The sequence below is a fragment of the Coffea arabica genome, chromosome 7e (assembly GCF_036785885.1).
Source record: "Coffea arabica cultivar ET-39 chromosome 7e, Coffea Arabica ET-39 HiFi, whole genome shotgun sequence".
NCBI lineage: Eukaryota > Viridiplantae > Streptophyta > Magnoliopsida > Gentianales > Rubiaceae > Coffea > Coffea arabica.
In genome coordinates, this window is record NC_092323.1 from 10,573,042 (window position 1) to 10,835,395 (window position 262,354).

General features: G+C 36.4%; 31 protein-coding genes, 3 long non-coding RNA genes and 3 other non-coding genes across 73 annotated transcripts; 19 read left to right on the top strand and 18 right to left on the bottom strand.

The window, feature by feature from the left end:
* Positions 1 to 435: 435 nt before the first annotated feature.
* Positions 436 to 508, bottom strand: TRNAK-UUU (transfer RNA lysine (anticodon UUU)). Its single transcript has one exon. It is a non-coding gene; the product is annotated as a tRNA-Lys (tRNA).
* Positions 509 to 1,110: 602 nt separating this feature from the next.
* LOC113702165 (thioredoxin reductase NTRB) lies at positions 1,111 to 5,367 on the bottom strand. Of its 3 annotated transcripts, XM_072059225.1 has the most exons (4): positions 4,134 to 5,367; positions 3,140 to 3,196; positions 2,436 to 2,485; positions 1,111 to 1,521 (listed from the first exon to the last, which is right to left on the bottom strand). In XM_072059225.1, exons 1-4 carry the CDS (start codon positions 5,359 to 5,361, stop codon positions 1,414 to 1,416), a joined length of 1,443 nt encoding a protein of 480 aa, XP_071915326.1. In that variant the 5' UTR covers positions 5,362 to 5,367; the 3' UTR covers positions 1,111 to 1,413. The 3 variants fall into 3 exon arrangements, with proteins under 3 accessions (XP_071915326.1, XP_071915327.1, XP_027079000.1); XM_072059226.1 differs by lacking the exon at positions 2,436 to 2,485 and having other exon boundaries at positions 4,134 to 5,361; XM_027223199.2 differs by lacking the exons at positions 1,111 to 1,521; positions 2,436 to 2,485 and having other exon boundaries at positions 2,809 to 3,196; positions 4,134 to 5,346.
* Positions 5,368 to 6,360: 993 nt separating this feature from the next.
* Positions 6,361 to 11,235, top strand: LOC140010985 (uncharacterized). Of its 4 annotated transcripts, none has more exons than XR_011818187.1 (5): positions 6,361 to 6,810; positions 7,157 to 7,384; positions 9,931 to 10,023; positions 10,568 to 10,724; positions 10,875 to 11,235. It is a non-coding gene; the product is annotated as an uncharacterized lncRNA (long non-coding RNA). The 4 variants fall into 4 exon arrangements; XR_011818186.1 differs by having other exon boundaries at positions 6,361 to 6,621; positions 6,711 to 7,384; XR_011818185.1 differs by having other exon boundaries at positions 6,361 to 6,621; positions 6,720 to 7,384.
* A 7,419-nt stretch (positions 11,236 to 18,654) lies between these two features.
* Positions 18,655 to 19,959, top strand: LOC113700406 (acyl carrier protein, chloroplastic). The gene is made up of 4 exons (XM_027220843.2): positions 18,655 to 18,898; positions 19,013 to 19,126; positions 19,238 to 19,357; positions 19,594 to 19,959. Exons 1-4 carry the CDS (start codon positions 18,797 to 18,799, stop codon positions 19,717 to 19,719), a joined length of 462 nt encoding a protein of 153 aa, XP_027076644.1. The 5' UTR covers positions 18,655 to 18,796; the 3' UTR covers positions 19,720 to 19,959.
* A 3,264-nt stretch (positions 19,960 to 23,223) lies between these two features.
* On the top strand, positions 23,224 to 28,253 carry LOC113702279 (serine/threonine-protein phosphatase 7). 4 transcript variants are annotated; one of them, XR_003451102.2, is made up of 6 exons: positions 23,224 to 24,127; positions 24,745 to 25,239; positions 26,266 to 26,412; positions 26,565 to 26,682; positions 27,529 to 27,636; positions 27,881 to 27,975. XR_003451102.2 is itself a non-coding variant. In XM_072058918.1 (5 exons), the coding sequence occupies exons 1-5, from the start codon at positions 23,528 to 23,530 to the stop codon at positions 27,959 to 27,961; spliced, it is 1,173 nt and encodes a 390-aa protein (XP_071915019.1). In that variant the 5' UTR covers positions 23,225 to 23,527; the 3' UTR covers positions 27,962 to 28,253. The 4 variants fall into 4 exon arrangements, 2 of the variants coding, with proteins under 2 accessions (XP_071915019.1, XP_027079204.1); XR_003451101.2 differs by having other exon boundaries at positions 26,570 to 26,682; XM_072058918.1 differs by lacking the exon at positions 26,565 to 26,682 and having other exon boundaries at positions 23,225 to 23,869; positions 27,881 to 28,253.
* A 521-nt stretch (positions 28,254 to 28,774) lies between these two features.
* LOC113702444 (protein PIN-LIKES 3-like) lies at positions 28,775 to 35,673 on the top strand. Of its 2 annotated transcripts, none has more exons than XM_027223661.2 (11): positions 28,775 to 29,110; positions 29,600 to 29,769; positions 30,265 to 30,344; positions 30,441 to 30,565; positions 31,203 to 31,324; positions 31,628 to 31,855; positions 32,634 to 32,714; positions 33,292 to 33,389; positions 34,026 to 34,078; positions 34,175 to 34,360; positions 35,229 to 35,673. In XM_027223661.2, exons 2-11 carry the CDS (start codon positions 29,635 to 29,637, stop codon positions 35,351 to 35,353), a joined length of 1,233 nt encoding a protein of 410 aa, XP_027079462.1. In that variant the 5' UTR covers positions 28,775 to 29,110; positions 29,600 to 29,634; the 3' UTR covers positions 35,354 to 35,673. The 2 variants fall into 2 exon arrangements, with proteins under 2 accessions (XP_027079462.1, XP_027079461.1); XM_027223660.2 differs by having other exon boundaries at positions 28,776 to 29,110; positions 29,592 to 29,769.
* Positions 35,674 to 40,715: 5,042 nt separating this feature from the next.
* On the top strand, positions 40,716 to 46,220 carry LOC113701832 (protein PIN-LIKES 3-like). 8 transcript variants are annotated; one of them, XM_072058903.1, is made up of 13 exons: positions 40,716 to 40,905; positions 41,111 to 41,227; positions 41,325 to 41,376; positions 41,545 to 41,733; positions 41,862 to 41,941; positions 42,063 to 42,187; positions 42,741 to 42,862; positions 43,136 to 43,351; positions 43,928 to 44,020; positions 44,308 to 44,408; positions 45,195 to 45,247; positions 45,479 to 45,664; positions 45,830 to 46,220. In XM_072058903.1, exons 4-13 carry the CDS (start codon positions 41,599 to 41,601, stop codon positions 45,952 to 45,954), a joined length of 1,236 nt encoding a protein of 411 aa, XP_071915004.1. In that variant the 5' UTR covers positions 40,716 to 40,905; positions 41,111 to 41,227; positions 41,325 to 41,376; positions 41,545 to 41,598; the 3' UTR covers positions 45,955 to 46,220. The 8 variants fall into 8 exon arrangements, with proteins under 8 accessions (XP_071915004.1, XP_027078466.1, XP_027078468.1 ...); XM_027222665.2 differs by having other exon boundaries at positions 41,129 to 41,227; positions 41,309 to 41,376; XM_027222667.2 differs by having other exon boundaries at positions 41,129 to 41,227; positions 41,309 to 41,376; positions 41,548 to 41,733.
* Positions 46,221 to 48,167: 1,947 nt separating this feature from the next.
* On the top strand, positions 48,168 to 53,173 carry LOC113702329 (protein PIN-LIKES 3-like). 5 transcript variants are annotated; one of them, XM_027223479.2, is made up of 11 exons: positions 48,168 to 48,503; positions 49,183 to 49,351; positions 49,442 to 49,521; positions 49,679 to 49,803; positions 50,257 to 50,378; positions 50,585 to 50,806; positions 50,913 to 51,005; positions 51,396 to 51,496; positions 51,837 to 51,889; positions 52,004 to 52,189; positions 52,336 to 52,644. In XM_027223479.2, the coding sequence occupies exons 2-11, from the start codon at positions 49,217 to 49,219 to the stop codon at positions 52,431 to 52,433; spliced, it is 1,215 nt and encodes a 404-aa protein (XP_027079280.1). In that variant the 5' UTR covers positions 48,168 to 48,503; positions 49,183 to 49,216; the 3' UTR covers positions 52,434 to 52,644. The 5 variants fall into 5 exon arrangements, with proteins under 5 accessions (XP_027079280.1, XP_027079279.1, XP_027079282.1 ...); XM_027223478.2 differs by having other exon boundaries at positions 48,170 to 48,503; positions 52,520 to 53,173; XM_027223481.2 differs by having other exon boundaries at positions 48,171 to 48,503; positions 49,305 to 49,351; positions 49,759 to 49,803; positions 52,520 to 53,173.
* Positions 53,001 to 58,921, top strand: LOC113702327 (protein PIN-LIKES 3). Of its 4 annotated transcripts, none has more exons than XM_027223474.2 (11): positions 53,001 to 53,140; positions 54,161 to 54,198; positions 54,294 to 54,373; positions 54,530 to 54,654; positions 55,078 to 55,199; positions 56,325 to 56,546; positions 56,659 to 56,751; positions 57,326 to 57,426; positions 57,751 to 57,809; positions 57,926 to 58,111; positions 58,557 to 58,921. In XM_027223474.2, exons 1-11 carry the CDS (start codon positions 53,077 to 53,079, stop codon positions 58,700 to 58,702), a joined length of 1,236 nt encoding a protein of 411 aa, XP_027079275.1. In that variant the 5' UTR covers positions 53,001 to 53,076; the 3' UTR covers positions 58,703 to 58,921. The 4 variants fall into 4 exon arrangements, with proteins under 4 accessions (XP_027079275.1, XP_027079270.2, XP_027079278.1 ...); XM_027223469.2 differs by having other exon boundaries at positions 53,008 to 53,140; positions 53,944 to 54,198; XM_027223477.2 differs by having other exon boundaries at positions 53,047 to 53,140; positions 54,319 to 54,373.
* Positions 58,922 to 59,917: 996 nt separating this feature from the next.
* Positions 59,918 to 63,511, top strand: LOC113701427 (protein FAR1-RELATED SEQUENCE 5-like). Of its 2 annotated transcripts, XM_027222080.2 has the most exons (3): positions 59,918 to 60,113; positions 60,240 to 62,499; positions 63,198 to 63,511. In XM_027222080.2, the coding sequence occupies exons 2-3, from the start codon at positions 60,265 to 60,267 to the stop codon at positions 63,363 to 63,365; spliced, it is 2,403 nt and encodes an 800-aa protein (XP_027077881.1). In that variant the 5' UTR covers positions 59,918 to 60,113; positions 60,240 to 60,264; the 3' UTR covers positions 63,366 to 63,511. The 2 variants fall into 2 exon arrangements, with proteins under 2 accessions (XP_027077881.1, XP_027077880.1); XM_027222079.2 differs by having other exon boundaries at positions 59,918 to 62,499.
* A 526-nt stretch (positions 63,512 to 64,037) lies between these two features.
* On the bottom strand, positions 64,038 to 67,298 carry LOC113701428 (diacylglycerol O-acyltransferase 2-like). The gene is made up of 9 exons (XM_027222081.2): positions 66,858 to 67,298; positions 66,687 to 66,761; positions 66,386 to 66,471; positions 66,122 to 66,228; positions 65,856 to 66,011; positions 65,539 to 65,625; positions 65,268 to 65,365; positions 64,880 to 64,967; positions 64,038 to 64,441 (listed from the first exon to the last, which is right to left on the bottom strand). The coding sequence occupies exons 1-9, from the start codon at positions 67,064 to 67,066 to the stop codon at positions 64,340 to 64,342; spliced, it is 1,008 nt and encodes a 335-aa protein (XP_027077882.1). The 5' UTR covers positions 67,067 to 67,298; the 3' UTR covers positions 64,038 to 64,339.
* Positions 67,299 to 70,326: 3,028 nt separating this feature from the next.
* LOC113701228 (diacylglycerol O-acyltransferase 2D) lies at positions 70,327 to 74,549 on the bottom strand. Its single transcript, XM_027221779.2, has 9 exons — positions 74,206 to 74,549; positions 74,027 to 74,101; positions 73,843 to 73,928; positions 73,184 to 73,290; positions 72,938 to 73,093; positions 72,201 to 72,287; positions 71,645 to 71,742; positions 71,295 to 71,382; positions 70,327 to 70,786 (listed from the first exon to the last, which is right to left on the bottom strand). The coding sequence occupies exons 1-9, from the start codon at positions 74,403 to 74,405 to the stop codon at positions 70,685 to 70,687; spliced, it is 999 nt and encodes a 332-aa protein (XP_027077580.1). The 5' UTR covers positions 74,406 to 74,549; the 3' UTR covers positions 70,327 to 70,684.
* Positions 74,550 to 78,320: 3,771 nt separating this feature from the next.
* On the bottom strand, positions 78,321 to 78,973 carry LOC113702044 (vacuolar iron transporter homolog 2-like). Its single transcript, XM_027222992.1, has 2 exons — positions 78,808 to 78,973; positions 78,321 to 78,658 (listed from the first exon to the last, which is right to left on the bottom strand). The coding sequence occupies exons 1-2, from the start codon at positions 78,971 to 78,973 to the stop codon at positions 78,321 to 78,323; spliced, it is 504 nt and encodes a 167-aa protein (XP_027078793.1).
* Positions 78,974 to 80,149: 1,176 nt separating this feature from the next.
* LOC113701191 (uncharacterized) lies at positions 80,150 to 82,089 on the bottom strand. The gene is made up of 3 exons (XM_027221723.2): positions 81,547 to 82,089; positions 81,295 to 81,411; positions 80,150 to 80,465 (listed from the first exon to the last, which is right to left on the bottom strand). Exons 1-3 carry the CDS (start codon positions 81,907 to 81,909, stop codon positions 80,388 to 80,390), a joined length of 558 nt encoding a protein of 185 aa, XP_027077524.1. The 5' UTR covers positions 81,910 to 82,089; the 3' UTR covers positions 80,150 to 80,387.
* A 7,251-nt stretch (positions 82,090 to 89,340) lies between these two features.
* Positions 89,341 to 94,394, top strand: LOC113702323 (subtilisin-like serine-protease S). The gene is made up of 11 exons (XM_027223463.2): positions 89,341 to 90,076; positions 90,191 to 90,285; positions 90,372 to 90,469; positions 90,736 to 90,894; positions 91,485 to 91,596; positions 91,695 to 92,226; positions 92,303 to 92,397; positions 92,495 to 92,737; positions 92,820 to 92,934; positions 93,189 to 93,375; positions 93,641 to 94,394. The coding sequence occupies exons 1-11, from the start codon at positions 89,984 to 89,986 to the stop codon at positions 94,201 to 94,203; spliced, it is 2,292 nt and encodes a 763-aa protein (XP_027079264.1). The 5' UTR covers positions 89,341 to 89,983; the 3' UTR covers positions 94,204 to 94,394.
* Positions 94,395 to 94,817: 423 nt separating this feature from the next.
* Positions 94,818 to 97,273, bottom strand: LOC113701056 (uncharacterized). The gene is made up of 2 exons (XR_011818255.1): positions 96,853 to 97,273; positions 94,818 to 95,537 (listed from the first exon to the last, which is right to left on the bottom strand). It is a non-coding gene; the product is annotated as an uncharacterized lncRNA (long non-coding RNA).
* A 984-nt stretch (positions 97,274 to 98,257) lies between these two features.
* On the top strand, positions 98,258 to 99,970 carry LOC113701447 (acyl transferase 4-like). The gene is made up of 2 exons (XM_027222107.2): positions 98,258 to 98,748; positions 98,928 to 99,970. Exons 1-2 carry the CDS (start codon positions 98,299 to 98,301, stop codon positions 99,804 to 99,806), a joined length of 1,329 nt encoding a protein of 442 aa, XP_027077908.1. The 5' UTR covers positions 98,258 to 98,298; the 3' UTR covers positions 99,807 to 99,970.
* Positions 99,971 to 107,946: 7,976 nt separating this feature from the next.
* LOC113701906 (probable L-type lectin-domain containing receptor kinase S.5) lies at positions 107,947 to 112,243 on the top strand. The gene is made up of 2 exons (XM_027222799.2): positions 107,947 to 109,513; positions 111,090 to 112,243. The coding sequence occupies exons 1-2, from the start codon at positions 108,259 to 108,261 to the stop codon at positions 111,917 to 111,919; spliced, it is 2,085 nt and encodes a 694-aa protein (XP_027078600.2). The 5' UTR covers positions 107,947 to 108,258; the 3' UTR covers positions 111,920 to 112,243.
* A 519-nt stretch (positions 112,244 to 112,762) lies between these two features.
* LOC113701907 (UPF0548 protein At2g17695) lies at positions 112,763 to 115,153 on the bottom strand. 2 transcript variants are annotated; one of them, XM_027222801.2, is made up of 5 exons: positions 114,946 to 115,153; positions 114,558 to 114,624; positions 114,267 to 114,443; positions 113,941 to 114,139; positions 112,763 to 113,014 (listed from the first exon to the last, which is right to left on the bottom strand). In XM_027222801.2, exons 2-5 carry the CDS (start codon positions 114,614 to 114,616, stop codon positions 112,832 to 112,834), a joined length of 618 nt encoding a protein of 205 aa, XP_027078602.2. In that variant the 5' UTR covers positions 114,617 to 114,624; positions 114,946 to 115,153; the 3' UTR covers positions 112,763 to 112,831. The 2 variants fall into 2 exon arrangements, with proteins under 2 accessions (XP_027078602.2, XP_027078601.2); XM_027222800.2 differs by having other exon boundaries at positions 114,899 to 115,153.
* A 1,344-nt stretch (positions 115,154 to 116,497) lies between these two features.
* Positions 116,498 to 116,648, top strand: LOC113702593 (U4 spliceosomal RNA). The gene has a single exon (XR_003451229.1). It is a non-coding gene; the product is annotated as a U4 spliceosomal RNA (small nuclear RNA).
* Positions 116,649 to 117,221: 573 nt separating this feature from the next.
* LOC113701770 (kinesin-like protein KIN-14E) lies at positions 117,222 to 129,238 on the bottom strand. Its single transcript, XM_027222553.2, has 25 exons — positions 128,971 to 129,238; positions 128,436 to 128,543; positions 127,943 to 128,290; positions 127,645 to 127,717; positions 127,381 to 127,512; positions 127,066 to 127,304; positions 126,598 to 126,925; positions 125,791 to 125,890; positions 125,527 to 125,708; positions 125,307 to 125,422; positions 125,008 to 125,110; positions 124,402 to 124,554; positions 124,165 to 124,311; positions 123,870 to 124,073; positions 123,244 to 123,408; positions 123,062 to 123,166; positions 122,708 to 122,848; positions 122,421 to 122,615; positions 121,119 to 121,245; positions 120,805 to 121,004; positions 120,509 to 120,691; positions 120,249 to 120,344; positions 119,927 to 120,124; positions 117,832 to 118,103; positions 117,222 to 117,705 (listed from the first exon to the last, which is right to left on the bottom strand). The coding sequence occupies exons 3-25, from the start codon at positions 128,095 to 128,097 to the stop codon at positions 117,513 to 117,515; spliced, it is 3,807 nt and encodes a 1,268-aa protein (XP_027078354.1). The 5' UTR covers positions 128,098 to 128,290; positions 128,436 to 128,543; positions 128,971 to 129,238; the 3' UTR covers positions 117,222 to 117,512.
* A 3,637-nt stretch (positions 129,239 to 132,875) lies between these two features.
* LOC113702197 (uncharacterized) lies at positions 132,876 to 136,538 on the bottom strand. Of its 6 annotated transcripts, XR_003451086.2 has the most exons (3): positions 135,410 to 136,282; positions 133,808 to 133,932; positions 132,876 to 133,528 (listed from the first exon to the last, which is right to left on the bottom strand). XR_003451086.2 is itself a non-coding variant. In XM_027223265.2 (2 exons), the coding sequence occupies exons 1-2, from the start codon at positions 136,280 to 136,282 to the stop codon at positions 133,496 to 133,498; spliced, it is 906 nt and encodes a 301-aa protein (XP_027079066.1). In that variant the 3' UTR covers positions 132,876 to 133,495. The 6 variants fall into 6 exon arrangements, 5 of the variants coding, with proteins under 5 accessions (XP_027079066.1, XP_027079065.1, XP_027079067.1 ...); XM_027223265.2 differs by lacking the exon at positions 133,808 to 133,932; XM_027223264.2 differs by lacking the exons at positions 132,876 to 133,528; positions 133,808 to 133,932 and adding an exon at positions 134,457 to 134,678.
* A 509-nt stretch (positions 136,539 to 137,047) lies between these two features.
* Positions 137,048 to 141,140, bottom strand: LOC140003897 (N-acylphosphatidylethanolamine synthase-like). 2 transcript variants are annotated; one of them, XM_027223268.2, is made up of 5 exons: positions 140,728 to 141,140; positions 139,927 to 140,054; positions 139,074 to 139,159; positions 138,158 to 138,295; positions 137,048 to 137,550 (listed from the first exon to the last, which is right to left on the bottom strand). In XM_027223268.2, exons 1-5 carry the CDS (start codon positions 140,937 to 140,939, stop codon positions 137,269 to 137,271), a joined length of 846 nt encoding a protein of 281 aa, XP_027079069.1. In that variant the 5' UTR covers positions 140,940 to 141,140; the 3' UTR covers positions 137,048 to 137,268. The 2 variants fall into 2 exon arrangements, with proteins under 2 accessions (XP_027079069.1, XP_027079070.1); XM_027223269.2 differs by having other exon boundaries at positions 140,720 to 140,858.
* Positions 141,141 to 142,303: 1,163 nt separating this feature from the next.
* On the bottom strand, positions 142,304 to 149,849 carry LOC113702171 (auxin response factor 8). The gene is made up of 14 exons (XM_072058799.1): positions 149,034 to 149,849; positions 148,620 to 148,732; positions 148,386 to 148,484; positions 148,249 to 148,305; positions 147,997 to 148,152; positions 147,831 to 147,915; positions 146,898 to 146,988; positions 146,633 to 146,797; positions 146,441 to 146,563; positions 146,087 to 146,162; positions 144,646 to 144,793; positions 143,336 to 144,324; positions 143,058 to 143,248; positions 142,304 to 142,771 (listed from the first exon to the last, which is right to left on the bottom strand). The coding sequence occupies exons 1-14, from the start codon at positions 149,074 to 149,076 to the stop codon at positions 142,594 to 142,596; spliced, it is 2,514 nt and encodes an 837-aa protein (XP_071914900.1). The 5' UTR covers positions 149,077 to 149,849; the 3' UTR covers positions 142,304 to 142,593.
* Positions 149,850 to 153,829: 3,980 nt separating this feature from the next.
* On the top strand, positions 153,830 to 156,333 carry LOC113701537 (pentatricopeptide repeat-containing protein At5g66520-like). 2 transcript variants are annotated; one of them, XM_027222249.2, is made up of 2 exons: positions 153,830 to 155,940; positions 156,039 to 156,333. In XM_027222249.2, the coding sequence occupies exon 1, from the start codon at positions 154,246 to 154,248 to the stop codon at positions 155,851 to 155,853; it is 1,608 nt and encodes a 535-aa protein (XP_027078050.1). In that variant the 5' UTR covers positions 153,830 to 154,245; the 3' UTR covers positions 155,854 to 155,940; positions 156,039 to 156,333. The 2 variants fall into 2 exon arrangements, with proteins under 2 accessions (XP_027078050.1, XP_027078049.1); XM_027222248.2 differs by having other exon boundaries at positions 156,065 to 156,333.
* A 9,522-nt stretch (positions 156,334 to 165,855) lies between these two features.
* On the top strand, positions 165,856 to 169,971 carry LOC113701702 (protein LEAD-SENSITIVE 1-like). The gene is made up of 3 exons (XM_027222466.2): positions 165,856 to 166,301; positions 167,264 to 167,980; positions 169,663 to 169,971. The coding sequence occupies exons 1-2, from the start codon at positions 166,109 to 166,111 to the stop codon at positions 167,956 to 167,958; spliced, it is 888 nt and encodes a 295-aa protein (XP_027078267.1). The 5' UTR covers positions 165,856 to 166,108; the 3' UTR covers positions 167,959 to 167,980; positions 169,663 to 169,971.
* Positions 169,972 to 170,050: 79 nt separating this feature from the next.
* Positions 170,051 to 172,117, bottom strand: LOC113701701 (2-methylpropanoate--CoA ligase CCL4-like). The gene has a single exon (XM_027222465.2). It carries the CDS (start codon positions 171,901 to 171,903, stop codon positions 170,245 to 170,247), a length of 1,659 nt encoding a protein of 552 aa, XP_027078266.1. The 5' UTR covers positions 171,904 to 172,117; the 3' UTR covers positions 170,051 to 170,244.
* A 2,662-nt stretch (positions 172,118 to 174,779) lies between these two features.
* TRNAC-GCA (transfer RNA cysteine (anticodon GCA)) lies at positions 174,780 to 174,851 on the bottom strand. The gene has a single exon. It is a non-coding gene; the product is annotated as a tRNA-Cys (tRNA).
* A 6,025-nt stretch (positions 174,852 to 180,876) lies between these two features.
* LOC113702461 (probable CoA ligase CCL11) lies at positions 180,877 to 183,036 on the top strand. Its single transcript, XM_027223688.2, has one exon. It carries the CDS (start codon positions 180,925 to 180,927, stop codon positions 182,692 to 182,694), a length of 1,770 nt encoding a protein of 589 aa, XP_027079489.1. The 5' UTR covers positions 180,877 to 180,924; the 3' UTR covers positions 182,695 to 183,036.
* A 2,097-nt stretch (positions 183,037 to 185,133) lies between these two features.
* On the bottom strand, positions 185,134 to 186,260 carry LOC140011512 (uncharacterized). The gene is made up of 2 exons (XR_011818699.1): positions 186,094 to 186,260; positions 185,134 to 185,486 (listed from the first exon to the last, which is right to left on the bottom strand). It is a non-coding gene; the product is annotated as an uncharacterized lncRNA (long non-coding RNA).
* A 3,974-nt stretch (positions 186,261 to 190,234) lies between these two features.
* Positions 190,235 to 196,632, top strand: LOC113701457 (probable metal-nicotianamine transporter YSL7). 2 transcript variants are annotated; one of them, XM_027222120.2, is made up of 6 exons: positions 190,235 to 191,060; positions 193,841 to 194,004; positions 194,258 to 194,355; positions 194,454 to 194,588; positions 195,013 to 195,202; positions 195,280 to 196,632. In XM_027222120.2, exons 1-6 carry the CDS (start codon positions 190,619 to 190,621, stop codon positions 196,384 to 196,386), a joined length of 2,136 nt encoding a protein of 711 aa, XP_027077921.1. In that variant the 5' UTR covers positions 190,235 to 190,618; the 3' UTR covers positions 196,387 to 196,632. The 2 variants fall into 2 exon arrangements, with proteins under 2 accessions (XP_027077921.1, XP_027077923.1); XM_027222122.2 differs by lacking the exon at positions 190,235 to 191,060 and adding an exon at positions 191,704 to 191,859.
* A 552-nt stretch (positions 196,633 to 197,184) lies between these two features.
* Positions 197,185 to 200,325, bottom strand: LOC113701458 (ATP-dependent zinc metalloprotease FTSH 6, chloroplastic). The gene is made up of 5 exons (XM_027222123.2): positions 199,224 to 200,325; positions 198,585 to 199,125; positions 198,177 to 198,490; positions 197,742 to 197,982; positions 197,185 to 197,642 (listed from the first exon to the last, which is right to left on the bottom strand). Exons 1-5 carry the CDS (start codon positions 199,829 to 199,831, stop codon positions 197,301 to 197,303), a joined length of 2,046 nt encoding a protein of 681 aa, XP_027077924.1. The 5' UTR covers positions 199,832 to 200,325; the 3' UTR covers positions 197,185 to 197,300.
* Positions 200,326 to 203,288: 2,963 nt separating this feature from the next.
* On the bottom strand, positions 203,289 to 216,749 carry LOC113701456 (uncharacterized). Of its 2 annotated transcripts, XM_027222119.2 has the most exons (15): positions 214,511 to 216,749; positions 214,289 to 214,416; positions 213,436 to 213,535; positions 213,211 to 213,352; positions 212,729 to 212,792; positions 211,898 to 212,639; positions 209,769 to 210,098; positions 208,195 to 208,386; positions 206,981 to 207,521; positions 206,745 to 206,893; positions 206,134 to 206,206; positions 205,952 to 206,037; positions 204,916 to 205,035; positions 204,574 to 204,648; positions 203,289 to 203,611 (listed from the first exon to the last, which is right to left on the bottom strand). In XM_027222119.2, the coding sequence occupies exons 1-15, from the start codon at positions 216,617 to 216,619 to the stop codon at positions 203,588 to 203,590; spliced, it is 4,875 nt and encodes a 1,624-aa protein (XP_027077920.1). In that variant the 5' UTR covers positions 216,620 to 216,749; the 3' UTR covers positions 203,289 to 203,587. The 2 variants fall into 2 exon arrangements, with proteins under 2 accessions (XP_027077920.1, XP_071915587.1); XM_072059486.1 differs by lacking the exon at positions 204,574 to 204,648 and having other exon boundaries at positions 203,555 to 203,611.
* A 6,508-nt stretch (positions 216,750 to 223,257) lies between these two features.
* LOC113700962 (uncharacterized) lies at positions 223,258 to 224,219 on the top strand. The gene is made up of 2 exons (XM_027221390.2): positions 223,258 to 223,611; positions 223,714 to 224,219. The coding sequence occupies exons 1-2, from the start codon at positions 223,362 to 223,364 to the stop codon at positions 223,917 to 223,919; spliced, it is 456 nt and encodes a 151-aa protein (XP_027077191.1). The 5' UTR covers positions 223,258 to 223,361; the 3' UTR covers positions 223,920 to 224,219.
* Positions 224,220 to 225,165: 946 nt separating this feature from the next.
* On the bottom strand, positions 225,166 to 229,854 carry LOC113701258 (protein ROOT PRIMORDIUM DEFECTIVE 1). 2 transcript variants are annotated; one of them, XM_027221820.2, is made up of 2 exons: positions 228,239 to 229,854; positions 225,166 to 226,032 (listed from the first exon to the last, which is right to left on the bottom strand). In XM_027221820.2, exon 1 carries the CDS (start codon positions 229,739 to 229,741, stop codon positions 228,437 to 228,439), a length of 1,305 nt encoding a protein of 434 aa, XP_027077621.2. In that variant the 5' UTR covers positions 229,742 to 229,854; the 3' UTR covers positions 225,166 to 226,032; positions 228,239 to 228,436. The 2 variants fall into 2 exon arrangements, with proteins under 2 accessions (XP_027077621.2, XP_027077620.2); XM_027221819.2 differs by having other exon boundaries at positions 225,166 to 226,075.
* Positions 229,855 to 231,072: 1,218 nt separating this feature from the next.
* On the top strand, positions 231,073 to 237,969 carry LOC113702390 (nibrin homolog). 2 transcript variants are annotated; one of them, XM_027223580.2, is made up of 14 exons: positions 231,073 to 231,259; positions 231,656 to 231,709; positions 231,843 to 232,107; positions 232,479 to 232,567; positions 233,236 to 233,366; positions 233,717 to 233,763; positions 233,900 to 234,008; positions 234,458 to 234,544; positions 234,777 to 234,948; positions 236,244 to 236,749; positions 237,151 to 237,212; positions 237,303 to 237,405; positions 237,489 to 237,549; positions 237,760 to 237,969. In XM_027223580.2, the coding sequence occupies exons 1-13, from the start codon at positions 231,223 to 231,225 to the stop codon at positions 237,540 to 237,542; spliced, it is 1,716 nt and encodes a 571-aa protein (XP_027079381.1). In that variant the 5' UTR covers positions 231,073 to 231,222; the 3' UTR covers positions 237,543 to 237,549; positions 237,760 to 237,969. The 2 variants fall into 2 exon arrangements, with proteins under 2 accessions (XP_027079381.1, XP_027079382.1); XM_027223581.2 differs by having other exon boundaries at positions 236,244 to 236,674.
* A 5,880-nt stretch (positions 237,970 to 243,849) lies between these two features.
* LOC140011224 (uncharacterized) lies at positions 243,850 to 246,286 on the top strand. The gene is made up of 2 exons (XM_072059987.1): positions 243,850 to 244,247; positions 245,536 to 246,286. The coding sequence occupies exons 1-2, from the start codon at positions 243,850 to 243,852 to the stop codon at positions 246,284 to 246,286; spliced, it is 1,149 nt and encodes a 382-aa protein (XP_071916088.1).
* Positions 246,287 to 262,354: the final 16,068 nt, after the last annotated feature.

Below are 262,354 nucleotides of genomic sequence, written 5' to 3' on the forward strand. Positions count from 1 at the left end.
GATGCAAAGTGAGTAATCGAAGACCGGACCCACAGGTTTGTTGAATTGCGTTCTTACTGAAGCAATGAACGGCGCGGATTCGTTTGAATTGCTATTTTTAATGTTTTTGTAGAAAAATGTGTAGTAGCGATTTAATATTTGTGAGATAAAAAAATGATTGAAAAATATATTTACGAAAAATATAAGAATTTTTAGGGTATAATCAATCAAAAATTGAAAATTAAAAGGATAAAAGTTTATGGTCAAAGGGATTTTGGTCCTTTTTGGATGGTTGGGAAAGAAGGAAAATTCGGATTTTAAAATACCATAAATGAGCAAAGAAAAGACAAGATAGACAGGAATAGGAGACAGACAAATGCTATCTACTATACAGGCCCAGATTTTGTTTGCTATTTTGGCCCAAAACACAAAAGCTGGATTGTAGATAAATACAAACGCCGTCTGTGGGAATCGATCCCACGACCACGTGGTTAAAAGCCACGCGCTCTACCGGCTGAGCTAAGACGGCGTGGACGATGATAATAAAATACTTGAAGTAATAAAAGATAATACTAGAAGAATTATCCACCATTGCCATTTCTCATGATCTTAGGCCCCATCATATAACCAGAGGCGCAAGAAGTACAAATCAGCGGGACAGATTTGACATGATGATATATTACAGTAGTACTTCAAATTCTTAATAAAGGGTTTTGCCACTTCTCCTATTAAATTCGTAACAAATTTTCTCAATATGTAAAGATTAAATGAAGAGAGAGATTAAAAAAAAAATATGGATACCTTTTAAATGTATGAGATTGCATTGAAAAGAGAAGAAAAATAAAGGTAAAGTTAAATCTTTGCTGGTTGGTTTAGATTTAAATGTGAGAGGCAAAATGAGCTTTTCTTTTTCCCTCTAATCTGTTGACAGGTCAAAGTGATAAAGCAAGAATAAAATTAAATGAATACTTTATTGAAGAATAGTGAGATTTATAAATTCGTGTATGTAAATTACTATATTTTGGTAGGATATGAAGAAACCATTGCCCCCATTGTATCTCCATCTCCAATTAGTGATTATAACCGCTGAAAAATCGTGTTTTGTATTACGATTTCATGTTCATATTCGACTCAACAAATCAACATCATGATCTTTTCGCGTTTATTCAACTAGCCATCACCACGATCTCTTTCCTCTCAGACTTGCGTTTAAACGTTGGCAAGCTGCAGCTTCTTCGTTCTTTCACAGCCTAAGCAGTAATTTAACCTGAAAGCACGCCTGGATGAACTAATACACTCCCTCTCTTTAAGTACAATTTTTTCAATGTACGATGAGCAATGCTTGCTCGGTACAATATGATACAGAATAGTTTCTGAAATCGGCATGTTGCATGTAAAGAAGCCTAAGAAACTGATGAGACGACGAGCTAAGCCTTAGATCTGTAACCCGTCTGGTAGGCATGCGTATGCTTTGGCTCCAAGGCTGAAATCATATGTTCGAGGATAACAATCTTGAGCTGATAATTGTTGCAGCCACAATATCTGCATCCAAAACATAAATTATTGAACATCCATTCCCCAATGAGCTATCACAAGCCTGATACAAGTTCCTGATTTTAGATAAGTAGCATCACCAAGTCCTCAATTCCCTGTTGATATTTGGTTTTGTATCTTTCTATTGGCTTCGCTCCTGGTTTACCAGGAGCCGGGCACAATTCTAAACTTCTCTTTAACCTTTTGTTTAAACATTAGCATATACGTTTTCTCATGTAATCAACATATGGTAGTTGGGACGCTTCCCACTTCTGCCAAGAAAAGTATATGAAGTCTAATTGGATTTCCATCCTTCTAGGGAAAAACATGCATGCCTTCTGTTAACTTTACGTGTCTCTACCCCTCCCTCGTTGGCTAACTGAGTGCATTCTCCTCCGTCGCTTAAGCAGCAGAAGAAACAGAAGAACTGCAACATCCACTCACCAGTCTACCGGATTATTGCTGTTCTAAATGACTGAAACTGAACGATTATTTAAGTGTGGTAACCAGACCAAGCCCACATTCATTTAATAATATAGGCTCAAAAGATCATCCCGCTGGAACACACCGAGTTTTATTCAGGACCATTAGCACCCCACTCAGCTTCTTATATTAATTCTGCACTCAAATATAAGCTATTCTAATGAGTTCTAAAATCTCTCCTTGATTCCTCTAAACCAATACTATGTTTTTATACGGGAAAAAGTTATAAAAGATGCTCCTAGAGATTCCAAAATGATGCTTCTTCAAATTCCCAAGACAACTTTTACTGGATTCTGCCAGATTTTTTCAGAAAAATTAGTCAACAAAGCAGTGTGAAAAGGGTGCAAGTTGCACTTGCAGTAATAATTCAAGGATCGGCAAGGGAGACTGTCCTAATGATCAGTAGATCGAAAGGAGAAAAAAGCTTTGAAAGGCATTACTCTGGTTTTGATTGCAAGAACTGACATAGCAACATAGAACTTCAGCATCACTGCCAAAAAACAAACTTCAGATACAGTTGATCGTGTAATTATCTGGAAGCATTGATAACAACCAATGACCGATACCAGACTCACCTGCCCTATTACTACACAGTATTGCGATTCATTCATGTTACAAACAAATACAAGAACCATATCATGCTGATGGCAATTTCTTACAGCACAACGAAGTGCTGCTTAACCTGTCAGAAGGCCAATCCTTTCATCCATGACGGCATAATTGAAAAGTCAACGTAACAAAATGATGGCATACAAATGATGCAGATCACTTGCACCACCTCAGAAACTAAGTCCAATTCAAAAGTGTCCCAGATGAAGCAATATCATTATAATATTAAAATCTTAAACCATTTAATTGCAATAAAATGAGTATTAGTACATAAGATGCCAGAGATTCATATCTAAAGCCACAGCATAGCTTTTCAGCAACATAGAGCTATTTCCATTAAGTAACAGCATTCACATGTCTCATGAACTAATTAGCTAAAGATAACCCCCACCACAATAAGTTCAAAGAATGGAATGTCATTAAGAAGACTAGGAGGAAAGAGTGCTTCAAGCTCATTAAAAGAGCAGTAATGTTTTGCAACATAAGTTTGACATCAGTTCCATTGCAGAAGCTTTGTATAATCAATCACTCTTACCCTCCTGGGAGCCAATTTCCTGCAAGTAATGTTCTGCATCCAAGGCAGCCATGCATCCTACACATTCACAATAACAAAAATTTGTAATGCTAACCAAACTGGATTCCAAACACAGTCCATGATCACTATATGACATAGAGATGTTTGAAAAAGGGAAAAATCAAGTGTTAAAGAGAACACAAGGAAAAGCAACAGCCAAGGTAAATGAACATAAAAGTAACTTCCCTCTGAATGTTTGCATGGAAGGATTTAAAAATTGAAAGAAATTGGATCGTTCCTAGTATATTATCTACCATACTTTCTGCCATAATATCCTGCAACTATGTAGGCTGTAAAATGCAGGAAAAGTAAGCCAACTTTCTTATACATGCAACCAAAGAAACACAATAGAATCAACCATTCCCTCATTTTATCCAATACTAATCAACGAAGTAAAACAGGTTTCATATCCAATTGCTGCCAAGGGGTGGGGCACACTATACTTACATGTCCAAAATAATTGGTTAACAAGAACTTAGAATTAACATATACCGTACATATGTTTGTACCAAAAGCTTAAAGATTTGCTCAGGTTGCAAGGGTGATATATCTATAATTATTTCCTTCTGTTTAACACGAGAAGCACACTATTGTATCCACTATAACCAAGAGTAAAAACTGCTTGATTCAGTTCGAGAAGCCATGCATATCCTTGAAAGCAAGAGCAAAACTTGACAAAGTATTAAACACAACTTCGAACCAAAGTAACTCAAACATCTTAAACTAGCATAAAACTATAACCAAATAATCCATCTCCTCAGAGCTACATTAATTCCAAAAGCCCCCCTTCTGCTTGCATAATATATATTGTTCATCCAGATAAATTATAGCTAATGACAAATTTAAAACCCCACGAATCAAATAACACATAGAGCTATAAAGAAATCATATATCAGCAGCAATTCTCAGCTAAGATTACAAGCACATATTACAAATTCAAGCGTTTTAAACTAACCAGTGCCAGCAGCTGTAATAGCCTGCCTATACTTCTTATCCTGAACATCACCAGCAGCGAAAACTCCCTTAACGCTAGTATGGGTAGTCCCAGGCTTAGTCACCACATATCCCTCAGAATCCAGCTCCAACTGCCCACCTAAAAACTTAGTAGCAGGCTCATGCCCAATTGCGAAAAACAACCCATTAGCCTGTACATCCGAAACCTCACCGGTCACCACATTCTTCACTTTCAAGCCCCCCAACACTTTCTCCCCATAAGCCTCCACCACCACAGAATTCCACAGCACCTCAATTTTGGGATTGCTCAAAGCCCTGCTCTGCATAATTTTTGAAGCCCGAAATTCATCCCTCCTATGTATTATATAAACTTTAGACCCATATTTCGTCAAAAACGTAGCTTCCTCCATGGCCGAGTCCCCTCCGCCAATCACGGCAAGGGGCTTGTTCCTGAATATCGGGGCGGCACCGTCGCAGACGGCACAGGCGGAGATGCCACGGTTCCAGAACTCTAAAGAGCCGGGGAACTGAAGGCGTTTAGCGACAGCTCCGGTGGAGACGATGACGGAATCAGCAATGACAGTCTTGGAGTCGGTGAAGATTGTAAAAGGGTTTTTCGAGAAATCGACTTTATTCACGGTTTCAGTGAAGATTTCGGTGCCAAATCGATGGGATTGGCTGCGGAACTTTTCGGTCAGCTCGATTCCGCCGATCCCATCAGGGAAACCCGGGAAGTTTTCAACTTCGGAGGTGGTGGTGAGCTGCCCACCTGGGGCGATATCGTTGGCCATCCATCCTTCAAACATAATGGGCTTGAGTTCCGCCCTGGCAGCGTAGATGGCCGCCGTGTGGGCAGCTGGGCCGCTCCCGATTATGCAGAGACGCGTCTTCAGGGTTTGGATATCATCCATTGAAGGGATCTTGGAACCGGTGGCGGAGGCAGTGGTGGCGGAGGCAGAGAGGGTGGCGACGCCGATTAGGTTGCGGGCTTTTCTAAGCGCGTTTAAAAATCTTGGAAAACAGTTGTGGGACATCTGTTTATGATTTTGTCTGTGAGAACATTTATATGGACAGGGTCGTAAAGATGCTGAGGCTTGGAATGGGTTGGGGCGGGCGAAATGGGCGGGCGAATCGCTTTTTTTACTGTGCGAATGGAATTTTAGGCGGCAAATTGGTGTGAAAAGTCTGAAAATTTTGGAGGGATCAAAGTGGGAGAATTTATTAACCATCGGCAATGAACAAAAGAAGAAGAAGACAGGTTTTGTTTTCTCTAGTGACTAGTCCATGGAAGTACGGACCATACCTTCACGATGATTGATGCATGCGAAACAAGTACAATTGCTTTCTTGCAGAGTATACAAATTTTTCTTCTGGTGCAAGAAAAGAAGAAGTAAAGAGAGGGAAATTTGTTTGGATTGTAGTTTTCTACAGAAATTTTTTTGTGTTTTTCGTAAACACATTTTTCAATCATTTCTTTACTCTGTAAATATGTTTTTTAATTACTTTTTTTTACGTTGCATACATCAAAATCATCCAATATAGTATTTTTTTTATTTGTTTTACAAAACTCCAAAAAAGTGATGATCCAAAACGAGTTTCAGACGATTTTTACGCTCTATGTACATTACTACTACTGCTGCTACTCATATTCTGCCGATATTGGATTTGTATGAGTTATTTATCTTTTTTTTTTTGAAAAAAATTATTTATCTTATTGATACACTAAAATTGACCTGACTTTCACTCTACATTGTTTTGGAATATGCCTAATGGAGAAGCTAACTAGTACTATAAATTTTAGTTGGGCCCAAAGAGGCAACCGGATTCCGGAGAGTTACTGCGATACAACGAATAAGAGAGACTTTTGTTTGCGCAACTTTATTTGCTTGCATCAACGGTAACACGTTTTTCAATAATTTCTTTTTTATCTCACATACGTACATCACATAAAAAAAGTAGTGCAATATTTTTTTAAAAAAATTATCTCAAATAATCTCCTATCTAAACACACGATGAACAGTATTTTTTCAACATAAGTAGATAAAGAGCGAAGTGCTGTGGTGACCTGGAGGTTTTCGTCGTCCTCTCACGTGCCGCACATGTGATTGAGAGTGTTGTTTTCTTCGCGCATTGCGCGCCTCTTCTCTTCTGCCGGTACCCCATGTGCCTTCTGCTGCTTCGCATTAAAAACTTGTTTCTAAACCTGCTGCTGCGCATTAAAAGCTTCTTTCTCTATCTGGCGCTATCACGTCGCTTTTCTTACCGCTGCCTTTTCTATCTACTTCTTTTGAACAATGCTGATCTCTTGCTTATTCGCCTGCTCTGCGCCCTGGTGCACGAGCTTGCTAAGATATCCGGTTCTCTTCATTCGTTGTTGTTTAGTTTTCGCTGTTCCCAGGTTCGGCGTCACCCACCATTGGTATGGTCGCCGCTCGTTGGCTAGCTTAACTGACCTAGAGCTGTGGCTTTGGGGTCTTTCTTCCTTTCCGGTTAGATGCATACTTTGCTGTAACCTTTCTGCTTGATCCTTCGCCTGAAACTGATGTTTTTTCCTATTTTCTTTGTTTCCCTTCTCGAGCCGCCAAAGGCCCGTCGAACCTCTATCCTTCGCGTTCTCAGGGTTTCGGTTGTCTAGATCAACCGCCATTGCAGTTCGTTTCTTCTTCTCCTCCTTCGTTGTGAGTCTTCTTCTTCTTCCTTTACGGTTAGTTGCGTCTTCTGTGCGACTTTTCCCTGTGGGTTTTTTGGAGTTCTCCGATTTTCGGGTCCTTCATGCTCTCTAGATCTACTATCTTTTGCTCTCCGGAAGGTTGCAACCCTGCTCTTTTCGGTTATGTGGTTCTTTGTTTACTCTAGATCTATTATTTCACTCTTCGAAATGCTGCAAGCTTGCTCTTTCACTGATTTGGTTCTGTATTTTTTTCACCTTGTTTTTCCTTACTTGCTTTGGGACTCCTTCTTACAGGTTGTGTTCCGTTTTGTGTATTTAGATGACTTGTTTTCTGTTCTATTTTTCGGTTCTAGCTACGTGTTCATTTGTGGGTATTTTGAATCGTCCTCTTGCCGTGTGTCTTGGTGGCTTCGACAAATGAACTACAATTGTCTGCTATATAGCTTATGCTCGCCGCTGATGTGAACCATCTTTTTACTCTTGTAATTTCTTGAAACTGTTTCCTTGCGGGCCAAGGAGGCGTCATCTTTGACCTTTTCACCTCCACGAACGCAGCCCTTCTGCCTTTTCTCTCGCCTAAGGTGATCTTGCCCTTCTTAGCTTCATTTTTTTTTTTTGGTATTCTTTCTCTCCGCTTTGCTCTGTTTTTTTTCCCTCCTGTTCATGCGTATTTGTATGTTTTGTCATATGATGCTTTTGGTCTGTGCACTGTTGCATTTTTTCCCCCTTCTGCTCCCCCACCCTTTGCTTTATAGCTTGCGCTCCAAAAAAATAAAAGGAACTGCCCCTTGCCCAAAAAAATAAGCTCTTCTGTTCTTTGTTCTTATTCTCTGTTCTTGGTATGTTGCCGTTGCCTATCTCTGTATGATTTGGCTTTCTTTTCATTCAGATAAGTTTTGCTTCTTTCGCTGTTGCTTGATAAAGTTTCTGTCTTTTTGGGTTATGGTTTACTTGATGAATTGGAAGAAAATCTGTTTTCCTTTTGGAGAGAAGTCGGAGGGGAAGCATTCTAATTTCTAAGGGTTACTTTGGTGGGGATTGATTACCTTTACTTGTTTTTGGTTTATGTAGTTCTTTTCTGCAGCTACAGTTTGTCATTTTTATTTTAATTTGGTCCTATGGAATGTACACTAATATTGTTTTTTGGGCTGAATTTGCTTTTTCAGCTGCTTTTGACTTATAATTTCGATTTCGTTCCTTAGTTATTCTTGAGTTAGTATAATTCTATTACTGATACGTGACGTTAATGAAACAGAATAAACAGAGTTGCTCCAGAGTTTTTCCTTTTTGTTTTTTTGGGTTGAGCTAATTCTTAACTTCAAAAAAAACGGTGTTAAAATGACTTCGGCTTTCTGATGAATTTTGTTTGAAACAAAAGTGGCTATGGTTAGCAATGTGATTAATTACAAGAGGTTAGGAGTTTGTGGGTTAAAAAAACTTGATTAATTACAAGAGGTTAGGAGTTTGTTGCATTTAATTTCTTTTCCTATCTCTAGATGTCTTTTTGGATATTTTTTTTATTCATGAATTGGAGGGGAATCTGCTTCCCTTTTTGACCCTTTTGCTACCATGCTCTGTGATATTGTTTGGGGTTTTTTTTGGCCTACCTATTGATACTCTGTATCTTTTTCTGGTTGGAGAAATTTTGCTGATTTTGGTTGTTGCTTGATAAAGCTTTTGTCTTTTTTGGATTTTGTTTAATTGATGCGTTGGAGGGAAGCGTGCTTTTCTTTAGCCCCTTTTGCTATCACGGTCTTTGATACTTTACTTGATTTTTTTTTCCTACCTTTGGATCTTTTTTTCCCCATTCAAATAGTCTTTATGTTTTTAGTTGCTGTTTGATAAAGTTTCTTTCTGTTTTTGTAATCTGGTTTAGTCCATGAAATGGATGAAAGTCTTCTTTTCTTTTGCCCTTTAGCTATCATGTCTCTTATACTTTATTCGCTTTTTTTTTTTTGTTAAAAGCTCGTTTGTTGCGATGTCGTCGACCATTGGATGATTAGGAACTATCTTTTTGAGATAGTTTGCTAATGTGCCTATAACATCATGACATCTTATGCTTCCAACACAAATATATGAACTCTACATTGGTAAAACTTTATGCATTGTTTTTTTCGTTCCTCCTCTTTTGTTTATTCCAAAGCATTTCCCTTTTCTTTTGGTCATGTTATGCATTCGGCCTCTGCTGCTCTTAAGCACGCTTGTACAATTGACTTCTCCATGTCAGGTGAAGTAATTCTCTTAAAAGCTTTTTATTTGGTGTCAATCAAAATGGACTGTTATTTTCATGAATTGATTGAAGCACTTGCAATGTACTTTAATTTCTTTTTACTAAGTTTGCATATGTTTAATTTCATTTTCTATTGAATCACATTAGATTAGATAGATAGGCAAATCTAATGTGTCGGTTGGCCTGTGGTGTTTGTTCCCTATGTTAAATTCTTTTTCTTTTTCTTTGAGTTCATTTTTTTATGTTCATTTGCTTTTTCTTTCTCACCTGATCTGAATGATTGTGGTTTTGTGTGTTTTAAGTTTTATGCCAATTTTGTGTTTCTAAAGTTCAGGAATTCTTGATTTATTGCTATATAAATGTGCCTTGTAGGCTAGCTGTATTGAGACTACGGTAGATGGTGTCCAATTTGCTTGCAGATTTTGGTATTTGGCGTTAGTTTCTTGTGACCATTTTTTTAATCTTTTTTCTTACTGATGTTTGAACCGTGCCTTGATTTTGTTTTTCCTTTTTTTTAATCCAGTGAGATAAGTCTATGATCGTCTTAGAGAGTGCTTTTCTAGAGACATATTTAAACTTCCTCACTATAAGTGTTCACTATGAGCAGGAGGATAACAGCACATGTGGGTGTTATTTACTTATAAGATTAATTACAAAACATGCTTTTTTTTTAATTACAAGTTGTTCCAGATTTTCAAACTAAAGTAGCAGCAGTACAATTTTGTCACTTAATTAGTTCATGCTCTAAAGTTTTGGTCTTTTACTAACCAATTTTAGGTTCAATCTAGATAGCCACTCAACCTAATTTTTTGGTTTGTTGAATGCAAGGCCAAGGTATTTGCTCATGTATGTCCAAAATGCAGGTTTCATTTTAGCTAATGAATTTTTAATTCACAGGTCTACAATGTTGCAGGATTACTGAAGTTTTGTTATGCCGATGGTTATCATATACATATTAGGAGATGAACACAAGGACTATAATATATAGAGGTACACACAGATCATTTTCTATGGTTGAGGTGATATATTGTTGGTTAAATGCCATTGGTTAGGTTTATTTAAATGCACATACTAGCAAAGAATGTTAGGTTCTTCTATGCCTCAACTCATGCCTTTATTTTGATATTAAGAAATTGTTAATGAATGTGAAGTTTAGTGAATCTGATTCAATGCCTGTAGTCTACCAATTTTATAACATTATTTTTGCGTGCATTGAAGGTGCTCTTAGGTGATATCGATATTTTCCAAGCGCCAAAGAGGGTCTAGCCATTTCTTTTCCCATTTTTTTTTCTCTGAGTTGGACTTTCAACATATAAGACTTAGAGTCAAAGGGGGTTCTACTGTTCCAACTTTGGTTCATATCTGTGTAGTTATGTTTGGTTGAGCATACACTATATTATTTAATTGAAGTGAAATTCTATTTAAGAATACTGATTATGTATCTGTGTGGTTATGCTTGGTTGAGTATACACACTATAATTCTCCCTATTAACTTAAAAGTTAATCTTAACTTAATATTCTTCAATTTTATTAGTGGTAGGGATGAAATGGTAGGCATTAATGAAATGGCCGATATGGTTCTCAGTTTTGAAGCCATCCATCCACATTGCACTAGGTGTTCATGATTGTAACTCAAATTACACTCTCAACAAGGAAAAAACTTGGTTGGGGCTTCAACTATGATATTGAAGGTATTTATATTGAGCATTACATGGTCAGGCTTCATAGATTCCAAGCTAACTTTTACTTTCTTAAAACCTTGATTTCATTTGTTGTGTTTTTGGTTCTTCACTGGTATAAATAGGATGATAACTAACTGTTCCCTATTGTAATTTTAATAGGATGGGCTTATACTTACATCTAAAAAGGAGAAAGCTCATTGTGTAGATTTATCATGGGACTTCTAAGGCATTCAAAACCTAGGCTCAAGTGCAATTTGGCTCAGTTTGTGTTGCTGATGGCGACTGAAGAGTGAACTCATAGTTGTTTTGAATTTCTATTGCATGTAATTGTTATAGCAAGTGTCAAAATAGAGAGATGTAACATAATAGTCTTCTTTTTAGCTACTAAGGCAAATTGTATATGCTGCCTATGTGAAAAGGGTGCAAGTTTTCTCATACTATATGTATCTAGCTTTCTTTGACAAGTTTGTGATGATTTGAGGCCGTATATAAGATTTTGAAATGCTTGTCATGTTGTTGATGTTCATTAGTAATTGGCTTGTGTCATCTAACGAAGTCAATTTCTTTTTTAGTTTTCAAATTATAATGCTTTATGGGCATTCATGATAAATTGTCACCACGTAACGCGCGGTCCATGCCTCCTAGTATCAAGAAATTATTTACTGAAGTAGCCTACAATCACAGTTTTTTTTTTATTTTAAAAAAGCCCTCAATTAAATGGATTGAACATGATCCATGGGTGAGATCGACTTTGAGTTCAGCCATTTGGGCCGTTTCGATTAGTTGTCTATTAAGAATTAAGCTTGGGTCTACTACAGGGCCTCAATGTCAATATGCAGCATTTCAAAGTCGCCCAAAGTAACGGTACCAGTTTCATGTTTCGTGTGCAAAGCCATGTGACTTAAATTCTTATTTTTAAGAATTGTAGAGGAAGATAAAGAGAGAAAAGTTGACGGTTAGAGTGTAAATTCTTATTTTTGTTATATAAAACTCGTCAATTCTCTAAAAAAAAGCAATGTAATTTATCAAACCGTAGTACTTTTAATGAATCATGCAAGCTTTGACAAAATAATAATAATAATAATAATAATAAATAATGAATGATGCGAGCTAGAAAAAGACAAAATCGATTACGACCTCACCAAAACAAATGGCAGAGTATGTATGCTGAGGAAATATTACTCGAACAGCTAAATGATTGTAATGTGGCCATGGCCTTGGATTAAAAGTAAAAACATCATAACATTTTCATATTAATCATGACTACTACAAGTTCTATTGTCGTAGTTACTTATTAGTATAATTTCGGGTGGGGAATTGGAAATGCACTTTTAGATATCTCTTATAATTCCATTTGTTTTTTGTTGTAAGAAACCAAATACTACTGTTAATTTAATCTTAAAAAAAATAAAGCAGCTCTTGGAATATAGTTTCAAAGTTTTAAAATTTTCAATTTCTCGCAATCAGTTCGTCTTGTGACCAATGTAAATTGTGGCAATCTCTATTGCTACTTTTGAATCTTGTCGATGGGATCATCATGGCTTGATGGTCAAGTATGAGCACTCAACTAAGTTCTGAGCTAAGAAAAAATATTTTATAAAAAAAGGTTATGGGTTTAATCTAACTAAATGTGAGTTTCTTCTCAAATTTTGTCTGAGTTAGTTTGTAGTAATATTATTGAATTGTAATTTTTGCCGTATCATATGCAGGCTAATTTGTGGCTTCCCCCTCCCCCTTTTCCTAAATTAGGTTAGAACAGATTGTACAAACTATTATCAGGCTAATTTGTGGCTTCCCCCTCCCCCTCTTTCTAAATCAGGTTAGAACAGATTATACAAACTGTTATCGTTATTGGCAATATATATATATGTATATATATGCGGGCTAATTTGAGCTGTGCTAATTTGTTTATTTTATGCCCACTAGGATTTTGGTAATTAAATGATATCTTATTCTTGATGTAAAGAGGACAACTACAACTGCCTGCTTCTTGTGTCTGAGTTCTTGTAGTCCAAAGTCCAAACCTACTCCAATTCTTAGTTAATGATAGAGGACAAAGTTGCTCCATAGTAGTTATCCAACCATCGGGGAGGGTGATGCACCAGTTGGCCAAAACTCAGGAGCAAATACTCGTAATCAAAATTCATTGCGATGTACAAGGAATCCAATCTTGATGCTTCTAAGAATAGCTCCTACCAAAACATCCCACCAAATGAGGGTCAAATCAGAGAGTAATTAAGGAGGGAAAAAAGTAAGTAAATCGAGAAAATTTTCACAAAATGATTAGACAGACACATTGGGTCCAGTCCAGCTGTTAATTAATTTTCTGTTTACCAAATCTCTTTTTTAAAGAGAAAAAAAACCAAAGTGTTTTAGTATTCATCATGAAGACATTAGAATAGGTGAACTTTCCCAAAGTTTGAAATGTTAAGCCGCTTTTGGTTTCTACTCCAACCAAAACGGAGTTTCTCTCACCGCCCTTTTCCTCCCTCTCTTTCTATCTCTTTTTGTAATTTTCGAGAGTCAAAACAATGGCATTGGGTTAGGTGGTCAGGAAAATCTTTTCAATCTTCATTCTCACCTACTTAGAAACTTCCCCATATCAAGATTGCCACCCCCCCCAAACACCAACAAAAAAAAAAAAAGAATAATGAAATTTAGTACTCCAATCCAACATCATCTGCATAAACATCAGAAAATAGGACAAAATTGATATCTGAGATTTTCTCTACCATATTAATATTAAATTTTATTTACATAAAACTCCATCAAGGGCATCTCCAGCTAGCCTTCCTTAGAGAAACATAAGGACAATTAAGCAGAACTTAACTTGTCCCGGAAAACAATTCATAAATATTACAAAGAAAACTAATTATACAACTATCAGCTCAAAATCAAGAACTCACAGCCCAGACACATATGCTATAGAATTTGGGGGGGCTATAGAATTTATGTATTATATGCCTTTTGATTTCTACTCTATACAAAACAAAGAGTTAAAAAAGAAAGCAGCCAACAATATGGGAAAAATCACTGGTCCAAAAGAAGTGGGGGAAAAACATGAAAACCACTATCTTGTGCTTTGCACCATCTTTGAGTTCGAAACTTTGTTGGGATCCTCGGATTCCCTCCTATCTTTGGCTGATCACTGGATTTTCGTCCATGGAAAGAGAATTCCTCTTGATAAAATCCAAGCAATCTGCAATGGCTTCAGAGTAGAACGAATTTGTACGTGCATAAGATCTTAGTCTGCTGCTATCACCCATGGTATAAGTGTAAGGGACCTCCTTCATCACTACCAAACTTTTTCTGCCGCTGCCGCTGTTTCTCTTGCAGCTGCTGTTTCTCGTTAGATTTTTTCTCATTGATCGAAGAGCATTTCCATACGAAAATCTCCACTTGTTGAAGAGCTTCAACAGGTACAAGAACTTTGTACGCAACCTTTGAACTGAAAACCTCCTGGGATTTATCCGAAAACCTCGGATTCCATGGCATGAAGAAGAAGCCGAAGATGATGATGATGTCGTTGATTTCTTGCTTCCAACTCTACTATACCTCATATGTCTCATGGTTTCGAGAAACGAAGAAGAGCCCTTAAATTTGCTTCCAAATTCTAAGGCAAAATGGTTTATGAATTTAAAAGAAGAAGAAGAAGAAGTTTTCCAAGAAGGGCGAGCTAGCTAGGCAATGATTTCAAGTTGTTGTGGTGGAAGGAAAGAAGATGGAAAATGATGGATAGGTTTTGAAGGCTGATCTTAAATGGTCTAACGCGGAGGGATTTGCAATGTGGAAAAGACTGGATTATTTTTGTATATATATATAAGCTTTGTTAATGTACTAATCGCTATTCAAGTCAATTGTTTATTTATTTAATGTATACAAGAGGGAGAGTGGGGGAGGAATAATCAGCGTAGGCATCGGGGGGACAAGGAAAAGAAGGATTGCGGAAAAAAAGTGTCCTTTTACAAATCAAGTGACCAGAGTTGTTGTAAGATTAGATGGGCGTAAAACAAAGCGAGAAAAATGGGGTTGTCATGTTTCGCCATGCAATACACAAGTGGTTTAATCAATTGAGGAGCAAACCTGATACGCTGTTAATCAATGTTTAACAAGTTTGACTTTCAATTGGCATTATCGTATAATTTGCTCTTGTTTTTGAAAAAGGTAACATAGTTAGGTAAATTTATGTTGGCTTTTAAACCTATAAGATTCTTTGGTAGAGTGGAGCCAGATACCAACAGTTTTAAATGAATGGAGAGGGAGGGAGGGAGGCAGAATGGGAGCCAGAGAGCACCATTACCAATTTCAGACTGTTTTTGAAGGGAAAATCGAACCCTACAATTTTCAAATTTGGTGGTTAGGGTAGCTGACTTTGCCATGAATTGATTTTCAGTTGCATATATACAATGCATATATTTAGGACATAAAATTTGTAACGACACAATTCTTGAGAATGCAGCAAACTCATTACGAAGGACACAACACAACTTGTCAAAAAACATAAAGAAATGTTTGTAGATAGATTGTCTTTGTCATATATCATATATGGTAGCAGATAAGCGGATAGTCGTAATACTAAATTGATTGATGATGCAGGTGTAGATTATAAAAGCAACGTCTCATAAGTTTATTACTAAAGCTTCATGAATAAGAAAAAGTTGTTGGTAGATGACGAGAAGAGGAAAGGTCGGCAATGGAGCTAAAAATTTGCCCCGTTGAGAAATGAAAAAGAATCAAAGGAAAAAGGAAAAAACGTTGCAGGGGGTTTCTGAGGTTTGTGGGAGGTCTTTGTCCCTTAGTAGTAGCAGCCTTACAGGCTTCTCTATTCTGTCTATCCCACATCGTTCTTGGGAGTTAAGGGTTGGGTAGTTAAGTCCCCAGGTTTGCCTCAAAAGTTGCCGGCTTTTGAAGTTATATTTGAAATTAGGTTTAATTAAACAATTTCTTACTTCTGTAAGAAAAGGAAAAAGAGAAATGAAAAAGAATCATATATATATATATGTCAGTACTATGCCAGTTAATTAACTTAAAAAGGCAATAATGGTATTGTGATTATCAAAATCCAATTCCTCTGCCTAACTTCTCTCTCTCTTTTGAATTTTATTTTCCAAAGAATGCATTAGTGCAATTCCCAAAGTATACCCGCGTGTTTCACTAGTCAACAGTAGGAAAAAAGGAAATGGGAACCGTGGAATGAGTCATTTTTGTTAACAAAAGTAATCACATAATGGGTTTAAAGTCAAAAGTTAGAGAAAGTAATTATATTATAGTTTCGCAGGAGTTATAAGCACTGTGCATTCTGCAACAATTGACGCCAAAGAAAACTTAGGAGGAGCAGAAAGCCAGGTGCATGGCCTAAGTTCTTGAACCATATATATATACACACACACACACACCTCTTTTTTTCTTTTTTTGGGTCTTCTTCTGAGGCAGGTGTTGAGTTAATTGACTGTTAGATTTCTTGAATCTGGCCTTTGCATGCTAGAAAGGAAATATATGATGCAATCAGTTGAATCTTCCTGTTCAGAAATATGTTGCTTCAACGCCTTGGAACATAATCTGTTCCTGTTTTCCAATGTTGATTTGTGGGCTTCCAAGTGTCTAAACCATTCATGGAGAATTGAGTGAGGTGGCATCGCAGAAATTTCCCAGTGTCACCCAACCATGGCGTTTGGACAAAAGAATTGGGATTTCGTTTAGTAGTCGGTCAATGGTCAGCAACCGAAACAAGACTGACTGACTAGACTAGCTAGCACAAAGTAAAAGCTAGCAAATAGATCGTCAATTTAGACGGAAATTTTTTTTTTTTTTTTTTTTTTTTTTGAGTGTAAGATCTTGAATTCTCAAAAAAAAATTTTTTTTTTTTTTCATTTGGTTACCTAGTAAAGAATAAATCAGTAATCTCTAGCATTAATCCTTCTGTATTCATGAATCTGCGTTTGTATAGGGATTGGAATATATTAAATAATGAAAAGTAGAGTATTTTATTTTAACAAAGAAAAGGTACAATGTCATTATACCAACAAATCAAATTCTTCGTTCTAGATGCTATCAACATCGAGTACTCGACTTTGGAAGCATGCATTAATATTTTTGTCGCAAACTTGTTTTTATGCGATAGCGTCACAATTCTAGCCCCAGACTTTTGAGGAAACTCAAACAGAGTATAAAGCTTTTGGAGTAGTTTCGTATTGAGATTGTGACCGATAATTGAAAAAGGTCTGAATCCGTTGCATGCTCGTCCAAAATTCTTTTTCTCGCAAGGAGCATACATTTAGACCAGATACATGCCTGCTGATACATTTGCCTTCATCTCATGTCTTGCCAGAAAAGGGAAAAAAAAAAACAAATTATGAAAAGACAACCTAGATGGGCCGCCAAGTGGCTACGTTGGCTTGTCTCTTGTCTTCTATAGGATCGGAACTGTTCTATGAAAACGCTGGGGCGGGTCTCTCCTTCCTGCTCTGAGATTGATATTCGGAAAAAGGCCGATGGACTACTTTGATTGGACTATTTCTGCACTGGGTTGCGGTTTTGATTGGAGTACAGCATTTGCATTTTGATATGGTATGAATTATTACGACTATCTTCTGGGGTTGTAATCGAACCAAACTTAAAACTTGACTCGGATTTGGATTGACCGACTTTGAGTCGAATTCGAGTAGCTTGATAAGCTGAGCAAGTCGAATTCGAGTATCCAGATGCTATATTCAAAGGTTCGTCGAGTCTTATCGAGGTTTTAAATTTTAATTCTTTAATATATTATTATTATTAAATTATCCTTATGTCCAAAAAAATGGTTGAATTTACGAAATGTTTCAAGTCATATGAAAATTTTTAAAGGATAATAAATATCTTTTTTGCTCAAAAATTATCAAGAAAATAAAATTTTCTGACTCAAACTCGATAAGGCTCGCATTAACTCGAGCCAATGCAAGTCAAGCTCAAGTACTATGAGCAATCATCGAGCTCGAACTCAGAGTTCCAATAATACTACTAGCTCGAGATTAAGCTCGAACATCCTTCTTGCATGTCGAATCGAGTTCGAGTATGGCGATACTTGAGTTCAACTCGACTCGATTACATCCCTACTATGTTCTTAGATATTCAAACCTAAGCCGCACCCTTTCCTACCCTCCTAATTATATATGTGCAAGCACAACTCTTTCAAGTGAAATAAGTTGAGACGAGCACATTTCATTTTGTTGAAGAGTATAAATAATGGGATTTCACGTACTTTCTTGGTGGAGTCAAATTCAAGATTAAGCCCCGTTTGAAATTGCGATGGCTTACAATGAAACACTTCAGACATAATAAGTACTTTTAACAAAAGGTACTTTTAAGCTATCAGAAATTGGACTTCTTACATAACATGACGGAAAATTAGTTACCAAACTTTTGTCCCAAAAGTATCTGAAGTGTTAAGACCTATTGCAATTACGGGAAATTAGTGAGCAAACTTTTGTCCCAAAAGTACCTGAAGTGTTAGGGGCTATTGCAGATGTATCTAATCAGTAGAGCTAGACCTGACCTCCCTCAACCAACATCTTGTCCTACTAAGGAATATAAAATGAACACAGAAAGTTATTCGACCCAATAATAGTTACTCCATATGACTGCACATTGTACATCGCATTTATCTACCTGTTCTCTCGTCCATATCCTCACTCGTCTCGTACCATCGTGATGTTTAGAAACACTTATAAAATCAAAGAAAAATTGTCGTGTTATTTATTTTTTAACATTTTAAGCATGCGAAGGCAAAAGGGTCAGGCCACAATGGGGTGGTCTGTGGAGGTTTTCAAGAGCACGAGGACAGGAGACATGGGAAAGACCGCCACTCAATTTGGCTAAAATGCTGGCATCTTTGTTTTGATCGCCCTTGGGTTTTAATCCCTTTCCATCATAAACCCTTCTTTATATATATACAACACAAAGAACGACTCTTTTCAATACAATACCTACACATTATTGTTTTATTTTTTCCCTGAAATATCTTACGCATTATTGTTAATCACAAAGAGGAGGACTATCCTTCAATCATCTAATAATTTGCCACATTCTTTTCTAAACATTTTCACATGGCTTCCTTCATTTCCGCTTCAGCTGCCCCATCAGCCACCTTCCTCTGCACTGTTCCTAAAGCAAAATTTGCCATCAGGCAAACAAGTTTCTCCAGCACTGTAAGCTCCACGATCTCCATTCACTAATTACTGCTTAATTATTAGCACTAATTGCTGATCTTTGCCATTAATCTGATTTCGAGATCTTTTTGCTTGTTGCCTTAATTATTGCAGTGTGGTCCATCAGCAAGTGGGCTAAGACTTGTGCCTAAGATTCAAATCTCAAAGGCAGCAACAAAATCATCTCCAATTTCTCGTAGTCTCAAAACCAGAATTTCATGCTCAGCTGTAGGTTTTAACTAATTGCTACTATTAATCGCCTAGCTTAAGTGCTTAACACCTCCCAACAGTTAAATAACCTGAGCACTGATCGTATATACAACCGCTTTTCTTCCCCAGGCTCAACCAGAAACTCTAGAAATTGTCCAGAATACAATTGCAAAACAACTGTCCATTGACGAGGCCACCGTGACACCTCAAACCAAATTTGCTGACTTAGGTGCAGATTCTCTTGATACCGTAAGTTCAAATTACAATTTGATGGCAAAAATCTTGAAAAACCAATATGTATTTCATTATATATTATATATGTCTTTTTGAATTGAATAGTTTCTTGTAGCTATCTGAGTTGAGCTGGTAAGACCGTTGACCTGGACAGCAAACATGTTGCAATTGAATCTCCAATCAGTTCCTTCAAAGGGGGGGGAAAAAGTCCGATAGATTCTGACTTTTTATTGTTGATGAAACGTGAACAGGTTGAAATTATGATGGCCCTGGAAGAGAAATTTGGAGTGTCAATTGGAGAAAGTGGGGCTGAAAACGTTGCAACTGTTCAAGATGCAGCTGATTTGATTGAGAAAGTGAAGGCAGCTTCAGCGTAGGCTAAATCAAGATATGTTTTTCACTTTTAGAAGCCAACAAAAGTGCGGGTAGTGTCTTTGCTGTTTGATGCAGATTGCGGATGGTTTTGTTTTTTCTTTCTTCGGCCCAGCGCTGGGATTTGGCTGAAATCCAGATCCCATGCAGAGATGAATGATGTACTAGTAACTTAGGGAATTCTTCCATCATGTTTCTTTTCCCAGTTCAGGATTACAAAATAAACCCAAGCCTCTTTTGGAATCTCTCTCAATCTTCTTCAACACTACGTAGAGTATTGCATTTCCCAGTCCAACAAGAACGGCAAAATCCCACTCTACAGCAGATTTGCTTCACTAGCATAAAAGTGTGAGGATATATTATTGTTTAGACGCAAGAAAATAGCAATAGCATTTCTGGTTTAACAAAGTCTAAAGTAAATTATTTTCACAAGCAATATTAATCTACGAGGCTGTTACTTTTATTACTACCCTTGAGGGAATTTTTAAGTGCATTTGCTGTTCGAATAGAATTTATGTGTCGTCATAGACTCATAGCAATAATACATGTAGTAAAACAAAATGAGTGCATGTGATGATATAGGTTCTTTTTCGATATTTTGGTTTCTTTTATCCGGTAACCGATTAAAACATAGCTTGTTTTAGAAGGTCTAACTATCTAGTTTTTTTAAAAGAAAAAGAAAAAAAAAAGAAAAAGAAAAATTGATGGAGCAATGTCACTAAAAAGTTTTTCCATTCAAGATGTTGTGAAGATAAAATTTCCACTGTTGTGGTTGGTACTGGACACTTTATTCTTGCAACATTAAGTTACAGTTAGAGTGTGTTTGATAATTTAACTTAACGCTGAAAAATTAATTTATTTAGAATTTTTTATTCAGCATATTTGATAACTGAATTGTATGACTGCTTAATTTGTGTACAAAGTTTTAAGTGAAAATTTTTTATTCAATCTTCTGAAATCTGAATAGATCATACATATCACACTTTCCAGACATGTAACACACTCTTATACATGTTCTTGCACAAAATAATACATTTGCCTTTGTTGTGTCCGACACACACAAAGACACTCACTTAAATATTATTTTTAAATTCTATAATTATTTTCTCTCACAATATTTTTCTTTCTCTCCAATATACAATAAAAGAATTTTTTTTAAATGAAACTATAATATTTGTACGATATTTCAATTCAATATGAATTAGTTATCAAACACGTATAACTTTATTAATTCAGTAACTCCATACTTTTAACACTTAATTTTCAGACTCAAAATTTAGATTTCAAACTTCGACCTCACTAACTGAATAAACAAAAAAGAAACATTCAATTACACTATATAGAATACTTTTATCAATTGCTCAAGGATTTTTTTGTTAATTTCTCCAATCATGGTTTCATGTTACCACCAATTTGGGAACATGAATTAGGATTAATTGCACTTTACCTTTCAAAGTTCATGAGAACACTTCTATCAGGCAACTGTTTGGCAAATCAACTTTTTTGTATTTGTTTAAAATTTTACTGTAACAAATTGTAAAATTGTAAGAAAACTTTTTGAGGTATGTAAAAACTTTTCTTTTTATAAAAAAAAAAAAAGAAACTTTCCTCTTGATTTTTCCGTTTCTTTCTTTTCCTATCCTTTTCCCCCACCCCACCGTTCTTCTTCTCCATTCCTCCTAGCACCGGCGTAGTTGCCGACAAGACCAGTTTCTCTTTTCTTTTCCCCTCATTTATTCTCTCTCTCCCTCGCCACTTCCTCCTTTCTCCCCTCTTCTCCTCTCTTCCTCTCCGTCTCCCTTACCCTCTCCCTCTTTCTCCCACCATCTCCCCTTCCTCCCTCTCCCTTCTCTCGCACCAGATTGCGCATGGGGGAGGGGGAGGGGGAGGGGGAGGGTGGTGGGGGAGAGTGGGGAAAAGGGGAGAGGAGGAGAAAAGGAAAGGAGAAAGGAGAAAGGAGAAAGGAGAAAGGAGGAAAGAGAGAAAAAAAATGGTGGCAGCTGGGGTTGTGGGTTGAGGTGGGGGAGAAAGAAAAAGAATAGAAATAAGGGAATTTTTTGTGTATTTTTGGGTATTGTAAAGTGTGTGTTTTTACAATTTTGAAAAGTTATTTGAGATTGTTATAATTAAAGTTGTTAAAAAATTTATAGGAGAAAAACTTGGCAAAAAAATCGTTTGCCAAACAGGGCCTTACTAAAGTAAAACAATATAAGCAAAATTATCCTATAATGTTGCGCTGTTTGACAAAACACAAGTATTTTTTTTATATGACTGTCGAATTACAGCCAAGCTGCACGTAACATGCATTTGAGAATAACACTTTTTTTTTTTAATGAAATTTGCGGTTGGACAATTTCTAATCATTCGCTAATGACATTTACTTTTTATAATAAAAAAGAGTACTATTTTTTTTCACGGTGGATTAATCGAGGGCTCAATTTTAAAAACTTTAGCATAAATAATGAGTTGGTTATTTTTCATGAAATCAGAAATTTAGTTTTTTAGATCCTAATTTAAGAAAATATATAGATTTTTTTTTTTCTTTTTTGCAGATACTAATAATTCAAGAAGTTTCTTCAGATACTATTTTTATCTACACCAGAACTAGGCCTGTCAATCGGGCCTAATGAGTCGGGCTTTGATGAGCTCAAGTTCAGCTCATTTAATTTGAATCATTTTCAGGCTTCGGGCTATGAGTTTCGGGTTCGTAAATGTGAAGCTCATACTCAACTCACATAATATTCGGGTTGTGAACCTTAATCGGGTTTAGTCCAAGCTCACTTATTACTCCTTAATTTTCTTAATTTAATTACTATAACTATTAAGTTGTAAAACTAATTTAATATTTACAAGACTATAATATTAAAACTAAACATGAACAAATAATAGTTCTTAAAACGTATATAAACCAAAAATTTTTCAACAATATTTATATTTAATCCATTCAAAATGCATGAAAAATAGTAATAAAACATGCGATCATAAGCCAATACATCTTTAAAAGTTGAAACTTTTTTTATAATCTTGTGATTTAAATCCAAATATGCTTGATGATTTTTGTGTTTGTAGACAAAAAAAAATCAACCAATATTATGCCAATACAAAAATTTACTCAAGCAATAAGAAAAATTAGAGATTTAGTTATGCATTACCAATATTGGCTCTCAAGAAAGCTCATGAAAGAGTTTTTAGATGTATTTTTGTGTTTTGTAATTTATGTATATATTTAGTATTTAGTAATAATATATTTGGATATATAATTATACATAATATCAAAATATAAATATTATATATATAGGTAATTAAAGGGCCGGGCCTATATCGGGTTTGAGCCTAATAAGGCTCAAGCTCGGCTCATATTTAATTCGGGCCTAATTTGTAGGCACTTCTCAGACCGGCTCACTAAATGATCGGGTTCATCGGACTTTCTGTCGGGTCGAGCGAGCCGAGCTCAGGCTGGCCCAGCCTCATTGACAGTCCTGACCAGAAACAGAATCATGAAAAATTTAAAAAAAGAAAAAGGCAAAACATGAATGCTGAATCCTCGTTGGCTCTGAGTCTCTGACAATGATGATTCATGCACCCACCCAGCAATGAGCAACCCAAACATTAATCCCTTGCCAGCTCCCACGATGTCTCTCTAAACTCTCCTCCCGTCTTCTGGGTCTCACTCAAGATTCAAAAATCCAATCCAACATCAAAATCCTTGATTTTGTGGAAATTTTACAAGAATTAATCAGAGATACTTAATATATAGCAGAAAACGGGAAAAAGGGGGAATTTTTCCCTTTTTTTTTTAATTTTATTTGCATCATGTTATCAAATTTAGACCACAACATCTCCAGCTCCACAGTTGAATCCCGGCCACTGGAACCCTCACCGGCCCCCGCACTGGAGCCACGCCCACCAACATCTTCCGATGAAGACTTCTTCTCCTCAACCTCCATAGCCTCCTCCTCTTCCTCAGAAGACATCCAGACCAACCACTCTTCACCACCGCTTCCGCCCGCGGCACCGCCACCGCCGCAGATCCCCATCTCTTGGCCGGCAAGTGGGGCTATTTCTCGAGAATGGGTCAACGAGTTAATGAATGCGTTTGAATGGGCTTCGAGAGCTGTTCCTCCGCAGGAGTTTCCTTCTCTTCTTCCGGTTGAGGTATTCGATCGGCTAATCCTGTCCGCCTCTAAAATTTTGCATAAAGAGAAAAATTGCGTGAGTATTGAGGGTGAAGAATTAGGGCGGGTGTCAAAGGTTGTGGTGGTCGGAGACTTGCATGGACAGTTGCATGATGTGTTGTTTTTACTGAAGGATGCCGGATATCCGGGTGAAGATAGAATTTTTGTGTTTAACGGGGATTATGTTGATAGAGGAGCTTGGGGTCTTGAGACTTTCTTGCTCCTCCTTGCATGGAAGGTAAAATACATAGATGTTCATCCTTTTTATGTTCTTGGCATATTGTTACTTTAGCAGTTTTGAGCTTTCATTTTTGCATTCTTCAATGCTAATCATATACTGTCTTTTGAGTTTGAGGTTTTGCTTTCGGATTTTTGTAGTTTTGAGCTTAAGTTTTGTCCCTTTTTCTCGTACAATGGAAAGGGTAACTTTGAATGCTGATCATAAAGTAGTTATCTTTTTATCACTAGGTGAAAGCATTACATTTTGGAAGGTGAGTTGGATTTCAACAGTAAATTGAACTAGCTTGTTTGCACCAACAGTGGTAAACTTAGGTCATGTATCATAGACAAGGTGCAAAGTGGGAAATTCATTTATTTCTGTATGGTTCTTTTTGACTTGGTAGATTCATATATGAGAGCTAAATGGTAAATATTCGTGCTTTTTCGCATGAACTAATAGTGTTTCTCATGTTTCGAGTTCATGCTTGTTACCACAACTTTTTCTTATAAAAGTATTATGTTTAATGATGCATGTTTAATAATGCTTTGCTCGATTGTTTTACAGAGTTTTGTTGTCGCGTCAATGACTTTGTACGGAAAACTTTAGTTTCATTAATGACCTATGTTTTTCTTTAGGTGATTTTGCCACACAGGGTATTTCTTCTTCGTGGAAACCATGAATCCAAGTATTGTACTTCAGTGTATGGGTTTGAGAAGGAGGTATCATGTAAGTATGGAGATAAAGGAAAACATGTCTACCGCAAGTGTTTAGGATGTTTTGAGGGTCTTCCTCTTGCTTCCATCATTGCTGGGCGTGTTTACACTGCACATGGTGGGATTTTTCGCAGTATTCCAAGTACTCCTTCAAAAAGATACAAAGGCAAGAAGAACCGTAAAGTAATTGTCGACCCCAACTCAAATGCATTATCTCTTGGTTCATTTGAAGAGCTATCTAAAGCTAGGAGATCTGTTCTTGATCCTCCTTGGGAAGGTCAAAACTTGATTCCCGGTGATGTTCTTTGGTCAGATCCATCCATGGATCCAGGTCTTTCCCCTAACAAAGAACGAGGCATTGGTCTTTTATGGGGTCCAGACTGTACGGAAGAATTTCTGAAAAAGTTTGACCTAAAGGTAATTTATGGATGATTATTTCTTCCTTTTCTGCAATCATATCATGTTAATCTTATGCTGTTTGGCAGCTTATATAGATTTTCTTCATATGGCAATCATGGCATTTTATCTTTTGTAGATTCAAGATATGATTGCCTGTTTACTGTAGATCATCAGAGTACAGCTTTTGCTTCTTAGGCTTTTACAGGATGATGATCAAATTGCATATGATTTTCTCCACCCACATTAGTAATATTTTGATATAAGAATGTAGTAGTTGATGCAAAGTGTTTGAAGTTGCATTTTGATCGTTTGACTTGATAATGAATATTATTTAACTTGATGTACTCACATTCATCATAGTCTGTCTTTTTGTCCATTTTGGACTTTGAGCCTGACATTCTGACCCTTGACAATTGTTGGTTTATTGACAGATCTGAAGTATAAGTGTGTCTTTTATTTCACATTTCGTCGACGTCTTTGCTTTGATTCTTTGTTGGCATTATGAGCTTGATAATATGACCCTTAAGTATTGGTGTCTGGACAGCTCTGCATGACAATGTTTATGGATATTCTATCCTGTCTCTTCGACATGCTTCCTTTGCCTTTCTACCTTGTCACAACAACCTCTGTTGGAGTCCAATGTCTTGGAACATTATTAGGGTCACTTCAACTGCTCATTCCTATGATAAAATTGTAGGTGGCAAGATTTATGAGTGGTAATGTTGTTACTATTCAATTGTTCTCGAATGGTTCCATTCAATGGTATAAAAGATCACCATATAACAAAATAATCAATTAAAAAGATTTCGAATTTCATTTAGGTTTGCTAGGATTGTATTCCTACCACTTTGCCTTTCAAAATATTCCTTGGGCCGTGCTAAATTAGAAGTTTGTTGAAAGACATGCTGGCATTAGATTTTTTCAAAAGAATATTTAGTTTCTCTGATTCCTCTCTCCACCTATTTCTGTCCCTCTCATGCAAAAGTGATTTGACATCGTGTCTCGTTGGAAATCTAACTTGGGTCATGCGTTTTGCTACCTTAGTTAATCATCAGATCACATGAGGGTCCTGATGCCAGGGAAAAGAGGCCTGGACTAGGACAAATGAATGAAGGGTACACCATAGATCATGTTGTAGACTCTGGGAAGCTGATTACAGTCTTTAGTGCACCAGACTATCCACAATTTCAGGTAAATTATTAATTTTTTGTATTTCCTTTTTATCCCCGTAAATGTGTTATGGTTCTGTAGTTAAGCATTTAGATTGGTCCAATATTGATACTTTTTCTATCTGGTGCTTTTTTCTTCCCCTAGCTTTTTGGATCATGGAATTCCTTGTTCAGTACAGATGATGGAATTGTGATGAAATCAATATCTGTGCACACCAAGACTGGAATATAAGCAAGCACTTGAATACCTTGTCATACTTGACCAAATATCAAATTTAGTTGAGCTGCTTTAGTAAGTAAGATGATATGCAAAAATTTCCTAAAATTCAGATATAGCTAAACCTCTTTTTGCAATTTCCTTTTGAGCATATATAGTGTTGTTGGGGCCATGATATTCATTGCAGGGAAGTCTGGGTGTTGAATTTGATCCAAGTACTACAAGAAGATTCTTTTAATTAGGTCTTGCAGAAATATTGATTATATTCTTGTCCTTCATTGTGTAGTTAGTAAACTGAAATTGGTTAGATAAACGGAATTGGTTTGTCGTTGCCGCAAAAATTTTGGACTATCAGAATCCATTTAAGAAGGTGCACATAAAGAACGATGTATTTTCTCATTTTAAAGACCATTAGCAGGACAAAGCAACACGTACAATACAAAATGCTTAACAGAATGATGGAGACATGCACATACACATGGTTCTCAGACATATTATTGACATTTAGACCAACTAGATATCAACTACTGATAATTGTGTCGGAATCTTTGATGTTCCTTTCCTAGAAATTTTTGTGCCAATGACATCCCTAAAAGAACTCATCTATGTGGTAATTTTCATAGGCCATGCATATGAAATAAATCTGCTTTGCCATCGAGAAATATGACTTAATTTCACATACGTTTTGTAAAGATAAAAATGCAATGAAGCATTGCTTTCTTCAACAACTATCACTGTAGGTTTCTAGGATCAGATAAACTTGAAGGAGTCTAAGCCCTTAAAAGGAATCTATGCCTCTTAAGTGTTGCACATTCTTATTAGTATGTCTCAAAGACTGTTGGTTTTATGAAGATGGTGCATGAAGCTGATATATGAGGAGGATGAAGAATTAACTTATTCTGTTGATGATTTTCCTTGCAGGCAACTGATGAAAGGTACCGGAATAAAGGAGCATATATTGTTCTTGAGCCCCCCGATTTTGACACCCCGGTTTTCCATACTTTTGATGCGATTACTCCTAGACCAGTGGTTAGAAATCTTTCCTAGTTACACTTCAAAAGAAGAAAGGATGTAGCGAATCTTCATTTTATATGTTTTGCTCTTAATGCTTAAGAAGTTGGCTCTTTACAATAGACAATGTTCCTACGAGGAATTTTAAACTTGTAGGGCATGCTCCATTGATAAATTTAGCTATAAGTTCCCTTATCTGTATAAGTTTTGTTTACAAAGCAAGAAATAGATATGTCTTAAAATGTATTAATTGTTGTGGCAGGTGAATCCCTATTATGACTATGAAGATGTGATTGATTCTGATGAAGAACTGGATATGGCATCGATGGTACCAGCTACATGAAGTTATCGACGAAATGCTATATAATTATATACCTTAGAACTACTTGGATATCTGTGCGTGTTTGAGTTAATGGTTCTTGTATTCTCTAATTACAGCAATTTTTTGTTTTCTGTGTAAATTTTCTTGGTTCAAGTTTCTGTATTGTCCTTTGCTCCAGGAAGCTTGCAGCCCCTTCCACTGTAGAATTTTGCATCGAGTTTCATATAGTGTAGATAGCAAATAGCTTGGAAAATTTTGTCAGAACTATCTATGATACTTGTATATGATGACATTCAGAGTCTTCTTTTGAATATTCTGGAGGTAGAATTTCTCTCATCCCTTTTTATTAATCATCTCTTGGTCTCTTTTCGGGGGATTGATGAATCCGTACTTCTGAGGTCTTCTGCGTTTTAATGTATGCATGAGGAATATCAAGAAACTTGAGAAGTTGCGAGGATGGATGACGTTGGCTTAAAGAATATCTGAAGAAAACAGAACTGAGGCATCATGCTTGCCGTGAATTTTGCCAATTTGGCAATTCTCTCTTTTGAGGTTTCAGTATGTCATCAGGAATCGTCATGTCTGTTAAATTCATTTGCATTTTGCTTTTGTTTTTGTTGCGGGATTTCTTTCAATGGGCTGTTCCCAAAATTAAGACTGTTGAACCATTGCATTCAAATTACCGTCCAAGGAAGGATGAAATTTCAGTGCCGTAATTCAGATCAAATTCACTTCTCAAGATGTGATAAACAAGTTATCACAATATTTAGAGAAACATCAAGTAGAAACAAAGAATAACAAATAAAAGAAAAGCTTTCTGTAAATCTAACTCGCCAACCCAGATAATTGCTGTTGCTATACACACCAATCCCTGTCCCGGCCGCCGGCCAGAATAAAGAAAAGATTAAAGCAAATTTGTGGTGTACATGACCTTGTGGTTGCTGAAAAGTCAAGGGGCCAGTTTTATATCATTTTAACCAGGGTGCTGCCAAAACTTGCTCTGACATGGTTGCTCCAGGATTTGCTACTACTGACAATTTCGATTTCCTTCAATTTTCGAAGTTAGTAGTACAAAACATATTTGCATGTTTCGTTGGAGTTCTACTTGATGTTCAATACCATCTGGGTCGCAGGTTCACCGTCGAGTTTTTTTGCGGGTTCAATCAAACAGTAAGGACTTTTCTTCTTCACTCCAGTGTCATGGCACTGAAGAAACACCGTTTATTAGTTGACATGGGGAAATTGTTTTTGCAACTATGTATATTTCAAGACTTGCACTTTGCATTTGCCTGCGTTTGATTTCCATAAGTATATTCTTTCCCAGTTTACTCTTGTATTTATGTTTAGCTAAAAAAAGCTTTTTCGGGGCTCCATGACTGCGAAGGAACCTTCATCTTTGCTTATCATGCTTCAGATACGAGTTATGCTTACTGGTCAATAAAACTGATGATCTGCATCTGAGGTTGATCTGAAAATCCTTTTTATTTTCTTTCTGTAGTATTTGAAAATGTTTTGTTTGGAAAATACCTTTTACAATTTCATGATTTTAATTCATGGTGCTTTTAGAATTGGTAAAATTTACCTGTTTTCCATTTAAACTTTTAATACTTAAGTCTTGTCATGTCACCAACTTAGTTTCCTGCTGCTGAAGGATTGCAGGAGGTATTTTCAGCAAGTCCTAGAAGAAATTTGAGATGGGGATCGATGAATTGTTAATGGTCGCATTGATGCCAGTTCTGAAAACACTATTGATTGCTGTGGTGGGCTTATTCCTTGCTGTGGATCATATTAGCATCTTGTCCGCAACTGCACGTCACCATTTGAATAATGTAAGCTGGATGATCTCTTGTTAAAGTTGAGTTATCTTTGATTTTCTTGAGGTGTCTGAGACGAAATTATTCCAATCATATATCAATCAGGAATTCTGAACAGATAAAGTGAGAACTAGGAAGGAAGAATTGCAATTGGCAGGGAATAAATAGAGAGCAAAGCAATTAAAATGGCTTTGGTTGGACAGTTGAATGAAATGACTTGTATAAATGCCAAGATAGTAGGATATAAAAACTTGCTATATTCGATATCTTTGTACTGCTGAGCAATCACGGGGAGAAGAGCTTCATTGGATATTTTCAGTCGTCAAGGTATACAGAGTAGCACCAGTTTTAAGGCTAATCCCTTGACTACTTCAAACAATAACTAAAATCTGCAATCCAATAAGCACTAATAAGAACATTTAGAAAAAAACCAAAAAAAAAAAAGTAATTAAACATTTCCAAAACCAAGCATAAAGGACTAATGAATTCCTGTATTTTGAGATTGAGCAGCTTGTGTACTACGTCTTCTTCCCATCACTTTTGGCCAGCAGCTTGGTTGATTCCATTTCAGCGGCCAACATAATTTCTTTGTAGGTTACCTGTTCATCCTTGACTAGTTTCCCTTGAATTCCATCTCTTCCTACATTCTACTGTTTCTTTCTTTAAGCTTTATGACTCATTCGCAGGTGGTTCACACCAGTGAGTATTCTCCTCACTTTTATTATTGGTTCAGCCCTTGGATGGATACTTGTCAGAATCACCAAAACTCCTCAACAGTTGCATGGCCTTGTCATTGGATCTTGTGCTGCGGGTACATGAACTATTTGATGAAACTTAAAATGGCTACTATCCTTGATTGAGTTGTTTTTCATCTCATCAAGCCTTAGAGATAAAGATTTAATTCACCCTGGACTCTCGTAACTCTTAGAGACATTTTGTAGGTAGACTCTAAACTGAAATTCTATATATATATTTCAGCCAGACAGCAAAACATGGAAGAGGTTTGATAGTTAATGATTCCATGCTCGTATCACTTAAAAGTCTCTAAAAGCAGAATTATGCAGTCACACAGCAGTTGCTACTGCTATATCTGGATAATGATCACTGTGAAATAATAGGAGGAAAACTTCATGACAAGATCAACTTGGATCCTGAAATTTAAAGGGATAAAGAAGAAGAGGTACAAAAATCTAAAGTCTTCACGATTGATTTAGATGATCTTGGTTCAACTGGTTTTATACAATCAAATATGAGAGACTTAACGAAAATGTACAATTTTCACTGCAAGGCACTTCTTTCTTTCTGGACTTTTGTCATATCTGGCAATGCTGATAGGCGTGTTTGTATGATAGCTGTCAGAAGATATCCAATGTAATGACGACTTTTGGAAACAATGTTATGACACCCTGAATTTCAAGCAGAGTTCCTTGACAGATTAATCTATGCAGGAAACATGGGGAATTTACCAGTTATTATCATCCCAGCAATCTGCGCAGAGAAGAATAACCCATTTGGAGATTCATTTTCCTGCTCTAGGAATGGAATGGCCTATGTATCACTCTCTATGTCGGTAATATGGAACTTTCATACCCAACTTCTAAATTACCTATAAGTTTGTGCCACACATTTAGATTCTTGAACTTCATGTATTGTTTCACTTGTGCTATTAATGTTTGTTATTATTTAAAAAAGACATCATATCTGAGCGGGTCATATGCCTAGAAGGCTTTTTTTTTTTGGCAGTGACCAGGAAAACCTTTCAGACAACTCAATGTTGCTTAAGGGGGAACTGTGCTTAAGTTGAAAAGTTTTCAGAATATATGTGGCTTCAGTTTTATCGGCATCCAGTTTTCATACTTTTTTGTTCTTTCAGATAGGGGCTGTTTTTGTTTGGTCTTATGTATACAACATTATACGTATATGTGGAACAGAGAGTGATGGTAACGTCCAAATAAGTTCCACAATTAGCAAAAACCAGTCTGCTGAAATAAATTCCTCAGACAGCTCCAGAGAAGAGTTGCTGTTAAAAGGTTGCCCTAGCTCCCAGGATTATCACGTTCAACCTACTTTTGTTCTCAAAAGATCTGAGGACGGAGTTAAGGTAATTCCTTTTCCCCCTTTCTGCCTACTTCGAAACATGAGCAGTTTGATCATTTCCTTTTCAAGTTCCTTAGTTTGTCCATGAAGCAGAATAAGTGATTAAGAAAACCATCACAATGTCACTTGGCGTATAACTTGGCTCTGATCAGAGAGCTGTTCTTTTTCACAACTCCTTGCTCAAATAAATCTGGCAACCAAACAAATATCTTCAGTGATTAATCGCTATGCTACATTTTAAAAGTCTGGACAAATACTACCATATTGTTGTGTCTGCATAGATATAAAACTATGTAATTTATGCCGATGGTGGAGAATGGCTCATACATTATTTTCCTAATACCTGTTAATGGCACTTGCTAATCTACTTAATCAGCTAACATTGTAGTATTGCAGAAATAAAAATTGTTTGACCAACAATATCAGAGTTATATCCTAGCAGTAGAGCACAGTTTTCAACCTTGTGATAAAATTGTTTCTGTTCTTTCTATGTTTCCGTTGAGCTGTTAAGCTTTAATAGCAAAGATTTACTGGATAACTGCAAGGTCATTTTGGTTCTTATCTTTATCAAATTTTTTTAGCAAACGTACCACTTTCCAAAAACACCAGAAAAAGAAAAACAAAAAAAGGAATCAAATTTCTTGCGGCCCAAAAGTCAGAGGAACAGTTTCATTGATTAGTCTTCATTTGATGTTGCATCATTACATTATTCATGTGGCATCAGTTGGGTTTCTTAAGCTGCCGATAACCAGATACGAAAAACCTTTCAAAACTATTTGCAGGTGCCATTCAAGCAGCATTTGAAAAGTTTGCTTGGAAAAATTGACCTAAGGATGTTGCTGACACCTCCTACTGTTGCAACGGTATGCTTCTGATGCTTGTTTTCTCATTTTAATCACTAGGTTTCTAGTGCTCACAAAATAACAGAGCCTTCTTTTTATCCTGGGAACTCAATATGATGGTAGATAATTTGACTATATACATGATATTCATGCATTTTAGCTAAGAACTGAGGTTCCTTTATGGCAACTCAAAGGACAAACATGAGGATGGGACTATAGCATTATCACATTTCAGATCATGAGCAGTTTTCTAAGCATTTTGCAACTAATTCGTTGAGTTTTCGAAGGAAAACTAACTGCCTGCTCCTGATTAGAAGAATAGAAATCACAATGGAATGTATATTGGATCCTTTTTTGGGTGTCACTATAATTCAATGAGTACATTATTGTTTTAATATTTGTCCTCGTCCATCCGAATTCAACTTCGTTTGAAAGTAAAGCGAAATAAACAGATGGAGGAAAGTTTTAATGTAACTTTTGATTTGATGGAACCTTGTGACCTCTCAAATACTGGCGTCTGCTTAGTACTTTTCATAGTTGTCCTTTCCTTGGATAGTTATGCATCTCATGAATAATTTGCTTGTCCTCTATGTCACAGGTTGTTGGGCTTTTGATTGGAGTCTCTCCATTGCGGGAAGTAATTGTTGGTGGTACTGCTCCTCTGCGTGTGGTTGAGAGTTCTGTTCTTTTGCTGGGGTAGCATTTCTGCTCTGACCTTAATTCCATTCTCATTGTATTAGTGTAGTCAACTAGTACTAAATAATCTTCGTGACAAAGCTATTTGTTCTTTGTTTGCTCAACGAATCTTAAGCTTGAAATTGTGAAACATTTAATATCGCTTGCCCTTGCCAAGCTGCACTATTTAGGAGCTACATATAATGAGAACAACATATTTCAATCTGATAACACAGTACTGTAAAATTTTAAGATCATGATGATGTCAATTAAGCTGTTGTGTATCCAATATGTACAGTACCATTAGCATCCCAAAGAAATTGAATGACAGATCGTAGCAAAATCCATCTTGTTGCCTGCTCTGTAACCTGTTAAATGCAGCATATTGGAGTCTTGTTGGTTATTGTAGAGAGACCTATATTCTGGCATTAGTCTTGTCTTAATCAGCATGGAAATTTCCCTTCTGTTTTGCTGTTGAACTGAAACTTATTGCTCAATGGACTAGGATCTGGAGAGCTTGCATCGTTAAGGCACTTGTTTTTAGGAAGATGTTGAGCTTCGTCAAATTTTGTGTCATCACCTTATGAGCGTATTTTGCCTGCCACTTATGCAGTAATTTCTAATTGGTCGAAAAGATGATAGTCTGATTTTTGGCAGGGAAGCGGCAATTCCATCGATGACGTTGATAATGGGTGCAAATCTTCTTAGAGGTGGTGTTTATACTCATTACTAATTGGTTGTCTACTTGATGGTCGCCCACTAATTAGTTTGCTTTCTCTGTATTGGCACTTGGTACATTTGTCCAGGTTTGAAAAGGTCAGGAGTAAACCTATGGATGATTCTTGGCATCATTTTAATCCGGTTCGCTGCCTTGCCTGTTTTAGGCGTTGTTATCATCAAAGCTGCAAGGGATTTTGGCATGGTGGGATCAGATCCTTTATATCATTTTGTTCTTCTGCTTCAGTATTCTGTTCCACCTGCAATGGCCATTGGTATGGTTTATCGCTTACTTTTCAACTTTCTCCCTCTTAAGTTGCTTGATCTCTTCCACTTCATGTCAGCTTGTGGATTTAATTGTTAAACCCAATGAGTGGCCTTAAATCAATCTAACAAAGCCTGATTGAAGTGGCTTGGAATAATTCCATCATGCTTAAATTGCATCTGCTTTGTCTGCTCTGTGGAGCCTGATTTCATCTTTTCTGATACATTAGTTCCTTCTTGATTAGCATGTGCTAGCATTTTGAAAGCTACTTTTTTGGAGTTTTAACATGCGGTCCCGAACTATGAAAAAATGTTCACAGAAGTAGTCACTGTGCACCATGGTGTGGTCCATGATTCTTTTCCCAATCTCCTAGTGTAAATACTACCATTGAAAAAAGACCCCCCTGTGCCCGTAGAATATCGAACAGTCTACGCATATTTTTCCAGCTCTGGACCAGTGACATTACTGCTTGGCCTTTCCAACAAAATATCTAGTCTTGCCTCATAATCATGGGCCACCTCGTGCAATCATTGTTACCATATTCCTTTTTTTTCTTGATTACTTGTTATTGCCAGACCTAATTCACTTATCAGTTCTAAACTTTCAAATAATCATACAAGGCAATTTCAGCAGCTAACTTGTGCAACACTAACTTAGTCCATAATTAGAGAATCCCTTTAGGAAATCCCTTCAGGATTGTTAGGGTCGTAAAGGGTATAACTCCAACATGTTCAAAAATCCATAAAAGAGTCTCTACGAATAAATATAAATATAATAGATTTCATTAAATCTGCACTAATGATAAAAAAGAGTACATCAAACATACACAAAAATACTTATGGCAGAAATTTTCTGTCTGTTTCGTTCACATGTTGCAGGTACAATAACGCAGTTGTTCGAAGTTGGTGAGACTGAATGTTCCGTCCTCATGTTTTGGAATTATGCTGTGGCTGCAATTGCGATGACCCTCTGGGCAACTTATTACATGTGGCTGTTGCTGTGATGTTAAAGCTCCTGTTTAGTTGGAACGTAATAATGGTTTGTTGTGATGTCAAAGCTCCTGTTTAGTTGGAACGTAGTAATGGCAATCCTGGCCGCTGATGAAGACTACCATTTCAACCCCTGAAAGCTGTCAACAATCGACATATTCCTCTTCACTTTGTGATAGTAATCTAATAGTATAGTTTAACTCGTCGAAATGCCCCAAAATCCTCAGTAAAAAGAGGTTATTTCGTTTGTTCTGCACGGTGATCCTTTCTTTCTGGATGTGGAAAGTACTCTAGCCGGTCGACTTTGAAAAAGCCTAAATGTCCATTTAATCGATATCTAGTCGACTCAATCACACACACACACACATACATATAGTTCTTGTTCTTTTAATCGATTATTACATCTGGCAATTAAAAGAAACACACAAAAGATCTTTGGTGTTAAGAAGTAGAAAAGGATAAAGAAAAAGGAACCAACTTAACTGTTAGAAATATTAGATAGATGGTAATGAGATTTTTGGTTCTGACTCTCAAGGCTTTCCCTTAGGGTTTGGATTGTCCCATTGAACCAAGAAAAAAAAAGGGAAAATAAGAAAAAAAAAAGATGGTGTACAGCCTGCACTAGGCTTATTTGGTTAGTAATGTGTCTTCGAAAGGGATTAGGTGGGAAATGATGCTTGATGTTAAGCCTGGATTAGATAGGGTGATCTTGTGGAGTATTGGTTCAAAGATTTGTTCAAATTAATGACGAATACAATGACAACGTAGAACTCTGTTAAGATGGTAAAAAAAGTGGTAAAGATAATCAGGTTTAGCCGGTCTCAATCCTTTTAAGTTTCATCCAAAATGCAAAAGGCTCGTCGTATAGATACAATCAGATGGCCTTAGACTTAAAACAATCCTGGAATCATACAATTAGACTAATTTCATCTCCAATTGAAGTTTTGAAAAACAGTACATGCTTTGTTAATTTTTTTTTTCTTTTGAAGGACATTATCACACCACATGCAGTTCTTTTCTTGTTATAAACAACAACAACAACAACAACAATAGAATTCAAGGGTTGGTAGATGTCACATTGTGATAAATTGCAACTTAATTTACTTGCCCACTGACTCATTCGTCTTCAATCTCCATCAACAAGGATAAACAGGCTGTGGCTGTGATGAATTAGAACCTAGAAATGGCCTCTGCCCCTCATTTTAAGGCATGCAAAGCTATAGAGAAAGACATGGGTCGACCACCAATAATGGAGTTGAATCCTTGGTGCATCCGCTATGCTCCATACTCCACTTCTTAAGTTTTTTGTATGGCGAAAGGTACTACTGGCAAGGTTTCATATGATGACCTCGGGTCCTCCATGTTATTCATTATTGCCCTCGTGATCAATAAAGCATGGATCATGAACTCTGGAAGGAAAAGCAAATGGGAAAAGAGAATTTTTTTTCTTTGACATGCAATCTGCTCATTGCTTTAGGTCATGATCAATTCTGCTCTTTTTTTTTTGGGTCTGATTTTATTTGGAACAGCAAAGAATGAAAATGATTTTCTGAGAACTTAACTGATATATACTCAAATCGTCATAAAATTTTTAGGATCACGTTTGGATTGCCGTTTTCTGAATTTTTTATTAGAAAAAAAAAAATACTGCAATGAATTGATATATGTAAGGTAAAATAGTATTTGAAAAATGTGATCACGAAAAAAATAAAAAATTTTTCCACGGAATACTTCAATCCAAAATCATTTCCCTTTTGGTCTTTTTCCCTTTCCTTTCGACCAGCAGAACAATGCAAGATTCACAAAATAATTGATATTTTTATGGTTGTCCAATCTAGAAAACAATCAACGAATGTGAAGAGAACAGCGAGGGTTGTCTCCCCGTTCATACTGATGAGCCAACAACCTAACGTGAAAATTCACTGGGAAACTTTAAAACGAGAAAGAAAAGTGCAGCAGAGAGAAACAAAATCACTTTGGTGGGTGTGGAATTGGGCGAGCAGCTGAATGCATTTTCATCTTCGACTACCCACCAGCACGCATGAACAACGTTTTCCATGATACATATAGTTGAATGGTAGGTAAGATTAATCCTGTGGTTTCGGCCTTAAGATGGTCGAATCTTGCTTTTCTGATCATATTTCTGTCAATAAAGATGAAGGATTTCATGATATATATATATATATTTTTTATAAAAAAACTAGGTATGAAATTATTTGTTGTTGGTACCTGAGCCAAAAGTCAATTGAAAAAAAAAAATTCACATTAAGCAAAGTAGAGCCAGTTGTGCCATACCCATTTTTGAGTTTGTTAAATTTTGTGTATTACTGAATCAATAGTTATTGAATCATAAGCAAACAAAAAAGAACTAAAACATGATGTTTATGAAGGAGAAATAGCAATACAATAAAAAATGGGACAGAGAATGACACAGAGTGTGAAACAAAAGATCCGTTGCGCATTCTAACATATACTATATGGTAGAGGAGTACCTAATCGGGACAGGTGTTAGAGGGAGAAAATAAAATCTACAAAGGCAATAAGGATTATAAGTCGTACATCAAAATCTACTGTATAACTCAATCTCACTTTGCCTTCATCATCATTTAATTGGGATCCATGCATTTGCTGAACTTCAACGCTTTGCCCTCATCTTGTCAAATTAGAAATTAATCACCTACACGAAATGGACCCATTTAATTAATACTTAGTTCCACCACTGCACATTTGTTGCGACACATGAAATACGTTTATATAGATAGGTTGTAACATCAAAGCAAGACGATTTTGACTACATTTCTAATATCTTTTTTTTTTTAAAAAAAAAAATTCTTTTTACAGGTCCAATATCTATCAATCAAATTTTTGTTTTTTTATTTATTTTTTGGGGTTAGAAAAAGGTTTTAGCTTATCGAATAAACTGAAGAAACAAAATAGGGACAGTCATAGAGGGATAATTTCATCTCTTAAAAGTAGTGTCATTCCATTAACCAATAAACAACGCTGGAGTGCTGGATTTTTTTTTTAATTTTTTTACCCCATGTTTGGGGAATGCGAACTTCGTTGGTGACGAGGAGAAAATGTTGGTTAAGTGCTGGCCTCATGAAATAAGAATAGTTTTATGTCACAAAAAAAATGAAACCAAACAACGTGCAGAATAATAGGCGGCACACAGATTTGGGGGTGATATCATACTACGTGTCTGCTTTAGTGATTGATCACTGTCACACTATGATTGCAGCCTAACGTACTAGCAGTGACCAAACGGTCACCCGAACGCACAAAATATAATTTTATATGCACACGATATAATTTATTTTTAACAACGTGTAATTATAAAACAAAATTTTATAAGTTTCATATGAAGTATAAAAACGACGTACGATATGTAATTTAAATTTTACATTTTTTTTAGGTTAAACCTTGGCCACGAACCTTTAAATTACTTCTGACAACCGTGTCTCTGCCCATCCTCCTACCAGCAGTGAGCGACGGGTCAACTCTTTTGTCACATGTCAGAAACTAAATAACCTGACAACTAGAACTGGTAGATTGTTCTAAACACTAATTAGAAACCAAAAAAGAAAAAAAAAAAAAAGGGAAGTGATAACCAATATCTTGCTACCAAATATATATATATATATATATATATATAAGAAGTATTGACCATTTCCATGTTAAAATTACCTCTCTCACTAGAAGGTCAACTTTAGGATCATGTTATCAGTTTTAGATGGAGTAGATCTCACATGCATTGGCATTCTTCTACCAGTAAATGCAGTAATATGTATGGTAGGTAGTAGCAAAATCAATCCTCCTGACGACTGGTAGTAAGAAATCAGAATTCAGAAATAGTTTTTTTTTTCCCTTTCCTTTCATTTAATGCCTATTGGTGTTCCAAAAATATCTTTCTGAAGCCTTGGAGGGGAAGATGTACCTTGGATTGGCGTATAGTGTGACTTGTTAGACACACCAGGTCCTACGGAATTTCATCGTCCTATCCCTTGATTGAGATGTCCTTCGTTTCACCCGAGAAAGATTCATTGAATTAGCAAAAATTTGGAGCCATGGCCGTATCTCTTTGATGAATGTGGTATCGAAGTTCAGTTTGTTCTGAAACGAGGTCAGCCTTAGGAGAGACCATACGAATGGTTGAATTGAATACACGTTTTATCTTCAATCCAATCTAATTAACTGAGCTTCTTTTAGGATAGAACGGGTAAAAGAATTAGCGAAGAACTTGCGGCCAAGTTTTTTTTTTTTTTTTTTTGGGTCACTTCCTTCTTTCATAAACTTCTTTACGAAACTAAATTAAAAAAAAAAAAAAAACTGAACTGAATAGTGTGAACTTATAGATTGAACTGTAGACGACAGTGCCTTTATTGGGATTGCTCTTGCCCTGTTCAACCAGGCTGTCATGAGTAGGACTCCGGCCATAACATAGTCGAGAGATCCAAAATGTTACGAATCGATTTACAAGTTTTACTCTATGTCTTGATTTCTAGTGTTTATATATATATATATATATATATGTATGGATATCATCTGTTAATACACGACTAACTAATATTTGAATAAAGTATTTTTCGCCATCAATCCATTCGGAGGATTCGCACAAGTACCCGGGACGATGATAAAATCTAAGATGACAACGTGCTTAGTTATATGACTTAACAACATGGAGAGAAAATAGACTAAAATTACTTGGACAAGATGCTCTACGGTGGTTGTAATGTCATTCTCCAATTTCAAGTTTCTTTGATCGTGAAAGGCTCAATAATTGTTAATAATTATGCATGCCACATTCTGTACGAGTGAATGTGCATGTAATAGATCCGAATCATGTGGAAGTTTATATACATATTTAGCAGCAAAATTTTGACCCTAAAAGGTTGAAATTTTAGAAAATAATTAATTTGGCCTCTAAGTGTTGATGGCGACTCTGATCTTTCTTTCTTTCTTTCACCTTCTATTCGACCTCAATTAAGTATTTTAGAACCAACGTAGGGAGAGCGCTGCCCTGAAACACCGCCCGAATACGGGTAGACAAGACTTCAAATCAACTTGACTAAAAGCTGTCGAAATGTGTGGGGATCGAGGGGCCAAAACTTCGAAGCTGATGTTTTCCGCAAAATTAATATGTTTGCCGCCTGAGTCGTTCTCATGATTCCCTGTGGATAGTAAATGGTAATGCAAGCCAAAAAAAAAAAAAATTTGTGGTGATGAATTAAGGCAAGTGCAAAACGTGGTTGGAGCGAAAAACTCTTGCCAATTGACTAGCGTATCTGGGCTTCAATTGCACCCCATGAAAGCTACATTTTCAGGCCGGTAAATATGCAGTCTTACGTGACTACTGTAGAGCATCTTGATAAGCATAAAGCTTTGTCGGTTGATTGACTGTGCAGTAAATGCCGTGCTTTAAGGGCCTACCATTTCATTTTGGAGCATGCACTCATGAAATTGCACATAAATTCACACCAAATGTTGGCGCAATTATTAGAAATTTTAGTTGGCTTCATGGGTTTTCTCTCCAGGCAAAGGAATCAAGCAGCTAGGATGCATTACGGTCAGTTCCATACTACACTTTCCAGTAGTATTATGTCATTTTTGAGCTGTTTTCTTGAAATTTTCCTTTTATACATCATGCTCAAAAACTTTATAATCATAGCAACTTCACTTGCGCTCTCATCAAATGATCTAGCTTGTTTCCATTTGCGTTACTTTCCTATTTCTTAGTTCATTTCTTCCGTACTAGCTCATCAAATCTTCAGAACTCATCCATTTTTTAGGTTGCTCACAGAGTATAGTTCATCCACGAGAAGAAGCTCTCATCCATTTTTGAGGGCATTATCGAAAATTAATCAGAATCGATTGCATACCACTTAAAAGTAAGTTTTATCTTCAAAACGGGTTCATTTGTCTTTCCCCCCCTTTTTCTCCTTATAATTAGTAAGTGTGTCATCTGATAGAGAAAGTTCGATGAAGCAGGTTTGCAGGGACACATCCACAGGAAAAAGATAATAGGGGAAGTTTCCAGGTGAGATATATACTATAGAAATGTGCATGTCCCGTGGTACTCAATAATAACATGCACTAGAGTCTTTCCTCCTACTATTTGTACGGATAAACTGCTACACTGATCGATTTGGCATCACTTCCACAATGGAGTCTGAACAGCTTCCCATTTGTGCAATGAATCATACAGCAGATCTAAAATCTCACTGGCTTATATTATTGGCTTCACGGGAGAAATTCCAAGATGGGATTCCTTGCCTTGTTCATTGTGGCACTGATTCCTGTCCTGAAAACACTTATTGTCACTGCTGTTGGTTTATTCCTTGCCTTAGAGAAGGTGGACATCCTGGGTGACACTGCAAGGCATCATCTGAACAATGTAAGTGGGCTATATATTAGTAGTAGCATTTATGAAATTTATATACAGAGTCAGTCAGTTGCTGTTGGTGATCTTAAAAAGAGGCCGAACAGATTAATATATTTTGTTGAATGATTGGACCAAAACAGCTCGTGTTTTTCGTCTTCACTCCTGCTCTAGTTTCAAGCAGCCTGGCAGAAACAATAACAATGAGCAGCCTAATTAAGTTGTATGTCGATCTCATCAAGTCTTTGAATTTTCTTTCCTTGAAAGAGACTTGGGTTGTAACATTCAGATTTTGGTTGGTTTCTAACTGTTTGCAAATGGCATTTATGTTTTTTTATGTGCAGATGGTTCATGCCGGTGAACATTCTTCTCACCTTTATTATTGGTTCGGCGTTGGGTTGGGTGCTTGTTAAAGTCTTAAGAACTCCTCAACATCTACATGGCCTAGTTATTGGTTGCTGTGCAGCAGGTTATAAAACTCATCATAATTCTGAAGTTCTACTACTATAATTTTTCATTATTTTGGAAATCAAGCCGGAGAGTAGCTCAGCCAAGGTCAGGAATTAGGGGCTAGATTGATATTGGGGATAATTTTAGAAACCTCCCTTGAGCTTTTTGATAATTTCAATAGCCTCCCCTAAAATTTGTAAAATTACACATACCTCCCCCAAAGTTAAGGTTTTGATAACAAAGTTAGTCCAATTAGAAAAAGTAACATTAAAAAAGTACTTTAAAGAGAAAGATGAAACTTTTATTTCATAAATACCCCTCATGCACGTATATAAGTCGTATTAGTAAGAGAATAAAAATAATTAAAAGTTAGGAATAATTAATACACACATTTGATCACTCAAAAAGTTCACATTTAATAAATTAGACAATACAAATAAGCAACAAAACTAATTACAAAGTTCAGTAAAACAGACTAGTCATCTCTTTTAACTTGATGCTTGCTATGATTCTTGTGACAAAACTTATGTGTAAATAAATGCTTTTGCCACTTCTGAACTCATCAAATGCAGGGAACTTGGGGAACTTGCTTCTCATTATCATTCCAGCTGTTTGTGAGGAAAGTAACAGCCCATTTGGAGATTCATCAACATGTTCTACTAATGGAGAAGCTTATGCATCCCTCTCTATGGCGGTAATTCTGTCCCGCTTTTCAGTACAATGACGACTTTGCAAACACCATTAGTTCCTAGATATATATATATATATATATATATCCCAGCAATCTTTTTTTTTTTTTTTAATTTTCTTAACCTCCTTTTTATGCCACATATATCAACCCCATCTCATGAACACTATAGTACGACTGTATTCAAATTAAACTCTTCTGGAAAACACGGTCCAAAAGTAGATGTTTCTTATGTCTATCTTGTCCATACCATTTATTTATTTCTCTTTGGCTGAATAGATAGGGGCTGTATTCATCTGGACGTATGTTTATAACATCGTACGGGCATATGGGATTCGAAGTACAGGTTCCACAATTAACAGAACAAATTCTGCCAACGGTGGAGAGATAGTGACAGAAAGCAGCTTGGAAGAATCATTGTTATCAAAGGATATTGAGACTGATCATTCTCATGATACACCACAGCCCATTGAGAGTATTGAAAATTATGAGAAGGTTGATCTCCTTTTCTCATCTTCCATGCATAGTACCAATTTTTCTGTCTCCTCTTGCACTAGAGTAAGTTGTCACCTCACTGAAGTGTTTGGGTAGTTCTATATTTTCTTATCTACTCCGTTTATTTCTGAATCATAGAGAGAGCAAAAATAAAATAAAAAAAAAATGCTCCCATTTTGTAGATTTCAGAAAATATGGTAGGTTTTTCTTTTGGGGAAAGCTCTAAGGGGGAAAGAGCGACTTCACTTTATTTTTCCTAATAACCAAAAAAATTCAATTATGACAGCAAGTTTAAAAGCTTCCTTTTCCGGAGAATTACAAAAAAAGTATATGTACTTTGACATTACAATGTGGATCAACAATTCAGATTAATTTAGCCAGGATAACAACCACTCAAGTATAGATGTGAAAATTAAGGGAAAAAATCGCGTTAAAATTCGGTATTTTAGGTGTAATATGACCTCTACTGCATTGTTAATTTATTTTCTAAGCTTTTAGAAATCATAGAGGTGCCAATTTAGAATCTATTTCTTCCTCTCACTCGTCCCTCTTATTTACTCAAATTGTTTCTTCTAGGTACCGATGCGAAAGAAAATTAAGCAGCAGCTGAAAATTTTGGCAGAAAGGATGAACCTAAAAATGATGTTTGCACCGTCCACCATTGCCACGGTATGATCATACCATCTATAATTTGTACGAATCAGGAATTTCATCTAATCCTTTTTAAAAAATGGAACATCCCAGAAATTCAATTGAATCTAAAAGGGTCAAGGGAATCATGAAGCACGTTCCAACAACAAATGAGCTAGCTATGAAACATGTTCTCTAAATTTTCCAGGCCTAGTAGTACATTTTTTCCTTGTGGGATTTCTATAGCCAAATGTCGTGTTGTAGTTGGAAGTCATTGGCCGAGTTATCTATGATTTCAATTGAAGTGTGAAAGTAATGTTGAATAGATAGTTGGGCTTGCGATTGGCGCCACCTCTCCCTTGCGAAAGCTACTTATTGGTGACTCTGCTCCTCTTCGGGTCATAGATACCTCTACATCCATGTTAGGGTAAGATCTTGAAATGGGCTCCTATTTTGCTAGAAATGATTGCGTAATCTTTATTAATTCTTACCGTGCAAGTGGATTATCATGTTGCAAACCAATGTTTTGAAAATTGGATCGAACCGGTCGGTTTGACCAATTGAACTGCAAACCAGTCGTGTCTCCGATTCAGTTCAATAGTTAATTGAAAAATTCAATTGAATCGGTCCAATCCGATCAAGAACAAGTTAGACTAGTAAAAATCGGGAAGTTCAACTAGAGTTCACTAATTTTTTTTATTTTTTTAGAGAATATTTCAACATTATTCAAAATTTTTAATGCTAATATAAATAAAACTGATTAAACTTTTGAACCAAAATTGAACCGGTAAACCTCTTCTTGTGTACTCTCCTCTCCAGTCCGGGTTTAACACCATTGATTGTAACCAAGCATGACCAATCCCATTTATATATCTCAAATTCGAGATAGCTTAACTGAAAAGCTGTCTTGGTTGCTTTCGCACCCCCCAAAAAAAAAAAAAAAGTGTGTGTCATGGCCAGCGTGTAAATCGTAAATTCAGTTTTTCTTTTTTCTTTTTTCAATCACTAACCAAACATTTCAAACTATTTTCACAGGAATTTGAATTCTGATGACCATAGTAGCATTAACAAACGAACTTCATTAATGCGATTGAATCACATGCTGTTATTTATTTTACACAACTTTCCTCCTAAACCAAGACTACAAGGCTATGTGTATATGGATGTTTTTTTCTCGATTATTTTCTTAGTGCTATGTGATTTACTGCAACAGAGACGCATCAATACCGGCCATGACATTGATAGTCGGAGCAAATCTCCTCAAGGGTAATCTTAAAATCCTTTAAACATCTGTCCCGCTATTTTCAGTCTTTCCTTTTGGATTCAAGGTTACACTTTTTCTAGGGAGATGTTATAGGCACTTCTTAGAAAACCTTTGTCACTCCATCCTCCCTTTATAGTATGAAGGGAGGAGGATGGAACGCTAGAGGATTTTTAAGGAGTGCTAATATCATTTTTCTTTTTCTAACCATGGTTTACTTTATAATTCTGTGACAGGTCTTCAAAGATCTGAAGTCGGGTTGGGGATCATAATAGGGGTCCAAGTGGTCCGTTATATCGCAATGCCTCTCTTGGGCATTCTTGTTGTTAAAGCTGCAGTTCATTTTGGACTGGTGGGATCGGATTCATTATATCAGTTTGTTCTTCTGCTGCAATATGCACTACCAACTGCAATGAGCATGGGTATTGTTCAGTGAGAATCTCTAAATTTTATATTACTACTCTAAACTTGTATACTTCTTATGCGACAGAGATTAGGTGAATTTTTGTAAGGAAATGAAACTCTCAAGATATTGAACTGCTCTACCAGACTTGGCCTAATCTTCCATTAATGTTAATTGTTTGTAGGTACCATAACGCAATTATTTGAAGTTGGGGAAAGGGACTGTTCGGTTATTATGCTGTGGAATTATGCAGTGGCAGCACTGGCTCTTACTCTCTGGTCAACATACTACTTGTGGTTTGTGTCTTGAAGTTCCTAATCTTCATTTTTTGTGTACGTGCCCCATGCAAATTATTCCAAACAAAATGGAAGCAAGATTCATACTACGTTTGTGGAAAGTCATCCAACTTGTGCAAGAGGCCTTTTTTTTTTTTTTTCGTTTTTTTTTATGGGTAAATCCTTTTGGATTGCTAAGATTCTGAAGTTGAAAGTCTTGATATGTACAAACGAAACAGCATACAGATGTATCTATGCATATACAAAATATCTTATAAATTCAATTTTTTATTGCAATAATCATTGAATATTGTTATGTTGTTAATTCAGACATCTTCTATTGCAGAAAAACGAGAAAAGACTATCTCTGTTTACATTAATTCTGGGTGAAAATTGATACTTTAACCAAAAAAAAAAAAAAAAAAACCAATTGAACTGCTATTTTTAAGGTTTTGAGTTCTCAGTTGTCCATTCTAACAACGCATATATCTTTTCCTTGACACAATAGCTGTTTAAATTCCACATCAATGCAGAAGGAAACCTGTCTTAACATTGCCAATGAATTTAAAAAATATGCAATGCATCATGTGACAGATTAAAATTCGCTTGTAAATACAGTAGAAACTAGTGTGAATACCCGTGCTACGCACGTTGCTGATATTATTGAAAGAAATTAAAAGAGAAGGTGAATTAAAAAAAAGTAAAAAAAAATTGTACCAATATAGTTAAAATTTAAGATTTGTCTAACAATAGTTTAAAGTATGATAAAATGTGTACATCTTTCAAGAATTGCGTTTTTACGAAAGTTTTTATCCTTACACTAAAAATCTATTATTGGACAATAGTATGTACATTATCACTATTTGAATTTGAAATCTAAATTTTATAAATGTAAGTACATATATCTATATATCATACATTCAATTGTAATAATATTTACACTATTAATGTATATAAGATTAATTTGAAAGGAAAAAATCAGACTACTTGTAGTAGACTTCGCTTTAGAGATATAATTATAAAAAAATGGAGAAGGATGCCTCAGTTTTTTTTTTCCCTTTGGCACAAACAAATGAATCAATTTCGTCCTTGACATTTAAAAACTGAAATTATTACATCCCTGAACCCAAATTTTAATCTGAATCAAACCACCAATCAACCTGATTACAAATTTCGGGAATGTAATTGGTAGATCACTTGGTTAACTCAATTTGATATTCATGTGAAATTTAATGAACCTAAAAAGAAAAAAGAAAAAATTATAATATAAAAAAGAAAGATTAATCTTTCCTACATTATCATTGTATACACTGACGGTTTTATGTACCGCCATATCATTTTAATTTAAATTTAAACACCAAATTTTATATTTATGATACACATCTAGATTCGCAAGCAGATATACTAACAGTGCATGAAAAGATTTACCAAAAAAAAAAACTCTACTATTCCAAGACAAAGAATGACCTTTTATGTTATAATTTTTATTTTTTTGGTTTAATAAATGTCATGTGAATATGATGAAGTTGACCAAATAATCTATCAATTCTATTTTCGAAATTTATTACTGGGTTATTGGATGGTTTGATTCAGATTGAAAATTAGGTTCAGGAATGTAATAGCTTTAATTTTTAAATGTCAGGGATGAATTTGCTTCATTTTAAAAGTGAGGGATGAAAAGAATATTTTTGTGAAATGTGAGGGATGAAACAAGTCATTTTCCCTTAAAACATTATTGCTGCGTGAAATATGCAATAATTGTACCCCTGTCATAAATCGATATCCTGGTACACTCCGGATGGCTGGAACATATTACTTGGGATAGACGAAATATTAGCTTATGGCAATCTAACCTATTGAGATAGATGTATGGCAATTGCACTTTAAATGGGTTTGGATGCAAAAAAATTGGATCAACAAGCAGCATGCCATAGACACGCGAAACTGAAAACTTCAGGCTGGGGGGCCTCCATAGTCCATGGCCGAGTATGGGCAAAAACTATTCAAGATACCCCATAATGTGAAATATGAATAAATATGACTGACACGAATGGGGATGGGGCTGGTGGGTTCTTTTCTTTGGATTGCCCACAAAACAGGTCAGAATAGCCCAATTGCTCAGCGACGTAACTGTATGGCCATACCACCAGAAAAGCTCGTAATTGTAGCTTTCGTCAGTCCCCCTTTTTTTGACTATTCTATATATTCGAATTTATCGTTGGTAAACCACACTCTCTCCTACTTGTGGCCGTTAAAGAATCAAGCAGTCCATCAAATAAAGTGATAAACGAGTTGTCTCCATTCCGTGGAAAAGGCGAATATGCGCCATGCAATTTTTTCCCCCTTTGGATGCTGCTAATCCAAACATGTTGCCTTACTGATGCTACTTAATCACTGTTTTTTTTTTGGGGTTCCCTTTAACGCTACTGAATCCCTTTTCCTTTTCTTGCATGCTACTTAATCCCAACAAGTGCATTTTGGTTTCCGGGTTTCTGTTGAAATCAGTCTTGGTAGCAGAACTTTGAGTTCTAATCAAGTCTTACACAAAATAAACAAGCCACAGAGGAACTATTCGGCAGCTGGGTAAAATGCATTTTCTTGCTCTTCTTTCAGAACTCTGACGTTTATATTTGTTTTAGTAGTATTATAGTACTCTGTTTTATCAGTGTTTGATATATCGGATTGCTTGACGCTACTCTATTTATTAAGTTAATTATAAAAGTAGTTCTCCAAGTTGGAGAAGGGACAAATGGAAGTGTCATGTGTCTTTACGTATCTGTTTTTTTTTCCTTATTTATTGTTTTCAGACGCCAACAAGCCAAGTTGAAATTGAATTTGCTTGTGTCAAATTCTCTTACATACTTGATTATTATTTGGCTGCTGGCATGCACTCACTTTCCAACACAAACTAAGGATCCTCTGCTAAAGGATATCCGTATGTTGTGCAAAAGTTAGACCATGGAACATTATTAGGGGGAACTTATTAAGCTAGAGATTTAAGCACCATTATGATGGTTTAAATTATGTAAGATTTAGTCCAACTTGTCAAGCAGCCATTACCTGTATCATGCCTACAAAAGGTTATGGATGTCTTGACTTTGATAGGAGGAAACATGGGATTTACTTATCCAGCAGGCCAAGGAGCGTTTATTGTCCCATAATATACTATTTAGTCGTAATGAGTTCAGCTGAGGAAGGAAGTTTGTAGAGGAATTAACTAGAAATAATTCCTCTTTCTCCTTTTTGTTTTGTTTTCCTGTAGGAGTTTGGAGTACTTGAAGTTTTCGTATATCATAATGGGGTTGCTAGATTTATTCATGGTTGCTTCTGTGCCTGTTATGAAAGTACTCTTAATTTGCGGACTCGGCTCTTTTCTTGCTTTAGATCATATAGACATCTTGGGAGAGAGTGCAAGGAAGCAGATAAATAATGTAAGCATCAACTTTAGCTTTATCATTCTTCTTGAACAATCATCAGTAACTTTTTCCAATTTAACGGAGTTGTTTAATTTGTGTAACCAGGTTGTATTTTTCGTATTCAATCCAGCACTTGTCTCCAGCAACCTGGCTCAAACAATTACCTTGGAGAACATCGTATCATTGTGAGTACTTCTGAAATCACTTATTTCAACATAATTTAATTAATTTTGCTCTTTGAACGTAATGTGATGTGGTTTAAAGGAGATTTGTTTTGTTTAGTGCTGATTTTCAGAACCTGTCAGCTTTAGGCTAGATTTAACTTTAGATGGATGTATTTAGGTGGTTCATGCCGGTCAACATCTTGCTGACTTTTATTCTTGGCTTATTTTTTGGATGGGTACTTGGCAAAATAACTAAAGCTCCTCAGCATCTGAAAGGCCTTGTAATAGGTTCATGTGCAGCAGGTTAGTGCTAAGTGTTTTCTCATTTCTGCAACTTGATGACTTCCTGTACATCTGCTTAGATACAGTTAAGAAGGCCTGATAGGTTTAACTAAAGCGTGCAGGTGAAGTGTATTGGGGGGGTGAAGTGGCACTTTTTGTCTATCAAATATCTTCCCTAAAACATAATCATTTTCCCCCCTCAAAACAGCGACACTGTTTAAAAGGAGAAAGGTGCCAGAGAGAAATCATATATGAATTGCAGTTTGTCTGCAAAATGAGGAATGTATGTTGTTTAAAATTTCAGTTAGTTATGGATTTAGTGAGATTGGAATGTATGAAAACTGGCCACTTTTATTAGCAATGGATAGATTACCTGTTGCATTCCTTTTACAAGAAAGATAGTTGCAGTGCCATAACACGCTTTTGGGAAAATACCCACAAATCAAGCGATAACAGGAATTGTATTATGACTAGGAAACTTGGGGAATTTGCCTTTGATTCTTGTCCCAGCTATATGCCGTGAAAAGGGTAGTCCATTTGGAGCACCAGATAGCTGCCATATGTATGGGATGGCTTATGTTTCTCTTTCTATGGCGGTATGTATCATATTTCTTGTTCTGCCTTTATTACTGTAAACGAAGATTACAAACGAAAAGATCAGTGCCAATATTTTGGTCAAAATAATGCATCTCCTTTTTGACTTATTTTAGAGAGCTGATGAGTCTTGTGACTTCATTTGTTAGTAGGTTTCGTTGACCATTTTTTATGTCATGACTTATGATTTCTTGTTATCATGTCTCAGATAGGAGCCATTTATCTGTGGTCTATTGTTTATAACATTGTTCGCGTGTCATCAACTAAGAGCTATGAAGTTATAAATGTGAAGAATGAAAGTTCTGATGAAGAAACCTCAAAATCCCTTCAAGAGCAGTTAATTGATGAGCTTGATTTAGAAGGCACATCTGCTATGGACGATGCAAATGTATCTTTGCTATCATGTGCTAAAACTGATGAGCAAGGAAAGGTCAGCCAATCCATGGCATTTTTGTGTGGATTAGAATATTAGATATGTGTTTTCGTCAATTTTATAGGGTCCTTTCAATTTGATGACTGTCAAGAATTCATTGCAGGTTTTCATCTTGGACAAAATTAAGAAGCAAATATATTCATTTTTCAGAAACATTAATCTGAAGGCCATACTTGCACCTTCAACGACTGCAGCGGTATACCTTTAAGTGTCTGGCAATTCTTTATTGAATCGAATCAAATTCTAGTAGATAGTTTGTAATCCTCAGTAATAGCATCAAATTCAAATGAAACATTGGGTTATCCTAATCCTGGGTATATTTTTACTAGGGAAGAGAGGGGAAAAAACATCAGCAGAAATTATTTCAGATAGAAATATAATGCCGCAAAGGGGTTAGCGTTTCTATCATATGAACCCAAAGACTCTTAGACGGTAGCCTGCCACACATCAAAAACCATCCTTCATTAGGAAATTGAGTACATTTTGAAAGAAAACCACTCCTTCAAGAATATAAACCTTCTAAGGCAAGGCATTACCAGGTTATTAGTTCTGAATTATTTTCTCATTTAGTTATTGATCAGTGCAGATTGTTGGCTTCATCGTCGGATTAGTGCCCCCCATACAAAGGTTGATGATTGGTGCTAGCGCTCCGCTTCATGTAGTCCAGGATTCTGCTTTATTACTTGGGTAAAACTCCCGCATCCGAAAACTTTCTTGCAGTTTACATTGGAATATCTTCACAAATTATTCTACAACTCTTTCATGATTCTGAAATTTCATCACTGTGGCCTGTACAGAAGCCAAAAAAAAAAAAAAGAATCTAAATTGCTTGTATTATCAAGGGTACTTGGTCCTCATACTCGATATTACCTAAACAAGTTTGCTGAACTGCTTTGGCATCACACATGGAACAGTATCTAATATTTTGAAATTCTCCACTTCTAATGTATGTTAGTAGTAACTCATTCAGGTTATCTTGGAGCTATAATTTCTCATTTTCCCTTGTCGACTTTTAATTCAATTGCAGGGAAGCAGCAATCCCCATAGTCACACTGATAGTTGGGGCAAACCTCCTTAGAGGTACCAGTACTACAAATGTCAAATCCTTCTGTTTTTTGTTTATGTTTTGGAGCTATTGGAGTTTACCTGTGTTGTGAGTACCTTTTAATCCAACTTGCATATTTTACCTTTTAGGTCTAAGAGGATCAGGAGTCCAGCTTACTGTCATTCTCGGGATCATTGCTATTCGATATGTTTTCCTGCCTCTGATTGGAGTCTTGGTTATTAGAGGGGCAATTCATCTCGGCTTCGTGCATGCAGATCCCTTATATCAGTTTGTTCTACTACTACAGTATGCTCTTCCCCCTGCCATGAATATAGGTACATTCCTTTTCTCTACCCCGGCAATTACGTGCTTTTAAGTTTCTGTTTTTTTGTACATTGAATTTCAAATGGTGATAAATACTTTTAACATTTTTGTCACTGGAAGTAAAGTTTTCATTACTGACAACATTATCCTGCTGCAGTCCAACTTCTCGAGCTTTTCAGTTCCTTGCACGACCATATCTATTCTACACACTATATCCTGTTCAACTATTCGACATTTCTTATGTACATTTGCTAGTTTGTATTCTCAGACAGGAAAAATTTGGAAAGCCCTTCTAACAGATTCATCCATGTAAATGGGATATCAATTTCCTCATTCGGCAGGTACAATTACACAATTATTTGGGTCAGGCCAGTCTGAATGTTCTGTAATTCTGCTGTGGACATACTCAGTTGCATCAGTTTCTCTAACACTTTGGTCAACCTATTTCATGTGGCTAGTAGCCAAATCTTGATTTTGCCGTAGCAGTTGCCAGTTTTGCAACATGTATTCATGTTGTTCTCGTTGATTCAGCTAATGTAAGAGCGAGCAATATAAAATAGTACCAGCTATCATTGCATAAGCTCACTGTCGATTCAACATTGTGAAAAAGCTTCCAATTTCAAAATTTTCCTCCAGCAGCAAAAGGTGTCATGAAGAGGGTTCTTTTCCATTGATACAAAGATCAAAATAGCCCAACTGTCCAACTAAGTAGCTGTGCGGATGTACCTGAAAACCTTGTGGCTTTTGCACTCTTTTTCCCTTTTAATTATCCTACTTTTCGAATTCAGCGTTCAAAAAGGAAACCCTAAATATCGCCGTTTTGGAGGTTGAACAATTGAGCACTCCAAAAGTTTTAAACGCTGACGCCCAATAAACGAGTTGCTCGGTTCCAATTTGGATGCGTGGCCGCTGTATCAGCAGCAATGTCATGCTCATTCCCATTTGGATGCTGTTGCATGCTGGTAATCCATATTCCGTACTTGTTACCTTGCTAATGCTATCTAATCTTTTCTTTTCTTTGGGAATAGATTCTTGGTTTATATATCTATATATTGGTTCTGGTGTTTTTGCCGTAAACATCTCTTGGGAGCAAAATTTCAGTGACTAATCAAATCTTACAGAAAATAAACAAGCCAAATAGGAACAACTTGGGCAGCTAGATAAGTTGCTTTCTCTTGTTCTTCTTTCAAAAATCTGCCTTTTTTTTTCACTTTACAGTATTACAGAACTCTGTTCATGAGTTTTTGATACGTCGGATGGCTTCATGTTATTATAATAAGTCAATCTTTACAGTGCTCCACTTCAAGTTAGAGAAGGGATGAACAATTGTATCTGGCTTTCCATAAGTATCGGATATCTCTCTGTTACTTGTGTAACGTTTGCAGCAAGCAACAAGCCCAGTTGGCTACAAATTTGCTTATGCCACTATTTTTTCTCTACCTGTTTTCTTTATTCTAGGCTGCTGGCATGCAGTCAACTTTTAGCACAAACTAATGATCATCTACCAAATGATATCTTCATTTTGAGGAAAAGGTAGATCATGGTGCATTATCAGGATTCTTCCCTAACGATTTTGATAAGCTGAAGTTTTTAGCTAGCTAACGTTAATTGTGATGCTTTAGATTGTGTGAGATTTAGTTCAACATGTCAAGCAGCCGTTAATGCCCACCAAAATTTATGGATATCTTGATTTTACAGTACGAAATAGGGGATTTACTTATCCTGCAGGCAAAGCAGCATTTAATTTCTTGGAAAACATTAATAGGACTGAAGAAGTTCTGTCGAGGAAGAAAGCTGATAGAGGAATTAAATAGATGCTATTTCCTCTTTTTCCCCTATGTACTCTTTCGCTCAAGGAGTTTGAAGTTTTCTAGCAGCTTTCAAAATGGGGCTGCTAGATTTATCCTTGGTTGCTTCCATACCTGTTGTGAAAGTGCTCTTGATTTGTGGACTTGGCTCATTTCTTGCTTTGGATCATATAGACATCTTGGGAGACAGTGCCAGGAAGGAGCTGAATAATGTAAACCTCAACCTTTACTTTCTTCTTCCTTCTTGAATACTAGATCAGTATCATTTTCCAATTTAACACAATTCCCATATTGTAAAAATAAATAGATGGTGTTTTTTGTATTCAACCCAGCGCTTGTCTCTAGCAATCTGGCTCAAACAATTACCTCGGAGAACATCATATCGTTGTGAGTACAATTCGGATCACTCATTTCAGCATTAAGTTAGATTTTGCTCTTTGATGGTAATATGATGGAGTTTAAAGGAAATTTTGTTTTGTTTAATTCTGATATTCAGTGCCTTTCAACTTAGTCTAGATTTTAACATTAGATACATATATTTAGGTGGTTCATGCCGCTGAACATCTTGCTGACTTACATTGTTGGCTCATTTCTTGGATGGGAAATTAACAAAATCACTAAATCTCCTCAGCATTTGAAAGGCCTTGTAATGGGTTTATGTGCAGCAGGTTAGTATTTTCTGGATTCCTGCACACCTGCCAGGTACAATTAAAAAGACCTGCTAGACTTAACAAAAGCATGCAGGCGAAGAGTCTTGGCATAAACCATAGAGAGTAAATTGTGAGCAAAGAAGATAGTGAAATTCAGTAGTTCCTCATACCTCGTTGCTTCCCAGATGGTTCGTCATATCCTGTAAACAGAAAATATAAATTCAATTTTGCCACTAAAATATAAATTCAATTTTGAAAACAGAAAAATGTGGTTTAAAATCAACAAGGTACTAGCTAGAGAGAAGTCATAGATGAGTTGGAATCTACTTGCAAAACAGGTAGTTGGAGTGATAAGATTATGCCTATATGAAACTACTTATTTTGATACTCCCACAAAAAAAAAAAAAAAAAAAAAAGCTAAGAGGTTTGTATTATGGCTAGGAAACTTGGGGAGTCTGCCTTTTGTTCTCGTCCCAGCAATATGCCGTGAAAAGGGTAGTCCATTTGGAGCACCAGATAGCTGCCATAAGTATGCGATGGCTTATGTTTCTCTTTCTATGGCGGTACGTGGCCCAGATTTTGGTCTGCCTTTGTTACTTTAAACAAGTACAAAATTGATAGGACAAATTACACTTTATCTCCCTATGGCTTAGTATTTTTAAACCTATAATTTCAAAAGCTATACATAAGATGAAAATGGGAATAAAAATACCATGAGAAGGTTATGAAAAGTGTAAAAGTATTGAAAGGAAAGAGGAAAGAGGAAAGAGGAAAATCCAAAATTAAAAGAATTGAAAGGCTAAAAAAATTGTATTTTAGGGAAGTGATTTGAATATTTTTTTTAATCATTTAAGGAGAAGATAGATCTCTGCAATTCCTCTTTTTTAATTTCAATCATTAAGGTGAAGATTTTTGGGGAAAGAGGAAGAATTAAATAAAGAAGAAAGAGAAAAAGAAATAAAAGAAAGGAAAACAAGGTAAATGAAAAGTCAAAATAATGCAAGGGCAATTTTGTCCTAAAGGGGATTAAGTGATCAAAATTAAAGGTTAGGGGGTAAACTGAGAAATGAGGTATTCTTTAAGGGGATAAAATGTGATTAACCCTTGAATTAAAGTGTAAAAGTAACGGAATTTGCAATCCATAATGAAGTACCCTAAAATATCAAAAATACCCCTATATAAAATTAAAAATTATTTACTAACCGGATGGGATCACGTGTATATTTTGAAAACTATAAGGAGGGTATGCAGTAAAGTATTAAATCATAAGGGGATTTTATGGTAAAGCATAAAATCATCCGGGGTTAATGCGTCATGTATATTATGTTTATATATTTTGGTCATTTCAGTCATTTTAATTTTTAAACAAGAGTAATTTCGATGTTTTTAAAAGTTCCGTTACGAATGATCATTTCCGTCACTTTGACACTTTAATCCAAACGATGAGGGAGTTATGTATAGCTTTTGAAACCATAGGAGGGTTATATACAAAAAATAGTAAACTATAGGGGGGTAATATGTAATTTACCCAAAATGAAATGATCAGTAGATACATTTTGGTTAGAATAATCTATCTCCTGCTTTACTTAATTTAGAGAGCCTGATAAGTCTCGACTTCATTAATTAGTTGGTGGCATTGTCAATAAAACAAATTCATGGTTGTATCATTTTCTGTGATTATGTCTCAGATAGGAGCCATTTATCTGTGGTCTATTGTTTACAACACTGTTCGCGTATCATCAACTATGATCAATGAAGTTATAAATGTGAACAATGCAAATTTTGATGAAGAAACCTCAAAGGCCCTTCAAGAGCAGATAAACTCTGAGTTTGACTCAGAATGCACATCTGCTACGGACCATGCAAATGAATCTTCGCTACCATGCGCTAAAACTGACAAGCAAGGAAAGGTCACCCAATCTGTGGCATTTCATCGTGGATTATATTCTTAGATACGTGTTTTTGTGATTCCATAAGAATTAAGAACCTTGTAATTTGACGCCTTTCAAGATTCCGTTGCAGGTTTTGATCCTGGACACAATTAAGAAGCAATTATATTCGTTTTTCAGAAGCAGTAATCTGAAGGCCATTATTGCACCTTCAACGACTGCAGCGGTACACTTTTCAAGGGCCTGGCAATTCTTTGTTGAATCAATGGCAAATTAACGCATATATATAATTTGATAGTCCTAAGGAGTAGCAGCGTCAAGTGCAGAATAATGTGTTTTGTAATCCTGTCGTGTGTGTGTGTCATTTTTACAAGAGATTTTTTTTATCAAAGTTTTTACAAGAGAATGGAGCGGCAAAATGATGAGCAGAAATTGTTCCAGACGGAACTATCATGCCCAAAAGGGGTTAGCATTTCTATCAGTATCAACCTGAAAGACTGTTAGCCAGTACTAGCCAGTGACACGTTGATAACCATTATTGTTAGGAAGTCAAGCACATCTTTAAAGAAATCCACTCTTTCAAGAACTTGAACCTTTAAAGCAAGGCCATAAGAAAATATCCTTCCTGTTAAAGACTTCATGTATGTTCGTTGTTGACCAATAAGGCAGTAGTGTAAAGTCTGGTGAACCGTATCAGTCTTGCATGTTATGGTTGGGATTGGAAACACGACGACTGCAAAATCAATTTACCAGGACATCACTACTAAAGTACTCTCTCATTTAGTTATTGATCTCTGCAGATTGTTGGCTTCATCATCGGATTAGTGCCCCCAGTACAAAAGTTACTCGTTGGCGCCGACGCTCCACTTCATGTAATCCAGGATTCTGCTTTATTGCTGGGGTAAAAATCCTTGATTGGTAACCTTCTAATGCTGTTTACTTTGGAATTCTTATTCCAAAACCCTTTCATAATTCTGAAATTTCATCACCAAACGGTTAGTACAGAAGAAGAAAAGATGCAAACCTGCTTGAATTGTCTAAGGAACTTTGTCGTGATAATTATAGGTATTATCCGACCAAGATTCCTAGACTGATTGAGCATATCATATGTGGGACAGTATCTGATACTCTGAACTTTTCTGTCTCTAGTTAATTTTACCAGTGATTCATTCAGGTTGTCTTACCCTATAATTTCTCATTTTCCTTTATCAATCCTAAAATTCAGTTGCAGAGAAGCAGCAGTTCCCATCATCATACTGACAGTGGGGGGAAACCTCCTTAAAGGTACCAGTACCATACGTTAAATCCTTTTTCTTTTTACTGTCTTGGAGCTATATGACTTGACTTTACCTATGTTACAAATGCCAATTCCATCCAACATTGCAAATTTCACCTTTTAGGTCTAAGAGGACCAGGCGTCCAGCTTTCCCTCATTCTTGGGATCATTGCTGTTCGATCTGTTGTCCTGCCTCTGATCGGAGTTTTGGTTATTAAAGGGGCAATTCATCTGGGCTTCGTGCATGCAGATCCATTGTATCAGTTTATTCTTCTACTACAGTATGCTCTTCCACCCGCTATCAATATAGGTACATTCATTTTTCTCCACCCCGCCCACAACCAAAAGAAAAGATCAAAACAAATCATGTGCACTGGTCTTTAGGTTTTGTGGCTTGCAAATTGAAATTGGAGTGGTGATAAATACTTTTTGAGGTTAAACGCGCTGCTAAATCCGTTAAATCTTTATCCTCAGTTGCGCTTTATCACCCTTAAACTCATTATATAGGCATTTTATTCCCTTGTTTGATATTTTAAGGAAAAAAAAATCTCCATTCTATATTAATTATTTCTGACATAATCAAATTTGTTTAGACAAGTTTCGACGTTTTTGCTGCTGACAACATTGTCCAGCTGCGATTCAAATCTCATGCATTTTAGTTCCTTGTACCCTTACATGCATTTCCTAGTTTGTATCTCAGACAGGGCAAAAAAAAAAAGGTGTAAAGCCCTTCTAACAAATTCACCAATGTACAGTTCATATTTCTCACTTGGCAGGCACAATTACACAAATATTTGGATCAGGGCAGTCAGAATGTGCTGTAATTTTGCTCTGGACATACTCCGTTTCTTCAGTTACTCTAACACTTTGGTCAACCTTTTTCATGTGGCTCGTAGCCTAGTTTCTTGATTTTGCAGTTGCCAATGATATTGCAAGATGTAGTCGACTAGAATTGGCTGCATGAGCTAATATAAGACCGAACCAAATTAACAAATACTATCAAAATATCAAATTCGTTTGTTGCACAAGCTCATTGTGGATGGCTTTGTCCGCTCTCTGTATCAGATCTATCCCAATTTTAATGTTTGACATGGATATTGGACTTCTTTTCCCTTTTTTCTTTTGCTTCTTCTGGCAAGGGGACGTTGATTCACTCCAAAGCTAACAGGAGAAATCCACATATGGCTTACCAATGAGATTGATAAAAGAAAAATTGAAGCCAGTCACACCTTATGGTTAACAAGAATGCTTAATTGGCTGGTATGAGTTGGAATCTCAACCTGTTGTGGGCTAAAATTAGGCCTAGCAGATTGGGATTAACTAATTGATTTCATCATTAGTATTCCACAATGTGGTAAGAGCAAATTAAAAACGGAAGAAGTTAAATAATTTATATGCACATTTTAATTTTGGATCAGTATTTTTTTTATAAAGAGCAAATTTTATTAATGAACTATGATAGGATTTACATCACTATCATAATAATATGATAAACATGCACTAGTTGGATTTACATCACTATCATATCATAACATAATGACATGCCAAACATGCACTAGTTTGATTTGCATCTATGTCCTAATGGCGGGTTAAATATGCATTAGAAATAACATATCTGCAATTAATATAACAGATACAATTGATTTGAAAATTTTTGAATAAATATAGAAAATATAAAAAAAAAATTAATTATTTTTTTATAAGATAAATCGCTGCAGCTCGTTAGCAGAGACTTAATTAAAAAAAAATCTATCGGATAGAGAAAGACCTTTTGAGAAAAAGAAAAGAAGTAAATAGAAGTTGGAGAAAAAAGAGGTACAGAAAAAGAATTGTTGGATTAGTATTTCATAGATTAAAAATAAAAACAATTTTGTACACAACCGGATAAATGTCAAATCTCTCTCTTTTGATCATCTAATTAGAATTTTGTACACAACTAGATAATTTTCAAATATCTCTCTTTTGATCATCTAATTTTGTGTTGAAATCTTCTTCTTCAATAAAATAAAATAAAAAAGAATTGTGTTGAAATCTAACGGCCCTCCTTTCCACAAAGAAAGAGATCCACGGTTCTCTTTCGTCCTCATTATAATTCTTTTAGTAAAATGAAAACTTTATCTCAAAAAAAAAAAGATGAAAAAAAGGAAAAACAAAACAAAACAAAGCTCTCTTCTTCCTCTGAACGCTAACTGCAACTTCAAACTTCCCTGAACAAGCTATCATTTTCCACAGAACCCCTAATCATCTCAAAGTTCGCCAAATTATCTTGAACGTCATTTCAGCTCAACTGCCCATTCACAGCAAAATTGACGGTTAGTCTCTCACTAATCACTATGCCCTACTACTCCTTCGTGCCATCTTGAATTTCGTTTCTGTTCCATGTATGCAGCTTTATTTGAAGAATATGAAAATTATTTGTTTGATTTATGTACCTGTAGAATAATTATTTGCTACGAGAAAACCATGGATTTTGAACCACTAACAGTGGGCAATGATGTAACTGAATTTGACATGTTGGGACTGGGTATCGGAATTGGTTTGGGAGAAGAAACCATTGATATTGCGCATCCAATGGATGAGGATGAGGATGAGGATGAGGATAAAGATAGAAACTTTGTGAACCCTTTTCATAGTAGTAGTGATGGGGTGAATTTCAGTGGCAATGGCGGTAATTCTGGAGAAATTTGTGTTCTTGGTGGAGATACGAATCTTGAACCCTATGAGGGAATGGAATTTGAGTCTGAGGAAGCTGCAAAAGCGTTTTATAATTCGTATGCACGTAGGATAGGTTTTAGTACTCGTGTAAGTATGTCCAGGAAGTCTAGGCGTGATGGTGCTATTATACAAAGGTCGTTTGTTTGTGCGAAAGAAGGGTTTCGTATAGAGAAGGAGAAGTCTGGGTGTAACGGTGGTAGGGCTAAGCGGCCTCGGGCTGAGACTAGGGTAGGGTGTAAGGCGATGTTGGTGGTTAAGATTCAAGATTCGGGAAGTTGGGTCGTGTCTAGTTTTGTGAAAGGGCATAACCATGAGCTTGTTCCGCCTGATAAGGTGCATTGTCTACGTTCACACAGGCATGTTTCTGGGGCTGCCAAGTCATTGATCGATACCTTGCAAGGGGCTGGTATTGGCCCCAGTGGGATAATGTCAGCTTTGATAAAGGAGTATGGAGGAATTAGTAATGTTGGGTTTACGGAGCGTGATTGTAGGAATTATATGAGAAGTAGTAAACAGAGGACTCTTGGGGGTGATACTCAGGTTCTCTTGGATTATTTTAAACTGAAGCACTTGGAGAATCCTGCTTTTTTTTATGCAGTGCAGGGAGATGAGGATCAGTGCATGAGCAATATCTTTTGGGCTGATCCTAAGGCTCTGTGTAATTATACTTATTTTGGGGATACTGTTACATTTGATTCAACTTATAGGTCCAACAGGTATAGGTTGCCTTTTGCCCCATTTACAGGGGTGAATCATCATGGACAGCCTGTTTTGTTTGGATGTGCCCTTCTCATAAATGAGTCTGAGGCATCATTTGTTTGGTTGTTTAAAACTTGGCTCGCTGCAATGTCTGGTAAGCTGCCCATCTCAATCACGACTCATCATGATCGAGTGATTCGTTCAGCTGTCACCCAAGTTTTTCCTGAGGTACGTCACAGATTCTGCAAGTGGCACATTTTCAAGGAATGTCAGGAAAAGTTATCTCCCATGCTTTCTGAACATCCAACTTTTGAGGCAGAGCTTCATAAATGTGTCAACTTTACTGATTCTATTGAAGAATTTGAATCTTGTTGGTGTAACCTTATTGATGGATATGCTCTTCGGGAAAATGAATGGCTTCAAAATGTTTATGCTGATCGCAAGCAGTGGGTTCCTGTGTACTTGAGGGATACTTTTTTTGCTGAACTGTCTATTACACAGCGCAGTGACAGCATGAACTCCTACTTTGACGGATATGTAAATGCTTCAACAACAGTTCAATTATTTATAAAACAGTATGAGAAGGCTCTGGAGAGTCGCCACGAGAAAGAGGTTAAAGCGGATTATGATACCATGAACGCTGCACCCATTCTAAAGACGCCATCACCAATGGAAAAACAAGCAGCTGATATTTATACTAGGAAACTATTTATTAAGTTTCAAGAAGAATTGGTAGAAACACTTACCTTCTTGGCTACAAAAATTGAGGATCAGGAGGAAGCCACCACGTATCAAGTTGCCAAATTTGGGGAAAGTCATAAAGTTCACTTCGTCAGATATAGTGTCAGAGAAACGAAAGCAACCTGTAGCTGTCAGATGTTTGAGTTCTCTGGTCTACTTTGCAGACATATATTAACATTCTTTAGGGTTGCAAATGTTCTGACTCTTCCACCTCTTTATGTTTTAAGAAGATGGACAAAAAGTGCGAGAAGCAGTCTAATGTTGGAGGACGCAACCAATGATCTGTCAAATGGCTCTCGAGAATCTCTTACTGCCAGATATAACAAACTTCGTCATGAGGTTTTCAAATATGTGGATGAAGGTATGCAGACTGAGGAAACTTATAATGCGGCAATGGATGCCTTGCGAGAGGCTGCAAATAAAGTTTCCATGGCTAGAAAGACGGCAAGAACAAGTTCAGATTCCAATAGAACCCGCAAGCAGGATCATTCTACACTTGAACATGATGAAAGTAACATTGATGGTGTTCATCCATTGGATTCGGTGAGTTTTTTTATTCTTTTCATTCTGATGAAACTTTTCATGGAAAAGGTTTTCAGTTGCATGTCTTATTCTTGCTATTAATTTTTTATTTAATTTAGTGTTCCCTTGCATGTCTTGTATTTCCCATAGAGGAATGACTCCTATATTGAGGAAGCATTTCAGATTGTTGGCAGTTTTTCCATACAGCACATTGGTGCTCCTGTTGTCATGAATCGTTAAGAAGACACAATACAGCCTCTTTGAGTCGGTCTACAACAGTTTTTCCATAAAAACTCTTTCCTTTTTTTTTTCTTTCCTGCATGCCCCATTGAGTCGGTCTACATACAGCCTTTTATTTGATTAGTGGTCAGTTTGCTATACAGCCTTCTAAAATACCATGCTCTTTTATGAGAATCTTTTTGTACACATACAAGGTGAAATAGTAAATTAGTGTGGCTGATCATTTATTGGAGAATATTCGTGTAATCTTTTTCGTTTTCTTTTTTCCTTTTTAAATGCCTGCAGTAAATACAATAGTTTATGTGCCAGTCATGTTGAGAAAATGTCATGCTTGATAATTTAATGTGCGAATTAGCAGAGAGAAAGAGAAAAACGGAGAAACTTATCTGATCATAGGAAAAGTGGAGAAACTTGTCTCTTTTTTTTTTTTTTTTAAAATTCTGGACTAATTTCATCAAAAATTTACCTTTTTGGTTTAGGATGAGCAGGACAAGAAGATACAGAAACTCACACGGCAGCTTAAGCGTGCTCAACGGAAATGTGAAGCATACCGGGCTAATTTATTTTCAGTTCTGAAAGATATTGAGCAGCAAAAGTTGCAACTGTCTGTAAAAGTTCAGAACATTAAGTTAGACATGAAAGATTAGAAATAAAGTAACTCTCTTTCTGTTTACATGCTGAATGGTAGAGAATATGCAGCAGAAGTCATTCACTGTAGACATGGAATTCTTGCACTGGAAGTGGTACGCAATCTTGGGGTCATAATTAAATACAATTACCAAAGTTGTGTGTATCTAAGACTGTTCAGAGTTGATTTTGATGTCCTTTAACCTGGTATCATGCAGAATTATCAGAATGAGCTAGCAAGATTTTTCATTTCTATTCCACTTATTTTCTCTCACAGTTGACCTGAATCTTATGGGGATTAACGTGAATACAAGAGCAGCAGTAGGATGAAACTTTTTTGTAGGTTATAGTAGTTATATTGCCATAACTTCTATGGCTTCAAGGTTTTGTAATGATCATGAAGTCATTTAAGATGGAGAATCTCAATAGAGGTTCAAGACCAACATGGGCTTATTCTTGTGAGACGCAAAGATTTGAGAAAGTCGGTAGTTAGCTCCACTGGGTCTAAGATATGTGGCCAATCCTGTGTTTGAGATTCAACTAAAGGTGGTCTTTTTCTTTCGCTTTTGGCTGCCACAAAATGTTTCTTTGAAACTCTACAAAAATTTGACTCGTGCACCGAAAGCTTGTACATATTTCATCAACTGCTCGTGACCTTGTAGAGTGTTGGACATTTGGCACAATTTTTACGATTTAACAACTAAGCTAATTCTTTAAAATTCACTTTGCTGAATGAAAATGAGATTCTTCAAATTCTCAGACTGTTATGTCCAAGTCTTGAAAATTAAGAACGCATACTTGAAACGAAAATCAAGCTAATGCAAACTGAAACTGCAGCAGCAACCTAAGATCAGCAGCCCGGATGGTGCTAGCTGGCGGGTAGTTCCTCTTTGTTTGTGCAGGCAACGCTTGCGTCTACGCTCGGCACAAACTTGCACTTCTGCGGGCAATACTTGGAATTTGTTGCAATTCTTGCGATGAGAGAAAGTATCAGCTAAAAAATTCGCAATTGAAGATCAGCATAACCAACCCTTTCCTTGTGCCTTTCAAAGAGATCTTGTAGTGCAGCAACAAATTGCCCATGCACTTCATCAACCTTCATCGAATTTAATTGACAAGCAGAAAAAGGAAAATAGAAAAAAGATTGAAAGTTATTTCCAATGACTTGGCAGCCAAATAGTTTCCTACAGAAAGAAATTAGAATCGATTGGAAAACTAAATCCATTTTTCCCTTTTAACAAATGCAACTTCGGCAAAATACTAGAAGCATTTTGAGAGGTGCCTAGTCACCTGGGCAAGTGTTTACCTTGCATGTCAATGACAAAAAATCCTCAAGGCATAATTTAACCGTCCTTTCTGAATTTGAACGCCGATTGAATTTACAAAGTATAAGGGATTATTACATGATTAATATATACTAGTCTTACACTAATCAATAAGGAGGAAAGTCTTATCCGTAGACATAAACGAGTTGAATTCAATGGGAGAAACACATTGATATATGATTCGCTAAGATGGTGTTTAAGAAGGATACCTCTTTCACGGTGGGTTGTGGATTTTGTTGGAGGACAATAGGTTTTCCAACCACAACATGCATTGGACGCCTAAAAGGTATAGGAGACCTGCAAGAGGTCAAGCAACTCCATAACCAGCCGTATCATAGAAGGAGAACAAAAAAATGAAGCTTAGTTTTCTTCAGCAGAAGCTGAATGATACTTTGTAGCAGATACAAGAAGCCAGACATCCAGAGGTCCTGGCAACTATGCTGTTGCTGATAACCTTGTTATTGAACCGGGTTGTTGCGAAAACACATAGACGTCATCATTATGATACCATTTTAACACATGAAAACTTGAGAAGGAAAAGTTGATAATGCATTAGAGCACCGTTTTGCTCTTGCAATTTCATTGAAATTAACTTACCCAAGTGTGCCCCAGAAAATAACTGGCATAAACTTGATAGCTCTCGAGAACTGCAAGAACCATTTTCCCTTGGGCTTCCACCACTTGTACGCTTCTGACTGCTCAAGAAATGGCCCATGAAAACATAAATTCAAGGTTTGTAGTGTAGAACACAAATTAATTCAACATCCTCAAACGATTGCTTGCTACTTTCCCTTAAAATGGGAAAAAAGGAACAGAACAAGTTTTCTTGCTACCCGATCCTATGTGCTCATTTTCCACGAATAAATACCTGGCCAAAGCAAAAAACCGGGACCAGCGGTTTGCCCGTCTCCATAGCAACCCGTACAAATCCTTTCCTTTTTTTGAGGAAGACATTCTACAAGTGTTTTCAGCAATTAACCAGCTGTTAGCGAAGTCATTGGCGTGAAAACAAGAGGAAAAGGATGCAAATACAGTTCTTTCCGATACAATAATCTCGGTATATAAGCATGGGAAATGGTGAATTTGGCCTTCTATCATCTCACACTAAATCAGAAACACATATTGACAATGTGATTGTAAACCATCATGTTTTTTAAGTAAAAGAACAAGGTGAAAAAGTTGAACCTCTGAACCAGGCTCCATATAGTACGTTTCTTGAGTTCCTCCTGGCACTATGATGCAGCTATAGCCAGATTCCAAAAGGGTAAGAAAATTTTTCTTGGTTGCCGGTTTAATTCCCAACCATGTGGCTATATGTCGCAAGAACGGTGCATAAAAAACCTGAAAAGTGCATTAACAGGAAAAGTCAAGCTTTAAAAATCTCATCATAACCGTCAATTTGTCATCTTAAAGAGTATAGATACAAAATTCTACAAGGGCATAGATCATACAGCACTAGTTCCGAGGATTTTGGTCTTTGGGAGTGGCATGAATCCTGTAAGGTTGGAAAGTGCAATTTCCCCAATTGGCACAAGTGAATGTGGCTCGTACCCGAAAACTGCAAACGCAAAAGATCTAGTTCATCATCTTATGCTAGGAAGACAGGAAAGGTAGAGGGTGCCACGGTAATTGGCCGATCATTTCCAAGCACGAAAGCTACCCAAATAATTTTGCATCCAACTAGGAGATTTAACTAAAATCAATAAGAAGTTTACCGTAAGCTTGTTTAGGATCGAAGGCTTTATAGTCCTCCACATACAGATTAACTGGAAAGTAACCACAAGCATGCTTACATATATACCTGAAGATGTCACCACGTAAACATGAAATCTCGTATCAATATGGATAACAAAAGTAGTACACAACATAATACAGAAAAATTCATGTCCAATTGGAACCTGTATTAAATTAAATGTGCTTTTTAATCACTTTTTTTTATCTCATAGTCATAAAATATGTAAGTAGTTTAACAACTCAATCCAAAAGAGAGAATAATATATAAGTAGTTTAATCAACCTTGATAAGTTCCGTCCCCATTTGCTTCCTTCGCAAGTTGGAAGCACCGTAAACAAAATCAGCAACGCTATGACCCTGGAGAGAGAGAGAAAGCAAAAAAAAAGAGAGAGAGTTCATATGTTCCTACATTTAGAGGATATATAAAAAATGAAGAGAGAAAAGGAAACGAACACCAAAGCTTTGGAGGGAGGAAGAATTATGAAGGAAGCCAAGACGATGAGGCCGATAAGATGAGCGCAACCAAGCACAAGCATAAGGGCGAAAACGGCGTGAAGTATGGAGCCCGGAGCTCCCCTGAACTCCGCCGCATGAGTTGGCTCAGTCGCAGTCCCCGGGGCTGGCCGTCGGCGACTCAATTCTCCATCGTCCTTCTTCTCCATATACCCGGCAAATGATTAAATATGTTGTGGTAAGACTAAAACTAGAAATTTATCATTTGCATGTTGCCTCAGACTCAGATATATAAACACTATTGGGTATAAGACACAAACGTCAAGCACGAGCATGTGCGCCATTAATGGTGCACAGGAAGGTGGTTGAGCCACTTGATAGTAAATGCGACCGGTTACCCAGAGAGTCTGCTCTGCTGCTTGGTTTGGGTTTCAAGGCCAAGAAAGAACACTTGGGATCCTCACGGGTAGTAAAATTATGCTTTCAGTTTTGGTCTATCACAAAATTACTACTGTCACCTATTTATAATCCATCTATAGGGAAAAAAAAAAAAAAAAAAACTTGCGTCTTTTCCTATTTTGGGATAGTTTCAGATTCTATCATCCTCACGGGTTGTAGCCAGGCGCATGATTTCAGAACCATTGATCGCATACAATTTTTTGTACTCCCAAGAATTGATTCGTCCTCATTTCAAAAAAAAAAAAAGAATTGATTCGTCCTTGTCCATGTATTTGCATATACAATAACCACATATTTTATGTTTTGATGGATCTTTCAAGTCAAATAATACTACACCATTTGATGGATCCGAGCCTCTGTGCAAGCAAGGTGAAGAAGCTGCAGTGTAACTATGTAATAATAGGTCAGACTGGATTGAACTATAACATTAACAGGTCAATCTGACGTTAGTCAAATTAGTCAAATTAAACTAAACGGATATGGTTCGATAGGAATTATGATTGAACCATTAATTGCGTTGCGCTGTTACACCCACCAAACCGTACGTACGTGACCCTCAATCCCCATCCCCTTTGATGGCGTTTTGACAATTTCAGATAGCTCCCCTCAAGTTTATTAAATTACAACTACTCCTTTGCTTTTACTATTTATATAATAATTATAAGCTCAAAAAACTATCATTTTTTTTCAAAAATCCTAAACTACCCTTTTTATACAAAAATAAAACAAAAAATATTTTGCTAATTGCTTGCTTCCATATTTCAACCAAATCTGCTATACTAATAAACTAGCCTAAAAAATAGTCTTATTTCAAATTTTAAACTCAAGTAATTCTATCATCATAGTCATAAAATTGCTTCTTCCAAAGCATGCATTCAATTCTAAATATTCGTTTCATCCTTAGAAATATTATCATCAGATAGTTTCATGGAATGGTCAAATTCACAATCACTGCCCTTATATTTCTATAATTTTCAACATAGGACACGCTCCATATAAGTTGCTCAACTTCTACTACATGAGCCACATTATGGCCTTGAAGAAAATCCTTTGGAGAGATTTAGGCATGCATGAGATTAATCAAGTTTAAGAGAAGGAAGGCATCATTATGACTATAGGGATTTTCAAGAAATTCATTTTGCCAAAAATCAAGACTCTATTTATAACTAATCACACCCCAAATTTCAAAATCCAATGCTCACACCTTCTCAAAACAAAATAATCTAGTCTACTATCAAATCTCCAAACATGTTAACATCTTAAATTCAGAGAAGAAACTCTATCTCCATGGCGAAACCACAACCAACAATTGTCAAGTATTAAAAAAATATAAATGTACTTATTAACATCTTAAAAAAAATTTTGGATGGATGATAAACAAATTAGTAAATTTACCAATTTCGTCCATCTTCCTCTTTTGGCCAATAATTGCATTATTTGTTCCATTATTATTTTATGACTCTTCATCTCTTTTTAGTTTGATCATGAAATCTGAATTTTACTTCAACCATCAAATCTAATCCTTTAACTAAATTTGTGATTTGACAATTCTAAAGAGAAGAAAGAAGGAATAGGAAAATATAGTAAAGTTTGAGGGATCACTTGTGATGTAGTTAGCTGTAGTTAGAGGCAATGATTGATGGTAATTTGAAAGCGAATTCTAGGAGGGAGGGGTTGATAGATGAGAACGGAGTGATAATAAGTAAGAGAAAAATCGTCATTAGTTGTAACGTGTAAATAGAATGGTCGAAAAAGTCAAATTTCTTTATTTTTAATCTCATTTCATTACACTGTGAATTATTTATTAAGTGAAGGTCATTATAGTCATTTTATTGTGATAAGGGAGGTCAGTATAATTTATAAAATCTAAGGAGAGCCGAGTGAAATTGTCATAAATCTCAAGGGAGGTTTGTGAAATTATCCCTAGTCTTTAAGAAGAAGAAGAAGAACAAGGGGGATAAAATAACCCCCTCTCGCCAAAAAAAAAAAGGGAAAAAAAGGGAACCTTGTACGGTAACTTCACCAAAGTACTCGATACAACTTTTACGTATGCTGATTGATGCAACTCCAAACTACTACACATATAAGAATTGAGTACGGAGCCTAAACAGGGGCGACACTGGAAATTAGAGCACAATCACCCCGCATCTTTCCATTATTCTGGATGCTGCATGCAGCGACTGTTTTGAGTCCCATAAGTAACGCAGCCATTGGATGATTCCGGCCGAGGCATTTCTCCATTTTGACCTGTCACCAACAGTTGCTGCAGAATCGAACAAATTTGACAAGTTCAGAGAGTTACCCATGGTATGGTAACTTTTGTCTCAATTAACTCGAGAATTTATGAAAGTCTTGGTCCTCAAATGACAAGATTTTTGTAATCTTTGTAGATGTTGTATGCTTCATCGTCCTCAGCTGGACTGAACGGACTAATGAAGAAGTCTGCTCATCTACTCTGTGAGCCGCATTAACGAGTCTCTCATACAGCTCGACGCGATAAAACCACCAAAGCAGAAATATCTTGATGAATTTTAGGTCCAAAGGGAGGAACTCAACTCAAGTTTACCTTTTTTTGTGAAACATTTACTAGTCCAAAAATTTATGACCCCCTCGTTTCCATAATTGTGGATACCCTGAAAGATTTTCTTGTTGCACATGTCTAGGGAGGAGCAGACACTACTATTTTCCGGCTTAATTGTACTACATGTACACGGTTAGTTTACCATCAAATGGCATGAGTCCTTGACTTGTGGTAAAAGGGCTGTGCATAACGAACCTTAAATCTATATATAAGAATCGGGATCCAAATCACAAGATACAATCAATGTACAACCCTCTGAAGGCAACAAGAAGATATCCAAGACACTTTCATGTCAACCCATTAAAAAGGAAAAAAAAAAAAAAGAAGCTCATGTCAACTTCTACCGTTTTTAACTCTGAAAATAGTACAGCGAGGCATACAGTACATATTATTCAAACAGACAGAAAGAACAATAGCAGGTCACTGATATGTATATGCGTGTCCGTGTATGTATTTCCCTTTTGGGCACCAGTTCATTGATTAGATAACTTCAAAATATATTCTGTACATCAGTTCCAGTACAAGGCTTACATGCATTTTTAATGCTTCTGGTAAACCTATCAGCGATATCTGGTTTTCTTTGCGCATTTCCAAGGAAAAGAGCATTCAAAGATCAGAGATGAGATGTCTGGAGAGGCTCCTGGGTCCTTAACTGGAGTTTCTTTCTCCCTATCTTTCAATTTCTTAAGCGTATATTGGATTCTTCAAACGCACCTGGAAGTAATGCACACCGAACACAGGGATAGCAATCTCTATATCCCTGAAGTGCATGGATACAAGGTTTTCCTCAAAGAATTTGCAACTGAAGATCAGCATAACCAACCCTTTCTTTATGCCTCTCAAAGAGATCTCTAAGTGCTTCAACAAACTGGCCATGTACTGCCGCAACCTTTTATTCGATTTAATTGAAATAGAAAAAGAACTCAGTTAGATCCCTGGAATCCTTTGCCCATTTGGCTCAGAAAACTAGCAAAACACAAACATCTGTGCTTCACCTAAAATCTCCCTAAAGCAATGCAGACCTGTAACTATAGTCTCTTGTTGGTGCAGTAATGTACCAATATATTGCATAAATAAAAGAACAGTCATATTGTTAGAAAGGTGCCAGAAATGAATTTCACTCAGATAATTCCACCAGAAGAGATGAACTGGCAATACACATACAAGTGTACATAATCTGTAGGCCTCTTCAAGCACCACAGGCTGAAAAGTAAGTTCCTATAATAGTTTCCAATGGAAAATAAAGTGTTAAATCCATTAATTTCTAACAATGAAAGATAGACGATAGCTCTCTATGATCCGCACCCCATTCATTGGATTTCCCTTACATCGACATAATTTCAGTTGCCACAAAATAGTTTAATTTCATGTATAAAAAACCAAGGTTCTGGAAGTACCTCTTCCGCAGTAGGTTGTCGATTTTTCTTGACTTCAATTGGTTTTCCAACAACAACATGCAATGGATGCCTCAAGGGCATAGGAGACCTGCAAGAGATTACTATATGCTTAACTCCAAGTGAAGTGACATTCAATAAAGGAAACTATCCAAGAACTACACTTTTTGGAAATAAAAGATCATCTGCATATCACTTCCCCAATGAAGAACTCTATTATTTTAGTTTAGAATTTATCCGGCTTCATCATGCTACTTCAGATGCTCTCATTAAACAACAACAGACCACTAATTTAGTCCAAGTAAAATTAACCATGCACAAGACATGGCTAAAAGTAATTTGGATTGACATACCCAAGGACACCCCAGAAAACAATAGGGGTGAATTTTATAGCTCTAGAAAATTCCAAGAACAACTTGCCACTGGGCTTCAACCACCTGTAGACCTCTCTCTGCATCAAAATGAGAATCAAGAAGAGAAGTACATAAATCATTCAGTGGCAAGATGCAAAAGCAAAGCTTTACTATTGACAATAGCCCTCGTGATATTGTGAGTGAAGGCTCCAATTCTTAGCAATATAGCACAAGGGAAACTCAAATATGGACATGTTTATGCTCTAGCAGCATAATTTTTTTAGGGCAAAACACGGGAAACCAATAATATATAATGGCCCCATTCAAAGCCAAAGGTATTCTGCTACGTATGTGTAGTGCAATACACAAACCTTAGACATTAGAGAGGGTGTGTTATCATTTTTTTTCAAGCTCTTCGACATAGGACATGGTGCCAAATTTCCAAGATCTTTTAGATATCAGATGTTATGAACAGGAGAGATACATACATACATACATATATATACATATATATATATATATATATAGAGAGAGAGAGAGAGAGAGCAACAAGTACCTGCCCAAAGCAAAAAACTGGAACTAAAGGTTTGCCCGACTCCATAGCTATCCGTACAAATCCTCTCCTTGACTTAATAAAGGCAATCTACAATGACAAGCTACACAATGAACACCAGCTAAGGGAATTACAGGCATGACAGGAAGAAAAATAGAGGGGATTTTCTAGTCACAAGAGTATATGCGGAAGTAGGATACGATAAAACTTTGGGCAATTCCAACATCCCCTCACACATTTCTAGTTTGTTTTCTAAACTACACGGACAAAGTTTCTTCCTTTCTCCCATCTCTTTTAGAAAACTCAACCATAACACTAAGAGAACTCAAAAGACGAAAGGATGCACAGATGAGCAGGAAAATTATGTGGATAAATTGCCTACCAATCTCAATCTTCTTGTCCGAAGATAGAGATAACATGTTTTGTAATACAATTTGGTGATCAATGCAGAATAGTCTATGTTTATCTGGAAAGTCCTATTTTGTGCTTTTCAAAGATGAATAATGGATATGTGCACCAAATACTATGTGAACATCATGGTTTGACGTATACTTCAATAAAGTGGATCTTTCACAGCATTACAATCCTCTCAATAGCTATCCACATAAAAAAGTGTAACAGAGTTGTATAATGTTTATAACTATATCAGATTTGCAAAGCTTGGTAGCTAAAAATCATATATATATATATGCAGAACAAATGATGAACTTTGACTCAAAAATCCAAGTACAACATTAAACCTCTGAACCATGCTCCATGTGGAATGCCTCTTGAACTCCACCTGGCACTATGATGCAGCTATAGCCAGATGCCAAAAGGGAAAGAAAGTTTCTCCTCGTTGCTGGCGCAAGTCCCAACCATGTCCATATATGCCTCAGGAATGGTGTATAGAAAACCTGGTCCAATTTTTTCATAACTCACACGAGTCATTTCCTACAACGACTATATAACTAAGTTCACATGAATAATAGGCCTAAGGGTCTTACAGCAGTACTTGCAAGAACCTTGATCTTGGGGAGAGGCATAAAACCTGTAAGGTCGGCAAGTGCAACAACCCCAATTGGCCAAACAGAATGCGGCTCATAGCCAAAAACTGCACAGAAGAACTTCTACTTTTATATCATTTTCATGGAAAGTGCTGGGAGAGGGGATATTTCCCAACAAAACATGCTTCAATAAATGCATGAGGCTGGGAAGATTTGCAGTGGAAAAGGGGATCAAGCGAGATAAAGAAAGAAAGCTAGTGAAATTTGTCTGCCTCGATACCTTAATAGTCATTCTCAGAAACTTGGACCCTCATTGGGTTCATAACTAATGTCTTCCTCTAGCTAAAATGCAGTAAATCATTAACGGATGGAAATTTCTTGATTTATAAAGATCAAATGTAAAAGTTCTTTTGAATGATTAGAGCATTCCTTATAAATCAAGTCATGATCTGTACTATCTAGAATTGGGTTTCGTCGAAAACTATCATGGTTTGGTCAAGACTCCTTTACTAAAGACAAGTGTCATTAGCTTTTTCGACTACCCTTCTAGTAAATGTTCCAGAAGATACGGTACTATTTACCACCACCCCATCAATTATGATGATCTTTACAGCGAGCCTGAAAAAAGTTGATCTTGACTTGAAAGGGAAGGCAAATACCGTAAGCCTGATTAGGATCAAAGGCTTTATAGTCCTCCACATACAAACAAACGGGAAAGTAACCGCAAGCATGCTTACATATATACCTGAAAATTTACCAAACAAAAAAAAACGCCACCAATTAAATGAACTCCCAAGTTTGTCTGTCATTATCTGAAATAAAACAAAATTTTTAAAGATTAACCTAGCTAATTTTCGTCCCCAGTTGCTCCTCTCATCAATAGGAAGCACCATAAATATCACCAGCAATCCAATTACCCTGAAAATTTTTTTTATTACGACAACAATTTCAAACACTTCACAAAGAATATATATTAGACACACACACAGAGAGAACAGAGAGAGCGAGAGAAAAAGACTGACGCGAGGGCTTTGGAGAATGGAAGGAAGATGAAGGAGGCGAAGACGATAAGGGCATTGAAGTGAACCGAGCCAAGCCAAAATATCAGCGCCAGGACCGTATGAAATAATGAGCCTCGAGTTCCCTTGAACTCCAGCGCCGTCGACTGCTCCGGCGGTTGCTTGTGAGCTAACAATTCTCCATTCATCTCCGTCGTCGCCATATGCTGATGATCTTGAGACCGAGAAGTAGAACCAGGACTTCGTTATTATTTATGCAGAGCCAGAAACAAAAGAGCCAACAGAAAATGAGAAGAGTGCCGTCAAGTTAAGAGATGACAAAGTTGGTGTCTGGTGCCTCACTTGGGTGCCTTCCACCATTTGGAAATTTTGTGACTTGTATGCTTACTTTCGCTTACGTCTCTTATATATACGTCACTACCAAACTATATTTTAAAAAAAATTGAAACTTATTAGTACTAGTTTGTAAAGAAATATTTCAAATAATGTTAAAATTTGCATTGATCGAAGAATTAATACTACACAAAAGAGGAAAAAAAAAAAAAGAAAACTTGAAAAATGAAGACTACTCTTTTTTCTTTCCTTTTATTTTTTTATTTTTATTTTTAATTTTGGGCCTTGAGAATGAATGAGACATGGGGTGATGGCGATGCAAAATGGATGATTCTAGTAGTGTAATTTTACCCGTCGAGCCAACTCTCATTGACTTTTTTTTTTTTTTTTTGGGGTCCTAAATCACTAGCTATCGAAATGTTTTCCTCGGCCTAAATCAAATAATCATCGGGAGCCCGATCCTCATGTTTCTCATTTTATTAGCACTTGAACAGAGGTTTCTCATTTTAGTACTTGAACAAGTTTTAATTAATCACCGCCGCAAGTCCCAAACAGAAATGCAAAAAATAAAATTTGAGGTTTCGTCATGAAGGTTTTGAAAATGTTAATAGTCAGTGGTAAAACAGCTTTAGAAGCTTTAGTTGAACTAATTCACTCTTCAATGGCTTGCTTACAAAGTTTAAGAGTCAATTAATATTTTTCATTTCTTTCCCTTTGCTGCTTGCTTTTCTTTCTCTTTTTTGTTACTTACAAAGTTGGAGTTAGTATTTGCTTGTATCAGAGTTACTAGTATTTTTCATTTCTTTCTCTTTGTTGCTTACAAAGTTTTTTTTTTTTTTTTTTATGTTTTGTTGCTTACAAAGTTGGAGTTAGTATTTACTTGCATCATAAACGCATTTTTAATCAAATTTTTTTATTATATTTTTATCTTATATACATCACATCATAATCTATACTACAGTAATTATTTCAAAAAATTTGCTATCCAAACACACGCTTTGATTGTTAGCTACTGTTATGCGGTCATAATTGTGATGATCCACCTAACACAAGGTGGCACTAATCGTCTTTATTAAAAGCAAGATAACAACGTTCGATGGTCCATAAAACCGTAATAAAAGTTGTATTTATTTGGAGTTAGTTGACAGTTGAGACTCATTGTTAAACATTAGCTGTCCGTTGTCTATGGATCTGATTCTATTGCCTTGATCAAAGAGAAGGATGCTTATCAGAGTAACAGTACTCAGCAGAAGCAAAGCTCCAAATTTCAGTCCATTGATAATTAACGATCGAAGATGGACTGGTGTTTCTCCCAGATTGTTCTCCAGGACATGAATCTTCTTTTAGCATCCCAGAAATCTTTTGTAACCTTTCTCACTCTGTCTTGGGCCATTCTTGTGACCTTTCTTCTCTGCATCGCATGCTAAGCTAGAGTCCCGGTCCTGGTCTTCCAAATTGGCCATAGGCCATACTATTATTCATTAATCATTCATGAGGTTCCTCCCGGCAAAGTTTAGAAGAATCCAACAAACTTTTTAAACATTATGGATCACGAGCATAGCCGTGTGTCTTGCTCTAAATGCAACAGGACTCTGATTCCCCTGGAGGGTGATATTAGCTTCATGATTCTCATCTTGCCTTCCTGAACCTGTAGAAGATGTAAAACCATGATCTAACTTTTCAGAACCTGGAACTGTAGATGAACTGAAGACAAAGTTTTGCATTGATCATCCTCTTGTTTAACTTTTTGGACGACAGGATTGTTCGAATGTCTTGCTGACAGACTATGCTTCTCTTCCAGAAGCTGCAGCTGCATCAATTATAATTTGTTGCAGTCAGGAAAATGACCAGTTGTGCAAATATCTACAAGGAAATTCATAAGTACGTACCAAAATGACACAAAATAAAATGAGAAAGTAGTTCTACTAGATGTTGAAGCATCTCGATAAGAAACTATATATGTAGTCGAAGGAAAAGAGAAATTTAACAAAAATTACGAAAATGGCTAATGATTTACAGGGCGATCAAGGCGGTCTAATCTTGGGAGAACAGGGGTGGTTAAAACTTGTTCTTGCATTTCTTGTTTGTCCATGATGTTCAAAATTTGAGGCCTTGTCCAGGGCTTTGTTGTGAGGACTTAGGAGGTACCCATGACCTTGACTACTTCCTATCTTTCTATAAACGGAAAGATGTAGAAAATATATCTTTGCATTTTATAAAGATGGACTCACGGTTTGCTGTTCAGATATTAATAGTTGTATGTGTGAATAATGAGAAAACAAGATGTGGACACTGGCTCTGAAGTGGTAGCTTGTAAGAAAGGAAGATATAACATAATAGTTGCGATTTTTAATACTACTATTTGTCAATCAAAGTAGTAGTAGTAGTAAATGACAACCACCGCGCCACACCCTCTTGTCACGTTCTCCCTTCTTGATTATGGAAACTGGTAGCAGACTTCAGCTATTGCTTATTCTTATCTGATCTGATGATGGGCTCTGATCTCATATCTCTACCGTTTCTCCCATGCCACTCGTTTCTTCCTCTATCTCTCTCTCGATCAAAGTATCGAGATTGGAGTTATCTTTGTTAGTCAAATGCCTGCATGCTAAGTTCAATATTGCCTCATTTTAGGCAAGGTGAACTTACTGGATGCATATCGTTTCTACTTTTCTACTGTAAATAGATGATGCACACAAGAAAATGCTGCCAAAGGAAAAGAAATCTAGAACCCTTTTAAATTCATTTCTTGTTATTTGAACAAACAAGCCAAGGAATCGTCCCAATAAACGTCAGTTTTTTGTGAGGTGTAGTTACATTCAAAAGGTAGCAATGGTTGGATGCAAAGACAACCAACCAAGTCTTGACTTGCATTAATTTTTTTTCAAATGTCTGTGTCAGTTTAAAGAAGTTTAATGTATTCTACGTCATTTAGGTTAGTGTTGTGAAGACAATCTAAGATGAAAAGTTTTCTCCCATAAGCAATTAAGGAACATACGTCTCGAAGAAGAAATTTGCAGTTGATTAATGGATCGATGCTATGGAGTTTGAACCAACTGAATCTTCTTCACTATGTAACCAATTTTGGCTTTTCGCTCCCTTCCTATTGAAAATGATGGGATATTCCAAAGTCATCCATGGAAGGATTCGGGCATGCTATGCCATTTCCTAGGAGGGTTGGAATCAGCACTTGTATTGGAGGTATCATTAGGCAGAGTCAATAACCAAGCACCACCAATGCATTTCCATTTCCACGCCAACATAGTTAAGATGGTTCCTAAGAAATAGGTAAAAACAAATACTACAATGGTGACACTTCACCGGATCCCTCACACGACTTGACAAAGAATTTCCTTAATGATTGTCCAATTTGTTCTTACAGAGAATCCAAACATATAAAGCCCTTGATTCTCTTTGAACTCCCAACAAGGATTATATCTATATGGTATGATAGCTATTTAATAGTAACAAGATGACCTTTCTTTTAAATAGAAGAAGAAGAAGAAGAAGAAGAATGTGGTACATCTCTTTCCTAGGAAGGTTTTACACAGAGGCCATATCCACTAGTTGTTCGGGCATGTGCAGAATTTCCTCTTGTAAATTGGCAAACATTACAATAATTTGAACGCTTTCTTCAAGAGTCTGGTGTCTGTGTTTCAATTCAAATTCGTGAAAATTAATGATTGCTTGAACTTGGCTTTAATTATTTTGGAGAAACAGTGTAGAGTGTGTGTACTAATTCAGATTTCCTTATTTTATGGTTGATAGCCAAAGATGCAGAATCATCATGATTTATGAGCTTTATGATCTCCATCAAAAGCCTTAATCAAGCCAAATGTGACGGACATAGATATCCATCCTCCTGTTAGAACTCTCATTGCAGATAATCTTATGGGTGAACCGCCAAGAAGGGCTCCAAGTCCCCCAAACAACACCAGAGCAATAGTTGTTACCACCATTATTATCACAATCCTGGTTCCGTATTGAGATATCGCCACAGCAGCCACTAGGGGAACCACCGATCCACAAAGAAAAGCCAAGGCTGATGCTGCCGCAGCCTTGTATGGATTAGGCAGGGCCTCCTCTTTGCCATCAACTTGCTTTGCCATACTTGCTCTTGCATCTGTTACCATGGAGACAATTTCCCTTGCGATGACTCACTTTCGCTGGCCAGATTTACAAATGGAGATCTGTTTGGTTCTGGCACAGATGGATGAGGAGTTAGAAAATGGATGTTGATATTATCACCAACTTGCAGGTCGTGCAACTTACCATCTGAACAAGTTTTGTGGATTGTTGATTTTTCGATGTCCCTCTGGGTTGCGACAGAAACAAACTCTCCAACAGCCATGCTGCAGGCACCTGCAAGAGCTACTGCAGTCCCCGAAATGATCATGGACTCCTGATCGTCTTTTGCTGCACCTATTCTGAGCATCATGGATGCAGCCGAAAGCAAACCATCATTGCACCAAGAATGGCTGCTCTAAGCCATTGAGCTCTCTGCATTCCCTGTCGTACTTTTTCTTGTGTAGCTGTTACAGAAAGCTTATTTGCAGAACCAGGTTCAATTGACATAGAAGCAGCTATGTAATGTAGACAAAGGTCGGAAACGGAGTGTGGTCTTTGACTGGAAAGCACACTTCCTAATTCTTTACTTAAAGTCTGCAAACCACACTCTAATCACGTGGAAGCAATGTGCATGTTGAGAACATATACAAGTAACCCACCCTATCCAATGTCGTCCAAGAAACAGATTCCCTTAGGGGGCATCGGTGAAGGCTCCAAAAATTGAAATGTCAAATTATAACATCAAAGCCGAAGACAGCTCTGAAGAAGCCCATGCTGTACTTATACAAGCTTCGTGAGTGCAACTTTGTTAACTTTCTTATTCTATTTCTCCAAAAATTACAGCAGCTAGAATGAAATAAAAATGTATACTAACACAAATCAATTCTTACAAAAACAGCATCACTCTGACACATAAAATACCTTAAATATACAACTTACCCAAAACTTTAAACAACAATCTTGGACATGAAATTATCTTGAATTTGAATAGAGATCCATTTTCAGACAAAATACAAGCATATATATTAGGAGAATTGCAGTCCCATAGGGCAATTATCTCACCCGCGAGATCATGTTCCCAAGCTGATGGTAGAATTGTTCGTGATATAAACATCTCGTTGCTCATAATATACACTTAAACAGTACCATTTTGATTCATAACAAGCCAATTGAAACACTCCGATGATTTCTTCATTCCTTATGACACCAAACTCTCAGATAAGTAAGACAATCTTGATAATAATGGTGATGAGATTATAATTATGACAATAACAATACCAGCAATAACAAGAATCAGTGCTATTATGACGAGTTACGGATAGAATTCAATTGAATATTTTTCCATGACAAACGAATTCTTTCCAACCAATGGAACTTCACCAATGAAACCATTTCAGCTAGTTTACGGGCTCTTCCAAGTAGAAAACTGATTTCATTCTGTGACAAGCAAATAGAACCAGCCTGCAACAGACAAATCATAAATGATGGCCACGCAATAAGTTTAACATGCTCCCAAAGTCATTTTCCCAGCTGTCTCTGGCTCATGTAGCTAAAATCGTTGATCAGTATTAAAATGTTTACCACTGTCTTTTACACGGAAAAGAAAATAACTTCATGCTCCAGCTTGAGACAGCTAGCTAACTATACCATGGGTGACACGCATATAAAACATAGCATCTAAATATATCTTACCAGCACATGCAAGGCCTTAATACAACCAGTCACATATAACCAACAAGAGTCAAGTGGAAGGCATCCTATATTTGGAAACTACAACTGAAATACTATAAGTAACCATCCCTGCGGTCCTGCTCTTCTGCCTCCTTGTTAGCAACTTGAACTGCTTTGAACCAAAGGAATGCCTGGATAAAATACATCTGGTTAATGTTATGCATCTTTTATGAATGAAGATTCAAGGGTAGTTAGTTTCCCCGGATTTGTAGTTCTATTGAACTAATGCCTAGTTTCCTTTAATGTTATGCATCTTTTATTACCAAAAAAAATATCTGGTTAATTAGCAGTAGCAAGTTTAAGTAAAGCTTTCACTATTATACACTTGCAATGCAAGAGCATTAAAGATGGTCCAGGATGTTAAAACAGTTTTACTTGTATCTTTAACAATTTGCAGGAAGTGACATTAAGCCTTTCAAGGTATTTGATAAGCTAGATTCTGACAGAAAAATAGCCTTAAATCAACAGCAACATTAAAGCAATTTGATGAGGTCAAATTGTAACGAATGCAAAGTCTTCAGAAGCGATATAGAGATCAAGAACCACCCAAATCATTCTACTTCCTAGCTTGAGAAAGCGCCCCTTTCCTCTTCCCCTTCTCCGAAAGAGGAAAAACAAACAATAGACAGACAAGAATAACAGCCGTGAATTTTAACAATAAGGGTATTATAGAGCAGCAATATTGAATTGTTCAGCGAGTGCATCTACTTTATCTATACAAGAGAAGTGGTAAGCTTTTAACATGGGAACTGAACTTCCATAAGACCACAAAATCTTTTTCATTTTTTTCCTTTTTCTTTAATTAACTCTCGTGTCATGCATATCAACGCTTTGTATATGAAGTTTGTGCAATGTCAGTGTAGAAAAGCGTAATCCTGACAATGATAATGCATTGTTTATTGACAAATTTATCAAATTACTAACGACAAGAGCAGTTGTTGGAAAAGAAAATTGGCTCACCGAAGAGGGGATGCCAGTGAAAGCAAAAAAGCCAAGCAATGGAGCATAGAATACATTATCTGAGTTCAAAACTCCAAATGCAGGCCTTTGATTCGCATACTCAAAAACAGAACCAATCTGCAAAACAAAAGAAAACCAAGCAAAATTCAAAAGGTCTATTATATCAGCATCGAGTTCCACAGGGAAAACGAAAGAAAAAAGTCTGTAACAAACAAATGTGAATTTAAATTCAAAAAAATGAAGGGGCTTTACCGCAGCAATGGCTGTGACAGCTGAGGCAAGCAAGTAAACAAAGTAGGGAACTTCAAAGCTAGAAGAATCTTGCTGCGCCTCATCACGGGCCCAAGGAGGAGGCTCATCTGAGCCGGGCTTAGCCCAGGAAGGAACTGAAGGGGCATCATCTTCTCCATCATTCTTAGAAGAACCTTCTGTTAAGGCCGAAACTCTCAGCCTACGAGCATTTTCAACTGAATTTTTCTTCTTTGGTCCAGTTTTTAGGATGAATAGTGGTAAACTGAGGGAGCGAGAAAGCGGAAATGAATTGGGATGCCATGGTTTTGGTGAATGAATGAGTGAATTCGAGTTGCAGAGGGATGATGAAGCCGACGTTACCATTAGTTACAAGATTTCAGGAGAATAAGGTTATGACTTAGTGCTCCTACAATTTTCAGAATGCAGAGTCGCAACAAGAAGAATGGAGTGGAAGTAGAAAAGAGAGAGGGGAAAAAAAGATTTTCTCTTATCTTTTGATTCTTGGATTTTTTTTTTCAAGAGGAAATTGGGGAGAATTTTGAGAAGGTACGGTTCAGGTTTATCCACAAAATCCGTGTTGTCTTTTTCTATTTCACGTTTGGAAAATTATTTTTCGCTCTATTGTTTTGGATATTTTTCAAAATCACGACTTCGTTTTCTCTTCTTAACCTGCAAAGCTAACTAATAGCTCCATTTGGCATAGCTTACACATTTTTTTTCCAGCTCCTCTCAGTCATAGCTCCATTTGGCATTTGCTTGGTTTAGCAAGTACTTTGGCGATTTTTAAAAGAAAAAAAGATGGTACTTTACATGTATAGCATGCATCTAGACCCGCAAATAAGGTTACTAGAAATTCTAGCTGCTCGTTAACTATTTATGAGTAGCTCAATCAATGGTTCGACTTGAGTTTGGTCAAAATCAAATTCAAATGGAGTTCGAGCACCTCGTTTGTGAATTCAAGTCGAGCACATGACGTAGAGAAGGAGGCTCAAATGTTCGACGAGTTTATTCGAGCAATTAGGTTTTCTTTTAATTAAAAATAATATGTATGTAAAATTACACTTGTAACTATGGAAGTTGTGAAATTTATCAGTAGAAAATTCGAATTCGACATGGCTTGCAAGGATTCTCAAGTTTATTTGAGTTAAGCTCGATCTCATATACTACATTATTACTTGCTTGAATCGAGTTGGAGTTTAAATATTTTTATTTGATTGAACTCGAGTAGCATTAATTGTCAGCGATCGAGTTCAAGTTAGAGTGTGGTATCACTCATCTTAACTAGCCTCGAATGCACCCCTACACGTTAAGTGTATACACTGACAATGCGTAGAAGATTTACCATTCCCTTAAATATAAAACTCCGAAGCTGGAGAAAAGCAATTTTGTTCCAAGAACCCTGCCAAAAACAATAAAAATGCAGTAGACTACAACCATTGGCCATCATGTTCCATCTTATAGTGGGTTTGTGACCCAAAATACAAATGGCAATTGCACATCTAAATAGTCATTCAAAATGCCGCAAGACTTTGGAGCGCTCCTCCAGTGACCCGATTTTCCTTTAGTGCCTATGATCGGTGGGCCTGTTGAACTTTAGGCCTCTAGCCCATGTGAAGACACACTAGCCCATCCCAAAATACCATCGAGCGGTGATTTTCCCAGCGGGTATTGTAAATACGTGCACTAATCCGATTCATTATTCATGCTACCGTCTCAAAAATTCATTAGGCTTCTAAAATAAGTAAAATGATTAATTTTTCCTACGTTCCAATGTAACCATTGATAGATTTAGATACACACTATATATGTAGAATTTAATATTTAAATTTAAATTGAAATTAGTTATCATACATTCAGATATAATAGTGAATGCATAGGGATAACAATTAGGAGGGATGAGCCCCGCCGAGAGTTGATGGAAGAATGAATGCATAGGAATGACAATTGAGACTCATGTGCCTGTGGGGGTCGATGGAGTAGAGGATAGGACGGAACGAAGGGTTTGTGTTTGGATTGCATTTTCCGTCATTTTTCATGGAAAAATTACTGTAACGATTTGATATATGTGAGGGAAAAAGGTGATAGGGAGATGTGATCACGGAAAACGACAATATTTTTCAACGGAAACAAGCAATCCAAACAATGCCTAACTTTTCCCCCGCTAAAAAACGGGACAATGGACAGGGGATATATACATAAATATTTTTATACTAATAATTATATATTTATATTAATACAAATTATTGATTAGTTGTACTAATATATTTATATTAAATTATTAATTACATTTTTTATTAATTTTATTTGTTTAACTAATTATAAGCTTTTTTGCCCCGCGGGTGTAGGGCAAGGTGAGGGTGAGGGTGAGGGTGAGGTGTGGAAGTGTTTGGGCAACAGGGCGGGGGATAGGGGAATGTGAACTGCATCGGCGTAGCGGCAGCGCAAATTCAGAGGCATTGAGATAAATTCCAATGCCCAACATCTTGTTAGCTAAAATAAAGGTAAGCAAACCATTTTAATTAAAACTAAAAATCCAAATCCATCTCTTCTTCATTACGCTTAAAACGTAAAAACATATGCATAATAGATAATTAACCATGGATGCCTTGTAAGGCTTGTGCGTTGAAAATGAACTGGTGTCATGATGGCGAAACTCCATAATTAACACCAATTTTCTTCGTGTTAATAATGATAGTAGGATCATTAGCATTCCAGTGTATTTATGCTTTTTTCTAGTGACCATCATAATAATTGTAACCGTTATCCCTCTATTTACCATCATTTCCCTCAACAACATCCACCCCCCAAAATGCCATGGCCATGACCATGAGCTTCACAAAAGAGAAAAAGAACGGCATTGGACCTGTTGCAAGAGTCTTTTCTCGCGCCGAAGAGCATGGAATTGTCAACTAACTTTCTTGAAAACCATAAAAGCAGCGGCGTTTAGGTTTGTTCCCTTCAAGATTTTGCCTTCATGCCCTTAACGGGTTCTTTACACACTAGTCAACCAAAGTTCACAGCTTTCGGGGCAAGTCTGTCATGCAATACATTTCTTACAAGTCTTGTTTTGCTTTTCATGATGGTTATTCTGACGGCCAACTCAATTGACAAGAACGGACCCTTTTTTTACAAGGTATCCTGTCGTGTATTTAAATCTTAACATCGATATGAAAATTATGTTGATGAATGATGTATAAGAACTCTTAGAAGTGACTTATAATATAATTGCAGGAGTATACTCTAGTCTACGATGATGATCGAAATCGAATCGAATCGAATCGAACTTTTTCTTCCCAAAAAAAAAAAGGAAAAAAAAGGGATCATTATTCTAGCATCGTATGTGCCTCTTAAAAATTGTTCATACGGGCTTAGCGTAGACGAAATCTTGATAATTTTAGATATTGATGCATAGATGCAAACTTGCAGCATTGAGGGTCTTTTCTTCCTGAGATTTGGGAAGGTGTTCTCATAAAAACTTTAAAGTTTGAAGGGGGAATTTGAGGAAATATATGTACGTTATGATCCTTAAAAATGTTGTCCGATTAATCAATTATTTTGCACGATTAAAATTATGTAATCCAGATGCCGTAATGGGCCACTTCTGTTAGCGAAGAGTGAAGGCAAGCGCATGCAAACCAGCCAGTTAGAAAAAGAAAAAAAGAAAAGGCACGCAGTTCCTGGGGAATGTGGCCGTCCACCATGTCTCCCATTAATTCATAGCCGTTTATATCCTGTCCGTGAATTTCATGTCAGCCTACCCCAAAAGTTCAGCAGGTTGTTTATTAAAGAACTGGTTACGCTTTACAAGTTGTATCAAGTCACCTACGGTTTAACAATTTTTGACACTTCAATTTTAAATGTAAATTAATTAACACTACATAGCATGCACAATCTCTACAAAGACTAGAAATTCTAGCTAGGCCTTCAGGTAAACTCGTATCATTAATAGACTTGTTTTATTTCTTCATCTGTTCCAAATTATAATTCACTAATTATAACAAAATTAACTAATTTTTGTTAATTTGTGTGAAAATCAATAATACTATCAAAGTGGGACGAATTGATAGAGTATTTTGTTCTGTCAAAGACTATAATTAGTGGTATCTATTTAGTTTCTAACACACTTTAGCGACCTTGTAAGTTAATAAAGTGAAAGGAATAAAAGATAGTAGCTAGTTACCGTTGGTTGAAAAGAATAACAAAATGATCAGCAACATAACATGCTGCTTTTCACCAAACGAAATTAGCACCAGCAATCGTCTGCAGAGTTTCTTGTTCTTTAGAAGAAATGTGGGGTGGTAAAAGGCCCTTCGTACATCTCTATCTCGTTGTAAGATTGCGTAAAGCTTCTGGAGTCCAAGAATTTTTAGGGGATGCACGAGCTTGTTGATAAGATGATTTCTTTTTGTTTGTGTTAGGCAGATGGTCTGGTTGTTATACGTACGTTTCTCCGAATTCTGTTGTTTTCTGCTTCTCTCTGGCTTTTAGGCTTTTCCAGATCATCTTTCATGGAGTTTCACGAGGTCGAAAATGACTAGTTTTTGTCCGTGATATGGAAGAAACAAGAATTATGAGCCAAGACAACTAGCAGCGAATCATGTTTCAGTTTATGAAGGAAGTTCTGGGGTCTGGATACACGCTGTTCTTTAGCAGATTTTTTGTAAAGCAACAATTTTTTTTTCCCAAATAAATGGATAATTTGTTGGGAATATTCGTCTTTTATTTAGTACTTTTGTCGGCCAATGTCATTGTAGTCTTAATGCAAAGAGTCATTATAGCTCGTGTTAAAGCATTTCTCACTATTATCATTTCATCTTCCCTAAAAATGTGTCATTTTCATCTCCGCTAAAGTGTGCACACAAGCAGGAATGAGTATATATACGCATGTGCAATATTTGATAATCAAAATTAAATTGAGATTAGTTGTCGTACATTTAATACATTATGAGTGTCCATAACGAAAAATATTTGTATTGGACGAAATTAGAATTGACGATCTTATATACTGTAATCGATACGTACAAAGATCTCGAATATAAAGTGAAAGACAAATGATTTTCATCACTTTTCAATTTTGGGCTATCCTTTTTCTCGATGAATAGTTGAGGTACATGGTTTAAGTTAAAAAAGTATAGGCAGATACCATAATCATGAAATGGTAGAGAATCAACAAGGTAATTGAGTGAAATCTATTTGATAGAGTTGCCTAATCGTTCAATTCATGGTAGCTAGTGCATAATCTATGTAACCACTAAAAGCTTAATTTAACTAATAATAAATGCCATCATTGCCACAATTCAATTGATAACTCGGGCAAACCTTGTAGGGCCGCAGGATCCAGTAGCTTACTACAATTGTTCAGCTAAATTGAAAAAAAAAAAATTTTTTTTTTTTTGGTATGATTGATTGTTTTGTTTATGCTTACACAGAATAGCAACATATAAAAGTTTGGATTATGGTGATGATAATTCCAGCAAAGTAGTGGTGACATGATCGTTGATGCAGGCAATATCTGCTGTTGATGAACAACCTGAGTCATCATTCTGTCAAGCTTATAAAGTTAATTAGGGTAGAATTGTTTCTTTAGGTCATAAAGTTAATTCTGCATTAGTGCAGATTTATTGAATGAAATGATTTCTTCTGTTAAAAAAAAAAACTCCGTCTCTTTCGCTTAGATTGTTAGTGATCACGGAAAAGATGCAATTTTTTTGATAAAAAATGACAATCCAAACAGGTTTGCTGTTGTAAGCTGCCAGATCCCAGTTACACCAATCTGGGTTGAAATCAAACCATTAAATCCATCATGATGGTTTACATTCAACAGTTGCAGTAACACGACAGTTCATTGACAAGTCAAGAGGTTTTCGAAGGGATCCATGGTATTTACTATTATTTATGTATGGTCCAATAGCTCGTCCTCAGCTTTCCAGACAAACGACATATGCAACATCTGAAAGTGACTATTTATGACTCGTCAATGGGAGAGGCAGATGGCCGAAGAAAGAGTGTTTCATAAGATGGATCCCACCAAGGGAAGGAGTGATCAAAGTCAACGTTGATGGTGCCTCAGAAAGGAATCCTGGAAGAGCTGGAGTTGGTGGGCTCATTCGGGATACGGCAGGAATATGGTTAGGAGGGTTTGCAGAGAGTATAGGGAAAGCAAGTAACATAGCGGCTGAGCTATGGGGAATTCTTAAAGGAATGCAGCTGGCTTGGGATAAAGGATACAACGAAGTAATTGTAGAGTCGGACTCGAAAGTGGGTTTGGAGTTAATAGAGGATGAAATGATCACATCGCCTTACCATAATCTGGTGAAACAGATTAGGAACATGAAGAGCCGAGATTGGTCATGCAAGCTGCAACACATCTGGAGGGAAGAAAATCGACGTGCAGATTGGCTAGCCAAGGAAGCAATCCGTTTACAGTCATCAGGACGATTAGAAGAGCCACCGGAAGGACTAAGGGAGTTACTAGGAGCTGATATAATTGGGGTCACAACCCCACGCTTAATACCATGTTAAAAGGCAGTGGCCTCTCCTTTGTATTCAAAAAAAAAAAAAAAAAGTGACTATTTATATATATATATGAACTTATAGCATCTCTGCAACTAGAAAGGGACTGAGATGGAATGGTGAATGACCCCTCTTTAGTTTTTGGGGAACGGAGAGAACTTCTGGCATTGGTCAAAAAAGATGAGATGTGTCCACATTTGATTTCTTGGTGTTTTAGGGAAGAGAGAGCATTGGTGGATGACCAACTTTAGACCTTTTTACCGAAACTGAGAAGACAAAAAGCTCTCGAGACCAATATCTTCTCACCTTTAGTTCACAGGAGGAAGGGAAAAAAAATGAGGACCAAAACTTTAATGCTAATAACAGAGGGATTAATTTTTGAGTTAAATGTACTGCTGCATTTAGGCAATTTTTCAAAATTAGCTTCTCACTTTATATATATATAAAAAAAGCAGTATTAACGAGTGTAAATTGAATACCTATTAGCCAAATCCTATATACTAAATAGAAAACATATGAAAAAAAAGGTAATAACAAATACAATAGTTCTTACTTTAGAAACTAAAATACATATTGTATTGATTTCATAAAGGTAGATTTGGAGACAAACCACTACTAGTGAGAGATCCGTGAGGAGTTGTCGGCATTGCACCACTCCCTCTCAAAACATGATCACAATAATTCAATGTTAACTCTATGACAAAGGACAAATCCCTAATTATGTGCGTTATTGGAGCTTCTCATGGTCATTTAGTATTAGCACTTTTTCTTCAAATGCCATGCAAACATGCCCAAATAAAACCCACCGTGACCGTGGGAGAGCAAGCAATTGTTTGGAAATGTTTTTTCTTTTTTAGAAAATTTTTATATTTTTTGTGAATATATTTTTTAATTATTCTTTTACTTTATATAAATCAGATCGCTACCATGTATTTTTTTCACGGAAACTCCAAAATCTAGCAATCCAACAACAAGGGTGGTTAAATACGAAGAAGAAGAAGAAGAAGAAGTAGAAGAAGAGGAGAAACAAAAGACATATATTGGAAAGGGGGGGGGGGGAAAACACAACATGCCTCATTCCTCAAATCCATCAAGTTATGACGGAGAGGAATTTCCAGCGATACAGTCATAATAATAGTAAGTAGCAGTTATTAATGACTTGAAAAAGAACGGCTGTCAGTTTGCTGTGGCATCGTACGGAGATAAGAGTAGCGTTTGATTTGATTTCCAAGGAATATCTTTTAACTGTCTGTCCCCCGAGAAAATGCGTTTGCTTGCTTGCTGGCTATGGATACGGTGGAGAGGGCATCGTGGTTGGTTCAGTTAAAAGCAAAGTCATTCTCTGACGTTCACTCCACACCTTCATCCTTGAATCTTGATCCTTAATCCCTTCATTCCCATCCCTCTCTCACCAGTCTTTCACGTTCCAACTTTCAAGACACTTTTTTCTTGGAAAAAAAAAATAATAAAACAGTTTACCACAAAAACTCACAAAATCCCAAGAGTTAAATTGGTCATAAAGATAGAATCTCACGTCTTAATAGTTGCTTCAATCTGTTCCATCCCGTGTACGCCCATTCCACCACTAGCCTTTAGGCCATTCATATTTGAGGGTCGCTAGGAAAAGGCCACCTTTCTACTCTTTCTTGCTTTCTAACAGCATAGTAGTACTTGTGAATATTCTCCCACCCTTTTCCGTCTCTCCCCTCTGTTTCAAACCATTCTGCTGCTCTGCAACCTGCATCACCCCCTCACCCTCTTCGACCATAAATTACTGATAACATAGTACGGTGTTAGCATCCTCGTCACTTAGTTATTTCCTCCACTGTAAAAACCCAATCTCGTTTCTTAAACTCCTTGTGTTTTATGGTTTAGTAGAATCATTTTGCTTATCTGGGCTTTATCCGGGATAAGGAAATAAGATATGGGTTCATTTTGTACCAGTAAAAGGAGTGCTCTTTATGCTATCTTTCTTTGTGTTTTTCTTGTTCAGCTATGCCACTCTGCTTCTTCCAAGGTAAACTCGCCTGTTTTTCTTCGCGGAGCACGTTTCTACAGCCATTCAAAATCTGGACATAAGTGATAATTTGTCTAATTCATATGCTTTTTTGTTTTTTTGGGTCCTCTGCAGTTGTATGTGGTTTATATGGGCAGCAGAGGAAGTGATGAGCCAGATGAGATTTTGAGGCTAAACCGTCAAATGCTTACTGTTGTCCACAAAGGAAGGTCTAGTCTTTCTCCTTTTTCAGTAAGCATGACATATTTTTGGATCTTTGATTTCTCGTTTGAATCAACGCATCATCTTGATACAGTGTGGAACAAGCAATGGACTCGCATGTGCGTAGTTATAGACATGGTTTTCGAGGCTTTGCTGCCAAGTTGACGGAAGAACAAGCTTCTGAAATTGCAAGTATGACAACTAATTTCTATTATATTTTTTTTTATCTTTGTTAATCTTATGTGGAGTAAAGATATGGTTTTTGAGACTTGAGAAATGATAAGACCATTACTATTCAATCAATTCTGGGCCAAGAAGCTAATCATGCAATTTTGTATTTATGTTGTATTACTATTGGTCAAGCCAAAACAGAAAATGCCAGAACTTTGTATCAGTATTTCCTACAGAAATTATTAATGCTGTTTTGTATTTATGTTGTGTTGGTCAAACTAAAACAGAAATGCCCGGAGTAGTATCCGTATTTCCCAATACCAAGAGGAGTCTGCACACTACTCATTCATGGGATTTTATGGGCCTCATTAATGAAGAGACTATGGAAATACCTGGTTATTCAACCAAAAATCAAGTGAATGTTATTATTGGTTTCATTGATACAGGTGATTTCTCTGTGCCTTTTGTTGAGTGTTTGTTAACTACTTTGATCAAGTAGGTAGACATGTGACAACAATGGTCCCTTCATTGATAGCTTGGCAAGGAAAGGTGGTTGTCGCTTAGGTGTTCCTGTTCCTGGTGCAAAGTCTAGCTGTTTATTTATATTTTCAGTTATACTTTTCTTAGTTGAGAAACATTAAGGACTAAGATGTAACACTTAGCAGTTGCTGCCTAATTTCTTATCGAGTACAATCCCCCTGGCTCAGAAGAAAATGTTTAATTGATGGAAATGTTTTCTAGTACTTAAGGTTTCAATTTCCTTTTCATGCTAAATGTAATTTTTTTTTAAATAAATGGGACTTTTTTCTTTTCCATTTTTTGGATCACAGCAATGGTGATACTGTTAGTAAGCATAAATTATTGTTTGTCAACGGTTTCCATTTCTTCTATACAATATAATTGTACAGTTGGGCAGCTATAGTTGGGTGTGGGTGTTGGGAATGACAGGTTCTACCAGTTTTACCCTGCTTACGTTGCTTCAGTATGGCACAAACTTTGAATTACATACCTGGTAGGATGATGCTCTGTGCAACAGGAATTTGGCCTGAGTCACCAAGTTTCAGTGACGCTGACATGCCTCCAGTGCCAGTTGGATGGAAAGGAGAATGCCAATCAGGGGAAGCATTTAATGCTTCAACATGCAATAGGTGTTTCTGATAGTTGTCTTGCTTAACCAGCTAGTCATTCAAGTTCCTTTTAATGGTGCATTTGATATTGAGACCTGGACAAATTTGTAATCCTGCAGGAAAGTAATAGGTGCAAGATATTACTATAGTGGCTATGAAGCTGAAGAAGATGCAGGAGAGACCACCACGTCTTTTAAGTCCCCAAGGGACAGCTCAGGCCATGGCAGTCACACAGCTTCAACTGCTGCTGGTCGTTATGTGCAGAACATGAATTATAAGGGCTTAGCAGCTGGAGCAGCCAGAGGGGGTGCACCAATGGCTAGGATTGCAGTGTACAAGACTTGCTGGAGCTCTGGTTGCTATGATGTTGATCTTTTGGCTGCTTTTGATGATGCAGTTAGAGATGGAGTTCATATCATTTCTCTATCTCTAGGACCTGATGCTCCCCAGGGCGATTACTTCAATGATGCCATTTCCATAGGGTCGTTCCATGCAGTTAGCCGGGGAATAGTGGTGGTTGCTTCAGCTGGAAATGAAGGAAGTGCTGGATCAGCAACAAACCTTGCTCCATGGCTGATTACTGTTGCTGCTAGTTCAACCGATAGGGATTTTAGATCTGATATCATTTTGGGAAATAGAGCTCATGTCACGGTAATGGCTTGTGATCTCTAAGAAATGGTGATCTTTAATTATTCCTCCGCCTTACTAGAAACTATTCATTGAATAGGGAGAAAGCCTGACTCCACTTGAGATGAATGCATCAGCACGAATCATCCCTGCTTCTGAAGCTTATGCTGGATATTTCACTCCTTATCAATCCAGGTGAAGCAAAAGGTACTTCGCTAAGTGTACATTGCAGATATTAATCCAGAGACAGGAATCCCTAATTTATTTTCTTTTCTTTTGTTCATCACACTAGTTACTGTTTAGATAGTTCTTTGAATAGTACAAAGGCGAGAGGGAAGGTTCTGGTTTGCAGACATTCTGGAAGTTCAACTGAGTCAAAGCTAGCAAAAAGTGTAGTTGTTAATGAAGCTGGGGGAGTCGGGATGATTTTAATAGATGAATCAGACAAGGATCTTGCTGTTCCCTTTGTCATCCCTGCAGCAATTGTTGGGAAGCAATTGGGTTCGAAAATCCTGTCTTATATCAATAATACACGGTTAGTTTCTTCTTTCAGAGAGGTCCTGTCAAGTATTTGGTTTGGGTAAGCTCTTCATATGATTTATTGTTTCATGTTGCAGAAAGCCTTTGTCAAGAATTCTATCTGCTCAGACTGTACTGGGATCTCAACCTGCTCCTCGAATAACAGCATTTTCTTCAAAAGGCCCCAATGTTCTTACCCCCGAAATTTTGAAGGTAACTCATCTATAAGAAGAGGCACAATCCTTAGACACAGCAACTTCTAGAAAATTCATTGTGTTTTCTCATCAACATCACTTTCTGGTTTCAAATTTGTGAACATCTTGAAGCTGAAAATTCTATCATTCACACCAATCCTCTGTTTCATCTTGGGTTTTTTTATTAACTCCTGGTGACTAATAGAGGGGAGGGCAGGATTTTTTTTCCTTTTGCCCACTCATGCTTGGTTTATAACTTGTTTGCCTTTGTAGCCTGATGTTGCAGCTCCTGGGTTAAACATTCTGGCTGCCTGGTCTCCAGCAACTGCAAAATTAAAGTTTAATATTCTATCTGGAACTTCAATGGCCTGCCCACACGTAACTGGGATTGTGGCTCTTATAAAAGCAGTGCATCCTTCATGGTCACCATCTGCTATCAAATCTGCAATTATGACAACAGGTAAGCTCACATGTCCTGCACGGGGAAACTCATGCACTATATAGCTCTTCTATATGGCTCCTGATTTTTTGTTTTATTAGTTACTTTTTGTTACAAAGTAGTGAAATTTGCATATGTTGATGCCAAGCTAGGAGAGAATGTAAGCAATTTTTATACTCCGGGATATATAACATTCATATCAGTGAATATGCGTCTATCTAGATCATATAAATTTGCAAGTTAAAACCATTTCTTCAATGAATCTGACTTTTCAACATAAATGCAGCTACTGTTTTGGATAAGCATCACAAGCCAATCACAGCAGACCCTGAGGGGAGAAGAGGAAATGCATTTGATTATGGCTCTGGCTTTATAAACCCCTCTAAAGTACTTGATCCAGGTCTAGTTTATGATGCGAAGCCTACAGATTATAAAGCCTTTCTCTGTTCAATTGGTTATGATGAGAGATCGCTTCACCTGATCACAAGAGACAACAGCACCTGCGCTCAATCATTTGCAACAGCATCTGACCTTAATTATCCATCTATTGTAGTCCCTAATCTTAAACAGAACTTCTCTGTGATCAGAACTTTGACGAATGTGGGAAGGCAAAGAAGTATCTACAAAGCTGTTGTATTTGCTCCCAAAGGAGTCAATGTTACCGTTGTACCTCGACGAATAGTCTTTGATAGCTACGGGCAAAAGATTAACTTCACTGTCAATTTTAAGGTAGCTGCTCCACCAACGGGTTATGTTTTTGGATCTCTGTCGTGGAGGAACAGAAGATCATGGATAACATCCCCGCTTGTCATCCGAGCAATGCATTCCAAGATGGGACTGGTATTTTAGGCCTGGCTTTAGAAGAGAGACAGCTCGTGGCTTCTGAAATTACAGCAGATATAGGCAAGTAAAAGCAAATGTACATTCATAAGATAAAGACAGGAAGAGTTTCCTGCATTATTGAATGCACACATTCTTTTGAAGATAGCAAAAATGTGATCAGTTGCAGTCTACCGCAAATATGCATAATTTCGAACTTATTCATTGTCTATTGTCTATCTTCTCCATTTCGTCTACTGCGTTGACAATTTGTCCTATCCACTGTTTTAAAGCATCAAATGATTGATCCCCACACAAGAATTTTTATGATGTTTCGCTCGAAAACTGTGGATAGAAACCTCCCTCAAAATTCCCCTTCACTTTTGTGTGTATGGACTCCCAAGTCTCCAAGATGGTCCGTCAGAGGGTTTTAGTCTCGCGTTACTTTCATGGAATCAGCTGATTAATTCATCAATATTCAGGAACCAAATTTGAGCCTGACGCCTCACCTTTTCACAAAAAGAAATTGTGCTGTATGATAAAGGGGCGTAGAAAAGTCATTTTAGTTGAAAGCTCACAAATTCGTCTAACACAGAAGGCATATGTAATCTCCAATTGCTAGAAGAAAAACGGATGCAGAGGTATAATCTCCAACTGTGACCAAATGTAAAAAATAAAAAGAAGAAAACAATAAGTTTACAATACTTAAAAAATCCAACCCCGATCAGTGTCAAAAATTCCACCAAGAACCAGCCGCTTGCGAGCATCACAAGTATATGTTTCAGAAGCATACATTAGGATTAATAATCGAGGTGGGACTGAACTTGTTTCTATAAATTGTATCATCTCATATCTACAAATCAAGTACTCTAGACTGGACCACCTCCAGAGAACAGGAAAATCGAGTTATTCACTGGCCTTGGAAACTTCTAGAGGATCGATCAGGCCTTCTAACACAACAAGCTCATCTAATAGTGATAATTTCTCTTCTTCAAGGGCCTTAATGTCATCTTCAACAACTTTTAAGTCCCTTCCTAGCCCGAAGCTGTCCTCCTCTAGAAGCAAATACTTGCGTCTCAAAGCCCGATAATCATTTCCAGATGATGGAGATGAGTCTGAGGTTGATTTGTCAGGTGGTTGTGAAACTGCAGAAACTGCATTTACCAAGCCTCTCTTAGATGGCTTCTGCACCGTCTGAAATGGAAGAGCACGCAAGTCTTGTATTTTCTTAACATTTTCCCGTTGCAAGGGAAGCATGGAAGCCTTCTGCATTGAGGATTTCTTTTTCCGTGACTTGGGAACTAAAGTTTCATCAGATGAAAGTCTCCTTTGATCTTGCATTTCTTGTTACCCAGCGTATAGCACTATTCATATGAAAGGAAAAGCATTAGTGCAGAAATAACAAAGTATCGACTATGCCTCACAAGTCTTCAGAGCATAAGAAAACCAAACTGATTTAAGCTTCACAGACTATGGCCAATTATAACTCCTTAAAAATCGCTTTATGAATATCATTTTGATAACGTACAATCACCAAAAAGCCCAAGAGCATCACAAGAAAAGAAATATAGCTCTGACAGCTTAATGCATAAAACCACCTAGGAACTGGCAAAGATTATTCAAATCGCAGTAATCATAGTCAATGAACCTAGCATACAAGAACCAAGGCAATGCTTGACATAAGTATCAGAACAAAACTCTATGGGCTCAATACTTCTATAATTAAAGAAGTATAAATGGTATTCCTAGAGCGCACAAGGATATAATATCGAGCCTCTACAAACACTTCTTATGGCTGACTCACTTAGAGATCAAATAATTTCACGCATCCAGAAACACCTGTCCTTGACCATCTTAAAAACCACACACGTATCTGGTAGGCAAAGCAAAATAAGATGCATAAAAACTAGCGTATACTACTTTCCTGATCATACAGCAGCATAGGGCTCAAAATTTTCAATAAACAAAGCTATGGGAAGGGCAGTATCATCATCACTCACATGTAAATACCTTTTCTATGCAATGGTAAACAAACACTTACATCATCTGTTCAACAAACAAAACCATGAGAAATATACTGTGGATTTGATAATACACATGAAAAATGACTGCCTGCTTTTAAATCAGCTGGAAAAACTTGGATCATTTGGTCCATACCATAGACCTCAATTAGAGTTTTCCTTGATTGAACCGACTAGATCAGTTTCACCGCAAAACCTAAATCAACTGCTTGCGTTTCTTAGCAGGCTACGTGACAGGTTTTTCCTGTCATCATTATTTGTCAAAGACAGGTACTCAATTTGCCAAGTTTTGTTCAACAACTAAAAGGAGTCAAATTTAGGTTCCGAGTTCTGGCACATCAAACATATTGACAATGATAATGGATCTCTAAGTACGACCATTATACTTCAAAGGATACCCACGAAGTAAAACTCAACACCTTCAGCAATTTCTCTTTTCCACTAAAATTTAAGCAAAAGATTGAATTTTTATCTAGAAGAAGATACTTAGGAGTTAAAAATCACATAAAGACAGACCCCCAATTCCTAAATTTGCAAGAATTAGATGTCAAAGTGTCTAATTTGAGACCAGGTAGCAGTCTCACGGAGACTTTCACCATGATTTTCAGAGACTTTCAGGGTATAAACAAATATTAAAAAAAGAAAAAGAAAAACTTACCCGTATCCAATTTATGAGAAATTGCGCAGAAAGACAGAAATAACAAATCAATCTTCAACCCAAACTTCCCTTTTTGAAGACTCTTCAGTAATCAGCAAGTGGGTGGCAGAGATTCAAGAGAAGAACAAGGAAAAATAAAAGGGCGAAGAAGACCAAAAGGCTTTCATATCATATGCAAGGGTGGCGGTGGTGAAATTTGGAGAGGAGAGGAGGATGACAGACCGACTCGAGGTCGAGGGAGGAGATGGCCACGGAAGGTCAAAGTTAAGCACGGTCTTTTGTTGATTTGACCAGATATTCCCAACCGGGTTTCAACCTTTTTGAAGATGTATACCGTGAAAAAGATAAAAGGGATAATTTCAGAATCCTTGGCCAAGAACTTTGAAAAATGAGAGAATATAAAGTCCCTTCTGAATTTACTTTTTCCTTGTGGGAATCTGGAGTGTCATAACACATTAATTTTATTTTTAAATTTTTATAAACTTAGTTGATACGGTTCTTTAATTGAAATTTGAGAGTTGATAATGAAGTCAAAAGGCCATTTAATAGCTTTTTATGTCATTTGGACAAGAAATATTAAGATATTTACAATTATAAATAATTCACAACACATATAAAAACAACTTGAAATGTTTTATAATAAGAAAAATAATATTTTGTAACAACTTGCAAAGTATCAAAAACAAGTTTATATATAATTTTTAATATTTTTTATTCTTCTAGTTTTCAAGCCTTCGATCTGAACAAAAAAAATTAGAAAATTCAGAAAATGTAAACGACTTACAGAACTCCTTAAATTAACTCAATACATATTACAGTAAAGAAAATAATACTTTCGTTACTTGCAAAAACTTTAAATAAATTTTGAAATATTAACTCTTTGTATCTCAAAGCGCGCTATATCTTGTCTTATTATGAGAATTAAACTTTCATGTTTTTGAATTTTGTTTTTGAATTATTACTAATATATTCAAATTTTTAAAGCTTTCATGTTGTGAATTCCAGTCACTTTTTTTTGGTTTTTTTTTTTGTAGGTGAACTTAAAAAAAAAAGAAGGGGGGGAGGGATTCTAACAAAGAAATTAACAACACCATATGTATCTTAAAGGGAAAACTTTTTGATAGTTAAGACTTAAAGTAAATACTACCAGTTAAGGAAAGAGTGAAAGCAATCATCCAAAAATGATTTAATAGTCTACAATACATCGACCACAGGACAAAGATGTAATACGCGCCAAAGTGTTATAAAACTATTTTCACCTCAGTACCTACCAACCGAATACATACTTCTAAGCCACGCAGGGCAACAAATTCAATGCCACGATCCTTTCAAAATCCCTGCAGCCTTCCTCCTATATATGGTGTCGAGTTCCCTGTATAAAAACCTGTATCCGTTGGGGTGGTGATAATATAAGAAAATAAAGATACTAAATTTTGCCCTGTATATATGGATTTTAATGTGACAAGATCAGGTCATGGGCTGGTTCCGCCTTCACAGCCAACACCATCTGCTGAAGTTCTTGATCTCTCAGTTATTGATAGACAGCCAGTCCTACGTTGTAATGCTCGAACCCTGCATGTATTCAGCCATGCAAGTGCAGCTACAGCAGCAGCAGCAGCCAGTCCAGCTCGAGTCATTCGACAGGCTTTTGCCAAGGCATTGGTCCCTTATTATCCTTTGGCTGGAAGGCTGAAATTAGGTTCGACCGACCACACCAGGCTTCAGATTGAGTGTTCTGGAGAAGGGATTTGGATGGTGGAGGCTAAAGCTGATCGTAGCCTTGCAGAATTGGATTATTTTGAAAATGTGATGTCCATTCCCGGTGATGCAGTTGATCGACTTCTACCACCTCCTCCTCCTCCAGCTGATGGTCTAGATCCACTCGTCCTAGTGCAGGTAATTTAATTGCAAATGAAGTTTAATCAAGAAATTAATTAGGGATCCAAATGAAATTCATCAGGTTAAGGAAGAGAAATATGATTGAGAAACCAATTTGAAAATATTTTCTTTTTTTCTACTGAAACACTTTTTGGGTTTTTTTTTTTTTTTTATTTTATTACTGCCACCATTTCCAGATAACACAATTTTCATGCAACGGGTTCGTGATGGGCCTGACATTCTGCCACGCAATTTGTGATGGGCTGGGAGCTGCACAATTCGTGAAAGCAGTAGGTGAGATGGCCAGAGGAGCCGAGAAGCCCAGCATCACACCATCATGGAACAGGGACTTGATCCAATCTCCATCACTTGAAGCTTATCTCAAATCAATCCCCAGCATCCTGTCACCCCTTCCCCCACCCATTCCTCCAGACCAATTGGAACATGTTACCTTAGACATTCCTTTGGAAGAAATCAACAGGCAAAAACAAAAATTCCGAAATCAAACAAACGGCCAAAAATGCTCCGCCTTCGACATAGTAGCAGCCAATTTTTGGAGGCATCGAACGCGAGCCATTAGCGACAGCTTGAAGGAGAACGACGAATTGAAACTCGTCTTTTTTGCAAATTGTCGTTACCACTTGAGCCAACCCCTTCCCCGAGGCTTTTACGGTAACTGTTTTTTCCCAGTTACCGTTACAGCCTCGTGTGGGATGCTCAAACGGGCATCCATGGTCCATGTGGTGAAAAATATTCAAGAGGCCAAGGCCGGTCTAGCAAGCGAATTTGCCAAGTGGATGAATGGTGGGGGCCAGGATGTGGACCCCTTCTTACCCCCTCCTCTCTATACAACATTGTTCCTTTCGGAGTGGGGCCGGCTTGGTTTTAAGGAAGTTGATTATGGATGGGGCCCCCCTGTCCAGGTTGTTCCGATACAGGGCTCCGGCGTCATTCCAGTTGGCATTGTGGGCTCCTTACCTTCTTCCCAGGGACCAGGCGTCCGGCTAATGACGTGGTGCGTCGAGAAGGCCCATCTCCAGCCCCTGGCTAACTGGCCCACGGGCCTGGATGACTAATGGAGATTAATCAAAATGTTAATGCCCCTTGTACTCAAATGATTATAAACGTACGGCACGGGATAAAAAAAAGTGACCATAACTCTTCAACTTTGGGTCTGGGTGAAAAAAAGTCGGTTGGTTTCTAGGGCATGGGCCCATAATCAAGAAATAATTTCACTCCATTTGTGGAAAGTTAATTCAGATGGACAACCTTTTTGTGTCGCTCTTCAATTAGTTAAATGATGGGGTATTCGTTTTACCTAATAAAGGTTGGTGAATGTTTTTGGATATTATTGGTCCATAATCATGTGAAAAGAACGCCTGTAAAATGGATGATGTTAAGACCTTTTGGCCGGTACATTGAATGAGTCAAGTGTTGAATGCAACGGACCAAGCTAGCCCCTTTTAGCAAGACAAAGATGCAACTCCTCCTCCTTTTTTTTTCGTGTTTTCCTTTTCCATGCCTTGTTTGGAATTGCAAATGTTTGTGGAAAAATGTCGGGAGTTTTTAGGAAATACTCTCAACGCATTTTTAAATTATCTTTTTACTTTATATACATTATATTTTAAACAAAATACTATTATTTCTACAGAAACTCTCGAAAAGTTCAAGAAAATGCAATCCAAACGGTTTTAACTAGTTTTAAACACTCGTAAAGCATACTCCTATGTTGTTTCCTTTAACAGCCATGATGTAGATATGTTTACTAATTGAGGTTATTAGTGTCAAGCATAAACTCCCAAACCACTTTCTTCCCCCTCTTCTTGGTTGTACCTGCATCCAAAAGCTGCATATAAGTGTATGCTGTACAGAGGGAAAATGGAAGCTCATCGAATGAACCAGGCCCAGCATACCGATGCCATTCATTTATACTGTTGATTCTTGAGATCAGTTAATGGGATGAAACATCGAAGGAACTTTCGTTAAATCTTTCTAGAACCATGGAAGCGAAGCTGGATAACGTTGACCACAAATGTTAATAATGTTATACTGATTAAATGCAGGAAATGACTTGGAAGAAGAGAATTGTCTTTTCCCTTAACTTTTATTGTTTGAAGATGACCTTTTTTCAGTTGCCACTAGAATCGTAGACAAAAAGCAAATGATCTCATCTTTGTTGGCTTTTCCACCTTTAAGTGAAAAGTAAAGCCGACCAAGTAACACCAGTAATAAAAAATGAATAAATCAAGAGGTCTGAGGTGCCATTTTCTGATTATGTTTTATCGAAAAAAAAAAAAATTGACCATCATCTTGTAACGCGCATGAAGATATATGGATCCTTTTTTCGTAATTCTGTTTATAAGGGAAAAAAAGAAAAAGAAAATTCATCATTGAAAATTTGGTTGGAAATTTAAAACCAACTTTTGGGGAGAGTAATCTGTAGTCAAATACACATCAATCATCAATCCTAGCCTTAGTAGAATCATACTTTTTAAACTAAAAGGGCTTTAAATATTAGTAAAGAGTGAATAAAAAAAAATCTGAAATCAACTCTTCGACCTTGGTTGGATTGTATTTTTTTTGTCGAGATTTCGGAAAAAAATTATCCTATTATTTTTTGAAATTTTGATGTATGCAAAGAAAAAAATTGATTTTTTTTTAAATTTTTGGTGAAAGAAAAAGTTGATTTGGATATGTATTACAAAAATATTTCCTTCTTTTTTTTCGGCCAAGAAATGACCAGCTCTTAGCTTCAAGAAACTGCCATAACCAGCTGATCTCGGTTAGGTATGACCAAAGCCGGGCCTGCTTTTGCTTGCAATGGGCACTCGATGATAACAACTATTGTTCTTCTCGAATTTGGCTGGCCTACATCTTTTGGCCGATTGTGGAAAATCCTCAGCCGACAAAGAAATGGATGGTCTGGATACGTTTTACTAAATTTTCATGACTACGAAGTACTTTCGGAAAAATGAACGCAATCCCTTTCATTTATAGGGAACAGAAATTGCAGATAGTTTGAATTTACAGGTTGTCTGGGGTTAAATTAAATCATGTATGCATTGTTGAGGTTTCTGAGATTTTGACTGATAAGCCGTTCATGTTTTGGAAGAGGGACTCCGCAGCCTAACGAAATTTGATCACAGGTCCAAAAGTTGGCCGAGCAAAAGAGTGGGAGAAAAAAGTGTCCTCACATTTCCCGTGTCTTTATATTTCGAATTTTTGTCATGCTGGTAATTTGGAGGCTTATTTAAAACAGCTAACGATGACAACCGTCCCCACCATTTACTTAGTCATTATTAGTTTTGGGTCATGGAAGGGACCCAAAATTTTTCCTTTGCTCCAATCTCATTATTAGATTTAATTTTTTTTTTTTTGTCTTCGTTATCTTTTGAAAGTTTGTATATGACAAAATCTCGTCTGAATCGCCATTTGTCAGGACTCTTGGCCGTAAGTTCCTCTAGACCACTCATGTAATTAGTGGCAGAGAGTAATTAAAATTATAAATAGTTGGGGAACCACTCTGTAATTTTATCAAGTCAGAATGATAAAATTACTTTCTCCTCCTTACTTGTTCATTTGCTCCAACTGAATTGTTTGGGGAAATCAACAACAGAAGGATGAATCTCAATCCCAGCACTTGCCATTGCAGATTATCACACACCCTTTTGAGTGTTTGAAGGGCTCTAATTATCACCTACTAACCTCCTGGTACTTCATTCCGATTAATACGTACATAAAAACTTTTGACAATAAGTTGCTACCAGGCTTTTCGGCGTTGACAGGGCCTTCTTCTTTTTTCTTTTTATTTTTGGGTAAGAGTTGACATGGCCTTTTGAAACAAAGGAATCTATCAATTAATCCAGCATGCTTTGCAGTTTAGTAAGGGCGACTAACTTAAAAGTCGTCCGAGCCATGTGCTCTTTTTGAGGACTAAACTGCATCTTAACGAATGGTAGATAAATTTACTGGCAAGAGGACAAGGATTTCTTCAGATGCCTCCTTCTAGGCTAGCTTTTGATTACGAGAACAATTTAGGGTAGATTTGTAAGTGGAATGGTTGGATTAACCTTAATCGTTGTCGAGATGAACTTCAGCTGTCCTCTATATTTGACTTTGGTAATAGGGTAGGAAATTTCCGGAATACTTATATATATATATATATATATGTATGTATATGTGTGTATGTGTATGTATCCTTCCGCAATTATAAGACTGCTGACTTCCAAGTTCCAATAATTCATACATGAACGGTTCCAATTATTCATACCTGGGATGAGAATTATCGTGCCATGCAAGAAATATACTACTACAAAATAGTACGGATTTAATTCATTTGTCTGTTCTAGAAATATTATTGTACTGCTTTTTTCTAATTATTTACTTCTTCTTCTCTCTTTTTGTCTTCATTAATTTCTTCTCGGGTTGAAATGATCATCAAGCGAAATACAAACCCTTGACAGATATGTAAAAATCAGCTTAATGAAAAACCAGAAAATTATTCGGACTTCTCCTCGGTCCAATATACGTATGTATATATATACCAATCATACAACCCAGCTTGTATTTCTTGATTCCTGCAAGCTGGAACATGTGATGCACGTTTTGTCCTAGCACCTCCTGCAGTTCCACTTTTCCTTTTTGTTAATGGTGATGTAGTATCATGTACCCCCCACTATGACAAATCTTCATTCTGGATCTTTAATCTGATTTCTTTCCTAAGTATCGTTGTAAAAATTCATGCGCCAACATAAATTGGCTCAGTTGACAAGTACGAGTTACTTTCTCACGAAAGATCATTTGTTTAAATTTCACCGTGAATATTATGTTGGTAGATAATTTGTAAAAACATCTATAGACAACATGTGATCTCGAAATCATGCTCTGACTTGCGTTGATGACCAGAGCCGAATTCATCCAAACAACATTTTATTACAGATAAAAAAAAAAAAAAAAAAGTGTAAAAGTTCTTGTGGGGAAGCTGCGGGCCACCAGGAACATTCGTCCTGTCTGCCACAAAAAATATGGTATGCATATTTATTTATTTTTCCTTTTCCAACCAGGGAGAAGCTTATATGGATAAGTACGAAATGCATGAAAATTATAGATTGAAAACTGCATTTTATTCAAAGTCACGTCCACCTAAAACAGCCATTACCCAGTCGTATTAGCATATCAACTTCCAATCTACAATATGGATAGCCAAATTTTGCTAAATAATATTCCGCTTCTATCATATAACACATTTCTCAATTCATCTTTTAATATTTTTTTATTTTACATACATCACAATCACCAAAAAAAAAAAATGTTACAGTAATTATTTCAAATAATAATACTCTATCCAAACACACTTAGCTTCGCTTAGATAGATTTTTTTTTTTGAGCGTGTTTAGAAAATTATTACTGTACTCATTTCTACAAATGTGAATGTGGCATAGAAGAATAGTTAAAATATGTGTTCGAAATTAATTTCTTAAAAACATGAAGAAACAACCCAAATCTCTTATTAATTAATGTAGAAAAACATTTCTTGCTATCGCATGGGTGCCCTTTTTGTTGGAGAGAACATGCATAATTTTGTGCTTTACAAGTGGGCTTTGACGTCTGTCCCACACTTCCCTACTTAAAGCAATGCAAAGGAGTTACGTACATCTTCATCCATTAACAGAATGATATGACAGCATGCATTTCCACGCTTTTCTATATATATATATATATATATATATAGAATTAATTTATTAAAAGCCCAATAATTAATTCTTTTTCCTTTTTATTCCTGTACAATGATTTTGCTCATTTGCCTCTTGTTCTCTCACAATAAAGCTCATGCACTCCCTATATCTAAACAAACTATAAGCTGATAGAGGTTTGCCTTTAATGATTAATCATTCATGCACATCAAGGATCTTTAGTACTGATTAAGATTATTATGTCTTATCCACTAAAGAAATTAAAAAAAAAAATACGTGTGAACGCTCGCTGGCACAATGATGTTCGTGCAATGAACTTTTTAAAGAAAGGCTTTCATTATCAAATGGAGAATTATTGAAGCCTTAACCACTCCACAAGAAAAGTGATTTCACCTTCGAATCTTCAACAAATGTCCCGTTTGGATTGCTATTTTTTGAAAAAATATATTGTAAAGAGTTTTGATGCAGTATTTGACATAAACAGATAACTGAAAGATGTGTTGACAAAAAACGTAAAAATTACATGTGTGTGTTTCTTCTTAAACAAGGAAAAAATTTCATGGCAAGAGATACGCGGTAGAAATTTCAAGTTGATCAATTATTAGCCACGTAAAGTTTTTACCTTGCATCAGAAGCAGCTAGGTGTTATATAGTGATGAGACTTTAATTAATTTCTAATGTTTTACGTTGACTTTTATCCCAATTAATTACCAGACTGATTAAGCCCTCCCGATATGTTAATTAATTAATTTCATGCGAATACAATACTCTCATATCATCAGTCATCACCAAATATTTTCATTGTCAATACTCTGCAAAGACTTTTTATCATGGTTGACCACAAGCTGCTGGGGATTTGCAAATGTATTATACCACTAATTCATTTAATTCCCCGTTATGAAATCTAAATTTTAAAAAGAACAAGTCTAAGAAGATATTTTACTTTTTGTTGTTCTTTAACTCTAAAAAAAAAAAAAAAACTCTAAAATCACCATGTGTAAAAATGGCATTACTTCAGGGGAAATCTATGAACTCAGGGTCTGTTTGGTTGGAAGTAAAATGTTTTCCTTGGGAAAATATTTTCCGTGGAAGTAATTTTTCATGAAAATCATTTCCCTTTCATCATTTTCAGGTGTTTGGTTAGTTTATTGAAAATATTTTCTTACTTCATTTTTCTGGTGTTTGTTTAACTTTTGAAATATTTTCACTTTTATCTCTATCTTTACTTTCTACACATTATAACTACATACTTCTTCCCATGCAAAATAAGAAAATTTATCTCATTGTTTAACTTTAAAAAATCTTGGAGAAATGTATATATGAATAAAAAATATCTCCTTAAGCAATAAACAAATTGCTGGCCATTTAGTGTCAAATATCAATCACTTGCAATGCTTATTGTGACATATATCTTGCACTTTCACTGCTAAAAGTTTTTCTAGAAAAGAATGTCCCTATTATACATAATTAATTACTAGCATAGGATGAGTAGGATGAGGTTTTTTTTTATTTTGAATATACTAGGGGGAGGGTTGGGTTGGGTGGTACGGGGGAGGGAGTGTAAGGAAGAGGTCTTGGGTTTGAGTCCTCCTGTTTACACTAAAAAAAAAAAAGAACATACTACAAGATGTTTACAGTAAGTTTGGAACATACTACAGGCGGGATGCATACATTTCGGAAAACAACTTCAGTAAGTTTGGAAGGGAAGTTGTTTTCCATAAGATGAGTGAAAATATTTTACATAGGAAAATGTTTTCAGTAACTTTTGTGCAACCAAACACGGGAAATTAGGAAAATATTTTCCTGGAAAACATTTTCACCCGAAACAAACGGACCCTCAATGATGACTTCTTGCATGCCATTACCAATTTACTTAGTTAAAAAAAAAAAAAAACAAAAACTGTAATGGCAAGTTGAGGTATATATGCAGACACAATAATTTTGCTAACAGTTGTTGATTGGGCCTACGCGGCGCGGGATATCGAAATTCTTTGAACTTTTTAACAATTCTCTTCTAAACTCAGGAATTAGGCACGAAAGCACGTATAATGATATACATATTTATTAGTCAACATTGACCAAGTTATTTGAGGTTACTCCGGTCAAAAAGAAAAAAAAAGAAGCTATTTGAGGTTACATATAGGTTTGTTTGGATTGCTTCATATTTCTCCAATTTTATTTGCTTACATCATCTTTACAATTTCCAATACACCTTTTTATCTTCCCAATATCTTTTTATCTCACATACATCACATCACAAAAAGTGCTACAGTAAAAAATATCCCAAATAATTCCAAATAACTTACAATCCAAACCCATACAAATTTAGGGTCCGTTCGCGTTGTTACTTTCTGAATTTTTTGTAAAAAAAAATATTGTAAATATTTGATGTATGTGAGATATATAATTAAAAAAATATTCATAAAAAATGTAAAATTTTTTGAAGAAAAATGGCTTTCCCATACAAATTATTATTAAGTAGGCGGATAATTTGGAATTTATTCGGATATACAACACGTGCTGCACATAAACATGGAAATATATATATATATAAGATATATTTGTCCCTTAATACAGATATAGAACCAAAGCATGTGTATAGAATAGAGGTCTATATGTAAATCCTACAAACAATTTGATATTAGATATTTAGATGCACTATTAGATTAGTTTAAGTACTTGAATGCTTGATTCGTGTAAACTACAAAATGAGACGCATTAATTCTTGCTAATTTTCAACCACCATGCGATCATGTGACTGTTTGGATACTATCATCCGCCAAAATAATTGATTGAAAATAAATATGTTTTTAATTATTTTTTAAAAAAATTTTCGAATCATATTTTTATCTCACATACATTACATCATAAAAAATATTATTTCAAAAAAAAAATTCAAATAACATCCTATTCAAACAAGCAACAAGGCTCCCAAGTCCCGTCTTTGTTGAGACCAAATCAATAGTATATAATATGTAGGATGGCATTTCTTCGTTTTTGGGGCAAGGAATGGCGTTTTTGGTAAACACTCCTATATTGAATGATTTCCAATTAAGAATGTATGAGATATTATTATTATACATGTTCAACAACTTCTAGCTCCTAGAGATGGAAATTGACAGTATAATACAAATTATTAGCAGATAGGAGCATGCAAGACCAAATTTAATTTTTTTTTTTCCCGGATGAAGGAGCACGCAAGACTTTAATTCTAGTATATCCTAAAGCAAAAATAACAAAAAAAGAAAAATAGCAACAATAAAATCAAAGTCAGAGAGACAAAAATTGTCAGGAAATATTTTATTTAGGATGACCTGTACAATGGCAACTTGGCATGTGATTTCTTCTTTTGAGAAACCAAGAGAGAGAGGAGACCTTCCCTGGACTCGTATTCCATTCCCACCAAAAGGGAAAAAAAAAAAACAAAAAACGATTACTAGTAATACCACAACGACTAATCAAATCAAAGTCTGCCAACGCTGCAGTTTCCAAGCACTGCGCTCTCTCAAGTTTCTCTATAGAGTGTGCGACCAAACCCAAAACTCATTCAAACTTCTCAATCTTCAATCCGACCATATATATTTTACTCATCATCTCTCTCTGCCTCTTCAACTAGTACTATATTTTATTCACCCCAGGAGAAGCCTTCAGCCCATCCTCGGCTGCTTCTTCAAGAAAAATAGGAAAAAGAAAAAAGGAGACCCCCCCCCCCTCCCCCAACAAACACACACAAACACACATTATTATTGATTCCTTCTTCATTTTTCCTAACCATAGCCACCTCCAGCCATATTCCTCCTCCATCCCATTTCTGGTTGGATAGCTCATTAGTCAGATGGGATTGTTTCTGACAGCAAGAATCAGCAAAGCATTCATCCTTCTTTGCTGTCTGCTGGCCATTTCTGAAGCTGATAAACTCAAAACTTTTAGTAAACAGTATGGGAACACCTTTAATCAGACTGACGGTGAGTACTTCATGGTTGAACCGCCAGCAATGATCAGCAATGGAGCCCTTCAGGTAACCCCTGATAGCCTATCAGATGACTTCAGCAAAGCAAATAAATCAGGAAGAATCCTCCTGAAACAGTCCTTTAAGCTGTGGAAAGATGGTGATGACATCTCATCCAATGAAACCAGGGTTGCCTCTTTCAACTCCTCATTTCTTGTCAACCTGTTTCCGGTTAATAATTCGTCAGGTGAAGGCCTCACATTCTTGATTGCTCCCGGCCTGGATTTGCCTCCACCCAACAGTTTTGGCCAGTTTCTTGGCTTGACAAATGCTACAACTGATGGAAACTCCAGCAACAAAATAGTTGCGGTCGAGCTCGATACATTCAAGCAAGACTTTGATCCTGATAACAATCATGTAGGCCTCGATATTAATGGTGTCCGATCTAATATATCTGCATCCTTGACGCCCCATGGCATAACTCTTGTTCCACCTGCTCCTAACGCAAGCTTCCATAACGTATGGGTAGCATATGATGGGGTCAAGAAGATCATTGAAGTCTACATTGCAGAACAAGAAACACAAAAGGGGCCGACCCCTCCTCACCCGAGCTCACCTATAATAAGATCGCATCTTGACTTGAGGGACGTTCTGAATCAGAATTCCTATTTCGGGTTCTCTGCTTCTACTGGGAACACTGCTGAGCTCAACTGTGTACTGCGTTGGAATTTAACAATTGAGTACTATCACGAAGAAAACCAATGGCTGAGGATTGTTCTTGGGGCCGGAGTACCAGGGCTGGTGCTGCTGCTGGTGGGGGCAGCTTGGTTGGGATACTATTTCCATAAAAGGCGAGTCGAACGATCGAAATCAAACATTCTTGGAGCGCTCAAGAGCCTGCCTGGAAGTCCGAAGGAGTATGAGTTTAAAGAATTGAACAAGGCTACCAATAGTTTTGATGAGAAACACAAGCTTGGACAAGGGGGTTACGGTGTTGTGTACAAAGGATTCTTGACCAGTGAAAATTTGGAAATTGCTGTTAAGTGGTTTTTGAGGGATAACATCAAGGGTCAAGATGATTTTCTTGCTGAGCTTACTATAATTAATCGTCTTCGGCATAAGCATCTTGTTAAATTGCTAGGTATGTCTTTCGCACCTTTGCTTAATTATGCATCAATATTGCATTTAACTTGCATCTTTGTCTATTGGCCTCATGACAACATTGATTTAAGCTGCTTTTGAGAATCTTACTCATGTTTCATCCTTCCATTGATGCATTACTTTTTTCATGGATGCTAATAGATACTTGATCGCTTCGATGTAGATGTATAATAATTGTTCCCGACTGCTGATTGTCAACTTCAATGGGATTAAAACTATTCCATGCCTTTTGATTTCTTATACTGCTGATTATTGTACAGAACAAGTTTAGTGAACTGCTTTAGATAAGTGTCTGAGAGTTGTGGTTGATGAAGTTTGTTCACTAATCTAATTTATCAGTCTCAATCTGATCAGTTCATGGTACAAATTAGTCAATTAATTTGTCTTCAAGACCGATAACTTGGACTACATCACAATGGATGGAATACAACTCGTAGTCATCCAATGAACTGTCTGTCCTTTCTTTTTTTTTTTTGAAAAAAAAAAAAACTTTTCAAAGGGAAGGGATTAGCGAAACTTCCCATAAGCTCTTCTTTTGGGTGATTTCAAGAATGTCTGCAAGGATTTGCATGCAGATATAAACTGATTAGAAATAGAGAGGGCTGGGGGATTTTGAAGTGGTTTTCATTTTTGGAATTGTTAGTATTGAATTTAGCCCTGTACCCAAGATTTCCCCTTCTACTTGGTATCCTTTCCATTTTATCTTTTTGGCTGATTCTATCCATCAATAACCAAACATTTGGACCCCTATTGCCTCTAAAATGGCACGTTCAGATCATTAATTATCTACGACAACAAGAGTCTCAATCTTGTAGTTGTAGGCCATTCATCCTATCCATTTTCCTTTGCTTATTATCCGGGAATTTCTTGGTCATCCCTTGATGCTGTGTCCTAAATATCTCCTTCGATTTTGTATAAAAGACCCAAAAAAAGAAAATAGACAAAAGAAAAAACATCTTAATCACATAGGCATGGCCGCCAGTCGACCAACAAAGTCTACTGGACCCGCGTGATGAATTGAGTAATTTCTTGACAATGATGAGTGAAGGAATGCTAAGCAGCTTGCGTCACAGCTGCTGTCGTGCTAAATACATCATGGAAAATAAGTGAATGTCTAGTGGCGTTATTTAGTTTAATTTAGGAGATTATTCCTTTTTTTTTTTTTTTTTGGAGAAGACAAAATTTAGATCCCGGAAATGACGTTAAACTTCAGCATTAAGCTTGGTTAAGTTCATGGTGCCTCCTTGCACATAAACAACATACAGATGACAGCAGCATTGAGTATGGCCTGCAATATTTTTTTTTAACAGGGGTATCCTTTCTCTGATGTCATTTGAAGCCAACACCCCCAAAAACGGATGTAAGCCTTGAACCAAAGAAACATAGGACAGATGGCTATTTGATTTTTTTTTTTTTTTAGTTTATCTTTGAGAAAATTGTCAAAAATTCTTTCGAGGACAGACAAGTAAAGAGGAGTATCTTCATACGTGTAGATTATCAAGAACAAAACCACAAACAGAAGATATTTACATATATTTACTTCGGTTGCATTGCAGGATGGTGTCACAAGAATGGGAAGCTGCTACTCGTATACGAGTACATGCCCAAAGGCAGCTTGGACCAGCACCTCTTTGTTGGGCAGGATAAACCCACATTGAGCTGGAACCTTCGCTACAAGATCGTATCTGGTGTGGCCTCAGCTCTGCACTATCTTCATAATGAATATGAGCAAAGGGTGGTGCATCGTGATCTCAAAGCCAGCAACATTATGCTCGACTTCAACTTCAACGCTCGACTAGGAGACTTTGGATTGGCGCGAGTCCTTGAAAATGAAAAGACGTCTTATCACGAGGCTGAGGGCATTCCGGGCACGATTGGATATATTGCGCCTGAGTGTTTCCACACTGGGACGGCAACACAACAATCGGACGTTTATGCATTCGGGGCAGTCTTGTTGGAAGTGGCGTGCGGACAGCGACCGGGAACCAAGATTGCTGGTTTCAATGGTTTGGCAGAGTGGGTATGGTTCTTGCATCGTGATGGCCTCCTGCTCCGAGCTGTTGATGAGAAGCTGGGGGAAGACTATGTTGCCGACGAAGCTGAGAGACTCTTGCTACTGGGGCTGGCTTGTTCACATCCTATAGCTAGTGAGAGGCCAAAAACACAAGCCATACTACAGATTATATCAGGATCGGTGCCACCACCGAATGTGCCAGCTTTCAAGCCAGCATTTGTTTGGCCTGCAATGGTCCCGGTTGATCTAGATTCTAGGACAACAACGGGCACTACGACATCCATTACAACTTCCCACTTCAACTCAGAATGGAGTCAGCAATACCTCAGCAGGGAGAGCCACGCAGGGTACACTGACCACTCCATGGTTTAGTTTTTTTTTTTTTTTTTTTTTTGTGTAAAAAACGGCTGCCAATGGACCGTGCCTTCTTCTGTGCTTATTATTATTATTTTTTCCAATTTGTTTGAGTCATCCGATATCTTTCTCCCCCCGTTTGGAGAGGAGATCTAAGAATTTCCAACCATTATCATCTTTTCCCTCTTTTTTTCTTCTATTTGTTTTACTAAAGTGAGAAGTTGAGGAGGAGTTTGTACTGTACATTAGTTCCGTGTTCAACGAAACTTGTACCTCAATAGTTGTAAATGCTTTCATCTATCAGCTTGTATACTAGCCCGGATCAGCAATTCGTCTTTTAAATTGTTGGGAGTATTTTGCACCACATTTAATTCTCTTCATTCAGTGTAATCAATCAACAACTTTAATATCACATAACCCCCTATTACTAGCAATTTGAGGGATAGCCAGAAAGTCCTTTAACGTCCTATTACTAGCATGTTAACGTCCCGTACAAGGTGCACTATGATAAATCAAATTTGCCGTAGAATATGCCACCACCAAAGAAGAGATCAAACTTTCTCGCTTTCACGCGACTGAGGAATAGCCAGAAAGTCCTTTCGGGAATCAGCCTGTTTGTTTCGTTTAAAAAAGGAAGGACCCTACAGCCAATCAATCTTCCCAGGGGACCCAGGTTTAATTGGGAATAGGAGACCTTCTCCCGTGAATTCTTTTAGCTTTAGATGGCTTTTCATTTGACTCGTGGGCTACTAACCTTTCTTTCTTTCTTTTTCTTCAGGTTTACCTTTCTCCCTGGCCATCTCACTTCTGTAAGTTCCTTGACAATACAAAGGTCTTGAACCTTTTACGAGAAAAAGCATATGATCGAAATGTTTACATGCTGAAAAACTGAACTGTTGTTAAGTAGATATATGGTGCAGACTCAACAAACTACTTACAAGATAAATGCTTTTGAACTGCTATACTAGATTGGTAAGCAAAAAATCTCTGCCTAAGCAGAACATAAGGGTAGCCGATCAGAGATAGAAAATGTGCAGGTCTTGAAAAGGAAAGTATTTCATACCAAACTTGATTGTCTTCATCCAGCGTGATGGAGAAGCGTTCTTCCCCAGCCTATTTAAAAACCAATTTAAAAGTATTAATTGTAAGTTTAAGAAACAAACTACACAGAAAATGCAATAGCATAACAAAGTGATGTAGGCACACAGCTTCATGCACCTTGAACTTCTGATTTACTTAGTTTGAGTACAGTAAATAGGCAGAAATGGATTTGACTTTTAAATTAGATGCATCCGTTCAGTGTCTTTGAACTTTAAGAACCCAGCGTCTTTATATGTTGGTTTGTCCAGTCCAAGGTTAGTCAAATGCTTAACGTAGCAACTCTGAAGAAACTTTAAGCAAAGCTTGCTAAATTAGCTTTGGAAAAAGGGCATAGATACAGCAGCCTAATCATAAAAGCATACAGCAACTGATGATGTGCTTGTTAAGTTTATGATCTTTTCTCAATGCACAACCACATGTTCAAACATACAACAGCTAAATAATTACTAGTAAACAGGAATAAACAGAATACCATACCCTAGTGCATTGGCAAATAAGACAGTCCTTGCAGTGATTTACTGTCAAGGAATTCTTCCCCTACCCAAAGATTCAGTTTTGCCAAACATTCAGGAATCCTTCCCTTACCCAAATCAAATTCTGTCATCCATATCAAATACAGTTTTTTTTTTCTTGCTGAACCATGTTTGAATAGTGGTTCTCTCAAGTTGAATCTCCCAAATTTTTTATTCTCCCAACTATCATACAAACAAGAAGAATGCATATAAGCCTCAGCAGGTTATGGTGTCATAGCAGACAAGAAGCCAATGCTTTCAATCACTCTTTTGCATCACCATTACATTGGCATATCAATCAGCTTTCAAGATAAAGAGGGTAAACCAATCGACAATTAATCACTTATTCTCCATGACATAGCAGCAAATGCAATATACGGCTATAATTATTGTTAAAACTAATCACACAACTAGGAAAAGACTAACCAGCAAATGTCCTTTAAGAGTACCACTTGCAAAACCAAAGGAGGCCACAGCAGTTTTAGAATTTCTGTTGTCGTTAGCATACACCACTTGCAAAGGCATCATAAGCCAAGGGAAGAATTCCTTCTCACAAACACAGAACCTCGAGCCTCTTTGAATCAGTGTCTTGGGATCAACAAATGCCCAATCTAGTCCAAAGTGCCTGCAAATTTTCTTACAATGTGAATTGGTTCCATCGTGTTACTAAGCTATCTTCATGTATATTGTACTTGTATAGTAGTAGGTGTGCTTTGTGCGTAGATGGTAGATATATTTACGAAAGGACGGACCTCCAACTCTGAAGAGCGACTATACCCTTCTCAAATGCATCAAAACCTGAACCAACTAAAGTGCGCGCATGATTAACTGAAAAACCATTTTTCCTAAGTTCACTGTCTCGCTGAACTGAGGATGCAGGCTCTGCAGTTTTTCCTCTGTATTTAGCCTCATAATTAAAGGTACCAGACCTAACAAGTACAGTCAAATGCATATCCGCTCCATTAAGAACAAAACAACAGCCAAAAAAAGGTTGGGGGGAGGGGATTGTTTATATATTTGAAGTTCAAGAGGCAGTATGGTACTTGTTTATGCATGCTTTCTGATCTTCAGGAGATGGGCGAGCCCAGCTCAAGAAAATCATCTCTTTTCCTATAAACCAACAAAGTATATACAATTACGTAAACCAGAAAATCAACCATGTTAAACAAGAAAACGGGTTATTTAGGCATATATAGCAGCTTCTATTCGAAATTAATTCAACAGAATGCAGAACTGGATTTTCAGACAATTCACTTTAACACAAGAAAGAGTACGAGAGAGAGAGAGAGAGAGAATTTAACACTTTAATTAACTAAAAAGTGATAATTTTAGCTAAAATGTGTTATTTCAGCATCAATTCCAGCTAAAATACCAGTTAAATTACCTGGAGGGAAGCAGCAAACTTCAGACGAGAGAAAATAATCTACTTACAAATTCTTTAATTGAACAAGTGAAGCTGCGACCCAGATGAAATCCCAGATCCAACGTAGGAATTAGGAGAACGCCGAACTGACCTTAAACTGGAAATCAAATTGAGGGCTTTTTTCTTGAAATTTGGATCCGAGGTGGGAAATAAAGGACGGGCGGCGCGAAAGGAAGAAGACCGGTTAGCAGCCGTTAAGACGCGCCGCTGGCGAGCCGCCAAGTGTTATTTTGATAGCGATTGGTCCAAATAGAGCTGGGCCGAGGAGCAAAATTTTTCACTTCAAAGTCCAAATTATCTGGGCCAAATATTGGACTGAAAAGAATATGTTTTAGAAGTGAATTCATTTGATTAGTAGGTTTTTTTCTCCTTTTTCTTCTTACAATCTCTCTCTTATTTTCTCGGGGAGTCTTACCTTAAAAGTGGCGGATGGTGTTATCAAAGCCTAATAGACGCTTATACTCTTTAACACATTTTAAGTCTGGCTTGTCTTTTATTCGACCCCAGCTCAAATGAGATTTTAGCAAGGGAAATTTGAGTGGTGGCTTAATTGCAAGTTTTTTTTTTAAAAAATAATAACTAGTAGCTTAGCGTTCTTTTAACATTTTGTTCTAATCTTTGTTTTTATAGAACCCCTCTACATTTCAAGGTTCAGAAACAGCTAGTGCTAATTTAGTGTTGAAAAATGACAAATCTAAGTGCTAATATCGAGAAATGAAATTAATATTCTTAAAAAAAAATCTCAAATACTTCTTAAACTCCTTAAATCTCATAATTTTTGAGAAGTAGTCTGACTTTGTTTGGATTGCATTTTTTTGATTTTTTTGTAAAAAAAATTTATTGTAACGATTTGATATATATGAGATAAAAAAGTGATTGAAAAATGTGTCTATGAAAAACACGTAGTATTTTTTTGTTTTTAAAAGTACAATCTAAACACACCCAATCCCAATATCGGCCATGTTTGGCAAGTGAGTGTTTGTCTAAAACTTTACTGTAGACATTTTTAAAAAATTTTTTGAAGTGTGTAAATTTATGAATATTTTGAAGTGTATAATTTTAAAATTTTGAGAAATTTTTTAAAATTACTGTGCAGACAAACTTGACAAAAAACTTACTTACCAAACAAGGCCCATTCATTTCCGGTTAATATCCATCGCTCTTTTTGCCAGAAGAGGTAGTCCTTGCTTTTTCTTTTTTTTTTGGTTGCCTGCCATGGTATCTAGGGTTTTGCCCTGACTAATCCGTTGGTCGACCCGGGTCGCACACTTGGCTGTGGTGGGTGAGCCTCCCAACAAGGGTAGCTGCATACGCCAGGTTTCAAACCCGAGACCTGCTTAAGCGGAACCAAGCTACTTACCACTTGGCCCAACCCCGGTTGATAGAGGTAGTCCTTGCTGGGATGCTGGTTTAGAAGTCTCTTGATTGATGTGTCTTGCCTCGCTTACATCAATAGACCGCCTGTTGGTTGGATTTGTCTTACATCCCACATCGACTTGCTCGAGGTGGACCAAGAGAGCAGCGTGGTATAAAAGGCCGCCTGGGGACTCCGTATTCCGCATCTTTGCGCTTGGGGCAATGACGCAGCTAGTGAGGTTCTAACCGAGGCGCGTCTATTGCTGGTTGAAAACTATTTCCAAACCCCCTCTTTGGCCTGGGTTTGGCCTGGGCCATCGAGAATTTCTGGAAGGGCTCCCTTCGGGGTAAAGCCCTACAATCCTAGTTCAAAGCACTTGTATGTATTGTATAACATAACATGATTGATGATTGTCTGTCCTAATTTGGGGTATGATCGTCCGTCTCAATTTTATAAGCATGGGAGGATGGGGTAAATTTGGCAGTGGGGAAACACCAGGTCGAACAGATGATGCTGCTGCATCTTAGGGTTTAGGTGGAAGAAAGGGTTCAAATTGTCATGCAAAGTTAGACGGAGTAAATCACCACTTATTTAGTATTTGGTCACAAAAAGTCAATTTTGCTAAAATTTGTTGAAGCCAAAACATTCTCAGGCGTGGAGAGTCAGAGATGGAAAGTGCAAATATTGCAAACGGGTTGTTGCAGGGTCTTGTCTAGTTGATTGGAAAAGTACATGTAACAAAATGGCCAAGACCATTGTGTGATTATATCTCCCACCAAGCATCCAGTTAAATGCTACAGTTCCATAAATTTGTGAACTAGCTTCTAGTGTAATTTCTAGTAAAATCTTCTACAACTTCTGAAAATCAATCCCATGAACTTGCAACTCGGAATGAGTTCATATCTCCATGGCTATACAGTTCAAAAATTTTTGGCAAAAAATGATTCAAATTCATTAATATGGATCCAGAAGTAATTAGTTAGCTCAAATATACACAACTTTCACTGTACAAATGCTGATCTAAGACCTAATAAACTCGGTGAATATCATGCTACAACAAAATTTCAGGACATGTAATCCAGCAACTGCATAAAGCAGCAACACCAGAAAACATCGTGCTGCTACGGAATACAGTTAAATATTACTGCTGTAGTTTTAACACTGATCGCCTCCCATTCTTGCGGAAAAAATTGTCAATGTTGGCAAAAACCACTCAGTTCACATGGAGTGACGACCATCAGGCCTCTCCTTTGTGAATCTTTCTTCTTGGATCTCTTCCAGATCCTCATCCTCCCCCTTTCGACCTGCCTGTTCCTTCCAATATGCCACAAGCTTCTTTAAACGAGCCACCTCCTTAGATGATACATTTTTACTCGGATCATTTATGATGGACCGAACTCTCGACGCATAACTGCTTGGCATCGAAACATTGACATTAAAACAGTATCACCGGGACAAAGATCAATGACTTCAAGTTAATATTATAAAATTTAAGCATTTACTTTCCATGGCAACCATAAGGATGAGAGCAACTTACACAAGAGAATTGTATGTCTCATCCAAGTTTGATTCAGCTGGTGAAATGTTTACAAACATCAATGTTTTAGCATTACCACCTAGTGAGTCACTCATCAACATCGTTAGCTTGTGATTCCTGTAGGGGATGTGTTGGCCACCAGAGGACAGGGCGCTGATGACATCTCCAAGTGCTGAGAGTGACTTGTTAATGCTCTGAGCTTCCTTTAGTTGACTTCCGGAAGAGCCTGACTTCTTAACCCTCTCAGAACCAGCAAGATCAACAAAACTCAGCTGCATCATGAAATAACTAGTTCAGCTATGACTAGCTAGAGCGCCACAAGGTGCAATACATGAACAACAGACACATGAGTGAGAGCACACTATTAAGCTGAAATGGTAGAAACACAAAACATGGATAATTTTATCTACCAGGACACCTACATAACTTAAGAAGCACAACAAAGTGAAAGACCATGATTTAGATGCACCATGCACCCCAATGCAGACCCCTTAATACACTTGTGAAATACCAAAACAAGACCCCGGCCCACCAAAATAGTAACACTAAGCAACAAATTTGGGCCTTGGAAACTTTCTCTTTATATTAGAAGTTGGCAACAATAGCATAACAGAAACACAGGAAAGGAAATGTTATACAAAAAAGTTGAAAGGAAATGTATTCAGCATTATTCCTAGAGCAAACAAAGTACAAAAACACAGGGTACATTCTCTTTCAAAAGCAGGCCACAACAAAAAGAAGGTACCTTTCTCTTTTAAATTAAAAGTTCGCAGCTATATAGCTTAACATAAATCTAGGTGGCAACACTATAGCTTAAGAGAGACCTATCTGTTTTACCACATGTAAACAAAGGTTATTTGTTTTACATAGAAGTTGAGATGAAATATATTCAGCAATATTCCTAGAAGAAACGAGTACAAAATATTGTAAGCCAAAAACCACTTCTTAGTTTTCCAATATTGTGACGAAAATAAGTAGCAAACTCCAATGATGCACTTTATTTTCCTCATAGACACAGGCAGCCCGTAATAGGTATTGCACTAGCAACCTATGCAGTGTAGCCTATACCACCACTGAACAACAAGAGGAGTGGGATACATGCTCTACCACTAATATAACACTTGCAATAAAAGCACACCCTGCTTGCGTGCAAGAGAAAAATAAAAATTATACATGAACTACTTTTATGGACATTAACTTTACATTTTTAGGGAAGAATAAGAATATTCCTTGATTATGTTAAAACACCACCCAATAAAGGGTAAGTGATGCCACAGACCAAATCTTGCTCAACAAATATATGTACTATTGTTCTTGGCACACAGGACACGTGCTTAATTTAAAAGTCCATATTTATTGCCTTTTTTTCTCAAAACAAGTTATTGAATTTGAAATCATGGTGGATGAAAAGAGGGGATATCAGTAGTTTGAAAACTAACTATAAAAGGCATTTTTGATAAGACATAAGAAAACAGTATTTCTTCACACCAGACGAAGGTTATTGCTATATAATTAGTATATGTTTAGAAAAGACATTCATGTATAGTATTTGAAAACTAACTATAATAGGCATTTTTAGTACAAAATAAAGTGAGTAGAAGGCTCTTGCTCTACATATAGTTGGAGCATAGATTTCCAGATTGGTTTGTTGCTCCCCAACATGAGTGGCAAGGCACATAAGCTCCACCTCTATTACAACATTGCACCTCAAAACACAACTTACTGATCCCCTATAGTCACTACTACTTCACCATAACTCAAAATTATCCGAGGGCAACTGCAAAGTTGTAGTACCATCAAACAGATTTAACATAACAACTTGCTGGAACACAGTTGGCAAAGAGAAAACGATCTAGACATTGTACGTTCATATGAAAACAGTTTCTTGAAAGATCCAAAGTAACATTTTACTAGGCAAAATATTAGCTTCCACATCCACATGTAGTTAACAATCAATAAGTTATTAACATTTTTTTCCTATTTAACGCACAACCAGAGAAAGAAAAGCACTTTTTACTCCAATTGCCCAAGCTTAAATATAGGGAATATTTAATTCACAGTATCAGGTCTTCTACTAGAATGAGAGGGTTGGTACCTTTCCTCTGGCAACAGACTGGGTCTGTAGGTTGGTACTCTCAATCACAACTGAAAGAATAAGGTGAGATCTTGAACTCTGTTCGTTCATCAAAGTCTCAGTTGTATGGCGTTGTTCAGATCCCCTTTCAATGATACTTTTAAGCTCATCATATGTTGAAATTGATACAATTGTCACATTTTCCACAGAGACCATACCCTGCATGTTCCAAAAAATTGCTAAGAACAGAAACAACTGAAAGAGAGAAAATTTTCAACAAAACGTTTTAACATAATTTTAGCAAAAAATATGAAGTCTATATTCTAAACCAATCAATGTTCACCTTTGAATCCTTTTTAATATCTAGCTTTAGGCGCTTTGCTTGCTTTGGCAGCAAAAGATCTATAAGTGTATCTTGGTATAACTCCACCATGTATCCCTGGAATTTGTATTTGACAACACCATATTAGCAAAAGCAAATTCACCAACAACATTTTGTTCATGCTTAGCAAGCTAACCATATTGAGAATCAGCAAACCAAAGCTGGTTTTACGAAAAGATTCTGTTTCAAGCTATCAATGTAATCTTGTGTAGAGTAATTACCTTAAGGGAAAATGAGAACTTATTGCTTTCCCGCTTCATAATTTTGAAGAGTTCACATATTGCACGAGGAGTGAGACCTGGATTGCAGTCAGATCCATAGATTGTATATGTCTTTCCAGAACCAGTTTGTCCGTAAGCAAAGATGCAAACATTATATCCATCAACAGCAGATTGCACCAAATACTGCACTCATAATTAGAAGGAAGATGCTAAGATGGTAGAATAACTGGTTAAAAGAACCTAAAAACTCAAATGATCGCCTTGATTCCTTGAATTATAGCATCAATCAAACTTGCCTTGGTATCCTCAAACACATCATCTTGAGTAGCTAAGCCATCAAAGACACGATCGTACATATGTTGTTTAGTTTCTTCCTTCCACAAATGTTCAACTGTGAACTCATCAACACTCAAAAGAACATTTCTTTCCTTCAAAGAAACTTCTTTCTCAGTTAGAGGTCTTAATCTGCAATAAACTCTTATCTTGCCTTTCATATCTGAAAAGTTGAAAAAGACACAATAAGAAATTCGAAGTAAAAAAAATGAAAGCCTTTGACAATACTGATGTCATGTCAATTTTATAACAAATAAATTGATAAGGATGAACCTACCTTCTATCATGTTAAAGTAACGTTTCCTTAAAACTTGTTCTTCTTTGTATAGCGCCTCCATCTCAGCTAATTGGGCACCTTGCATCTTTAATATTGCAGCAGTTTGCTCATTCTTTCTATCAATATCCTGCAAAACAAAGGATGTAAAATAAAATGAAAGAAAATGATTCTTCTGTCAGAAGCTTCTAGGTGTATCAAATTAAATTTGTGAAAACATGGTATAATTTATAGGGTTAATAACACTTTGCTCCTGTACTAGGGGGCTCACACTTTGCCCACCTCAACCAAAACAATATACACTTTAATTGGGTAAAAGCACCGCTCTGTTATTTAATTACTACCCAATTATGTTTTGGAATTATCACATATCTCCACATCTGAAATTTCTTTCTATTTCATACTATACTTATTAAAAATCATAGTAGGTTTTCAATTTATATTTACATATCATCGATCATTATCTTTGATGCATAAATTTTGACAAAGTGCTTCCAAAATATTTGTTAATAAAGTTTTGCCAAGAACCTTTTATCAATGTCAAATTTATTGATTTCTACATAGCTCATTTGCTTTTTATTCTTTGAGGTCAAAGAATCAAAGTTATTTTAAAATTTTAAAAAGAAACATAGCTCACTTTCTCTTTCTTTTTCTTCTTTTGAGGTCAAAGAATTAAAGTTATTTTTAAATTTTCAAAAGGAACATAGCTCATTTTCATTTTCTTCTTTGAGGTCAAATAATTAAAGATATTTTTAAAATTTCAAAAGAAATTATGGTAGATGAGGTAATCTATACTTTAATGTGAACAAAAAATAACTGTGAAAGCCACTAATTTTTAATTGAAAGAAAATTATAAAAATGTTGAAGAAATGTTGAAATTAGAGTGAATTTAAAGTCTTTTTTTTTATCAAAAAACGTTTTGAAATAAAGTATATTACTTTTTTACAATATATTGCAACCTATATATAATCATAAATTATCAAAGCAAAGTATATATTTATTTGTTGAGGAGTGCAAAGTAGGATTTTTTTCTTAGTTTAAGAGGACAAAGTCTCATCATAAAATAAAGACAAAATTGGGAAGGAAATTTTTTTTTAAACCCCTTTAATTAACACTGTTAACTTAACCTCTATTAGGTTGGGGAGGAGGGGAGGCAAGTGTATGTTGTGTTGGTTGAAGGGGGCAAAGCATGATTACCCCCTAGTAAACGGGGTAAAATGTTATTAACCCTATTTTATATTAGGCAGATCAAGAATACTTTCTTAGTCCAAATACAATAATGAAAACAGATACAAGGCTTAGTACCTCCTTTAATTCTCTCAGTTCCTCCAATTCCTTGAGATTATTTTGCAATGCTGTCAATTCAGCATCTTTAGTTGATAGAGCTGTCTGTGCAATTGTCAATTTCTCAGTGACCACTTCTAACTTCTTTTCAAGTTCGGACACTCTAAGCCTCAAAGCTTTGAGCTCTTGTTCAGTGTTTCTCTGTAGAGTTTCAACCTATATTTCAAGAAATAAAAAAAAAAAATTGATTCGTCATCAGACAAAACATTACGTCTTACAAACTTGAGGATAAACATCAGAACTATTACCTCATCAATTTTCTTCTTTTCAAGTCTTGAAATTCTCTCCTCCAACAAAACCTTTTCACTAAGAAGTTTCCTCTTACTCTCTTCAGCCACATGCAATTCCAAATTTCGTGCTTTTAATTCATCTTGGATCTTGTTCAAGATCTATGCATAAACAATGAAATCCATAATAATACATTCCATCAAAAACCACTAAAACTCTTATCTTTATGTGTAGGAGGGTACATTTGAGAAAATTAAATAATATAGAATAACTCAAATACTATTTCACATTAGATCTAACTCAAAAAAGATATTATGGTAATCACCAAACAAATCATTGCCTCAAAATGTGAAGAGATTAAGTTTGCTGGTTACCTGGTTATTCGCTTCAACCAATTCCTTTCTGATATTATTCTCCAATCCTTGAGAACTTAACTTCGCAAGTTTCATCTCTATACTCCTTTTCTCCATTAATGCAGCCTATAAGTAACCAAAATCATGAGAAGGAACTAAAAATTTTAACGGATGGATCTCATTACTGAATCGATAATATTAACCTGGAGAGCCGAATCTTTTTCATCACATAACAATCTCAGCTTATCACGATCACTGACAATGTCTGCCAAATTTTGCTTCTCAGATCTTGAGATTGTTTTCAAATTCTCCAATTCTTCTTGCATTGCCAATTCTTGTTTCTTCTGTTCATGTAAATCTTCAAGCAACTATATTCAAAGACCCACGGTCAGACTAATATGCAAAAATTATAAAACATTGAACTACAATAAAAAGTGAACCTATTGAAAAATCCTGCTCATACATTAAAAACTAACAGAAAAAAAGTATGTGATAGTTTCTTAAGCCATGTAGCATATAATCTATCTTCTACTATAAGACTAATTACACCGACTAATTACACCTACAGGAACAAGGGATTGGAGAGAGAAAAGAGAAAGAAGCTTCCATCAATACACTGGATTTCAATTCAACAAAAACAATTTCGTAGAGACACAAAGAAGCTTCCATCAATATACTGGATTTCAATTCAACAAAGACAATTTTGTAAAAGACGCAAAGGACATTTAAGTCATGAATGCTCTAGAGGTAATCCATCAATAACCAAGCCACAGTTTGCACTCCCTGTGCTTAAAATACAATTCTCTTATCCATAATCTTTCTTACTCACTTGATTAGCTTTCTTTTGCGATTCTTCAAGAGCTCTAGACAAGTCTTGAACACGTTTTTCATTAACATCTGGAGTTGGAGGTTTCTGATTATTAGATGAAAGATCTCCATTAAGTGAACCATTCGCAGCAGACCGTGCTTTAGAGTATCGGCGTAGCATGACATCATTTATATGTGTTTGAAGAGCAACACATATTTCCTCTCCCTGCATTTCTTGCATACGTCAGATATGGACATCATCAAATGTTTCATGAACTGCAGATTACACAGGCTAAATTATTAATAGAGCTTCTAACCTGCCTAGTCTCAAACTGAAATATATGCAAAACACCAGCAACTCTCATCTTAAAAAATACAGCAGTGTTGCTGCTTCCAAATTGCATGATATCTCTCAACTCAGCTGAATGCAAATACTCTTTTGGAACTGGACGGAAAAAGTGAACCTGAAGTAAATGAGCAATGAAGTCCATACTTTAGCATCTGTTACAGGTCAACACATTAGAACCATGAAAATTTGATAATAAACAACTCACCCCACGCTTATTGATGCCAAGTATTATTTTTCCGGGTAGAAGACCAATTGGATCATCAATCTTTCGAACCGCAAAGAACACCGAATTACCATAAGGAAGTGTTCTTAAGATACGCAAATATTGTTGTCTAGCATCATCTTTTGTCAAATTTTGCTACATAGGAAAGAAAAAATCTTTTAACAAAAAGCAAAATTTAATCGAAGAGTTAAAAGCATGTTGTCAGGATCATCAGCAGGTACACTGTAAGGGATATCATTAGTTACAAAGATTAGCATACATAATAGTAAAATTTTAAAAATAAAGAAAAAATTCACAAAAACTTTTCAGTCATGACAATGGCATCGTATGCTACACTCAAGTTTTGTGATCAATCTACATCAGAATAAAAAAGTCATATATGGCCTAGACTTTGACTGGCATAACATACATCACTAATAGGACACAGCATAACATATATCACTCAATCAGTCATAGTTTTAGGACACAAACCAAGTTTTGACTGATGCTGCTACCTCCTGCAACTCTTTATCTTCACAATTTGTTTGCAACAATGAGAAAACAAAGGGCATAAATCAAAAAAATTCCTAAACATTTTTCAATTCTTACCATTGTCCGGTAACGAGCAAGGACATCCAACTCCCAATCTCTTTTTGCTCGAGTTATTGCTATTTGTCTTGGTAAAAATCGTTCAAGAAGTGATGTCCAGTCACTGTCCAAAATCATGACATAAAACCTTATCAGCAGCTAGATATTTTTGAATCAAACATGTGAAGAATGTTCGTGCATGTAAACATCTGGAAAAAGAACATAAAAAGGATAATGCAAAACTAAAAAGTCCAGGAAACATATTTAGAAACAACTAGGCAGGTTGAGAACAAGAAACTGGAAGCGAAGAAACCACTTACGTGCATGATTCAGGGCTATCAAGATATCCAACCTCAACCAAAATCTGCAGTGCACACAGCTGTGCAGCATCATCCCTTCCAACAGGATAATTGCCTAATATATAATCATGTTGTAGCTGTAACAATGGAAAAGAACAGTAGTTATAAGAGTGTAAGAGATAAATTCAATTTTGAAGCAAATGAAAATATGACTAGAAATACATTGAATAAAATTACTGACTTGAACATAGGATAACTGCACGAACATAGGGTCTGTAACAGCTTCATCTGACTCACGAAATAACTTCTTCTTAAATGTCAGTTTGCAGTGCAAGATCTCTCCTTTGCTCCGATCCTTCGATGCCTTAAAGTCCGCCAATAAGTCACCAATATATTTGTTGTCATCCAAACCAATATATTCCTCTATATCCGAAGAAATTTCATATAAGTAGAAGACTACACCGATTATTATATGAAAATTTAATGGATGAAGTAGATTAAGTACCATTTCCAGGATCTGGAGATTTAGAACCAGTGACAACTTTACGGCACTCAAACAGGCTGAAGCTAGAATACGATGTCAATTTAATGATTGCAGCAAGCTCCTGATAGGACACACCAATGGTCGGAAATCTTGACCAACTAAATAGATGCATAAAACATACGTGCAGCAATAGAAGTGCAACTATTTTCTTCATTTAATTAAAAAATAATGGGTTTTCTCCGTCTTTCACTCTCTATGCAGCCAAAAAATAAAATAAAATAGGAAATGCATGTGGTCTCACAAATCAACTGTTTGAATTGATGAAAGTCATAACATCATAGGTAATGGTTTTCCAAGTTATTTAGAACTGAGAAAAAAGAAAATGAAAGCCTAACCACCCAATGAAGCTTACGGCTACACTGAAAAATACCAGCAATTGAAGACTACAAAGACAAGCCAGGAAGAATAGGGATTGGATTTGATAGTTTGTGATTAACTTTGATCAAGAATAAACATGCAAAAAACCTTGCATTTGACGCATAAATCAGATAGGGGAACACAGGCAACAGAAACAGTTACAAATAGTGACAAACCAATGGCCTAAACCACATAGTTCTTTGCACATACAGATTAGACTAGAAGTTTCAAGGATTTGATAGTTTGTGATTAACTTTGATCAAGAATAAACATGCAAAAAACCTTGCATTTGACGCATAAATCAGATAGGGGAACACAGGCAACAGAAACAGTTACAAATAGTGACAAACCAATGGCCAAAACCACATAGTTCTTTGCACATACAGATTAGACTAGAAGTTTCAATGGTACCTCAACAGCGTCAGCTACAGTTGTCCCCATGTCATATGTGATCTCTTCAAAAGTTTCATCCAGAAAAAATACTATGGTCGTTAGCTTTTTACCAGTCAAAAGAGCTTCAATCTCTTCCCGACCAGGTATTATGTGCCTAGCCCCAGCCTTAACAGAACGCTTTAATACATTTAATGTGTTCAATGCTAGGGCTTGAACTTCAGAATCAGAAGTTACTCCATGCGCCACATTGTGGATACATTCAGACAAATATGCACCAATTTCTTTGCTGGGAGGCATGCAGGATGCGCACAAGTACATCAGCTCCCATGCTTTAATCAGACATTGCCTGTAAACAACAAAAGCAACTAAATGAACACGCTTGATAAGGTGACGAATGATTAAACGAAAGTGGTCAAAAAAGGAAGAAAAGAAAATCAATTTTCCACACCCCTTTATATGCAGAAAAGCTGAGTATAAGATATATACCTGTCTGAAGTATTCCTAGTCTGCTTCGAAATTTGTGCAAAAAGTTCATCTCGAAGCTCAGAACGCTTCAAAGCCTGCTTATATAGTTTACCAACAAATTCAATTCGTTCATCTAAACTTACTGGAGTCACTCGATCTGAAGAATCAACTCCCATATACTTCAATATAATCTGGAACAACTTAGTTGCCCTACTGACCATATCACCATTTATTCTCAGCAGTGAGGTCGGAATAGGATCCTGCAAAAGGTTGCAACCATTCATCAGTAAATCTCCAAACTGCTCTATTTGTGCCTTAAAAACAGCATATCATTACCTTCTGAAAGCAGAGCATGTCCTCAAATGTGAACTTTTCTCGAACTTGAGACCCCGCTGATCTTTTAGAAAAGAAACTTCGCTTTCCAGCAGACTGAATCTGCTTGTTCATTGCTCTCAAAAACACTTCGACCTGACCAAGTAAAATAAAGTAAAGAAGTCAAAAGTTAAGTATAAATAAATCACCAGTCACATATGATGAGAGAGTGATATATCATATCAATCGTTTCATGCACAATGACTAAAGGGGAAGATAAATTCTCACTTGGAATTTGTCAATCAAGGGTATAGCAGCAGACAGTTCAGGTGGAAGAGCTGCAGACAGAGCTGTTGGGGTACTGTGGAAACCAAGAAACACAAGATTAGTCCTAGTCACCTATTATCTTCAGCAAGCACACTAGTGCTAAGCTGAAAGATACCAGAATCAGTACAAATATCCACGTCTTGACCATGTTAATTGAAGAGGCACGTGCCAGCATAGTTGTTCGAAAGCATAAATTGACAAGAAGAAGCAAAACTGGGAAGGGAGAAAGAGATGGAAAGAAGAGAAGCTAGAAACATACGGTGGTGCAAAATTAGAACCATCACTGTCATACTCATCCCCATTGGAGGCACCAAAGGAGTGGTGAGAAGGGGTTTCAAATCCATTGCTGGAGCCAAATGAAGACCGGCTCGATCTCATGCTTTGGGACATCACTGGTTGCATATCAGAAGTCATGACATTCTAGAACCTCAAAAACCAAATTTTGGCATTAATAGCATTCTACCCCAATCAAATAGCTATTCCCAAACATCCCCCTTTTTACTTTCTTCCTTCTTTTTGAACAGTTGCTCCTTAATTTTGATCTTTCTATTTTCTTTTTGCCCTTTCAGAATTCAACTCTTGTTTGTCTTCAAAACAGTTCCATTACCTGGAAAAAATTGCCAAAGCTCATTTCAATTCAGAATTTAGAAAAAAGACGGAAAAGGGATTTAATGTAGTGTAGGAAGAAGTTAATATGTACCAATTTTAGATCGGAAAGATTAGGAAAAAGGCAGCAATTTCAGACCACTTACATGAGTAAAAACCATTGCTAATTATTCCAAATAAGTACCCTGCAATGCATATCGTCAACATCAAATCCAAACTCCAAAGTATGTTGCAGAACTCTTAAGCACTGATAACTTCATATCAAAAAACGAAAGGATATAAGTAGAGTAAGAAACAGCAAATCAGAGCTTCAAAAAAGAACAGAACGGAAGCAAAGCAAATCCCTATAGTGAAGAAAGCAATGGCATCAATTTGGGAAAACTTTTGAACCCAGAAAGAATCAATTCTCGATAACATCGAACTCCAGAGATCCAAACTGAACCAGGGAACAGAATTACCAGAAGGAAACTAATGGGACTAAAAATCACAGTAGCATTGAACCCAGAAACATTCACCTTGGAAATTAGTAGCTTATAACATTGGGATGCTAAAATGGGCAGATCAAAAAAACCATGATTCAGTCAGAAAACATTAGACAATTTAAAATTCCAAGCTACATATTAAAAAAATATGGGATTGAGTGCCATAAAAAAAAAAAAGAAATATAGGAGTAGTAAGTACTTAGTATCAGGGAGAAGCTGATGAGACGGTTAGATTGATGGAAATCTTAGGAGGGAGAAAATGTAGGTTTTGATGATGTTTGATTTTGGTACAACCTTAAGTAAACCAAAAAGGAAAAAATAGGGATCTTTCTTCTTCTTCTTCTTCTTCGTCTCTCTGCTTAGTATTGTACCAGCCGGAGAGAGAGAGGGAGAGAGAGAGAGAGAAGAGTGGAGTGAAGGAGGGAGAAAGAAGATGTGAAGGTCACGAGAACTTTTTTAAATAATATCAAGCACTTTTTGGGAATACCCCAAAATATATATCAAAACTGTACTATTGCTCCTTTGTACTTATTCTAAATTATTTCTTTATAGTTTTTTTTTTCCTATTGGGAGAGAGGGAGGGGGGAGGGGGGAGGGGGTTGGACTTTAGAGTGGACAATAAGGATGAGCTTTGTTTTGTTTGCTTGTACTCGCACACTAGTAAATTTTTTCAGAATCTAGTGAGTAGTATTCAACTTTTTGGGAATGAATGGGAATTTTGTATTTGACTAGAGAAAATTCATTTCCAAATCTAATGTGCAGTTGGAAATTATTATTCAACTTGTATTCATCACCACTATTATGGGCTATTTGTAATCAATAAAGATCAATATCTAAAGAATAAATTGGAGATTATCATTTTCATTTTGAAAATAAAAAATCACAATATATGATGAAGGAAGAAATTGAGAAAGAGTTTGAATTGTGAATCTAGAGATTAATTAATAGATAGAAGTGTAAAAATGGAATTTTAGTCTCCAAGTTTTTCTTGATCATTCATTCCATCCTTTCTACTTTTTTTTTTTTTTTGTTGGGGGTGTGTGTGTTTGGGGGGGAGGGGGGGGGGGGGAGAGGCCATTTTTCCTTATTTCACTAAACAAACAAAAAAAAAACTTGTATGTACCAGACGGGATCCTCAGTGCCACTTTTCCAGTGATAATTCAGTGCCACTTTTATATTTATGTCAAGTGTCCTGTTTATTTAATTTGTTATGTGCTATTTATTTAAATTTCTTCTATCATCACGTGATAAGTGGGATTGACACTGAATTTGACACCGAGTAGTGGCATAGAAGATCCCAACTGTGTCTGTACTTTCACGCCATGACCATTTTCATTGCATGTGATACTAGACTGTTGTGTTTTTATCCTCAAACTTCTTGTGTCACTTCATGAGGAAAAATAGGTAGAATTCAGGGACCAACTTTTTTCTTTTTATCATGCTCCATTATGTCAAAACAAAGAAGAAAAGGGTTGTCTCTACTGATACTATAAAATCCAATAAACTACTAGTAGTAGTATTAGTTAAGAAACTTTAAAGCTAACTGTGGATTGAATCTGTTAACAAGAGATATTTGCATCTATCTTCATGATTAGAGCATAAACAGTGAAGCCAATCCGTGTTCAAAGGCTAATAGAAGCTTCATTTGCCATGGCCACACATCATCACATGGACTCATTGATTGGCAGACGTCGAACATAAAAACCATTTTCCAGTCTTTAATGCAGCTTGCTTCAAGTATACGTCTCTCAGGAGAGAAGAGAAAAGAAAAGAAAAGAAAAGATCAAATTTCAATTTCTTCAAGGTAGCTCATTGCGCGGGAATTTAATTCTTGAAAAATTTTGTCTCAAGGACCTACTAGAGTGAGTATCTATACTATATATAGATATATTTCATATGTTTGAATAGTGAGACACATCAGATAACTGATTATAACCCCCAAGTATATCAACATGGTATGATATTGTAGTTATTGGTGTCTTTATTCTTTCCAATTTTTACCTTAAAAGTACTATCTGTCAGCAGGAGAACCGATGAAAGCTGAAAGTAGTACAATATAACGTACCCTACCCTTTTCTGTGGTTAGTCCCAAAGGTGAATCTGAAGATACCCTAAAGTATTTTCAGTCTCAAATTAATTTCAGGGTCCTATTGTGGGCAAATTCCCACTTGACATTCAGTGGAGGGAAGAAAGATGCTGGTCATAAATCAAATTGGTTCGCAGTTTTGATTTCACTTAATTGTTTTGCAGTTTCAATCTATTTGGCATGCATCATTAAGTGTTTTGATTAAAGCAATTTTGTGTCCAAGAAAACCAAAGGATGGTGGCTACATTTATTTAATTTGCATTTAAACACTTGTTTGATTCAGGAAACCATACAAAAAAGAAGTTACTTGATTCTGGACAACCCCCAAACCACCACCCCCCAGCCCACAAAAAAAAAAAAAAAAAAAAAGGAGAAAAAGGCCTTACCTCATTCTCAATGACTTTAGTCGCTTACCCCCCTACATTTCCAATCTAACTAATCTTGTGTTTGGATTTGCAACTTTAAGGCTTAAAACTTTGGAACTTAGGATATAATTATTCTAACGTTTAGAAATAATAAAGAAAATGCATTTGCATCTTTCAAGAAGGAACATACATTTTATTTTAACCAACTCTGTTTACGTGAGTTAGCCACCAAATAAAGCATATAAGTTCAAGCGTGCAGACCTGACAATAGTTCAAGAATTCAAATCTCTGCATATGCAATAAAAATTTAAAGGATGTGCAGTAATGCACCTCTTTGATCTGAAAGTGAACAAGGGAAGGAAAAAAAGGAGGAGTAATGTACTAAATCGAGCATATGATGTAATTTGCTGAATCATATTTAGCCCCTGTGACAAGTTTAAGGGAAAATCACAATCTTAAGAGAGAGCATTCTCTCGGAGAATGAATCAGTTAAAAAAAATAGATAAATAGATGTAGACTTGATGACTTCATATACATTCTCAGTTAGATGCCGGCCAGCCGGCTTTGAATTCTGCATAAAATTGCACCAGGTGGAGTGGAGTGGACTGGAGAAACGAAAGTGGAGGGAATTGAGATGATTTTGCAATAAATAAACTCACGAGAAGTGTACAATGACCACTACTATTCCCATTACTGCAATGGTACCACTACTACCAAGTCTCCATTCGTGAATCATTTATTCAATGCTGAAAAGTTGGCTCTTTCCAAAACAACCAACAACTAAAAAGTGCAACGAAAGTGGAGAGGATTTTGTATTTATGGCACACATGAAAAGGTTGAGTGTACCTGTTAAAGAGTAAAAACTCAGGAGTTGGATTTTTCTTTTCTTTTTACTTTTAAATACCAAATTGACACTACTAATTGCTACCTGTAGGGCCAGAATTTCTTCTTCTTTTTTTGTTTTTTTTGTTAATAATCCTTTTCGACCGGTAAGCCGGCATTGTTTACTTGTATACATGAATATCAAGACAAATCAATTGCTATTAAACCAAGCCTGCTCACATTAATTTATTGCAGAGAAACATTTTAAAATCAAAGATCTTGGACTCAATACTCTCAATTGCCAGATGACGTTGTTGATGAAGATTTGAACAAGTGATCAATGTGTGTGTTTTTTTTTTTTTAAAAAAAAACCCTTCAATCCCTCTCCACACCCTTCTTACTCCTAATTGTTAGGATTCTGAGTTCTGAATTTGAAAGCCCTTCCAATCCTTAACTATTATGATACAAACCCTGAATCTAACAGTAAAAAAAAAAAACTAAAAATCCCCCTTTAGTCATTGAGCTGACCTAATGGTTTTAGTGATCAAGGTTAAAGATGCTAGGAACTATAATCTCTGCATGTGTTTTTCCTTTTATTTAGTGCATTAGTATTCATCTGATTATTTTTGGATTACTTACTAACGGTGTCGAGTTGCAATTGCTTATTTGTTTCTATTACTCCTTAAATTGTGGCCCCTTATAATAAGCTCATAAAAAAAAAAGGAAACACAATAAAGTTATCAGTCTTTATTAGTAGTACTTGGGTGATAACAAAGTTTTTTTTTTTTTTTTTTGAAGGAAGTGATAACAAAAAGTTTTGACCAACCGAAAAGACAAGAACAACCCATTTTGTATTCTATAGTCTCTAAACTCTTGAATCGTCCTTGGCAGCCAATGTGTTGTTGTATCTTTCTCATCTCGTCAGACAGTAGATCCTAGCGGTCAAAATTGATAAAAAGTTGGTGGCAATAGGAACTTTGATACATATTCTATCTGCCTTCACACCAAACACAGATAAATGGTCAATTGATACATTTCACTTTCATTATTTTTCCCTTTTTTTTTTGGGGGGGTTTTATTCTGTACATAATTTCAGTGGAGTCTCATTTTGAGGGCCAATGCCTCCTTGTTCGTTTGAGTTGTTTGGTATCCAGCATATTTTCTGATCTTCAGTGGTTGGGTCCATTCTAGCAGGCCTTCATCATCACATAGGCCAATTTAACAACTTTCTGGTTATAGGAAGCTCAAAAACTCTTCCTCAAATTCCTCCTCGTACAGAAGAAAATATCTTCTTAATGTTTTGAAAGGGAATGTAAAATGAACTCAAAATCTCCATGTAGACATCTGTATCATGGATGGAGGATAAAGAGAGAGGCAAATAAACCAATCATTTCATTTCCGTAATTTTCTCTTCCCATAATGATCGAAAGGGCAAATGTGAAGTTCCAAAATCAGGAGTGTATGAATGTTTGGAATGAGATCGCCTGAAATCAGAGAGAAGGTCAAAAACCACAGGGAATGGTCTCTTGATTAGGGACAGAACATGATGGAAGTAAAGTGCAAATCATCCGGACAAACAGATTCTTTTTTTAACTAGTTGTTCAGACAGAGAAATGTAATAGTACTATCTCCTTCTTCTTCTTCTTCTTCTTCTTTTTTTCAGTCTAGTTGTTAAAGAATGAAAGAAGAAGCATTACAAGTCATAAGTGAATACAAAGAAATGATTCCCTTCATAATAATTCTCAATCCAAATTGGTACTTACTGGAAATTTTTACCAATTACTTTGTCCTGAGTTCAGAGCTTTTTCTTGTTCTCTCCAATACATACATATTACATAACCCTCCCTTCTTCAAAAGAAAGCAAGAACTGGCATTACCTTATTGGTACCTTACAAAAAAGGTCGGATGTTACAGAAGAATGAAAATGACAAACACAAGGGACGCAAAATTACTGTAATCATGAAAGAAGCAAAGGTCTTTCTCATAAATAAAACTAATGTAGCAAAACTTTCATGAGTTTATTACTGGTTTTATGATGATTGAAATCACTAACATGGCAAATTAATTTGATGGGGTCTGGTAGTTTTTGGGTATGGTTGATTTGGTTTCCTGATGGGGTCATGGGGAACCAAGTAAAAATAGTGGTATGTTCCACCATGTGCAGAACTAATACAGCATGTTAGTTAGCAACTTTATAGACTTGGATCATAACACCAGCATGTTTGTTACAAATGCTCATCATGTATGATTGGACAAAAAGTAAAGTCGATAAGGCATCCATCGCAGGGTCTTATCCAATAACAAGGAAGTGATGGACCAATTCTTGTAAATTTTGATTGAAAACTAAATCATGTTCCTCCAAGGTAGGACGAAAAAAAGAAAGAAAGAAAGCAGAGCACAGTAGAAGGATCCTTTGCTTAGAAATGTTGGATGTAATCAAATGTTACTTTTCGATATTGGAGCATCAATAATGTCTATTCAGATTACAGTACATAATGGAGTTTCACTGGTTAAGCAACTTGCCTAAACAGCTTTAATTTTGGTGCATCAGTGAAAGGACTAAACATTTGCAACACAACAGACACATGTGATCGATCCAGTTGCTGTTCTTGAAAAGTTTCCTGGAATAGGAGACTGGAGGAAGACAGTATTGAGTATGAGAGGCTATCATCCATGCAATTGAACTGAGCTAATGTCCAGGTCTTCCTCAGTTCCCACAAATGATGGTATCAAGCAACAAGAAAATAGCTATTCCTAGCAATTCAGCTACCATTTGTTCATTTGGTGCCAGTTTTTGACAAGAGCTACTCCAAAAGGAAAAGAAGAACAAGAGAGAGCAGCCAATAGGAGTATGTAATTAAGAATCCCAGTAAGAAAGTTTTTAACAGTCACTAATCCTTAGCAAGTATAAATGTGTATCAATACATACAATTGTTAGTTTGTGTTGAAATCGACTCTTTTGTCAGTTTCAAAAGCCAAAAATAAAAGAAAAGAAACAATCTCATCTTCTGAAGTTGCACATAAGCACAGCTTTCCTCATTTAGATCTCTTTCACACACCTATTGCATCTTTTCTACCAATTTCAGCAAGACAAGTGGCCAAACTTCTTGTTGCTTAAAGTCTCACACTCCGTTATTGACTGCCCTCCTACTCTGAAGCCTTTAGATCAGACCTAAGCTTCCAGAACAGAACTCTTAGTATCTTTGTAACTTTTGTTAGTTGTCAAATTATATCTTTGGATTAAATGTGATAAACAACATTCCAATCAATTTACATGCTTGATTGTCTTAACAGCAATCCAATGATTTCCACCTATAAGCAAGTGCATCAACAACACCATCAAAACTATCAAATCTAGAACTCACCACATCTATGCCAACTCCCAATCTCTCAGCACCAGAAGCTGTAACTGGACCATGAGCAGCCACCAACATGCTTGGACACCTCATCCTCATCATCTCCCAATTCAGCCCCAACTCTTTCAAGCTCTTCAAAAGCCCTTCAACCTCTGCAGTACTTGTAAACACAAGGCCATCCAACCCACATTCCTCATCAGTCCTCCTCGCTACCTCCTCAGCACACGTGGGGCCCCCCCACCGGGTCTCATAACCGTTAACTCTAACCGCAGTCCATCCCATTCTAGCTAGATGAGCAAGGAAATTAGGCACAACAGGTGGTTCCTCCAGGCCTAGTACAGATGGAACTGGGCATAACACCTTTCTTCCCTGGCCTAATCCCAGTGATTCGGCTAGACTTGTTGGTGTTGAAATTGGAGGAACCAAGACCTTAATTCTACGGGGATTTTCACAAAGTTTATTAATAAAAGATTCATCTAGCAGCTCTGAGTCTTTGCCTAGAGCTGAAATTGTGAAGGTTTCACCATGTGGGGCAAGTGGGGGTGAGTGGATGTTGGTTAAGGCTTCTGAGAAAGCTTTGATTCCAGTTCTTGATGTGAAAGCTATACCTGAGAATTGTTCGAGGTTGGGATGATTCTGGGAATTGTTGATGGCATTTGGATTGGAGAGGTAGAATTGGATGGAGGAGATGGTGTGTGGGGTGGTTTCAACAATGACAGTGGGACACCAGATGGGACACCAGCCCTTGAGTTGGATAACGTGGGAGAGCCTTTCTGCATAATTTTTTGGGGTGGTGAAGGCAATAAGACGGCTGTTGGTGCTGGTGTTGGGGAGCGCTGCCATTGATGGATGAGAAGGATGCTGCAGAGTCAGGACCATCATTTCCTCATCATCATTTGACTGAAAAATGGAGACAGGGCAGCACTCACTTTCTGGGATTTAATTAGATTATCATCTGACACAGACCGACCTATTTTGTTTGACCAGGCTTACAAACACTGTACACATGAGAGAGATTTATCAATGGAGAACATACATGACACAACTGGATCCAGGAGAAAACGGCGCATGAATATCATCTAATTCTGTGAGATACCGATCTGCGAATGAAGAAAATTCCAAGTTTGGGAAACAACATAAACTTCTCTAAAAAACTGGGAATTGAGGAAAACCAAATATGTCTGGAGGTAAGTTAGAATTTGACCCAAGGTTTTGATTGTGGTCTTTTTACCTTTTTTTCGCTTCTGATATTGTTGATTAGGTTGGATTTTTTCCTTTTCTTTTTGGGCAGCAACCAGCTGAAATAGCAGAATGTTAAACATGGCGAAACAGCACAATCATTCCTTTTTTTCCTATTACAGGAACTATTTGTGCACCTGAAAATCAACTCAACAAAAACGGAATCTGACCCCCCGTGCTCCACATATGAAGGTTTCCTTGAAGAAGAAATGAGGACGATGGTAGAATGACAAAAGACATCCTCATTCTCTAATTGTTCTCATTCTAATCGGCTTAATCGAAGTTCACCCATCCAAGCCATTGCCTCTTTCCCAAAATAAAAGACTCGTGTCCTTGGGAATGCACAAGAAAGAATATTGATGCTGCACATAGAAGTCCGGCATAAACTGTAAATGGCAACCTGCAAGATTTGCAACTAATACACTCTCCACTTGAAAGCGCAACTACAGAGTTAATCAACACCAATCGTCAATGGGCAGAAAAATTCATTCTAGACCTAAGACATTAATCTTCAACAAACAAGAGGGAGTGTAAAAAGCCTGCCAAAAATGCACAAGATTTAAAAATAGGAAGTTGAGTGCGCCATGACTCAAAACCACACTGTCAAGTTCAGTTCTTTGAACTTTAGATCAGCACTTCAACTTTCCCAAACTTTGCAATCTCTCCATCACAGTCCGAATTCGCTCTGATATGGATGTGTAAAGCCATCTTTGTGCTGCCTCATCCAGTCCACACGGTTTCAGAATGGGCCACCTGGCACCAGAATGACTTGAATCCTTAGACCGATACAATGCCGTCTGCTTCAGCTTAGGCAAGTCAAATTCTATTGGCTCACCAATGACAATGTTGATATTCCTATTCCATAACGGTAAAAGAGGTCTTCTTCCAAACATATAATTTTCAGGCATCACCTGGAAATTTTCAGAAGGAATGAGTATTTTAGAACCAACAAGGAAAAACAAGCACAGTAATTTGGATAAAGCTCAATTCTACAACTACCATGAATTCCAAGAGTTAGATATTCTCGACAAGCTTCAAGGTCGGGCTAGGCTCAGCAAGCTTAGCTCTAGAAGAATAAAGTAGTTCAGCTATTGTTTTGAGTACACAAAAGGAGTGAGCCAAATAATACTGTCCACTATCATGTACCCAAATAATGTAAAAGAGAAAGTTTTCATCCAAATATACAAGTTTGTATTTGGAAGTCTGTGTTTAAATCTCTCATACACCATTTAACAAAATCAAACAAAACGATTTGTGACCAACATATAAACAAAAAACTCAAACCACATGCTCCTGTAAGCATGAACATGCAAAAGCACACATCTTTCCTACATATAATAGTACACAATTGTACTTAGAAATTGGTTAATTCAAGAGAGGAAGGAGTTAAAGTTGTCAATGGGAGCAATTCACATCATTCTCTAGAATGAAATGCACTATTTAGTACCTAAAGTGCACAGATGGCAAAGGAAGATATTCAAGACATTCAAACAACATTTTCATAACACCAAGAATGACCTTTTGCAAACCATGATGAAAAATTGGCAGAACTATTGGAGTTACAGGAGCACGAGCAATGAGACTGGCAGTTCCCCATTTTAACCTTCTTATTGGTGCTTCTTCTTGACACACTTTGCCTTCTGGAAATGTATGTAACTGTCCATCACAAAAGAAGAGAGTTTGAGAACACTGAAAACTATAATCTTGCTTGAAAGAATTGACTTTATCTTCAATAACAATACTCCTACATAAAATATTCTAGGAGGAAAGCACAATTCTTGATGTGCACCATCAAGCACATAATAAAGATAGAAGACCACTACATGGTTTGAGAACCTTACAAATAAGCAATCAAAAAACGTGACATTGAAAAAGTTAACAGAAATGAGGGAGGGCGTGAAAGATAGTTACGCTCACCTCATTGGAGCAAGTCTAGAAACCTTGTGCAGTAGGAAAATAAAAAAAAAAATGTTTTTTTAGATTACTTATTACTATAATGAATGTCGTACATGTTGGTAGGTAATGGCAGGAGTAATAGAGGGGGCAACAAGAGTATTTTCCTCTGTTCTTTATTCTTTTTTAAATAAAAAAAAAAAACTGACAGGGAACATTAGTGTAACTTCACAAATAAGAGGGAGGACCAATAGCTCTGATTCACACAAGGAAATGTCAGCCTATCTTACCCACAGAAGCGATAAAGACTAATTGCATTGTGATAAGAATGATGGACAAGCTACAGACAGTAAAATCAATGGAACAACACAAGGCAAAGTGGACAAGAATGCACACGAGAAATGAATCAAGGGGAAAAGGGGGTACAATTTGAGAGACAGAGAGAGAGAGAGAGAGAGAGAAGCAAATGTCATATCTACACTGCAATTACAGTATATTCAGGCTCAGTGTGAAACTAAAACAGTATAATAACATAAATTACCCAAGCTCCATCCCTCAAGCGATCAAGAGCTTCATTCATATGTTCCTGATAGATTCCTCCTCCTCTTGTTATAGGTATGCATTTCCCTGCAAATGTTCCATGAGAAAGAAACCAACTTTCCATGAGTATGAAGCCAAGTTAGATCATTACAGATAAGAAAGAACTACAACCTCAGCTCATTAACAAGGAATAGTCAAACAGTAGTCTGGTTCATTTTTTAGTTTGCTAAGCTAGCAACCTGAGCTTCTTCAGCAAGCTAGAATCAGTTCATTGCCTTGGTAACTATCAATTTTCAAAGATAAAACCTTGTCCTGACTGCTTTTACAAGCACTTCTAAACAAAGTCAAGCTCACTAAAGATGGACTGCTTCAGGCTGCCATGCAATTTCTTTGGCCTAAAAAGCACAATTGAACCATTACAATTTAGCCATTCAACTTGATATCTGTGGAAGGTTGATGAGGAACGTGATCAAAGATAGTAGAGATGACAGACAATTATGTACGATGTGCACTCAGTGATTAAGCACATGTATCTTCTAACACATTCTCCAAAAGATCTTTTGCATGTCCAAATTTTTGCTCAGTAAATAAGGACATCAGCTATCATTATCTATTAAGAACAAGCATTCGTTAAGTAGTCCAAACATCCCAAAAAAGGAGAAATGATTGCAACAAGGACTTCAGTGCTGGTCTTTCCACAAAATGCAGGATATATGTCTACTGCAGTAGGACTATTTAAAAGTTCCTTTCGCTGTTTAAGAAGAACAGACTAAGGTACCAGAACAATTTCACAAATTGGTGATTGAAGAAAATGCAAATGAAAAATTATCCTGAACTATCGAGATATTACACACCAAGTCGGAAAAAATATGACAGCACCGTATTTTTAAAGCATATATCTTCAGCTGCTAGTACCCAGCGTCCAATTCTTGCATCAGTAATGGGGAAACCTTTGAAACCCCACATGACAGGGTCATCCAACCTGCAGAAATTAAAAAGAATAACATAATCCTCTTAAACAGCAAAATAGTAGCAGTAATCACAAAAATATAGAGACCAACTTATAAGCAAACTAATGAATTCAAATCAACCACACTAATTGTACTCATGAGCCTTATCTTTCTTCCTTCTATACACGTCTGACAATTAAAAATATCAGTCTCCTTATGTGTTAGACAACCACAACATTGTCTACGCCAGCCAAATGCTAAGAGCAAAACTGAACCACAAAATGGATTATTCATTGCACGAGCTTAACGCTGAAAAGTGAGATTTTTTTTCAATGATTTTGTAGCATTTACAGTGCGAAATGGTTCATTTATCTTCCTCAGAACAAATTAGGTACTTCATAGTTGTATCCACAGGAAATTACAAACATATTGCAAAAAACTTCGGCCGTAATAGCACATCAAATCAACTCGTATATAAACGGGAAACATACTAATATCAAAATACTTTCAGAAATCCGGTAGCAGGATCCTATGAAAGGGAAGCAAATGCAATCCACTTTCTATTATGATCCAACAAGAAACTATATGCTAGAAAGAACCCATCAGGGGTTCTAGAAGAAAAATAAAACCCACAACATATTTTGGTGCACTGAAGAGAAAAATGAAATATCAAGAGAGGAAGAAGAAGGGGACTGACTGACTGACGTGGACATGTGATTGCTGACGGTGAGGAGAGGGACGCCAGGAGGGCGGGATCGGACAAGGTGAATGAGGGTCTCGGCATTATGGACGGTGGTGGTGTTGAGCAAATTGGCTACCGCTTTTGCAAAAGCGCCGACCGCCATGAAAATAGCTTTTCTTGGTATCCCTCTTAGGTGGTTCCCTCTCGCCGCCCATTCCATCTTCCTCCCCACCATCTTTCTTCCGCCACCACCACCGCCAGTGGGAACTGTGAATTGAAACCCAAAAAGGACTTTTTCTCAACCTGCTCGCTCAAGTTTGAATTTTCTGCTCCCATTCCAATTCTTATACTCCTACAGTCCTACTATCCAAAAAAATGCCTTTTTATTCCCCCTTTATATAACTTTCTTTTCGTTGGGGTAATCAAATGAGGTACTCCCACCCGCAAACATCAGCAGCGGGGCAGGACGAGGTGGGCTAATTAGGATAGGCAATTGGGTCACTGTGGCCTATAGGGGGCGGTGAGGTACCGGATTTTTAGGTCCTTTTAGGTCTTAATGGGCTGGGACTGGTTAAGCCACGGCCCACAGGCTACTGAGATGGTTAATTATTTCCTTTTAATGTGTTTTGGATCTGTTTGGATTAACTGTTTTTTGGAGTGTTTTTGAAATATTTTACTGTAACAGTGTACATGAAAAACTTTTACTGTGGATTTTGTGATTTTTTGGAGAAATTTTTGAAATATATTTTGGAATACCTTTTAACATTAAAATATTTTTAGAATACTTTTTAAAAATTAAACTACCACCCATAACCACAACCACCACTAACACTACCCCCACCCACCATCGCCACCACCCCCTCCCTCTTTTTCCTCCTCCCCACCAACCATCGGCCCTTCCCTCTCCCCCTTAATCTGGTCGCGGCCAGATCGCAACCAACCAGAAGGTTGCGACCTTCTGGGGGTGGAAGGGAAGCATAAGAGAGGAAGAACAGAGAAGGGGAAGAGGGGAGGAGGAAGAGGGAGGGAGTGGTGGCGTTGGTGAGTGGGGGTAAGGGAGGGGTAGTGGCAATAGTGGGTGGGAATGAGGGAGGGGTTGGTGGTGATAGATAGAAAATGTTGTTGTATTTTATTAAAATTTTTTGTATATATTTATGAGTTGTTTTTAATATATTATATGAATAGATGTTTTTTAGTTGTTTTGTTTATGTATTACAATCTATAACATTATATTTAAAATACTTGTTTTTGAAAAATAGTCCTCTAATTTCCTCATTTCCTCATTTTGTGAGGAAATACACTGGGCCTATTATTATCTCTGTCCCCATCCCTCAAATCTTGACAAAATTCCCATAACAGATGTTCATTCATTTCTACTTCAACATCAAGATTAGGTCACGTTTATTTAACACAATCAATGCGTTTGCTAAAGGCAAACCAACATACATGCTTTTTTGGCAATGATGCTGTCTTTTTTCTGCAGTTTAGATTCCCCCTTTTCGTTACTCTCTGTCTGAGTTTGGCGTGTACTTTCAGTTGTCAAACGATAAGACTCGTATTTTCCACCTTAAAAAAAGTCATAAAGCAAGACAATAGAGCTAGAGAGAAAATATTTCTAATACAACTACATTTCTTGTCTCCTCTTTTCAGTACATAATGCTGCATTCACTAGGATGTCTGCACAGGTTTCTTGTTTTCAACTGGGTCCAGATCACATATTGTTGATCCTTCCCGCTGGCTAAAAGAGAATTATACCTTCCTACAACAGATTATAGAGAGCACTACAAATACAAACACGACAGTGTGATGAATAGACAGATAGGAAGCAGAAACTGCAAAAACATTTGGAGCTTTTAGGACTGTTTTAAGTGATTAGTGATTACTCCCTCTCAATATTCTAGTGATCCTAAAGAAGGAAACCTAGCGACCATGTCTCGCCCATCACCACTGCTGCTGTTCATCCTCTCAGCAGCAATGCGACTCAAGGATTCACCCTCTTGCTTTCCCAGCTTCTGCACTTCCTCTGGAGACAGGATCTTGATATACCAGACATTATTAACAAATGCCCTGCACAGATCTCGTATAAGAATCCAAAGTACCGCTTACATCAAAATTACCAATAGCTAAACATGCAGAAACAAGAACGGATATGCCATACCATCCAAGGTCCAACAACAAAATGAAGCAATACAAAAACTATATGAGCGATATAGACGGATCCTAGCCTTAAAATAACTACACGACCCATTTTGTACCATGTGGTTCTTATTCCTTTTATTATGTTTTCCTTTTGAGAGGGGTGTTTGCAAGTGATCAAGGAATCTAGGCAAGGTGTTGACTGTAAAGTACTCACTCCCATGGGTCGTCTCCAAGGAGAAGCACATCGTTCTCCCTGTCGACAAATACAAGCTGCCAGCCTGATCTTTGAGGGTCTTCAAGCAACCCTTCGATCCCATACATCTGACCGAGTTCCTGTCGCAGCTCATGATAGCTGTTGAACCGGCTGATGTCCAATGACCTCCCAACACACCCAAACTTGTGGACCTGGATATGCAAACGAGAATACTTGGTCAGTGATCAACTAGAAGAAATGAAAGTGAAAAGATGTGCATCATAGTCTATAACTAGTACCTTGACAAATGTGCGGGTTCGTGTAGGTGAATCTTGACCAGTACCATGCAACAACTCGGAAGAGTCATGCACAAAACCGTATAAAGGATTCTGAAAGCCAGAATCCCCTAATGGCATAGAAGACACACCAGCATCAATTGAAGAAGTACCGACACTGGAGACAGTAGTGGGAAGTAAAAGAGCAGCAGAGTCAATGTTGGCACCAAAAATAGCTTGATTCTGTGCATCCAAGCCACAAGCTTCCTGCTCACTGGGACCATCTTTTCCAGGATATGGGGGAAGTGACGCAGCACTCGAACAAGCATTGACTTGTCCATGAGAATATTTAGATACCCAGGATTGTTGAGGTGGCTGCTCATTTAGCATGGTCTGAGTCGTTCTGGAGAAGTTCAAAAGACTAGTACTTCCCTCTGAACAGAGTGAGCCTAGCACATTTTGCATGCTTGAAGGAGCTATTGATGCTGAAAATTTAGTGTTTGAATCAGCAAAGTCAGTTTTAGAAAATGATGGAGATGGTATATTTGATGATTGCCTCTGCTGGAGCTGTTCATGTTGGATCACATATGCTTCCTGAAATGGATGATGCGGTTGCTGTTCTTCAGATTGATTGTTGACTTGTTGCGCCTGTGCCCTATTCAGGTTTTCTGATAGCATTTGGGTTTGTGGAGGGAGTATGTGAGGAGGCACCCCTTGCTGTATTACTTGCTGATGCTGCAACAACGTATTATGGCAGCCAGTATGTTGAAGATATTGGACAGGTGGTTGAAACTGCACCATTTGCTGTTTAAGCAAATCTCCACTTCCAAAATTTTGCAAAGCCAGCATGGCCTGATACTGCTGATTGAGATCATTTCGGAGCATTGATGGATCAATCCTCTGCTGCATCCAGGGAAGCATACCAACTGATGGAAAGTTCAAGGAATGGAGTCCTTGCTCACCAGTTTCTCCTCTCAACCATGTCATGCCATTAACAGCTTCATTACTGGCATCTGTAATAATACCAAAGGTAAAAAAAAATCTCCAAAACCCAATGCTAGCCAATGAACAGTTGGATGGATAACAAGAAGAGGAACAAGCAAAGGTAAACCATGGGGTTTGGGAAAGTAAATCCAGCAAAGTGCCAGTCTGAGGTGCCTCTCACCAACTGTTGACTCATCCCATGGATTGATAGGCCCAATTACCAAAGTAAAACATACATAAATAAATTTATTTCAAAAAAAAATAAAACAGATGGACCTCATGCACTCCTTATCAGAAAAGAAAAGCAAAATAAACAAGGAAACAGCAGTAATATATAAGTCATTTAGCACCTTGAAAAGATGAGGCTCCTGGGTACCACGGCCTTTTCAGTCTGAGCGGAAATAATGATGGATACATGGGAAAGGTTGTCAAAGGCTCAATCTCCCATAGTGAGACTCTCGGCTGCCTCTCACCAGCTGTTGACTCATCCCAGCCAACCTGGAAGTTTTGGGCAAATGAAACAGGAAATGCCCAACAAGTTTTGATAAGCAGGTATATCAACTTTCACTTATGCAATAAAATACTGAGGTAGTTTTCTGGAACTAGTGGCAACGCATAAACCAACAAAATTCAGGCAAAAGTACAAGGCTGTAGCAACACAAAAGGTTAGGAAAGTACAGATTTTTTAGCCTAAAAAGAATTATACGATGTAATTCTCACACACACAAGACTCCATAATTTACACCTCCATCCATCATGCTGCAGAGGAATAGAATCTAAATAAAAATTTCAGCAATGAAACAAAATTAATATTTCAGAGTACATCTTCGTTTTAGTCTCTCTAGACACAATCTCAATCTAAGACTATGTCAGACACATGTTAATAAAGATGGCATGAGGGGCAGCTGGAAAAATGAGGAGTATTGGAACTCCTACAGAGCCCACATTGGTACAGAGAAGAACCAAACCTGCCTAGAGCCAGCTTTAAAGGGAGAACCATGATACCAACCCCAAACAGAGAAGTCACAAGGAGGTATATTCACCTTGGTAACGAGCTACCTCCATTCCCCAATCATGTCAATAGTGAGGATGTAGCTTCCAGAAAAAGCCAGTCCTCTTGACTGACCAACTTGTTTCATCCAGTGAGACATGTAGCAGCATCTTGTTAAGACGTTACCGTGCCATTTTAGATGCTACTTTCAGGCGAAATTAATTGGATGGCTGCAATTTGGGTTTACAAAGATATTGCCTTTTAAAGGATAGCATTCCCAGGCAACCCCACCACCACCATTATAGGAATGTGTCCAGGAAGAGCAATTTGCAGGTTTTGTGGCTTAATCACCAGAGGATTCCAAAGACCAAACATGTACGACCAACTGCGAAGCTGCATGCCACCCTGTGCGTTGCAGCTGTAAATACAGGCCTAGGTCACCGTGAGCCAATAATAGTGATCTAATTGCTAACCGCTCTGATGTCTGTTTTGGTCCACTACCCTCCATTCTTGCCTACTTCCCCAGCACTCGGATTGTCTTCCCATTCTCTCATCCAATTATCTTGTAATTCAGTCACTTAGGTCTCAAAACAAGGGGTTTCCTCTCATTGTTGAAACCATTTTATAAAATTTAACCTGCAACTTCTAGGTTGATCCTTATACAAGCTAAAAATGGTTCCATAAATAACCAATGCGAGGTGTTCAATAGCCATCAAATTGTACAAATAAAGTTATAGTCCCACAGTATAAGCTCATATTTGATTACAACATTCAAAAGATAACATTACAAGCTCATTTACCTTAACAGATCGCCAGTGGGAATTTGGCCACCGAACTGGATCTAAGTCACCAATTCCAGTAATTGTACCCATATACCTGAAGAATTCAAATACCATGGATGACAAGTAGATAGAGTTTCATATGATAGCCACTGCAGAAATACAGGCCATAACTCACAGCAACAAAATTATTCAAACAAGCACAAAAGTGGTATAACCAAAGGTCTGATATTTTCAGTTAAGACAATTGACGACTAAGCATGATATGCATATTTCTTTGCAACAGTATCAGAATGCATCATTCCATGAAGTATTAACTATCACTCCAGCACTACAATATTCACAATGCAAAACGAGGTTACCACAGTGCTGTACCTGCGGACACTTGATTCTTCAGTTTCAAACAGCATACGGAAACGCATCCCAACAGAAACACGGGTATGATAAACAGCTTTAAAATACTTCGAAAGTGGTATGACAAACTCGGATGGGCTGGCCCTGATGTATTAAGCATGTCAGTAGAAACAAAGGAAGATAAAGCATCTACTATTAAAATCAAGCATTCACCTCGGATTGTAAAAAATGGTGAAACAGCTATTAGTAGCCGCAGCATGAGCAGCAGCAGCAAGCAGTCCAATATGCATGCTGTCACTAGAGAGAACAGATGACGGCATCACTGTTTGAGGTCGAGTAGCACGCCGAATTCCCAACAGGAGCTGATTTTTTTCATTCCTTATTCAAAATCAGCATAAGATCTCAATAAATCAGACACCTGGCTGCTTCAGAGTTTCCAAGCACAACATTTCAAGAGACTGCAACAAATAATTCATACCAAATAAAAAGAACAGAATCTCCAGCAATGAGCCTCTTGGCACTGACAAACACACTCCAGCCAGTAGTAAGGAGATGCCTCTTGGGTTGCCCTGCATTAGAGCAATAAACAAAATCAAGGGGGGAAAAAGGACACGGTAAAAGTTTGTGTTCAGGATGGTTGTTCCTAAAATCGAGCTATAGCTCTAAGAAAGAGGATAGAATATACACAGCAAGGCATTTCACATAGCGTCTTCAATACATGGATGGTAAAGATCTAAATATCAAAATCAATTTCAAACTAGCGATTAAGATGAAATGCCTTATGTTCATTGCTCTCATAACAAATGTAGAAATCCCCGAACTATTTGACAAGCAGACCAAGAATTTCGAAAGTCTGAAGAGGCACAAGTCAATGGCCATTCAAGTAGGAGTTGTCTTTTGTTTTCATCTTGAGCTATTACTGTTTCAAAGAATGGAGATGTTAAAGTCTTCAAATCCCCAAGCATGGAAGAGTCTTAACATTGAGAGGCATGGACATGCCTTTAATCTATAAAATGCTTTATGCTAAACATTAGAAGGTCAGAGAACATGAAGAGAAAGAACTGGTAGAGAACATAAAAAGATATTTTTTGAAATGATTGAAAACAAGGATAGGAAAACTGAATCACCAGTTATGATCCGGATGCCAGATTGCAGTTGGAATTTGATAACACACGGCTGAAATTAGGTGCTAATCACTCATTGGCCTCCATCACATTTCATGTTGAGTTATAATGGAGGCATTCACAGTTGTATATAACTGCAATACTTGTAGTTGTTCATTACAACAACTAACAGAACAAAAACCAAAAATCCCAAACTTGCATTTGATGAATGCTTAAGATACTTTCACTGATGTACAGCTTAAGATACTTTGAGGACACAAGACCAAACAACAAAAACCCAAACTTGCCTCGGAAGATGTGCCTAAACTTCCATTCAACATCATGGAGATCCCTTGCAATAAGCTCCTGCGCAGGTGGTGTCTGCGTGAAATCCTGAAGGTCCCAAAAGAAAATAAGACTTTTATCAGGCACTCAGCTGCATCTGATTTAATACACAATGAGCACAACAATTACCAGAGGAGGAAAAACTTTCTCTGCAGCACGACGAGGAACGGAGAATCCCCCATGTGTACTTGTATCACTAGCTGTCAATGTCTTGCAGAAATAATTAGTTGGTTGCCGGCTTGGAGTCCCCAGCTCAACCGGGAGATATGTATCCTTTTGTTCTTGCTGTGTGCAAGAGTGATCATTTTTTAATGAATGCAAAATAAATAATTCATCAACCTTAAGATAGTCAAACACTCCCCATGAAACTCAAGAAAATACCGGAGTCAAGGGCTGCAATGTCATTTGAGCATATACTTCATCAGTTTCAACGTCTGCCTGAAATTCCACCACATGAACAATTCAAAACCAACAAGTAAACTTGTAAAAGCATTCACCCTAGAGAGAATGTAACCCACATGCATTGTAACATTGTGGAGTTGGCAAATCAATTGGGCCGGCAAGCTCGGATAATTTGGAATGTGAGCATCAACTTCTTTATTAGTTGTGGCAGCAACCTGACTTCCAATCCCAATTGTGGTCCATTAGTATTCATTCAAAGATAAAAACCATCCAACTTTGCATGCATCACTTTCCACATATACATTTAAGAGGAAAGAACAAAATTTAGTAAATTGACTGGAATAAAGAACCTGTTCGCTATGGCCCTGAGGAAAGTAAACCACGCGACTTCCCACCGTGGGTAAAGACACCAAAGGACCAGCACAAGCATGCCATAGCTCCGAATTCAAACACTTCTTCTCCCCTTTCAGAACCCAGAATTATACAAAATAACCGCAGTCATTTTTATTGTATTACTAACAAGCAAAAAGTTCTGCCCCTTTTCATATTTCAGTAAGGCAAAGTTGTTGTCAAGATTTAAAATAGATAATTATGCTTTTTAGTCAAAGAAAACAAAGAAAATACAATTAAAAGGCTAAGCTCCTAGACCCTCTTTAAAGAAAATAACAATAAAAATTAAAAAGAAAAAAAAAGTCCAGCCTAAAAAGGGGCAATTGAAACAGAAAGGGATAGAAGAAAGCAAAGATGATATAGAGGATAGATACCTTCATGAGCCTGCTGACCCAACCCTGATGTTGAAAGTTTCATAATTTTTCCACACCTTCACTACTTAAATATAATAATTAGTTATCCTTATTAACTACGTACACAAGATTAATAGTGCTAATTAGCAACAAAATACCTCCTTAACCCCGTCAACTCACAAAACCACCACTTTTCATCCAAAAAACTTTCAAAACCCTAAACCCTCTTTTCCACGCTCCCCCACCATTTCCTCTCCAATCTCCACATGCATTTCTCCTCAATTTCCCTTGCATTTCGCCCCAACTTCCTCCAAAATTCACCAATCCCAGAAAAACCCAGAATTCCAGCTCATCAACAAACCCTAAAACTCCCCCAATTTCATAAAAGATCAAAACTTTAATCACACCCACATAAGCCCATCATCATCCTAGCTCAGAACACTTGCTCTCTTCCTCCAAACACTCCATCACCACCTCAACCAAATTTCCACAAAAAAAAGGGAAAAATATAAAACCCCAGCAAACCAAAAAGCTGGAGGTCAGCTGCAACCTTCAGTAAAAGAAACCCTTTTTTAATACCCAATAAATTAAAGAGAAAAAAAATAAACTGAGGAACAAAGATGTGAGAGAGAGAAAGAGAGAAAGCGAGAGTGATATAATATCTCACTTTTTATATAGGCAAACCGACCAAGGTCGACCTGATTGCAGAAGAAAGAGAAAGCTAAAAAAATGAAAGAGATAGAGAGAGAGAGAGAGAGAGTGAAATTCATATAGAAAGAGAAAAGAGAGAGAGAGAGAGAGACCGCAAGCTAAGCTCAGCTAAGTCCTCTTTCAATTCAACTGTTTGCTATCTATGTATGGATTTGATTGAGTGAGTGGAGTGGAGTGAAGTGTATCTCTCTCTCTCTTTCTCTCTCCCAAATTCTTCTCTCTTTCTTTGCTCTTTTTCGGTCTGCCTGTCAAGCAGAGCGAGAAAGTGTAGGGGTTGGGAAAAGGCAAATGATGGCCGTTGATTGAACCGTACGGGGGAATCCTTGCCGTAGATTTGAGAAGAATGATGTGACAGGAGGCATGTGCCACCATCCTTCAGTGGTCGTTGTCAGAGTACGGACATCAATTCATTACTATATTCAAAAATACCAACACACACTCCTCAATTTAAGTACTCCTACTTGTATACACAATGTGAAATTTCGTTCCCCCTCTACTTATACTCTACATACTTACGTTGTACATACATATGCTCGTGTCTGAGTTACTGCATCTTTTTGTTGTACGCTAATAATTTTTCATCCCAAGGTCGGTCGGTACTTCCTGTGACAGTTTTAATTGGTTTTTTTTCGATGTAATCTCTACTCACATTGAGTCTTTTTCTCCTTTCTCCTATGTTAAGTTATACGAATTTTACCGTTGCGACAAAAAAAAGATCAATCTGATACGAGGATTAATTAATTAGTACTGCAAACAAATCAATCGAGCTAATTGATTCCATTTGAATTAGATTGAGTTTGAATTCCTATTTAAACTCCAATATATATATATATATATATATATATATATGAGATATAAAAGGTGATAATGCTAATTAAAAAGAGAAAAAAGATTATTGAAAAAGACATTAGCTAGTGTTTATATTCGGCAAAGCCCACGTTTGTCTTGTGAATATTATTGTTAATTATGTAGTTTGGATGGAAATTTCAGGGCAATAGGATGGACGAAGAATAGTAGCAGCACTAGTAGTAGTACTTTTTACTGTTGATATGAAAAGATCAAGTGAATTCTTTGTTTGATAAGAGGAGAGGAGGTGGAATTAAATAAATAGATTTGTGGGTAAGGTGTGGGGGAGAGCTAATTAATAATTTGGAGTGTGGACCTTGGTTCTTTTCTTTTTTTCTTTTTTCTTTTTTTTTTTGTGGGTATGGAGAGATGGTCCATGGCCTTGGAGGAAGGATGAAGGTAGAAAGGAGGGGGACCAGTACTTTGGTCATACTGGTACCAACACCACTATATATTCCTTGGCTGAATTTCATGATAGGTACTATCATGCTGCTTTGAATGAAAAGGATTTTGTATGATTAAGAGAGAAAGGAGGTCTTGTTTTTCTTGGAGGTAAAATTGTGCTTAGGCTTATCCATTAAACAGAAATATTCCACTCCTCTTCCAACCTACTTCTTTCATTAACTGTTTCTCCTCCTAGTTCCATGTTTTTTTTTTTTTTTTTGTTAGTGTACTAGTTTTCTCATTAAAAATGCTTGTGTCTTCTATCTCCCATTTTTGCGGACAATCCTCAAGAATACTAGGACTAGTTTTCTTCAATCTTTATGTCTTCGATGTTCAATTTTGTGTGGATGAGGCAAAGGGAAGCTGATGAAAGTTGTTGGTCATAAAAACATGGGAATGTCTCGCTGCCTGAACCTAGAGGTTTTGAAACGAGGGAGCCCAACAATTTTCTGCTATAATAAAGGGTTGGCTATGCATGTCAAATCAACATATCTTGGTTCTGTATTTATAAATTTTGGTACCACTGAATTTCTAGCTGGAAGATTGTCCTTACAAATCTCACTAGGTGTTAAGTCGAATTTACTCTGGTTTTGTTCACAAGCGCATATCTATTCTATTCTTCAAGGTACGTGTTTCAGGAAGGACTCGAGACATTCTTGAGTAATTATATGTTGCGTTTACTGCTCGATGACAAAGTGCAGAACCATAGGTCCATAACGCGGCTGCTGTGCTTCCACAAATGCGAAGAATCATATTGAAAACATCATGCAAAGCACGGAGATTGAAGAAACGTTCAAGTGATTTTTTTTTTTATTTTTTGAGGGGCTAAATTCACACCTTCACATCCTATGTTCACACCCTAAAGATCAATATGACATCAAGGGTGCATTTTATAAAACTGATGTTTGAAAACTGAAATATGAAATCTGAATCCATTAAATTATTGAATTGTTAATCACTAAATTTGATACATTCGAGTGTATATCACATTAAGTGATAAGTGAATAGTTTATCATTTATTTTTTGGAGTAAATTTTGCCTAGAAAATTCAGTGTTATCTAATTAATTCAGATATTCAGCTTTTTTGTCGTTAAACACATCTGAACGTATTAAGATCTGAATCTATTAAATTTAAATATCGAATTGAGTTATTGAACAGGGTCTAAGGCCCTTTACATTCATTAGTTTTCTTCTAATCTTTTGCAATTTCAATTTTACGCTTTCATACACAGCAAGTAATTTGCTTAGCATTGTTCTTTTAAATATTTCTTCCATTAACTTTTTCTTCTAAAAGTTTTCAATTAAAGTCTCGGGGTCTTGAAAATTCTTGTGCTTATAGGATGTGTAATGTATATTTTTAATTTGTTTTTCTCTTTTTTTATTTTAATTTTTGTTTTTCTCAACATCTAGCAATCAATCATACCATTCACGATCCTTGTAAAATATTTCTAATATTTCGGCATTTATATGTAACCCCATTTGAGGTTTTTGTTGTTAATTAAATATTATGCCAAATTTAGGGATCATTGGATGGTCTTTTTATATTTTCTAGTTTCTTTTATAAGATGCACATTTATTATGTTGAAAGGATGAAATTATTTGTGTAGCGACACTTTTGAAGTACACATGATATCTAACTCTATTACCTAACTTGATCCCTTTCATGAATTTATTATTGTTTAAAAATACTTAATCCAGTACAAATTATCAAAAACAACATGAAATGAATTTTTAAAAAAAAACTAGAAAAATAATTGAAAGAATGGTGTTATGTCAAATTATTTTTATTATATGAGATGATAATATTGGAATCGTAAAAAATTATAAGTGATAAGGACTTAATTGTTATATTGTAGACAGGAAATGGATTTAGGATAAGAGGGTATGAATTTAGCCCCTCCTTTTTTTTCCCATTTAAACATGATGTGACAAAAAATTGACTTGCAAATTTTTGCAACTTGCAAAACGAAGTCCATATGTGGATTAGTTTAAAGATCAAATCCAGTCGTTCGATTCATTAAAGTAGTCCTTATGAGTACCATAGGTAAGACCGAGTCCCATGTACCTTGGTCCGTGAGAATCAGAACATAATAGGACTCCCTTAGTATAAAATTAAATTCTGCAAAATAAAATAGAAAAAGAACGAAGGTGTGTAATTTAAGACTTATAGTAAGTGTGTATAACTTTAAGGACCAAAATCGATTCACTTTAAATATTAAGGATTAAAATAACATCTAATTTCCTACAATACTTTGAAGGACAGTTAGGAGAACTTGACCTATACACTCTTTTTATTTTTTAATATTTTTACCGTTTGAATTGGCATATTTTTCAAAAAAACGTTTTTCAAAATCAATAATATTACAGTAATATACAAATAAAAAATAATTCAAAAAAATATCATCCATACAATATATCAAATATTTCAAAAAATATTTATAATAAAATTTTTTCTTATACACTGCTACAATAAAATATTTCAAAAACAGCTAATCCAAACGGAGTAGTGCAAAGGTTGCCTTGAACATTTGTGTCACGAAAAATAAAAAATAAAAAAAAAGAAGAAAAACTCAAAGCATGCCAAGTTGGAAAATCAGATTTTGCAGAACTTCATTCGAAGACAATGAAAACAGGTTTTTTTTTTTATTTTCATATACTTCCGTTTGAGAATTTTATTTACCAAAATGTTATGCATAAATTTTGTGATTCTAAATTTATGCCATGATTTTTTTGTAAAAAATAAAATAGATGAGGTAATGAAATCAGCTGTACCGGCGCAGCGTTTCCACATGCTTAAAGAAACGAACAGAGGTCCTCTTCATAGTCCCTGGTCGATCCGGCCAAGCTAAGCATGAATCCAGCGGTTCTTCTTGGATCTCATCTGCCCAATCTACTAAAGTCGTCAGCAAGTCATCTTCTCATTCTCGTAGTCCCCATCTGTACAATTTCGTATGTTTTAGAATTTAGGTAGCCAACAAAGAACCTATGTCCACATCTTCCAAAAACAAAATATTGATCAAGATTTTGCCAACAAATTGAGGCCCTCATTGTCATATCCCAGCCCAGATGGTCATGACCAAATTCACTGCATTTTCCTTTAATTTCCATGAATCCCACAATTATATATCTTAGTGTGATGTGTTAATAAGTGCTAGATTCTGAAACCAGATTGGCAAATTCTGAGGTTACATCTACTTGTACTCTTGTACTAGTATGACATATTACACGTGCGATGGTGTCGCATTTTGCCTCCAAATATTTGAAATCTAGTTACAAAGCTATTTCCCTCCTGGACCAACCATGTCTATCTTTGTCACAGCTCAAGCAAATCCAATGCCACCTGATTGTCTCCGGGACCATTGCCGACCCTTTTGCTGCTGGGAAACTCCTTTCGCGCTTTGGAATCTCGGAAAAGAGCGATCTTTCACATGCTTATGCCCTTTTTCGCCTCATTCCTAATCGGTCCCCTTTTATATGGAACACCATCATTAGAGCTTTTACTGAACATAGTCAGCTCAATGGTGCTATTTTACTGTCTAAAGAAATGCTGGGAAATGGGTTTTGGTACAATAATTATACTTTTTCGTTTGTTTTTCGGGCTTGTTCCGAGCTAAAGGATGTTTCTTTGGGATTGATGTATCATACCCATGTGATAAAATTGGGTTGGGAAGTTTATGATTTTGTGCAGAATGGTTTGATTCATTTTTATGCTACTTGTGATTGTATGGACATTGCTAGGAAGTTGTTTGATGCGAGTAAAACTCGTGACGTGATTACCTGGACTGCTGTGATTAATGGGTACGTGAAGCGTGGGAACATTGGGTTTGCAAAAGAGTTGTTTGATCAAATGCCGGAAAAGAATGCTGTTTCTTGGAGTACTATGATTAATGGGCATGTCCAAAGTGGCTTATTTTTGGAGGCTTTGGAGATGTTTGATGATATGCAAGTTGCTGGTATCGGGCCAAACCATGCTGCAATTGTAGGTGCATTGTCTGCTTGTGCTTTTCTTGGTGCTCTGGATCAAGGCACGTGGATTCACGCCTATATGAAGAGGAACAAGATTGAGTTGGACAGAGCATTAGGAACAGCCCTTGTTGATATGTATGCCAAGTGCGGGTGCATTGAGATGGCCTGTCATGTTTTTGAGGAGATTCCTCGTAAGGACGTGCTTGCTTACACATCTTTCATTTCAGGCTTGGCTAATCACGGTGAAAGTGCAAGGGCAATGGAGGTATTCAATAGGATGGAGAGTGAGGGTGTTGGGCCAAATGAGGTCACATTTATTTGTGTTCTGAACGCCTGTAGCAGAATGGGGTTGGTAGAAGAAGGGTTGAGAATATTTGAAAGCATTAAAGGAGTTTATGGGATGGAACCTGTGGTTCAGCATTATGGTTGTTTGGTAGACCTTCTAGGCAGAGCAGGAATGCTTGAACAGGCAAGAAAGGTTGTGAAAGAGATGCCTGTGAAGCCTGATTCCTATGTATTGGGAGCATTACTTAACGCTTGCAGGGTTCATAGTGACATTGATCTGGGAAAAGAAATGGTCAAGGGACTGGCAGATCAGAGTCTTGACCATGGCGGAGTTCATGTTCTTCTGTCAAATATTTATGCAGCTATTAACAAATGGGATGATGCGGAGAGTGTTCGGAAGGTAATGGATGAGAAGAAGGTGAAAAAGGTGCCTGGCTGTAGCATGATTGATTTGGATGGAATGACTTGTGAGTTTGTTGCTGGAGACAGGTCTCGTGTTAATATGGATGAAATTAGTTTTTGTTCGCTGGTGGTCGACAGTCACTTGAAATCTCTAGGATATGATGAATATGAGATTAGTTTAGAGTAGCTATTGTATAAGATTTTTCTAGTTCTTCTCTTGCTCATACAGCTGTGGCTGATAGCTCAGAGCACAATTGGTAAAACTAATGGCAGAGTGAGCATTCTGATCCTTGTGGTTTTGACGACTAGTGCTGTTTCCTTCATTCTTAATTTATTACTACTCCATCTCTGCAACTGTTCTTTTGTTTTCAGTTAACAGGAATTGAATCCCTTTGCAGAACATGTCAGAGTGTGCTTGTTTGTAAGCAAGGCTGCCTGCTGAACGCCAAGGTCGACTCAACCATACGGAGGTTCAACACTATTAGAGAGCCTAAAACATTTGAAAAGAAGGGGAAAAAGGGGAAGAGCCATTTCACTGGTTCTAAGCAGCACAGCATGGCCAGCAACGTCTATCCGCGGCCGAGCCCATCTAACTCTGCATTGAGTGCTTCGTCCTTCTAACATTGGTGTAAGCACTCCTTAAAAAAAATTACAATATTTAACTAAAGCATGGGTTTTTTTTAATGAATTTTCTGTAATTTCTTTGTTTTTCCATTATGTATTGTTAGTTATTCTATTGTATTTTGTATTCTACCCTATGAGTGATTTTTTGGAACTTATAGGAACAAGAAAAAAATTAAAATGGAATATTCATGAAGAATATATGGTGATTTAATAGATGTTGGCACCTATATAGAGTACATAAAATGAAATAGAAGATTCTTTGCGATCTATCGGGCACCTATATATCAGAAGAATCCTTTACAAAATTTTGATACTGATGAATGAAATTCATCTCAAATAAGCTGACCAAACAAAATTTCTCAAGTGATAATTTTGTTACTCATTATGAAAATATTCACCGGAACAGGGGAAAAAAAACACCAAAACAAGTTGGGCGTATGGAAGGAAGAACAGAGAAGTATCTAGTAAGCATTTTTTTTAAATTGGTAAGTTAACTTAAAATCTTATATAACTGGCAAATCCTTAAATGCCCTCATGATGTATCCTGTGTGAGAGTATTAATAAGCAATAATGAATCCAAACAAATGTTGCTATGAAGCATAAAATGAAGACGGAAAAGAGCAAAATATTTGTGAATTTATTGCATTTACACCGAAAAATCTCCTACTCATTGTGACGAGGTCAGGGCATTGGACTTCAATAATGAACTTCAAACTAGTGTTGCAATGAAGCATAAAAATTAGAATTCTAATAATCTATTATTAGCAACTCTATTAACCTTTTTTTTTTTTTTTGGTAATTATTAACCCGCTTTGATTTGGCTAATTGGACTTTAGATGAGAGTCCTCAAAGCCCAATCACATGGTACTTCTGGGGATTCGCCGAGAATTGCAGGAGAAGATTACACTTTGGGGAAGAAAGCATTTTGGCAGATGACAAAAGAGAAACGGAATTCCTTTTCCCCGTAACATCCACTGAGAACAAAGTGCATGGTAAAACGACCTTAATATTGGTAAAGCCATCATAGAGAACCCAACGGTTTACGGTAACAGCCTGGTAGAGAATTACTAGCAACAAATATATGAGGTGCAAAAAAACTTAATAGTGCATGCACATCTTGACAGCAATAATCATAATGTTTAAGGAGATGATGAACGCCAAGGGAACGACTGGAAATGACAGTGACTGCCAAGGGAAGACGGACCAAAAGAGCATCAAGAATAGAGACGCCGGCGTACCTAGCCTCCCAATCTTTCTTCCCCTCCAAGCTGCACACGATACGAAAAACACACGTCTTGCTGCAGAGGAAGATGTCGGGTCAAGCAAGAAATTCGATCAAATTCAAACTCAAACTCCCCATTTCCAGCTATTTTGGATATGTTCAAGGGCTTCAAACCAATCTGGTTCAAAAAATATGCCACCGAGTTCCTCGTGGCTTGAAGTTACCGGAAAAGCCTTGTTAATTGAGCCATGAGAAATTGAAACTCGCACTTTTATGAAAGGACAGATAATTCACTGTTTACCACCGGAAATGACCCAGATGATTCCCTACAGCGCTCCTTTAGAATCTTTAGCAAGGCCTATGCGATTCATAAAGGTCTACCGCAACACAAAAAATACTCCATGAAATTAAAATAGCATAGACGAGACACAAGTTGCACGCTAGACAAAGAACACAGCTCCCAGTGGCTCATTGATTTACTCGACGCGTCAGAAAGGACATACAAATTAACACAGATATTCCAAAGAAACCCACATTTAACAGGAAGACACACTTCAAACCCATTATCCAAAAGTTCCTTGTACTGTTAACCAGGCATGTAGAATACAGCACCGTCTCTGATTTGGTGCGCTTCCCATGGAGGGGATAAAACCAAGAGCAAGTTTCATAGTTTGAAACAGAGCCGGAAAGAGCCTCCAAATTGATTTAAGATTCATCCAACACATTAAGAAGTTGGAAACCTGAGAATAATCTTTAGTGACCTATAATTTCAGATGAAACTGTTCCCAGCTATATCAGCACCTAAAAGGCTGACGAAGAAATGGACAGAAAAAACCCTTCATTGTATCACTTAAGTTGTGCTAGCAAGTCAAAAAAAACTACAAAATTGTTGGTATGTGCATTGATGACCAGAAAACAAATGACCAATCATTCCCCACGGAGAAAACAAACGACCAATCATTCCATAAACACTACTTCCAGAGTGCTCCCTCAATATCTTTGGGAAAAGATCACAGCGAACAGTTAATACTAACATTTCAAGAAATGGTGTCATCGAATAACTTCTGCAATTAACTACTGATGCCATCTATGAATTAAATCACATTACCTATAACTAATCTATCTACAATCACTGACTAAGTTTGCGATGAGCTCTGTTTCCCATAGCGGTAACACCAAATTAATCCCCATACTAGGAAAAAAAGCACCTTCAAACAGGATACTGTGATCTAATTATCAATCTGCCAAGAGCAACACAATCAATATAGAAGTGTCAAAAGAGCATACTGAGAACTCATTTACAGAAACAAGCACTAAGATTTCTCTGACCACAAAACATCATCCAGGCTGACAAATCACGTCATCGTCAGTAAAAGGACTTCACAAAGGAACACGCTCATCTAATCGCATGGATGACCAACTAGAGTAACATACAGACAGCAAACATTCAACCGATCAACAAGCAACAAAGAAATCCCAAGAACGCAGCATTAAACGCAATAGTGACATCAAAGAATTGCATTCAATAAACCATACTAACATTCATTGACACCATCAACAATATATAACTGAGTGTAAACATATGCAGTAATATTTGAGTAATACTCAACAATTAGACATAAAGTCAACAGCATGAATCCCCCTTGAATTGAAACCCAACACCTAGAAACCCCCCACCAAAGACCAAATAAAATCTCAAGCAACCTCTTTCTGCGGCACGGAATTGAAATCCTTGTTCTTCACCAAATCCACATCGCCTGGAATAGCAATGTATCCAATCTTCTTGGGGCTAGCAACATCGTCTCCATTGTCGTAACCATCATCGTCATCGTCAGAATCGTCAAAATCAAAACGGTGCGGCGAAAACAAAGACCAGATCAAAAACATCGTGGCAGCTGTTAAAGCCCCACAACCCACCCCGAAAAGCAAAGCGCCCACAACGCTCATGATATCCTTAGTCCGATCTCTAATCGAACTCGTGGAGACCGACGAATAAATCCCCAGCGGCATCACCGACGACTCCACCGACGATCGCTGCTGCTTCTCCTCCTCGGCAGCTGGCACTTCCTCGAAATAGAGAGGAAAAGGGTTGGCCCGGGTGCGACGGAGGGAGAGATAGGAGACATAGGGGCGGGTTTCTTCACGGGAGTTGACGGTGGTGAAGAAGAAAGTCAAGAATTTCGGGGAATAGGAGTGGAATTTGGGGAGGATTTCGAAGTTAGGGTTTTGAGGAAAGGAAGCGGCAGTTGTGGTGGTGGAGGGGTAATAGGAGGTGGTGGTGGTGTAAAAAAAGAGGGTTTTGCAGGGTCTAGCGGTAGCGGTAAGGGAGAGGAGAGAGAGGGAGAGGAGGAATAGAGAGAGGGAAGAGGCAGAGGTGGCCATTGACGCGTTGCAGTCTCTGTGTGTGTGTGTGTGTGAGGGTGAGGGTGTCGGTGTTGAAATGAAATGAAAAGGAAAAGCCAAAAAGGTCGAGGAGCGAGGGTTAGGTAACGTTCAGGTGAAAAGAGTGAGGAGACTGGGGAGTGGGTTAATTTCGGGTGACCTTGCTTGACTAGCATACCTTCTACTTTTCCAAGCGGAACCACAATTTCCACGAAAATAAAAAATAATATGTGATTTTAAATTTTTATTAAATCCATAATGTGTGGATTTGGCAAAAAAAATAAAATAAAAGAAAAAGAAAAAATGTGCTCGAGTCAATTTGGTACACAGGTTATCTCTTTATTCGTGAATGCGTGAGGTGACCGTCACTTTTTCTTAGAACATAGAGGTTTGGAATTCTAATACCGCTGTTCCTTTCTCGTTTTTTAAAGGGATAATTTCAGATACCTCTCTTGAGGTTTCTGACAGTCTTACTTTCCTCTCTTATAATTTCAAAAATATCACAAACTTTTCCTAAAACTAAATAGGCAGTCTCAAAGTAGACCCAATTAAAAAATACAAACAATAAAAAATGAGGAGTTGGAGAGAGAAACAACTATATATCATAAATACCCTGATTATCTTGTATTAGTGATTTATCTATATGACTAATACTAATTTGCCTATAATCACCTTATACGGGGTGATCTATGAGGTACAATCAATTTACAAACATGTACATTATGTTAGATGTTAGTTACTTTCCTGTTTCTATATTGGTTAAAGGATTCTAATTTATCGTTAATTACATTAATTGTGTTTATAACTAACTTTACGAAATTTGTCCTGATAATCACGAAATATTAGAGAGATAGTTTATTTTAATAAGTAGCATGTATATAAATACTTAGTGAATATACAATTTGGTTGAAATAATGTACACCGTGTTATTGATCAAATACGATGCATAGAAATTGTTGAACATGCAATTATTTATTCACATGCATATTGCAATTAGTCATCGCAGCAATATGCATAATACAATGGTATGCATACATTTGGAATGATTATTGGTGTTTTGACCTACTTGTGCATCTCCTTACAAGCTGCAGTAGATATATAATTTTATCTATATGACTAATATTAATTTGCCTATAAACACCTTACACGGGATAATCTATGAGGTGCAATCAGTTTATAAACATGTACATCATGTTAGATGTTAGTTACTTGTCTGTTTCTGTATTGGTTAAAGGATTTTAATTTATCGTTAATTACATTAATTGTGTTTATAACTAACTTCACCAAATTTGTCATAATAATCACAAAATATTAGCTAACTTGTGAGGGTATTTAAGTTTTTTTTTGTCATAATGATGTAAGATATGGGATCTAAAATTCTGACAGGGGAGATTTGTGATATTTTTGAAACCACGAGGGAGGAGGGTGAGACTGTTAGAAACCTTATGGGAGGTATCTGAAATTATCCCTTTTTAAAATCACACATTGCTATTGCTAGAAAAATATTTAAAAATTTATTATTTAAACAAAAAGTCCTTTCTTAATTATAATTTCTAGTAAAGGCACATATATCATATTCATGTAGTATGCGGGTCTAAATAACGAAATTGCGTTCAATTTAGGGATTTGCTTTGTTGATTGCAGCATGTTGGATTCATAAAACTAACATTTTGACCTATGCTATACACGGATTTATATTCCAATTCAAAATAATAATATGTACTTATATATTGTTGTACATGATAGAGTATATGAAAAAGATTAAAAATTTTAAAGAAGTTATACTTAACATGTTAGAAAAAAAATTTACTCTGTGAACACAAAATGGATTTCTTAATTTTAACATCTTAAATAAATTGAAACCAATATTTGTTTGCCAATTGTTTGTCAATATATAGTAAGAATTTGAATAACATAATTTAATTTATAATGATTTACATGATAGAATAATTACAAACCTACTTATCAATAGCCGACACAAATAAATCATGTTATGTCCTTATATCAAAAATTATAATATAAAAAACATAAATTATAACTAATTCATTTTTCTCAATTTTAGAAAAAAATTCTCTCCAATCTTGTACCCTTAAAATTGTTGAGCGCTTATAGAATAGTATTTTTCATATACTTTAAAATGGATTGCAAAAAATTCTTTGTAAGATGCAAAATAAAGTTTCTAAAATTATTAAAAGCTATTATCTTTTTTGTCATTTCTTACCTACCAACTAGCCATTCGCTGCTTTTTATGACTTTTACTAGGAAGGGAATACCCGCGTATCGCGCGGGTGTTTGGTGCCTGTGCTTAAAGAAGATTTTACAGTAGTTCAAGCGAATATAAAAAAACTCACGCACATTGAGTAACAATATGAAATAACAAAATATCTAATGTATACTGGGAGATGGAGAAGGAAATTATGCATGCTATCTTGCTTGGTTCATATATTTTGAAACAAACACTTGTATATGAGCTTTTCATTAACAAGACTAAATGAACTTTAAATAGATACCCTAACGATTCAGAGAATGGCAATAAACAAAATGATTATCCACTTAAAGATGCATCTACACAACATTTTTGTTGATGAAAGTAGCCAACTTTTTTAGCAACGACAAAGCCTAGCCTCGAAATGTTTGGTTCCATCAGAGGATTCAACAACGGATCATCAACCCCCGTAGATTTTGGGTGAATATAATGCCAAATGCCCTTAACATAGGCGTTCGCCTGTAATTTCGTTAACTCAATACTGATTATATCTTTCCCCCAAAAATAAGGATAATTGAGAAAAATTACATCAAAATCGAAGTTGTCTAGTATCTCCAGCCAAACCCTTGATGCCATGTTATGTGTTAAATTGCCACCAGTACTATCCCCACCAAAAAACACCCTATCAAAGCCAGCATAATCCCTAAGCTATACCTCAGGACCCTCGCCATTTGAATGAGGGGCAACCCATTTGACTGCAATCTAAAAATCTTTATAAGCAATAGGCAAAGGATACTCAGGGGCGAGCAGATAGTTAATTGAAACTGTTACAATACCAACTTCTGCAACTACTACATGAAGGTGCGCATGATATGTAGGAGATAAGGCAGATTTGATCAAAAAGCTTCTACCATGTAAGTAGACCAAAATAGGAAGTTTTGTATCTTCAAACCTATTCCAACAAAATCACACCATTTAAATTGTATAGAACAACCAATTTTGTGGGGAAACAATAATATCAACATTAAATTGCGCTAACAGAGTATCCAATTTTGGAATAAAAGCATTTAGCTAACAATAGAAATTACGATTTTACAAAGCAAATCATACCATTAAAAAAAAGAATGAAACCTCACCTCAAGTTGAACCGCTAAGAATAGCTTCACCAGAGAACCATATTGAAATCCAGAATACCATGACAATACAAATAAGTATTTACCGGAAGACGAAATGAACATAACGGAAGAATATGAAGGGGCAGATATTTGAAGAATTGAAGTTGAAACTAATGCTCAATCATAAATTCCTTAATAAACCACATTGCCCCTTGCTTTAATTGAGATGAAAATGACGTTTGAAGTTTTTCAAGTTATAATAGCAAAGTAATAGTAATAATTGATACAAACCACAATGAATGTTTCTGCAAGGACATTCAAGTAATTACAACAGTAAAGAAACTATTATGGGTTGTACCCATTGTAGAAAATATGACCAAATAATCTCACATTCCCAAGCTGTCCAAACCTTTGAACAAATCATCACTATATCTTTTAGAATACAAGGACATTTCAGGAAACACAATAATACACATGTTATCTAAAGTAGTACCCAATATTATAACTACACTCAAAACAACCTCAAAAATCCCAAAATACCCCTACTCTTACGGTTGAAATTCAAAACCATTCTTTGACCCAAATTCATTCTTATATAGTATAAGGAAACATCCTATCATGGTGCTATCCTTCCTATCGTTTTTTGCCATCTCCGTCATATTCTCATAATTCTCTTCTTTAGACCCTCATCTTTTCGTACAACTTTGTTGTTTATTTTCTTTTTCGACTTTTTCTCGCTACTCTTTAATTTCTCAGCGTTCTCTTCTTCTCTGTCTCTAACTTTCAATTCTCACCACTTAATTTCTTATCCTTTTTTGCTTATCATTCTCCCAAGCCCTTGGATGGCCTCCAACCTCTATCCCGCATGGCTAACCTACTCCATTTCCCTTTCCTCTATTTCTCTCTTTTTTCTTCTACCCGTCCAATCAAAATAAAGTAATATCATAATTTTTCATTCGAGATATATTATATTATAAAAATTTATAGTTTTCTCTTATACACTTATAAGAATTGCATACATATATATGTATATAGCATGCTCGATATGTGTTGGAATTTTCTTTTTTGTAATAATTGTGATTGGCATTTCTCACATCTATTGGTTTGAGAGTCCTAACATTTTCATTTTTTATTCAAAATATAAGTTAACATATTGTCAATGTTACACTATTATAAAGTGAATTTGGTGAGTAAAATATGAAAATGAAAATTCAATACAAAAGTATAAAAACACCAAATTTAGTTATTTTCCATATACATTTTGAATTGAATAACTTCAAAGTTTCAAAAGAGAAGTTGAACACATATTCTATTGTTATTTTTTAAAATTTTTGGCAAAATTGGTGTTGTTGTTTATTATTATTTTTTGTCAAAAATAAAGATTTCAAACAAAAATTTTCATATCTAAAGGCTAATAGTACTTTGTTTTTTAGTTAGTGATTTCATAATTTAGGTTTCATGAATGGTAATCATTCTTGATTTTTTTAAATCCATGAGCAACGAATATTATTTCCTTTTTATTTTCTATATAATTTGCCCTTTTAGTTAGAATTACTAAGTTGAAGAGTAAAACATTATTATTATTTACTTTTTTTACTTTTAGTAGGTTTGGTGATGTTTCCTTTTTATTTAGGTTCACATTAATAGATTTCATATCAAATTTCTATGTAAGTGGAGCCACTTCCTACTATTTGAATTCAAAAGACATGAAAGGATATATAATAATTTAAAAAAGTCAAAATTCTATTAAAAAAAAAGAATGAATAATTGGAAGCATTCTAACTTGACCATACTAAAAACCCCTTCTCAAATTTATATACGTATAGATTAGATTGAGAATTATGATTTTTTTTAGGGGTTACGTCCTATCATTGATCCAAAAGATAGGTACAAAAAGAGGGAACGGTGAATGGAAACAGTCAAAATTGGCTTTGATGGAGTCCATATGTATACCCACGTTAGATTGAATTTAGCTTCATCCTAGATTTTATTTTCTGATAAATAGACAGATAGCACGTTCACATTTTAGCCTAAAATTCAATCCATCACTACAATTTTCGGTCCGTCTGGATTGCTATTTTTAAAATTTTTTATATAAAAATATATTGTAATAATATGATATATATATAAGGTGAAAATAAGATTTAAAAATGTGTTCATGAATAATATAATTTTTTTTATTAAAAAACTACAATCAAAATCTGTTTTCTATTTTTTTAATAGAAAAAGGCAACTAACACCACTAATTTAGAGCGTCTGAAGTCTTCCTAGTTGCTGCTTTCTGCTCTGTATATTGAACAGCAGTAAAATACAAGTACTAGCAAACACGTTGTAGTTGCCCAAACGGAAAAAAAAAAAGAAAAGAGAATAATACCCAAATTCATTCAAAGATGCAAAAAGGAAAACAGATTCTACTAATAAGTTATCCCTCATCCTTTTATCTATAGTCTACACGGTGTTCATCTTATTCAGTTTTCCAGCACGATTGAATATTCACAGCCACCCTTCAATCCTGGGTAATTATCCACAGTGTTTTTTTTTTTGACCTCGATTCTCTCCTTTTATTTTTTTACTAGAAAACTGCCATCGTCCTTTTTCTGTCCTTCTCCTTAAATCCAAATAAGAATTTTTTTTCCCTTTTTCTTCTTATCTTAGGTCCAAAAAGGATGGGGCACGTTTGGGTGATTGACAAATCAGACCAGATTAAGCGCGTTTAAAGCAAGCCAATAAATGCTTAAACGAGAATATACCCCAAAGCTGCCGCGAAAACGAGGCGAGGTAGCCCAACTCATTAAGCAAAACTGAGCTACAGACAGAGCCTCTGATTGCCTCCACGTCGATTCCTTCCTCCTTCTGCCTCTGCCCGCTTGTGCCTCATTGCCTTTGCGTGAACATGGAGAACCCAAAAGAGGAAATCGATTCGGAGAAAGAGATGCCAAAAGCGGAGGTGGTGGTCAAGGAGAAGGAGCAAGAGACTATTAGGAGGAGAATGGTTGGATTTCTATCCAATAAGATCAGCAGAGATGAATTAAAACCAGGAGATCATATTTATACATGGCGCCATGGTTATCTTTACTCTCATCACGGTCCTCTTTCCTTTCTCTCTCTCTCCCCCTCTTTTTGGTTTGTTTTGTTTTGTTTTTCGTTATTCAATCGTTTTTTGTTCTGTTATTAGTAGCAGCACCAAATTTGGCGTTTCTTGTTTTTCTCTGCAATTGAATTGTGACATATGCATAATTTTAGATGGTGAGTTTGTTGCTCATTTTGGTGTTTGTTTCAATTGTAAGTCTATCTATTTCATAATTTACCATATTAGGAAAAAATAGTGCCTCTAGCTAGATATTTTATGCTTGTCAATGTCTACATTCTCTTTTGATTGAGTATAGATCAATTTCTGTTACCAAGTCATCAGTCTTTGTAAACCATTTTGGAATATTTTTATGCAATTATCTCAACTGAATGAGGGAATTTTTGTTGGGGGGGGGGGGGGCGGTTAAGCACGAATTAGACCGTTATGTATGCAGAAAACAATGATCGTGTATCACACGGAAATTTTGCCCTCTTCTCTTGTAGCCCTTTTCAAATGTTTCTTGATATGTATGTCAATAGTTTCGATGTTTTATGAGTAGTCTACAAGGTTCTCAAATGTATTATTGCTGTTTGGCATAGTACATCCAATGTTTGTAGTTTGTACTGTGTTCAGTGTTGTTCATTATGCTGGGGCTTTCCACAGGATTAAGAGGTTTATTGTTGGACGATCATGATGACGCTGACACTTATATAGAATTCCTTGGGACTTTCAGTTGTATGTTTAAGAATTTAAAGTTTCAACCTTTCCCTGTAGTTTCCTAGGGCCCTTGAAGGTTAAACTTGTTATCTTAATAGATTGCCCCATATGAACTGTTTTTAACTAGGATCCCTTAATTTGTTGGTAATTATCAGCTTGGATGCTCCTCTTTTTGTGTATCCAGGACATCCTATTTGTTGGTTTGACACTGGAAATCTAGTGTACACTGTAATTTCTCATGTCTTCTCTGTTTATCACCAGGCATATATGTTGGTGATGAAAGGGTAATCCACTTCACGCGGAGTGCAGAACATGAAATTGGAACAGGGACTGTGTTTGACCGCGTCATTTTCAGCTCATCTCCTTCGAATTCGTCGGACACCCCATGTCCAAGATGCGGGGATCAGTCTAAAGCTAGTGGTGTCATATCTTCATGTCTTGAATGTTTCCTGTATGGTGATGAACTGTATCGATTCGAGTATGGTGTGTCACCAGTGGTTTTCCTCGCCAGAGTTCGAGGAGGAACATGTACTCTCGCTGCCTCTGATCCAGCTGAACATGTTATCCATCGTGCTGAATTTCTGCTTCAAAATGGTTTTGGAGGTTATAACATTTTCAAGAATAACTGTGAGGATTTTGCAATATATTGCAAAACAGGATTACTGGTATTTACATCAGTCAGTTTGGGTCGTAGTGGGCAGGCAACATCCTTCATAGCTGCTGTTACTGCCATTGTTTCGTCTCCTCTACGTTTTATGACAACTAGCTTTCCTGGTCTGGCTGCTGTCGGTTGTAGCCTTTATTGCCTTAGTCGATTTGTGTCTGATATTGGAATACGTCGCGATGTGACAAAAATTCCTGTTGAGAGACTTGTTTCTCGCTCTGGATTGGATGGGTCCGACCCTGAATCTGAGACATGCTCAACCAGTGCATCTGAGACGACCAAGGAGGACTAGTTTCATATTCATAGGTTTGCAAGTAGGTTGGCTTTACCTTTAGTGTGCTCGAATGGTCATACTGCTTCTCATTGTACTTTTTTAACTGCATCCCTTATGGATTAATGCTGTTTTTATCAGAAAGTATTTCTTTTTTTTTTTTTTTTTGGTTTTTGCGATTGCTTTAAAAGTTCAAGTGGTATTTTGCGCATATGATTTTGCTCTTTTGCTGCTGATCTAATATTCTTCTGGTTAGCTGCAATATCTTTTGCATCTGATATGCATTGGTATATTGTTTGTTGATGTACACAGATGAATATTTTGGGAGCTAGATAAATGCAGTTCAACTACAAGATTTTATGGTTATTAACATATTTTGACCTTCAAATAGCTGAAAGCTTAAAATGGAAGATTGTGAATTGAAATCTTCTAGAGAAATCTCAAGAGCATTTTGTGCTTTATGACACTGAAATTTACGAATTCCCTGTCCCAAGCCCATCACATCCACCCACCCCGCCTCCTAAGAGAAAAAGGGTAGAAGAAAAACTGAAATTTCATCTAGCTCTCTCTTGTATTTTGTAATCAAGAAAGCTGTTTCAAATGCAAATGGGATACGAGATACATGCTTCTATTTCTCAAAAAAAGATAAAGGAAAGAAAAAAAGATACACTTTGGTAAGAAGAACACCAAGAATGGGGTGTTTTTCTACTGATGTATTAGTATTCTACTCCTTTGCCTCTTTTCACTTTAACTTTTAGCTCTTTATCAATTCTTTTTAATCAGTGACTCCACATTTCCTCTTCAAATGGGGTGTTTTTCTTGTAACCATAGCATGGAATTCCATGTGCCTATACTAGTAGTTTGCATATACCCTGAGATGCAACTGTGGTTCTATAACTTCTTCAGTTTTATTGCTTACTGCAGCTATCTCATGACTAATATTTGTCATCACAACTGTATGGTGCCCCATACGTGTGGTGGCTGTTTGCTTCTGTGATGAGTTGGCACTTATTTGATACAGTACTGTGATATTCAGTCCCTTTCAGTCGAAAGATTCTCCGTGCTGGCTGATTGCAGTTTTAGGCACTATGCAATCCGCAGCATGTAAAGGAATATGATCTTTGTCTTGGACATTTTCCAGAAAAAAAAAATATGACTTTCAAAACTCAATTTCTATGTTCTTTATAGAGCGAGGACACCTTTAAAGGATGAAAGGCATTACGCTTGGGGTATACCACATATTCTTAGTGGCTGACCGAAAGAGATGGATTGAAAGGGAATAGATTTTTGTCTGGGCCATACACCTCATTGCTTAGTTGACTGAGGTTCTGGTGTCGGATGGAATTGTTCAGATGTCTGGCATTGCCAGTTTCTGAGGTGATAGTGTGACCATCAGTTTTAGCACTCGTTATCGTGTGGCAAAGATGCATAATAAAGAAAAAGATCATCTTTTATCAGACTTTTGTTGTTAGAAGTGGGCTACTGCCGAATAGAGAAGGCACCAGAGTAAATCATAAAAACAGATTGCGCAAGAGAGATGGAAAAGAGCGGTAGGTCCCTAAAACCGGGTAGGTCCTTCAGCTAGAAATTGGAGGGAGGCATATGAAGCGAAAATGCTAGCTTTTCAGTTTTCAGCATAGCTGCTTATTTTTTCTTGTTATCCTCGACCTTGTGTTGCACATGTAGCTATCTATCTTCCCTGAGTTAATCGATCTTAATTTTCAGGGAGCTGGAAAATTGATGCGTATGCTGAATTGGCGGTGACCCATTGAACTTCATGTTCTGTATGAAGACAAGCTGCTTTATTCGGGACATAGGCGCCTTTACTCTTTATGGTTAAGTAAATGCAAAAGATTCCAAGTATTTCGGGGAGGTTGATGACTTCAAAGGCCATGAAAGGGAAATGCTCGTGTTCAATACCCAAAAGGCCCGGTCTCATAGCTTTTTGTGCTAAAATGTCAATGATTTATGTGTACTTGACCGCACTATTATCTTTGAATGGTTATAAAAAGTAATCAAAATTAGTAGTAAAAACTATTCTTTGAACGATTATAAATTTTAATCTTTTACAATTAAAAAATTATAATTTAGATATAAAAGCAAACGAGAACGCTTCAAAAACTAATTATTCGTAATTATTAGAATTTATAATCACTTAAAATAATAGGATGGAATTTTATCCTCGAGCTTGAGACAGCACATTTTGCTACATATATCCGACAAGTACATCTGGCCTGCCGAAAAAGATAAAACTGCATATTGGTCGGCAAAACTCAGCCCGAGATGACTCAATTCATCTTCACCCGTCTACAATCTGCTCACCTTTGAACCACCAAGAGCTTTAGCCATTTCTCTGAGCACAAACTTCTGAATTTTCCCAGTTGATGTCTTGGGTAGCTCTTGTCGAAACACCACCGTCTTAGGCACCATGTACTTTGGCAATTTACCCCTACAAAACTCGATCACATCCTTCTCAGCCGGCCTCTGCTTCACATCAGCTTTCAAGCTCACAAATGCACAAGGCGTCTCACCCCAGAATTCATCAGGCCTCGCCACCACAGCTGCCTCGTTCACTGCCGGGTGCATGTACAACGCAGATTCCACCTCAACGCTGCTCAGATTTTCACCCCCACTTATGATCACGTCCTTGGATCTGTCCTTAATCTCCAAGTATCCATCAGGGTGCATCACAGCAACATCTCCAGTATAAAACCAACCGTTTTCCCTCATGCTTTTTGATGTCCCTTCAGGGTCTTTGAGGTATCCAAGCATAATACACCCTCCTCTCAATACAAGTTCACCAAGAGTTGAACCGTCCCTTTTCACACTCACCCCTGTTTCAGGCTCAATCACATCTATTTCCGCCATCCCGAGTGTCCTCACGCCCTGTCTTGCCTTCAACCTCGCCCGCTCTGTCGCTGGCAATCTGTTCCATTTATTCTTCCAGGTGCAAGAAACCACGAGACCTCCTGTCTCGGTCAATCCATATCCATGACTGACCTTAAATCCCAGTGCTTCAGTCCTCAACAGGACTGCAGCTGGAGGTGGAGCTCCTGCTGTCAGTATTTCAACCGGGTTTTTGAGTGGCTCTCCCATGGGAAAATTCGATATCATGTTCAGCACCACGGGCGCACCGCACAAATGCGTGACATTGTGCTGGCGAATTGCTGAGTAAACCGCCGGTGCATCGAATTTTCGTAGACAAATGTTGGTTCCACCTACGGCGGCCATGCCCCAGGGGTAGCTCCAGCCGTTGGCGTGGAACATGGGTAGTGTCCACAAGTAGACGGGCTCTTTTGGGACCGACCATTCTATCAAAGAATCCACGGTAATGATGAATATTCCGCGGTGGCAGTGAACCACTCCTTTAGGGGAAGAGGTGGTTCCTGAGGTGTAATTGAGTATAAGGGGGTCAAAATCAGATTTAGGACGAACCCATTTGAACCCCGGATCTCCTTTCTGTACCAGAGACTCGTAAGTGCAATAAAAATCAGGAAAATTTGATGGAGGGATGGATGGGGATGCATCATCCGTGATGACGACTAACAGGGGGCGTTGAGAATTTGGTGGAAATAAAGATAAGGCTTCCAAGACTAAAGAAGTTGACTGGTAATCGACAAGGATAAGCTTGGATTCGCTATGGTGCAGGAGGATTGAAACCGTGCGGGCATCGAGACGAAGGTTGATCGTATTGAGAACAGCTCCGGCCATGGGGACAGCAAAGTGGGCTTCATACATGGCTGGAATATTTGGTGCCACAACGGACACCACTTGGCCTCTTTTGATGCCCAAAGAAACTATGGAAGAAGCCACCCGGAGGCATCTGACATGGGTATCTGACCATGTGTACGTTGCGTTGTTGTAGACAACTGAAGGGCAATCGCCATAGACTGTGGCTGCTCTTTCAAGGAAACCAAGAGGTGTTAGAGGAGCTGAGTTTGCCGGTCCAGGCTTCAGCTGATCCATCAGTTGCTAGTTCTCAAGTTTCAGGGATAAGTATGGATAATGGGTGGTGCTGGATCCTATGTATACAGTCGAGTCGGGGGAGGACCTTGCTGAGAAACTGCTGAATTTTGCATTTTTATATTGGGATAGCTATAGAGTCGAGAAAATCTCGGGACACTTGCTTGAACGACCATGTGAAGTCAATGGCTGTACTTCATCCTATCAATCATTTAATTGTGGAACTGCACGCGACCGTTTTGTTTTTCTTCTTGTTTTTGGAGGCAGCAAATGGAATTTTTTTTTTTTTTTTTTTAAAAAAACAACTGCCTTGTTGGGATTATCCTTTTAAAAAAAAAAATTGACATTTTTCTCGAACATATTTTTCACTAACTTCTTTATTTGGTTCAACACAGTCTAATCTCATCCCATTAGTAAGGCTTAAGGGTTGTTGGCGCATACGTAAATCCGATTGTAAATGTTCTTATTTTATTCTTTTTAAAGATTTTATTTCGGTAAATTACTCTGCCATATCTCCCAAAAAAAAGAAAAGAGAAAGGATGTCAAATTTATAATGAAATTTCTGCATGGGATTGGATGTTCAAGTTTGTGGACGGTCAGAATGTCTTTAAACTTGAATAGTACAACCATCAAAGATTAATTACTCGAATTTAATAATTGGTCAACCGTAATCCTCAGAAATGCTCCCGTTGATCGCATCCACCCTTTATCTTTTCTCTGGTAAATCCATGAAAAAAAATTCATTTTGAATAATTAATTATATATCTTTCCTTTTCGTACAAAGTTTCAAACAAGAAGTTATTAGTTGCGTAGAGAACTGTAAAAGACTTGATTAAGAACTGGATTTGGATCATTTGTGTGATGTCCTACAACTATTATTAATCATACCAAACCTAGATAAAGATGCCGAATTCTAACATTTTTATTTCTTGCAAACCTAGGACTACTTGTTTGGTAACAAGAATGTAATCTTAATCTTGCCTAAGGATCCTTTCTCTTGAAAAATACCAACCAAAAGAAGCCCGAGAAAGTTCATTTACGCATGGATGGACATATACTTTCACGATGTGGTGTGAAAACGATTCGGGACCATGCAGCTAGTTTGTGGGAACTTGGGGATTTAACTACTCAATGTTTGGACTTATCTGAGCAGAGGGCCTAAAAGTTGGAATATGACAGACTCCACCAAGTGCATGTTTAAAGTTGTTTGTTAGCTTTTCTTTTTCTTTTTTTTTTTCCCCTTCGAGCAACGACAGCATTCATATAATCTACTCGATTCTATTCTAGGAAAAGGGGAGAACTTAAGCGATGGAAAACACCATTGAAAAAAGTCATTAAAAATGACAAATCACAAATAGTGGCTAGTGAGAGGTCAAGGGTTAACTTAAAGTCTTTGTAATGATCAACGGATCAACTGTCTGTCGGCAAATCTTTGTTAGCTGATAGGTGTTATTTTTTGTTCCCTCGAGATGGAAACCAAAAAAGGAGGGAGATATTCTGTGGTGGTTCTTTCTCTAATATCAGACTCTCAAATTAAGTTTAGTATTAAATGGTTAAAAACTTCACTTAGAGATACTCGTTAAAGGAACGGTGCTCAAAAGGGATCATAGTGTATATAAACTATAATTAGATGACAATAACACAAGGCTTGCATGAAAACCATCATTAATGTTATTTTCTAGGAAACATGCTTAATTGCAAATACAGCCCATCCTTGAGCATTTTCTCCTTAATCGCGGGCTAAACTGCCAATTTGTTCTTCTTTCTTCAATTAATTAATTGACGGCCGCTTAACCACTGCCGATTCTTAACATGGAAGATGTGATGTGAAACTACGAGGAAAGAAAAGAAAGAGAAATTGCTTTATGTTGTTTCAACTACCTCAAGTTTGGCCTTACGTGCGAAGCTTTATTATGTTATACCACGAAATACAAAGTGAAAGAGAGTGAAGAGGACAATTACACGAGGCTCTGGAAAATAGAAGAACAATCTAAGTACTTGGCAGCATCACAAATGACCAGCAAAAGCCTCGGAAAAATCTGCACTAGAACGTTGACAATTCGAGATTATACCATCCATCATAAATTGTCCACCTGTTATTGATTGAGATTATCCGAGAGTAAAATTTGAATTTTAAATTTAAATACAGATGAGTTGTCATACATCAAATGCTGATAGTGTATATACTATCGATGTATAAAAAATTAATCTTTATTAATTATTCTTTTTTATAAGATAATTATCGTCTGAATAAATTTCCTTTTACTGTAGAAATAATTACTAGCTGATGTATTGGAGTAGAGGAAAACCCTTTACTTCAAAGTCGGAGAGACTGGAGAGAACTGAAATCTTTAACTCAAATCTCTTTTTTTTTCCTGCAACACTTTGGTCGTTGTCCAACATAACTTTATGTGCCATCTGTTGAAAATGGGCTAAAGCCAAACATTGAATTGGTATTACTACTATTTTGATTTTGTCATCATTCTATTTTGAGGTTTATTTTTTGTGTCCGAGACTATTGTCATGAATGATTAAAACAACAAATCCCAAGCTAAGAAAAGAGATGATGCGGTATATAGGGATTTTTTTCTTTTCCCTCTTTCGGGGGATGGGCTTCAAAATCACATAATGCTCACAAACATCATACATGGTCTGATGATTGGAATCTATCATCTAGGGTGTTTGGAATCTATCAAAAGATGATTGGAGTTGGATATGAACTGAGCCCAGATGGCGCTGCCCATAATAGCCGGGGCGTCGGGCATGGCACACTATGGGCTTTTCTATGTCCATGACTTTGACAAATTGAATTTCTACATGTACCGAAAAAATACTTTCTACAAAAATTGGAGAAAGGAAAAGTGTCTAGAATTTTGAAAAGGGCCCAACCGGGTTCGAACCGGTGACCTCTTGATCTGCAGTCAAATGCTCTACCACTGAGCTATGGACCCCATTGTAGCAACCAGCTTCCATGATCAATATTATCAATCGAAATTTGTCTCCATTTGTTTACACTATATAGCATATATGCCATGTAGGTGACAATCATATGATGAAAATCACGAGAGGTATTTCTACCTTTCGTACCCCCAAAAAAAAAATAAAAAGGAGGTTTCTCTTAATATTACATGACACTCTTACAATTTTAAAAATAGCACTTGCCTCTTTTACTTTTATTATTTGTGTAACAAATTTTTTAAAAACTCTAAACTACCATTTCACTTGCTAAATAAAAATATTCCTAAATCACTTTGTTCATTTCAAGAAAACAATGACCTCAAAAATAATCTCTTGTGGTACTACCACATCACAATGCTATACCCCATAAAACTATAAATTTTAAAAATAAAAAAGATATTTGGAAAAAATATACTTGCATCAATTTAATTCTATATGCTCAAAACCGTTTTCTTATGAATTTTTTTTTATTTTTTCCAACATCTTCTCAACCCTTGTTCAAACCATTAAACTATACCAATCATTATAAAAATCAATTCAAAATAAACAAATAAATCATACCCCACTTTATAATAATCACAAAAAAAGTAAAAAAAGTAAATAAAATTTAATTTATTATAATTTACAAATAAAATATTGCACAGTCATCCAAAAAATACAAGTTAAATAAAATGATGGAGAGAAGGGAAAAAGAAGAAAGTAACTTTTGTTTCTTTTTTTTAATTTTATTTTTGAACTCTATTTATTTGATATGTTGTGAATTATATGTCAAGTGAGAATTAATATAATCTTTTTACAATTACTACAGGTGATAAGTAATATTTCTAAAACTTAAGTGATATTAAGAGAAACATCAAATAATTTGAAGTGACTTTTACATTTTCACTTTATATCTCAAAGCCTTTTTTGGCGCAATGGCAACATGTGCCTTTCGACTCTGCACCTTTTTCATCCATATTTATTTGCTGTGGTCATTCTCCAAACGTTCGTCCCACTGATCCTTGGATGAGTGGCTGCAAACAATTTGAGTTTCAGTACTTTCAGTTTCTGTTCAATATAATTTGGACTGAGCTAACATGGACGGAAAACTTTCTTCTAGATTGACAAAAATGTATTTGCATTCTTGCTCTATTAGGCTCCAAACATACAATTTGTTTGATCAGATTCAAACCTGATAACATCAAATTAAGTCAGAATCAACTCGATTCACAGCCTTAACTTGAACCAAAATGGACGAGAAGTTTTCATCGGATCCATGGTTTGGAAGAACACTTTCTGCATAACAATACCATACAGGTTGTAGGTATTATACAAGTCACTGTTCTCCAGTCTGCCTAAGCAAAAACTTGTGAATCTTGCCGGTGGATGTCTTAGGAAGCTCTTCAGTGTCCTAGGCACCATGAAAAGCGGCATTCTTGACTTGCAAAACTACTCTCTCACATCCTTCTCCGATGGTTTCTGATCAATCTCCACTCGGCGTCTCCCCCCAAAACTTATCCGGTCTTGCCACCTCCTCATTCACAGCCGGATGAGTATACAAAACAGATTCAATTTTTCTTTCTTTTGTAAATAGCCTTCATCTTATTCCTGACAACATCAAAAAAAATTTCTATTCTAATTCAGTTTTCTTTTTCTTTTAAATTATACTAAAGAAAGCAGTATTAATTTTTTTCCCTTTTTGACATGTCAATGTGAATACTGACTGATTCATCTTCTTGACATGTTTAATGCTTTCAATTTAATGAATAATGTGTATTAAAACATTAGTGTTGTGTAGAAGAAGGTTACAAGATTTTGACTAGGCCAGGTGCTAAAACTAATGTAGGCTTTTTCTTGAACCAATCTTTTGGGCCAATGAATACACTGCCCATTTGTAAGTTGGCCTATTAATAAGACGGTGATGGGTCCTTATTATTCATGTACTTGCATAAGCCCCATTTGTACAACCTTTTCAAAATTTTAGGCATGAAACAAGTGCAATTTCTGCTTTAGGTAATGCCTTTTCAGTTTTAAGTTTTTTTTTTTTTTTTTGAACACGATAGATTCTAATCCAATCTAGACGAAAGCCTATGCACCTATTGGCAAAACTTCTTGGATTTTTAGAATGCAAACCCAAAGGATTCGATTTTTTGACCTACACCCAAGTAGAGTTTTAAAACTCTTTTTTGATGGCCAACTACTCCTTTTTCATTAATTTTTAATTCACCATTTGAGAATGTCACATAAAATGCACATAGGAGTATTATTTATCTATAACGCATCATCTTTCATGTTTCCCTATAGTGAGAGTTGATATTTCCCTTTGTTTTTTTTTTTCTTTCCTGATGGGTCAACTTCATTGTTGCTAAGCTAATGCTATGGTAGTACCGACCCTGGCATTGGGTATATTTGGCCATTGTTTCATTCTCCATAGTTGCTGAAATTCAATGCATCACGGGTCACCGCCCCCCACCTCAAAATCACTTTGTCTAGCCATGTATACGCTAAACAGAACTTTTCACTAGAATCCACCTTTTCCACTCTCATCAACTTCTTCACAAAACCTATTTATGAACTTTCACATGAAAGTGTACGATGGTTATGAATCACTTTAGTTTCCAGTCTCTAATCACAAGGGTTGCTTATTCTGGATCACCGCAGATATGTGAACTGCACTCTTAAAAGTTCCAAATATGAATTTATCAAGCGAGTTCCATAAGAGTGAGTGAGTGACTATAAAAATAAGCAGTTGGGATCCTCTGTGCCACTATTCGATGCCAAATCCAGTGTCAATTATATTTAATTGGACCCTTATGTTGCTCAATTTACGATATAGACTTCTTTTTTTTTTTTTCAGGATCCAACATTCATCAAAGTGATAGTTTATAGATAATGGAGATGTTTTATCATATATTGAACTATTGTTACAAAGTTTCATTTTTTTAAATATACTTTCATGTGTCCGTGATTATAATATTTTACTTTTTTAAAATTCCTCCATAGATTGTAATTTTTTTCAAAAATATAATGTACTGTGCGTAGCACGGGCATTTATACTAGTTTAAATAAACAACATATGACAAATTAAATAAATAGGACACTTGGCATAAATATAGAAGTGGCACTGAATTGTCACTGAAAAAGTGGCACTGAGGATCCCGTGTGAAAACTAAGAGGTAAACATTCTTAAATTCATAGAATTTGGCCTGAAGCTAAAGTACGTACTTATTTAGGGTTAATCACATTTTATCCCCTTAAAGAATACCCCATTTCTCAGTTTACCCCCTAACCTTTATTGATCATTATCAGCGTCACCAATTTCAATTGATGATTATTAATCAGGTCACAAATTCATCTTAAGATATTTTCTTGGGAATAAAATGAGAAACTAGAAAGGAAAGAGGAAAACCCAAAATTAAAAGAATTGAAAGGCTAAAAAAATTATATTTTAGGAAAGTGATTTGAATATTTTTTTAATCATTTAAGGAGACGATAGATCTCTACAATTCCTCTTTTTTAATTTCAATCATTAAGGTGAAGGTTTTTGTGGGAAAGAGGAAGAATTAAATAAAGAAGAAAAAGAAAAAGAAATAAAAAAAAGGAAAACAAGGTAAATGAAAAGTCAAAATAATGCAAGGGCAATTTTGTCCTAAAGGGGGTTAAGTGAGCAAAATTAAAGGTTAGGGGGTAAACTGAGAAATAAGGTATTCTTTAAGGGGATAAAATGTGATTAACCCACTTATTTATTGCTTTCTACCACCTCCCTTTTCTACATCTGCATGGTTTCTTGGTTGACAATTTGGTCATCATGGAGAGAGGAATCATGTGACCGAGCAAGTCGAATTTAACTCTTAAGGAATTGAAATCTGATGAACAATCAAAGAAACAAAAATGTGTACTTTAGTACATATTGGTATAGCCGTGTAAGATTAATGGCACTTCACCAATGGCCGCTTGAGCTATTAACTGCAGTATATTTGTCACTCCATTCGCTTCTCAAATTATAACCACACACACATGGATACGTGTAATCCAATCCGATACACTTGTTTATACTGTGCAGGGTTATTGGTGAGAAAGGAAAAACAAAGAATTAATCTTATAAAGATTGATAGTGTATACATTATTGCATAATTTTAATTTTAAATTTTAATTTCAAATGAGTTGTTATATATATCTTACATTGATAATATATGTACTGTCAGCGCGTATGTAAGATTAATTAAAAAAATTTAAAATTTGCCTTTCATAACCTATTGAAGTTTCAAAAGACGCACTTCCCAATCTAATGGTTTTAGGAGTATTATATATCTTTTGGAACGGGCAAAGAAAGAGTAGTATCTTTCATGCCATGAATTTCATGAAAAACTATGGAAATTAGTACTTGACAATACCACCTTTTTGTTTTTCTTGAATGAGAAGTGGAGGGGGAAAAGAAAAGGAACCAGTAAAAATAAGAAGATTTTGACCGTTTCACGGCTTGACCCTCCTATGAAGTGTCCTCCATAAATGCCTGCTCCAAGGCTGCTATTTGGAACATTCATCTAATGCAGCTCATTGAAAATTAAATGCACATGTATTGGTTGGTCAGCAAAAGCCTGCCTTTGAGATTTATGGATTGCGAATTACTCATAAAACATTTGCCAATCCAATGTACTGTCCCGAAACAATAAGCTTATAAAAATGTGTAGATTCTGAGGTAGAAACCTGGAAATTGAACCGAAGTCTTGACCAAGTCTGAGAGTTTCTGTTAGTACAAGTTTTTAGAAGGGCGCGTCCAAATTTGAATTCAAATGTCTAATGCTATAGTACAAAATATAGTGAAAAAAAAAAAAAGACTATACAAAATATAGTGAAAAACGATTCCTCAATTTGAAGCATTAATTGTTATTAATCTCATTCTGGTTTGCCGGTTCAATCAGGGTAACCGGTTAGCTAATCGGAATGGATTAGCATTTGAACCGGACGAAGAAGAAACGCGTTCACTGGTCCACGATTTGCAAATTTATTTAACTAGTAAAATTCAGAAAACCCGCAAATTTAACCTCCACTTCAACAATCATAATATTTGTAATAACTCAAATAATATTTAACCTCCATCCGTTTTGACCCGTGATTTATTAGGTTGATCCAGTAACACATTGTCCTGATGACTTTATTAGGTTGATTTTCATGAGGCCTAATTAACTATGCTCTACGATTAATGAAATTCGTAGAACTTTTATCTAAACTAGTACAACTTTGGTATAATCATGATTATTTTTACACCAACTTAGTTGTCAGAGCTGATAATTTTATGTTTTCACCAAATATTGTAAGAATTACATAACTAGATAGAATTAAACCAAAGTTCAACTTGAAAAGCCCTGAATGCGAAAGCCCTAACATAGATTTAACCAGTAGTATTTAGTTTAATCTTAACATTTTAGTGACGAATTTTTTCACTCCGCCATTCATTTTATCATTAATTGGTAGGTTTAGCTGGTTGGGAAGATGGATTTTGCTATGCTATAATATTGCCGCCATTATTGGAGAGACTTATGAAAGCTACAAGACCTGTATTAAGAAAACTGCGAGAGAGTGGATGCTATCCGCTACACAGCAAGGCCTGCACCAACAGTAAGAATCACATTTGGAATTTTTAATGTTCACAAGGTCCATATTTTCACTCCTGTAGCTTGTAATTGATCTCACATCATGGGTTAAATTTCTTGGCAACGTCATGAACTTCCTTTGTAGTATGGATCGTGTTGGAGTCTCCAATATTTTCTAAAGAAAAAGAGCAAATTCTTCAGTTGAAGCTTTTGAAAGAGTAACTAGGTAGGAATATATAGAGAAAAAATATATTTCTAAAACAAAGTTAAAACATTTAAATGCCAACATAGTTAGAACATATAAAAGCAACCGCTACATGCAGCAAAACACCGACTTCATGATTTGCTGGACGCGGAATGCAAATTCGGCCAATGTAGCTGGAGCTTTTAATGGCCACCTGTTCTAACTAAGTAACTTCAAAATCATTTCTTTTTTTTTTCTTTCTTTAATTGCTTTTTTCTTCTGTATATAATTTCGCCTGACACATTCGTTATGAGAAGGAGAGAGGCATTGGCAGAAAGATTGGAGAGAAAATTTTCGATTATCTTCCTTTCATTCATTCATTTATTCATGGATAAATTCAAACCCCGTCTTGCAAATTCATCTCCATTAACCCCATTAACATTTTTGGAAAGAGCTGCCATTGTTTATGGAGACTGTACTTCCATAGTTCACAACACCACCACCACCTACACCTGGTCAGAAACCTATACTCGCTGCCTCAAAATCGCTTCCTCCATTTTATCCCTCGGCATCAAAAGGGGCGATGTAGTTTCCGTGATCGCCCCGAATATCCCAGCTATGTACGAGCTCCAATTCGCTGTCCCAATGGCGGGTGCTGTCCTCAACAACATCAACACCCGGTTGGACGCGAGAACCATTTCTGTTCTCCTCCAACACTGCGAATCAAAGCTCGTGTTCGTGGACTACTATCTTAGATCAATAGTCTTGGATGCAGTTTCCATGTTCCCACAACATTTGACGGCCCCAGTGCTCGTCCTCATTGAGGATGATGATGCTGATATGGAAGTGGAACCCTCATTGTCAAGAATTCATGGTTTTCTTGATGCTAGTTATGAGGGTTTGGTGAAGAAATCAAATATTGACGAGTTTGAGTGGGTCAGACCTAATAATGAGTGGGATCCAATGACGCTGAATTACACCTCTGGCACGACCTCATCGCCCAAAGGTGTGGTGCATTCGCATAGATCCCTCTTCATCATCACTTTCGATTCTCTAGTAAATTGGTCAGTCCCAAAACAACCCATTTATTTATGGACTCTTCCTATGTTCCACTCCAACGGGTGGAGCTACACTTGGGGGATGGCCGCCGTGGGCGGCACAAATATTTGCCTTCGAAGAGTCGACGCTGGAATAATATACGCATGCGTAGGATTGCACGATGTCACACACATGTGTGGTGCACCCGTGGTGCTGAACATGATAGCAAATTCTTCCCATGCAAAGTCGCTCAAAAACCCCGTGCATTTCCTCACTGGCGGTGCACCTCCACCTGCCACCGTGGTTCTTCGGACGGAGTCTTTAGGATTTGTTGTTAGTCATGGATATGGATTGACTGAGGTGGCCGGAGTAGTTGTTTCTTGTGCATGGAAGCCGATGTGGAATGCATTGCCGGCTACCGAGAGGGCTAAGTTGAAAGCAAGGCAAGGAGTGAGGACTCTGGGGATGACTGAGGTGGACGTGGTGGAGCCGGAGACAGGCGTTAGTGTGAAGAAAGATGGGTCGAGCATGGGTGAAATTGTACTTAGAGGTGGATGTTTAATGCTGGGGTATCTCAAAAACCCTGAGGGGACCTCAAGATGCTTGAGGGAAAATGGTTGGCTTTATACAGGAGATGTTGGGGTGATGCATCCAGATGGGTACTTAGAAATTAAGGACAGATCAAAGGATATTATCATCAGCGGTGGGGAGAATGTGAGCAGTGTTGAAGTTGAGTCTGTGTTGTATACCAATCCTGTGGTGAATGAGGCTGCTGTCGTGGCTAAGCCTGATGATTATTGGGGTGAAACGCCATGTGCTTTTGTGAGTTTGAAGGAGAATGTAAGGAAAAAGCCCAGAGAAAAGGATATTATTGAGTTTTGTAGAGCAAGGTTACCTCATTATATGGTGCCTAAGAATGTGGTTTTCATGGATGAGCTTCCTAAGACTGCTACAGGAAAGATTCAGAAGTTCAGCCTCAGAGATGTTGCCAAGAAAATTGGGATGTTGCCACAAGCTGCAGCAGTAATAAGTCGGATGTAACATTGAGGAAATTGTCAAATGATGAAATTCTTTGTGAGGTTTTACTTAGAAATTGCAATTGGTTTTTATACTTTGTGAAAAGATATCAAATTGATTGTGGTCGAGATGAACAACAATCTAGTGCAGTCAACAGATCATTGATTTCTGAAATTGTTTCGTGAGTTTAGACACATAAGGAGATTGTTTCAGGATACCAAATGCCGGTTATTGTCATTGATCATGTATATTTCTCTAGTTGTTCTTCTTTGGAAACGACCGTCTATGATCTCCAACATTTACATGTGCTATACCTAAAAGTTGTATTGATGATTGGGTTCAGTTTTGATGGAACTCTATTTGCTACTTAGTATCGAAACTATAGATATTTCAACATGAACTTCTGGAAAGCATATTAATTTACTGGTGGCAGTGAACTGAAGTCAGAATAGCATGAAAAAGTAGGCAAAAGAAATAAATATTCTCACCGCTATAGAATTTCAAGAAAGCTCATAATTAAATTTGTTGGTTCTCCTTTCCTAGTTCTCGCTTTACATTTTTCAGATTTGGGAGTAAAGTTGAAGGAGAAAAATCGATCACAAATTGCCATGCGATCAGGAGCTGTATAGCTGCTTGATTTTACATTGGGGTGTCCCAGTCCAAAAACAACCAGGCAAGTGGTACTTTTTACCGAGACGGCAAGACTTTTGCTTATTAACCTTATCCCAGAAGACATCTCAAAAGCCGGCAACTCTTGAAGAGCTTCCAGAGACTAATAAACCCAAACCCACCCCCCTCCCCCCGAAACCGATGTGTGATGGAAACCCACATAGGCAAGCCCACAGGCAAGTGGTACTTGATTATACATTTCTTGAAAAATGACAACCAAAAGAAACAAACTGGTTAAAATAGAACGAAGGACCAAGCTAAGTCAACTAAGTGCAGTCTGTCCCCATCCGTCCTTTCCTCTTCTAACAGTCTGGCTCTTTAGCGTTTGTTGACACAATATAAAAGGGGGAGAGTCTAATTAAAAGTGCCCATCCCATTTATTATTTGGAAAGGTAGCACTGCAATTAAATCATATTCCTAGCCTGTGGAATTTTGTTTCCATTATTGACACTTCCACATCAATTTAATGTGACAGGTCAATGAAAATGTGCAACCACAAAAAAATGCAAACAATAAATGTTGTTGGTTATTTATGCTAACGACGGCCTTAATGAGCTTGATTGCAAGGTAATGTGGGGCATGATAGATAAAAATACTGTGATTTTGAGGATTGAAAGTGCTATGAAAGGCAGGATTAATTACATTTGCCACCCAAAGTCGGTAACACGTATATAAGGGAGCTAGGTTCAATCCATTAGCGGTACTCTTTAAAGTGTTTGAGTGCTTCTTTCGTCCCATTTTGATAGTTCACACAATTCAAGAAAAATTAGTTAATTTAATTGGAAGAATAAATGTAGCATAGACAGTATTTTGCTGAAATACTCTTACATTGATTACAATAGCTGAAATACCATGAAAAGTTGCACCATTCAAGATATGAATTCACGCAATTAATGAATAAAATAGGTTATACTCATCGATAACAAAGTACATTAAATAAGAATATTTTAATTAGAAAATAAAAACGGCGTCTCTCAAATGGGATTTAAGATCATTAAATGGTTCGTTGGTTAATTGGCCTTCTTTAATGTTATAGTTGGGCGATAACGTTGATAACTTGGTTGGGTTTCCTTTTCGTAATCAATGACTTAGCCGGTAATGGCCCCCGTAGTCGAAGAAAGCAACAATTGTGAGTAAGCCAACTATCCAATTGTTTTCCATGTTCGACTTACTCTGGCAATCAGGTCTCGGAGTTTCTGAGCCAACCACAGGCCAAAAAGTGATGCTGCAAGTGCAACTCTTGGTTTTTTATGGCCGAAAATGTAGTTTACACTTGCCATCAATCATCGATGTTGGAAGGGTGTTGATGTTCCGTGTTCCATATCCTGATTGTTTGAGATAAGATTTTATGTAGGATTTGTCAAACACTAAGATCAAACAATTTCCAATTCATTGATGATTCAGAGAATATGAATACTTTGATTATTATTATTAAGTTGCATCCTTTTCTTGGTGAAATTGGCCCTATTAAACTGCCGACCGACCAGTGACCACATCGTATCTTAGGGGATGCTCCAATTCAGGTAAATGCGAGCAAGACAGAACTCAACTTGTCAGAGGTGGGCAACTGGTGCTCCTGTCTCTGCAGTCTCTGTACTGATCGGCGGCCGATTACCAGCAGGCTAATAATTTAGATTGGGCTGCAAAGGGTCTATCTGGTCTTCTAGGAGCATTGATCTTTAGGCCCATATTTGGCAGTGTAAAAAAACTTGCTTCGTGGACCTGAAATTCATCTGATCTTTCCTGTGTAAGGCACAACATTTTTGCTCGAATTGAAACAAAGAAATGAAATCATTCGGGAAAAGTGCTTAATTTGAAACTAAAAACCTGTACAAAAAAAATCTTGATTTAGGATCTCTGTTTGATTGGGTGTAAGATATTTTCCCTGGAAAATATTTTCCAAAGAAAATTTTTTCAAAGAAAATAAATGCTTTCCTATTCGTTTCCGGTGTTTGGTTGACTAGTCCGGCCTCCTGGAAATTTAAGCCCATTAGATCTCGAATCCAACCCACAGCAGCACCTTGCATCCTAACATACATTTTGCTTCGTCATGCCTACCATCCACGTTCTTTTCCCCCTTGTCACCACAACTGCAAAAAACTCCCCCCAGTACCACCACTTCCTCCTTGCCAGTCCCAACACCATCCCTAACGCATCCCCGCGGCAAAAGAAAATCATCATCAATGGGGAAGTCTTATGAAACAACAAGAAGTTTTTCAAAAATACCAATAGCTGGCAAATGGTATTGTAGAAATTAAGATTCATCAGGTTAGTTCATCAATAAAGAAGTATCTTTTCTCAAAGATCTATACTCCAATATCAAAATCATGATCAGATAGGTAATCAAAATCAGAATTTGCTTGTAAGATGTAAAAGTCGCCCTTGATTGACAAAGCAAGAATTTGGGTGTTTAGAGAGAGGTTGCCATGCAAAAATACCAATGCGATCACCAAGGAATCATACAGGTAAAGACTGTGTGACAGATTTGAGTTCTTAACTATGGTCTTTGAAGGGTAGTGGACACGCCATTATCCTTTCTTTAAATGAAATGACGGAACGTGAGGAAAATAACTTCAGTAGGACAAGAAGGGAAATTGTTTTTCACCCGTTGGTGTAAAATATTTTCCGGCAGAAAGGATTTTCCCATGCACTTGTGCAACCAAACATTGGAAATTCTAGAAAATATCTTCCGGAAAATATTTTCAGTCCAATCAAACAGACTCTTAAAGCGAAAAAAAAGGGTAGGAAACATACCTGTGAAGTGAAGCTCTGTTGTTTCTACTTTCTCAGTGTATCTAGACTATCTCTAATATGAAAAGAATATAAATTTTGATTTTAAAAAAAAATATTTATCTAACAAGAGAGGGATAAAATTTAAGAAACTAGGGATGGGCAGAGAAATTATAACCTATAAACTCTAATTCGTGGGACCTCAACCTTAATCATTAAACTAAAGCTGCTTGGCAAAGAGATAAACTTTGATATTATACATGGTATTGTCTTGTACCAAGGCGAAATATCCTTTCCCGCTAACAAGAAAGCCATAGAATATTCTATTCTTTTTTCCAATTTTCTTTCTTGATAGCAATATGAAATGGTTTTGCAAGGCAACAAAAAAGCAATTCCAAAAATTCCCTCCTAATATGGTTATGCATATTGCTCATCATTTCTTTGGGTACGTGGATTCTATTTTGTTTGGCAAAGTAAACATAAATAAAAAAAAATTGTTTTTGGAACTTTGTGTGCCATCCCATGAGAAAACTAATAAAGGCAACTTATTTCTATAAAAAAAAATTTGCACATAAGTTCCTATTCCAGCAATAAATTTCTCCAATGCAAAAAACAAAAATGCAAGTAACTTAAAAGCTAGCATCAACATCCTTGATTTATGGCTATACTGTTATCTATCCCAGTGTGAACGCCCATACAGATTTTCCCATACGCTTACGTCCAATGATCCAAAAGAAGATTACATATCGTTATACCAAAATGAACAAAATAGGGACCTTAATTCTGTGGATTGAGTAAATGTAAGCCACCGTAGAACGACCGACATCATCGTTGACTTGGAAAATAGGAATTAAATTTTGGAGAAAAAATGAAGTGCATTTCACACTCGGTTCATTAAATTCAATGGAAAATCTGAAATCACATGTTGACTTAAAAAAGAAGAAAAAGAAAAAATCGATCTAAATACGACATGAGCTGTTGTATACTATTTGTAGGGTAATTTTTAATGTTATAGGATTAAACCAAAAAAAAAAAAAAAAAACATAGCTGCCACAGATGAAATTGAGCACAATTTTGTAAAGAAATAGCCCACATATGTAATTTTAATGTTATAGGATTAAACCCAAAAAAAAAAACACAGCTGTAATCTCGTTCACCTCCCAAAAAAAAAGATATATATATATATATATATATATTGCACTCATTGTATTCGATTTTCTTAGTGTAATAAATAGATGGTACTGAATTAAAAATAAGGGGTTATTTCATCGATTAATTTTTTCTACATCATTATCATATACCTTACTAGATCTAGATGCATGGCCCATTGTGTGAATTTGAGTTTGAACACGGAGGAGATTTGCACTAATAGTAGCAATTGTGTGCAACAAATACACTTTCAAGTTCCAAATCTTCAATTTCATACATGGTTGCAACCCCAACCCCAACCATTTGTGCATGCCCATTATTTGGACATGCATACATAGTAGATTTTGTATTGTACTATTACCATTAACATTTTCTTTATAAAAAAGCATAATTTTATTAAAATAAATCCAAACTAACGGTTAAAAAGTACATAATACATGACATAGGTATAAAATTTAACTAACTAACATATATAACAGGTCAAAAAATTAACAAAGACATAACAGTGAAGCTCCAAAATTGTTACATTACCATTAAGCTTTTGAACAGGAATGCATAACAATTGCTGTAGGATAGAGTATTATTTGAAATATTATTTGGAATAATTACTGTACCACTTTTTGTGAAGTGATGTATGTGAGATAAAAAGGTGATTGGAAATATAAAAAGGTGAATTAAGAAATGTGTTTACGATACAAACAAAATATTATTATTTGGGATAATTTGCTATCCAAACACTCCTATTGACTGAAGATTAGTACCGGGCAATCACTCAACTTAGTAGTTAACACTAGTGTTTTGATCTTTTCTTAGACGAACAAATTTGTGGTTTTTGGGGTTGCGACTTGGGAGAATTGAAGAGATGAGAGGCGAAGGGTAAACGGTCCGCTCCGAAATGATAGGAGCCACCCCCAAACGCAGAGTCAGCGTTCATCTACTGCACGTAATCACTCTCTTCCAACTTTGGGAATCGCATCATGAGCGCCTCCACCATATTACGTCGTCAATTTAGAAACAAAGAGGTCTTTTCAACTTCTGCTCCCAAATTAGCTTTATTTAGTGGCGAGCCAATAATGACTGTTCACACTTGCAATCCAAGTTACAAGTGCTTGCCAAGGCTCGCGCTAGTGGTTCATTTTTTATTTCAAAAAATTGTCGTTTTCTCATAATTTCGATTAGAATCCCACGAATTTGAGATTAAAATATGTTGAAAAACCTTTGATAAGTGATCGATAAATAGTCAAATACAGCCTACTGCCTACTTATATTTGTGTCATATAGCTAATTTCAGCTATAAAGTGTAGGATGTTAAATAAAAAAGTTTTTTTTAACGGATATTTAATAGATAATGGTTTATACACTTAAATCAAATTTAATTTATCAAATAAATGCATGTATTAATAATTATTATCAACTCTTATATTTATATACTTTTTCAGAACTTTAACACTTGAATCACGTCTTAGAAAGGCCCAAAAAAAAAAAAAATGCCTTTTCCGCAGCTTTTTTTATGCCTTCATTTTTGGTATTTTGCTCTTGAAGACGTGAATAGAATATAAATAAGAAACTCACACTTAGTTTAATTTCCACTTAAATTTGAGAACGTCATTATAGCACATAGTCTACTTACTAGAGCTTGAAAAGAAACGAAAGTTAAAAGAAACTTGTCAAAACTCATACCACAGCCTCTGTGCCAGCATGTCAAGATTTTGGCCGCAATCTTGGAGGAGAAAACAAAAGAAATTACCTTTACATGTGACAGCATCTTTTATTGACAAAAAGAATGTGACAGCACCTTTAAGTCACAAATGCGAAATGACTTTTTAGGGATAATTTCTAAAACCTCCCTTAAGGTTTCAGACAGTCCCACTCCCTTCCCCTGAAGTTTTCAAAATATTAGGAACCCCTCCTAATAGAATATTGAGTCCCACTCTTTACATCATCATAGACAACATGACTTAAATACTCACACAACTTATCATATATTTCAAATTATTTGGACAAATTTATTTAAATTAGTTATAAATATGGTTAATTGAATTAACGATAATATAAAAGTGCAAATAATATCTAAAATGCCATGAGAAATAGGGCACTAAATTCAGGCACCCTACTATGACTGATGTATGGCATAGAAAACTGCAAGAGCAAGAAGTCCCTTCAATTAGAGCAAGAGAAGAAGAGATTTTTAACCCATACGTGAAGATTCTCGCCTTTATTGTACATCATTTAATAGCTCTTTAACCCATATTTTCAAGTTAGTCTTTAAAAATTTTGTACTGAAAAATTGTTATTCTTTGGCAGCTTATGCTGATATAGTTGTTGTTTGTGTATAACAGATTATACTTAGCTGATTTTTTGTTTCCGAAACCTCCCCTAAAATTTCATTATTATTTAATTGCCTAGGTATTGTTCGAATGAAATTATCTCACTAATGCAAGGTTTGAGGGCATTTGTGATATCAGGTTATTTTCTCTCTCCAAATCCTGCTTTTTTATTGTTTATCTTTTTGAATTGGGTAGAATTTGATACTAACTACTTACTTCTAAGAGAGGTCTTTAATATTTTAGAAACTTCAAAGGAGGGGAGTGAGACTGTAAAAAATTTCAAGGAAGGTTTCTGAAATTATCCCTGACTTTTTTAGATCATATGAATTCCCTCTCGCCTTAATCTCAACTGGTGTCCATATCTTGACTACAATATTGATACTACTAGTTCACATCATAGTATTAATGTGTATTAATCGGTGGAGCCAACTTTTTCTGCCAAGAATTTTCCTACTAATGCTAGATTTATTCAACTACGGAAATGAATTTATTTATTGAATAATCAGATATATTTTATGATTTGATTGTCGTTATTAATTTGATCATTCTGATCAAAAAAATGGTTGCGCCGAGAGTTTTGAAGCAACTTGTTGCCTGTCTGTCTTGCTTAGACTTTCAACACACAGAAGATTCATCCGATATTCATATAATAATAAGAGATTCAAGATTCAATAATATTTTGGTCTGAGAAGTTCCCGCTAGGACCAGCCAGCCATAACCATTTTTCAGCATCCCTATTTCCCATATATGTTTATCCAATATAAACAATTCCATATCATTTTGATCTCCAAACCAACCAAACTCTTATTGGCTTGCAGAATACCGGATTCATTTCTATTCTCCCTCCCAAAGCTCATTTACAGTTTGTGTTTATCACTTCAAGGCCAACTTTCACACACTGATAAAGACAACCCATCGAACAAATACTATTAAAAAAAGAAATAATACTCTATTACTTTATCCCACCCCTTTTGGTCAAAATCCCCCAAATACCTTATCCATATATAATATATATGTATGCATTGTCTCAGCTAGCAATTGCATCCCATCCGCTGTTCTTTGCATAGTCCAAAATGGATCGCTCCACTAGCGTTCCAAGGCGTGATCCAAATGGTATTGAAAATGGTGCGCCTTTGCAGTCTGAAGATGATGCCTACAACCATGCCACTGGTAACAAGAAATCAGATGATAGAGTGGAGGAGAATGGCATTGAATCAACAGAGAAGATCTTTGAGTCCAAAGAGGTGCCATCATGGCAAAGCCAGCTGACGATAAGGGCCTTTGTTACAGCCTTTGTGCTGGGAATCTTGTTCACTTTCATTGTCATGAAGCTGAATCTCACAACTGGGATTATCCCTTCTCTCAATGTCTCAGCTGGGCTACTGGGGTTCTTTTTCGTCAAGACCTGGACAAAGTTTCTTGAAAAATCTGGGCTTTTGAAGCAGCCTTTTACTAGGCAAGAAAATACTGTCATCCAAACCTGCGTTGTTGCAACCTCTGGCATCGCTTTTAGCGGTAAATATCTCAGACTTCCAAAATCAACATGCATGTTTTGCTATGGAGATATTACTACTTGTATTTCTTCCATTTTTATTTTTTTTTCCTGGGATCAAGTAGCATAAAGTTATTGTTTGAGGGTCTAAGACTAATTTTTACGTGTCTGAAATTAGATATCAACCAGAATTAAAGGTAACATTTAAGGGTCCAAGGTTAATTTTCATGTATCATTAGTAGGACTAGGAGAATAAAATGATATTTTCATCTCTGGCGGCGAGTCGGTGGTGGCCCTGGTGCAGAGTTTCGCCTTTTAGGTGTTAGTCACATGTTCCGGCGTGGCCTGAAGAGTAATGATGGGTGGGGAAATCGAGATTGATTGATGGAAATTGGGATGTATGATGAAACCATGGATTATTTGCTTATGCTAATGGAGTCCAATGAAAATCGGCACTTTGAGGGTCCCGAACGTGTGAATGTAGAGAGTTTGGGGGACCCTGTTGGAGCTTTCACTAATAATTCATTTCATTTAGCGGCATAGAGATATATTTCAATCTGTTCTTTTCTTTTAGTTTAGTGTCAAAATCACCGCTTCCTAATAGCATAATAATGGGAAAATGCTATGCATACGGTTGGAAACTTTTATGCAATCATGTCTTTAATGCTGAACTTTCCGGTTGGAATCTTGGTTGAGAGTTCTTGCTTGCTGCCTTTTCCTTCATCCAACTTGGGGTAAAAAAAGAACAAAAACTTTGCCTTTCTTCACGAGTATCAGTTCTGGCAAATTCCCAAAGTCTTACGGCGGTCAAGATTCTATCTGGTATCCGGTTCTACAAAAATTTGATGGATCCATGTAACTTTTACACGGAATATCATTAAGTAGCAGTAGTAATATAAACATCTTTTGGGCTGTCAGTTTTGAAAATGAATCAATTTCTATCCTTTAACGTGAATCTTTCTTTGCAAAGAAGCTCCTTGATTTTATGTAATTTGAGCTACACCAGCTGTGTGTGTGTCGTGTTGCTTGTGTGTTTAGTATCAGCTCTCATCACAGGTGATGCCGTCAAAAGTTTGGATTAGATTTGAAGTGTTTGGTCAATAGCGTAATCTTTCTATAACCTACGAAATGGTTTGCTTTCACTGGAAAGTTTGGATTAGATTGTTTTATTTAATTCCCTTGTCATATCCCGTGGTTATTGATTACTCTAAGATAGAGCTTAATTTGCTTTGCATGGTGGTGTCAAAGAAGCCATGATTAGGAAAACATTTTCTGTGACTTGTGGTGCGATTGTATATGATGCAGATGATGGAACAATTGAATAGTAAGTCAGTACTTAGTGTGTCAAGATGTTGATGGGTGCATAAAAATAAAATTATTAAAGAGATGAATCTTCTAAACAGTAATAATAATTGCAATCTGACACCCCATCTGTGATCAAGTCAACGCCTTGATTCCCTAATCTATCTATCCCTGGCATCTCAAAACGGCTAGTTCATGTTGCAGACTGGAAAATCAATAAAAGTTTTTGGACTTTGGCTTATTTTTATTTTAGTTGTGTTGTTTTAGTAACTAAACCTTGGTCAGCAGGTGATAGATATATCAAAATTTTGAACTGATGCAGTCAAATCACTTCTCTTTCTATTTGGAACTCTAAAATTTAACTGAAGCAAGAGATTGTGGAAAAGTAGCTGTGCATCACAAGCAACCAGAAATAGTTATTGGTAACCTATTTTGACTGGAAATTCCTGACTAGGACGCAGTGGGATATCGTCGCACGTCAACCTTAAATGAAAACCAGTATCCACTTAATTTATTTTGTATGAAACATCTTTTAACCCAGCATGACGCGCCAGGACCTGTTTCTCTATACCATTTAGCAATCTGAAGGCTACTAGTTGAAAAAAAAAAAAAAAACTTTTGGATTTTGTGGGTGACGCTCACCATTGGAGGATGTATATTATTTCAAACATTTTTATTAGGATTGCTGGTTTTTTTTACTTCTTTTCACTTTTAATTTAATATCTTCAGTTGCTAATGTTATGAAGACTCGGACTTGGTGAATGAAGTGTACAAATTTGGCTATACAGGCCATGGCGTGTAAAAACATACTATGTTCACTTGCTAATATTATGAAGACTCAGACTTGATGAACAGAGTGTAAAAACAGGACATCAGTCTTTTAGTGTATGAACTGTTGCTTCTGTCTGCTTCAGTGGGTTTCTTTGATAGCAGTTTGTTCCGAATGAGGGCCATATACTGTTTGATTACCTAATGCAGAATTCCAAGGCAGAAATAACCATGATGACAAGTTAAGACACACACCTGATGTAGAAGTAAAACAAAAAGGCCTGTTATTATTATATCTTTTTTTATGTTTTAAAAGGCCTCTTATTTAAGTAATTTTTTATACTAACAATTCTTTTTCCAAACTCTGACGAAATCCCAGTTTGAAATAGTGCCTAAACTAAGCTGTTAAATACGTTGATGCTAGCTGGTTCTGTTGGTTGTCATCTTGGCAATAGTACAGCGCTGAATGGTAACTTTGTGTCTTTGGACCTTGTAGTAGCGTTACTCGTTAGCTAACCAGGATGCTTGTTACTATGTCTTCTATCAGCAAAATTTCACACAGAAAAATAAGAAGAAGAAAAGGCTATGCAACTGGAAATTACTAATATGCACTAATTCACTGTTCTGTGAGTCCTTGAGTGAAGTTGTATATTCCATTAACACTATAGCTATCAAATGCTCCATCCTTGAACTACCAATACTGATTCTCCATTCCCTGGACTCCAATATGCAGGAGGTTTTGGCAGCTACATTTTTGGAATGAGTGAAGTTGTTGCTAAACAGTCTGGTGAAGATAACTTTGCACAGAACATCAAGATCCCATCTCTTGGGTGGATCATTGGATTTCTTTTTCTTGTTAGCTTTCTTGGGCTATTCTCTGTGGTGCCCCTGAGAAAGGTATCTCTGGACTTGCTCTTTACCTCTGTTTCTGGATGATCACCAAATTCACTTGTCATGTACCTGGCATCCTTGTATTTAAATCTTTTGTCCTGCTATTTCTTTTGCATCCTTGAATAGGGTTCCACTGTCCATGCGTTTTCTTTGTCGATCCTCATATTCCGTCCTGAATTAGCCTCTGCGTTGCCTCAGTATTTTGGGCATCAAAACGTGATCTGCTCATAACCATTTCTTTGTTTGTTAACTGCATCAGATAATGATCATAGACTTCAAACTGACATATCCCAGCGGTACTGCAACTGCTTATCTTATCAACAGTTTCCACACTCCCCAAGGAGCCAAGCTAGCAAAGTAAGACGAGGACCATATAATCTTCTATTACATGTCTTATTGACATTCATGATCTAATTTGCTTCTCATACTCTCTTGCTCATAAAATTTTAATGCAGGAAGCAAGTGAGAACTCTTGGAAAATTCTTTTCCTTCAGCTTCTTGTGGGGTTTCTTCCAGTGGTTCTTCACCGCAGGAGACGGCTGTGGATTTGTGCAGTTCCCAACTTTTGGCCTCAAAGCTTATGAAAATAGGCAAGTCCTTGATCTAGTTCTGGCTGAAGGGATCAGAATGAAATTTCTTTGGTGTTTGTTTGCTCAATTAACAGTTTGTCTTGTCGTCAACCATTATTTTCTAAACGAATTTTAATCATCATAAATGTATAAGAGCATATTGTGCAACTTTAATCATCAATTAACAAGGGCATAATTGGGATATCAAAATGTAAGACCACAATAATGCTTACGCTCAAAGGTACCAAGACTCATGGTACTTTAGAAATGATGATATAGAAAACATCTTGCATAGATTAAGCTGTTAGCGCATAAAAATGCATAACACCCTTGGGACCAAAACCTGTTTTTTGTTGTGCAGGTTTAATTTTCTTGTGTCAGACATTCTTGGATACCAATATGTAGCTTATTAACTCGTTTAACCATTTGTTTTCTACGGAATCAGGTTTTACTTCGATTTCTCTGCAACCTATGTTGGTGTTGGGATGATATGTCCTTATTTAATCAACGTCTCTGTGCTAGTTGGAGCAATCCTTTCTTGGGGCATCATGTGGCCTCTCATAGAGAATAGGAAGGGTGACTGGTATAGTGCAACTGAAAATTCTAGCAGCCTCCATGGAATACAAGGTTATCGGGTAATTTTCTTACCTATGCCAGAAGTAAGCAACCAAAGTACAGATGGTGACCTTCTGTTCATTCTTCTTCTTTATAGGTTTTCATTGCCATAGCTATGATACTTGGTGATGGGCTTTACAACTTTGTGAAAGTTCTTGGACGCACTTTAATTGCCATGTATCACCAAATCTACAAGAAAGATGCTGGTGCTGTTCTCCCAGTTGGTGTTAATAACTCACCTGTCAACTCAGCATTGTCTTATGATGATGAACGCCGAAGGCAACTATTCCTCAAGGATCAAATTCCATTGTGGGTTGCTATCACTGGTTACATCACCATTTCCATAATTTCCATTATAGTTCTCCCGCACATCTTCCCCCAGCTCAAGTGGTATTACATTCTCGTCATTTATATTTTTGCTCCAATCCTAGCCTTTTGTAATGCCTATGGCTGCGGGCTTACCGACTGGTCACTAGCATCCACATATGGAAAGCTGGCAATCTTCATAGTTGGGGCATGGGCTGGTGCCGCCCATGGTGGTGTTCTTGCTGGATTAGCTGCATGTGGGGTCATGATGAATATTGTTTCCACAGCTTCGGACCTCACACAGGACTTCAAGACAGGTTATTTGACCCTTGCCTCCCCAAGATCTATGTTTGTCAGCCAGATCATTGGAACAGCTATGGGTTGTATTATTTCTCCTAGTGTATTCTGGCTCTTCTACAAGGCCTTCCATGATTTGGGAGAACAAGGTTCAGAATATCCAGCACCTTATGCTCTAGTTTACCGTAACATGGCGATCTTGGGAGTTGAAGGATTTGGCGCTTTGCCAAAGCACTGCCTCACACTTTGCTATGTATTCTTTGCTGGAGCAGTTGTCATCAATGGCATCCGAGACTTGTTGGGGAAGAAGTGGGCACGGTTTATTCCTCTTCCAATGGCAATGGCAATACCATTCTATCTTGGATCATACTTTGCCATTGATATGTGTGTTGGTAGCTTGATACTATTCGTTTGGGAGAAGTTGAACAAGGCCAAGGCTGATGCATTTGGACCTGCCGTAGCCTCTGGATTGATTTGTGGAGATGGCATATGGACATTGCCTAGTGCAATACTAGCTTTGGCAGGTGTCAATCCTCCAATTTGCATGAAATTTCTGTCGAGGAAAGTCAATTCTAAGGTCGATACCTTCTTAGGTTCTTGAAGCTTGTAACTTGAAAAGCTGGAGTCACTTGCACGCTTTATGATTTCTGTGTCCTTGTATTCTCACGTTTTCCTAGTCCGTGTTTTTCAGCATCTCAATTCGAAAGTGTAAAGTGATGTATATAGACATAGTATTTGGGATCAAAGATGCTAGTTTAAAGTGTCGTTTTATTCTGTACCTTGTTTGAAGACGACTGCTTGTAGCCTGACAGTTTCAATGCATGCATGCTAGATTGATAGACTGAAATTGCAGATTGGACATCTAGAAATGTAGGCTCTCTCTCTCTCTTTTTCTTTTCTATGGATTGCATGTTGAAACTTTTTAGCTTCGGGGTTCTTAGAAATCCTCAAAAGAATTCTTCTCGTCGGCTGAAGATTATATTTGGCATCCTTTCACTATTTTTTTTATTCTGCCAAAGAAATATTATCGTTTGGTTTATGATACACTTAATCAAACAGCCAACTTCCACCCGCATGGAATGGCTAAGGCAAATGCACCTAGTTATCTTTCGTTAGCCCAGCCTAAATCTCCACCCTCCCCTCCTTGACGGCTTTACTTTGTTGTTGCTGTTTTTTTTTCATATATATATATATATATAATTTTGTTTAGTAAATAAAAAAAAAAAAGAAGTGAAAAGAAATTGGTGATGGGTTTATGATGACATTCTTTGGACCGAATGGGTAATTTTGGAGCTGTCATAAAATGATAAAATTGGATTTAAACTCGTGGTCCGTATCATATGGAGCTTCAATTGTTTATTGCTACCTGCACAAAGTTATGTTCTTTTTTGGACATTGCTGATGCTTTATATGCTCTTTGTTCATACTTTCTAATTGCATTTCATTCAGTATGCATGTACAATGTGTTGAAGATACAATGTGTTATTCAAGTAAATTTACAAGGCTGGTTAGTACTTAGGCCTCAATCAGCTCGCGTATTGGTTTTCTAGATAGATGATCAGGAGGAATGTCGGTAAACTCTGAGAGCAGAGCCCTGAACTCATCACCTGTCAGGGTTTCCTTTTCTTGCAACACTTCTACTATACTGTCCATTGCCTCCCTGCTATTTCTTATGTGATTCTTTGCAATTTCATATGCTCTTTCAATAATCTGACGCACCGATTTATCAATATCTTCGGCAAGCTTTTCAGACAGGTTGTTTCTTGCCAGCATTCTCAGCACCACATCACTGCTCTGTCCTGCCGGATCAGTCAAAGACCACGGCCCAATCTCAGACATTCCATAAGTTGTCACCATCTGTTATTGGAAAAAAAGAATACCATCAGAGTAAGTTGAATTTGTAAAACTTGAATATAGTTATCCTGATTTCCAAAGAATTAAGTTCTTGAAACATACCTGTCTTGCTACTTGGGTAATCTGCTGCAAGTCTCCTGCAGCACCAGTTGTTATTTCTGGTTCGCCGAATATTATTTCTTCTGCGGCCCTACCTCCAAGCCCTCCAACAATTCTGGCGAAAAGCTGCTGCTTTGAGATCAGTGTTGGATCCTCACCGGGTATGAACCACGTCAGACCACGGGCTTGACCCCTAGGGATCATTGTCACCTTCTCTACTGGATCATGACCCGGTGTCAAGGTCCTGTATTCAGCCAAGGAAAACGATAAGCTCATAATGTATCGTTCATGTTAAACAGGCTAGACGCATGGAGGATCTTGCTTAACATGACTATTAAAGGAAGAAGCTTCGGTCCATTTTTTCATTTTTAGACTATTCCGCAAGAGTAAGATGAGTACATAACAACAGAAATGAGAATCACTGAGTGATGAACTCACGCGCAGACTGCATGCCCAACTTCGTGATAAGCCACTAAAATCTTGCTCTTTCCATCCGTCATCTGGGTTCCCTCCATTCCAGCTACAATTCGATCAATTGAATCATCAATCTCTTTCAAGGTTATCTTATCTTTGCCTCTCCGACCAGCAAGAATAGCAGCTTCATTCATGAGGTTTGCAAGATCTGCACCACTGAATCCTGGAGTCCTCATAGAAATGACACTGAGAGAGACATCCTTGTCGAGTTTCTTCTTGTTGCTGTGAACCTTCAATATTTCTTCTCTCCCTCTTACATCTGGGAGTCCAACACTAACCTGTTAAAACAAATTAAGATTTGGTAACTCCGTTATGATTACCATATTAGTAGTATGTTTCTGCTTCTCAAAGTCACATTAGCATGATTAGTACCTGTCTGTCAAACCTTCCTGGCCTAAGCAAAGCTTCATCTAGAACATCGGGTCTGTTAGTGGCAGCAAGGACAATGACTCCAGTATTTCCCGTAAAACCATCCATTTCTGTGAGCAGCTGGTTAAGTGTTTGCTCCCTTTCGTCATTTCCTCCACCAATACCAGTTCCTCTCTGCCTCCCAACAGCATCAATCTCATCAATGAAGACCAAACATGGTGAATTCTGTTGAGCTTTGTTGAATAAGTCCCTCACTCTAGAAGCTCCCACTCCAACAAACATCTCAATAAACTCTGAACCTGAAAGGGAAAAGAAAGGAACGCCCGCTTCTCCAGCTATGGCTTTAGCCAACAATGTCTTCCCTGTTCCTGGAGGTCCTATTAAGAGTACGCCCTTGGGAATTTTTGCTCCTACTGCAGCAAATTTATCTGGGGTTCTTAAGAACTCAACAACTTCCTGAAAATCTTGCTTTGCTTCATCAACTCCAGCTACATCATCAAATGTCACTCCAGTATTTGGTTCCATTTGAAATTTGGCTTTGCTCCTGTAAGAATATTCCAATAGTTTTCAGTACTAACTTCAACATTTTTATTGCTTACTAATGACCAATACTTGCATTGTAAATCAGAATGTTCAACTTACCTTCCTAATCCAAAAGGTAGGTTTGGACCTCCAGCTCCGGGTGTATTTGAAGAACTTCTCAAGAGGAGAGCGCCAAGCAGTATCAAGGGAAAAGCCAAATTTCCCAGCAAGTCAAGAACGGCAGAGGCCATATTCACCTCCATTGGATGAGATGCAAAATCCACATCCTTCTCTTTGAGCTTTGTCAACAATTCTTGTGGCAATCCGGGCAGCTGAACTTTAACTCTCTGGATTTTCTCCAGTGCAGGATTGTATATCTCAACAATTGCCACAGTCCCATTCTCGAACAAATCCACCTTCTTAACATTACCTTGATCTAAGTACTCTAACAATCTTGAATATGACATTCTACTCGAACCAGCTTCTATTGGACTTTCTGGCTCTGGTCCAGCCCTTGCAGGCTGAGCCAGAGTCCCTCCAACTAGGCTTACACCAGTGCTTTGTAACAGGTTTCGCCGACTAAATTTGACATCAATATTCGCTACTGGAGTTCTGTGACATGTGTTCTCTCTGCTGGAGCTTTTGCTGATCATGGAACTGTCTTTTGGATCATCTTGGCATTTGCAGATGGGAAGGTGAGAGATAGATAAAGATAGAGCAGGAGACATTTTATTAACTGAAAATTTTTTCAGTAACTTAAAGGTAGAGTGGATTCAAAACACTTAGTAGCTGTATGAGGATATCCTGTGTTTTCTGCAGTTGATGGCAGTTGGACAGTTTTGGAGGGAATGATTGTTTGCAGTTTAAATAGGAGAAGAGCAAGATGCTTCTAGCAGCTTTTGGCTTGGCAGTATATGTAGCGTGGATGTTTCTCATCCTAGTCGACTTTCGTTCGAGAAGGATCTGGAGTAGTTTATTTGTCTTGTAGATGACTCAGATGCATGAAATTAAGGATTCTTGATATTCAAGTTGGACCTCAAGAATGACAAACGTTATAAACCCTCATTTTTTTTGGACCATACACTTGGAAAGGTGAAGGTCTTCCATTGCCCAATTTTTGTGTGGAGAAAAATGTGAAAGACCCTAAAGAGCTCAAGAAAATTTAAGAGCATGTTTGCTTTTACCAACTATATCCCGGATTAAAATCGAATACATATTCATCTCATTCAGCATTATTTGACACACAGTTGTCATAGTTTTGCATCAACCTACGCTTCCAAGTCTTGAGCCCCTAATCCAGAAGTTTGAATAGGAAAAATCTTAAGCCGTGAGTTTTCTGTTGGTGACTTCCCCACCCCCCCCCCTTTTTTTTTGGTCCACCTTTGAATTTTCCTGATAATTAGTTTTCTGATATTTTATTTATAATGTTTTAAAAATAATCAATCCCTAGTGTATTCCCTAATATATCTGCTCTCTAATCTGAAACTTGATCACCATCAATTAGAATAGTCAAAATTGAATCACTTGTTAAAATTCATTGGAAAAAGGAAGAAACCAATTTAAAAATAAAATTCACAATAACAAAGGGTATTTTCGGTCTCCCTCGGAGTTATGTGACACAAAATAAAAGTTAAGAGAATAAGGTAAATATCAATGCATGCCTTATCGAAGTAAATTATAGTTAATCCAACTTTTCAGTAAACTTTTTATTACTACAGAGTTTCCAAATTTTTACTCTTCTTTGAATGATTCTTGGACTTCATGTCAATTTGTGGGAAATCAAATTGATTGACTGTTGAATGAGGATTTGAAATAACATATGAGTGATGTAAGGAGACGCTTTTGTTGAAACTTAGGGCCTGTTTGGAACCTGAGTTTTTTGGGAGTTTATCTAAAACTTTACTGTAGTGCACTGTAGAAGTTTTTGAAAAAATTTTGTATAAGTTTTTATAAGATGAAAATTTTTTTTGTAAGGTGCAAAATTTTGTAGAAATTTTTGTAGAGTAAAAAAGTTTTTTTTCCTTTTCTTTTTTTTTTTCTTTCTTTTTCTCTTTCTCTTTCTTTTTCTTTTCTTTCTTTCCTTTTTCTTTTCTTTCCTCTCTTCTTCTTCTTCTTTCTTTTTCTTCTTCTTCTTTCTTTCTTTCCTCCCCGTTACCTCCCAGCAGCACTCACGCCCGCCACCCCTCTCCTCCATTTCCCCTTCTTCTCCCGCCACCTCCCCTCTGCCACCGCGACCCCCTCCCCCCGCCACCCCCTGCCCTTTTCCCTGGCCACCCCCTGCCCTTCCCCCTCCCCTATCCCTTTTCCCAAAACTCCCTCCCCCTCCCCCGCCACCCCCTGCAAAAGTTAAATCCGCCGCCCCCTGCAAAAGCTCCCCCACCCCGTCGCTCTCCTCTGCCCGCAACCCCCCTCCCCCACCCCTGCAAAAGCTCCCCCTCCCTCTCCCTCTGCCCGTAATCGAACAGGAGGGTGGCCGGAAGATTCAGGTTGGTCTGGGGCGGCCGGAAGATTCAAGTCTAAAGACAGGAGGGCTCTTGGCTTCTTGACTGCAAATTCTCGAGAACCCTCCTCGTCGTTACTGCTGGTGCCAGTTAGCGTCGGCAGAACCTTTTTTATCTTTTATTGTTTTTGCAATTTTTCTTCTCCCCAAGCTGCGGGAGGGGAAAGGTAGAGGGAAAGAGGGGAGGGGAGAGGGAGAAAGAAAAAAAAAAAGAAAAAAGAGATTTTGGAAACTAACATATCGGTCAAAGGAGAAAGGGAGGGAGAGAAAAAAAAAAAAAAAGAAAGGCCGGCAAAAGTTGGGCGGAATAGTTACCGGCGCCGGAAGCGGTGGTGGAGGTGGTGGCCGGTTGGGTGGGGGAGGAAAAAGAAGAAGAAAAGTTGAAGGGAAAGTTTTTTGTGTATTATTTTAAAGTGTGTAGGTAAAAAACTTTGATAAGTTTTTTGGGGTCCCTGTAGCAAAAGTTATTAAAAAACTAGTAGCTAAAAAACTTGGCCAAAAACTTCACTTCCAAACAAGCCCTTAGTTACATAAAGTAATTTTAGGCCCCCATAACTAGGGAATAAATGTTGCAGTGGTTGCTAAGTATAAAGAAAAGGGATAATATCAAGAAACTCTCATGAGGTTTTTCTTAATATCACCTAGTACCCCTAAAATTTTAAAAATATCACTTATCTTCCTTACTCTTGTTATTTATGCAACAAAATTTTCAAAAATCCTAAACTACCTTTTTGCTTGCTAAATAAAAATACTCCTAAATCACTTTGTTTACTCCAAGAAAATCTTCACTAAAAAAACAATCTCTAGTAATACTACTACGTCACAATATGCTATAGTCCATAAAAATATAAATTTGAAAAATAAAAAATGTATTTGCGAAGAAATATACTAGCACCAATTTAACTTGGATAACTTTTCTATACACTGTCAATGCATAATTTTTTTTTTATATTAAAAGGTTTAAATCATGCAACATAATATAATTCAAATCATGCACATATCGCATACATCCAAAACTATTAGTGTAAAAAAAATCATTACACTGTTAGTATATGAAAAATTAATTCATTTAACTTTATATATTCAAAACTAATTTCTTATGATTTTTATTTTTTTTCCAACTTCTTTTTAACCAGTGCCCAAGATTTTAAATTGCATTGATCATTATAAAAATCAATTCAAAAAAAAATCATATCCTACTCTATCATAACCACAAAAAATAAAAGAAATAATATTTAATTTACTATAATTTACAAATAAAAAATGACATATTCATCCAAACAAAAAATAAGTAAGACAGAATGATGGAAAAAGAAGAAAGAGAAAAATGTACCTTTAAATTTATTTTTTAAACTTCATTTATTTGATATGTGAATTATATACCAAGTGAGGATTAATATAATCTTTTCACAATTCACAAGGGATGCAAGTAATATTTTTAAAACCTCAAGATGCTAAGTGATATTAGAAGAAACCTCAAGGAAGGTTTCTGATACTGATATTATCCCAAACACGTAGAAATCTTCAACTGCAAAAAATGCGAAGACAGCCAGCTCGGCTTCCCCCCTCTCCTTTCATTTTTCCCTTTTTTCCATTCATAAGTATACCCCGCGTACCATGGGTGCATATACCCTTTCACGGACACCTGGATAAACCCAGTAAAACAAACAACTTTCAGGACGAAGTTGAGTCCAGAAGAGTCGGGCTTTACTCTATATACGCAAAACTGTTAGGTACATGTCTAGTCATGGAAACCTTTACAGCTCTTAGGTGCACGGCAAGTTTCTCTATCTCTAGATACATGATAAGTCACAGGCTGAGCAGTGGCTTGACACAAGTCGTCGGACCAGGTCACCTGAACGACTCTGGATTTTGAGGCCGTAGCAGATTATCCGAAGAACAAAAGTCCGGAATCATATACATCTTTCAATGATTGATAAGCTTGGATGTCGCATGGATGTTGCAGCCAAATATAGATTTAGTGTTATGTAACTTCTGGTTTGATAACCTGAAAAATGTCAATTCCATGTCAAACTGCCATAGTATATAACAAACCAATTCAGCAGAAATTAACAATTCCTGTACAGACTAGCAGCATAGCTCAAAGCATGGACTTTAACTAATATACCTAACAAACCAGAGAAATCCAACAGGATGTATTACCAACACACACAAACTCTGTGAAGTTACCAACAAAAAAAGCCAGGCTTTGCTACACACACTACCAAGTAAAATGAACAACACCCAACATAAAAACTCCAGGAAGCGTATCCAAAATGGTAAAAATCAGCATGTTGTACCACACTGTGCACAACAACCTGCACATTCTAACATCACCAAAATTGCCAAACAAGGTAACAGAAGTAATTTAATCAGGGAGAAGACGCATTAGCATGTGGCATTGCTTGGACCTAACAGATAGGGTTATGCATAGAAAAAAAAAAAGCATCTTAATATCCAGAACCATGTTTTTACGACTAAAAGAAATGGTCAAACAGCACATTGTACTCGAATGTGAAACATGTAGAGCGCCCGTAACATAGCAGCAAGTTAAAACGATAGCAATTGCGAAAATAAAAATCAAGAGAAATTCCTTCAATCCCATGCTATTTTAATATTGATTTCCTTCAGCCAATGTAATGGTCACTATGAAGCCAAATTATGAACGATTCTATAGGCAACCAAGCACATTGCAACTGTATCAAATGCACTGCTTCATTACATGAAAACTAAAACAAGCAATTTCTGCATTAGAATCAGGAAAAAATGCCATTGTCATGCAATAAAACAACCATGACCTGTGAGCAATTATTACAGTCAGATTTCTATCTCCATGATCCCAACCAAACCATGCAAGCATAAATCAAAGCTATTTATCTTCTACTATTTCATGTACAAAATATTCCAACATAACTAATAAGATAATGGAACGAGAGGTAGTTCCTTAGAAAATGGTAAAGGAATAGCAACCTCTAAATATCTGCTCTTTGTCTGCTCAAAAAGGCTTATAGCATTGTCAAGTGCGTGGAGAGCCATCTTTTTAACCTATTGCAGGCAAAGAATGATTTAGTTCAAAGGTATTTCTGAATTAACCATATAGGATGTTACATAAAGCTGAAAAGGCAATCATCTCAACATCAACGATGATAAACTATGGCAATTACTTTCAAACTGCAACATGATGGTGGCAGGTATAGTTCATCAAATAGTTCATGCTGTAAAAGAACTAGAAAAAAGTCATAACAGAAAAGTAATGCTTCCTTCCGAAAATTTAAAAGTTCACTTCAGCACTAATATTTTCAGCTACTATACCTCTAACTTGTCCTCCTTGGCCTGATGTTTTTGTGGAAGAGTCCGAAATTCCTCAGACAAGCGAATACACTCAGAAATATTTTCAGGAGAAACAAAGTCGAGAGCAACCTTAATGCAAGACTGCAGAGTTGAATTGAGAAGATTAAAAGCTAGAAACAAAAAGAGAAAACGATAACATCCACCAGTAATGGAAAAAAAAAACTATTGGTATCCTGTATAGCATAACAGAAAGCAAATTTAGCAGACCACGAAAACATATCTAGGGATAAGGAGGAAGAAATCTGTAATATGAGCATATTTTATAACAACTCAAGTACGGGAGACTAACAAGCAATCCTGAGTCCTACCGCAGCGTTTATACCCCTGTTATGAAAGAACCATCAAAAGTTCTGCAAATGACAAGGAACATCATACATCTGAATCATGCTAGTTACTACCACTCTGTCTTAGATGAAGGTGATATTTTTTAAGAAAAATACTGGTAAATCCCCTAAAAATGAAAGTTCTGTAAGAAATTTGTCTAGAAATGAAGAAGTAAAGTGTGACAAATTTTGCAACACCCCTTCATGATGTTAAAGCAAGAACTAAAAACCAAGATCTCGATAAATTAAGATACAGGAATATGATCACCAGTTTCATTGTAGCAAATCAGCATAAAGAGTAACCAAACATGTCTCATAATTGCTAGTACATCCTGTAGGTGTCAAAAAGCTTTAGTATGAAACACGAGGGTTTTTGAGGAGCTGAGTATTGCACTCAGAACCAGGTGTTATCCCAAAGGATTTAAGAACCATTGGAATGTCGTTGAAGTTGTTTTCCCAGTATAAATTCCAGGTAAAAATGAAAAAGATGGCACAAAAAATTCCTTCTACAATCTGCCCAAGATTTAAATAAGCACACCTGAGCGCAACCATCTGCTTAAGATAGCCATGTACAGATGCTAAAAGAGATAGATTCCAGGTGCATTAAAACCATAGTTACACACTTAAAGGTTTGAAAGAGAGTTGAAAATATAAACATGCAAGGTGCTACATACCTTAAGATTCCTAACTTGATGAGGACACCCTGCCGGCACAAAAACTGCATCACCGAGTTTTTGAACAAATGTCCAGGGTTCAACTCCTATATTGACCACATAAGAATATTACATAAACCTTTTGGAAAAAAATTGAAAAGATACACAAGATTTGTTAAAGCTTTAAAAGATATTTAACCAACCAAACTCTTCCTTCAGCTTCTTCTTATGATACTCAGTCAAGTAGAAAGCTTGGTCATGAATTGGGTGAACAATCTGGAGAATGAAACACATTGGATCATGATAATTAGTTGGTCCAGAGTTTGACAGTAACAAGAAGTCAATTGCTAACTCTCAGAGAGAGATGGGATCAAAATGTATCTATAGAGAGCTTAAATATAACAAACACATATGTAACCATATCAAGATGCAGCACTTCCACTAAACATGGCCCCCCCAAAAACATTAAGCCCATGGTGACAGAACAGAACCAAGAAGATAATTAAACAAGCACAAGTTCAGGTTCAATGAAAGGCAACACTAAGCAAACGTTAACACTGAAAATCATCTTCAAGTGATCCAAATAGGATTCAATAACATCTGTTAAAGGTGCTTAATTTACCCATCGAGACCAGATGCAACACTGACTTTCATGTCATCTAGTGAACATTTTCTAACATTTTCAGCACACGTTTATCAATCTCTAAATGCACAGGGAATGCCATTAAAAGACCACCTGTGTAACACTTCTTTTTGGCATGTCTTGGGACCTCATCGCAGAAACTTGTAAAAATAAAATTAATGATAAAATTACCTTTTCCACGGGACGGCAGTAAATATGCCTGAATTCCCTATGGTGCTTTCTAAGATATTCCTCTAGCTTGGGAACATCCTGCCGCCTGAATATATCCCAGATTGCCCCACCCTCGACTTCAAAAAAACCATTCAGCTTGTTTTTGGTACCTATTTCAAACACATATACAGATTACATTTCCTGATGTACGTTCTTTTTTAGAAACACATACCCAGATGGAACAATATCAAGCTCACCTACACTACTATTTTCCTTGTTCAAGTCTGTACTTCTAATATGTAATTCAGAGGCATTTTCAGTCAATGAACTTCTCAATTTGCTATTCTGCCCATCACTAGACTGACTAGCTTCATCATTTCTTCTACCTGGCACACTCATTTGAGTTCCCAGCAACCCACCAATGTGAGAATTCTCAGAGGGCAATCCAAACTCTGTGACTGGTTTGGTCAAAATACCATCTTGCAATGTTTCAGCTGCAATGGAGGCACCACCTCCACTCCCTTTTCCAGCATTAGTTGGCAAATGATCAATACTCCCACTTTGAAGGTTCAAAGAATCAGAAATTTTAGGAGAAGCATGACTAACTTCAGCAGTTAATGCACTTCCAGATGGTTCCATCGTCGCAGGCACCTTCTCCACAGCCTCTTTATCACTTGGATCAGATGTCCCAAAGAGTTCTTTTTGGTCTTGGGCATCATGCTTTTGCTTGAGCTCTTTTATTTTAGCAAGCTGCTCTGGTTCAACAGCCACTTCAGCAGTATGCATCAAGATATTCACCTGGTTCATATAAACAGAGTTAACATAGTTTATAAAGAATAGCATCTATAGGTCCATATTCAAAACAGATTACCATCATATCAAGACAAACAACAGGAGAAAACAGTATTTTCTGTCACCCAAAAAAAAAAAAGAAACCAAAAGCAAACCAGTAATTTCTCGTAGATTAATTTTTTGAAAGCTGGGCATTGAAGTTTGACTCATTGACTACATCAAGATACTTCAGAACAAGAGTTGCACAATTTCCCTTTTTCTAGTTTTTTGGGGAATGACCTAGACTGATACTCACAAGAAGCAAATACCTCGATTATCTCAGTGATAAGCCCCAAAATGAGCAAGTATGTTTCTTCTTAAACTTTATTATCAATGGTTGTTTCTAATAATGAACTCATTTCCTGGATGCTACCATGCCACTAGACGAACATGTAGAAATTATCAATAATACAAAGAGAACAATTTCTTTCTCCTAAAGAGATATTTCTGTATCTCGCAGAAGTTAAGACACATTCACTTAACCTTTAGCTCAATCAAGGAATATGAAATAAAATGGATTAAGATTACTATGGAAGCCTACAGGTAATACAATTTTTCATTCAACTACAAACTTGACGGGTCATCCAAACAATCAGAAATTGTTCAAAGAATCAGAAATTTTAGGAGAAGCATGACTAACTTCAGCAGTTAATGCACTTCCAGATGGTTCCATCGTCGCAGGCACCTTCTCCACAGCCTCTTTATCACTTGGATCAGATGTCCCAAAGAGTTCTTTTTGGTCTTGGGCATCATGCTTTTGCTTGAGCTCTTTTATTTTAGCAAGCTGCTCTGGTTCAACAGCCACTTCAGCAGTATGCATCAAGATATTCACCTGGTTCATATAAACAGAGTTAACATAGTTTATAAAGAATAGCATCTATAGGTCCATATTCAAAACAGATTACCATCATATCAAGACAAACAACAGGAGAAAACAGTATTTTCTGTCACCCAAAAAAAAAAAAGAAACCAAAAGCAAACCAGTAATTTCTCGTAGATTAATTTTTTGAAAGCTGGGCATTGAAGTTTGACTCATTGACTACATCAAGATACTTCAGAACAAGAGTTGCACAATTTCCCTTTTTCTAGTTTTTTGGGGAATGACCTAGACTGATACTCACAAGAAGCAAATACCTCGATTATCTCAGTGATAAGCCCCAAAATGAGCAAGTATGTTTCTTCTTAAACTTTATTATCAATGGTTGTTTCTAATAATGAACTCATTTCCTGGATGCTACCATGCCACTAGACGAACATGTAGAAATTATCAATAATACAAAGAGAACTTTTTTTCCATAAAGGGATACTACAAATTTAGATTACACGTCTTTAACTTCTTTGACCCATATGTAGAAACTATCAATAATACAAAGAGAACAATTTCTTTCTCCTAAAGAGATATTTCTGTATCTCGCAGAAGTTAAGACACATTCACTTAACCTTTAGCTCAATCAAGGAATATGAAATAAAATGGATTAAGATTACTATGGAAGCCTACAGGTAATACAATTTTTCATTCAACTACAAACTTGACGGGTCATCCAAACAATCATCTGGAAAATAGTGAAAGAAAGCTGGGTCCATTAATCTATGTTCCCCAAAAAAATGTAGATAAACATCTCCATTCATGGTCAAATTAAATTGCACCAAACCAATACTGAAATCATGCAGGAACCTATCAATCTACATAAAAAGGGACAGTCTTTCCACGATGTCCCGCTGAGGAGCACTAAGTGAATTATCACTTTCAAACTGAATTATATTTATTCCTAATAGTTATATCAGATCATCGCAATTTCTCAAAAGGCTAGCGCTGAAAAGCTTTAATAGGGAATCACAAATCTTTCCATCCACACAAAATCCTGGTCTTGCTATCCTCAACTTTTGCAGCACATCAATGCATAAGGCTTCCATAAGAACCATGTCCCTTAAATTATCGAAAGCAGCCACAAAGAACATCAAGGAAAAACAAAATCATGGCCTTGCAACCATACTGCTCACTTAGTTTGAACCCTATGTCTCAAATATAGTGGGAAAAGGGGGAAAAAAGGTGTGCATTTATGCTGATAGAAAATCCTTAAAGCTTTGGTAGAAGCATATAATTTCGCATAAGGGAGCATCTTCCGTGATCAAGAGATCTTTGAAGATTAACTGTTAGACCCATTATTTTTAGAAACAGAACCACCAATGCATAAATAGTTATACTATATATACCGCATCTGACATGTCACAGTGAAGCTTTGTCACTGAATCTCCCCGTCCAAGATCTTCTGCAAACCCATATGCTATATAAGTCTTAGGCCCCATGTCTGGCTTCAGCACTGTAGTTGGCACTTTTGCCGCCAAATTAAGAATTCCTGAATTTGGATGTGTATATTCTTTAAAAGGCAAGGCACTAATAAATTCTACACAATGGCGAGGCAGTCTCTCCCCAAAGTAACTTGATGACGGCCAATCCTTGAGTTTTAACATTTCAGGCCAGTGTTTTCCATCTGCCCGACCATCAGTGTATCCCTTAAAAAACTGGTGTATATTTATATCAACCTGCACACATAGAGGACAGCTTAGAAAACTCAGAGAGCAAGAGATACACACCAAAAATTTGAAGTATGAAATAATTTTCCACAAGAAATGGGAAAACATGCTACATCTGCGAATGAAGCAAGATACACCATCATATATGTCAATTTTATATTCTAATGCTAGAAGTGAATAATTTCTTTTTCTAAGAAATTGAGAACATCTTTAATGATCATAAAACCATTCAAACACATGCATGGTCACTTGCAAACCCACTGCACCATCGTGGCCTGAACAACCTATTCAGAGTAGTACCTTTCAAACACAAAAAGATCAACATTTTATCAAACGCCAAGATTATATAAAAACATAATTTACTCTCAAACTCACCAACAAACGAGCATTAAGAGTGGTATTGCAATTACAGTGTTTCTCAACATTCCACATGCCAAGACATTTAGTGCTGCAATTTTTAGATCGACTCCCTGTAAGACATTTTGGAAAGTGGGGCTGGCAATGGAACGCAATATTTCTACCATGCATAAGCAAATAGAAAAGGAAAGTGCTGTGCCACAAATCAGGACAAAAAGAAACCAAATGCTGTAAATACAGTTTTGTTTACAGCAGAAAATTGTTGGTAAAATCAGGTGATATCGTAACTATTTATCAACACCAAACAGAAACATGAACCTGCTTTTTTCATCAATAGACCTAGGTAACAGTGATCAGATTTGCTGCATAAGTAAAAGCAGCCACCTAATTGAACAATTCCCCTAGTACTTTTGTGAGCCATCCAACTAGAAACTAATATACACCTCTTCAATATGTATGTTTAATATAATTTATACAGAAATCACTTTCAAGGATGTCTACTGCAACAAAAAGGAGAGCACTTATTATGATGAATTCTACATTAAGAAACGCTGAAGCTAATTTGCATCCAAAAAGTAAGACAAACATGTTGACAGTCATATGCTGAAAATAGAGTAATAAAACAAATTTAAAAAAAAAAAAAAGCTTTGCCCAAAGTTACTCTCACCCCAAGTTGCAAAAAGATTAAAAAACATTACTATAAGGACCACAGAATAAAACCAAAAATCACAGAAAACTACAACAGTTATATCTGGCCAGATGCACGTCTGCCTGCTGCGTGTATTTACTTTGTGGCTGATTTGCATCTTTATTGATCCTGATGGTTCAAAGCCAAGGTAACAATAGAAAAGCATGCTGAAAACTACTTACTTCACATCCATGCAGCATGTCACGGTGAGCAAAGTAATCCAAATCTCAAGATTAAGTAATCCAAATCTCAAAATACCAAAGTACCAAAATGAAAATTTTAACAGCTATATGTCATGAACCAAAGAAAAAGAACCATATATCAGCCAATTCATGTGGCACATCTCTTGATCCGTATTTAGGTTCAAGAATGTCTGCGACTCCTAAAACGCAGATAAGATTTAGACCTTTCTTTATGGAAGTGATCTTGTAGTTGGGAAAAAGATCTTACATTTTCTAGAATTTAAGAGAGATGCTCCAGCAGCTTAAAGAATTGAAGAGAAGCTAAGAACGTAATTACCAACAGCTAAAGAGTAAACCAAGATAGTTAGCATCCTTCCAAAAATAGCCACACAATTTGCCAACATTTACCATCAACTACTACTACTCCATAAATGCTAACAGCACGTGTTAGGATAACTGCCATTCAATGGAGAATCAGATAAATTGGAAAAGCACATTGATTGTCACATAAGAAGACTGCAAAAGAGAGAAGAAAATCAGACAGGAAAGAATGAAAAAAATGATAGACAGAAAGGACTTGCCTCGCACCAATCAAGGCAATCAATTGCTGTCACCAACAAATCCGACGATCCCTTTTTAACTAGGATCTCACGTACTGCACGCCACATGACCATTGGCTCCCAGCTTAACCCAGATGTTAGTTCAAGAACATTGCCAACGATGACTGGTTCTCCCCTAATCCAATGTTTCTGGAAGTGCTCCAAGTCCCCTTGCTGGAGGTCAGTTGCAGAGGGACAATACAAGTAATTGTCACCAGAATTCTTTCTTGAAGCAGCTTTCTTCAGTTGTTTATCTCCAATATCAGAATCATCACTGTATTCGAAACAGGTACACTGCTTGGAAGTTTCACTACAGTTGCCAAGTCTATGGCTCTCAATTAAATTCTCGACTTTCTTTCTGAAATCCAACACATCTTGTTCAGCATATATGCACCTGAGCTGCAGTTGCTCATACCCACAACCACCCCTTTCTTTAGGAGGGCAAGGAATTTCACCAGTTTCTTTTGCTTTCCAGTCAGGAAGGGTACTTTCCATCCCAGGAACTGATTCACTACATGAACCTGAAAAGCTTTCTTGTTTTGGAGGCACCTGCAGTTCTCCATGCAAGTATCCTTTCCCCGGGTCAGCGTACTCAATAACAACTTCCTTACTACCTCCTTGTAAGCAGCCTTCACGTATTTCTCGACAGCAAGTCAGACAGAGATCATAAGAACACTTTGGACAGCTTCTGTGGAAATCAACTATAGAGGTACCGCAACAATCACTGCATAAGCATGTGTAAGTTCTCAAACCTCCAAAATAGGATCAACTTAGTTACTAAGAAAATGACTAATCAATAAAGAAGTGGCCTACCAATAAAGACGCTCATCCGCGAAACATCTAATCCTCTCTACTCCTATCTCTGACGATAATATTCCTGTATAACCAACATTTATCACATGTAGAAGTACCAAAATACTGACAGAAAGAAGTATACATGCAGTTTTATTAGAAATACATTAGGTAAACCATCTTGACATCTTCATATAATAAGCAGTCTGTTCAATCTTTTCTCACCCACCTCCCTCTCATGTTTGTCCACTTCGGTAGCAAAACACAAGCCCTTTCGCAATAACTTATAACCAAGAGAACCGAAATGGAGAAGAGTTCGAGAAGAAGAAAAAGCATTAGTGAGATGATGGCTAATAAGCATAGAGCAAACTCCCCACCCACCCCTAAAACCCCCCAACCCCCCAGAACACAAGCCAAAAAAAAAGGAAAAAGGAAACCAATAAAAATGCAAAAATACAAAAGCACCTGCAAGCTCAAATCCATCTAAAATATTTAAGTGATACCTCGAATTTTAGCTTCTGTCTCCTTTTCCACCATTTGGTCATGATCAAATTGTTTGAGAATAGGGGCAACCATGCGAACAAGATACTTAAAGTGATGTATCACTTCAGCTTCATTTTGTGGAGTCCCAGAATATACAGTTTGCTGCAATAATGAACACAACCAATAATAAATTACCACCGTCTACCCTGGAAGCAAGAAAGCAACCCAATGCAGCAAAAACTTACATTCTGTATCTCATCTCTTCGTAGACAAGCTTTGCAGTTGCAGTTTCCTCGGCAATATGGGCATGCTTCTGCTATTGCTTCCTCTGAAAGCTGAGGGTACCTGTATTTCAGTCAAATATAGTGGTAAATATTGCAATTAGGACAAGCTAAGCACTCTATTAGCATCTACTCAAGCCAGCACACATAAGAGCTGAAAAGCACCATATAACTGATAAAGAAGGTTGTTGACAAGAAAATACAGTAATGGCACAAGCTTAACACAAACATGTACTACTGCCATGCCGCCACCAGCACACTAAGATCAGCCAGAGCCAGTAGACTAGAACATCCAAAGTAGCTCAAATTAATAAGAGTGCACATCTCTATGATAAGCTATACTAATGAAAAAGACACACCACAGATACACAGAATTGGTGATTGCACTCAATTCCCTATAAAATGCTGATGCACTAGGTAAAAACCTAAAATATAACGCAATCAGATAAAATTTGAGAACCAAAAGACAATATCTACTTGAAAACCATTCATTATTTTGCATGCTAAACAGTGGAACCCAACCTAGAACCTCATATGTTAGCACACCATCAATGACTCATACACTTCCTTATTCAGCCAAGAGACGCTGATCAACAGATAACATAATGCACTTGGCCTGTACTCCAGAAATACAAGGCGCACATACCACAGTATACATGATTCTCGCATAATCAATTAGAACAGCCAAAAGCTTATTTTCCATCTTGCAGTTAACATGGTGCAATAATTAATAAATATGGCAGAACAAGCATGTAATTTTTGGGATCTATTAATATCACTCAAATGTGAAATTGGAATATCTTCCAGATACACTTGCCATCTTTTGATACAGAGACAACAATAGCGCCTATTATAGCCATTCAATTGCCGTTCCTTGCGACACCTCACAACCCTCTTATTGCTGTACATGCATTGGTGGCACATTTGGCAATCATCTTCAGGATCCTGTTCATTCAACTCTTAGTATGACTGTGATTCATCCCAATAGATTACATACTATTCCAACTATATAATCTTAAGAAGCCAGCAGACAACTTACATCAGTACTGAAGTGCTTTCTTCTAAGATCAACCTTGGGCTTATGGCAGTTCTTCTTCTCCCGAGAACTCCTTTCTCTAATTAAGTGTGCTCCATCATCTGATTCTGTACGATCATCGTCTTCTTCCTCAATTCCTCCCACCTTTTCCATTTTTGGACCCTTCCTCCTCCTCCTCTCTTCAGTTGAATCCGTTTTCAAAGTTTTCTTGACTTTCTTTATTGCCTTAAACACAGATTTAACATTTTCATCGCCAATTTTATCCTTATCGCTGGATCTTTCCTCTTTCTCATCTTTAAACATGTTACTCAACCCCCCTTTCTTCTCCCGTGACTTCTTCTGTCCTCTCTTCAATAAAGTTGCAGGCATGAAATCCTTTTTTGCAAATTTTATTAAACAAGCATCATCCATCTCCTCAGAACCATCAACATTATCACCTTCATTGTCACATCCAGCTACTTCCCCTTTCTCAACCTTGTTACTCTTACCCTGTAACCAATTCTCCTTAGAGCCATCGACATCAATACCATCATCACCATCTCCCTCTGCTTTTACTCTCCCAACCTCCTTAGCGTTCACCCACAGCTGAGATTTCTTCTTACCACGTTCATCCTTACCATCTTTCATGATATCTTCAAAACCACCATCATCAAAATTATCCTCTTCAGATTTCATATCTTTCATCGCCACTTTCAGTGTCTTGGTCCTGGAACCCTTTTTCAACATTTTCACCACACTATCTCCATTTTTCTTCTTCGAATTCTCACCATCTTCCTCCTTGTCCTCATGACTCATTGCCCTCCGATCATTTTTCATCTTTGTTCGCAGCTCAAGTTGACCACACCTTTGACCACCTTTACGCCTGCTACCCTTCCCTTCTCCATCAACAATCTGGTCATTCCTCTCTACTTTCCTCTTTTTTTTCCCCCATTTATCCCCGCCACTACTTTCAGCAGTAATTAGCTCTCTACTCCTCTCCTCCTCTTCCTCCTCAGTATCTTCTTCGCTGCTCTGAACTTCCTTCTTCTTACCCAACTCGAGCTCCCTATGCCCCTTATCAATTTTTTCCACCTTATATTTCTGCCCCTCCTCCTCATCACTCATATCACTCGAATCACTGTCCTTTACACCATCCTGAAATTCTCCACTCCTTCTACCAATTTTAATCACATTACGCCTTCCTACCTCTTCATCATCACTCCGATAACTTCTCACAGCTTTCTTCTCATTTTCCAACTTAACTCCACCACTTTCTGTAGCACTACTTATTTCTTTGAACCAGTACTCTTCATCATCGCTACTCTCTTCATTTCTTTCAATCTCCTTGGCATGCTTCCTCCTCAACTCACTTTTACCACCCCTTTTAGAACTTTGAACCACATTATCCCTAGCACTCCCTTTAGCACCTTTTGCAACATCACCTCTTTCCTCATCACTCTCCTCCAACCAACCAACTTGCTTCTTTTTAATCAGAGAATCAATTTTATCACCCACCTTATCACCTCTTTCCTCATCACTCTCCTCCAACCAACCAACTTGCTTCTTTTTCATCAGAGAATCAATTTTATCACCCACCTTAGATCTCTTAACAGCATTTCCCCTGTGGCTCTCGAATTTTCCCCCCTTCTCATCACTCCTTCTACCAGTAATTTTCACAACATTCATCCTCTCATCCTCCTCTGTCTCTTCGCTATCTTCCTCCTCCTCCGCCTCCACTCTCATCCTCTTACTCCTCGGCTTTTTCTTTGGCAACACCTCTTCTGTCGAATTAGACTCGCCGCCCCCACCTTTGCTCCTCTTATCTTTGCTACCACCGCTAGAAAGCCCTAACTTCTTCGACTTATTTGCAACAAAACCACCAGCCTTACCACTACCACTAGCCTTAGATTTCTCCGAACGCCTTTTCTCGGACCTAGAATTTCTCGACGGAGCAGAAGATTTCCTTTTCAAATTTTTTCCGACGATTTGGAGGTAATGCTTTTCGCAGTAGGGTTTTCCATGGATCCTCCAGCTATGGCACCGCCACGTCTTACCGTCAGACCTTCTACAGCGCAGCTCATCCGGCGCCTCCCTAAAATCGGCGGCCTCTTCTTCCGAGGGCGAGTCCACCATTCTCCGCCGTTGTCCACCCGTTGACACGTGTTCAAGTCAGTATTTTTAGAGGGAAAAGGAAGCTTAAGAAGGGAGAGATATTTTTTGTGTCGTGTAAATTTGCATGTATATGAAATATTTTACTGGAGGAATGATTCGGAAATTTTCACTGCGGATGTTTAATATTTATAGCAGGGAGAGTGTGAGGGTAATTTTGTCAATTAATATTGGCCCATGGTTTTTGTTGCTCAAACTTTGTGGGCACCAGATGTCCAGTTGGCAACACTTGGCTGCAAATTGGACCCAAACAATTTCCAGCCCTGGTGTTTTTTACTACGAACCATTTAAGCACCGTTTGGGCTATGAGATTTGTATCCTAAATTGGAACCAATTTTGTGAATATGTTCACATATTCCTATTTGACGTTTCAACACTTTATTATCTTAAATCGGTTTAGAATGCATTGAATGTAGTAACAATGTTTAGAATAATTTGTATTGTTTTTCCTAATATGTTTTGCTTAAAGAATAATTTGACATACCTGTTTAGTTTAAGGATTTATATTGTTTAAATGTTGGATTAATGTTTTATAATACACTATTAATGTAAAGATTTTTTACCTGACAAGCATGGATATATAATACATTGATAAAAAGTGAATTCAAAATTTGAACAGTGTTGGTGTAGCATTCATTTAAGCCTACTTGTGTACAAAAAATTTTTACATTGATAATGTATAAAAATTAATCTCTTAAACGTTTTGCCCAAATATTTGTTTTGCATGTGCTATTTAGAAAAATCCTGGCGTAAAATGTATCTATACGAATTGTTTGGTATTTATTTGTTTTCCTTATGTGCAATAGGCACTCATTAAAATTAGTTTAGAGGTTAAGTATTTAAAGTCATTAAATGCATTTTGCACTTTAAGAGTTTTGACCAGTTTTATTTGTAAAATAATTTAGTCCTTTTTTTTCTTTTCGAATGCACTAGATTTCTGGTTCAAACGTTTGTGTTTGGATAGGAGATTATTTGAAATATTATTTAGAATAATTATTGTGGCACTTTTTGTGATTTGATGTATGTGAGATAAAAAGGTAATTGAAAAAATAAAGAAGTGTGTTAGAAATTGTATTTATGATGTAAGCAAATAATTTTTTGCCATTATTTGGCTATCCAAACACACTGTTAACACACTATAGGGGAAGCCCATGCTAAGTGCAGGAGATTTAACCTATGTGATAAAATATTTATTCAAATAAATTTATTAAAAAAAATAGTTGAATTATAATTGCATCGTAATTGGTTTAATTGAATCAGTTGAAGTGCATGGAATTATAAGTAAATTGGCCAAATCAACAAACTATAAAGGAAAATGAATTTATAAGTTTAAAAAAAGAGAGAGATTGTAGTAGATAATCGCACCATACCATAACAATAATAGCAAAAACATCATTACCATTGTTAATATACCATTATAACAAAATCATAGCCATATCAAATCAACAATTAACATGTATCAACTATAATGTCAGATTTATATCCCACCTTAGACATGAAATTGCAATCAATAGATATTCTTTCATCGCAGTTTAACCTCCTGCTGCCACAAACATTAGATTTTGGAAATATAGTTAGAAAATGTGAGAAGGTTCCTATGGATATTCATATGCATGTATCATATATTCCATAACGAAATTTTCATATTCAATCAGTGGCTATTGAGAAGGTATTGCAGTAGAAAATTCACAATTTTTACTGTATCAGATAAACATTCAAAATTCCAGAAAGAAAGAAAGTAAATGATCATACCTATCCAAACATCGACAACAAAAGATTGAACACAAACACTTGAAGCAACATTTTTCAGTATTAAAAGTCTTCATTATTATCAAGTTGAAAAGCACTATAATCATGTTCATTATTAAAGTGCATCCTGAACCAATTATCTTTAGTATTAAGACCCTCTATTATTTCAAGTGGTCTAAACACCACTTTAAAACTTGATAATCATATGGAATATAAGCCAATCGCAAGTGGGAGGACACGATAGTCAAACCCAACTCAACTATACATTATAATGTTGCAGATTTGACACAATCACTTGCATTTGATTTTTTTTCCTACCTAAATTATCCCTAAAGATGGCATATAAATTTTTTTTCCAACAATCATCTACAAACTGCTTTATATATATATACATGATATCCTCATAAATGCTAATAATTACTTTTTAAAAAATGAGCTTCGTTAATATTAATTCTGGATATAAAATTGACAAGTCTTGAGCAGTTTTATTTGTAAATTAATTTAGTTCTTTTTCTTTTCTTCCAAAAGCATGAGACTTCTAGTTCAAATATAGTATTATAATCCTATTTATAATTAACAGATATCCTCACAAATGTTAATAATTACTTTCTAAAATTTAGCTCCAATTACGACATAATTGTAATAAATGTAAATGATTGTCTTATCTTTTGAAAGTTTTAGTACTTTACTTACCTTCTAAAATTGAGCTCCGACATAATTGTAATAAATGTAATTGATTGTCTTATCTTTTGAAAGATTTAGTACTTTACTTGCCTTCCAAAACGAAAAAATGAAAAGCTACTTTCGCCTACAATGGTTTATGATTCTTGTAGTTTTATTATATTTTTTTAACGGATTTTTCCTAACGGACATTTATTATTACACATAGATTTCACCAAATCTATTATACATATGCACATATATAAGAAAAATAGGAGGTTTAGTGTTTTGTTTCTCATCTTGTCACGTGGCTTTCTGGTTATTTGACAAGTGGCATGACTTCAATATATTTTCTCTTGCAAATTGCTTTGGCTCCTTCCCATGTGTTTAGACCAAACTAGGACCGAGGAAAATGCAGTTTTGGTATCCAAACTTTGACAGATGAACAGTTTTCGTCTCCAAACTTTGGACGAAAATGAATCCGGTACCCAAATATTTAACTTTTGAGCACATTTAGTACCTTTAACAGCTTTGTCCCAAATTGTTACCAGAAACAGTCACGTGATAGTCACATGTCCGGTAACTATTGCGTTAAAAATGTCAAAAAATGTAAAAAACCTTTTAATAAAATTATTAGGCCTTAAACTTAGTACTTAGTGTCAAAAGAATATTTTACTTGATCAAATTATTAGTCCTTAAACTTAGTACTTAGTGCCAAAAAGATATTTTACATGACACTTAGTGTCAAAAGGATATTTTACATTTTTTTGACAATTTTATACAATAGTTGCTAGACATGTAACTATTAAATGACTTTTTTCGATAGTAATTTGAGAAAAATCCATCAGATGTACTAAATATACTCAATAGTTGAAAATTTTGGTACTAGATTTGTCATTATCCAAAATTGGGGATTAAAACCATTCATATGTCAAAATTTGGATATCAAAAATGTATTTTTCTCAACTAGGACCCATTGGGATAATTTATGACTTTAAAAGGGACTAGGCCATATCTTTTTCTTTAGGTCTAATGAGTTTCATTAAGCTCAATTATGAGACTAAGTTGATGCGTTGTCTAATCCATCACCCTTAGATTAGTTTTAATCTAACTATATATGATATAATAACCCGTTGGCTCTATTGTAGCTTCTTTAGGCATTGCCATGTGCCACGATGGGAGGTGAAGTTATAGGTGGCAAACCAACCTACTGAACTAAATTTACCCATACCCGTCCATGAATAGATGAGTATGGGTATCTTAAATTTTTGTATATGGGTATAAATGGATTAACCAACCCACTTAAATGGGTATTACTGGGTAACCCATTAGATCCAATTAACCCATTTAGAGTTATCTTCCCCCAAGTCTCTTATCTTCCCCCACCCTTTTTTTTTTCAGATTTTTCATTTTGTCATGATGTTAACTACTTTTGTTTCATTATTATTATTATTTGTTGGTTTTATCTTAGTTTGTTAACTTGCTCATTTTTCAGCATTACCAATTTATGATAAGTTTTAGCCTATTTTCTTATCTTTCTAAAATGAAATTTTAAATTTATATATGAAAATAATGTTAGGGATTCAAAATTTTTGATTTAAGTTTTTATATTAACTTTTATAGTACTTAGTTCAAATTGTTATATTCTTATTATTAAATTATTAAATAATATGTAATTTTGCTACATAGAGTATAAATGGGAAAAGAATTGGTATTTAGGCTTATTGAGTATTGTAAGTAAATATTTAAAACTAATGGTGGATACAAAGAGCGGTATAAATTGATAACTTAGTTTGCAAAAATGAATTTAAATAAGTTTACAAAAAGTTAAAATAAATGAGTTATAAATGGGTAATTGGGTTACCCAATTCATTTTTTGACTTACCCATTTATACCCATCTAATTAAATGAGTATAAATGGGTTGACTCACTTATACCTATTATCCATTTTACTCAACTCAAACCCGTCCAAGTCACCCATTTTGACACCTCTAAGTGAAGTTTGCATTTCTTTTGCTGCCTTGACCTTTGTTCTGCCATCATAAGAATGCAAACGGACTGCAAATTTTGGACCATGGAATGATGATATGATATGAAGTATGGTAAGAGAAGAGCAGTCTAACCACTTGCTATAAAGAAAAAAAAAGGAAAACGATCTAAACAATTTGTTTTATAGCATTAAAATCAGTGAAAAAGCCTACAAATTGTAAGTGTAAATGCAAGCTTATTTATTTAGAAAGTAAATATAACTATATCATGCATTTGAATTTGTATTTTAGATTTTTTCTATTTGTTTGGGATTTAGAGGAAAAAAAATCTACCAAAACATATACTATGGATTTGAAAAAAAAGAATAAGAGAAACAAAATTCTTTTATTTTTATTTTTTTTTATTAAATAAATTCTTTTTTATTGTCAATTTTGAGTTGTTGGATTTGAATTTATCAATTGTTCTCCCTTTAGTTTTTGTTGGATTGTTAACTTTGTGATGCACTTTGCTAGAGTTTAAAACCTTTGACCATTATTTTTTAGATATTGTCTCTGATTTTTAGATATATAGGCGACAAGCTTATTTGAGATGAAAATTAAATAGATTTCTATCATATAATGTCCACGGAGCGAGCCAAGAAAATCTCCAGACAATTAACTTTCAATTATCTATCATTTGTTTTCTTCACAATATAATTCAATAATGCAACCTCATGAAAAAACAAACAAAAAAATAAAAGGACTATGCTATTCCAAGCTAATAAAAATAAAACTAATTTTTCATATATAATTGAATGGTTTCTATACTATAAAAAATAAAGAGTTTAAAATAAATACTTCTTTAGAGTTTAACAAAACTGGTAGTATATTTTTTAAACAACCATGCACATTTTCCTTTATACCACTAAAAAGTGACAAAAAAACAATGTGTTTTTGTGAAAAAATATGCACATTTTTCTTTTCATTATTAAACACCAACTACGCTGTCACTTCTAAATTATGAAAATACGTATACATTTTGTTATTTTTTTCAAAAAATGATTGCAGATACCACGAATATATTACTTGATCAATTAATACATTAAATACTTTTTAGTGGGCACTGGCTATGCGCAGCACAATGTAACTCAACTAGTAATTATTATATTTATTTATAATTATATACTTTTGCTAATTAATTTTACTTTTTCAAAAATCTAACACCCACGTATATTTTAACGTTAGACGAACCCTTTTGAAATCTATAGAAGCACTTACAGAGTATGCACGATGCTACTACGCACTTGTGGAGTGTGCTTTATCTTCTAAATCTCAAAAGGAAACCTGGAATTGTAATTCCAATTTTTGGCGTTGGTTCAGTCTTTTTTTTCTGTTTTTTTTCCCTATGCATAGTAAGTTTCTACTTGCCATGCACTCACACGCAGTATCCAACTCACCTATTTGAGAAAATGAGAAAAAATTCCAGATGAAATGGTCTACAAGTTGGTCTGATCCATTTCAAAACATTCTACACATGCATTGTGCCTGCATTGTAGCCGTGTCTCCATATCGGACTTTTTGTCGACCCGAATGGCAATCAACCTTTTTTCTCCTGCAATATATGAAGTCTTTAATAAATAAATTTTTTTGGGTATGTATATTTTTTTTTTGCACTGTAAATTATTTGCATATTTTTATTTATTTACATTATCAATATATTTTTTAATTAATTTTTTATTTCATATACATTACATAAAAAAATATACAATATTTTTTTAAAAAAGTTATCTTCAATAATCTACCATCCAAACACACTCACCATGATAGTTGAAAAAAATTACAACGTTGTTATTGTATTGTTGTATTATCAACCAATTTCTCCATAAAAAATATCCTTGTTTGAGTTGTCATTTTTATAAAAAATTTTATTTTTTAATTACATTTTTGTTTTACATCCATTAAATTACTATAATATATATTTGTTTTACAAAAAATTTCAGAACAGAGTGGTACTACTTGTGGGGGGACAAAACGTTCAAAAAGGGACTTTGAAAGTCGAGAAACAGCAGAATGTCTTTTCATGTTGCTCCTTCTGAGCAACTTTTTCAAATGTATTTATTGCAAGAAAGCTTTCCAGGTTCCTTGAGTTGGTGTTGTTGCAATAAAGTGACAAACTGGTTAATTTCCGGGTCTTTGCATTTTTTTTCCCCTTCGGTCAAAACCCACACTTGCAAGTTGCAAGTCATTCTCCATTCTTTAAATTTTCTAGCAAGTCAATCTCCATAGTTTCTTGTTTCTGTCCACTGAGACTGAGCACGAGGGCCGGCGGAATGGAAGGTTCATCATCGTTATGGGGATACGGCTCAGCATCAGGGTCGAAGACGAAGGAAATGATAGAACAAGCGAAGGAGGAGTTGCAAATTTTGGAAGCTCAACAACCAGATAATTTTAACTGCTTAAAGGATGAACTTAAATCCTTCATCTCGCGCTTGGAGTCACAAAACTTGCCTCTTCCTTCTGGTCATGACAACTACAAGAACTCAACTGGTTACTCAAATATTTCATCTGTCTCAACTCGGGGTCTGTTCTGCGTTTTTTCTTTCTTTACCCCTTTATGATCTATAGCAGATTTCTTTCTTTTCTTCATGGGAATTTCTCTGTTGTATATTGTTGTGATTACAGAGTCATCAGCTTGCAAGAAGAGGAAGAAAGAAGATTCTCTGGATCGACAAGTTATGGAGGATGAGAATATTGAAGGACCAAAACGGAAATTTCAAAGGGTTGCTGGGGATGGCTGCAGCGAAAGAAGGAACAGGATTGATCTGGCCATTGAGAGGGCTCGAGAATGTCTTGAAAAGATTCAACGGTTCAAAACCAGCTTTTGTTGATTTCGTTCACCATCTTATTTACATAATCACGACTTGCATTGATATTTGGTTTCACGAGGACTGGTGGAGTGGTGATTCTCAAGCTCGTGATAAAAATGTCGAAACTGAAATTCACTTCAAAATTAGCCTCGTTCATGCCACTTAATGGCAAAACAAAAAAATTTTTTTTTTTTTTTGGTAAGAAGTTTTTAATGTAATGAATGAGGCTAATTAGAGTGAAATTATATGTTAAAAAAAGTACATCAATGTTTTAAATAAAAACAAACATTGGGTCGATCCAGTGATCTGATCAGAAGAAAATTCGGAAATTCTTTAATTTTATCAAAGAAATTTAAGTGTTTCCTCATTCCTACCTAATCATGTGCTATATGAATCCTAAAATTACATTGGATGTTTTTCATTGGGTTAGTTGCCAATTGATTAGAGGAATATTAATAAAAAAGAAATCTATCTTCATACTTGTGTATGAGAAAAGAAAAGATAGAAGAAAGTCGAGACACCTAACCCTCCATAAATTTCGTGAATATTGAGATATACTCTCCTACTTCCTCTTGTTCTTAATATTTATATAAAAGGGAAAATAAGAAAAGGCTTCCTCATGTTCCGCATCACGATGCAAATTTTGTCTTTGTGTAGATCTTAGAAGGGAAAGTTAAGACGACTATCAATCTCAACTTTTGCATAGCTTCTTCTTCTTCATTCTTTTCTTTTTTGCGTCAATACACGGCAACCAGTAAGTTTCAAAGAAACGAGAAATTAGTTGATACATTGCAATGATCAAATAAACTATTTCGACAAAAACATTTATTTTTAAAAATTATTGCATGACAAGCAAAAAGAAGTACAGAGCTTTTACAAAATAAAAAAAAATAAATGATATAAAAAAGGGCAAAAATTAAGCATATGGATTAACGAGAAAGGGGGTTTTCAAAAAATAAAAAAGATCAATAGATAAAATGGAATTTTTTTGGGCAGTATCTTAGTCCCACACACATTAGTCCTATAATCAACATGGGTCTGCATGGGCATGGACCCAGTATTTTTCAATCCCATTTTAAGTTCCTGTCCGCCCTGCCCATTTGCCTTGTCTAGTTTTAGCCAACAAGAAGATGCAACTATTCTACTAAATATGGTCCTCAACCAAGAACAGCATTAAACCAGTACAAGTTCCGGGGTCTGCAGAAGATTCAAGGGAAGGCTGGGAAAGCATTAACACAGGAAATCGTCTTCAACCATACTTTCCAAGTGATGAAAATAGGTACAACAACAAATCATATTAATGGGGCTTAATTTGCCCATAAGGATCACATGCTACATTAACCTTCATGTAAATGAGCTAACATTCACTAACATTTTTAACAAGAGCTCAGAAAAATGATGCTGAAATCAGGGCACATCTTTATACATCTCTAGAACTAAAAATGCAATTACCTTTTCCACTGGACAGCAGTGAATATGCTTGATGATTGTACCACCATCCACTTCCGCGACACCACTGAGATCGTTCATAGCACCTAACTTCAACACGTACAAAGATCATATTTCCTGATTTACAATCTATTTTATAAACTGACATAAAATAGTATCAAGCTTACTAAGACCACTGTGGTTTTCCTTGTTCAAGTCTATACTTTTAGTACGTAGTTCAGTGGCATTTTCAGTCAATGAACCTCCAAATTTGCTATTCTCCTCATCACTAGACTGACTGTCTTCAGCTTTTATGCATCACACACTCTTCGCAGTTGCCAGCAATGATTCAATTTTGGAGTTCTCTAAGGGTAATGCAAACTCTATTACTTGTTTGGTCAAAACAACATTTTGCATCATCCTATTCCCTGTGGAGGCAAAACTGTCACTCCCTTTCCCAGCATTAGTTGGCAAACGATCAAAACTCCCACTTTGAGCGTTCAAAGTATCAGAATTTATCATCGGAGCAGCATGTACTACCTTCAGCAAATGATGCAAAATTCCAGATGGCTCCATTGTCATTTTGCCCTTAGATTACGGCATCTTCTCCATAGCCTCTTTATCACTTGAATCAGATATACCAAAGAGTTTTTTTGGTCTTGGACATCGTGCTTTTCCTTGAGCTTTTTAATTTTAGGAACCTTTTCTGGTTCAAAAGTCATTTCAGCAGTATGCATCAAGCTATTCACCTAGTTATGAAAAGAGTCGACAAGTTATAAAGAATGGCATCAAGATATGCAAGAAACATTACCAACAGATCAAGACAAACAAACAAATAAATAAATAAAAAAAGAGTATCTTATGCCGCAACCAAACGCTGTCCAGTAATCTCTAGTAGATTAATTTTGTTAAAGCTGGACATCCAAGTTTGACTCATTGGCTACATTAAGACACTTCAGAACAAAAGCCAAACCTTTTTCCCTTAATAGAATTTGGGGGGATGACATGAAGTGGTACTGGTAAGAAGCAAATATCTAGATTATCTCATTGATAAGCCCCCCAAAATATCTATATAATCAATATATGACTTTCTACTAACGCTCATTTCCTGAACGATACCAAGCCACTACACCAACATCTAGAAAGTACAATTAATTTCTTCTTCCAGAAAGAAATACTCCAAATTTTTATTACATGTATCTTAGAGAAGTTCAGACACGTTCACTTGAGCTTCAGTTGAATAAAGAAAAGAGATGAAATAAAAAGGATTAAGATTACTATGAAAGGCCTGAGGTAATTCAATTTTTCATTCAACTAAAACCTTGACAGTCATCCAACCAATCACCCGGATAAGAAGAAAGCTAGGTCCACTAATCTACATTCACATAAAAATGTAGATAAACATCTCCTTTCTTTGGTCAAATAAAATTCCATCGATGCACAAATAGAGACCATGCAGGAACCTACTCCCCAAACAAAGGGCCAGTTTTTTTAAAATCTCTGCTGAGGAACAGAAAGTAAAAACTCCTCAGATATTATCACTTTCAAACTGAATTATGTTAATTCCTAGGTGATACTTTTATCAGATCACTGCATTTTCTCAGAAGGCTAGAGCTGAAAAGATTTGATAGGGAGGCAAAAGGATTTCCGTCCAGACAACATCCATCCCGGTCCTGCTATTGTTCAACATTTTACAGCACCTCAATGCATAGGGCTTCCATAAGAGTTATGTCCCCTTAAATTATCAAAAACTTTTAAACAACAAAGAACATTATTTTTTTTTGGGGGGGGGGGGGGGGAGAAGGTCTTGCCACCCTACCGTTCGCTTACTTTAAATTCTAAGCATATTATGGAAAAAATAAGAGTACGTAATTTATCCTGAGTGGAATTGTCAAAAGCCTCGTGCTAATGAAAATCATTAAAGCTTTGGTAGAAACATATAACTTAGCATAAGGGTGCATTTACCAGTGACCAAGAAATCTTTTAAAGAAAAATCAATAGGCCTGTTCATTTTAGAAGCAGAACAACCAAGGAATTGTATTTATACTATGTATACTGCATCCGACATGTCACAGTGAAGCTTTGTCACTGAATTTCCCCATCTGAGTTCTCAGTTGGGATTTTATGAAAGTAACTGTATTCTTGCTGCTGTATGACACAGAGAACAAGGAGGCATCATTCCATCACCTATGGAACATAATACCACCAGATCCGGAAAAAACATGTCTCAGCAACCAATATGATTTATATGTCTTAGGCCCCATGTCTCAGTTGGGATTTTATGAAAGTAACTGTATTCTTGCTGCTATATCAGCAATGACACAGAGAACAAGGTGGCATCATTCCATTACCTATGGAACATGATATCACTAGATACGGAAAAAAATAGCATGCCCCACAAGACTAGCAAACCAGGAAGCAGAACATTGCAACATGTCCTCGACTTATAAGAAAAATTGTTTACGACATAGGCAAATAAAAGCGTCTTAAAGAAGCAACAGCAGTGTACAAAGAGAACACGTTCCAATCCACTTGAACACCTGTATTTTTGTAAACTACATACCACGAAATAGATGAATTAACTTTTACATACGGGCAAACAATGCGGCACTTGGTCAGTTAAGTTAGATAACATCTCCTTTATGCAAACAAACAAAGAAGAAAAATTTCAGCTTGCAGAGAAAAAGTTCGTTAAATCTATGGACTAGAATATGTAAGAGCATTTTCTGAGCATGAGTCAAGAAGGTGTTCAATTTATAGACTTCACTAACATATCTCCGCACTGACTAACATAGTTAAATTCATAAACAGGTGTCACAAGAACTTAACCACGGTAGGGAAGGGTTATAGAGAAGCTAACTCAAAATTCAATTGTTTGAACATAAAAGAAGAAATGCATTCAAGTTTCTAACCTCGTGAATTCAGGACTGATGTTGCAATCACATTAAGGAGTCAATTGCTCTTAGCTGGTTCCTCCCAGTTCGACTGAGGATGAGATGTTCCTCATAGAGCCACATTAAAAAGATGACGTTTATGTTTCACACATCTTGGCTTTTGTTATCCTATGTCTCAAATCCTTGATTTCAGCATCCAAATGACAATTACCTGAACTAATCCTCTTCATTACTCTCTGCCTCTTCTAGTTCCTCATCTTCATTACTCTCTGCCTCTTCTAGTTCCTCATCTTCATAATTCTCCACCTCTTCCAATCCATCCCCTTCACTCTGACCCACATTCTTCAACTTAGCATTCCTTCTTAACATTCCACGGCGTCCCATGTTAACAAGATTAAGAAGTTTCCTCCTTGCCTCATAAACAGGGTTCGGCTGTATCAAGCATCCTCTTTCATAAGCCTCTCGTAGAAACACCGTGTGCCTCTTCCCTTTCGTCGACAAATAAAACATCCCTGGATGATCCAAAAACAAATCCCGGATATTCAAATCAATCCCAAACCACTTCCTAAACTGACTAATCTTCTCAACCTCCACCATCTTCTCCACAGTCAAACTCAAAAACTCATGAACAATCCCAGCAGCCCGCTTCTCCATTTTCTTCGTCCCAAATTTACTCCTCCTCGTCCCCTCAATCGGCATCTCCTCATACGGGCCAATATAAGGCAAACTCTGCCACTCGTTAACCTTAGCCTTAAAAATCTTCCTCAACCTCATCCCTGGAGGATAGTTATGCTTAAAACTATACCGAATCACGGTTCTATCCACATCACAATCCTCTCTGCAACACTCCGTTAATCTCCAATCCTCAACAGAAGCAATTAAACTACTCTTATCTACCTCGCTAACTAGCTTTAAAACATGAGTATTAGGTTCATTGCCATCATCAAGAGCAAACAGATTCGGGTTTTTCGCAATTACCGAGCTCTCAAAGTCGTCAGGCAGTCCAAGCTCTTTCCATACTTTGAAAATGGCCCTCAAAGGTAGTGTCTTGGTGAGAGAAATCGACAGAAGTCGCACCAATCTGTCAACCACAAGTGGGATTGAAGCATTGATCGCTTGTGATTCATGATCAAAGATTTCCAGGGCAGCCAACTGGAGGGTGCAAAAGGGTTCAAATTTGGTGGGGTGGTTGAAAATGTGGAAAATGTGCGGGTATTTGCGTAGGAAGGCGGTGGCGCCGCGGTTGAGATGGAGTTTCTGGGACAGGCGGTTGAGAAAGCCGAGGGGAACGGAGGGAGGGTTGTTTGATTCTGAAGCGGGAGTGGCGGTGGCGAGGATGAGGTCTTGGATGGAGATGACTTTGAGGAGGTTTCTGTACTTGTCCATGAGCTTTTCGAAAGTCGGGTCTCGAGCTCTGGAGGCTACATATTCTGCTGAGGTGGTTTTGCGGCGGATGATAGTGGCAGAGATAACGGTTGGTTTGAGGGTGGCAGTGAGTCTTTTGATAGTTGCGGTGGCCATTGTTGGGGTGGCCGAAGGCGGAGGAGTAATTGTTAGTCTCGGAGGACGCCTTTAAATTCAAATTAATCCTTAATAAATATGTGATTAAAAAGGCCTATCTAATTTCCCTGCATGTGTTGGTAAGAGAAGGGGTGGGGGCATAAAGGCGCTGATAGCTGATAACGACTTTAATCAGTGTAAATATGGGTGAAAGGAAATTCAAGCAACTGGACATTTGAATCGAGCGTGGCCCAATTAGTGAAGAGTTGTTTTTGTCTCACTGAATCTAATAAAAGCCCAAAAGTACATTGGAGAGTAGTTTGTCTACGAATCTAATGAAAGCCCAAATGAAATTATAGCTTTTAATGCTCGAGTTTAATAAGTAATTAATTTGATTGAGATTTACCCAAAAAAAATATATTTAAAGGGCAAATTGTGAAGGCTTAAACACCAACCATAATATTCTATGAGGTTTTTTTTTTTCTTCAAAGATAGCTTTTGTTCCTTTATGTGCTGGAACCAAAGTTCAGTTCGATAGCTTTTGTGCCATTATAATTTCATATTGCCATAACACTGTTCTTTCAATTATTTCTTAATTTTTAAAAATTTATTCCATGTTATTTTTAATAATTTGCATTATTTTAAGCATCTTTAAATAATAATAAACGCATGAAACTAATCAAACCAGATAATAGAGAGCTAGAGATCATGTGTATGCACAAAGGTGCTACTACATAAATAATTTCATCACTTTAATGTAATAGATGCACATCCTATAAATGAAACATCTAATGATCCCTAAATTTGGTATAACATTTGATTAACAACCAAAATTTCCCATGGAGTTATATATAAATGCCAAAGATATTGAAAAAAAAATTAAGAATATATATCATACATCTTATAAGTCCAAGATTTCTCAAACCTAGCAAGATATTGTTATTGAAAATATTTTAAAAATAAAACTAATGAAAGAAATGATTGCCATTGAAAGTATTTAAAGATAAACTAATGAAAAAAATGATTAAAAGAATAGTGACAGGTAAATTGCTTATGGTGTGTGAAAGCATTAATTCAGAATTACGAAAGGTTTAAAAAATTTATTAAATATTAACATGTTGGTTTTCTAACTTCTTATGTGTGGATTCAGGATAAGAGGGTGTAGATTTAGCTCCATCGTAGGATAATAACTCACGTAAAACTTATGGAGTTATTAGTAATTGGCTCAGAAAATAAATTAGACAATAATAAAATTTAGCTGGATTTGATGATTTTTTTGGTTTTAGGTAAATAGTTGCATTTTAAACTCATAAAAAGAGATTTGCTTGGGGATACAAAAAAGGTAAAAAGGAAATATAAACTTGCAAAATTCCCCGTTAATTAATAAGAAAGCCAAAACGTCCCCGTTACACGGCCGAGACCGTGGCAGCCGGACCTCAACTTCTTCGAGTGGGACTGGGGGGCGCTGTCAAGCATCAGCAACTCAGGAAAACCATCAAGAAATGGTGTGGGGTCTCTTTCCCGTCGACCCTCTCCCAGGTTCCATTTTTCATCTATACTATCCAACCCGAAATTTACTTAACATTATTGAAGCTTCTTTTACCATGCGGTATTGTGGTTTAATTTTTCTTATGTAAAATATGTTTAACACGGAGTGGGGAATATGCTGCACTGATGCTAATGTGTTATTGGATGGTATGGGACAGTTTTTTGGTCTAAAGAAAATTCAATAATAGTTTGTGTTGTATTTCTTCAAATTGAAGTTGAAAAATAGCAGGGAGTATGATGGATTGGTTGTATATAGATTTTTTATCCTTCTGAGCTGTATTGGGAAGTTAGAAGTTAACATTTTGTACAATACGAGTTAAAGAAGAAAAGAATTGTCATCTAAAATCCTAGCTTTGGCTAACGCAGTTGTAGCTGTTTTTGTTACAGGTGAAGATAGATACTACTTTTTCAGCAAAGGGACTTACAAAGTTGGTCGCAAAGGTATTATTGATCATTGGAAAGTTGTAATGCTCTTCTTGATATTATTTAGACCAGAAACCATATTCAGTTTTTGATCTGTTAAGCTTATGATGTTGAGTGCCTCATGCCTCTATTTTTGAATGCGTTTATGTAGGATGTGATATAATCATAAACAAAGACAAAGGTGTTTCGAGGATACATGCGGAGATTGTGATAGATGAAATGGTTTGCTTCGATAATCCACAGAGACAATCTTCAGATATATCCTCGAAAGTTCGGATAAGGGACTGCTCTAAGTATGGAACATTTGTCAAGAAGAATCTGGGGTCAAAGGAGAAGGTTCACGAGTTTCCAGAAAAAGAGACAATGCTCAAGGATGGGGACCTGGTTTCTTTTGGAACTGGAAATGCAACCTATAGGTAATTGAACTGGACTATAGTCCATTTCCATTTGTGCTTTTGGGGAGGACTTGGCAGCGAACGATAAGATTGGTCAATTATGAATTGGGACTTGGCAGACATACAACTCAGGCATGGAACTGGATTTATGGCATGCTGCATGCTAGTCTGGTTAGAGGAGATCATTCACTGGCATTGCCCTTTTTTCTTTATGGTTATGTGGTATCGCTTTTTGTGTATAAATTTGGTCTTATACCACTAAGGACATGACACTTAAATGAATTTGACACATTAATAGCAGTATGTGTATTTTGAGATTACTTAGAAGCACAAAAGGACCAAACCTTCTGATGCTGTTTGCCTGTCTTGATGAACTGACTGTTGCCTGGCAGATTTGGTTATGTTCCCTTCATATTTTTGTATTGCTGTTCAAAGGATTTGCAAGTCAAGGACCCCCTTCGACAGAAGATATTGTCAATAGGTTTGTATCTTTTAACGTACCAACTCTGCTAAAACTCTTTTCTAGGCATTCCTGTCATATGCAAAGATTTTCCTTCTCCTTACTGCATGTTACTTACCTTTGTATTATCGTTGTTCGGTACCCTTCATATAAATGAATAATTTGACTTTTGCGGCCAACAGTTATAGCTTAAGAAAGAAATTGCCCTCTTTAGGACTTTCTGGCCTCTTCAGTATTGCAGTTACAATATCCTCTGAAAAAAGAGTTGGGCATGCTAAATGTGTAGTAGTAACTTTTCCCAAGGAGATTAAATATTGAATCCCCTGTCTAATAAGTTCAAACCACATATACTTTGTTGTAAAATGTGTTATTGCTAAGGCTGATATCAGTAGTGGTCATTTATTGTCTGAGGTTGTGGTGGCTTTGTATGAAAAATTGACTGGAAAAAGGATAATAGAATTTCTGAAACTGTTGAAAGTGAAACGATAAATAATTCAGAATCTTCAGACTTCAGTACTGAATAGTTTTCGTGTGTCGTTTTGGATGTTTATTGAAGTGTCATTTTTGTTTTATTTGTCCGTTCTTATTTATTTTGACATTTCTTGACTGGTTTAAATCTGCAAATAAATTTGTAATGAGACCTTTTTCAGATATTCTGTATTTTGAGTAAGTCGTGCTTTTTGAATCAGGTGCTTGTGTTGCTCAAGAGTGGAGTTTAAAGTGCACACATGTGCTGATTGATGATTTGGTTCCTTTGAAGGAAGAGTTAATTGATGCTATTGTGGCTAAAAAACCTTTCATCTCCTTTGACTGGATTGAGGTATATTTACATCATTCCTGTATCATTTCTAGATTGATTCACTTCTGAAGCGATTTTTTTTTATGAGCATGAGGACTAAGTATGGATATTGTACTGCTTGGATTCGGAAGTTTAAATATCCAGTTATAGTCTTCACTAGTATTGATACTCGCTAGGTTCCTTGAAGCTCTGCCTTGCAATAATGGCAGCCCATCTTTAGCTTTAGTTGGAGTTTTATGGTTTACAGTAAGTTCTACTTTTTGAATGGCTGCACTTGCTACCTATTTTATGTGGTTCTGAATCTAGTAGATACTTTATTTCTAAACATAATGACTCAAACATTTTGATAACTGAATACTCGTCTTTCAAAGTTTATTGCAGGGAAAAACATATGCACGGAAATTCCAAGCTATTCGTCGTAAGTAATGCATGGATTTCATTTCTTTGTGGGACCATTGCTAGAGCATGGTGTTGTTGTTTCTGCTTATAGTGGAAGCTTTCTTTTGGCAAGCGCAAGCTTTCTTTTGGATTTATTGCTGTGTCCTTTTTCTCAGTTATTCTCCGACACTTTTGCTGGAAGAAGCATCTGTCAGAGTTGCAGACCCTCAATCTCGAGACAATTGTTTGAATGGATATACTTTTTTGTTGGAGTCAAGAAATAAGGTCTTATTCCTGTTTCACTTCAGAAATCTCATGTGATAATTTAAGTTTTCTTTCCTATCTGTTACGTTTGTTTGCCTGGGGTGAACAAGTAGGTCGATGTCCATTGTGTTTGAGTAGTCAAGCAAGTGCTATAGCTCCAGTGGCACTTTCAGCATATTAACAACCAGCTTCTTGGAACCCATGATTCTAGTAAATTATGAATGGACATTATCCATTCAGGTGGTTCACAAAATGCAATAAAATGCATGTTTAGCAGAGAGAAATGAAAGTTATCTCAAACTAATAGCTGCACAGCACAATTTTTTGTTGTACTCTGCTACTACTGTTACAGCTGTAATTACTGCTGCTATAACTGTTATCTGCTGTCTCACTCCATTTTTACAAAATTTTGGACTAGCTTGGTAGATGCTTGACCCTCAACTGTGGCTTATGTTTCTTCTGCCTTACAGTATAGACACAAGGACAAGTTGCAACCACTACTGGAAGTGGGTGGTGCAAAAGTTGCTTCCCTGGAAGGTTTCTGCATTGATAGCCAAGTATGTTCCTTTACCTACTGCTTGATAGCCAAGATAACATGACTGGTTGTTTACATTTTTTAGTTTATATTATGCCTAGTTACTCCTCAATGCAAGATAGTTGCATTAACATAGCTACTATTGACCTTGTAGTTAGAGGTAGTCAATGTATCTAGAGAACACTACAAGGTAAAAACTTTTAATGAGGGTTCAATCATTTCTTCATTGTTGATCAATGGGATGATGCTCACAGGTATTGGAGGAAGAAGGAATTAGACATGTGGTAAGGGTAATTCCTACTGGAGCAACCAGCAGTTCAAACGGCTCTCAGAGCATTAGGTCACTGCCTAGTGTAAATGAGATGGATTTGATTTCAGCCGTCTTATCCGGACATCTGGATCCTTTGATCATTATATCACCTCCTGGTAAGTAGCTGCCTTACTGTCGGGTTGGGCAGCATTGCCTTGTTTTTGTGTCCCAGTTTACTGTTTCACATGGAAAATTTCAAAGCATGAATTTCTTGCCGTTTCCTCTTTTCAAGAACTATTTCTCTTCATTTTTTAAACAAAAAAGATAAAAAATAATTTGATGATGTTTATTTGATGATGCATATTGCTGGTCCTTCAACGAAAAGAATTGTTAAAGGAAAATAATATTCTTGTTGCCTGCGAGTGGATTTGCAGAAAATTCAGGTGATGTGCAGGGTATATGCCATTTGACAGGGCAAGATGTCACCCTTAGTACATGACCACCTAGTCAAAATTAGGTCTAATCCCCAGGATACTAAACGGGATCAATTTTCTCATTGCAGGAAAGACATTTTCTGAATTTCTCTCATTCTTTAACAGTTCAAATGGGTTTTGGGTGCAGCAAGTATTTTCAACTCCTGCAGAATTCATGTAGGTGGCCAAGGGGCATATGAGACAATAGGAGTACTAACAATAGAAAACGGCTGCAAAACAAAGTGCCTTAATTGAAAAACCACGTGGAATTAGATTTATTATATATCCGATATCTGGCTTTGTTTACAATGCACATGAAATTGGGGTTATATGTCCAAATATTGATATTTCTATTGGAAGTTTTAGATGTATGGTTGGTTTTATTGGTGTTCCCAAACTAATGAAATTGATTTCTAAGAAATTGACTTCTTCTTTCTTCTTCTTTCTCCAAGACAGTTTTTGCATTTATTTTCTGGACTTCCTCCACTCTTCTTCTCCTCCTCCTCCTCTAGTTTCTTCTTCAGACCTTCCAACCAAACAACCCAATCTTTCAAACCTCTTAGTCTAGTTTTAGTTTTGTAACTTTCCACATTCTTCTCATTGGCGTCCTTGGTTTTTAGTGCTAATAGTTTTTACTTGACTCATGACAACAACAGTGGATATTCAATGTATCTTCTCCAGTACTGAAGAAAGAAAGAACTTTTGAGCTTATGCAAAGTGAGTGGAGAAATTTTCTCTGTGATGGATGCTGTCATCAGAAGCATTTAAGTTCTCTCAATTAACTTTTTCCTTTAGCCTACTTGGTAGAATTACTTTGTGTTCATGTCTTAATTGTATTATGCATTTGGCCTTATTGAAATTTTACATTTGCATAAAATAAAATATTAATAAATTTTACAAAGAAAGAGTAATCTTTTGCACTTTCAGCCTTATTTACAAAGAAAGAGTAATCTTTTGCACTTTCAGCTTTTTTATTGTATATTTTGTTCCTTTTGCAGTGCTTGTCACTTCTTCATGCTCCACAGATGAGACAGTGGTGGCAGATTCTGATGAAGAAGTGGAAACTGCCACAGCCGTTCACACCTCAACTGCTGTCTATTCAGTAGAATCCTCTGAGCATGACAGCAAAGAGATGACAGATTTACATATGATAGAATCCACTCAGCATGATAGCGGAGAAGAAACTGCAATCAATGTAATAGAATCTACTGAAACTGATAGGAAGGGAAATATTACTCTGGCTAGTGTAAATGCCATTGAACATGAGATCAAAGAGGAGATACCATGCAATAATGTGTCCATTAAATGGTCTGAAGGTGCTTCTTTCACTGGCTTGAGGAACAGAGATGGTAGAACAGGATCGAGATTAGAAAAAGTTGAAGAGTCAGAATGTGGGAACGTGGATGTTATATACAGCCAAGATCTTATCGTAAGAGATTCTCTATCAGCATCAGTTCATTTTTCTACAAATGATGCTGTCATAAATTTTAAACGTTTCCGAAAGGTAATTGATTCTGATCTAGGCTGGATTATGAGAACTTATAGTAATTACTGAAACTGAAACTTGTGGATAAGAAGTTTTCAACAGATTCTAATATCTGTTGCGATGAAACAAGTTTTAATACTACAATGGGTTTGGTAGATTGGAGCATTCTTCTTTATATAATGGTGGTATCATGTTGTAACTTTGACCTGCCATTTGGGAAGGTAGGTTGTGGTGTGGGTTATCCAGGCCTAGGCAAGTAATTGAATTGTCTACAGATTTTTTTTTTTTTTTGGCCTATGTCAGAATCTTTCTTCAAGATGTTTCTGGGGTTGTCTGCACCCTTGAGTGTTTTCTTTATTATGTTCCTTAAATTCTCTCTCTTGCTAATCCTCTTCCTTGACCATTATGCAATTCTCTAGAGGGAGACTCCGTCTGGAAATAGTTTCAGCAGTCTCATTCCATTCTCAAAGGATCCTTACAAGTATGATTTCTGTCCTCTGAAGGATTTGGCTAGAATACATATCGTGTACAGTCTGTGTATGATTTTCCACAATAATTGCTATTCTGTTAGAGAATCGGACTATGGAAATGAGGAAGTAGCTGAATATCTGAAAGAAGAGAAAAAGAGAAAACAAATGGAAGCCTTAGCAGAGGACTTATTTAAATATGAGAAGGTGTGTAATTTTGAACCCTCAATCCTACATGTACTGCCAGGAGGTTTTGCTGAAAATATTGTGTATTTTGTTAATTGATGTAGGGGAGAAGACGGAATGCAGCTGGCTCTCGCACAGGACTTGTTGCTTATACTTGACTTCCTGGTAATTTTCTACTTTAGAATGTGTAAATTCTGGGCATGTTGCTCAATGCTCAGAGCTTGGCGAGGGATATTATGCTAGTTGTATCTTAGTAATTCGTCTGCAGATTTTATTCTTAATCGTAGCTGGGATGTAATATTCGTATCTCCAAATGCTGCATTTTCTATTTCCAGATCTTCTCAATTTGGTTCTTTCATCCTCATTTCTCCGCAGGTCTCTGCCTTCTTATGACATTTTTGGCAAACTCTACAAACTCGATCGGACGGTATTTTCTCCCCGTATAATATGAGGAGTTTATATTCGCAATGAGTTGGTATAATTGTAGAGTTCAAGAGAGGTAGTATATTGATGAGAATGATTTGCGAATGATGGGATGGAAATAGCTTTATATGTAGTAATGTAGTAGTTCATTATTTTCTTGAAGTTCAATATTTCTCACCATTCAACTTAAACTTTCAATAAGTAACTCCATCCGATTAGATTAACTCAACAGGAGTAGAAATCAAATAGTGAGACAACTTTCTTGATTGATTTTTTTTTTTTTGGGACGGCCTAATGCCCTATCTGTTGCAAGCAACAAATCTTGGGTTGGTCACCCCTCAATCAGCTCATCTGGTGGGTTCCGTAGTCTCTGGAAGACCAAATCCATGTTGATGCTCTTCTTTGCCAGATAATCTGCACAAACGTTCCCTTCCCTCCATGTACGGGATATTTTAGAATCCCCGTCTCTGCTCTGCGAACAAGGGATATTTTATGGTGGGTGCTGTCCTGTACGTTCCCTCGAACAAGGGATATACTGGTCACTGAATCCAATTCTAAGATGACTCGTTGATATCCTAAATCCCATGTCAGATTCTGAACGCAATAATTCTGCTGCTACATTGCTTTGCTAGCAATTCCTACTTTAGCACAGAAACGACCTTGCCATCTTCCTAGAGCATCTCGTAGAAGCCCTCTAGCACCTGCAAGCCCCAGGTTGTTAGTTGAGGCTCCGTCAACATTGACCTTTATCCATTCCTCTGGTGTGGCTTGACCCCAACCGATAAACAAAAGTTCCATATGCCATTCCTCTGGTGGCTTGCTCCAACTGATAAAACTAAAGTTCCATTTGCTGCTGGTTACTTTTGGAGGACAAAGCTGCGTGCGCTTGTTCTGCCTGTGCTACCAGTTCTTTAGTCCTGACCTGGAGTTTTCTTGTCATCACCTTTGATGCAGAACTCATTCCTCCCACTCCAAGCAAAATAGACCACTAATTGAAAAAGAACTGCCCAACTGCAAATGGCTAAAATTTCGTCTGCTTTATATGATTATCAATCAAATAAAAAGTTATTTTATGTATCAATCCTTACATCTCCTACTACTGGCGGAGTAACAGCCAGTTTTGATGGTCTGAAGCTTTCCCGCTCTTCCATCCTTTAGATTCCAGTCAACCCATTCCTCAAGTGGCATTTCAAAGAATTGCTCCCAATTGGGTGGGACAACTAGCTCCTTCCATATTTTCTTGATCCAGACACAATCCCGAACAGCGTGAAGAGCTGTTTCTGTGCAAGCCCCACAAATATTGCAGGAAACATCCTCTTGAAGATGTCTTCTAGCCTTTTCAGCACTTGTAAGCAGCTTATTGTGCTTGATAAACCAAAGGATGAATTGCCATCTTCTCGGACCTTTTTGCTTCCATATGGTGTCCCATTTGATTGAGTTAAACATGCAAGGTCATGGTCATAACCAAAATGGCTTGATTGAGTTAACATGTACAATGCTGTAAATTCATGCTTGAGAGCCTTTTGATATTTACTCGAGTAAAAGGGGTAAAAAACTATATCATTAAGCTAATACTAAAGATTTTAATTTTAGGTAATTTCCTCTTTATCACTTTCTAAGAACAAAGATAAAAATCTAAAGACAAATGTTAAGACAAAATTTATATTACGATATACTCACATTAAGCATCCTATTTTCGTTTTATGGGCTTTTTTGTTCTTCTTTTTGTCAAGTAGTCGTTAATATGATATTTAGATTGACAAGAGGACAAAATGGTTCAAAATTTAGCATCAACAAAAGATTTTAGTTTTGTGTCCACCCTCTATATCACTAACATATACTATTTCTTAAAAAAAAAAAAAAGAATCTAGTTCACACTACTTCCACCTAATAATCAACAAATGTCACTCGAATTAAATTTTCATTGCAAAAGTTTATTATTAGGGTTATAAATTACAAACAAGTCGAAGTCAATCGTTTAAATTTAGTTTGTTTCTTTGAATAAATTTATAAATCAAAATTGCATTCAAACCAATGTTTTCAATAATACAAAATTGAGTTTTTTTTTTTTTTCGAATGCATACAAAATTGAGTTGAAATAGAGATTTTATTAACTCTTTGAATTTGATTAGGTTAATTCAATTGTCTCCCAGCCCAATCTAATAGCGGCTTTAGTAGCTATTGGCCACATTAGAACTTAGAAGCGAAGAGCATAAAACTCCAGGAGAACAAGCGACAAGCCTGAACCCAGACGAAAGTTGGCTTAAAAGAAAACTGATGCTAGCTGCTTAAGATGATCAACCAGAGGATGCCCACGTTCAACATCAGTTCTTTTTTCCAAAAAGTGCAGCTTAAACCAATCTACAGGAGAAATATGCAAGTTTTTATCCAAGACTTCACCTATAGCATCAGCAAGGATTTTTCAGAGTTTTTCCCTCCGTGAATTCATTTTTTAGGAGGTAAGCAATAGATCTTTTTTGGGAAAATCGTTCGAAAAGTCATTCACATTTTACAAGATGACTTTTTTCGTCCCTCACTTTTAAAAGTAAAATTTTACGTCCCTTACAAATTCACATTAACCAAATTTGGTCCCTACCTAAGTTTCCGACTAGTTTTTGGCCGGAATCCACCACGTGACTTGCATGTGATCATTTTTTAAGGGCAAAATTGTCAAATCAAATTTTTACATAATCTAATTCATAATCCCTCATATTTCACAAAATGAATTTTTCCGTCCCTAACATTTTATAAAATGAATTGTTTCATTCTTCACATTTCAAAAAATGAATTTTTTCATCTCTCACTGATCATGTGTATGAATAGTTTTTTTCTATAAACCTACGTATATGTCTATTTGATTTTATCCGAACAGTACGAATAATATGTAATTTATCTCTATTGGATTTCATCTAAACATGTTAATCGTAGTTATACATATCCTATTCAATAGATATATATAGGAGTTTTAACCTAATAATTTTGTTTGAAACCCATGTATATGTTTATATGATTTCACCATTTGAACCTATTCAATATTTGTGACCTTTCTCTTTTGGTAATAATTTATTTATTGAGTTGTATAATAAGATCATCTAATTAATGGGTTCTAACTTGAATTCTATAATTGTACTAACAAATTTCAGTTTAAATCTGAATTTCTACTCGACACTTTTAAGACCAACAGTTGAATTACTTGCCTTGTGATTGTCTTAATATTTGAAAGTGCCAATCACTTATTTCTTTTTGTCATACTTTTTTTTGTTTATTTTTTCTGTCCAAATTTAATTCGATATAAACACTCGATAACATTTAGAATTAAATGTCTTCTTTATTTTCAAATTTTGAATAAAAGAAAATGAATATAAGTGAAAAACTAACAATTTTTTTAAACCCATGTATATATCTATTTGATTTCACTTGAACAGTACGAATAATATGTAATATATCTTTATTTGATTTCACATGCTATCCATACTTTTCAGGTGAAATCAAATAGATATATACATGGATTTAAAAAAAATTATTCACACACATGATCAATAAAAGATGAAAAAATTCATTTTGTGAAATGTATGAGACGAAAAATTTAGGTGAAATCAAATAGATATATACATGAATTTAAAAAAAAATTATTCACACACATGATCAATAAAAGATGAAAAAATTCATTTTGTGAAATGTATGAGACGAAAAATTTATTTTATGAAATGTGAGGGATTATAAAGCGAATTATATTAAATTTGATTTGACAATTTTGCCCTTAAAATATGATCATGTGCAAGGCACGTGGTGAATTCCGACAAAAAACTAGTCGAAAACCTAAGTAAGGACCAAATTTGACCAATGCGAATTTGTAGGGACGTAAAATTACATTTTTAAAAGTGAAGAACGAAAAAAGTTATTTTGTAAAATGTGAGGGACGTTTTGAATGATTTTTTCATCTTTTTTTAGTAATCTGTACTTTGTTTTAACCGTTGAACCCAAATTGAGTCACCCAACTGCACCTATTATCATAGATGTCTTTATCTAATTTTTTTTTTGTTGGGTTTGGTTCTGTTTTTACTAATCATAGTGTTAAAGTTCACATCTTTCTTTATAAAGATCATGTATAGGTATCGGTAAAGCATGTTATGCAATTTTGCAATGAAGATATGCTATGGATTTTTCTTCATATTCGGTAAACAAATTATGGTTCAAAGAGTTTGAGTTTTAAATTAAAGAAATAGTGTTATATGTAGTTCTTCTATCATAATGAAGTGGCTGACTGACTTAACTGAGTTGCTTTGCTTCAATCGTGAGAGAGAATGAAGAAACAGAAGAGCATGATGATCTTCTTGCCTTTCGAAGGTTAGTAAAATCTTGTTCTAGATTTCGATGCTACACTTTTGCCCAAACATTGATAAAAAAAACATGGTTGTTCATTTAATTTTTATCCCTGTTATTTTCATTAGTTTTGATATAAATAACATTAAGCACAATAGTTGTTTGATTAATAGATATGTTAAAGGAGTTCTTGAACTCTAGCAGAATATTTTGTTAACGTGAGAAAGCTTGTGGTGAAATGTTTAAATTATTCAATGTATGGTTTAGGCTTGACACAAAGGAAGTGAAATCATATATCCTAATAGGAATGGCTCAGGTTCATAGTTATCTTTGTGCTTTCATTTAGGGCCAATTTGATCTTATGTCCTATTATAAGAAAAATCCAATGGGAGTGCAATTTTTGTTATGTTGTCAGAAGAAGTGTATAGAAAGGTCATTCTAATGCTACATGTCAAATATCCATTCAGTAAGAAGGTTCTGGGAAAATGTATTTTGGATGATCATGCAATTGGCTTTCATTGCTCCAACTTGTTCATGCTTTTACTACTATACTAGTTGAATCTCACATTTTCCTGACGTAACAACATCCCTCACCTAGAAGGACATTAATAGGGACATGAAATATATGGAAAAGGCTACATAGTTGATACAACACATAATTAAGCATCTGATCTCAGTTACCTACACAGAACTGGAAGTAAATCTAGTTAGAGTAGCTAATATGCCATGAAGACTTCATTTATTGCTCCATTGACTTCCCTTGAGGAGCTCTGTTTGATATCCATTTCTCCATTTATGTAAAGGATTGAACATGATAGTATCATTCTCTATTGCTCATCCAACTCTATAGGTTTGTTCAAAGCTATAAAACTATACAAGAGAAACATCGAGTTTTACTTATGTGCTAGTGCTTTAAGTGATGACTATAAAAGTCTTGATAAGACTCCTACTTCACTTGATCGTTGCAGTCATCCATGCTTTATAGTTTGTTAGCTTTCTATTGGATATTTCTGCCTCTTGGCAATTTCTGCATGTAGTGCTTTTAACCGCATACTTCCAATCGGACTGCCAAAACAGTTGTCGCTGTGTAAGCCGTACATTTGTTTTGCGATCTAATCCACTTCAGCTCTTAAGCTTGGCTCTATCTTCCATGATTTTTTACTTTCTCATTACATTTTGTGAGGTTGTTTCCACCTAAAGAACTTGATTTGTCCAATTAGGACTTTTTATGAGTTTTTAGTATGCTAAATTAACATATAACCGATTATCTTAATTGTCCCACATTCTGACTAATCTAGTATTCGTTTCGATTAACTTTTTCCTTCTTTAGTGGCTAACCGACTATTCACTCAAATCAATTAAACTTTCTCATTTTTTTTGAGGTTTAATTGCATTCAAGGTGTTCTGTTGCCTAGGTGCTTTGGTTGTCTTCACTACTTTGCTCATTATCCCTTCCCTTTCATATCTTGGCAATCTATCGTTTTCCAAGTTTTTAAGTTTCGGTCTACCAACTAACTCATCGTTATTTCTTGCTATATTAAACTCTCTAAAAAGAGAGCCTTATTAGATCTTGCTGCCCTCTTTTCATGCCACCAAGTGTCAAGGGTCTTGAGAAAGTCAATCTCTTACTTCTGAATTTCTATGTGCATTATTTAAGCACCGTCTGCTTTCTAATTCCCCGATCAATTTTCTTCTTTCTCTTGAATCTTTAATTCAACTATGGTTTGCAATCAGAAAATCGGCACTAGCACATGCAACAATTCTTTCTGGACGAAAGAAGAGGATAAAGCATTTGAGAATGCCCTGGCCATCTATTCATATGATAGCAATCTATGGGAGAAAATTGTAGCTGCAGTACCTGCCAGAACAGTTGAGGAGATCAAAATTCACTATGAAGTCTTAGTTGCGGATGTAAATGCAATTGAGTTGGGGCTTGTACCTTTGCCCCGTTATGTTGATTCTTTCATGAAGTCGAGAAAGCTAATTGGTCATGCTGTTGTTGGCAGAAAGGGAAAACAATCTGAAAATCCCCAGAGTGAGTCTAGTTGCAGAGGAATATCAATGCGATCTAATAGAGACCACAAAAAGGGTAGACCTTGGTCGAAAGAAGAGCATAGGTAGGCTATGTTTCAAATCTGTGTTCTTACATGAATACAATTAATTTTTGCTAGATAGTTTTTGATAATCTTTCGTGGCTCTTCAATTCAAAAAAGGTGCACAGGTAGGATATGATTCAAATGTGTAATCTTACATGCATGCAATTAATTTTTGCTAAATAGTTTTCGATAATCTTTTGTGGCTCTTGAATTATGGTAATCTTGAATCTCTTATTTTTATCCCTTAGAAACTTGGTCATCGACATATGACATTGAGGTTATCGCATGGTAACGCCAAGTTGTTTCTCATAGTTTAATGCATTTTTAATTTTATGATATTTATTAAGGTATTTTTTTGCATACAAATTGTGCTAATAGTGTTCTACACTTTCATATGTTTTGAAATTGCATGTTGGCACATATCTCAATTATATGGATATTTGACATTAATATATATATATATACTTTGGATATTGTACATTGGAATGAAAATAGACATTTCACAATGAGTTCATTTACTATTTTATCACATATGCTATTGATATCTGTATAGCAATAGGCTTGTTTTTACCACTGTCGTAATTGGCCACATGCCAATATGACTGCTTTGAGATATGCATTTGAAGCAACCTTTTTAGGTTTCTTAAACACTTTTATGAAGTATTTGTAATCATTAATAGTTTATTATATTTTATGCATTTACATGGTGATTCGCTTATTTATATGAGTTGCATTTCAGCTTTCACAGTTAATCATGTGCTGCATATCAATATTTGAATTTGTTCATGTTTGGTGAGAGTCCTGTGCTTCTTTTTGAGTGGTCTAGAGAATGGAGAAAGTGTATCTGAACAATGGTAAAAGTATATGTGATGTTTCCTTTGTGGTGTTTCTTTCTTTATAAGTTACAATTCGATTGGTTGGGTGAAAGAAATTTTTTTTTTATAACATATTGATGTATCTATATTGCTTAGATGATTGCATCTTTGATTATAGGTTGCAAAATATCTTTCTGGTAGAAATATAATTTGAATGGTATATTGTAACCATGCTAGATACTTGGCCAATCAAGAATCAAATTAAATGCCCCGATTGCCAATTTAGCCTAAAAAAAACTTAATCCTGTGACAAGAATTTTTCTCTTTACTTTAACTGTGGTTTTCAAATTCCATTATATAAATATGTAAATCTAAGTATTCTTAAAGATTTGAAAGATGCAATCTAGTTTTCTTGTCCTATTTTACTTCTTGTTATTTGAAAGACAAGATTTTAGAACCAATCATCTCACTCTACCGACACTATTGCATAACAGGTTATTTCTCCAAGGTTTGGACAAATATGGGAGAGGCGATTGGAGAAGCATATCTAGACTCTGTGTCCGTTCTCGAACACCTACACAAGTGGCCAGCCATGCACAGAAGTACTTTAAACGAATGGTTGTTGTTGATAAGAAGATGATGTCGAGTACCCATGATGTAACAATTCTGGATGGTGGGAAAATAGTAACTCAGCAAGTTCAGACCACTCAGCTGGTTGCTGGAGCTTCTGGTGGTTCTTTCATAGACACTGGGTTATACCCATCAGAGAATAATAAAGTTGGTGATCGTTATCTGTACGGCTCTCTGATTGATAGCCAGTGCAATATAATTTCTCATGTGCCAAGCACTAAGGATATTAGTGCGGGAATTAATTTGCTCGAGTCTCTGCTTGATTCCCTGGCTGATACTCTAACTCCACAAGGGCCAAGCAGTCAGAAAATTTCTGAATCTGCCGGTGTCCATTTGTGCACTCTTGTGAATGTGAACCAGCATATGCCGACGTATGGAGAGGTAGTTATTGAAGATACTATTACGCCTGCTGATCTAGAAATTTTTAATTCTCTATTTATTTTCCAGCATAACATGTCTAATTCACAAGGACCTATTATGGGTGAAGTTATTGGGACTGTACATATGCTCAATTTTGAAGCATTGCCATTTCCAGCTCACCTTGATTTTGATGTCCATGCTCCTCCAACTGCTAGCCAACTGACTTTAGAACTTCTTCCTTCAGTTGGGATTTAGGGATCATTTCCATAACCTGGGTCATCGATGTTTGAAATGGACTCTCCAAATTTTGTAGCCTTTCTTTGTGACGAACCTGATGATATGGCTACCCCGACTTACCGAATGCCTCTATCAGGATAGAACTGAGTGAGTTATTGTTGGGAGGGGAAAGGTTTGTTGGCAATGTCAGGATAAAGGAGAACTTGTGTTCATCACAGAAGTTTATCTTATACAAATGTAATCCTCCCCTTTCTGAGCTCTTTTGGTGATTGATGTTCTATTTTGGATTGGCTTTTAGTATGTGTAAAATATGTACTGTATAACTATTTCACCAAATTTGCTAGTTACTTATTATATATTATCTGTTTTCAACATAATGTAAAGGCGTAAGTAAGCAGATAAATGGTACTAAGAACTTCAATAAATCAAGGTAATCTATTGTTGCAATCTGGATTAATCATTAATGTCACATACTTTAACTCTTAAGACATCATCAAATGCATGACCGGCCATTGATATGAATTCAATGTCCAACGCAGGCCCCAACTAAGCCAGAAAGTGTGGTTGTCTATATTGAACCAAACTTGACTTGGTCCTTTCCTAACTTCAATGTGTGATTTTTGCTTTCATTTTTTATTTTTATTTTTTAAAAATAATGGTATTTATCCTACTCTAGATATTACTTCTAATGAGGACCCAATTTGACTTTTTGGGGTAAGAATGCTAGTGGAAATGAATCTAAGTAACATATCAAGCTAATATTCTTTTTTCCTTGATTCGAACCTAGTTGTAGTAATATATTTATTATCCAATTGTTTGCTTGTAGCTAATTTCGAAATAGTCAACAAGTTTTGTTAACTTGTTACGTTAGCATTTGGCTTTTTAATGAGAAGATATTCTTTCCGATGGCAAGCTTTGGACTGTTAGAGCTAAGACGTCATTTACCTTTGTCCATAAAAGTCATCAAGGTTTTTTTGTGGCAAGGGTAAGATGGCAAAAACACTAGAAAAGTCCATGAAAATTTAGATTTATAAAAATTATTACCAAGAGTGACGTGGCATATAGCATGATTATTCAAATTTTTATTCTATAATGAGTTCATCTATCACATGTTTTTTTAATGTACATTGAATCCATACTATATTGTAGAATAGTGTCACGTGGTATATTATTACCAATTACTATATTAGTATAACCAACTAATTTATATTTAATAGTTATAAAAAAAATCATTTTACTTATTTGATAAAATATCATTGATAGTAGTACTGTATGTGGCGTTATCAAATGATTATTTATAATTATTTGCTAATATCATTTTCGGGTATCTCATATGTTAGTTCTTAATAAGTGAGATTAAATAAATTCAGAAAACTACCCAAATTAACAAAATTAAATAAATGTCCAAGATTCGTGCAATATGAGGGACAAAAAAAATTTATTTTGTGAAATGTGAGAGACTTTGAATCGAATTATGTGAAATATGATTTGATTATTTTTACCCCTTAAAAATGATCACGTGCAAGGCACGCAATGAATTCCGACAAAAAATTAGTCAAAAATCTAGGGATGGACCAAATTTGATCAATATAAATTTATAAGAAACGTAAAATTATAATTTTAAAAGTGAAGGACAAAAAATATTATTTTACAAAATGTGAGGGATGTTTTGAACGATTTTTTCAAAAAAAAAAAGAGTCAACTTTCTATACCATGTGATTTTGTGTAGTTCGATCGACAGTGAGAGATTTTTGGAAAAGTTAAGACTATCAAATACTTTATACACCTAAAATTCATTTATCAAATTGTTTAAATACTAGAATTTGGCTAATGACTGGGCATTCGTCAATAGATGTTTCGAGTATTTATTTTTTATAATATAAAATTAATTAGAAAAAATATCTAAATGTAAAAGTGCATCACATGGTATATCAGGTATATTGTAAATGAAGTTAATTCAACATCAGATATAGTACAAGATTATCACTTTAGAAGGTTTAGGGAAAATAAAGAAAATGTAAACTACATCCACTCCTCGTGTTTTAGTCAAACTATCGTTAAACACCATTATGTTTGACATATTATAGTCTATATCCTTTGACTTGATAGTCACATAACGAAACACTCCCCACGGTACTAAACTAACATTTGTTACTATCATTAAACTAAAAATTTGTGTAAGAAAAGCCCAAAGTTGCCCCTAGAATGTTTTAAGCTTTTAAAAATTATTAAGAAGCAAAATATGTGATGAAAAATCAAGAGGAAAAAGTGAAAAACTAAAATATACTCTTCACGACTCTTGGCCACCATCATCATTTTGCCAAACTAGCAAATGCTTCGCTAGCTCCACCAATAACACTTTCCAAGTCCCAAACACCTCAAGGCCAAACTCCTCGTCAACACACCACTCATTAGCCACACTATCACTAAATCACAACTATGCCTCAAAATTCAATTTCACAATTTCTCCCCAAATAAGCCAAAAGCTTATAGACTCTACCAATTTCATAACCAAATCATCCTTAAGCTTGTTTCAACGTGGCCACTTTTTTCTTTCTTATTCTCTCAAAGGTCCCCTTAGGCACTTCTTTGTTAACATCCTCCAAAAAACATATGGCATGCAGGGCTCTTTCAATCAACATAAATTAAAAGAAGTCAAAATCACTCAAGTTTGCAAATACATAGAAATTTGTAGTGCTATCAAAAGTGGTGCCAAAGCATCGATGAGGTGTTGCGCAATTTATTTTCGCTATCTTGGATTTGACATGTAGTTAAGTACAGGTTTTTTAAGCAAGTAGATTGGTTTCTTTCCTTATTACTGTAGAAGGCAATGGGTAGTTGAGTCTGTTTGGGAGATTATATGGAGCTAAGAGGTGATGAGAATCTCTTATAAGGGCTCTTTAGTGGTAGCCTTGTTTGAGAAGATATCCATTAATTTTTTTCCTTTTCATTTCTCTTAGATCTAAGTAATTTTGTCGACAATAAATATTTATTGCTAGTGAAGATAGAAATGATAGTAGGCAGTTGACATCACCTCGATTTCTTGTTTCAATTTCTATTTTTGCTTTTTGCTTAGATTGGCATTGGCTACTTTAGTAATTGTAGGTTAAGCGTTAACACCATTTGAAGAGTGTTAAGTTAAGTACTAACTTAGAGATAGACATACTTGTAAAGACTGAAGATAGCTTGAGTTTTGGGGTGCTTCTGCAAGAATTATGACATCATAACAAGCAAAAAAGTAAACATTATACTGCTAGTAGAACCAAGAAATAACGATGATGTTTATCTGTTACGTTGTGAATTAATGATGTAATTCTTTTTGTTCTCTTTTATTTCTTTTTTTTACATGGTAGCATCAACTAGGTTTGGTTCACGCTCTCATCTTTTGACACTTTTGACTCATACTTCATATGTGAATTTATGATAGTTTGTTGAAAGATTGACCAAAATAGAAGTGGGAGGAAGTTTTGCCGCTGCCCTTAATTTGGCTGTGGCTGTTATACTTAATTAAAATTGAATTGATAGGTATGATTTATTCATTGTAGCTAGTAGTTAGGTTGGATGAAATTGATTTCTGATCAATCCCATATTGGGAGTGACAGGCAATAAATTCTTTTTCAAGTGGGAGATTCAGAGCTTTTCTTAACAATGTTGCAACAAATTAATGATTAGAAGATCAATTGCCTGATAGTGCATCGAGTATGAATAGGGCCAGTTTTATGTAGAGTTATAACCTGTAATTTGATTTTATATATTGGGGCACAATAATCAATTGCTCGATAATGCATTGAGTATGAATAGGGCCAGTTTCATGTAGAGTTATAACCTGTAAATTGATTTTATATATTAGGGCACAATAATCTCCATTGAAATGCTCGTCACTTCTTCATATACCACTAGATGAGACAATGGTGACAGATTCTAAAAAAGATGTGAAAATTGCAACAGTCGTTCACACCTCTACCGTTGTTTATTCAGTAGAATCCTCTAAACATGACAGCAAAAAGATGACAAATATCTATATAATAGAATCTGCTGAGCTTGATAGTAGAGAAGAATCTGTAATCAATATGTGATAGAATCTACTGAAACTGATAGTAAAGGAAACATCAGTCTGCCTAGAGTAAGTGTCATTGAACATAAGATCAAATAGGAGATACCATGCAATGATGTGTCTGTTCAATGGTCCGAAGGTGCTTTTTTCACAGGCTTGGCTTTAGAAACAAGAATGGTTGAACAGGATCGAGAGTAAAAAAAGTTGAAGAGCCAGAATATGGGAATGTGTGAAAAGCCATTTGTTATCTACAGCCAATATCCTATCATAAGAGATTCTGCATCAGTATCATTCCATTCTTAGTAATTCGTCTGCAGATTATAATCTTAATCTTTAACAAGAATGTGAAATTTACTTTTACCAAATGCTTTATTTCGAATTTTCAGATCTTCTCACACACTTTACTATTTTTTCATCCTTATTTCTCTGCAGGTCTGTGCCTGCGAATGACATTTTTGGCAAACTCTACAAACTCAGATCTGACAATATTTTCTCCCTATGAAATAATGCATTAACGGGACACTAGAACTGAGGAGTTCAAGGCCGCAATGAGTTTAGATAATTGTAAAGCTCAACAGTGATAAGTATATTTGATGAGAATATTTTTTGTGAACAAGAGTATAGCTTTATTCATAGTAATGTAGTAGTTGTTTATTATCATCTTAATCCATTTAAGGATATCCGATAAAAGAAAAGTCATGTTATTTATTTTCTTGAAGTTTAATATTCCCCACTATTCAACTTAAACTTTCAAAAGGCACCACCATTTGAGCAGACTGACAAAATGAAAAAAAAAATCATAAAACAACTTTCTGATCGAGTTAAACATACAATAGTGTAAACTCTTGCTTTCAGAACCTTTAATATTCACTTGAGGGAAAAAAATACACTATATCATTTTTGAAAAATAATGAGCAAAAACTAAAGACAAATGTTAAACCAAGTTGAATTGCACAACCATAACTTTGATTTCCTTTCTTTTTTTTTATTAGATTTTTTTGCTAAATTATAGAAGGGGTATAGTACTTGTTTCAAAAATTATATTATGATATAATCATATTAAGCATCCTATTTTTGTTTTATGGTTTTTTTTCTTCCGCAATAATCTTTTACTAGTTAAATAATGTGATATTTAGATTGCTCAGAGTACAAAATGGTTAAAAATTCACCATCAATAAAATGAAAGATTTGTTTTCTTTTCATTCTGCATATCAATAACATGCACTACTCCAAAAAAATCTTTTTTACACTATTTACCTGTAATGATTAAAAAAATCTCAATCAAATTGAATTTTCATTGTAGGACTTTAAGCTTATTATTAGGGGTATAAAGTATAAACAAGTCAAATTCAAGTATTTAAATTTAGAAAAATATGAATGACAATCGATTTTTTGTTAATAACACTATCATAATTTGTTTTATTATGTAGTATAATATATAGAAATTATATGATAAAAACAATAGTATGAGTGTCGTTAGTGAAAAGTGGAGTGTTATTCCAATTCCCTTAAATTTATTTGATTCGTTGAATAAATTTATAATTACAAATTTTATCAAACTTAATGTTTTCACTATAGTAAAATTGAGCTGAAATAGAGGTTTTATCTACGCTATGAATTTGATTGGGCTCAATTCAATTGTCTCTCAACCCTATTCCAAATTCTAATTAACATATTCTTCAGCAGTTATTGACCACGTTAGAAGAGAAGAGCATAAAATCCTATGAGAGCAAGCAATAAGCCTGAATCTCGACAAAGGTTGGCATAGAAGAAAACTGATGCTAGATGTTTAAGATGATCAACCAAAGGAAACCCACGTTCAAAATCAGTTCTTTATCTCAAAAATTACATCTTAAACTAATCAAAATGAGAAATATGCAAGTTTTAATACAATACTTCACCTATAGCATTAGCAGGGATTTTTTAGATTCTTTTCCTCCGTGAAAAGTTTATTATTAGGGAGGTAAGCAATAGAACTTTCTTCAGTCCTTTATACTTTATTTCAATCGTTGAATCCAAATTGAGTCACCCAAATGCACCCATTATGATAGGTGTCCTTTTCTCTCCCCTTTTTTTTACAAATCAAAACCTTAAAGTTCACACCTTTCTTTATACATGATCACATATAGGAATCGGCAAAGCATGATATGAAATTTTGCAATGAAGATATGCTGTGGATTTGTCTTAATATTTAGTAAACAAATTATGGTCCAAAGAGTTTAAGTTTTAAATTAAAGAAATATTCTTATCTATAGTTCTTTTATCAGAATGTTGTGGTTGATTGACTTAATTGAACTGCTTTATTTCAACCATGAGAGAGAATGAACAAGCAGAACAGGATGAAGATCTTCAAAGGTTAGTAAAATCTTTTCTAATTTTCGATGCTACATTGTTGCCCAAACACTGATAAAAAAAACATGCTTGTTTATTTAATTTTTATCCCTGTAATTTTTATTAGTTTTGTTATAAATAAAATTAAGGCACAATATTTGTTTGACTAGTAGGTATGCTAAAGGTGTTCTTGAAATCTGATAGAATATTCTGTTAATGTGAGAAATCTTGTGGTGAAATGTTTAAATTATTCATTGTATGCCTTGGGCTTGACACAAAAGAAGTGAAATCATACATCTTAGTGGGAATGGCTGAGGTTTATATTTATTTTTGTGCTTTCATGAAGAGCCAATTTGATCTTATGTCCCAGTATAAGGAAAGTCTAATGGAAATGCAATTTTTGTTATGTTGTCAAAAGGAGTGTATAGAAAAGTGATTCAAATACTCCATGTCAAATATCCATTCAGTTAGAAAGTTCTAAGAAGATGGATTTTCGATGATCATGCAATTGGCTTGATTGCTCTAACTTGTTCATGCTTTGACAAGTGTACTAGTTGAATATCGTGTTTTCCAGATTTAACAACATCCCTCACCTAGAAGGACATTAATAGGGGCGTGCAATACATGAAAAAGTCTACATGGTTGATATAGCAAATAATTAAGCATCTGATCTCACTTACTTACACAACACTGGAAGTAAATCCAGCTAGAGCAACTAATACGACATGATGACTTCATTTACTGCTCCATTGACTTCTTTTAAGGGGCTCTATTTGATATCCATTTCTCTATTTATGCAAAGGATTGGACATGGTAGTATCGTTCTCTATTGCTTATCCAACTCTATAAGTTTATTCAAAACTATAGAACTATGCAAGAGAAATATCGAGTTTTACCTATGTGCTAGTACTCTAAGAGATGACTATAAAAGTCTTAAAGGGACTTGTGCTTCACTTAATCATTGCACTCATCCATGTTTTATAGTCTGTTAGCTTTCTATTGGATATTTTTGCCTCTTGGGCGAGTTCTGCATGTAGTGCTTTTAACCACATACTTCCAATCAGAGTGTCAAAACAGTTATGGCTGTGTAAGCCGTACATTTGTTTTGCGATTGACAGGTGCCGAGCCTGTCCAATAATAATTACCTACTCGAGAAAAATACAGATTTTGTATACAGCGGTGAGTAGGGTCGAATCCATAGGGACTGGGGATAATTTATTTCTTTTAGAGTCCGAAGTATGGGGGGTTTCTGGAGAATATGAAATAACTAATTAACTAACTAATAAAGCAACTAATAGAAATAAATAGAAAGTAATCAATAACCAATACGACTCTAACCAAAGGTACAACTTTTCAGATATGGTCCATTCAACTGATCATCGATGCAAAGATATTTCATCCATTTGTCACTAGGTTGGTTATAATTATCAACAAGCTCTGATAACCAATTCTTCCTTACCTTTTCGACAGTCAAGGTACGACCATTAACTGCTCCCCTAACCAGATAACAACCCTAGGTACGACCGTAGGAATTTAATTATCCAATTGCATTAGAGCTAGAAGAACCCAACCCTAACCAATAAACACGCTAAGAGGGTTTATTTAAGCTAGATCTTGCGTTTCCCCATCATAAAGCCAATTATGGTGGTTGCCACTAGGTATCAACTAAACGAACAATTACGGATTCAATTTTGTTAATGTGACAGTAGGCTATTAAATTAAATCAAATACCCGACCGTTGATATTCAATTAATAAAATACCCATGAACAATTAATTCAGGAAACGCAGGAATAGCAATAAATTGGAAGAAATAATGAAGATTCGGTTAGATCTCACAGATATTATGGACCGCGCCATCGCGTCAACCTTTGGGTAGAGGAGAAAATTAGCCGCTCCTCATCGTGTCAATCCCGCGTGATTTAATTGAATTCATTCAATTAATTGCCGAAGAATCAATTGCCCAGAAATTGGGGAGGATGAATTAATCGAAGAAACAATCAATGAAAAACCTGGCTCTGTCTTGTATTGGAGCAGCAATTACAAAGCAAAAGCCAACGGAGAATTGTCAAAGGCGAAAAGAGCGAATTCGGGAGTCAGAGTCGCATAAAAGCAAAAGCTACAGAAAAGGAGAAAGTCTCCAATGTCTGACCCAAAGCCGCAGAAGAAAACAAAAGAAAAACAAAAGCGTCTGACCAATCTTGCAAAAAGGTAAAACTAAGGCTAAAAGTTCTTTCTTGAATCTTGCTTTTTCCTTTCTTTATAGCCGCCGCAGGAGCTCTCCAGACGTCTGGCCCAATTCCTCCCAACAAAAGCTAGCCTTTTGGAGTTTTTATCCCATGTTTCTCGCGGTTCACGTGGACCGCAGTCCGGCTTTCGGTTTCGTCCACCTTCTAAGACGTGGCCACGCCCTGAGACGAAAAGTCTTCTGGAAATTTACCCCGCGAGATCATTTTTCATGCCTACCACCTACAATTCACACAAATATCGAATATGAGTGAAATTTCAATTCTTAGTACCGTGAATAGCCAAAATTAGGACAAAATAACAGTGCAAAATACGCCAAATAATCGTTCTATCAGCGATCTAAACCTCTTTAACTCTAAGTTTGGCTCTATCTTCTACACTTTTAAACTTTCTTATTATATTTGGTGAGGTTGTTTCTACCTAATGAACTTGATTTCTCCAATTACGACTTTTTATAAGTTTTTAGTATGCTAAATTAGCATATAACTAATTGTCTTAACTATTCCATATTTTAACTAATCTCGCATTCTCATTGAATAGCTTTTTCCTCGTTTAGTGGTTAACCGGCTATTTACTCAATCAAATAAATTTTCCTGTTTTCCTTTGAGGTTTAATTGTCTTCATGGTGTTTTGTTGCCTAGGTGCTTTGGTTGTCTTCACTACTTTACTCATTATTATTTCCCTATTGCATATCTTGGCAATCTGTCATTTTTCAAGTTTTTACATTTCGATCTACCAACTAACCAATTGTTATTTATTTCATACATTAAACTCTCCGAAAAGAAAAGTCTTATCAGATCCCGTGGTCCTTTTTTCATGCCACCAGGTATCAAGGCTCTGGGAAAAGTCAATCTTGTTTAGATTATGTTGAGGTACTTCTGAATTTTTATGTGTATTATTTAAGCACCGTTTGCTTTCCGATTTATCTATTAATCTTTCTTATTTCTCTTGAACCTTTAATTTGGACTGTGGTTTGCAATCAGAAAATAGGCTCCAGGACATGCAGCAATTCTTTCTGGATGAGAGAAGAGGATAAAGCATTTAAGAATGCCCTGGCCATCTATTTAGATGATAGCAATCTATGGGAGAAAATTGTTGCTGCGATGCCTGGGAGAATAGTTGAGGAGATCAAAATTCGCTATGAAGTCTTAGTTGCAGAAGTAAATGCAATTGAGTTGGGCCTTATACCTTTTTCTCATTATGCTGATTCTTTCAAGAAGTCAAGAAAGCCGGATAGTCATGCTGCTGTTGATAGAAAGAAAAAACAATCTGAAAAAGTTCAGAATGAATCTAGTTGTAGAGAAATATCATTATGATCTGATTCGGATTGCAAAAGAGCTACTTGGTCGGAAAAGGAGCACAGGTAGGTAGTGCTGTTAATCGAGCCGGGTATCTGAACGTCGAGCTCGACTCGTGACGAATTCGAGCCAGGCTCGAGCTCGCTCGACGGCGCAGACGAGCCATGATATGCACTCGAACTCGACTCGAAAAATGGAAATGTGACTCGAACTCGAGCTTGAACTCGACTCGTTTATCACAAACGAGCCAGGCTCGGACGAGCTCAAGCTCGAAATATCTGTCCGAGCTCGAGGCTCAAGGCTCGATTTTGAGGCTCGAGGCTCGATTTTGAGGCTCGATTTCAAAATATTTGTCCAGCAATCAGTTATTACAAAGTCCTGCTCCAGCATAGTTCCATTTAATAGATCCAAAAATTTGTCCAGAGTTAGGCTATCCAAAATCAACAAAAATTACTAAGATTGGCAAGCAATGCCATTCTCATTCAAGAATACACAAACTCTAACCACATTTCATCTGAGACAACATATAAAACCATAACATCCATACAACACAAACTCTAGGAATAAAAGTCAACAAATGCACAAACTATAGCCTAATTCCATACGAGACAACATCCATAAAAGCCAATATATCATAACAGGTTTTGTCCAGCCAAATAAACATACAAACTACAGCCGAGCTCGAGCCTTATTGAGCCGAGCCTTAACGAGTTTTCGAGCTACTCATTGGCTTAACAGCTCTTTGAGGTAGGCTATGTTTCAAATATGTATTCTTACATGTATACAATTAGTTTTTGCTAAACAATCTTTGATAATCTTTCGTGACTCTTCAATTCGGAAGAGGATCATAGATAGGATATGATTCAAATGTGTATTCTTACATGCATACAATTAATTTTGCTAAATAGTTTTCGATAATCTTTCGTGGCTCTTGAATTATGGTAATCTTGAATCTCTTATTTTTATCTCTCAGAAACTTGGTCACCGACACATGTCATCAGGGTTATAGCATAGTCACGCCAAGTAATTTCTCATAGTTTAATGCATTTTAATTTTGTGGTATTTATTAAGGTATTTTTCTACACACAGAATTATGCTAATAGTGTTATACACTTTCATATGTTCTGTAATTGCACATTGACACATTTCTCAATTATATGGATATTTGACATTAATTTATGTATATTGCACATTGGAATGAAAATAGACATTTCACAATGAGTTCATTTACTATTTTATCACATATGCTATTGATATCTATATAGTAATAGACAAATTTTTACCATTGTCGTAATTGGCCATGTGTCAATATGATTGTTTTGAAATATGAATTTGAAGCATCCTTTTCAGGTTTGTCAAACACTTATGTGAAGTATCTGTGTGTAATTATTAATAGTTTATTACATTTTATGTGTTTACATGGTGATTCGCTTATTTATATGAGTTGCATCTCCATTTTCACATTTAATCATGTGCTACACATCAATATTTGAATTTGCTCGTAAGTGTTTGGTGAGAGTCCTATGCTTATTTTTTAATGCTTTAGGGAATCGAGAAAATGTGCCTGAATGATGGTGAATGTATATGTGATGTTTCTTTCATGGTGTTTCTTTCTTTATACATTACAATTCGATTGGTTGGATGAAAGCAAATTTGTTTTTGATTGCATATTGATATATCTATATTGCTTAGATGATTGCATCTTTGATTGAAGGTTGCAAAGTATTTTTTTGGTAGAAAAATAATTTGAATAGTATACTTTAAATATTCTAGATACTTGACAAATCAAGAATCAAATCAAATAGCCTAAGTGCCTATTTAGCCTTAGAAAGCTTAATCCTAGAAACAAGAATTTTTCTATTCACTTTAACTATGGTTTTCAAATTCCATTATATAAATATGTAAATCTGAGTATTCTTAAAGATTTGGAACATGCAATCTACTTTTCTTGTCCTATTTTACTTCTTGTTATTTGAAATACGATATTTCAAAACCGATTATCTTTATCTACCCACACTATTGCATAATAGATTATTTCTCCAAGGCTTGGACAAATATGGGAGAGGCGATTGGAGAAACATATCCAAGCTCTGTGTCCATTCTCGAACGCCTACACAAGTGGCTAGCCATGCACAAAAGTACTTTAAATGAATGGTAGTTGTTGATAAGAGGACAAAGTCGAGCATCCATAATGCAACAATTCTGGACAATAGGAAGATAGTAACTCAACAAGTTCAGACCACTCAGCTAGTTGGTGGAGCTTCTGGTGATTCTGTGATTGAGTTCGTAGTGGTTATCTGCATGATTCTGTGATTGATAGCCAGTGGAATATGTTTTCCCATATGCTGAGCACCGAGGATATTAGTGCAGGAATTGATTTGCTCGAGTCTCTGCTTGGTTCTGTAGCTGATACTCCAACTCCCAAAAAGCCAAGCAGTCAACAAATTTCTGAATTTGCAGGTGTTAGTTTGTGCACCCTTATGAATGCAAACCAGCATATGCCGACTTACGGGAAAATAGTTATTGAAGATACGATTACACCTGCTGATTTAGAAAATTTTAATTCCCTATTTATTTTCCATCGTGACATGTCCAATTTGCAAGGACCTATCATCAGTGAAGTTATTGGAACTCTTGAGAGACCACAGACGATCAATTTTGAAACATCACGATTTTCAGTTCACCCTGATTTTGGAGTCTATGGTTCTCCAACTGCTAGCCGGCCGACTCTAGATCCTCTACTTTTAGATGGGATTCAGGGATTATTTCCCTATCCCGGGTCGTCAATGTTTGAAATGGACTCTCCAGATTTTGCAGCCTTTTTTTGTAATGAACCTGATGAAATGGCTAACTTGACTTACCTAGCACCTCCATCAGGCCAGAACTGAGTGAATCATTGTGAGGGGGATTTGTTGGCAATGTCAGGATGAAGGAGAACTAGTGTTCATCACAGAAGTTTATCCTGCACAAATGTAATTCTCCCCTTTCTTAGCTCTCTCGGTGACTAATGTTCTATTTTTGATTGGCTCTCAATGTGTGTGTAGAATATGTACTATCTAACTATTATACTAAATTTGCCAGTTACTTGTTATATTATCTGCTTTCAATATTGTATAAAGGCGTCAGTAAGTAGATAAATGGTACTAAGAACTTTAGTAAATCAGAGTAATCTAGTGTTGCAATCTGAATTAATGGTTAGTCTCATGTACTTTGCTAATTCACAACCAGCCCATGATATGGGTTTGCAATGTCCAGCCCAGGCCCCAACTTAGCCTGGTGGTTGTCTCTATTAGGCTAGACATGACTTGGTCCTCTTGCAACTTCAATGCATGATTTTTGCTTTCATTTTTCATTTTTATTTTTTGAAAAAAATAACTGCATTAATCCTACTCTAGATATTATTTTTAATGAAGATCGAATTTGAGTTTTTGGGGTAAGGAAGCTAGATGCAAAGAAACTAGTATGATAGCATTTTAACTTCTTAATGTGTAAATTGGATTAAATTACTTAGTTTTGTAACATCTAATAGACTAAATACACATGAAAACTTTGAAAAGATACTATTTGATTCTCACTTTTTCAAAAAAAGAAGTATGACATGACATGTCAATGTAACACGTTTTTTCCTTTTTGGAGCAAATGCAAGGCGTGCATCTTCGCGCGCGTGTGTGTGTTTTATATTTTTGTCAATGATTTAACCCGCAACGGATCTTCTGTCCCACATTTTGTGCCATTCTCTGTCCCATTTTTTATTATATTGCTATTTCTCTTTCATAAACATCATGTTTTAGTTCTTTTTTGTTTCCTTAAGATCCAATAACTATTAATTCAGTAAAAAATAAATACAACAGCTTCAAAAAAGTAATATATAATATAAAATTAAAAAATACAGCAGAAAATGCATAAAAAATCTCATTTTTTATGCATTTTGATTTTTTGAGTTTGTTAAATTACATTTGTGCATATGATAGGCACAGAGTGTGAGACAGAAGATCCGTTGCGGATTTAACCCTCTGAAGTATAAATGGTTATCATTGACCAGCCAATCCTTTTCATGATTAGTTGACAATAAGCAATTAAAAAGATATTCATCTCTGAGTGATTGTAGTTGTGAAGTGTATTTACTTGGCTCTTTCCTTTTGATTGGTATACGTTTTGCATTTGTTGTATTCACGTCATCTATGATTTAAGTAAAACAACGCTGTTATCAGTTCAACTGCTACAAACCTTAAAAAAGTTTTAATCCTTCCATTATTATAGCAGTATATTTTACCGCAACTTAGTCCTCTTTTTCACAAACCAACAGTATAATTTTTTTATTTAACATTCTATAACAACTACCACTCCTAAACTACAACCCCTCCCCCCTCCCACACAAAAAAAAAAAAAAAACTACTAGGAGTGTGAAAAGAAAAGGAAAAAAAAAAAAAGATCAAGTCCAGAACACTGCCATTTTTGTTGAACAACGATTGCGAGTAATGACTTTTGTTGTGGTGCTGAGAAATTGATTGAAATGATGGATGTAATCTACAACACACGTTATCTTACTTTCCATCAGATGTAACTTTCAATCTAATAGTTTGAAACGCTTGAATAATGAATACTATCCTATTGGCTTAGTCTAAAAAAAATTATATCAAGCTTATTCAAAATATATCTATTATCCAACTATTTGCTTGTAATTAATATCGAAATGATCTGCAAGTTTTGTTATCTTGTTCCGTTAGCATTTGGATTTTTGTAATGAGCAGGTATTTCTCCCGACTACTACAGCTAAGATATCATTACCTCTGTCCATAAAAATCGTCAAGTGGTTTTTTTTTTTTTTTTTTTTGGGTAAGGGTATGGTGGAAAAAGCACTAGAAAAGTCCGTGGAAATTTTTAGATTCATCAAAATTATTACCAAGAGTGATGTGCCGTGTAGCGTGATTATTCAGGTACAACTGTTCAAATTAACCCAAAAAAAAAGCTACACCTGTTCAAAGGATTTTTTTTTTTTTTTTTTGGAAAGTCAAATTAAAGGGCATCATTGGTAGTGGTGCATTATGTGGAGATAATTATTATACGGCATAGCATAATGAACTTCCTAATATTTTTTGGGGTGTTTCATTTGTTAGTTTTTGAAAAGTGAATTTAAATGTGAAAACACACTTATTTTTAAATGAAGAGATGTTTTTTTAGTGCATTTTTTTCAAGCATCACATGAGAAACAGCAACACGTGTAAAATAAAAGTCTTCTGATACCGTGTGGCGCCTGATGGTAACTATGGAAGCTTCTTAAATAGTCAAATGGAGATGGGGTTTGACTTGGCTGCCTCGTCTCGACGAGCCTCGCAATTTCTTCTCATCAGACGTTCCTCAAAAGGAGTAGGCACCATCCAAGATTTGCGTGTAAACTTGTGTCGGCCATCCCATGGTAAAGGCAAAAGCATAAATACAATAGGCAATTTAGACCCAACAAAAAAAGGGGCCATCTTTCTTATACTGACAGTGTATACACTATCAGTATTGAATGAATGACAATTATATAGAATTTAAATTTGAAATTTAACTTTTATACACCTATCATGAATCTAACGGTGATAATGTATATATTGTCAATGTTTATAAAATTTACTCGAAAAAAAAAACCTTTCTATACCATGCATGTGATTTTGTGTAGTTCGAGTGACAATGAAATTCTCGAAAAAGTGAAAGCTATCAAATACTTTATATACCTAAAATCCATTTATTGAATTGTTTAAATACTAGAGTTTGGTTAACGACTGGGCATTCGATGTTTTGAGTATTTATTTTTTAGAATATGGAATTAATTTGAGAAAATATTTGAATGTGAAGGTGCATCACATTAATGCATTAGGTGTATTTTAAGTAAGTTAATTCGACATGAGATATAACACAAGATTACCATTTTAGAAGGTTTAGGATCAACAAAGAAAATGATAAAATCTGTGTGATCAAGTCCGCCTTGATCTAACAGAAGAATAAGTTTATAGTTGGCTTAGTAACTAAGGCTCAGTTTGACAAATAAGTTTTTTGGATGTTTGTCTAAAACTTTACAGTAATTTACTGTAAAAGTTGTAGGTAAAAATTTTGAAGTGTGTAAATTTTTGGATATTTTGAAGCGTATAGTTTAAAATTTTTGAGAAGTTTTTTTG

Coding starts and splice junctions, on each gene's coding strand:
- LOC113702165 (XM_072059225.1), bottom strand. CDS start 5,361: ATGGTTAATAAATTCTCCCACTTTGATCCCTCCAAAATTTTCAGACTT. Junction 2,486..3,139: donor GGAAATTGGCTCCCAGGAGG/GTAAGAGTGATT, acceptor GTTTTTTGGCAG/TGATGCTGAAGTTCTATGTT. Junction 1,522..2,435: donor TTCTTGCAATCAAAACCAGA/GTAATGCCTTTC, acceptor TTTTGGATGCAG/ATATTGTGGCTGCAACAATT.
- LOC113700406 (XM_027220843.2), top strand. CDS start 18,797: ATGGCTTCCTTCATTTCCGCTTCAGCTGCCCCATCAGCCACCTTCCTC. Junction 19,127..19,237: donor CCAGAATTTCATGCTCAGCT/GTAGGTTTTAAC, acceptor TTTCTTCCCCAG/GCTCAACCAGAAACTCTAGA. Junction 19,358..19,593: donor GTGCAGATTCTCTTGATACC/GTAAGTTCAAAT, acceptor AAACGTGAACAG/GTTGAAATTATGATGGCCCT.
- LOC113702279 (XM_027223403.2), top strand. CDS start 23,528: ATGTTATCAAATTTAGACCACAACATCTCCAGCTCCACAGTTGAATCC. Junction 25,240..26,265: donor TGAAAAAGTTTGACCTAAAG/GTAATTTATGGA, acceptor TTGCTACCTTAG/TTAATCATCAGATCACATGA. Junction 26,413..27,528: donor CAGACTATCCACAATTTCAG/GTAAATTATTAA, acceptor TTTTCCTTGCAG/GCAACTGATGAAAGGTACCG.
- LOC113702444 (XM_027223661.2), top strand. CDS start 29,635: ATGGGGATCGATGAATTGTTAATGGTCGCATTGATGCCAGTTCTGAAA. Junction 29,770..30,264: donor CACGTCACCATTTGAATAAT/GTAAGCTGGATG, acceptor GAGATTGAGCAG/CTTGTGTACTACGTCTTCTT. Junction 31,325..31,627: donor ATGTATCACTCTCTATGTCG/GTAATATGGAAC, acceptor TTGTTCTTTCAG/ATAGGGGCTGTTTTTGTTTG.
- LOC113701832 (XM_072058903.1), top strand. CDS start 41,599: ATGGGATTCCTTGCCTTGTTCATTGTGGCACTGATTCCTGTCCTGAAA. Junction 44,409..45,194: donor ACCTCTACATCCATGTTAGG/GTAAGATCTTGA, acceptor TTACTGCAACAG/AGACGCATCAATACCGGCCA. Junction 45,665..45,829: donor ACCAACTGCAATGAGCATGG/GTATTGTTCAGT, acceptor AATTGTTTGTAG/GTACCATAACGCAATTATTT.
- LOC113702329 (XM_027223478.2), top strand. CDS start 49,217: ATGGGGTTGCTAGATTTATTCATGGTTGCTTCTGTGCCTGTTATGAAA. Junction 49,352..49,441: donor CAAGGAAGCAGATAAATAAT/GTAAGCATCAAC, acceptor TTGTGTAACCAG/GTTGTATTTTTCGTATTCAA. Junction 49,522..49,678: donor TTGGAGAACATCGTATCATT/GTGAGTACTTCT, acceptor GGATGTATTTAG/GTGGTTCATGCCGGTCAACA.
- LOC113702327 (XM_027223469.2), top strand. CDS start 54,064: ATGGGGCTGCTAGATTTATCCTTGGTTGCTTCCATACCTGTTGTGAAA. Junction 55,200..56,324: donor ATGTTTCTCTTTCTATGGCG/GTACGTGGCCCA, acceptor ATTATGTCTCAG/ATAGGAGCCATTTATCTGTG. Junction 57,810..57,925: donor GGGGGGAAACCTCCTTAAAG/GTACCAGTACCA, acceptor TTCACCTTTTAG/GTCTAAGAGGACCAGGCGTC.
- LOC113701427 (XM_027222079.2), top strand. CDS start 60,181: ATGTATGCAGCTTTATTTGAAGAATATGAAAATTATTTGTTTGATTTA. Junction 62,500..63,197: donor GTGTTCATCCATTGGATTCG/GTGAGTTTTTTT, acceptor TTTTTGGTTTAG/GATGAGCAGGACAAGAAGAT.
- LOC113701428 (XM_027222081.2), bottom strand. CDS start 67,066: ATGGAGAAGAAGGACGATGGAGAATTGAGTCGCCGACGGCCAGCCCCG. Junction 66,012..66,121: donor AAATCCTCGGAACTAGTGCT/GTATGATCTATG, acceptor TGCACTTTTCAG/GTTTTTTATGCACCGTTCTT. Junction 65,366..65,538: donor CGGTTTTTTGCTTTGGCCAG/GTATTTATTCGT, acceptor TTTCTTGAGCAG/TCAGAAGCGTACAAGTGGTG.
- LOC113701228 (XM_027221779.2), bottom strand. CDS start 74,405: ATGGCGACGACGGAGATGAATGGAGAATTGTTAGCTCACAAGCAACCG. Junction 74,102..74,205: donor CCATTCTCCAAAGCCCTCGC/GTCAGTCTTTTT, acceptor AAAAATTTTCAG/GGTAATTGGATTGCTGGTGA. Junction 70,787..71,294: donor GACAACCTACTGCGGAAGAG/GTACTTCCAGAA, acceptor ATCGAATAAAAG/GTTGCGGCAGTACATGGCCA.
- LOC113702044 (XM_027222992.1), bottom strand. CDS start 78,973: ATGATGCTCAGAATAGGTGCAGCAAAAGACGATCAGGAGTCCATGATC. Junction 78,659..78,807: donor CCACAAAACTTGTTCAGATG/GTAAGTTGCACG, acceptor CCATGGTAACAG/ATGCAAGAGCAAGTATGGCA.
- LOC113701191 (XM_027221723.2), bottom strand. CDS start 81,909: ATGGTAACGTCGGCTTCATCATCCCTCTGCAACTCGAATTCACTCATT. Junction 81,412..81,546: donor CTGTCACAGCCATTGCTGCG/GTAAAGCCCCTT, acceptor TTTGTTTTGCAG/ATTGGTTCTGTTTTTGAGTA. Junction 80,466..81,294: donor TCACTGGCATCCCCTCTTCG/GTGAGCCAATTT, acceptor TATTTTATCCAG/GCATTCCTTTGGTTCAAAGC.
- LOC113702323 (XM_027223463.2), top strand. CDS start 89,984: ATGGGTTCATTTTGTACCAGTAAAAGGAGTGCTCTTTATGCTATCTTT. Junction 92,227..92,302: donor GAAATAGAGCTCATGTCACG/GTAATGGCTTGT, acceptor TTCATTGAATAG/GGAGAAAGCCTGACTCCACT. Junction 92,398..92,494: donor TTCACTCCTTATCAATCCAG/GTGAAGCAAAAG, acceptor TCATCACACTAG/TTACTGTTTAGATAGTTCTT.
- LOC113701447 (XM_027222107.2), top strand. CDS start 98,299: ATGGATTTTAATGTGACAAGATCAGGTCATGGGCTGGTTCCGCCTTCA. Junction 98,749..98,927: donor ATCCACTCGTCCTAGTGCAG/GTAATTTAATTG, acceptor CACCATTTCCAG/ATAACACAATTTTCATGCAA.
- LOC113701906 (XM_027222799.2), top strand. CDS start 108,259: ATGGGATTGTTTCTGACAGCAAGAATCAGCAAAGCATTCATCCTTCTT. Junction 109,514..111,089: donor GCATCTTGTTAAATTGCTAG/GTATGTCTTTCG, acceptor GTTGCATTGCAG/GATGGTGTCACAAGAATGGG.
- LOC113701907 (XM_027222801.2), bottom strand. CDS start 114,616: ATGATTTTCTTGAGCTGGGCTCGCCCATCTCCTGAAGATCAGAAAGCA. Junction 114,444..114,557: donor CAGAAAGCATGCATAAACAA/GTACCATACTGC, acceptor TGTACTTGTTAG/GTCTGGTACCTTTAATTATG. Junction 113,015..113,940: donor CTCTTAAAGGACATTTGCTG/GTTAGTCTTTTC, acceptor GTTTTTAAATAG/GCTGGGGAAGAACGCTTCTC.
- LOC113701770 (XM_027222553.2), bottom strand. CDS start 128,097: ATGACTTCTGATATGCAACCAGTGATGTCCCAAAGCATGAGATCGAGC. Junction 124,555..125,007: donor TTGCTCGTTACCGGACAATG/GTAAGAATTGAA, acceptor TTTCCTATGTAG/CAAAATTTGACAAAAGATGA. Junction 121,005..121,118: donor TTACTTTAACATGATAGAAG/GTAGGTTCATCC, acceptor TCAACTTTTCAG/ATATGAAAGGCAAGATAAGA.
- LOC113702197 (XM_072059303.1), bottom strand. CDS start 136,282: ATGATGGTCCTGACTCTGCAGCATCCTTCTCATCCATCAATGGCAGCG.
- LOC140003897 (XM_027223268.2), bottom strand. CDS start 140,939: ATGGTGGGGAGGAAGATGGAATGGGCGGCGAGAGGGAACCACCTAAGA. Junction 138,296..139,073: donor GCTTGAGGGATGGAGCTTGG/GTAATTTATGTT, acceptor TGTGATGGACAG/TTACATACATTTCCAGAAGG. Junction 137,551..138,157: donor TTCATCATGGTTTGCAAAAG/GTCATTCTTGGT, acceptor GAAAATTTCCAG/GTGATGCCTGAAAATTATAT.
- LOC113702171 (XM_072058799.1), bottom strand. CDS start 149,076: ATGAAACTTTCAACATCAGGGTTGGGTCAGCAGGCTCATGAAG. Junction 148,733..149,033: donor GGGTCAGCAGGCTCATGAAG/GTATCTATCCTC, acceptor GGGTTCTGAAAG/GGGAGAAGAAGTGTTTGAAT. Junction 146,564..146,632: donor ACCATTTTTTACAATCCGAG/GTGAATGCTTGA, acceptor TTAATACATCAG/GGCCAGCCCATCCGAGTTTG.
- LOC113701537 (XM_027222249.2), top strand. CDS start 154,246: ATGGTGTCGCATTTTGCCTCCAAATATTTGAAATCTAGTTACAAAGCT.
- LOC113701702 (XM_027222466.2), top strand. CDS start 166,109: ATGGAGAACCCAAAAGAGGAAATCGATTCGGAGAAAGAGATGCCAAAA. Junction 166,302..167,263: donor TTATCTTTACTCTCATCACG/GTCCTCTTTCCT, acceptor GTTTATCACCAG/GCATATATGTTGGTGATGAA.
- LOC113701701 (XM_027222465.2), bottom strand. CDS start 171,903: ATGGATCAGCTGAAGCCTGGACCGGCAAACTCAGCTCCTCTAACACCT.
- LOC113702461 (XM_027223688.2), top strand. CDS start 180,925: ATGAGAAGGAGAGAGGCATTGGCAGAAAGATTGGAGAGAAAATTTTCG.
- LOC113701457 (XM_027222120.2), top strand. CDS start 190,619: ATGGATCGCTCCACTAGCGTTCCAAGGCGTGATCCAAATGGTATTGAA. Junction 191,061..193,840: donor CTCTGGCATCGCTTTTAGCG/GTAAATATCTCA, acceptor TCCAATATGCAG/GAGGTTTTGGCAGCTACATT. Junction 194,005..194,257: donor CTGTGGTGCCCCTGAGAAAG/GTATCTCTGGAC, acceptor TAACTGCATCAG/ATAATGATCATAGACTTCAA.
- LOC113701458 (XM_027222123.2), bottom strand. CDS start 199,831: ATGTCTCCTGCTCTATCTTTATCTATCTCTCACCTTCCCATCTGCAAA. Junction 198,491..198,584: donor CAGGAAGGTTTGACAGACAG/GTACTAATCATG, acceptor TTGTTTTAACAG/GTTAGTGTTGGACTCCCAGA. Junction 197,983..198,176: donor GTTGGGCATGCAGTCTGCGC/GTGAGTTCATCA, acceptor GGCTGAATACAG/GACCTTGACACCGGGTCATG.
- LOC113701456 (XM_027222119.2), bottom strand. CDS start 216,619: ATGGTGGACTCGCCCTCGGAAGAAGAGGCCGCCGATTTTAGGGAGGCG. Junction 213,536..214,288: donor TGTCTCTGTATCAAAAGATG/GCAAGTGTATCT, acceptor ACTGAAATACAG/GTACCCTCAGCTTTCAGAGG. Junction 203,612..204,573: donor CAAAGAGCAGATATTTAGAG/GTTGCTATTCCT, acceptor GACATTTTTCAG/GTTATCAAACCAGAAGTTAC.
- LOC113700962 (XM_027221390.2), top strand. CDS start 223,362: ATGGAAGGTTCATCATCGTTATGGGGATACGGCTCAGCATCAGGGTCG. Junction 223,612..223,713: donor TTCATCTGTCTCAACTCGGG/GTCTGTTCTGCG, acceptor TTGTGATTACAG/AGTCATCAGCTTGCAAGAAG.
- LOC113701258 (XM_027221820.2), bottom strand. CDS start 229,741: ATGGCCACCGCAACTATCAAAAGACTCACTGCCACCCTCAAACCAACC.
- LOC113702390 (XM_027223580.2), top strand. CDS start 231,223: ATGGTGTGGGGTCTCTTTCCCGTCGACCCTCTCCCAG. Junction 231,710..231,842: donor TTACAAAGTTGGTCGCAAAG/GTATTATTGATC, acceptor GCGTTTATGTAG/GATGTGATATAATCATAAAC. Junction 233,367..233,716: donor TCTCCTTTGACTGGATTGAG/GTATATTTACAT, acceptor CGTCTTTCAAAG/TTTATTGCAGGGAAAAACAT.
- LOC140011224 (XM_072059987.1), top strand. CDS start 243,850: ATGGTTTGCAATCAGAAAATCGGCACTAGCACATGCAACAATTCTTTC. Junction 244,248..245,535: donor TGGTCGAAAGAAGAGCATAG/GTAGGCTATGTT, acceptor ATTGCATAACAG/GTTATTTCTCCAAGGTTTGG.